Source organism: Drosophila kikkawai, chromosome 2L (assembly GCF_030179895.1).
Source record: "Drosophila kikkawai strain 14028-0561.14 chromosome 2L, DkikHiC1v2, whole genome shotgun sequence".
NCBI classification, from domain to species: Eukaryota; Metazoa; Arthropoda; class Insecta; order Diptera; family Drosophilidae; genus Drosophila; species Drosophila kikkawai.
The window spans coordinates 24,815,266-25,087,123 of record NC_091728.1 but is presented as its reverse complement, the minus strand read 5'-3'; the positions used below and the strand labels follow the sequence as shown (position 1 = coordinate 25,087,123).

The window sequence follows — 271,858 nt, the reverse complement described above, 5'->3', positions numbered from 1 at the left end:
TAAAAACAATTTAATATTAGACTTGGAAAATTAACAAGCCTAACTTATTTTCAATTTTTTCAATATAATTTATTAGAGAAATCTACAGATTAAGGCATACTCAATTTTTTTGTTTTTCGACTATAATTTGTTTTCTTTCTTTTTATTTACAATGCAATGCGATATTTGATGTAATATATTTAAATTCCATATTTGATGGCTTTTAAAAACAGTTCAAAGTATCATATTGACTTTATAATTCCCAACGGGTTCTAGACTTAAAAAAAGTTCCTTAGGTTTATCTCTAATCTCTAAATCTAATCATTTAACAAACTGACAGCATAGAATTTTTAGTTTTTAAATATTTAATAAAAAGTAATCTTAATCAGGTCTCTGCCAAAAATTTGTTCAAGGGAAATACAAATCTTTGACTATAGGTTGCTAGGAAAAAAAGGTAAAGGCTATCTACTTTCTTCTTAAAAACCCTTGTTGTTTTTGGCAACATTTTCTCTTAGTGCATCTAAACACACACACACACACACGCTTAATGAAACGTAACTTTTTCATTAAAATTTCGTTTTCAGTTATTAGACATTTGTCTGGGATGCCTTCAGCTGGCCCGCACCCCCTTTGTGCGCCCCCTTCTTCTTGGGTCACCCCTCGTTCATCTTGACTTTATCTTTGTGGCCAGGGCTCGTTAACAGTTGTTAGTTAGTTAGAGCAGCTGGGATTGCCAAATACACACACACACACATACACACTGAGCACACACACCGCTCGCTGCTGCCACTGATTGGATTGGAAAGTTCTTTCTGCTTTTCCGGCAGCGGCGGCGGGAACCATGCCAGGCCAGGCCCATGGCCCATGTAAGGCTTCCGTCGACCCCCAGCATTGAACTGAGAGGGCCTGGCCTAAGCGACCAATATACCATTTGCTGCTGCTGCCGCTGCCTGTGCTGCTGCTGCGTTTCTTTTGCCGCTGCCGCTGCTGCTGCTGGCTCTGCCACCGCTTCAGCCTCGGCCGGCGTCACAGTTGCCTGTCGACTGTCTGCGGTTTTCTGTGCGCCTGCTACTATGCGCCGAGTTAATTGGTTTGCAAACAAATTAACCATCGTGGGTGTGTACGTTTCCTAATTAGCAGCTTTTGTAATTAAATATGCCCGCAGCCATTCAGAGTCAAGCGATGGAAGGGGCTGAGCTGTGATGGCTGGGGGGGGGGTCTTCAAACTATGCGTGCGTTTGTGTTCCTGTGTGTGTACAATGGCATAACGGTTCACGAGACGCTCAGTGGCGCCTTCTGCCGGGGGGAGCATACCCAGTAAATGCCTGCGCCCAAATGATCCCCTTTTGGCGTACGCCTCTGCCAGACTGGATCCAGTGGAAGGAAGGAGGGAGCAAAAAAGGAGGAGGAGAGGACAGGAGCTGACGGCACTCTGAAGTCCCAAATGAAAATGCATTTTAATTAGGGGTTTTTGTTGGGTTTTTGTTTCACGTTGTTGTTGTTGCCGCCGCTCGACTGCTTGCGGTTTCATTCATTAGTTGAAACGAACGAACGGAGCCGGGAAGCAGAGCCCCAACAGGGTTGCCGAGTGCGACGAAAGGGATTAAGGAAGTTCATATTTTGACTTGTATATTTATTTAGAGAGTATATCTTAATTAATATTGTGTGTGAGGAAATAAATTCCTAGTGGTTGAAAGGTTCCAGAGACCGACAGAAAATTGTTCTGACCCGCGGAAATTGGAAAATTCAGACTACTAATTTTCGAATTTTGAAATCTTTGAAACTCTATAATATTTTTCAAAATTAAAAATTTTCTAAAATATTCGACCTAATCCTGTATAAAGTTTGAGTTATGGAAATATCATGCTAAATTATTTTCATATATCAATACCTCTCGTAAAATCAGAATATTAAATTAGCTAACATGGGGACCACCATGACAACCCTGAACGATAAGCCATCCAAATGGGACATTGAAAAAAACCCAAACCTGGTCAGTGAGCGAGGAGTAGTTGAGGGACCCAAAGGGGGCCTGGGGACTAAGGGGCCTGGCTTTTCGGGGGCCCCCAAATGGATGCAGAGCACCCGCAAGTTGTTTTTTGCCATTCATTATGAACGTCGCCGCTGTAGTTGTTGGCGCTTTATTCCGTTGTTGTTCAATTGAATCGGAGCTGGTAACTGGGGAGCCGGTAACTGGTAACTGCGAGCAGCAGCAGCAGCAGCAGCGGCGGCGGCAGAAGGAGAAAAAAGGGTCCAATTAAAAAGCCACAACAATTAACGAGCCAAGTGAGTTAACTTGGCATAAGTGGAATTTTAATTGGCAACACGAGAGAGAGATGGCTGGCCAGCCCAGGCAGAGAGAGAGGCCGGCAGGGAGGAGCGGAGGAGGAGCTGCGGAGCCGAGTGACTTGCCGAGTGCCGATAAGTGCAGTGGGCGTGAGCGGGGGGAGGGCGAGAGAGTGCTGCGACGACGCCAGCAGGAGGCTGGGTGAGCGTGAGAGGGAGAGGGAGCCAGCCAGCTCGTTAGTCCCGGAGTAGTTAAGTAAATGAGCATTTTGTTTCACTAATGAACACTAATGAATATGCCAGAGACAGCACTTGGATTAAGCGTGCCTGGCCTGTGTGCGTGTGTGTGTGAGTGTATGTGTGTGTTTGTGAGGCCTTTTGTTGGTTCGGGGTTTTGTGTTGTTAATTAATAAACACGAAGGCCCGGAGACCCCGGGTCCCATTGTGCGCCGGTATATGTGTGTGCGCCCAGTTTTCAAGGGGTTAAAATAAGCAATTAGTTGGATTTTCGACTAGGCGCTCAGCAAATGCGCAGACGTCGAGGCCGGCTAACGAAAACGAGCCAGCCCGGCCATGCCGGGCCATGCCAGGCCACGCCAGACCAGGCCGTTCTGCTCTTCCATTCGAGCCGAAATGAGAAAGTTTCAAACTGCTGCTGCCGCTGTTTCTGCTTCTGCTGCCGGCATAGCTGTCTCTTCTTCTAACGAGGCAGCGGCGCAGGAGTTAACCGCAAGAGGCAGCCGGGGGGAGCGGGGGAGGATGGGTCGGGTCCTCAGCGAGGGAGTCCAAGTCCAATCCGGCAGGTAAGCCAGCCACGCATCCACATCCAGCAGGAATGCGAAGCAGGAGGCGGACGGGCAGAGGAGCAGCACTGCAAAAAAAAACATTAGGAAAATAATAATTTCATATTAAATACACTTATTACACATAAAAAATTAATGGATAGATGAAAGTATATAGAAACCAAGAAGAGCTATTCAAAATTCCAACTATTTTAACCGTTCCTGAAAGTATGCAATGAAATATACGTTTTTTAATTTTTTTTTTATTTAAAAAATAGTTAAGTGTTTATTAGACTAGTGTACTGTTTCCTTAATTTTTGGCAACTTAACCTAATTCAAAGTTAATTCAATGTTTATAATGCTGTGTTATGGAGGAGTATTAAGTATAGTTATGTTTACATCATTTGAAATGTTTTTCATGTGATAAGTTATCTTAAATTTATTATTAATTTGATATTTTATATAACATTACATTTTAAAACATGAATAAATTAACAGTTTGAATTATTTTGCAATCCTGCACGTTCTCAGTGGCAACCTTGATTAAATGTATTTATTAATAACGTAACACAATTTAAAGATACAATAAAAGATATAAAGTATATATTGCTAATCATAGTAACAGTAGGAAATTTTTAATTTTGTTGTTAAGTGTACCTAATATTCTTGCAGTGTATGCTGTCTATGCAGAGCTTAATTGGCGAACGCTGATGACTCATCAGTGATGAGACTAGCAATTAGCATGGACACGAACCAACGTCGGAAATGAGTAATGGCCCAAAGGCAGTCATAACTTGGCTTGGAGTTGTTGGGATGGGTCAGGAATGCGCTCGATAAGATTGTGGGTGACTAGGTCTTGCCTTAAATTGAATTACTTTACTTTTTTACAGACGACTACAGCACCGTAGTTAAACTTGTAAACCGATAAAGTTAATAGATTATGCATTATAAAGTTACTTATAAAGAAAATTAGTAAAAAGTATAATTTAGATAATGCTAATACAGTTAGTACAACTTCCCCCAAACCAAACCAATTCGATTTTATAATAAACCACCCTATAAGGCTCTGAATAATAAAATGCTAATAAATGCAATACCTTCTAAGGCCAACAATAGTTTTTACCTGCAAAACGGGAAGCAATATCTCAATTATTCTTGATTATATATTTATTATTTATCTACAGAAATAGATTGCCAAGCTACCAAAAATAAATAACATTCTAATTGCGAAACACCTCCAGAACAAGTATTATTTTTTCTGCCATTTCCACAAATGAATCACGTAAATCTGCTGGAATCAAGATATATCTCCGTATATTTACATAAGACACCTATGACAGCTAGGCCACCGCCATAACTCTCCGGCAGAGCTTGAGGCTGGGATCTGCGCCATTGAGCTGCCAGACACGATGACTTTATATGGCCAAGCCGAGCGCCAAGCGACGCGCCATTGTCTGCCACCGAACAAAGTGCGAACCTGCGGAGGAGGCGACCGGGACCTACACTGAGGAAATATGTGACTTAATTTTGAAATTGTCTAAAAAAAGATTAATAGCTTCAGCTAGTTGAGAATTTTATTAATTAAATAAAATTGTATTATTAAATAAAAGCAAATCCAAAGATTCTTTATATAACTTCTTGGGAATTTTAAGTTACTAGCGCATAAGTAAGATAATTATATATTTTTTAGTTGATGAGAAATAACTCTGATAGAACTAGTTGGGAATTTCAGGGACACATAGATGGAAAAGAAACAAATAATACCTAGGGATCGGTGATTAAAATACTAAATAGATGGTTAGTAAACATTATGCAATACCCAATTAGTAATTTTTCATATTAGCGAAAGATAATGTCAGTAAAGTTATCATTTTTCTTTAATCAGAGATAATTTCTGCCTTGAAAGTGAAAGTCATTAACGTGTTATTCTGATTACCTTCATTTCTGTTAGCATATTTCTCCCAGTGCCTGAACCCGTTTGAAGTTGTCGGAAGAAACCGCTCTGAGACTAGCGCCCTGACGTCAGCGATTCAAATATCCGCAAGCAAATCGCGGGGGTCGGCGGCTCTCTGTGGCAAACAACCGATCATTTACATGACAAGTTTTTGTTTTTGTTTTTGTTTTTTAATTTTTTGCGCTCAAACAAGGTGAAATCATATTTTAGAATACGACCCGCTCGAAAGTAACTCAATCGTGTTTGCGAGCGCGCCGCGGAAAGATCAGCTTGACTTTAATACACTCGTAAATAAACAAGAAATCAAACCCAAGATGCCGCTGCGCAGGAAAGAGGACTATATCCCCATCAAGTGCGAGGGCTGGAATGGCAAGTTCGTCTATCCGGATGGCGCTGTCAACAATGTGTCCAAGATCCGTCGGCAGAACCAGAACGTAACCAACACCAACAACTTCTACGGTTTCAACACGGAGCCCATTGTCCTGCCCACCGAATGGGATGGCACCTTTGTCAAGAGCGGCGAGACACGCATTAAGCAGGAGCGAAATCGCTCTGACGATCAGGACTATTTCGATTACAACTCGGAGCCCACTGTCCTGCCGCCGGTCTGGAGCGGTGAGTTCGTCACCGATCCCAACGATGTGCGCTTCAAGCCGGAGCGCAACTTTTCGGATCCCAGGGATTACGCCGAGGCAGCTCGATTCAAGTTGGTGAAGAACTAAGCCCATATCCGATTCGATTCCGATCCTGTACAATTAACCCTGCAAGTTGTGTTTGTTTTGGTTTCGCATTGTACCCTAACCTAAGCGTTTGTTGTATTTAATTTTTATGATATTTATTTGTATGCTTAATAAACCATAGAAAACCAAGAAAAAATCAGACTCAGAGATGCTAGAAAGTTCCGTTGGTGACTTGGTTCGCGATTGGCGTGGGCGGCTCCACACACATTAAGTGACCTTTTATAGACAATAATTCGATCGGGTTTGCAAATTCTCAGTCATAATTATAATATTTAGAGAGAGCAACAGCGATTCAATGATTTTGTATGGCCTTTTTTGAACTGACAGTGAAGATAGCTATGATTGACAATCTCATAGATTGCAAAATGTAAATATCATGAGGAATTTCCATTGATCACAATGTGTACTTACCCTTAAAACATAACTCAACTTGAACTTGCAACTCAAACAAGATAGCATAAACTGTAAAAACACACTCATAATAATTAAAACCTCATGGTTAAAAGCTAATGTGGCTTATATTTTTTGTTTCTTCTTAGAAAATGGCCTCATTCGTTCATTAAATGAGCCTATTAGGCGCTTTCTGTTTGCAAATAGAATTAGTTTTCAAGCTTGCGCAAATATAAAAGCCATGATAAGGGGATATTCGAAGAAGTTCTTGTGAATCTTGGGACCGTAAACACTTTAGGAGCCTCGAAAGAAAGATAATTCAACGTTGTAAATTAAAGAGTGTGATTTTATTATTCGCAAAAGCCAATGCAATATGGGGAGTCACAGCTTTTGTCAGGGGAAGCACGTGCCTGATAAGAAAACGCTCTCGGAAACTGTCTATATAAGGGGTGTACCCTCGACTGATTCGGTTCACAGTCAAGATGCAGATCCAGAGGCTTCTACGAGCTGCAATCATCGTTTCACTTTTGGGTTGCGTCGTCGCCCAGGCCACAGACATCACCGACTCCCTGGATGGTTACATACACGAGAACCAGCGGCAGAACGATGACAGGTTGAAGTTCTATGAGTATCAGTTGGAAAACTTTCGAATCCTGTTTGCCAAGCAGCTGGAGCCCATCGATGTTCAGGCGGACTCAATGCAGCTCAAGCTGGAGGAGGCCTCCGATCGCCTGGGACCCATCGCTCAAATCGACTCCTGGACCAAGCAGTGCGTCCAGAACTATAGCTCCAGCCTTCCAACTATCAGCGCAGCCCGAAAATCCATTACCAGTTGCAAGAGTCCGATCAGCACCATTTTAAACTCGGCCGAAAGCACCCTTAACTTGCTGAAGACCCAGTACTCGAAGACTCTGGTGAACTCCCTGGCCAGCTGTGTCAAGCTGTATTCGACTCAAAAGCTGAACTACACGATGTGTGTGACCAAGGCGGTGAGTGTTCTCTTATCCAAGTTCTTTTTAGAATCAATGCTAATTTAATTAAAATCCCCCCCCGCAGATCGGTGACAACAATAGGTATACCTTGACCAACCAGGACACCTTTAATGCCAACATGAAAAGCGCCGAGTGCTCGGCCAATGAGAAGGTCAGAACCTCCTGGCTATGTACCTTCAAGCAGGTGTACTCCATGAGTTCTGCCGTGGAAATCGCAGTGAGACTCGTGGACACCTGCATTGAACATCAGACGGTGTGCGGCTCGGTTGCCTGCCTCTCCAGCTGTCCCCATGTCACGGGCATAGCTTTGGCGGATGTCCGGGATAAGTCCACCATCACGAATCCCTTCAAGACAGTTTCTGCGGACATGGGTTGTCTGGAGTTTAGATTCAATTGATGGAGGCTCAAGAACGAAGTAAACAGATGTAGTTTTGATGAAAATGTAAAGTAAATTATTAACTTAAATGGTAAAGTGGTGAATTTATGTTTGCTGTTAGAAAAATTTCTTTAGCAACCCCTATTTACTCTATATTTAATATATTTAACTAAAAAGAACGAAACTTTTACAAACAAACGCCTGGCCGAGGCGATAAAGTGAAGTTCCAAAATTCCACAAGCTTTTCTACGAAATAAAGAACAGTTTACTTTCAACCCAACAAACCAAAATTAAATATAAATACTTCTATTAAACAAATATTACCTGTGATATTTAATTATCACAAAAGCGTGCAGCTCAAGACAAATGCTAAAAGTCAGCTGAAAAAATACAGCAATTATTATATAAATTTTTGGCAGAAGGCACCTGCCAGCTATATAAAGCAGTTTGATTGTCATCTAAAACTCACTTAACATCGAAATGTATTACCTGAAAGTGGCTATCTGCTGTGCCATCTTGGCCACAGCGTACTCCCACAGGGAGTACAAGGAACCTCCTCTGGATGTCACTAAGGCCATGTCGGAGTTTCTGCAGCTTCACCAAAGCCATTACGATGAGAGGCTAAGGATGTGCGAGGACACAATAGACAACTTCCGGAGAGCATTCAGTAAGGACATCCAGGCCGTGAAGGTGCAGAGCGAGCTGTTGCAGGCCAAGGTGGAGGAGGCCTGGGCCTGGATAAGGCCATACGAGAAGATTGATTCCTGGCACCGTCAGTGCGTGGCCAACTACAGTGCGGTGCTGCCTTCGGTCAGCCAACTTCGGGCTTCTATGAACACCTGCGGGGTTGAGGTGTATCTGGATGGGATCATAAGTAGTGCCCGGAATAGTTGCAATAATATCAAAAGATATTCCACCTACATTTTGACCAATCACAAGAATACCTGCGAGAGAAACCACAGAAAGTCGCAATTGGGTTTCAACACTTGCCTTAAGAAAGCGGTAAGTGGGAATGCTTATTTTATTAATTTAATTTTATACTTTTATAATACGAAATCAGGTTATCCCGCTTGATGTCGAAGTCGCCAAGAGCTGGAATGACTTTCAAAGGCTTATCGGAGAGGCAGAGTCTAATGCCAGAAATCGCATAAGAACCTCTCGGCAGTGCGCCTTCAACACGATATTTACCACCAGCTACAACATCGGGATAACAAGGCGACTTGTCGTCGATTGCATAGCCAATGAACACATCTGCGGCAGGAGCTCTTGCTCAGCGAGGTGCCCCCATCAAATGTATGTGGGCGTCAAGGACGGTGATTTCAAGGATTTGACCATAAGGAATCCCAACAGGGATCTGGGTTGCTTGGAGTTGAGATTCAAGTAAAGAAATAGGTTAACATACATTTCATCTTGAAGGTTTTGTTTGGGATTATTCAAATATTTATATATGTAGGTATATAGTAGGGTGGATTTTCAATTCCGTTGGCGAATTTTCGTTCCTCCTAAAAGTATGCCACTATTTTAAATGAAAAATATACTTTGATTTTACGATTAACCTTTATTGATTCGAAGATGACTCTGTAGCATAAGTTGCTAATCAAAGTGACAGCAGGCTTAATTAAGATCCTAATTGTAGCTTATCATACATTAGGAAGCAATGGAATCAATTTGGGAAAGATAAAAAATAAGTTTGGTTTTAAGCAAATCAATTCCAAGGTAATAACCTTAAAATATTTTCTAAGTTCTACTTAAGAGTTCTTTCTCCTTTCCGCCAAATGGAACTGATATATCAGGAACCCAGAAACGAACAAAAGACCAGTAGCCCTGGAAACCCTGGCAGAATAAGATGACAAAAAAGGTCTAGACTCGATTTTTCAGGTACCCGCACGACCCATCTCTGGAATTTAAGGCAACTCAAAGGGCACCGCCTTGGGATTTAGTTCTCGGAATCTCGAATCACATAAAACTAGGGATAACTTTGTGTGGGTTTTCGACTAAAAGAATGTCTATTATCGCATTCCCACATCTGGCTGGCAGATGCGTGAGAACCTTAGATCGACATATGGTTTTTGAAACCTGAATACATATAATGAATAGGAACCCTTGGAAGATGATTCTTCGAGGTATTGTCACGGGCCGGGACCGTGTGAAATATTTCAGATGCTTGGGAAACCTTTGAAAATTTGTATTAGGCCAACAGCAAAAATGGTAAGTGAGCCCGGGAAATGTGTGGAGAACGTGTGGAAAATGGGCACGAGCAGGTAGTCAACATGTGTCGATATTTGGGAAAATGTTTGAGAACTAAGTAATCCTTTGTTTGCTCGAAATTTGGGATGTTCATGGGAACATGTTTTTTAGGATGGAGTTTTAAGCCGTGTGAAAATCTTCAAAGACTTGTCTAATTTTTTACCATTTTCAATAGGAGATCAGAAATTCAAGCAGAGAGTGCAGAGACAGATGTTATCCTGTGTTCTTCGAAGAAACTCAAGTAGGACCTGTTGCTTAAAGCCAAAAGGACATTCGCTTGGTCCTTAGTCTTCTGAGGAGAACTTAACGAGTTTCCAACAAGCCGAGAAGAATCATTTATCAGGCCAACAGCCATTGCAGTAGCTGCCACCGAAGAATGTCTTCGAATTCTACCTGCTGACGACCTGGCAAGGTGCAGCTGTTGCCCATGGTAAAAAGAATCGCATTTGTCCTTTTCAAGAAAAAAGAGGCGACGTTAAAAAACAGTTTCCGCCAAAGAAATTGATTTGGCAGCTGCGGCAGCTGCGGGAAAATGATCCTAACCTTAAGTCGTGCTAAAGCATGTGTCCTGATCGTGAGAGTTTTCCGAAATTATCAAGCAGTTGGAAAACTCCCTGACCAGGCCAACAGGAAAAACTGCAGCAGAACCGAAGTTTTCACGAAAATCCAACTACCTGTTGCCGAGGGATCTGGGAAAATGCAGCTAAGATCAATCATGGGACACCCATTTTCCGGGAAACCTGTTGATTTTAAAAAAGGGACCCTCCCTCATTGCTTAAAAAACGGTTCCTCTCAAACAAAAAAATCCTATCTTTTGGGTTGCAGCCGGAGCAGCTGTGGGAACGTTTTCATCTGCCTGGGTCGATTTTCCAACCGTGTGAATTTTCAAAACCAGATGTGATATTTTCGAACTTAAGCACCAGGCCAGCAGAGTGGAAAGCAGCACGGGTCACGGAGTTTTCCACACGAAGCGAGACAGTTGGTACCTGCCAAAGGGTCCTGGGAAACTGCAGCTGCAACGGAGCACACGATGAAACCATTTCCTGCAACCTGTTGCCTGGGAACCCAAGTGAAATGCATTTTTAATTTCGATGCGTCCGTGGGAAAATCTTCTGTCTAGGATCGTGTGAAAATGACATCATGACCAAGAAAAATAGATGCTCATGTACTAGGCGAACATATAAAATAGCAGGACACTCTACATGATTTTCCACAAGGGAACTCTGTTACCTTTACAATTACATATGTACATTACATTTTCCAGCCCAGTTGCTTTCCTTAAGTGGTACTGTGGGAACAATTTTCCGACGATCTTTAAGTCGTGTACGTACAAAATTAGATAGGGATGTAAAATCTTTGTGAGAAAATTCATTGAAGTCTTCAAGACTTCAGAAATTCTTACCAGGAAAACAGAATTTTCACAACTCGAAGGGAGTGATATTGCAAACAAAATACTCTCGGAAAATTAATTCTACCTGAAAAAGAAACAAGCCCTAGCGGTGGGAAACTTGTTGATGTCCTGGGAAAATTTGTAAACATTTTCTCAGATCAAAGATAATGGCGTGTGAAAAATCAATGAACACTTTAGGATCCCAACAGAGAAGCAAAAAGTGGTTGCTTCAATAGAGGAAACTAGGAAAATCCTTGAGAAGCACGTCTTAAAAACGACTCAGTTTTCATGGGAAAATAATTGTGGGTTTGTTGCGTGGGAATCCGTTTCAAGTGGTGGTTAAAACTGACAATTACTAAACAGGCTAGCAGAAGGAGCAACAAGTGGGTTCAGAGCCATCCCTATAATCCATAATTAAACCCAAAAACACAGCCACCGGAAGCAGCGCACGATCGTTAGGAAAGATCTTCCACCAGCAGGATCAACCGGAAGCGAAACCAATTCTTGCGGAAATTGTTATTAATGACAGGAAATGGTTTTTGTTAGCACTCGAAATAACATTTCCCCAAACAGGAAATTGATTTCTAATCTTACCGTTTGCCATTTCCTGTTCCAGCTTCCGTTTCTTTTCAGAATTGATCTTCTTTTTATTTATTTGGGATCGTTTTTTATGCTTACATATTCCTGGAACGCCGTATGCCACATGCTGCGATTTTTTGTCGGTCGAGGCGTGAGAACGTATATCGTCTTAATTAGGCATTTTCTACTAGGCAAGCAGCATCCTTCAGCCAATGATCCTGAGATCATGTTTAAGGAATAACCTGATACGCGAAACCTTAGGAAATCTTAAATCTTTTTATGGATTTCTTTTAGTTTTCTTGTTGCTTTTTGAGATTCCACATTCCCGCATATCACTTTCAATGGGCGTGAGAATGCTGGCTATATATGGAGTACTTTTTAGTGTTCAGGATCAGGGTTACAGCGAGATGGCTAGGACACTTTCAGAGGCTCCTTTCGAAGCGTTTCAATATGCAAATTCGATAAAACTAGCCTCGCTTCGATTAAAATTGCTAACAGGGCAACAGTTTTACCAGCAAGCAGGACACACCTTTGCAGTGTTTACCTGTGAGCAAGGAAAGTGCCAAAAACTACCACCAGAAACTATTCAAGAAGGTGTGTCTTGGGTCTCGCTCTCTCTTTCTGCTTAAGACATTTGCAACCCTCATGATTTGGAGTATCTAAACAAAATGTCTTGGACGTTACCAGGACAACAGCAATCTCGGGAGGAGGGAAGATTACTGCCGACATTCTCACTACACACAAATGAGGGTTGTTCTTGGGACTGGAAACCCAAGACAAACAAAGAAATAAAGAAGTCGTGCCATATCTTGGGCTCTAATAGGGAAACAGAATAAATCGTAGTAGTTGCCTGGGTAAGAACATCTTCAAATCGTCTTGATACCCAGGAGGGTTGAAAGTGTCACCTTTTTTAAGCGGCTTTCAGCAAACCCAAAACCACATTTCGAGGAAATCTCAGAGAGATCAAGAGATCTTTACTTCTCCTTTGAGCTGAAGAGCGAGAGATCTTTGCTTTGTGTTTGAGGCAAAGATCCCACAGCTAATGTGGGCGTAATCCTTTCACGGCAGGTAAAATACCTTGCCTTGGAGCGTGAGAATTTCAATCGAATTTTGTTGATCTTCCAACAGGCGATCAGCAAGCAGCGACAGCATCCATCGCTTGCTCATCTCTCGAAGTTCTTTTTTTTACGCACCGAGCGTGTGAACGAAGAGCCACAAAAAACGACAAGAAAATACTTTGGGTTGTGTGACACGACTTTGAGATACCTAGTACTAACTGTTTTGTAAGGATATAATTTACAGCATTTTTATATGGTATTTTATTCTATGATTTAAAATTGTAGTACAAAGGATGGTGTTTAAATACTTTTGAAAGACATGTGTCAGTAATATTTAATATTTGATCCTTTATTTTAATTTCTAAAGTTACAATTTAGTTGTAGAAAATGTATTTCAATAAAATTATTAACTGTTTTATTAAATTGATATGATTAATATTATTTATTCACCTTGATTTAAATAAATTTCAAAGTCCCAAGTAATTTCTGCGCACCCTTCGGTATGTATCAGCACAGGGTCTCTCCTTACCTTCCATATGTACATTTCCAAGAGCCTAATATACTCTTGTACCCTTGCAGCACTGAGTATACGTTGTGAGAAAACGAAGTTCCAAAAAACCAACAAAAACGAGAGTTGAGGATCGCGTGGGAATAAATGCCGAACCGGTGGCAGGAATGTAACGTATTTTTTCACACGGCTCCTGCAGATAAGGCACCCCTCGCCCCTCTCCGCATCGTCTCTCACAACTCTGAAATTATATGCACAGGCTTAAATTAGTTGTTAATTGTTTTCCCTGCGACTCTCTTGATCCCCGGTTCCTTTTGGCATGTGCTCGCGTGAGAACTGGGAATTGAGACACTGGAAAAGGGACCAGGAGAGCAGCAGACAGCGCTGGTAGCTTCCACTTTCCAGCCTTCGCCCGCTCGCTCTCTGTCTCCTTTCCCTTGCCGCCTGCCTTGTTGTTGGTGTTGCTTCGTCCAACGAGATCCTCGATCGTTACGTGAAACGGATGTGGATGAGGATGTGGATGTGCATGTGTGTGTGGCAGAGTGGAATTTTGTATTGCCTTTCGGTGTGAACGGGAGTGTGTGCTGTTTGTGGAGGGTTTTAACGGCCGTCTGTTTGTCGCGGTTCGCTTGTGTCAACATCGTGTGGGAAATTCCCGACCATTAGCCGTTACAAGAATGAGTGCTGTGTGAAAAAAGGAATTGGTCGTGAGAACTTTTGGTTCTAAGGCCAAAACTTCGATCAGGAAAGCAGAACGAAAGTGAAGGTGAAGGCAGCGGTGTAAAGTTTAAAGCCGGTGAATATTTGTATTTCTTGTGGACTCAAAACATGTCCAACTCAAGGGCCCATCTGATTAGAATGTGAGAGTTACAACTCAAGGGACAATCTTATTAGAATGTGAGAGTTCCTGTTGAATATGTAGAATACATTATCATGGAAATTAGAAAGGTGGCTGGAAGGTTAGGTGAAAAATGTATTTTGTAAAAGGTTATTAATTCAGAAGAAGTTAGAGTTCGAATTTTTTGAATTTGTTAAGTAAAAAATAATGGCCTTAAATACAAAAATACAAAAAAAACATATCAAACATTCATATTCTCGATAAGTATCAATATCAAAGCCAATCTAACCATTTCAGAAATTAGGATAAAGATTAATTACAATTTTAAATTCAATGTGTTAATATGTTCACCAAATTAATATTACTACAGGAAGCCTTCCGAAATGAAATTAATGCTCCTTGGCTTAACTGTGATATTTAAAAAGTTAAAAATGGGACATTTTCCCAATTAATTATATAAAATCCTTATAATCAACAAATGTATTTACTTTAGGTATTTTTAGAAAAAAAGCGAATTCATATGCCATCTCTTTAGTCATTAATATTATTATAATAAAAAAGACAAAATTAACTGAAATTGTCATAATTTCTTGCCAATTACTGATTAAAATTAAAATTTGTTCCGAAACAGATTTAACAAAAAATCAATATACATTTTATGTTTAATAATAAAAAAAAGTATCACACATAATAAAAAGTATTCAATATTTTGGCAATTATTTAGCGTTTTACAGTATTCATTTATGTGTAAAAAGTATTTTGAAATATAAAATGTATGTAAATAAAACAATAAATCCTCAAGGTTTACAAAGATATACAAGAGCATAGAGAAAGAGTTAAAGGTCACAAAAGTGTAGCATTCGAACAGGATAACATCATTGGAAAAGCAGCAACTGACGAATCCAATTCTCACAGGTAAAATGGATTTTCGCCCAACATTGAGATGAAAATCATTAAAGCGCATCCATGTATATCGAATGAACAGGAGAACAATCCCGACAGACTATTGCCAGGGAAAATGTACCTTCCTTAAAATCGTATTTACGAGAAATCTACATGAAATTAAAGAAATTCCAAAGTCAGTGAAGCGTGACCAAGATCACAAAATAAACCAGGTTAACATAAATCCCAGCAAAGGATAGAAACAAGGAAAATGCATCCCGAAAAATTACTTGCAGCATCACCTGCATCGCGGGAAACTACCTGCAGCGTCACCTGCATAGATTCTCGCTTCTAAGCCACCTACTGTCTCTATTGCAAGCCTATTCGAATGCTTTAGTTTTCATCAAATCAACCCTTTTTATTGCTATCAGGTGTGCCTAGAAAAATGTTGGGAGGAAATTATCTGCAGCATCTACAGGTAGAGCTGTTCTCACCTATGGAGTTTGAACTCTGAACCGTCTTTTAATCTCGGGATTATGTCGGATTTGCTGTTCTCCTGTTCGTATGTTACAGTTCCTAACTCTTTTCCTAAGGCTGTCTATAAACCGAAAAAGTTGTATACGTTTTTAATACCAATTTCAAAACTGTCTCTAACCATCATAAAAAATATACTTTTTTTTTATTAATATGGGAGAAGTGAAAATCAATGAAGCATAAACAATAAACGACAAAAAATCATAAGCTGCAATTGGAAATCTTTGCAAGCAGAGCAGAAAAATGTATCAGCATTATCAGGGCTTTTCCTTTACTTTTCCAGCATCCTCCTTTTCATAAAGAACCCGATTTTCCCAAAGGAAAAGCCACAAACACAATTAAAAAGCAGTCAAATGTTGGCATTAAAATAACTTTTTACAGTGTTCTTTAATGAAAAAAGTATTATTTTTAATTTTGAACGAAAAAAATACTCAATTTATATGAGGAATATTATTTTATAATTATAGAATTTATATTTAATATTTAAAATATAGGAAACTTAACATAAATAAACAAGATATAAATTTGATAGAAAGTTGTGTCAAAATTATAATTTCTTTAAATAAACAACTCAAATAATAACTAAATAATATATTAAATAAGTAACTATAATCGCATAGAAATATGGGGATTTTCACAGAAAGGTCTACTGTGGCCAAAAACCTAAAAGTTCTCAAAAACCTTGTTTTGAATATATGTAGTTACTTAAGAAAGTGTTCCAATTGATCAAACTTCTAGCATATTTTAAAACAAATATTGAAATATTTGAATGCCTTGTAGAGCAAACTCGAGTTTTCGTTATTTTTATTATGAACTTTATAAAAGAGGACTTGCCTTGGTTTGGTAATAACTGCTAACTAACATTACTCAGAGATAATAAAGTAAAGTAATTGAATTAAAAATAAAATGCAAGTCATTTTTTAAGAAATACCCATGAAAGAACTAATAATAAGCTATATGTTAAACCTTTTATCAAAAATAAAAAATTTTCTTCCAACAGTTTTCTTAATTTGAATACCTACGAATGCCTCGTGCTCGATTTTGAAAATGCCCATATACATAGTGCACGATATCAATCCTTCAATCGAAAGGGAACCCCCAAAAAACCAGAAACATCGCCACGAACGCACCATTAAGTAATTCAGTTACGCACAAGACCTGCAATCATCTTGCCGTTTTCCCATTCCCCTGCCTTGCCCCTTCCCAGCACAAAATCAAATTCCACCACCATTATACTGTTAAGGAACGAGAACCCGAAACAAAATCCAAAGAAACATCGCAGCCAAAAGTAAACATCTTCTCGGCGCCCTCAAAACTCTGTGTGCCTGTTCCCGTCCAAGACATTTACAAGCATCAAATTACAAAAGAAAAGGAAGTCCAGATTATGGGGCACGTGCCAAGAAAGTAGAGCAACCCCGAAGAAAGGCAAGGAGAAGCAGCCGCCGCCAGTCTTCTTGGTTGCTTGCTCCGGCAGCCTGGGTTCCTGTCACTTTGACAGCCAATTAGCGATCATCAGCCAAGATTATCAGCGGGAAATTATAGGGTCCCAAATTGCCCGCAGCGAGGGACACGCCTCAAGAGTGCCTCCGATCGAGAGCAGCGAAGTGAGGCAAAGCGATCCCTGTGAGTATGCATAGCTAGGTACATATGGTAAGTATGTTTTTAAACGACTTAATGAACCCCGATGTTTGTCACGATAATTCCATGTTTTTCAATAGGCTCACAGCGACTGCAGCAGGCAGGGGAGGGCCCGAAGAACGAACACCAAAGACCCTCATAATGACCGGCAGCACGCATCGAATTACAACTGCGATGATTGGGTCCAAGGAACCACTCAAGTGGCAAAAGCAGCGCAAAAGTCTGGAAAACTGGCTACTGAACGCTGCCAGCCTGTTACGATTTCACGCCGTATTAAAATCAACAGGAAGCGATCGCATCCAATTATAGAAGATACACTAGGAGAGGGGTTCAAATGTGTTCCTGTGACCTCCCTGCTCTCACCTTCTGCTGACCTGTTCAAAATCAATTAGCAAAACAAACAAGAAATCCAAACCAATCCATCCATCAAAGTCAGTCTTTGTTGTGTCGATTTCCAGGAACAGAACACAGAAGAAATATCCCTCGGGGCACCGCCTGCGGTTTAAAGTGCAATCAAGCCGAACGTGGCCATCAGGGCCACAGCATCCCAAGCGCACGAGATTCAGAGGGTCTTCTACCTTTGCTCGCCTGATCTCTACCTGCTTGAATACGAGGCCAAAGACAGCTAGAGGATCTCGGCTTTCGCTGTTCTGTTCTCCCGTTCGAATGATACAGATTTAAGCCTTTGGGCCTTTTGTCTGCCAGGGATTTGCGGTGATCTTGGCCCCTCAGGGCAACCACAAACACACATCTCACAGGTCAGAGACTCAAAATGAAAGCGAATGGGTGTGTGGGAACCTCCTCGCTCTGAGCCATTGTGTGAGTATGCTGCTGCCTAATCCCCGAGGGCATCATCATCATAAATCATAATTAGAAAACCGTCGGAGCATGCATAAAGTGTAGCAAACGAACAGGTGAACAGAATTGCCAGCCAGCTAAGATTTCAGGTCCCTGCTCTGGCTTCAATTTAACAACAACAATACCATCATCGGCAGCAGCGGCAGCATCCGTGCTATTATGTTTCCATGATGATTGCCACTGATGCGCATCGATGCATAATTTTCGAACAGGTTCACAGCAAACCCAGCGGAGGCCCGGCCCTCCCAAGGAGGAGTCAAGGAGGGAGAGCATCTCTGGCCATGGGAAAACCCACTGAAGCGCACTCGCGTGTATCCAGGGAACAGGTTAACACGACGACCAGCAGCAGGAGATCTCTAGCACCCACCAAACCAAGAAGATCCACAAACGTTGACCCAATTTTGAACTCTATTCCCATGACAGATGATGAGAACATCTGGCGGAAAATCAAAGAAGCGTAACCAAGATGTTAAAGGCGAATAGGTTGGCATAAATACGAAGCCGTTCTCGAGGGCTAATTTATTTATGCAATAGCAAATGTTTTCCCTATTATAAGTAGTACATAGATAAGTGCATGTTTGCATTTCTTCAAATGCTTGTGTTTACATAAACATTGATTATTTACTCACCACAAGCAATCCGAGTTCAAAATCATTGGAACGGAAAGACTTGGAATAAAGTATCAGGTTCACAAAATTGCCAGAGTAAAGATCGCTACAAGATCTCCTGCACATGCATTTCCACACAGGGCAGCATTGTTGCTAGATTTCCCTCTGAAAACATAAGCAGGTAGCAAGATAGAAACAAAAATCCAGAGAAGGAGAAAATTGTAAGAAAATGCTGCAGCATCATTAGACAAAGCTATATACCTGCAAAAGGTCAAAACAAAAAAATCTCCTTTTATTTCCTATGAGCTAGCTAAAATTCTTGTTCGCCTATTCAAATGCTACATTTTAGACCAGTATAGACAATGGTTTTGTAAGCTATAATGTAAATAAAACCGGCACATAAATACATAATACATAAAGGACAAGTGAACAACATCTTCTGAATAATATGAGTTTTCCTACATTTCCTACCGATACTTATATACACAAGATATTAGGATGTAAACAAGCGTTAACAAGCATTTAAGGATAACTAGGTTTTCATAAACAGAAAAAGGATCATTAAGTAACCCTGCAATGTAACTCAAAGACCCCTGTAAACTCTCAAATTGTGTACCTTTCGAATGCATCTTAGCCCAACAAATAATAAAGGTTAACAACGATCAGCCAACAAATAATCTTTAAAGGCATGGAGAAAGAGTTAAAGGTCACAAAAGTGTAGCACTCGAACAGGATAACAGGGTTGGAAAGACAGCAACCTCAGAACCCAATTTTCACAGATAAATTGTATGTATAAAGAAAATATATGAAAGGTAAGCAGCATCCCACAACAATGGGATGAAAATCATTAAAGCGCATCCATGTGTATCGACGGAACAGAAAAACAGCTCCGGCAGACAGGAAAAATGTATCTTTCTTTAAAAGCATTAAGTATTTTCCAAAAATCAGTGAGGTGTGTCGGGGAGTATGAAAATTAATAGGTTAACATGGTTTAAAGAAGGATATTTCATAATTTGATTTCATTCCATGTTGTTTCCCAATATTAGGATATTTGTTAGATTTCATTCCCTAATATCCAGAATCCAGTGAATCGTGACTAAAATCACAAAATAAACCAGGTTAACATAAATTCCAACAAAGGACATATGCAAGGGAAATGCATCCCGGAAAATTACCTGCAGCATCACCTGTACCGCCCAGCATTACCTGCGTATATTCTGGCTTCTAGGCCACCTACTCACTCTATTGCTAGCCTATTCGAATGCTTCAGTTTTCATCATATCAACTCTATTCATTAAAAAAATGATTTTTCCAATTAAATGTTCTTTAGAAATAATAAAAATCAAATTTCGGAAAACCAATCAAGTGAAACCGAAATGTGAAAATCTAACAGGTTGGCATAAATTGCAATCAGTTGTGTATGGAATTTTGGAAGGAAAATGACCTGCAGAATCTACAGGTAGAACTGCTTTCACCTGTGGAGTTTGAACTCTGAACCGAGTCTTTGATTCTGCGTCACTTTGTTGCATTTGTTGTTCTTCTGTTCGAATGCTTCAGTTTACAGCATCTTAACTCTTTCCCTAAATTGTTGATTATGAAAAAACCTGTTTTAGAAGAAGTTTTAAAGAACCAGTTTTAGAATATATCAAAACATGAAAAAAATTTATATTTTTATAGGAGAAACGAAAATCAATGAAGCATAAACAATGAACCACAGGTGAACATAAACTGCACACAGGAATCTTTTCAGGAAAATCTATTCAGCATTATCAGGACATTTCCTTTTACTTTGCCAACATTTTTCTTTGCTTTTCCCCTGCTGTTTCCCTATTCGAATGCTACAGTTTACCAGAAGCTAACCCTTTACATTAATTTCATTTTTTTAAGGAAAGATAGAAAGGTAGCAGATAATGGTTCTTAAGGAAAATATCTAGATATATATATATATATGTATGTAAAATTGTTTAAAAATATGATTTAATTTAAAATTTAAAATAATTTTTATTTAAATAGATTTATTAAAATCTTTGTACAATAAATATAATTTGAAAGGTTCTATTTCCAATAAAAAACAGCATCACAGTTCATCGTAAAGAAAATTTCCCAAATTAAAGGAAAATAAAATAAATACAATTGAACTCACAATTTATAATCTACGCAAAGAGTTAAAGAGTCACAAAAACTATAGCATTCGAACAGGCTGGCAGACTCATTCACAAGGACACCCATGTGAAAAACATTCTAAACCAAAATGTGGGTGCCGTTTCAGGTAGACAACAACTCCCTTAGAATCGAGAAAATCTCCAAGAATTTTCATGGAAAATCATTGAGCCGTGACCGAGCGGATTAGGCGATCCGGCCAGCATCAAAATGCACTACAATATTGTGGCGAAAAACTATTAGGAGAAATATTGGAGAAATGTCAAAGAGCATCTTAATCCTGAATCAGTTCCGAGAACGAAATCAATGGAGCGTGACCAACTGGATCAATGGATCAGGTTTCCAGCAAAGAAACCAAACGAAAAACTGAATCTCATCGTATATTGAATGATCTACAGGAGGGAGATAATCCTCTCCTGATCCCATTCAGCAGATCACTGAAGCGTGACCAAGCCGCCCAGGTTGTCAAAATGGGATAGTAGGTGGAAATCGTGCATTGGAAAACCGAATCCAGCATCCGAAACGAAAGTGCGATCACTGAAACGAACCCCAAAAAACCTCGCATGCATTTTGTTAAATATACAAACATTTGTATATGTATACATAAGTATGTACATATAACCCAAAGCCCTCATCGAGGTAGTGTGAGATGCACTCGGATGCAGTTGGATGCACTGGGATTTACTCGGAGGCAGGCGGCATTTGCTGCTCGCCTAGTCAAAGGTCACACTCGGATGCACAACGAAAACAGACGATGATCTGGGCTGGCGTGTGTGGGGATTAGCGTGGGAATTAGAGATCAAACGGGAGTTTGCTGTATGCATTAAAGAGTTAAATGATGCAAATGTGTAGCACTTCAGCAGGCGAGCATAACACCGGGGAAGCCCCTCACTCCGCCACAGCATCCCACTTGAACTTCCCACGCATTCCCCGAAAACACATGCTGATGTGTCGCCCTTCCGCAGGTCACCAGCAGCCCGGGAAGAGTGCACGTTTGGAGAGATTTGTGACTGCCTGGAAATGCTGTTGACCTATTCACATATTTAGAACCAAAACAAAACAAAAATAAGAAACAAACATACAAAAACACACAGTTGTTCGTCATGCTCCATGGGGGTCGGGGTCGGGGTCACCACTCTCGCTCTCTCTCCGTAAATATGTCATTGTGAATTTGGGGGAAAAACTGTAGCATTTAAATAGGAAATCATAAAATGAAGAGCTATGCTGTCAGTTCAAGAAAAACCCCCGAAAATTCCCTAAGCAGGTAGCAGCGGCCAGAAAATCCGGCCAAGCGTTCACTTTCCACACGCACTCTGTGCGTTCTTCGCGCCTAGTGAATTTCAATTAGTTAAACAAACAAGCCAGTTGTATTGTTAAACATTTGCCTTCCATTTTATTTAAACAAATTCGTGGAAAGCGGAAAGGGCCTGGGCGATCGTGTGGCTTGTGAAATCCAAACACACACAACAATGGACCGAAATCGTGGCGGAACATTTTCCCAGACAATGCAGCCAGCCGTAGAAAATCTCAGTCTTCCAGCGTAGGAGGAGACCTGCTCGGGATCTGCTCGCCTGGTGGCCAGTGTTACACTTCGCTACACTTGTGGTTACGAGGCACGGCATGGGATGCTGCAATGGCGTGACACAATCACCCCCAGGTCAACCCAACTCAACTCGACTCGATTTCTGGTCTCGCTTCGTCGCGTCTCTTGGCAACCGAAATAGAAAAGGTGACTAAGAAACGCGATCGTCGATTGCTCCTCGCCTGCTACAAGCGAAGACCTTGGCTCCAAAAAGTGGTGCAACATGTTGAAGTTGAGGCCCCAAGATTTGGAGACGCGTCTTCGGTTGCTTTCTTATTTTCGCTGTGCACCTATTCGTTTCCAAGACCTTTGACTTTCAGTTTTTTGACAAACTGCTCCCCAAAGAGACCTTGGCGACGCCATTCCCCAACCCCATTTCCATTAACTCCATAATTTTGTCGCATCTCAGGAGAAATTAATCATAATTTCGGGAAAAATTACAAAAATGTTCGATGCCTAATCACAGGGTCACAGAAATGCCGAAAAGATTGGTATTATCGCTGCATTTCTACACCAAAGTCTTCAGAGCCATCCATGTTTGTCTTTCTTGCTCGCCCGCTGTGTTCGTGGAAAGAGAAGAGGGCAAAGACTTGCCTATTCGCTCTGGCTCGCCGCCTACTCTTATTGGAAAGTGAAAAGGGCATGCCTATTGTTTCCTCTCTCCACTTCTTCTTCTCTCCCACGCACTTGGAAATAGGCCGCTGCTTTGCTTGCTACATACTTAGATACATATGTACATAGTCAAAAGTATTAATAACAAACCAATTGTTGCACATTCCAACTTCCTTTAGTTATTATTCTTTTTTTTTCATAAATTTCCCTAAAATAGTTTTCATCGCGTAGCTTGATTTATGCAGAAACTGCCCAAAATGGATTGCGAAAGATAACGGTACTTGGGACAAGGATATAAGCAAAAGAGCAGAAGCATGTAAATTGTCAAAAGTATTTACACACGTTTATTTTTGCCTCATAAGTATTTACACAAGGCAATTATTCTAGGGAAATTTTTGGATGATCGCTGTCGTTTTCTCGTTTTGATGTCTTTAGTCTAAAATACTAGTTAACTGCTTTAAGACTCGAGAAATATGTCTTCCTCTTGTCCAGAGATCGGCGGGATGTCTTCATTTGAGCCTTCTTCTGATCGTCGTGTTGGTCAAGGAAGTCGCTAGACGATTGGTGTGAGCTGTGAGACGTTCGTTATACCGACTCGAGTGCCGGTTGATCTGCTCCCGCTCCATGATAGAGTGAATGTGGAGGTAACTTGCCAATAGGGTTGTCGAAATATTTAAAAATATCGTATCGATGATTTTTTTTTTTTTTTAAATATCAAAATGATATTTGATATATCAAAAAAAAATATCGATTTATCAAATATTTTTGATATTTTTGTTTTATTATTATTTTTTTTAAATTTCAATAACCACTAAACATTAACTCACATACGATCTTAAATTATATTTTTAGATTTTTATTTTATATTTATTACTAAATGAAAGAAAACTATATTTATTTTTACTTTCTTTTGCTTTTATTTATATTAAAATGAAAGAAAACTATATTTATTTTTACTTTCTTTTGCTTTTATTTATATTAAAATCAAATCAGAACAAAAATTTATCTTATATGAAAGATAATAAAAACATGCTTAAATAATAATAAAGCAAACGTTTTCATTATACCCTTGCAGGGTATTATAATTTCAGTCAGAAGTTTTCCAACGCAAGAAAGGAGACCTTTCCGACCCTATAAAGTATATATATTCTTGATCAGCATCAACAGCCGAGTCGATCGAGCAATGTCCGTCTGTCCGTCCGTCTGTCCGTTTCTACGCAAACTAGTCCCTCAGTTTAAAAGCTATCTGAATGAAACTCCGCATAAAGTCTTCTATATACTCGAAACGGGCCGGATCGGACGACTATATCATATAGCTCCCATACAAATGTTCGATAAATTTTTAGAAAAAAAATTCTAACCTGACTGTTTTTCAACATTTTTGCATCATTTTTTAAATATGTCCATTTTATAATATTTCAGAATTTTGGTATGTTTTATGAAAACAACTTAGTTGTTTTTCAACGTTTTTTCATCTACTCTGAGATATAGGCTTATTTTATTATTTCAGAATTTTGGTATACATTTTATGAAAATCGGACAACTGCCATATATCTGCCATAGAAACGATCAGTAGACGTAGAGAAAATGTAAAGCTGGGAATGCAAAACTGTAACTGTCAAACAGTAAACATAATAAGTGTAGGTAAAATGTAATGAACTATACAAACTTCGGCGTGCCGAAGTTAGCTTCCTTTCTTGTTTTAGGTTCAGTTTCATTTTTTCCGCCGAACTAAGGCTTTAACAGTATCTTATATGAAAGATAACAAAAACATGTTTTCTTTCCTTGTCCCGATAAAAAGTGTAACCGCCTTAAACATCAAAAAATATCTCAAAAAAATATCGATAAAATATGATAATTTTTCAAAAAAAATATCACGATAAAAATATTTATTTTTTCGCAAAAAATATCGATATATTGATATTTTGATATATTTTCGACATCCCTACTTGCCAAGGCATTGTTTCTAATGTACCTCAGTAAAATTGATATATGTGCATCGTGTTTTTCTTAATTTTTTTGTAACTCCTTTATGTGACACTTTTAAATTTATTTTATTTATATAGATAGTAGATGTACAAAATGAATCAGCTTAGAAAATATTTAATAATTCATTGTTTCTTATTAAGATAATAATTTAAAAGTATTCTTCATAGAAAATTGATATATGTGCAAAAATGAGTTATTGACAAAAATAGAATTATATAAATTTGTAATATTGATTAAATGTGTTTTTAATATGAAATAGTGTCTCCTTTTATCTGCTCCAATAATTTCAACTGCTTCGGCATTGAATTAACCAAGTTTTGGAGGACGGTTATATCAATATTTGCCCATTCCTTTACTATTGCCTCCTTTAAGTCTTTTAGGCTCTCAAATTGCCTTCCGCCTCCGAAAACTTTATGTGAGAGGGTGCCCCAAAGATCCTCAATCGGACTTAAGTCCGGACTTATAGCTGGCCACTGCGTCAAGGAAATTTTTGTTTGGATTCCAGAAACCGTGAACGTGTATGGGAGCGGTATCCTGTTGAAAAACAATATTCTCGGGATGGAACTCTTGCGAAAGGGGTACCAGCTCACTTTCATTAGAACAGGCACAAAGCATATGGGAGATTTACCAAAGAAGTTAAAAACTGCCCAAACCATTAGAGATCCACCACCGTGGTTGCGTCTGTGGCAAGTTAGCTGGGGATGCCTAGGGTCTCGCCAATATTTTTGATTTACATCAGGCCCGTCTAAATTCAATTTTTTTTCATCACTAAATATGAGATTACGAAATTAGCTGTCCCAAAATTAATATTTTTCATATAGTCAAGTCGAGCCATTTTATGGCGTCGCAATAGCTTAGGTTTTAGCACCTTTGCTTCAAGTCTGAGGTTCGAGTCCCTTTTGCAGACTTGTTGCACCCTTTGTCTAGTTATTGGCAACTTCAATTCTTTTTTAATTTGGGCGTAACTCATACTTTTTACAGTTGCCAAGCTCTAATGTGTCGCTAAGTCCTGCCATCAACCTTAGGAACTGCAACTTTGCCGTCGTTCTGAGCTTAATTTTGCGATGACTTTAGGAAACTTGTTATTGTATTCCGTTGCCTATTAATTGTTGTAGCAATAACACTCACTTTGACGCCACATTCGGCCATAGTTTTTTCTCTAATCTGCTCTTCATCCGTTAATTCGGTTCTCCGTGGGATTTTAATCATGGAGTATCGTTTTTTTAACCCAGCTCTTTTAAAAATAGCCCAATATAAAATATAATTAATTTTTAGTGAATAAAATCACAAATTTAATCACTTTGTTCCATTAGAATATGACCGGGTCGCCCTCCAAACGTAAATGAAGCATATTGCACATTTATCAACTTTCTATTAAAAGTAGTTCTTCGTGTTCTTTTTTACGCTAATGGTACTACAAATTGGGAGCTAATAAAAACCCAATGTATGCAGCAATATTAGCATATATAAGGGAAAAATGGTGTGTACTTAAAAAAAAACTATCGCTATTAAAACGACAGTTATATAGAAAACAAAATTTGCACATATATCAATTTTACTGAGGTACCAAGGGGCATTACCAATTCATGAAGTTCGAGTCAGAAACCATGCTCTCAATTGGAGGCCTTACTAAAGTCATCGAAGGTACAACAATTGACTTAAACAGCAACATTTTGTTGCCAAGGCTGAGCTTGCTCGTTGGTCTAAGCAACCAGTTGTGATTTTTAAACTTAGCACAATAGGAAGCTGCTATAAATTTACCAGAACTATTTTTTCACGTATAATTATTACGTTCCCTAGTTATTTTTCTTATTCTTGACGTAAGTAAAACGTGGATAAATACTTTTGACAAATTACATACAGCTGTGTTCGCGGAAATAGCAGTGCCCACGACTTGCACGTTTAAGATTGGAAAATATTGTTACAAACACTATTTTCATTAAAAAATCTTTTCATAAAGGCTTAGTGTATTTAACTATTAACAATACCACAATCATTTCATTTAGGTAACATAAACCTTTTAAAAGATATATATACATATTGGTGTATGATATGTATGGGACCTACCTACCATGATTTTTATGCCACCGTGTTTTACTGTCTATAGCGTATGATTTGGGTGGTTCTATGTATTTGGAGGTCGACGGACATATTTTCTTGTCCTATTCCACCAAATAAAACCAGTTTCAAGTCATTTGTCCAACGGATATTACGCCATTTAAATATGGGCAGTTCAAGTGGCTCTTGTCAAACTCCAATCTGGCCTTGATATGCCAAGCAAAGACACCTTCCATGGACTTTGCGAATTGAAATTTTTTCAATAAGTCCCCGGCGGATGGTCACATGACTGGATCCCATGCCAATTCCCGCTTTTATAAACCTAGAGGATGCAAAAAGACTAGTTTTGCTGAAGCGAAGTACGCGTCGAGCCTCTACAATTGGGGTTTTGCGAGTCCCACCTTGGTTTCATTGGGTTCGGTTCATATTTTATGGGATTATAAACTCTTTTAAAAGAACAATTCGAAAGACTGGGAGTTTCTTTACATGTTTGCCCTTCTTTCTAGGCTAAAGAATCACATCAGCGTTGTAAAGGTGTATTATCGTATAAACTATAATAACGACCTTAATTAAACTAATTTTTCGCAAAAATTAAAAAAAAAAATCCGGCACTTTTAGTGGTAGAAAATTAAAAACTGCTATTTCATTGAACAGCCAAAACGAGCTGCATGTGTGAAAAAATATCTATGAAACATAAAAATAGAGCAAATCTAACGGAATTTTTTCTCGATTCTTATCTTTATGTTCCATTTTACAAAAACAATGTGCAATATATCAACTAACAAAATGGAATATGCCAAAAAAAAAAAGGTTTTAAAGTTGTTCCTCTGTCGCACTTTTATTTCAGTGAACACAGCTGTACATACATATGCCATCAGTGAACTTAATTTTCGAGAACTCTTGGAGCTTATCGATTCCAAGAATTTTGAATGATCTTTAGCTGACCATGATTCCTGGAAATCGGGCTTAATAATTATAATATAATAATAAATTTCTTTGGAATTAAGAAAATAGATTATGCTGCAAATTTATTATTTAAAGGCCCACCGATACGACACTTTCACAATCACTCGACGTCTTCTCAGTCGAAATGAAGTGCCTTCTGCTTTCACTTGCTCTGCTCGAACTGCTGCTCTGGCACAAAGGATCGGCACTGTTACTGGACAAGAACTGCGCCTGGACCGACGACGAAGTCGTACCAACCAATACTCATTGGATAGCAGTAGTAAGAAGCAGTTTTTTTACTTGCGCCGGCACGCTGATTTCCAAAAGTGAGTAAGAGATTTTAGATTAAAGAAATTATGAAATTATGAAATAACTTGTGCCCCCTTTCAGACTATGTGCTCACTGCCGCGCAATGTATATATGGTCAGAGGGGGCCTATGTAAGTATCACACATTTTAGGGTTGAGATGAAAGTTTTAACATTTTCCATTAAGGTTTGTTCAACTGGGGGAAAGGCACTTCAATGTGAGCCGCGGTATAATGCATCGTGGTTATGGAATGCAGCCCGGTCCGAATGATATTGGATTGCTAAAACTCGACGGTGAAGTAAACTACAGCACCGGTAAGCATAATATTAGATAAATAAATATATAAATTATATTTATGTTTTTTATTTTTAAATGTATAAATATCGCCTTAATTTTAGATCACATTCGACCCATCTGCATCTTAATGGATGCCGCCTCTGTGTTGCAAAACATTAATCGATTTTCTGCCTTTGGCTGGCGCAAACCGAAGGCCGGAGACGATAGCCCAGTACTGACCACCCACCAGTTAAGGCGTCTCCCTTCGGAGAAGTGCCAAAGCGACATGCTTCCGTTGACTAACAAGCAATTCTGCGCCGACAGCGAGGTGGGCGACGGAAGCTGCAATGGCGATGCTGGAGGACCCCTAGCCGTCATCATAAATAATCGCCCAGTCCAGGTGGGCATCACAAGCTATGGCCCTAAAAGTTGCAATGGTCCTGCGGTGTACACAGACGTGACGAGCTACACCCGCTGGATAGCTTCAATTGTACGATATTAAATAATAATCACAAGCATCAAGAAGATTAAATTCCAATAATTTTTGATATTTTTCGCACAATAAAGGAATTTATCAATCAGAGCTTAGTCACTTGATCCAGCATCTGAATATACGTTGCATATATGTACATACATATGCCATCAGTAAACTAGATTTTACAGAACTCTTGGAGCTTATGGATTCCGAGAATTATAAATGACCTTTAGCTGACCATAATTCCTAGAAATCAGTCTTGTTATTTCTTAAAATAAAAATTTGCCAGTCGAATTCTGTATTTAAAGGCTAACGGATACGCCGCTATTACAATCACTCGACGTCTTCTCTGCGGAAATGAAGTGCCTTCTGCTTTCACTTGCTCTGCTCGAGCTGCTGCTCTGGCACAAAGGATCGGCACTGTTACTGGACAAGAACTGCGCCTGGACCGACGGCGAAAACATACTAACCAATACTCCCTGGATGGCCGCAGTAAATAACGAAAATGGCCTTAAATGCGGTGGCGCGCTGATTACCAAAAGTGAGTAAGTTTTATTTTTACATAGACAACATTTTGAAACAACTTGTGCCCCTTCAGACTATGTGCTCACTGCCGCGCATTGCTTATATAATCAGAAGGCGCCCATGTAAGTATCACACATTTTGGGATTGAGATCAAAGCTTTAACATTTTCCATTAAGGTTTGTCCAACTGGGGGAAAGGCACTTCAATGTGGACAGCGTCATAATCCATCGTGGTTATCCAGGGTGGGTAGGTCCGAATGATATAGGACTACTGAAACTCGACGGTGAAGTAAACTACACCGGTAAGCATCATATTTAGATAAATAAATGTATAAATTATATTTAGATATATAAATATTTTATAAAAATCGCCTTGCTTTCAGATAACATTCGACCCATCTGCATATTAACTGATGCCGCGTCTGTGCTGCAGAAAATCAACAAAGTTTTAGCCTTTGGCTGGGGTAAAACAATGGCCAGAGACCTCAGCCCAGTACTGACCACCTACCAGTTGAGGCGTCTCCCTTCGGAGAAGTGCCAGGACCACATGCCCCAGTTAACTAACGCGCAATTCTGCGCCGACAGCGAGGTGGGCGGTGGACCCGGCAAAGGCGATGGTGGAGGACCCCTAGCCGTCATAATCAAGAATCGCCCGGTCCAGGTGGGCATCACAAGCTATGGTCCTTTGGATCGCAGTCTTCCTGCTGTTTACACAGACGTGACGAGCTACACCCGCTGGATAGCTTCCATTGTACGATATTAAATAATAATCACAAGCATCAAGAAGATTATAATCTAATAATTTTTGATATTTTTCGCATAATAAAGGAATTTATCAATCAGAGCTTAGTCACTTGATCCAGCATCTGAATATACGTTGCACAATTATTTTGACAAAATCTTGGTATGACTATTGAGCATAGCCCTGCTCAAAGTCTTCATATAACGGGGATAAAATTATGCGCAAAATAAAGAAGATATATTTAGCTCTATGCATGCCAAATTTTATGCATGTTACTGTTAGCGTTCACTTTTTGCTACTTAAAATGCATGCAGACATCGAATTTTAACGCGGCTTAAGTATTTTGACAAATACTTAGAAACTAAAAAGCAAAGAAGTTTAAGAAAAAAAAATTTAATAATGAGGTAATTGGTAAAGTTTGTATTCTTCATTCCATTCGACAACTTTTTAAGTCATCTCGGCCTCAGATTTACCAAATTTTGAGGGATCTTTAAGGATATATCTTTCCGAAAGAAAATGACCTCAGATGTGATCTCCCTTTGGGTTTTTTTCAACGAATTCTTTATTTTGAGTTTTAAAAGAGGCCAGATGATCCTAATAATATTAAAGTTTAGACTTTGGAACAGCCAGTTCAAGATGGTAACGCCAACATCCTTTAAGCAACTGGTGGCCATGCGGGATTTGTGGCATGGAGCATTATCCTGTTGCAGAATAAATAATAATGATGAATTAATAATGATAATTGTTTAGCCTTTCTTTCCAGAGATAGCAAAGGATAGGCTTAAGCATTCAGAGCCTCAAAATATTATCCTTGGTTCATCAAAACGGTAGTGGGAACCAAAAATCAGTGGTCTAGATGCCCACTATAGGCAACGCATAGCTATGGTACAGCGTGACAAAGCCGTCTTCATTGCTCACCTTTGGTCACTTTTGGCACTTTTTTGGCCTCCGTACTTTTAAATATAAAGACTTTGTTATAAATCATCTCTCCAGAACTTTTTCAGCTTTTTCCACCCTTTAAGGGGGTCTTCTCATTGGGCAACATTTTTTTTTTTTCGATTTTTTTTTTTGCATTTTTTTATAGCTTGGGATGTTGTGTATATGTCCCAAAAAGGATTTTTAGAAATTCAAAATACTGAACCGATTTTCATGAAACAAAGTGGAATCGACGCAGAATTGTCACCATTCTTGGGTGACGGAACAGATTTTTTTAAAATTTTTTTTCAATTTTTTTTTACACTTAACTACAAAAAAAAGCCCAAAATCGAATTTTTTTAATGACCGCCATTTTGTTAAAAAAAATTTTAAATTATTTCCCTCCGTCACCCGAGAATGAGATCTATTCTGATTATAACCCCGTTTTTTTTCATTTCGGACGCTCTGGAGACCCTGAATCGTGGCCGCCAGGACGACACCTTTTTTTTTCGACCACTAAGTTTGAAGTCTCATTACTCTTTAAACAACCCCTCGTATTGAGGCAAAAACAATTTTTTTATTTACTTTGAACATTTTTTAATACAATAAATAAAAAAAGTTTTCAATTATTCTTTGCGTTTTCAAATAAGAATTTTTTAAAAAGGGTCCAAAAAACGGGTTTTGAATGAGAAGACCCCCTTAAGCTTTTTTGCCTTTGGAATATGTGGCATATCCTTAGCTCTTAATATCTGAAAGTCCTGTTCCCTTATGCGTCGACGGACTCTGGTTCCTCTTACTGTTTTTCACTCACTTTTAAGATCATATGCGGTGTAATTCCACTGATTTGCATCGGAATTAGGCTTCAGAAAAATATTTTTCTTTAATTCCCATAGAGAAATTCTGTCTTCATTGAGAGTTGTTTTGCGCTTAGGGCTTGTTGTTTTCAAGTTCTTTGCGTCATTATGTTTTTTGAACTTGTAAATCTGATAATCAACAGTTTGACGATACACATTGAACTCATTTGCAATTTCTTCTACTTAAATTTCTTGGTTAAACTTTACTACTATTAAAGACTTAATAAACAAATTAATTTCGCCCTTTCTACACATAATTTAGATAAAGTTTAACAAATCTTAGTTTTTTTTTTATTTTTAAATAATTAAATTATTAAATAATAAAGCGTTCTTTGAGAAATGTCCTCAATAGGTTTGTCAAAATACTTAAGCCGCGTTAAAATTCGATGTCTGCATGCATTTTAAGTAGCAGAAAGTGAACGCTAACAGTAACATGCATAAAATTTGGCATGCATAGAGCTAAATCTATCTTCTTTATTTTGCGCATAATTTTATCCCCGTTATATGAAGACTTTGAGCAGGGCTATGCTCAATAGTCATACCAAGATTTTGTCAAAATAATTGTGCCGACTAGTGTATGTGTATATGCCATCAGTGAACTAGATTTCCCAGAACTTTTGGAGCTTATCGATTCCGAGAATTATGAAAGATCATTAGCTGACAGTGATTTATAGAAATCAGGCTTAATAATAACAATATAATATGAAATTGTATGTAATCAAGAAAATAGATTATGCTGATAAATGTATTATTTAAAAGTCCACCGATACGACGCTTTCACAATCACTCGACGTCTTCTCTGTCGAAATGAAGTGCCTTCTGCTTTCACTTGCTCTGCTCGAACTGCTGATCTTGCACAAAGGATCGGCACTGTTTCTGAATGAGGACTGCGAGAAGATTGACGAGGAAGATGGACCAACCACTGCTCCTTGGATGGCCGCAGTAAGCAACGAACAAGGGTTTCTATGCGGCGGCGCGCTGATTACAAAAAGTGAGTAAAGGTTTTTATTCACTCACAAAAAGCACTTGGAAATAACTTGCGCCACTTACAGACTTTGTGCTGACAGCCGCGCATTGCATAAAAGATCAGGAGAAATTGTAAGTAGCACACAGACTAAGATTAAGATAAAAATGTAAACAATTTCGATTAAGGTTCGTAAAACTGGGAGTGTTGGACAGAAGCGATGCCTATGGGATGGACTTCAATGTAAGCAGCACCAAAATGCATGGTGATTATCAAACCCATCCAGGTGTAAATGATATAGGATTGCTTAAACTCGCCTCTGAAGTGGACTACACCGGTAAAATATATATTTCTATATTTATATATCAAATGGGAAAGTTGAAAATCTCCTCTTTTAGATCGCATTCGACCCATCTGCATCTTAATGGATGCCGCCCCTGTGTTGCAAAATATCAAACGATTTTCTGCCTTTGGCTGGGGTAAAACGGAAACTGGAAACCTCAGCCAATATCTGATGACCATCCAGCTGAGGCGTCTGCCTTCGGAGGAGTGCCAGCATGACAACATGCCCCTGTTGACTAAGACACAATTCTGCGCCGACAGCGAGACGGGCGGTGGACCCTGCAACGGCGATGGTGGTGGACCGCTGACGTCAATCGTCAAGAATCGCACGGTCCAGGTGGGCATCATAAGCTATGGCCCCAGGGATTGCAATTTATCTGCTGTTTACACGGACGTGGCTAGTTACACCGACTGGATAGCATCCAATGTACATAAAGCTTAAATAATAATAACATCATAATAAATAATAATCAAGCCTTGATAATCATAACGTTTTTTCTGACATGTTTTTGTATTAAATGAATTTATCAATCCGAATGTAAACACCCAATCTAGCACTTGAACATAAGTTGCATATGCTTATATGGATTTTATATATGGACAAAAGATTTCAAGTAATTTTTAGAAATCTTTATCTCTCAGTAGACGTAATAAAAATATTCGTGAAATAATGATTTCAAAGCACTGATAAGCTAAACGTGGCTTAAGTTCGCGAACAGCCCTCTGGACTGTTTTCAGTTGACTTGCTAAAGACGGCATTGATACTTATCATCTTGATCGCTCTTTTCCAACAGCATCGTTCGCCTGCGGGGAGTACGATCGATCAACAGAGAACAATGCCACCAAAGAAGACATATATGTATGTGGTCGAGGCCCAGAATTGGATAACATGATGCAATTAACGGCCGTTGGTTGGGGAAACACAAGGACCAGAAAAAAAGTGATGTGCTCCAGACCGTCACCCTTGACAGGCTTACAAGTGGACAATGTAAAGAAAACTTCTGGAAAAATGACACGACCACACAGTTCTGTGCTGGCGACTTAAACGATAGAAAAGTAGTCAGCTGCGTGTACACGGATGCTATGAGCTACGTCAAATGGATAGAAAAAATCGTATTCGAATCCGACAGCGTGCTCGTAGTACCAAAGATAAACTTCCCGGATGACAATTGCATCAGCAGCACCATCACGCTGAGCGGCAGAAAATCACGGACTTTCGCCTTTCCATGGTTGGCTTATGTTTACATCGACTCCTTTCCCTTGGCTTTGGGAACCCTCAGTTCCGACAGTTGGTATTTGTATCTATATTTTTATCTTCCAGGTTTTGTCATCTCAACCGCCCAGTTTTATCCCGCAGGCGTTCCACTGTAAGTACTTTTAAAGCAATTACTAATTTAATTCATTAATTTGATTTCATTAAATCCACACAAAGGTGGGCTTGGGCAGGAACAGTGGACACACTGAGATGATCTACAATGTGGAGTCCGTGATCAGGCACCCGGATTTCGCGAGTCTGTCCGAAAACGACATTGCCCTGCTCAAGTTGGCAGTTAAAGTGCAGTTTTCCGGTGAGATTTAACTAACTTAATCATGTTTTTAAAAAATCCTTAGCATCACTGTCTTACAGATAACATTAGACCGATCTGCATGCCTGGTGATTCAAATGAGACGACCACGTTTCAGGAAAATCAAATCTGCTTCCGGCATCCCCAATTAATCAGTCCCTTTGTTAGGAAGTTTGCTCACGGGGACGCCTTGATATACACTCTCTTTGGGATGGCCAGCTTCGGGCATAACGATCTCCGAGGTCCGGATGTTTATACCGATGTCTTAAGCTATTCGAAGTGGATCGAGGGTTTGATATGGTAATGGATTTTTGACATTTCTCAGAATATATTGATTGGTATTTCCAAGAATCGAAATTGATGGCATTGCATCCACTTTTTCTTTAAGAAACCACTCATTGGCCACTTTGCTGGTATGCCTAGGGTTAACGGACATATTGTCTTGTCCTATTCCACCAAATAAAGCCGGCTTGGAGTAATTTGTCCAAAGGATATTACGTCATTTATGATAGTGGCAGTTCAAGTGGCTCTTGTCGAACTCCAAGCCAAGCCATGGACTTTGCGAATTTAAATTTTTTCAATAAGTCCCCGGCGAATAGTTACATGACTAATACCGAAGCCAATCTTCGCTTTTATATCTCTAGAGGATAGCTTTACTGAAGCGTACTATGCGTCGATCCTCTGCCTATGTGGTTTTGCGAGTCCTTCGGTTTTTTGGGGTTCTGTTCATATTTTATGGGATTGTAAACCATTTTGAAGGAACAATTCGAAAGACTTGGAGTTTCTTTACATGTTTTGCCCCCATTTCTAGGTTAAATAATCTCATCCCTTTCTCTTATGGAGCAGTGAGGTCCTGCACCCACTAAAATATATATATTTTTTTTTTTGCGTAGTAAAGGTTTATTATCTTATAAACTATAATAACGATCTTAATAAAACTCATTTTTCACAAAATTAAAAAAAAAAATCGTACTTTTTGTGGAAGAAAATTAAAAATATATCCACACATTTTGTAGAAAAGGGATAAGTTTCTAAGCATTAACTTTAAGTACCGATCGAAAAGGGTTTGGATTTCTCCCATTGAAACTATTGGGAGAACTTGGCTTTAAGTATGTATGTATGTACATCGGATCCAAAATATGTTTTAATATCTCTAGTTCAAAACTTTAGGGAGTACTGTGCTTTAAACTTTCACCTGAGGCGTGCAGCTTCTCTTTTTGGACACTCGTCAGCGGGAGCTCAAACGCATGGCTGATGCCACATGAGTGGACACAGAAGAACATAGGACGGTGTCTTGCTTGCAGGTCGTGCGTTAGCCGTTATATTCACAATGTCCGAGTCCTTGGTAAAATATATCCGCCTGGGTCAGGCTGTATCGAAATCCATGATGACCATGCCCAGATGGGCCAGCTTGACCATTTGGCGAACAAGAACTTACCCAGGCCCAGAAATAAATTAACTAAATGGGTTTAGGCAAGACAGTAAATTAACATTCATGTAATTGTTTCCCATGAAAACTATTAAAACAAATCAAAACATACAGCATACTTTTAAGCGAAAATATTAATTTATAATTTGGTTATTTCCAGTTACTTTACAACACTAGTTTGGTATTCTAATATCTCAATGATTTTTGGTGTCTTTTTTGTCTTGGCCTAAGGTCACACTGCACTTGGCACATTTTATTTTTTATTCGATTTTTAAAGCATACGGTTTATTTCCAGATACCTACTCTCCCTGAACTTAAAGAACCACGTGTTGTCCTATGCACGCTCGTCTGCCCATTCCCCAGGGCAAATGAGTGCTATTTTAATGGACATATAGAAAACCAACGACAACCTTACCAAGTGCCTTGCTGACCCCCTAGCTTGGCATTTTCATTAAATTGTCGAACAGTTTATGTAATTTCGGATGAAATTTGGGCGTTTCAAACATTAAACTGCGACAAGATGACTCAAGGTTTCAGTTATGCACGAAACGCCAGAGAAATATTTTGGTAGTATTTAATAATGTGTTGGTGACAATCTCCAGATGAGACCTACGCATTTTGAGGTACTAGCACAGTTTTAATGTCTTCAGGTTGACCACGTGCTTTTTTTTTATATTCTAGAAAATATAGAGTTTAAAATCTATAGATTCCATTCCATTATTGGGGGTTTTATATTAGAAATACCTCTTCGATCTCCGAGAGAAATCCATTTTTAATATTGACATCAGGTTTTATTTTCAATGAAATATTCTTAAAGCTTTAATAGTTATACATTTAGTCTATTTAAGTGTCTGGGCCGCCTCCAATATCTTGCTCATCTCCTCGCTCTGGGACAGCGCCTTGTGCACGGCCATCAGCACCTGGGACTCCATCTCCTGGGTCTGCTCCTGGCTCAGTGCCAGCGTGCTAACCTTCTTGGCCAACGCCGCTAGCTTGGGCTGGCGCTGCAGGAAGCGGTCCACAATTACCGGCGAGATGTTGGCCAACTTGGCGAACTGCATGATGTGCGGCGACAGGTTGTTCGGTATATCGATCGTGATATCCTCCAGCTCCTTGGCGGACAACTCCTGCTCCTTGGGGGTGTTCAGATGGGGCTTAGGAGCTGCTGTGGTACTGGGCACCTCTGTGGGCTTTTCGACGCGCGGTGGCGACGTTGTCACGGGTCGGAAAGGCACGGGATAGTGGTAAGGCACTGGTTGCCTCACCAGGACAGGCCGTCTGTTTGGCACGGGCATAGTAGGAGGACGAACCACAAAAACTGGCTGAAAGGAGACAGTGCGCGGAGGAGGAGAAGGGGGAGGAGTAACTACCGTCGGCGATGGAGTGGGGGCCCGACTGGTCCACTGCCTCAAGAAGCTGCTAAAACGCTGCATCATACTTCCCTGCGGCTCGGGAGCTTTGGTCGGGATAATATTCTCCCTGGGCTGGTCCTCATCAAAGCTGTTGCCCATGGTATTATCATCATCATCGTCGTTGTCGTCATCTGGCTTCTCTTCTTCCGCAGCCGCCTCCTCTTCAGCTTCAGCCTCTGCCTCCTCTTCAGCCTCATGCTCTTCTTCAAAATGAAGCGTGTCCATGTACTGTTTCATGAGGGCGATGTCAGCATCGCTGCCGGTCCGTTTTCGCAGGTATTCGATGGTTTCTATGGCATCTCCTGTGCCAATCAATTCGCCAAGATCCTCGATCCTCGGCAGCTTCTTCAGGCCCAGTTTTCTGTAAGCTATGTCCAGAATATCACTAGGATAACCTGAGCTGGGAGCAGGCGTCGTGGTTGTCGTTGTCGTAGTCGTGGGAGGAGGTACACCCGGCTTGATGAGTTTGTAGACCGGCAAACCGAAGTAGTAGGCATTATCCCGGCCATAGATGATGGGCCTCGGAGCCACGGCTGATGCCTGGATGCACTGCAGCAGGGCCAGCGGCCATAGAAGACGTGTCAAAAACCGAATCATTCCGCTCACTTCGAATGCCAAAGGACAACTAACGCTTGAGGAGTGAAGAACCTTTTCAAATAGATTTTAAACCCCAGTTGCATGCCCATCCCGAAATTCAGTTTCCCTGAATTCACGGTTTGCTACCTGCTGATCCATAGAAAATCTAGCATTTCCATTGAATTTTCCACCTAGTGCGACGAGCAGGAATGATTTTGCCCTTGTCTACCTGTATTTGTGGACAAAAGAAATGGGATTTTAAGAGGGTTTCAGGTTTCGGGTATCTGCTGGCCAAGTCAGCGTGGAAAATCGAGGGAAACCGAGGTAAGTCTGAAACAGCGGAAAAGCAAACAAAATCTCACCGTATTTCAACAAACTAACACATGTTTTATTATAGTAATTTAAACCTTAAAATGGAACACTTGATGGCCACGAGTATGGTAGAAATTGTGGCCATCAAATCCAGTCACAGATCTCTTAGAAACTAGGAGGAATTCTAAATTCGCCAGCGCTGCCCAAGGCCTGCGTTTTGTTAAGTGGGATTTTTGTATTTACACGGGTTAACGTACATGAATTTTGCCGGGGAAAACAAATTGCAAACATTTGAGAGCGACGCCATGTAAAGAAAAGAGGGGAACGGGGGAGGTTCTTTTTTTAATGGTTACGGGGAATTTTGCTAGCCGCTGGGCAGCAGCAGTCGCTGGGTCTATCAACATTTGGAGACGCCCACCAAGGCGGGACGTATGCAGCGTTCGTGCAGCTTGTAGCCCAGCTTGGTGACTTCCACCACGGTATTGGCATCGACGGTCTTGTCCTCCTTCTGGAACAGAGCCTCGTGCATATTAGGGTCGAATTTCTGGTTGATGGGGTCCACAGGCTCCAGGCCGTGGCGCTTGAACACTTGAAGCAGGGAAGCACGCGTCATGCTGAGGCCCTCGTACAAATTCTTCAGGTCAGCGTTGCCGCTTAGCTGTAAAGAATTGCAAATAAATTAGGTTGTTTATATGTAAATAAATTGAAGATGCAATGGTCTCAGATAACTAAGCTGTTGATTTTGCTCTTTATTCCCACCTTATCCTTGGGCACCGCTTGCGTGGCATGGCCCAGGGTGTCCGCCACCTCGAGCAGGTCCTTGCAGAAGCTCTGGATGCCAAAGATCTTGGCGTCGCTGATCTGCTTGTTCAGCCGATTGCGCATGTTTTCGCTGTCAGCCAGCGCCCGCTTGTACTTGTCCAGGAGCTCGGCATTCTGCTCCTTGGCGGCAGCCAGGTCCTTGCCGAGCTTCTCCAGCTCCGGAGACGCTGCCGCTGTCTTTTGTTCTGCCGCTCCGACCGTTGCCTCCTCTGGCTGCTTTTCCGTGCTGAACAGGCGCTGGTGGGGCAGGCGAAGGGGGGCACTGTGGAGCACAAAAAATCGTAATCAACTCTTAAATCACAATTACGTGCGGCTGCCGGACAAACGTGCGTTCATTACGTCATAGAAAAGAGGAAGCGCAGCGGGAAGCGGACTTACCTCAGGCTAAGCGCCGTGACCGGTGTCTTCCGTTGGGCGAGGCGTCGGCCAACCAGCTGCAGCAATGCTCCCTTCGCTGACATTGTAAGGAGTCGCTTTTATTTCGTAAAATAAACTTATGTAGCTTTTGCTTTCCAAATTCGTCGGCCTGCTTATCAGTGTGACCGTGCCGAAACCGATAAAAAATACCAGCAATCAATAAATACCACTAAATACCGTTTCAAGAAACAGCAATTTATCGAGAGCAGTGATGACATTTTTTCGGAGAAAAAAAAGCTAAATTATTATTTAGAAAACGCTAAAGAATGGAAACACAGTGGTGAAAAGCAAAGAAAAAACTGATATTTGGAAAATACTAGTTTTTTCGTTTTTTTTTTTAATTTTAACCAAAGCTTTCGTTTTTTTTTTTTTAATTGCATTGACAATTTCAAATTTGTGCGGGTACATACCAAGAATGAAGGCGGTATACTCATAAATTTTTTTTCTAGATTTTAGGAAAATGACCTTAAAAAAAATCACTCAAAAAATTAGAAAAATGTTCTAAAATTTTTAAATCTACGGGCGAAAAGCTGTTTTTTTACGGCGAGGTTAAACAAAAATGGTATGAGTGTAGGTTTATATACATGTACATATGTACATATTTGATTCTTTATTTGATGTATCAAAATGCATTGAGTTCAAGTAAATTACGTAATTAGTTTTCTCCTTTTTTTATGAAAACTTGTACTTCCGGTTTTAAGAAGTGAATACGCCTTTAATGTTTTGGTCTTTTCCTATCTTTCCTGTTAATGGCAAGAACCTTTTTGTCAGTATTAATGTCTGTGCTAGAAGATGAGCCGCCAGGGGGTCCAGGAGGACCGGGGGGGCCAGGAGGACCCGGAGGACCAGGAGGGCCCGCGGGACAGTTACAGGCTTCATCAGGATTCGTTGGGCCTTCCGCTTCTGGTTCAATCTCCGGGTTAGTATCAACGGGGGCATTTCGGGGTTTATGTTGCACACGGCCATGATTCAAGGCTTTCTAGAAATTCGAATAAAAATCAACACATGACAGGATCCCCTCTAGACGACACTTACGCGTTGATTTTGGGTGTGGCCCCTGGTCTGGGCATGGCCGAGACCCAGAAGGATGCAGCAGCCAATGAGAAAGGCTAGAGCGATTTTCGATGACATCTTTAGTTCGGTAAGTGAGACTTAGAGCTCTGTCACTTTGGCTGACACCCGATGGCTTTTATACAAAAATCAGCAGGCCTTATCAGTTAAACTTACAATTTATAACATTTATCAAAAATATTTAAGGCAGCTATTTCTGTGAAATTGAGCTTATAAAATATTTCTCAAGAAGAACCGAAATTTATGAATTCTAGGAAAGTTAGAAAGTTTTTAGGACAGTGTCAAGGTTCAACATGAAAAGGTTATAGTGACAGATAAAGAATTTTTACATCTTGCAGCTTAATAAGATTTTTTAATAAGTGTTTTTATAAGTATGAAAGCCTTTTATATTAAGGAAAATCAAATAAACATTCAAATAAAAATAAACCAAAAATACATACTTCAATTCAATGTATTTATGTGAATTCTGATCCCTAATGAACCCTTTTTCTTAGCTTCTGTATGAGACTATATCAGCCAATGTATTTATTATTTACTTGTCATTTATCTTAGGATTTTTGGTTACTCTGAAGAAAATTGTCCTCGCCCTCGTTCACCTATAAAACAGTGATAATTGGTCCTTAAATATTAAAAAAAAAAAAAAAAAGTTTATTCGCTTCAAAACATTCAAGGATATAAAATATTCAAAGGAGAGATTGCTCAATTCAAAATTAGTTAAAAGAACTCTGCGAAAAATTAAAAAGGATTAAATTACATACAATGTTAGAAACTAGGAATGATGGGATAAGCAGAGGAACAAGTATAAATTAATTTCCGGCTATAGAAAATGTATCTCTGTCTGCAAACTAGTCCCTTTGTTTAAAGCTATCTGAATGAAACCTTGTCTTTTTTTTAGTCTTTTTTATATTATTATTTGTATATAAATCGGGACGGCCCAGATCAAACGACTGTATCATAAAAATGCCTTAGGAATGATCAGAACATTTTTAGAAAAAGTATAACTTTACCTGTTTTCAATATATTTTCAACTACTCAGATATATAATCAATTTTAATTATTTAAGAATTTCGGTTTTAGTTCTATGCAAATCGAAAATGTCGGACTAACCGTAAATATAATAAGTATAGAATAATTAAATAAAAGTTAAAATTAGTTCCACGTTAATCTACATATACATATCTAATAATTTGTTTTATTATTAGATATTTAAACACTGATATGTAGTTATTATATACAATTTAAAAATCTGGTTTCGATGCTAGCTACCTTTTATGTTACATTTAATTTAATGTTATTAAGAAGGACGTTTGTTTTAAAATAAAAATGCATAATTTATGCATTTAATCAGTGCGCAAAAAGTAGCAACTTAAGTTACCTTTTTACTTTGATTGGTTAATAATTTCGTTATGCATGTTGTTGTTTAAGGATATGCTCTGGGTTTGCAGCAAGTTTTTAACAAGTTTTCAATGTTTTTGTTTCTTCAAGCGCCGTAGTAACAAATTAAAAATTTCTGACAAAAGTTCTAAAATAACTAAATATTAAATAAATTAAAAATCGTTCAAAATATAAACTGTTGCAGTTACATTTAGAACAAAGAATGATTAGTTTTCTTTAAAGTATTATAATTTCGCGAAAAGCGTAGGTCAAAGTGTCAAAAAAAAAGTGTCCAAGTTACCCTTGCCATATTATTAAATAAATCATTTCGTTAAACCAAACATAAATTTTGTATAGGTTTATTTTATTTTAATTCGCGGAACTGATCTGATAAAGCTCCTGACCTCCAGTCAATTCAAAATTTCCAAAGAAATGAATTTCATATACTTTCCTTTTAATTTTGAAGAACTTATAATGATAGCAGGGTTATTATTATCTGGACAAATCAAAAAATTGTCAAAACTTTCTAACGGCTATAAAAACTAATACCACAAAATAAAACTAAAACGATAAAGTTAAAATTAAATTAAAATCAAAGCTTTTTACATTAATCTTTTTAGAATCTTTAAACGCTAACTACAATAATTATATGGGCCAATTTTATTACCGAATTTATTGTAATTATGAGGAATTAACTAAAATATACAGTTTATAAAATTGTATTATATTCTTGTTGACCATTTAATTGTAAATTTACCTTTGAAAATTTTTTATTGTTATAATTCTATTATCATCATTGTATTCATTTAATAAATTTATTTTGACAACAACACAAGGTCAATATACAAAGATATTTTATAGATTGTTAGTTCATGTTTCAGTATTTTAGAAAATTTAAAACACTTACTTTTTATTTATTTTTTATTTCTGACTGAACCCTCTGCAAACCATGCACATCCGATTTTGAAATAGAAGACGCCTTACTGATTTGGTATTTTACGATCCCTTGTTTTCCCGGCAAGAACCGCTATGCTTGTCGTGCCTGAAGGCGAATCTCCTGGAGGTCGTGGTGGGCCAGGAGGACCTGGGGGCAATCAGGATTCTTTGGGGCTTTCTCTTCCAGTTTAATCTTCTGGGGACCTTCTAATCCCTCGCCATTTCAGCGATTTCTGCCGTTAAGACCTGTATGTTGCACACGACCTGATTCAATTCTCTCTATATACAGGAGAGAAACTCGAATAAAAATCAACACATGACAGCATCCAGGAGCTTAGGCATGGGCGAGTTTCAGGACAACGCAAAACCCAATGAGAAAGGCGAGGACAATTTTTGATGACATTAGTTCGGTTAGTAAGACGTAAGAACTCCGTGATTTTAACTGACACTCCATAGACAAACAAAGCATTCGCCATAATTCTCAGTTAAAGTAAAGGTTCCCTCAGTGGTAATTTAGTAGAAAGAGGAGCAATTTAAAAATTGTGTTTTATTGGCGTTGTTACGTTCTTTTACATACATAAGTATATGGTTGTATTTAGATACGTATTTATATTGAGAAAAAATCTTTTCTTTTTAAAATGTTTTTTGTTTTTACTTTTTTACAACTAAAAATGTTTTGTTTTACAATTTAACGTATATGTTTTTTGTGTTCCCTTTACTATCAGTAATGTTATTATATGGTCTAAATATAAATATTATAATTCTGCATCAATGTTTTAAGCGAAATATCGCAAAAGTTACAATTTGTATTTTATTTTCAATCATCCTTAATTTTTTGAATATTCATTTCTATAATACTGGATTTCATTGTATACTTTTTGGCGGCTTGTGCAAATATATTTTTATTTTATCTTCTTTAGACCCGTTCACAAAGTGACGACGAGCACCGAAAGTCTCCCTAAGGAGACTACTCTAATATACATATATAAGCAGAATAGATAATCAGCCTTTTAAGCTTTTTACTGATCATTTTCCAGATTTGTTTACAATATATTTCCTAGATCGTCCTATCAGACGTATAGGAGGCGTGCTCATAGCGGTTGATTCCACTCTCCGAACTTATAACTTTAGAGGAATGCAAAGATGTGGAATGATAGCTTCATTTTCATCACTGGTTCCTACATTCCTCCATTGTCGGAACATCCTACTTATTGGAATCGTCTGTCCGATATCCAGTTGGTTTCCAATAGGATAGGGACCAAATCTCTATATACTTCTCTAGTTCGTCCTATCTTAGATCTTCCGTTTGGAATTTTGGAGAAAAACACCCGAAAACGGAAAATATTCAACAAAAAGGACCTGAAAAAGGAATCGGCGGAGGAGTGGACAAAAATAGGCCAGAAACCTCTTAAAAGTTGGTGGATTCAATGCCAAAAGGACTTAATGGTTGTGTACAATAAAGGTGGTAATAACAAATACTAAAAAAATTATTTGTAGTCATTAAGCATTAAGTATAGTTTGAAGTATGTACCTTGTTGAAATAACCTGTGGAATTTTTCTTTGTTTATACATACATTTATTTATAAACATAATTTATAAATGGGAGGTGTATTTTTTAAATTATTAGCAATTATATTATTATTTATTTTAAATTTAATATGTTTATTTTATTTTAAACTTAAATAGTTAAATGAAATGTCCTTTCCACTTCCGTTTCTCTCTGTGTACCCTCATGCTGTCCCTCACACACACACAAAGACGCAAAGATGGAGAGGAGAGCAGCGGCGTGTCTCTTCGTGGGTGGCGTGGCCCTTAATTCGTCGTCATCTGCTTGGGTGGTCTATTAGCCGGCCTGCTCTCTCCCTGCCGCGAGCCGGCGTGTGCGCGAGCGAGAGGGCTGGAGACGCCCTGCCCTGCTCTGCCCCCATTGATCATTCTCTCGTTTGATAGTGCGTGACGACGCTTGAGAGGGCTGCCAGAGGAGCCGTCCATCCCGCTCCCACTAATTTATGCCGCCCGAATGGTGGGGCGCCCATTTTTTTGATCCTTTGCCTGCCCTTCGTCTCGCTAGCTCTCATTTATTCGAGCATAAAATTAGCAATTATTTGTTTTCCCCGTTCGCCCTTTGTGTGTATATTCGCTGTGTGTGTGGTCCTTGGGATCGTGGAGCATTATGTTTTTTGCTTTAAACTTTCAGGGTTTTCTAGGAATCCGGCGAATCTCGAAAAAGTTAGCTAAGCCTTTATTATTATTATGCATGCTTCTGAGGAAAGGATAATTAAGTTTTTATTGCGGAAGATCTTACGATCCGAATAAAAGGGAACTTTTTTATAAAATATTAAACGATATCAACTCACTAAAGTTATATAATTCTTCATTCAATTTTTTTTTACTTCTTAAAAAGATATAATGCCAAAAAATTAATAATTAACGCAAAACAATTCCAAGTATGAATTTAGAATTCTCAAGTACGAATTCGGTGACGTTTTAGCTAAATACAAAATTGTCATCAATAGTTCTGTTTTTTAAAGACAATTTATTCGGTTTATGAGGATCAAATAAGAAATAAAATATAAATAAATGCTAAATAAATAAATATTATTATAATGGGAAATAATAAAAATATTTTTTTGGAATGTTCGAATCGAACATTCGAATGTTTGTCGGCAACAATTATTGTGTTGTTGACGGCCAGATAGATAGCAATAATTTGCATCTGAACAAGCTACGGCAATTGTTAGCTGAAGATAACAAAAACCTGACAACAAAAGGGGAGCAACTGCACATGCAACAGCGGCTACATGTTGCTTTTGACAATATAACGCAACGGCGTGGCGACAAGCAACTGGTAGCATCTCCGATCGGGGATACATATATAGTATCCCCCAGACATCCGCGGCATTCGGACTTCACGGTGGTCCCGGCATCGGCATCCCCATCCCGGGCTTAGTTGCCGCTGTCAATCTTTGGCAAAAGGCAAATGCTGCTACTGTTCGCCGCAGAAGCAGCCCCCGAACTCATACTCCGTCTCCGTCTTCGACTCCAGGTCCAAGTCCGACACAGACGCAGTCTTATAATTGCATATAGCGCCAGTTGAAGTTCCGGTCGGTTGGGTTTCTTGTTGTTGCTTTTGCCTGTTGCACGCGCTTTCTTTTTTGTGCGGCGCCTCCAACAGACTGAGCTCCACTGCAAAAAAATATATACTAAACAAATTTCAACCTAAGAAAAAGACAATATTATATTGCATAATTTATAATGAATTTGTAAACTTTAGGGATATTGAAGACTTTAATGACATAAAGCGAGAATAATGCTGAATAATTTTATTAGCAAAATAAAGGTTAAAGTATTTGAAACCCAAGAATTCATAGAAAAAAGTATTATTCAGATATTTAATATATTTATTTTTAAAATTTGTTTAGAATTATCTTAGTTATATAAAAATATAATTCTAAAATTCTTACTTGTGGTAATCATAATATTTATTTATTTATTTATCTAAAGCTAACAAATAGTTCTAAACTAAGAGCTAACTATGGGTAAAGAGCCATAGGGTAATCATAATATAATATATTATTAAGTAACTTAACTTTTAATTTAATTAAATTTCAAAAATCGCATATGGAGACACTGCAATATTGAGTCTTGATTTTATGAATTATATTTGAATTTTTCTCTCTGTGCCCTTGTGTATGTGTGATTGGTGAATGGCATGTTGCCACCCAAGTTGCCAGTTGGCTGGCCAAGACTTAATAGCCGCTTTCATTGGCCAAAAGCCTGATAAAAGACCCCACACGAAGGGGAGCTTCGGCTACAAGTAAATGTATGTACATATGTATGTATAGATATGAGAGTAAATGTTGCTGCAACATGTTTTGCCAAAGCATCAAACGGTAGCTCTTCTTAATTACAACAACGACAGCAACCACAGCAGAGCCTCAGCCTCAGCCGGTCATTAAGATAAATCGGAAACGGAAATCGCTAATGAAAAATTTCCATATTTATGGTGGCGATAAAGCGATACAACACAGCAACAGAGAAAAAAAAAAACGCGGCAGCTAAACAACTAAATTTTCGTTGCCGACTGATTGGGATGTGGATGTGGATTTGGATGTGGTTGTGGTTGTGGCCACCAACGACGCAGCGACTTGGGCGGTCCACGTTTGCGTGATTTGTTCTCCTTTTTTTTTTTTGTTTTTGTTTTTGGTTTCGTTGTGGCCCGATTCGTGCCTGTATTCGTACGGACTGCAATTAATTCCAACGAAATTTAATTAGAATTAAAATGCTTTGGCATCGACTCGGTGGCGATAAGGCAAGCGCGAAATGTCAATCAATTAAATGGGAACATTAAGAAATCCGAAATGCTGGCATGTTGATCTGATATGTCAAGTAAACTGTTGATAATTTGGAAGAATAAGGTTGTTAATATTTAGTATTAAATATTAATAAATATTCTAGAGATGAAAAATAAATAACACTTGAACATATAATTAAAGTATATAACAATATTTAATTAATTAAAAAGTAATTTTTATATTCGAGAAACTCTTTGTTTTATTTAATAAGTAAGGACTCAAAGCTTTTCAAACTGGAATTTTTTTTTCAAATATAATTTAAAGAATGAAATAATGACATAAATATTGTTTCCTAAATAAAAAGCAACAAATGAAAATGACACATTAAATTATAAATTTTATAAGTTTTCTTCAAAGCCATAAATAATTGCTATATTGCCCCATTATACTTTCCCAACTCGTTAAATACGCTCGTATAAGTGGATCTGACAGCCGTGCGATACAATTGCTGTTCGTGCTCAAAATTAACTGTCCGCCCCCCGCACGAAAATAGAAACTAAAAACGAATTTATATGGCCCCATAGAAAATTAGCTATATTTTCCAAGTATTTTCATTATTTTTTTGTGTGTGTGCCCATGGGTTGTTTGTCTTTTTTGTTTTTGGGCGGGGGCCACCAACGTTGGGGCCGCCATCAGCGATGCCATAATAAATGATTGATCGAATGTGAGCGTGTGGCTATGGGTATGGATATTTTTACAGCGGCCGGCAAAAATATAGGACTACAGATACGAATTCTTGTGGGCAAAAAAAAAAAAAAACATTTCTAAAAATAAAAAAATAATTAAAAAAAAAATAAAAAACAAACTAAAAATAAAAATATATTTTAACCAAAAATTTAATAGGGTTAAGTTCTTTTTTGTTATCACAATCAAGATAAAAATGTATAAGGGTGCCTATTTTCTGACCTTTAGAACCCTACTTAATATACAAAGTATACATTTTCTTAATCTTTTTTAGTTCTTTATTAAAAAAATATATACATATATATATTTTCGTTTTGTTATAAATCAAGTTCGAAATACACATATCTCTGATATTTTTAACACTCTACAACCTAGATAATTAATAATTAATAAAAAAAATATATAAATTTCGTTATTTTTTATTTAACAAATAGTTTTCAGCTGTATAAATACAATGACTTTTTATTATGGTATTATAATTAAGATAAAAGGGTATATTTCTGATGAATTTTGTGACTTATACATTTTTGTAATACGTTTTACCTTTAAATATTTATATTTATTGGGTATTATTTTTGTAATCCCTTTTTTATATAATAAATATTAATATATTTTTAATTAAAATTATCTCCTAGCTTTAATTGAATTTACCCCTCAAAGTCGTTACTATAATTGTGAGCTCGAGTGTTCCATGTGGAGATCAGTTGGCGGTACTTTTGATTGATGCGCTTTCCGTGGCTGCGAGTGCCCCAGACGCTTCAAATACGCACTTGGCGGCTTTATGTTGCTGCGACCGTTGCCGTTGCTGTTGCTGTTGCTTTTGGCATCTTTATGCTTCAACACAACTGTCAAAAGATTTGCCCAACAACAGCATTAACGGCCGCCAGAAGAGGGACGTCAATGGGCTGTTTGCAACATGCTGTGATTTTTATCGCCGTCACACACGATGCGTGTGGTCCCGTCGCAAAACCGAGTGCCAGCGTCCAGGTCCCAGGTTCCATATCCCAGAGAGATCCCGGATCCCATGTCCAGTTTCTGTTTATGTAGTGGCCTGGCCCGGACTTTGCTCGTGTTTCATGGCTGTCACACATATTGTCCGTGCCCAATGGCTATAATTAATTGCTCTCTTAACTTGAGGCGATCGTAGCCAAGTGTACGATCAAATTCTAAGCCTTTAAATAGTATAAGATCATTTTTCAAGTATTTTCCTTTGATCTAAAATATATATATGTTTGATTCTAAAGAAATACAATGTTAAATCTCAACTAAACAGAATTAATATCTAAGAATATTACAAGAAATTTCACATTTTTCATTAAAAACATGGTCCAGAAGAAAAAAATTTACATAATATTTATTTTAGGGTTTCTATATAATTCCCTCCCCTTGTTAACCCTCTAGTGCCCAAATTTTTTTTTTCAAAAAAAAAATTATTTTTGGATTCAGTATGTATCAAAAGTGAATGTTTGTTTTGGAAAAATTTTTACTTTTGCTCGGATCGAGTTTTATATGACTAAAACCTTAGACCGCATAAAGGCAGTTCTGGGAAGATAGGCCAACAAAAAATTAGGTAAAATTTTTTTTTGTTTAAATGTTTATTATAAATGTCATTGAGACTGTCAGCAACACATTACAATTTTTTTTTCTAATTTTTTTCCAATTTCTAAAAAAAGTATTTACATGTTGTATTTCCTACAAAATAATTATTTTCTCCGATTTGCACAAATTTTCAACTTCAAATGAATACAGCAGCTTGCGCTAGCTCTATTATGTATTCCAAACGCAACGAACTTAATTTTTGGACTTTCCTGAATTAGAAAAAACGGAAAACCGTGTGAAAAGGAATGAAAATAATAAAATAACGGTGTTTTTAACATTGCCCGTCTAGAGGCGGTCTTGGGCACTAGAGGGTTAATTGTAAATGTCAACAGCTATAAAAAAAATCTATAGAAAAAAGAAAACAACAAATCCGTTTAAAAGGGGACAAAAACAAGGTCACAGCAGTTAGGCCAGATCCTCCTGGGCTATGCCTTTTCCCTGGAAATCATTGCACTTGGAAAGCATGCTAAGGTCAAACACAGAGCCAACACGTGCTATTTATAGGGAAATCGGTTGGTCAACGCACAGCCCACACGGCAGTAGTGATATATGAGCCGCTGCTGCTCACTTTGCTGCTCTCAGTTTACATGGCTCGTTGCCATTTGCATGTCAACGATTTTCCGAATTGTTGGCCGTGACAGACTTGTGGGTAAACAGACACCATGTGGGGCATATATATATGCATATAGCATCGGAGGATGTGGAGGAGGAGTACAGGATTCCAGGAAGACCTATTTTGAAAGCTACATCAATTTAGGGGAAGTAAAGAAAATAACACACTACACTTTTATATAGTTAAAAAATATTTAAAATTAAAAGAAAATTTTTATGAATGATGCTAAAGATTCCCCTTAGGTCTGGTAAAAATTCCCCTTGAGGCTTCTTAAAAATTCCCCCCCTTTCCCTTATAAGCTTGAGACCTTGGCTCAAACCGATTTTCCTAACTGCTGTATCGATTCCTTATGCTCACCTCATATCGTTGGCTTCATGTACAATTAATGATTGCTCAATTAAATTGCCAAATCTGTTTATTGCAAAATAAAAAATATATATGTACATATGTAGTATAAGGAGAGCAGAATCAAACAAAATCGACAAAAGATGAGGAAACCAACTTGGCGCTTCGTTTCGCCTGCCTTCATAACTTCGAAAGATTTTTTACGCCGCACGGTGGCAGTTTTCGGTCCAAAGATTATGGCCCAGTGGCGGTAAAGGGGGGAGAAAAGGCGGAGCTGGGAGGGGCCGGGAGGGGCTGCAGGGCCGCAGGCATCACACACGGCAAGCGGCTGAAGATCAAAGCAAGCGCCAAAATGAAAATTATTACAAAGTGATGTAGCATGACTAAATACAATTTTATGTAGTCGGGGCGGGGGCTTCTCCGCTCCCTTTTGAGGTCCATTCCAAGCAGGAATGCGAGTAGATGCACTGAAAATAAAATTGGTACTGAATTTATAAAAAGAAAACTTTAAATATTTCATTTCATCTATTTTATTTGGAATTCTAAAGTGAAAAGTCACACATTTTAAGAAATAAAAAAACTTTTAGATAAAAACCTATATTTTATCTTCTACTATAAGGAATAAGCTATGTGTATAACCTATTTTTTCTTTAATAAAAGAACTTTAGTTATTAGAAAATATATATTTTTATTTATTTTTACTTTAACCTAAAGTTCAGTTCCATTTTTTACTCCGAGTGATCTTATCCGGGAGTGGGAGGTGGATGTGGTCGCAGCTGCCGCTTCTGATGGTGATGATGATGATGGTGCACAGGAGCCATAAAACGGAATTATGCGCATTTACACAACCGCAGAACAGTTGAGCAAACAATGATCCACAACAGAATGTCTCTATGTGGTCCCGGGATCCCCGATAATGTCTAAATTTGGTAAGAGCCATTCGGGCCATTCGGGCGGCTGGCTAAGTGCCTTCTCCATTATGCCTTGAGTGTCATACGTGAGTCATCTTGGCCGCCTCAGCGTTGATAATTGCCAAGGCAGACTAATGGCTTGTAGCCAGGGTTGATTCGGACCCGGGTCTTATTCTCTGGCCCTTAGGACATGTTGACATTATCTTTTGCGGGTGGCGACCATAACGAAGGTGATAACTGATAGCACTTCCTGCTCGCAGTTGATGGGATTAGGTGTGCAGGATTATAGAGGCAGGAATTTCGTGGGAATCTCAGAGGGTCTTATATAATATTATTTATATAAATGTTTTAAAGATTCTTTATTTAAAAGTAAATAGACACAGACACTAAGCTTCCAATTCTAACGAAAGCGAAACTTACAATTCAAAAAGGGAGTTTTATGTCTTCCCAGAACGTTTTGTCAGCCCGATCGCATCAAGCCAGCCAACCAAATCCAACGATTTCTGTAAAATGTAAAGCGAAAACTCCCTTAAGCCGCTTAAGAGTCTGCTCGCAAAGTGGTCTCGGCCAGAATTGAACCGTAGCCAAAGTTCATGTAACGTCAACGACTCAATACGGAGCTACTGATTTTCCCCAGACAAACATATATGTATGTATGCATGTGCATACATATACGCCTCGACTCAGCTCCACAGAGCCAGGCTCCTCCGAGCTCCACAGAGCCAGAGCCTTGGCAACATGATTGCACGTATAGTGGAACAAATTCATGGCATACGCGGCAATCGCAGGCAGCACCTTGGCAATCAGCAAGGCAAACAACAAGACCATGGGATATCGGCTAGGAAGACAGGGATAATGAGCTATATAGCTACTGGAAAAATATTTCTGAAGATTTACTATGAAAGTTTTGAATGATATCTCATTTAATTATTATAAAATATTTCTACTATTTTGTACAGCTAATTGTTTAAGATAGATATATTTTAAACAGATACATTTAAAGTTCAGATACGGAAAATCCTTAAGGTTTTCTGCAACAAAATAATATAGTATATTATATTTAAATAAAAAAGATATTTATATAGACTTTCAGCACTTTACTTACCACGTTTACTGACGTTGCCTTTCAAAATAGATACATTTCTTCTATTCTTCTACATAAATATATCTTGTATGTTGAAAAGAGTTATCCCCTTTGGAGCTCCCTTGGCAGTCGCCTATGCCAACTCTGTGTGGGGTATCTTCATCTTCGGGGCTGACAGAGAGCGACTCAAAAAAGGAATTAAGTTGAAATGTTGATGGGTGTGGGGTAAATCCCTCTGGGCTGTTCGGCTGCCACTGTTCTACGCTTAATGCGATGCGCAGCAGAGCCAGAAGACCCGTTTGCTTGGACTCGCCTCCTGCTCCTCGATTCTCCAGACTCTCTCAGCGATTCTCCAGCTCTTTCCTGATTCTTCCCGGGCCTCTGCCAAAGTTGCTACGATGAAATCAATAAATGTAAGCAATCGGCCGACCACAGAGCTCTTCTTTTATTTTTTTTCCTGTATTTCCATTCGGGTTATTCAATGCACACACATGTTGTGAGTATGTCCGTGGATATCAGGCCGATCTACACCAATCCGGATGCCTGTCAATTTCGAACCCCCGATCTCGGACGCTCTTCTAGCCATTCGAAGCATAATTTGTAGGTAGGTTAATTCGTGGTGGTCGATCGGTCCCTCGAAAAGATTCCCTCATCCTAGCCTTTCCCTTCCTCTCTCTCTATCTCTTGGAGTTGGGTGAAGCGAAGATTCGCCCTGTCCTCGTTAAATTAGGCGCATAATCATATTTACCCTAGACCCCCATGGAAGAGCTCTCTGGCTGGGATCGCTTTCTGTGTGTATCTTACCGAGCAAATATTTGCCCAAGTAATTTGCTACCCAAATTGTTTGTTTTTTCAACAGAAATTCGGAAGCAAACTCAAACACTGAAAGCTGGAAAGGCAAGCGACGTGTGGCATTCTCTCTGGGTTTCTTTGATGAGTTTATCTATAAGATTTGTTGTATTTTTCTGGAGAAAACTTTGCTTTTTTCACTCTAGATCAAGAATTGCGTTTAAAAACAATCCTAAGTAAGAAACTTTAATTAAATATAAGATAGAACATATTATTTCAATTCAAAAATAACTTTATAGGTGATTAGACTTGTAAAAACCTTTAACAAATTAGCAAAGAATTCCACAATTATCTTTAATGGGGTTTTTCTTAAAATGTAATTGTATCTAAATTCCTAAAAATAAATCTAATCTCACCTCCATTAAATAGACAAATCAATTAGCTTACAAGACCCCTATGATGTAATGAAAATTTCGACTGAAATCTTCCTCAAACATTGTTCGAGATTACCTACAATCAGCGAGCCCACCTTGATTAACCGAAATCACCGGTCAAATCTCCGACAAATTAATTCGTAGAAAAAGGTGTGAGAAAATTAACTTGTCTTCCGCTGGACACAGAAAAACAGAATTAAAAATAATCAATTAGCTTCGCAGAAACGCTCCAAAGAATACAAATCGCTTTTACGGAATTACGGAAACTGTTGTAAGAAGAGGGTCGGGTCGGGTCCCGGCCCGGGGGCGACAGAAGAAGACCAACGGACCGCAGATCCGACAGCAGATCAGCAGATCAGCCGGCAGATGCTCAAATGAGATGATGGCGATGAGACAACAGGTAACAGAAGCCGTATACGCCAGATTAACGCCCCGAGGCGAGATGCCTTCGACATCGACTCCGACTTTGATCTCCAGCGACTTTTGCACTTGCGCAAAAACAAAGAAAAGGCAGAGAAGATATAAAGAAAACAAATCCAGCCCGAAGAATTCCCAGCAAATCAGATTAAGGGGAAATAAAGAAGCTACGGTACGGGGGACCCGAAATTGTTTTAATTATGACATTGCCCCGGGCGTAGGAAGTGTGAGCCGAGAGCAACAGCAACAATAATAATAATAATAACAGTATTATACCGACAACAACGGACCTTTGATGTCTCATTTTCCTTTAAACCAATGCCGACATCGACAACGACAACGACATGTAACACCTGAAAAGGAGAAAATCTCCCTGGACATTCGCATCGATAATCTACGAGCTCTTGGGCTCTGATCTCTTTCTCTGACGGGCCCGCCTCGCAGCGGGAATTCAATTTGGTTTACAACAATAAAACGTCTTATTTAGCTCCGGTTATTAATGATGAGTTATGCGTTCGGACCTCCTTGGGCGACGGTCATCATCATCATTGCCGCCGGCAAACTGGAACAGTCAGTGTTCTGGGAAGGTAGAACGAATCTGTGTAGTCCTATTCTATGCACTGATCTCGTAAATCTCAATCTTTTTCCCAGCTCGAAGAAGCCTATTCGTAACTCGAACGAATCGAACTGAATTTTCACAATACCTTCGACTGGAATAAAGCTTTTCAGAAGAGAACTGACTTTTCTTTTCAGGATAATAAAGGACAGTGACTGCTGGTGGGCATAAAGAAAATTTGTACAGAGTTGCAATTATCTTTTATAAGAAATTATAAAGAGGAAATTGTATCTTGTACTTCAAAATAATTCAGTAAAATTAAATCACTGTTTTTTAAAGGATGAAAAGATATATGAAATGTTATCCCATAAGCTGGAAAAACTAGAAATTTAAAAAACTAATTTTCTAGGCTAGTCCGTGAAGAATACAGGAACTCAAAGGATAAGCATACCTCTAAGAAACTCTCAACTGTTTGTCATTCTTAATGAATTCCATAAAAAGTGAAAGATTCTCCGAGTAAACGTCAAGTGCAGTTTGTCACTTCTGCCGAAGCAATAGAACATCTGTTCGCAGGAAATCTGCCTTCTGCCCCCTGTTTAATTTTTTCGGGAATCCACTCCCACGCAACGTGTTTAGTTAACCTTTCCGAATGACAAACGCAGATCATTACCCCGAGTGCGACAACAAACAAATAGATTCTCAAGACGAATTCCCCGGTGGGTTCCCAAACAAAAGGCAACTCGAGTCTTGGACTCCGTTGTCTCTGCCCGTTTTCTGGTGTTTCTTTATTTTTTGAATAGAGGAAGCCCGGCCACAATACATTAGGAAAACTGTCAAAGCTGAATGGGAACTTAAGAGGTTTAACGCGCACTCTTAACGTATCTTCTTTTCTTTGGCCGGTTATAGTTTCTCCAGCCATTTCTCGTTTCACGAGCACCTACCGCAGCCTAGATATTCTACGAGTCAACCTACATGGAATACCCCCCAAAGCCCGCATTTCGGAGTTGATCAAGTTATTAACTGAAAGATCTTCGTTTCTTCTTTAGCTCACCCGAGAGAGACCCTATGACTTTTTGTGATAAATGGGCGCACGCGTAGAGCAGGCTAATCACACACTTCCGGCATGCCGAAGCTCATGAATAAAGTCCTCAGAACACCCAGAAAAATCATTATTAGTTTATATTTAACTTACAAGTTAACCAATGAATATTTTCATTAATTTCTGTAATTTTAGTATCCGGATCGGAAGACCTTATCATATACAAACCATACAAAAGAAAACCCTTATTTAAAATTCACCAAAAGGAATCGATTCTTAATGATCCACTGGCAAACTGCAAGGATATACAAACTTCGGCGAGCAGAAGTTAGCTTCCTTTCTTGTCAATCATAATACCAGACCGATTGAGTTGAAATTTGGTATGTGTGTACCGCAAAAATATAATTTTATAATCTATATGTTCCCATTTGAATATAATTTTCTTAGTGTATGGCAGATAAAATAAAATAACAGTGAAAGAAAGAATGAAGAGCGGCCCACGCATGACCCCGACTGGGAAGGGAAACAGAGAGAAAAATAGACATTGCCGGGGCTTATCAAGACCCGATACCAGGCGACTTTCAACGTGTGCGGGCCCCTTTTCGAACCATGGATCAATTAAAACACTGGCCGAGGGCAGCGGGCGGCGGGCTAACAACTCAATACAATGTAAACAAATGATATACGGTCGCAGGGCCAGCGTCACGTCAGGCCTCTCTCGAGTTTTTCAGGGCCCATTTCCATTTTCCGGGACGATTGAAACGTTTCTGCCTTTTCCACAAAAGCGACAGCCGCACAGCTGGACTCATCGTCGAGCTCTGGCACTGGCACTGGCAATTCGAAAGAGATTTTCATTTGATCCGAGGCTGGGGTTTGAGTCCGACTCGAAGTCGGAGTCGGAGTCCGGGGTAATAAAAGCGGGCCTGTGGTTAGGCTTACATTCGACCGTTGCCTGCCTGGTGGTCCAAACCGAACGGACCCGATCGTATCTGGCCAGATATGTCGGCCCAAACAAGTTGAGTTGTCAACGCAGCTCCGCAGGCCAGTGAAGTGTCGTTGAGTTATGACGGTCGCTCCATCGCTCGATCGCTGTCCTAGTCTTGGTTCGCATCTGAATCTGAATCTCGGGTTCAGTGTTCGGGATTTTTACGACTCCTCTAAGGCATTTGCCTAATTGATCGTATTAAGCAGTGGGAAAAGTAGTTTGGGTAGTTAGCATCTGCGTGATCCCCCACAGGCCAGGTGTCTTTTCTTAAGATACTTAATAAGTTTCTCATGAAAAGAAATTTCATTTACTTTACTTTCATTTTTCATTACATAAAGCAAGGTAGTTTAGTTTTATATTCAAATATTTAGGGAACGATGAAAACTAAATTGCAATGTTTCAGTGTGACCAGGTAGCTGCAATTCAGTTACGAAAATTTTAGAAGATCAGTATTGCCTTTAGATATTATTTAAGAGCTCAATATATCTCAATGTCAAAACCCTTTAGATAACCTAATATTAACAAAGTAAACGCAAAATTTGGACAGATTTACCTTTGAAAAATAAAATAAAAAATTATTTGAAATAAAAAGTAGGAACAGATACGTAAATACTGTGTAGAGAACGTGGGCTCCAGCCATTCGATCGTGCCACCCACTCACGGATGGTATCACCATTCAAACTCCAATTCCACAAGCTCAACATTCAATTAGTTGGGTTCAAACACACACACAGTACTCTTATTACTTCACTTCACTTCACGGCAATGTAAATAAAGTAGGGTTATGGGGTCCAAAAGGGGTACAAGGAAAGAGGTTAAAGGGTAAAGGGGCTGGGGAGTAACGAGGCATACCTTCGGGCCGTAAATAAGCAACTCAATGAGCAGCGAACGCCAGCGCACGTGCCTCATAAACCACCACGCGAGTCACCAATCCCCAAGCAGAACCTATACACTGACAACAAAAACATGAGTGTTCAATATTACTTTAAAAATATTTTAAAAAGAGCTTGAAGTTGTAAATACCGCAGGACTTTTTATAATATTTTTAGGTAAACTTGAAAACCAATCTGAAGTGACATATGTTTTCCCAAAGAATATACTTCAAGATAAATGTATTTTCTTATTATGTTTTTATTTTTGAAAATATCTTAAAATATGCCTAACAGTATGTTTAAAGATATCTTATAAGAAGTTAACCATCACCCAACGTTTTGTGAATATAAATTGGTATAATTGAATTCCAAATATACATTTAGCCAAACTGAAATAGATTTTAAATTAATAAAAGTGCCGCTATAGCTAAATCTTGTTATTTTAAAAATTAAATATAGGATTTAATTAAAGTTAAATTACTTATTTACTGCTTAAAGTCCTATCGTATTCTGATAGTTCCCTCTTTATGCTTGAGTGTTTTTTTAAATCATTTTAATATTTTTAACTGTGTAGCCAACTTCCACTCCAACTTAAGTCAAGTCGAATCGAATCGAGTTGGAGACCACCCAGGTAACGATTTGTGCAGTCATTCCACGAATTCCCAACTGAGGGGGCGTAGCATCGGTTCTCTGTGGCTTTTGTGGCGAATTCTGGAGACGGTGGGGACTGAAGGCGAAGCATTTCACATTTCATCAGCCTTAAGTATGCTGAGGATGGGCCACGGTACCCTCGGACTATTGTCAAAGTCCAAAATTATGCATGGGTCTTCAGCGACATAGCTGAGGTCAAAATTATAGATACGTTATGATTTATATTAAGGAATATTCAAAACAACATTTATTTTTTAAAGTAATATAGACGTTAAAGAATCACAAAACTCGATTTTGAAAACCTTAGTTTACATGTACGTGAGATGTGCTCTCTGCCTTAGAATATATTTCGTTAGCTATTACTTTGTCCGCCACTGTCTTTATGTAAATTCCCGCCCAGTGGTGGCCGGGCAATAAGGCTCAGTCACAGGCGCATAACGCCCACGCAATCGCAGTCACAGTCGCAGTCACGGTCCCGTAATCGCAGTCGGAGCAGAAGTGTACGAAATTAATTTGACAGCCAACGCAAAACGCATGCGTCGTCAACATTCCTGGCCTTCCCAGAGTCCCCATTCCCCGTCCCGTTCCCTGTTCTCGGTTCCCGATATATTGTATCTGAAATCTCCATGGAATCGACAACGACGTCGACGACGACGACAGGCAGACCCAGTGACGTTCCGGGCTTATCGCCTCACTTTTATATATCTATCTTAAGCTTGTTGTTGGGCCTCCTCCTTCCCTTCATTGTCGTTATCGTCGTTGCAGTCACATTAACACATCCGACTTCAAAAAGGCTTATGCGATGAGCTTAACTGATGTCGACGGAGCGCGGATTACGAGGGAATTAATGGGTTTGGGATTTGCAGAAGGAATCGTAAGGGGATCCGAATGATATAGAAGAAAAGAAAGCATAAAAACGGCAATGGTTTCTACGGCCTCAAAGTATAAAGACATAAAGTAAACCCTAAATTAAAGTTGCTTTTGAAGAAGAAACTATCTTAATTTCTAGCATATATTTTTCCTTGAATTAATGGAAGCCATTTAGCTTGGCCTTTCACATTTAATTCGCCCACCCACTGCATTTACCCTTTCAAAGTAGCAATGGCCACCCGCAGGCACTTTCCTTTCAAGCTGCAATAAACTTCTGGAGGAAATGTCGCCACGCGTGGGTTCTCCAAATGATAACCGAAAAGCCATCGATCCGTAGGTACCGCAAAAAAGGCAAGAAAAAAACCCAAAGCAAACTAATTCCAAAACAGTCACAGATCGACGCTGAGGGACATCGGTGTAAGGAGCTTATACACTCAAAATAAAATATGGCATTGAAAAGTTAAACAAATTAATGTGTTAAAGAGAACTTCAAATTTATGTTTTGGCGCAATCTCTTTTTTTTTGGAAACGTGGAAGTCTCCGTGGATGAATACTTTACTGGGCCAAGATTAAAAACATTGGTTCTTCGAGCCGGATCTTTATCTAATATATACAGGATTTAGAGTTAATATTTTTAAAGGCTTGCATCGATTATTTAAAAGCTCCTCAACTTACAAAATGTATAGATTAACGAACTAGAATATTCCCTTAAATATATAGAAAAGGACTTTTCTCTATATTTTTATTAAAATTATTCTTACTTTTCAACTCTTGCATTTATATAAAATTTCTCAAATTTCGGCGTGCTTTCGGGCCATATTTTTGCAGAGTGCATTGGGAGAAGCAAAGCTGAAAGCCTGACAGGACCACACAAGAAGCTGGAAAAGCCACACACACCGTCGGGAGTTGGGGACTCCCCCCAGACTCCTTCAGTTGCTCAGTTCCTCCAGTCGCTCAGTTGCTTAGTGGCTCAGCTGGCGATGTCGGTTGCCGGTTGCCGTTGGACGACGGGGCGGTTGATTACATGAACAAACGAACCGATCCGATCCGAAACCCAGCCGAGTCGCGGCGCGGCGCAGGGTAGAGGTGCTCCTCTTCAGACCCCGGTTCAGCTGCGGTACCCCCAGATCGCAGACGCAACCGCAAAAGCCGACGCCAAGATAACGAGTTAGCTGCCCAAACCCCAAGCGAAACCGCAGGCGGGGCAGGCAGGCAGCCGGGCAGGCGAGCAAGGAATCGGGGAAGCCAGAGGAGGAGGAGGAAGGGATCTACTGCCGGGGCTGGAGCTTGAGCCAAACCACACACGCCATGTCGCTGGGGAATCGGAATCGCGGGCCTACGTATTACCGGTGGCAAATAGTAATTATTACATTAAATGCACCGCAATAATGCAGCAGGGACGTCAACATTTAGCCATAAAAATTGCTTGCACTCCGCGACTGCGAATGCAGTTAAACTTTAAGTGGCAGAGTAAGTCGCGGTACTGCACTGCAAGAATTGGATTCAACAAGTTATTACCATTTTTATTACTTAATTAAAGAAGAATTTGTGTAATAAGTCGAAGTATTAAATACGTACTTAGTGCGTAGGGTTTTTCTAAAACTTTACTTTACATATCACAAGGAAGTCAATCTTCAATTCACAAATATATACATATATGCTAATAGGGCCTATAAATAAATCCATTTTGGTCAAATGAAATATATAAATACAATAATTGGGCCTAGATCAAGTTTTAACAACATTATTTTAAAATCGTATAAAATATATATGTCTCAGGGTTTACTTACTAAAAATTTTGACTGAATGACTGAAAAGCTAGTGTGAGTAAAGAGGTCTAAGATCTAAGCTATATTTTTGTTCTACATATTTGCCGATTGTTTCTATGGCAGCTGATATATATGATATGATATAGTCGGCCGATCCGGCATGTATGGTAGTGAGACTAGTCAGAAGACTACCTGCACAGTTTCATTCAGCTTCAAAACTGAGGGACTAGTTTGCCTAAGAGCGAACATACTGACATGGCTAGATCGACTCGGCTATTCATGCTGATATGGTATGATATATACTTGATTTGGTATGAGGGTTTTTAAAATAGTTGACTTTGTTTCGAAATGTATTCAATTAGTAATAATGGGAAAGTTATTATAAATCGTAATATTTTGAAATCTTCTTGATACCAATAGTTTAGAAATACACTTATGGTAAACACATAATTTAGATGTTTATATATTTATATCCTAATTCTCTTCTTTACTAAAAATGGTACAAAGTGTTTTGAATTGAAGTTAGACTACTTAATTACTATCTAAATTAAATAAATTTTAGTTTTAAATGTTTTATTATAATGTTATAAATTTTTGTAATACATTATTTTAAAATAATTCATAATATTCTTTTTCAGAATTCATATAATAGAAGAGATCCCACGGCGACCACAAATTTTTCCCCGAGTAGCCGTTGTGAATGGACGTTGGAAAAAAAGAAAAGGAGGAGATTTGGAAGGGGAACCCCGGGAATACAGCAAGCGGAGTAATGTTAAAGGCGCTATAGGCCAATGACAAATGCAATTGCATTGCCATGGAGCTCTCGGTGCTCTGGCGAGGGGCGTGCGCGGTGAGGATCGTGTATCAAGTTGAGGTCTAGGCAACGCTGCACTATAAATTAAGACATTATACGATTAAAAACAAACAGCCTGTCGTTAAAGTTACCGAAGGAGCGACAGAGACGGACAGCGAGGAGATCAGGGTTAGATCCAAGCTCAGGAAACTGGTGAATGAGCAAGATATTCTAAAATAATCATTTACACCTATTATTATTGTGGAGAGATAACGAAAGGTGGTTTCACGTTATAAGAATTTTAAAATTAAACAACAGGATAATTTCACTAAATATGTACATAATAGTCATTTTAATATTTTTAATATTCTAGTGTTAAAAAAAAAAAATGATATTTAATCTTGCAATACTAAAAAGTTTTAATTTTTGGATAATAGAAAAATTCCATTCAAAGTGTTGTAAAGTAATTTAGCAATTTAGTTCTATATTTAGTTGTCAGGATTAATGGTAAATCCTTGAGTTTTGAACAATCTTGACTTTCATTAGATTTTAATATTGCGCTAATATAAATATTAAACTTATTTTGTAACTTTATTATTTTCTATAATAGTTTATGGTGTTTTAATTGAACATGGTCAACCATGAAATTTAATTATATTGTGAATGACAACCAAAGGCGTATCAAGTCTCGGAAAAGAAGAAGAGATCAAAACTTCAACTCCGGCCATAAAAACAACAGCAAGCAGCAGTCGCAGTCTCTCTGTCCCCGTATCTTTCTTCCTCTCTATCTCTCTCTCTCTCCTCCTATTCTACCCCGTATTCCTGCTCCAAGCTACAACAACTCCAAACGAAACGGCAAATGAAGCTCTCAAAGCAAACTCCGCTTCGTTGGTGGTCCAGTGGCAGCTGCCCGCCACACAGGCGCACTTGTATCTGTGTGTGTGAGTGAATGAGTATCTCTGTCTTATGGGGGAGCAGCTCTGCTGGATTGGAGCTGCAGGCGAATTGAGCGAAAGCAAAACAAAATGCAAGTCATTGAGAGCAAAAACACGAGAGCCAGGCCAAAGATGGCGCAATCATCGGAGAGCGGAAGAGATGGATAAAGCTAAAATATGCAAGTTGGAGAAAAAATGCCGCCCATGTCGCCAAAAAGCGCCACACACAGAGTGAGAGAGAGCGAGTCGCAGAGAGCCATTGATGCAACATTAGTTCAGGTGAGCAAGTTAGAGAGAAAGAGAGATCCAACAGATGGGGGGGAGCTGCGGGAAGGCTGTTGTTGTTTTTTGATTATAATAGCCCGCTCGGTGGTGGGTCCACATTCACATTCACATTTACAGCTCCATCCTCTCCATCTCCATCTCCGTCTCTTTCTCTGCCTGCGCCTGCCTCGCCCAGGCATTAAGCGAGAGAGAGAGAGAGATAGAAAGAGAGGGGGCACCATGACGCCGTAGTTGCATTCGAATTGGAATTTGTTGGAGATTCGAGCGCCAATTTTTGCGGTCGTTCTGAAAAGTTTTTATTTGTTTGTTTTGTGGTCGTATCTTGGAAAAGGGAAAATCGAGGAAGGCGGAATGGGGGAAATATGTCTCAAATGCATTTTCATTCATAAATTTTAAAGGGCGATGTTGGAGTATTTTTATATACATACATACATATACACATACATGAAAATTAATTGATATTTTTGGAATTTAAGATTTTTATATTATATAAGAGAGAGCTTACTCTAAAAATATGTCCTTAACCCTCTAGTGCCACTTTCCTCAAGAATAAAAGAAATTAAATGAAATATTTTTTTCTAGAGCGATTCGTGCCTTCTAAACTCAACTAATTGCTAATACAAAATAAGAAAAAATTATTATTTGTGTAATTGTGAATAAAGTTAAAAAGGCCTCAAGTTACTTTTGGGGCCGAGATGGTTAATATTTATTTTCTTGAAGTTTTAGACTTACTTTAATAAACAATTTTTTAATTTAATTGTCCTACAAATAATGTGTTGTTTTAAAAAAAAAAAAAAAATCTAATAATAAAATAACATGATTAATGTAAATTAAAAAAGTATAGATGAAGCAAGAACTTTTCTTTTCCTTTCAGCAGCATTGAAAACCATAATTAATTATAATTTTTTTTCCGACAAAAACACAAAAACATGACAACTTGTGTGGTCCACACACACTCTCTCATATAAGAAATAATGCTGCAAAAATAAGAGAGGTAGAAAACAAAAACATCCTGCTGCTGATGCTCATAATTTAGCATCGAGAACATGCAAAAACAGACATCAAAGGCAGCAAAAACAGCAACAACAAAAGCAATGTAAAGCTAACAAATTTACCAACAGTTCGCGGCACGAACACAAGCAAATTCAACCCCAACAACACACATACAGAGAGAGAAAAGCCTGCCACGCACGCGCTCCCACAAGCAAACAAACAAACCGACACACACACCGAGATAAAAGCTTCAGTGAGCAGCGCTGCCGACGCTGAAGGCCGACGCCACAAGAAGGGTGGTGGTCTCGGGAGGGGGGTAGTGGACCACCCACAACGCTTGGCGGTTTCAGTTTAATGGAAGCAGCAGCAACAAATTTATTTTTGGGTGGTCCACACTGCAGTGAAAAAATAAAGCACCGCAGCAACAACAATAGCAAAAGCGGCAGCAAAATACTTCGCCAAAAACCAAAATCAAATACAATAAAAACACGCGAATAACAACAATAAAAATTAGCGGGCTCTGGCCTTTTTGTCCTTCTCAGTTATCAGTGACAGTGAATGTCAAAACTGGGCTAGATAAACTGTACCATTTTAAAATGATATCTCAGAAAATCGTTTATCTATGAATTTAAAAAAAGATTAATCCACAGTACTCAGATACTACAGATGCAAAAAGATAATGTCTTAAGCTATTTTTGTATGTGTTTATCTTTAACTTTCTTGGTAAATATTTTGAAGAATTATTTTCTCGAGCATTATTTTCTAATACTCTTATAATAAATTAAAACTTTAGCTAAGACCCTAAACGGTTATATGTATGTATACTTATAAATTCAATGGTACAAATTATAATAAAAAATATGTTGTTTTTGTTAACATATATTGTAAAATATCTATTTAATAACATTTTTATTTACCGTTAAGTGTTTTCTTTTTTTATATTAAAAAATACAAACCACCTTGATTTTACGAAACTTTTAAAACACCCCTCGGTATTTTCCCTATTCCATTGCTCTTGAAAACCGTTCGACCGGCCCTCGGAGAGAGCGTTCTCAAACCAAAATGGCCGCAGACTCAAGAGCGCGAGAGCTGCGAGAGTGAGAGAGCCGGGAGCGTACTTTAGCTGCCAGTGAATGAGTCGCCCACGCATACATACGCAGTGCAGCCGAGAGCGAGAGAGGCAAGTCGCGCTCGCCTAATGAAGTTGTTGGCCTGGCGTGCCGCATCCGCGAGATACAGATACATCTCTCAGACTGCGTGCGATCCTCGAACGAAACGGTTGTAAGTGCGGAGCGAGCGCGGCCATAACGTCTACACTGTATCTGTCAGTGCACCACTGTGTGTGGTACAACAACAAAGATAAATAGCGCAGAACTCGTGCTGGAGCCAAGAAGAAGATATTGTAACTCAGCCGAAGTTTTTGTGGATTAAAGCCGAAAAATCCGGCCACCGTGAGTTCTATTAGTGTGTGTGCGTGCGCGAAGTGTCAAGAAGAAGCAGTCGCAGAGAGCGCGAAAAGCAAGAGAGAAAGAGCGAAAGCAAAACGACAACGAAAAGAAAACGTGAGCGTCCGTCGTCCGTCGCTTTTCCATGTGTGTGAATGATGTGTGAAAATTCTGTCCAATTCCCCAAAAAATTGTGCCCACAGCCGCCGAGGTAAACCCCGAAAAAAACCCGAAGAAAAGCGCGTACAAATCAACGAAATAAATCTTTCGAATCAAAAAAGCGAAGCCTGCAATCACAACAAAAACCCAAACAACAACAACAGCAAAGAGCGCTCAGAAGATACACAGCGTGCGAGAGCGAACGAACGAGCGAGAAGAAGCAGCAGCAGGCAGAAGAGAGCGAGAAAATGCAGAGTGCAGTGCACAAAATGCATTTAAACAAAACACAAATTCAAGGCAGTAATTAATACTCATTGCATCGCGTTCGAACTATAAGCCCAAACTGCCTCCCCGAGGCAAGCACTCTCTCAAACGTATCTGCTCAGATTCCATCCGGAATCCGCATCCATATCCGTGCATCCGCATCCCAAGCCAGCAAAGATAACGCTAAATAATGGACCGCGACAGCCTCCCACGCGTTCCGGACACACACGGCGATGTGGTCGATGAGAAACTATTCTCGGATCTCTATATACGCACCAGCTGGGTGGACGCCCAAGTGGCGCTCGACCAGATCGATAAGGTGAGTTCAGCGCACGTAGTACTCTGCAGACAGTAGAGCCTCCTTTGATTCAACTTTTAAATTTATGAAGTCTTTAACTGCTGTACAAAGACATTCATCTATCTATTTTAGGGAAATTGCACAATCTTTTCAAGTTCCATAAGTCCAGAAAAGGTTTAACTATTTACTATCATTAGACAGCAGTCAGTTTTTAATATATAAAACATTTTCTAACTCATCTAATATCTACCCTATCTATCTTAGCAATCAAAATCCTTATGAACATATTTCACTTATACTTTTCTCAAACTAAAGACTTAAAAAATAAATCTTTAAAAAACTATCTTTCAATATTCTAGCTAGGTGAACTTTCCTTAAAAAAACCCCCTAAAAAACACTTCTTCAGAAGTTACAAGAAACCTTTTACAACTAATTAGGCTAAATTACCCAAACTTTGATTGCCTTATTTTATTGCAAATTCGGTAAAAAAAAACCCTTTAGTAAGAGGCGAACATAACAGAAGTTGGACTGTAAAGCCCAAGCGCAGCGGCCTTTGTTTAATGCGCCCATTAAGCCGGCTGGACAGATTTCAATAAATTTTATTGCCAATATCTCTCGCAATATTTTTTCGCGTTTTTGTCGTCGCCATGTCTTTTGCTTCTCCAGTCTTTTCGATTTCATTTCATTTCGTTTCGTTTTCTTTTTGCCGCTTAGTGTGTTCTCTGGTTAATAGAGTTGTCGGAATCTTGGTCTCCCTGCCAGTCGTCTATTAATTACAGTGATTAGCCAAAATCACCTGACATTATGTAGCCAATCGGCTTATATGCAAATTTTGGTTATTTTACTGTTTAGATCTCAAGAGCGTGGAGGATTTATATCTATATATAGGCATTTGTTTACGACAAGACCAGTCATAAAAATCGTGAACAGCTTAACATGGCATGAGTTTTACTTATTTTAAGTCGGTTTTTTTTATGTTAATCCTGGTTTTGTAGAAAATTGATAAATTGGCTCAGCAGAAAATATTTTAAATATATTTTGAAAATAATCTGAGCTTAGCACACACTCTTCACATTTGTTTACATTTTTAAACAAAAACTAGATAATAGTTATATCAATTTTCAAAGATTAAAGTCTAAAAAGAGACGCATTTATTGATCCAAAGAATTCTTCATAATTTATCACCAATTTTGTGGTCAATTTCTCTGTGTGCATTGCCATCAATCTACGACTATTTGCGCTGTGAGCAGCCACACAGCAGGACTTTACGTTCCCCAATGCACCGCGAACGGAGCGCAGACGGAGACGGAGACGAAGACGGACATATCCACAGACAACTTCATTACTTTGGCGCTACTGTGCAGAGTTGGCCCGACCGCAAAAGCGAAACAATAACAACTGCAACTGCGCCAAAAACAGCAATGCAGCCCAGCCTGAGACTTGGCAAAAAGGCGAATAAAAAAAATTAAATAAAAAGCGGCAGCAGCAGCAGGAGATCCAGTGAGAAGGCAGCCAAAAAGGCAAAAGGCAAAAAGCTTCAAGAAATAATAAACAACAACCAGCCGCGGACTGTTGTGTGTCAGTGTATCTGTACTCGGTGTATCTGTGTATCTGTGCGTCTGTACAATCCAACATGGGTGGGCCGCAGTTGAGAGTCATTTCGTACGTGCTGTTGCCCCAGTCCTCGTTCCGTCCTCCTCGAAAACCCCACTATCGTCAGAGCCCTCCTCGAAAAACCCCCTTACATTTTTCAGATGCTCTTTGATATCAGCCGAGCATTTTTCACAGATTGTTTAGAAACTAATGCGTGACGTAATGCACAATCTAAATAATTTCTGAAATACTTACGCAAAGTAAAGTTAGTCAGCTAAAGTCGGTTATATTGGCAAGTAATTGAGCAAAGTGAGGTTTAAAAATATCAAGATATATTTTATAGCTTGAAAATATGGTCAAACTATATAAGTTTCTAATACAAAATAGTTTATTCAATGTTTATTTATGGATTCTTGCACTTAAAAGCTGGTATATTCCAGGAAGATTATATAGATATTTTCTATTACATTTCTACTTTGTGACAGCGTATCCCTCTGTCGTCTTTAAAATTAGTTTTCTAACTCGAAAAGAACAGTAAACAATCATTATTTCCATTGTCGTTGCCAAAGCGTTTCTCCTGATTGTTGTTGTTATGGCCGACGATGCAAATGAAGCGGGCCAGAGATCGGTTTTCGGGTTTGGTTCGGGCCATCGAATGCGGGTGGCCCAAAAAAGAAAAACCAGAAGAAAAAAACAGAGGCAAAAGGAAAAAATTTCACTGACGCACGCTTTTTGTATTTGCTGTTAAAATACTGTCCATCAAATGTACACCAAAATTTAGATCAATTCAGGGAAATTACAAAAAATATTTTTTTTAGAATTATTTTCTTGTTGCTGTGGCATACATGATATAATTAGGATTTAAAGTCATATTTAATTTGAAAATTATACATCTTATAGTTTCTTAGTTAAAATATTAAGTTTTCTTGGTTGAAAGTGGATAGCGGCTATATAAAGTGAAGAAGAATTTTCCGTTTACCAAAATCTTGCATTGAAATATTATATGAGACAACTTAGCATTAACCCTTCTACCTGTTCCCATACGTTGTTTCTCTGAGTGCTTGGACTCTTCTCAAGTTTTCTCGCTGGTTCTCGCTGGTGCTTTTTACAGCTTGATGTCTTCATCATTGTTGCAGTTGCAGATGCAGTTTCTCGGCAACCGACCGACCGCGTGGCGTGTCTTGCTTCGATGTTGTGTGTGCCCCCCAGTACCCGTCCCCTCCCCAAAAGTCCCCTCTAAATGGTTTGTTTTCCTCTTGCCATGTTTTTGCCCTCGCCTCGTGTATGTGTGTGCATCTCAATTATTTCTCGTAAAGTCTCTGGGGCTCTCGGCTGTAACGTGCTTTCGACTTCGGAGTCTGAACCATCCTGAACTCCGCTGGAAAGTTGTGGCAAACGATCGATCGTGATGGCGCCGACATCGTCAGCGTCTTTTGTGGTCGTCGTCATCCTATCCCACTTCATTCCATCCCGATTCCGATTCCGATCCCCATCCTCATACTCGTCGTCGATGGCGATTTATTTTAATGACTCAATTTAAAGAAATATATTAAGACATTAAAATCGTCTAACGAAGCTGTGCGTTGGGTCTGCTTTTGCTTTTTTTTGGTCACTATGCAAATTAGCCAACGCGATTATTGTTATTATTTCTGTTTATTTCTTTCTTTGGAAAATTTCGTTTCTTTTTTTCTTTATTTTTGGCTTCTGGGAGGTCTCCGTTGTCTTCAAGGGGATGACGCTTTCATTCATGATCTGAATGCGAAATAAGGTTGAGTATTACTAACTCAACCGATATGATCTTTTTCTTGGGGGTTCAACGAATAAGTCTTTGGGTTGAGTTATGAATATTTGTAATAATATAATGTGAGCGTTTTTTGCTTATTTTAAGAGGTAATTATTCATTACCTTTTAAATCAGTTTCTAAAGAATTATTAGAAATTATAAGCATTTTAATTTACTTTGACTCTTAAAAAAAGACTTTTAACTTATTTTTTTTATAAAATATGTTATTACACTCTTTTACTCAATCTTAATTCCTTCTAAAACCTTTCTTTGTAAAATGTAGCAAGGCAATACCCTTTAGATACACTGCCCCACCGAGTATTTATGGCTTTTTGTTTACGGAACGCATCGATAAATCAAATGAATTTACAAAGAAAACACTTTCTTCTATTTTTACTTCGACGTGTGTTTGCATGTGCCAGCCACTAATCATTCGTTGTGAGTTTTTGAAGCCTAGAATAGAGTATCGCTGATATCGGTTTTCATTTGTATATCCCTTCATACACACTCTATCGCCCCATCGATATTTATTTATTTATTTATTTATTATTTGCCCCGACTCATTTATGGCAATGCCGCACTATCGATGCAGGCCATGTACTCGCAGCGACGCCCGTTGTATCTTTAAGATATGCGTACATATGAATTCATGAATGAAATCGCTTGTCGTTGGCTCTTCCCCGCCACCTTAACCCCTTCTCTTCTATTTCGCTGGCTGTGCCAATTGTAAGGCAAACACACAGATACTTTGCACAGGAAGTTGAGCAACATTGGCGGCATTTTGAAGAAGTTGCTGCCGCTGCTGCCAGTGGGCAATAAATTTGTTTAGTCATGCTGGGAGAGATGTGTCTGGCCATCCGATGTCCGATGTCCGTGTAGCCGCTTTTTTCACAACTGCCCTCGAAAAACAAACACAAACATATAAATATTTGCGGCATCCACACGGGGCAGCATTTCCCAAATAGTCAGAAAAACGTAGGAAAAACAGTAGCACTATCTTTGAAATCAGCATTAAGCGGGTGTATCTTAATGGAAAAGGTAAACTAGGAAATTGCAAACGAATAGAAATCTATCTTGGAGGTTGAAGGATTACTAAAAGAAAGTTTAAAGGGTTTTAAATAAACAATATTCACCTGTCCTAGCAGGTGGGAGCTCTCAACCTCACCGTTTATAAGGTTATTATTATATATCCTATATTATCTTTTCCTAATATTTTTAAATACCAAATTCAACTTGGTTATATAAGATCGTATTGTGTTCTCCTATTCGCTGTAGGTAACTTAAATATTTAATCTAGACCCCCGACAACCTCAGTCACATAGCGCACTGTCTCTATTGACTTTCAGGCCGTAAGTCCCATATTATAATTTCCAGATCGTTATCTGCCTGATAAGATCTCGAGAGCGCGGAAGGTGTAAGGCAAATAAATCATTGTCACGCTCGCGATCAATATTTGTTATTTGATATTTGCCCAGATAGACGCTGGCAGGCCCCGCACAAATACTGGAATATACATATATCTATAGAAGTAAATACTCCAGGGATATTCACATGCACGAAATATCGAAGCGAAGAAAACAAAGATCAAAGGCATCCGACCGAGGGTGAGTCTGGATCTCAAGTGGCGACCGAGTGGAGGAGCATAATCCTTGGGTAAACTCCCTCCCGCAGAAGAAGGAGTGTTAGGGGATAGAGAGAAAGATACCTGCATAAAATGTTACGAGAAGGGTGGATGCCGTCCTTCGATGGCCTTCGGTTCCCAGAAGAAGAAGGGAATGTCGATGAAGATATCTCACGCCTACAGGCGTTTCCGGCTTACGGAGGAAGTGCTTAACAAGTTAACTGTAATTCGACATGCTGGGCGTGTTGAGAGCCAAACAAGATAAGGTGTGTGCCCGGTACACTTCTGGGAAGTGGCAGATCTTTCATCGGGAATAGGTTTGAGTTAAGACTCAATTGAATACCAAGGAGAGTTAACCCAGAGAAACATTTTTCGAGATAACTACATCCCACTTGTTTTCAAAGATATAAAGTTCGTTAAATCGAAACGCAATTGTTTTCAATTTAATGTATGCATTATGTACTGTTTAGTTATCAAATTTGAATAATGTACAATGCCAGAGAACAATGCAAAATTAATTTAATATTCTTGTTTTACTGTTAACCTTCATTAAATATCCAAATTATGCCGGGCTATAGAATTGCATTAACTTTTTGCTTTAAACAATGATAACAAATGTCTGAATCAAGCAAACTAATTAACATCTGATTGTTGGAAAGTAAAAACCAGATCTATTTAATATTTCATCTTTAGTAGACACATTTAGCATACAAATTACAGACAGAATAAGTCCTCAATTTAAATTCCGCCCAAACGGGTTCTTAAATTACTTTCGTTTGTAGAAAAAACTTTATAATCTTTATTGTTTATCACAATTCTTGCATCTAGATATTCCCCCGAATAATTTCCTCTTGCTTTTAATCGGATTCCTCCCCATTCACAAGTTACCCAATCTCTTTACATAATCCTTTGACCCATTATCCCCCAGTCCGAACTCGTTTCACCCGAAACGAGCCCCGAATGGCCCACATATATAACTCCCACATGGCAAGGGGGAACCGAAGCTGGAGACTCAACAATTGACAGCTTGATCTTCGGAGGTGTGCCCCTGTGTGTGCGTGGCCAACTTGACTCGATCTCCGATCTCCCAGAGACCCAAGAGACCCGAGACCCGAGAGACCATCTGCAGCTGGAACCCAGAAAACCAAACCAAAAAAAAAAGTGAAAAAAATGAAAATAAAAATAAAACTAAAAACAAGAGAGGAAAAAAGACATGAAACGCTCCGTGTGTGTGTGTGTGTACAGACTTGGTCTTCATTAGGGACGGGACGCCGAGAAGAGCCGCACATAAAACTGTTATTGTCTTCATCAGTCTGCGACTGAGGCTGCGAAGCAAGAGAGACAAGAGGAGAAAAATCAGGAGAATTATGAAGACATTAACTCGACCACACAGCACGCGGCCCGAAACCCCAGAGAGGGGCTTACCTTACTTGCTTACGATCAAGAGCCACGAAACTGAGACCCAGGGCTCGGCTCGGCCAAGGTACACGGAGACACAGTGACAGAGAGCGAATACCGGAAAGAAACATTCAAGCAATAATCACGGAATTCACTGAAAAAGCAGTTAACGGACAGACGGACAGCGGACGGACAAGCGGACAACTCCACTGAACCCAGAGACAGAGACTCAAACTCAGACTCAAACTCGAGCTCGAGCTCTCGTACTCGAATGCGCTGCGATACGATCCGAAACGAAACGAGGCGATCCGAGAGTGCGTGTGTACCTGTGAATGCCGGCGGTCCGCCGTCAGGTAGTAGTTTTCAGCTGCGTTTTCGATTTTCAGACGAAAATAATAAAGAAATTAAAATTGTTACGGCCGCCGGGCAAGGGCAGGTGAACCTTCTCCTCTTTTTCTGCTCCTGAAATCGAAGTTAAAGCTAAAACTTTGGGAACAAAATCAGGGCTCTGCATATGTATCTATCCTGGTGGCCCTTGCTTTTGCACCTGGCTCCTTCTGGAGTTAACTGTAAATTGTCTCAACCATCTCTCACCTGAGCCTTCGCTCGCTGGTGACCTTCAAACCTTTTACTCTTTTTTTTTAACGATTTCATTTTTACGGGCATGCAAATACTTAAGGAGAGAAAAAAAAGAAGAGCATGAAGCATAAAATGGTAATAAATGCGACCGACAACGGCTTGCTAGTCACGTTTTGGGGGCGCCATAAATTGGCGGCGGCCACCGAGAGGGAATTTGCATTCAACGGTTTCACATTCGGGCCTCACTTTTAATTGCCCCAAAAAAAAAAAAGAAAAATCAATTTACTTTCCAGCTATCCATTTGGAATCTCTCTGTGTGTACAATGTGTGTGGTCCCTAATGGAGGAGGGTCCGGGTCCTAGTCTCGCCTAAAAATAAACCCGACAGTACCGTCAGTATATCCATTTCTTGGGCTATTTTGTTTGACAGCCGAGAGGCAGCTGTGTGTGAATGGCATGTGAAAAAATATATAAAAAACACAGTTCCATTTAAATGCCAAGATATATGTGTATGTACACATACGGAAAGATCGGATGTGGTGTGGCAATGCCCGGGATTTCGTATTCAAAAACGTTATCAAGTGGCATATAACTTTTATGGTAGCTACAAGTTTTATGGCACACGTTTACGTGAGAAACATGGGAAAGCCGTGACACAAGTCCGGGCACCGGAGCTTGGATCTCGGAGATCCCAGCCCATATATAGAGCACGATCTGCTAATCCCTTTGTGGGATTTGGATCTTCAGCGAGAAAGCTTCGGCCAGATTCCCCGCTAATGATTCACAGCCATAAATATCGTTGTCCATATACATAATTCTATAAGATGCCCTATTCATATTCAATGGCTCTGGGTGGTCCGTCTGCCCATATTGAATTTCATTTTATGCTAAATATCTTTTTTCTTTCATTTTTTTTATTGTGTGTGGTTTTGCATTCGATTTTTATTGCGGCATAACTGGGTGCGCTCATATTTTATGGTTATGGCCCAACGCACCATATTCGAGGGGGACTCGAGTGCCTGTCAGATTTCCGAATGGCATGGAAAAGTTTGCTTCTTCCCGAATCGGAGCGGACCGTGTAATTAAGTAGTCAGATCTCTGTGGGGGGTAGAAAATTTATATTATTTCTCTTGGTTTTGGTTCTAAGACCCCGCCGCCAGTTGATGTGTCGGATCTTTGATTGATTGATGCGTGATGGAGGGATTGAGAAATTGTGTTTATCGTAAACAACAGAGAACGCCAAACACTGGAATTCTGACAGAGCATTAACTGGGAAAATTCTATAATTAAGATACTAATTATCTTTGGGTTTAATCAAGAGTATGTGTTGCTTTCTTCAAGATGTACTACAGAATGTTTCATAATAAATTTAAATCTTCAAGGACTTTTTATAACTTCCACTATGGGTAATAAAGTATCGTTTTAGGCAGTTGACAAAACTACAAAAAATACGTTTTTTAAATATATGGAAAATAATTGTAAAAAATAATTTTTTTTTAACATGAATAAATCCCTTTAAATATCACATATTCTGCCTTATAAACATATCGAAGGATAGACTTCTTTACCATATCTGTGTGTATATACCTGCACCTGCTGGGCTCTAGCTCATATCTCCTTCTTACTCGTACCCATTCGTCATGGGATCTAAGCTGGTCTTTGGTTTTCCTCCATTTTCCTCCGTTTTCTATGCCTGCGGATTAAGGAGGCTGAGTCCGCCGCTCGGTGTGTGCGCATTTCTAATGAAGCTGTCGCAACAGCGGCAACAAAGGCAAGTACACGGAATTAAAGTAACATTTTCATTTGAAAATGCAAGCGGAGGAAACCCCGGGCAGGATCATAAATCAATGGCCGTGACATTTCCTCACAGAGAACTGCGGGGGTGGGCACTAACACAAACAAAAAGTAAAACTAAGACTAAAAAAAGGAAGGAAAGGAAAAAAGAGGCACGCAAGGCAAAAACAGCACAAGATTGATGATATGTCGCACAGATCGAGCAGCATGTTTTTCGAGATACAAAGGCAGCCGAGAAAGAGAGCCAGCAGCCGGGCTGACAAGCGTTAACATAAAGCCGTCCCGCTTGATGGCTCAATCTTGAGCGAACAGTTGGCAAGGCAAAAAAAAAAGTTATATATGTCGAAGCTTTTATTAGAGGCCTCACAAAATGGGTTTATTATTTAAGAGGTTTTTAGAGTTTAATCTAGACTTGTTCCACATTTTATTTATCCACAAAAAATTGAAAAATACTTAAATTTGAATGTGTTTTTGATTTGGCTTGAGTTTAAATTGTTTTAAAAATATTTATGACAGAAAAAACAGAATATTTTAAGCAAAAGATACTTCAACGTAAAAATAACTTCAAATGTATCTTACAAATACCAAAGGTTTCAGTAAATATCTTATTTGAGAACTATACATTTTGTATAGTCAGAATCCTTCGACTCAGATTACTCAATTTAAGGCTTAAAGCTGTGGAATGCCGACCCCCCAAAATCTAGATTAAGTTTATTTTTAAACCACAACAGCCGCTAGGGGCCAAAATGCAACAATGTTTTTTCGTTTTGCTCCACAAGCCACAAGGAGCGGTGAAAAATTCCTAGAATTTTGTGCATCTTTTGTTTGCGTTTGCGCACCTCACCTTGGCCGTGCGCTGGGGGAGAAAATTATGGAAAAATTCCACGAACACGAGACCAGATCGCCGCCGCAGGCAGTCAGTCTCTCAAAGTGGCTGTGCCGCCAACGACTTAATTAATGGCGACAAAGTCGAGAGCCCAAGTCTAGCCGCGTTTGATGTTTGCCTCCTTCCGGAAATGCTGCTTACTGGGCTGCATAAACAAGCAGCAGGAAGTAGTGTCCCTATGTAGCCGGATTCCTAGTGGGATCTAGCGTATATATTCCCACTACGTCCACTGCTAACAGAGACATCAAGCGGTGATTGTTTACGACTGACTCCCGCTCTATCTTAACGGTAGTCGTAAAACGCTCAAAAGACCAAACAATAAAGCCATTCCTGGGCACTGCAGCTTTTCCCCTTCATTTCGTTTTTTTTTTTCTTTCGTTGGGCCACAACCTGACTTGGCCCGGGAAAAATCTGTGAAAAGCGATAAAAGGCGGGCGCAGCGCGGAAACGCCACAAGCCGTGGAGAAGTTTCGAGTCGGTTTCGGGTCTGGGCTCGGGTTCGGGACCGCATGGAATGTGTTATTTGGCTGCCTCGATCCCCCGACATTGCTGGGTGCGCCGTTTCTTGTGGGGGCACAGTGGGTTAGGTGGGTTCTTTCTTAGGTTTTGTTTAAACTTTAATAATTTTATTAATGATTTCTTATGACTATTTTTGGCCTCTTTCTATAACTAATTAAGGTTTACATTGACATGACATTTAAAGTTTAACATGAAAAAGGCTAATTTAGGACTAACAATTTAACATGTAGAAACCATTTCTTTATAACATTATTAACCTTGAGGTATGACTAATATTTTTATAAAAATATTACCTTAAAGTTTGAAAATTACCATTTGGGTGTATAAACTTGTACCACAATGCTGCTGTATAGTAACCACCGACTAATGGTTATAATTTAAAGAAGTCTTAACCTAAAGTTAAATAACTAATGGAAATATTTTCAATTTACTTGAGTTTAAATACTTTGTGTTTGGTTACACTTTAATTTTTCGCGGTAAAGTTTTATTTTAACAGGATAATTATTGCAAGAATCAAGATTATAGCAAGCCTCCTGTTAGTACCAATTTTAATCGGAAGATTAAGTTGTACTTCATTTTAATCGCATGTCTAAGCCTGTTTGCTCCACTGTTTGTCTGATTGTTGAACTAAACCTTCGATTGAGACGTTAGCATTAGCGCGAGCCTCATTATTATCTTTTTTTTTTTTTGTTCATGGTTCTCGTTTTTTACCTTTTTTATTTTGGGAAAGGGGCTCAATTTCCGTACTGCACTGCAGCAGCAGCAGCTGGGGGAGCCGGACAGATGAAGCAGCGGCGGCACGAAATGAGCTGCAGATGCGAAAGGGGTAGAGCCGGCCAGGCCCAGAGTCCCGGCCAGCGATCGATCCAATTGCCCAAGCAGGCGATTATACAGCTGTGTTCACGGAAATAGCAGTGCGACAGAGGAACAACTTCAAAACGTTTTTTTGTACATATTCCTTTTTGCAAGCTGATCTATTGCACATTGTTTTTGTAAAATGGAACATAAAGATAAGAATCGAGAAAAAATTCCGTTAGATTTGCTCTACTTTTATGTTTTATTGATATTTTTTCACATATGCAGCTCGTTTTGGCCGATCACTGAAATAGCAGTTTTTAATTTTCTTTCGCAAAAAGTGCCGAAATTTCTTTTAATTTTGTAAAAAATTACTTTAATTAAGGTCGTTATTATAGTTTATACTATAATACACCTTTACAACGCAAAAAAAATTATTTTAGTGGGCGCAGGACCTCACTGCTCCATGAGAGAAAGATATCAGATAATTTAGCCTAGAAAGAAGGGGAAAACATGTAAAGAGTCTCCAAATCTTTCAAATTGTTCTTTTAAAATAGTTTATAAGTCATAAAATATGAACCGAACCCAAAAAAAACGGGGTACGATTCGCAAAACCCCAATTGTACAGGCTCGACGCGTACTTCGCTTCAGCAAAGCTCGTCCTTTTGCATCCTCTAGGGATATATGAGCGGGAATTGGCATGGGAATCAGTCATGGGACCATTCGCCGGGGACTTATTGAATAAATTTTAGATTCGCGAAGTCCATGGAAAATGTCACTGCTTGGTTATAGGCATATCAAGGCCAGATTGGAGTTCGCCAATAGCCCCTTGAACTGCCACTTTTCAAATGGCGTAATATCCTTTGGACAAATGACTCCAAACTGGTTTTATTTGGTGGAATAGGACAAGACAATATGTCCGTCGACCCCCAAATAGATAGTACCCCCCAAACCATACGCTGAAGACAGTAAAACACGGTGCCCTAAAAATCATGGTATGGGTATACTTTTCATACAACGTTTTAGGTCCCGTAAATATGATCGGTGGGATCAAAGACCATTATGTTTACGTCTAAATATTAAAAACTGTCTTGCAGCCGTATCCTGAGGAAAATATGCCATTAATTTGGACATTTCAGCAGTACAGTGACCCTAATCATACCATCAAGGTGGCCAAGGAGTGGGTTCTTAATGAAAAAGTGGATGCACTGCCATGGCCTGCACAGTCCCCGGATATTATTCCGATCGAAAACTTATGGGAGACATCAAGGGCTACGTATTAAAGAAGTTTCCGACTTCTAAGCCGCAGCTTTAGCGATTTGTGCAGGAGGAATGAGGCCATATTCCCCTTAAGCGTTGCTAAGACTTGGTGGACTCCATGCCACCCAGGTATGAGGCTATGATAGCTTCTAAAGGCTATTTAACAAAATATTAGATCATAGTCAATTGGAATTTAAGAAGAAATAGGTTTCTTATACGAAATTTTTAAATTTATGAAGAATTTTAGTTTTTCACTGCTATTTCAATGATCGGCATAATATAGACCTTTTTTGTTGTTATTAGCTATATCTTCTAAAAGGTTTATGTTACCTAAATTAAATGATTGTGGTATTGTTAATAATTAAATATACTAAGCTTTTATGAAAAAAAAATTTATGAAAATAGTGTTTGTAACAGGATTTTCCGATCTTAAACGTGCAGGTCGTTGGGCACTGCTATTTCCGTGAACACAGCTGTAGGTTTGCCTGTGTCTTTTTTGGTTCTTTTTTCCCCTCGTTTTTGGGCCGCCAATGACGACAGCGGCGTGTTGTGTTGTTTTTGTGGTTGCAAGGCTCGGGATCGGGACTTGGAGACTTGGGTGGGGTCAACGGAGGCATGGACGTGGCAGCCAAGGGTGCCAAGTATTGAAAAATTTGAAGAATTCTGTGAAAACTACGCCCATGTGCGGATGACGGCTTCACTGGGGAGTCGCAGAGATAAATTATATGGCCACACGCTGTTTCGTTATAATTTTAATGTCTTATTTATGGCTGCAGAGAAAGAGGGAGAGAGAGAGAAAAAGCTTAGAAAATACCAGAAACTAAACATAAAATTCCGCATTCCTTTCGCTATTGCAGGGCAAGGCGCGTGGCAGCCGGACAGCGATCTATCTGCGATCAGTATTCCAGTCCCACCTCGAAACACTCGGCAGCTCCGTACAGAAGCATGCGGGCAAGGTGCTCTTCGTGGCGATCCTGGTGCTGAGCACCTTCTGCGTCGGCCTGAAGAGCGCCCAGATCCACTCCAAGGTTCACCAGCTGTGGATCCAAGAGGGCGGTCGCCTGGAGGCGGAGCTGGCCTACACACAGAAGACGATCGGAGAGGACGAGTCCACGACGCATCAGCTGCTCATACAGACGACACATGACCCCAATGCCTCGGTCCTGCATCCGCAGGCGTTACTGGCGCACCTCGATGTCCTGGTCAAGGCCACCGCCGTCAAGGTGCATCTGTACGACACGGAATGGGGGTTGCGAGACATGTGCAACAAACCCAGTGCGCCCTCATTCGAGGGCACATACTACGTCGAGCAGATCCTGCGCCACCTCATCCCATGCTCGATTATCACGCCGCTGGACTGCTTCTGGGAGGGTAGCCAGCTTCTGGGACCGGAATCTGCGGTGGTCATACCGTAAGTAGATTTAATATAAGCCACAGTATCTTCAAGATACCATTAATACCCAACTAACCCGACCTTTCCCCACTTTCTCTCTGCTCTTTCAGTGGCATTGAACAGCGACTCCTGTGGACCACACTCAACCCCAGCTCGGTGATGCAGTACATGAAACAAAAGCTCACCGAGGAGAAGATCAGCTTCGACTTCGAGACCGTCGAACAGTACATGAAGCGGGCGGCCATCGGCAGCGGATATATGGAGAAGCCCTGCCTCAATCCGCAGAATCCCAGTTGTCCCAATACGGCGCCCAACAAGAACAGCAGCCAGCCGCCCGATGTGGGAGCCATCCTCTCCGGCGGGTGCTACGGCTATGCGGCCAAGTACATGCACTGGCCGGAGGAGCTCATTGTGGGCGGAGCAAAGAGGAACCGCAGCGGACACTTGAGGAAGGCGCAGGCCCTGCAGACGGTGGTGCAGCTGATGACCGAGAAGGAGATGTACGATCAATGGTATGACAATTACAAGGTGCATCATCTGGGCTGGACCCAGGAGAAGGCCGCCGAGGTGCTCAACGCCTGGCAGCGCAACTTCTCGCGGGAAGTGGAGCAGCTGCTGCGCAAGCAGTCGCGGATTTCGGCCAACTACGACATCTACGTGTTCAGCTCGGCGGCTTTGGATGACATCCTGGCCAAGTTCTCGCATCCCAGCGCTCTGTCTATCGTGATTGGAGTGGCAGTCACCGTGCTGTATGCCTTCTGCACGCTCCTCCGCTGGAGGGATCCCGTCCGGGGACAGAGCAGCGTCGGCGTGGCCGGTGTCCTGCTCATGTGCTTCAGTACAGCGGCGGGACTGGGTCTGTGCGCCCTCCTGGGCATCGTCTTCAATGCGGCCAGCACCCAGGTTGTGCCGTTTTTGGCACTGGGACTGGGCGTCGACCACATCTTCATGCTGACGGCTGCTTATGCGGAGAGCAATCGGCGGGAGCAGACAAAGCTCATCCTGAAGAAGGTGGGTCCGAGCATCCTCTTTGGGGCCTGCAGCACGGCGGGATCCTTCTTTGCGGCTGCCTTCATCCCGGTGCCGGCCCTCAAGGTCTTCTGCCTGCAGGCTGCGATCGTCATGTGCTCCAATCTGGCGGCGGCTTTGCTGGTCTTCCCTGCGATGATCTCGCTGGATCTGCGACGACGCACCGCCGGCCGAGCGGACATCTTCTGCTGCTGCTTTCCGGTGTGGAAGGAGCAGCCGAAGGTGGCGCCTCCTCCCCAGGTGCTGGCCCTGAATAACAACAATGGTGGACGCGGGTCTAGGCACCACCCGAAGGCGTGTAACAACAACAGGGTGCCGCTGCCGGCGCAGAATCCCCTGCTGGAGCAGAGGTCTCAGGCTCCAGGCCAGGCAGGAAGCAGCCACTCGCTGGCCTCCTTCTCGCTGGCCAACTTTGCCTTCGAGCACTACACACCCTTCCTAATGCGCAGCTGGGTGAAGTTCTTGGCCGTGATGGGTTTCCTGGCCGCGTTAATATCCAGCCTGTACGCCTCCACCCGGCTGCAGGATGGCCTGGATATCATCGACCTGGTGCCGAAGAGCAGCAACGAGCACAAGTTCCTGGATGCCCAGACGCGACTCTTTGGATTCTACAGCATGTACGCGGTGACCCAGGGCAACTTTGAGTATCCCACGCAGCAGCAGTTGCTGCGGGACTACCACGACTCCTTCGTCCGGGTGCCACATGTGATCAAGAACGATAATGGAGGTCTTCCAGACTTCTGGCTGCTGCTCTTCCGGGAGTGGCTGAGCAATCTGCAGAAGACTTTTGACGAGGAGATTCGGGATGGAAGGCTGACCAAGGAGTGCTGGTTCCCCAACGCCAGCAGCGATGCCATTCTGGCCTACAAGCTCATCGTGCAGACGGGCCACGTGGACAATCCTGTGGACAAGGATCTGGTGGTGACGAGTCGGCTGGTCAACTCTGATGGTATCATCAATCCGAAGGCCTTCTACAACTATCTGTCGGCGTGGGCCACCAATGATGTTTTTGCTTATGGAGCTTCTCAGGTTAGTAGCTTAATTTATTTTAAATTTAAATCTATTATAACCAAACCTTTTAAGTTGAAAGTCCTTTAAATACCTTAAATAATATTGTACAAGCTTAAACTAATTATTAAACAATCTTTTACAGGGCAAACTCTATCCCGAACCGCGACAGTATTTCCACCAGCCCACCGAGTACGACCTGAAGATCCCCAAGAGCCTACCCTTGGTCTACGCCCAGATGCCCTTTTACCTGCACGGACTGACGGATACTTCGCAGATCAAGACCTTAATCGGTCACATTCGGGATCTGAGCGTAAAGTTCGAAGGGTTCGGTCTGCCCAATTATCCCTCGGGTAAGTTTGCTAGTTAAGACTCTTATGAGGATCTCTCTCTAAGCTAAAGTTCCTTTTTTAGGCATTCCGTTCATCTTTTGGGAGCAGTACATGACCCTGCGATCGTCCCTGGCCATGATCCTGGCCTGCGTGTTCTTGGCTGCCTTGGTTTTGGTCTCCTTGCTGCTGCTGTCCGTTTGGGCCGCCTTCCTGGTGATCCTCAGTGTTCTGGCCTCGCTGGCCCAGATCTTTGGGGCCATGACCTTGCTGGGCATCAAGCTCTCGGCCATTCCAGCCGTCATACTCATCCTCAGCGTTGGCATGATGTTGTGCTTTAATGTGCTGATATCACTGGTGAGTGCTCAGAGTTTTCCGCCACGATTTTTCTGTTATAAACATCTTTTTTCTTCTAATTTCCAGGGCTTCATGACATCCGTCGGCAATCGTCAGCGTCGCGTCCAGCTGAGCATGCAGATGTCCCTGGGCCCGCTGGTCCACGGGATGCTGACCTCCGGCGTGGCGGTCTTCATGCTCTCGACTTCGCCGTTTGAGTTCGTGATTCGGCACTTCTGTTGGCTGTTGCTCGTAGTGCTCTGCGTGGGCGCCTGCAACAGCCTGGTAGTATTCCCCATTCTGCTGAGCATGCTCGGTCCGGAGGCCGAGCTGGTGCCCCTGGAGCATCCCGATCGGATATCCACTCCCTCGCCGCTGCCCGTGAGGAGCAGCAAGCGCTCTGGCAAGTCCTATGTGGTGCAGGGATCCCGATCCTCTCGAGGCAGCTGCAAGTCCCATCACCACCACAACTACAAGGATGTGAACGACCCGTCGTTGACCACGATCACCGAGGAGCCCCAGTCCTGGAAGTCCAGCAACTCGTCCATCCAAATGCCCAACGACTGGAGTGCCCCGCTCCCGAATTACGGTGGCTATCATGGAGGAGGCGGAGGGGGAGTGAGGGAATCTCGTCCCGCCTCCTATGCGGCCCCGCCTCCCGCCTATCACAAGGCAGCCGCCCAGCATCCGCATCCACACCCGCACCCCCAGCAGCAGCATCAGCAGCCACCGCCTCCATTTCCGGCGGCAGTATATCCGCCGGAACTGCAGAGCATCGTGGTGCAGCCGGAGGTGACGGTGGAGACGACTCACTCGGACAGCAACACCACCAAGGTGACGGCTACGGCCAACATCAAGGTGGAGCTGGTGACGCCCGGCCGGGCGGTGCGCAGCTATAACTTTGCGAGTTAGCACTAGTTCCTGTAGCCATTAGCCCGTAGCTGTAAGCCTTAGTCCTAAGTCTTCACTTTAAATGTATCTGTATCTATATCTATGTAATCGGTTTGTCTATCGGGTCTGTTCGGGATATAACTTTCACGGAGTCGTGGTTTGACTTGGAATAGGTTACCCCTTTTGTCAAATTTGTGGGAATGAATTAGAGGTTTGAAGTTTAAAAATGATATCCTAAAGTATTTTAATTCCCATAATTCTTTAATTTAAATTTAAAGTTGTAAAAGTTTGCTTTTTAAATATTTGAGTTTGATTTCAATTCGAGGACAAAACATTTCACTAAATTAAACCCAAAATCCAAGATAAAAAAGTTCGATTTCAATTTGTAAAATACCCAGTAGCTTATAGATTTCTTTGATTAATGTTCAAAGACCTTTAAAAGGGGCTATAAATCATGAAGAAAAAACATCTAAAAGAGAAAAAATCAAATCAAATTAAAGGTACTCCGTGAAAAAGAAAATCCTGGAGGGCCCCAGGGCGTATGTATATGTGTGTATGCATGTTAGTTAATTTCCAAAAAGAAAAAAAATCAATTCCGATATTTTGTAGCAGCTGCATTCCCTCCCCCCGCCTTACATCCCTCTGAAAACCCCGCCCTGCTTCCCAATTCACGCCCCTGCCTAGCAGCTTGTATGTATGTACCCTTAGCATCTAAGACATACTTAAACTTAGAGATATTTATTGTAACACGAAAAACACACGAAACGCACACTCTGTACTTACATACAACTCAAAGCGAGATTCAACGCCCACAAAGCACAAAAAACACAAAACACACTAGTAATTTGTAGCTCGTAATTTAGTTTAAATATGTACATAAAACCACAAGGACTTGAACCAAAATAGTATCGCTTAAACAGAAACGGAAACGAAAACGAAAGGAACGAGAGGAGATAATTACTATTACTTAATCCACCTGCTCCCCCTAAAATGGTACTTACAACCAAAATAAAACGAGAGTATAAATAATAATAATGCAAAATAAATATAAAAAACACATTGGAATGAATGGAGGATTGTGTAAACGCGGCATTTATCCATGTACATTTGTTGCACAAAGACTGACTGTCTTTTTTTTAAATAAAAATATATATTATACAGTTTTTTAAAAGCGAAATATAACTGCATTTTTCTGTTTGATATAAACCGAGGGATATTTTCACAAAGGACAGAAAATTGTCTCAACACAATTGTAAGAATAAAAATGTTTATATTTCCAGGTAATCTCATAAAACATTTATAAATGGATAAAATTAAAAAATTCAAATAAAAAAACGTTACAAGTTTATGGCTTCCCAACACTGGTTACATTCGATAACTTTTCGCTGTAAGCAATCCTGGCAAGGGGTGGCAGCTCTGACCAATAACATTGGTGAAGTCTGGCAGGACGATAATTCAAATGAATCAAAGTATATTCTGAATATTTATACAATTTTGCCTGTTTTTATGTTTAAAAACCAAGTCGGTTTGCATTATTTATATATATTTTTTCCTTTAAACGGCGGATTTTCGTCGTCAGAGTACTAAGCTTTATAGGGTCTTCCCACACACCGTCAAAGCGCATCTACCGTCCGTTGAACAAACGGTCCATAAGGTTTTGCCGTTCCGAATTTTCTCAATTGGCCCTGCATCAAAGCGCATCTAAATGTAACGACCGTTTGTTTGGCGATAGTTAGGCGATAGTTTTTCGGTGCAACTCTGAAAATTTGACCATCACTACGAAAGTGTATACACACTTGGCGAGAAACAAATGAGATATGGAATTTAAAACGTGGCGCCAAAGCTACAAGCATGCCCAAAATAGATGTTGGCGTTTTTTCTGTATATTCTTGCCCCAATATGTCCCCAATTGTTACTATTTAATATAAACCGCCTACCTCTACCTTATTTTAAAGATTTTGGATGCCTATACCACCTATAGACACTCTTCGGGGAATTTGCTCTTTGTTAGAGAAAAATCGTTAGAAAAACTAAAATTCCTTGTCATTTAATTCATTTAAATTTATTGCGGATAAATTCTGACGAAATCTGTGCCTTTTGCTGTTGTACATCAGCCAAAATAGTTGGTAAATGCTCCATTTCAAATTTGCAACTGCCAATTCGACCGCCTTTGTTTACGTTTTCATGAGCCACAGCTGATCGATCAGCTGTTCGGATGCAGATGCACTTTGATGCAGCTCTGTGGGAACACGAGTTTCGCATCTGCGAAAAATCCCAAACGTTCCTCACAGATGGGCTGTGTGGGAAGACCGTATTAGCTTCTCCTCTTCTTTTTGTTGCATTCGGGCTGTGATCGATAGCCGCAGGCGATATTTTCATGCCATGACACCATGACTAAACTAAAATCATATCTCATGACAAAATTTAGAATGACTGACTTACTTGAAATTCGTTATTTTATAGGAATAAAAATAGAAAGAAAATCAAACAAGTTCGAGCTCAGCCAGACGCCTTATATTAAAAATATTTTAAAGAAATTTAACATGGAAGAATGTAATCCAGTAAGCACTCCACTACCAAGTAAAATAAATTTTGCGGCCTTAAGCTCAAAAGAAAGTTATGATGCACCGTGTCGAAATTTAATAGGCTGCTTGATGTATGTAATGTTGTGTACAAGACCGGATTTGTGTGCATCAATTAGTATATTAAGTAGATATACTAATAATAATAATATTGAATTATGGACATGTTTAAAAAGAGTTCTTAGGTATTTGAAAGGAACAGCTGATCTTAAATTAACTTTTGTTAAGAACTCTAATTTCAAAAATATTATTACAGGATATGTTGATTCTGACTGGGCGGGTAGTGAGTGCGATAGAAAAAGTACAACCGGTTACATATTTAAATTATTTGAATCATATGTTATTTCATGGAATACTAAGAAGCAGAACTCGGTGGCTGCCTCATCAACTGAAGCCGAGTACATGGCTCTATTCGAAGCAGTTAGAGAATCTTTGTGGATTAAGTCTTTAATGAAAAGTATTAAATTTGAAATTAATGAAGCGATAAAACTTTACGAAGATAATCAGGGATGCATTAGCATTGCAAACAACCCCTCATGTCACAAACGATCAAAGCATATTGATATTAAATACCATTTTTCTCGGGAACAGATTGAAAATAAGCTAATTGTTCTTGAGTATATTTCCACAGACAACCAACTAGCTGATATTCTTACAAAAACTTTACCTGCAGCCAGATTCCTCAAGCTAAGAAGCAGAATGGGTCTTACTGATGACGATGAACAACAAACCTAAACCAAAAAGGATGAACACTCCTATCTACTATGAAATATCTTCTTATTTTGCGTTTTTTTTTTATTAAATTTTTGAACTTAAATTTATTTTAATTTATCTACATATATATTTGCTTGGTTTGATTGGGTTTTTCTGGGTTTTCCCCAATCCATGCAACAAATGTTGAACCAAGATATTGTATGCACCCCAGAAGGCACAGCATGTCTTATAAGTTTTTTTTTGTACTGAATTGTTTTTTTTAGTTTATTTAATGTTGTTTTTGAGGAGGTGTATTAAATGCAACCAACATAAGTCTGCAACATTGTTTGGCTGCAAGACAAAAGCAACATCAAATACTTAGAATTAAATGTTGCGGAGATCCTCAAATACCTAGAATTAAATGTTGCGGAGTTCCTCAAATACCTAGAATTAAGTGTTGCGAAGATCAACTATAAAAGGGACACATTGAAATGTATTTAGTTTAGTTCGCGTAAAACAACCTTTGTGAATAGTAGATGTGCTGTGCCAAATGAAAGAAAAGACTCATTAAATATAATTATAAACTATAAGTGCATATGTGTTGTTAATAAGGAGGGTGGTTTTTGCCAACAATTTTTATTCAAGTTTCTCTCCTGTATACAGTGACGAACTTAATTTTTGGCACAGTTGGCATGTCTGACTTTGGCACCGATTTTCTTCATTAAATATAGCCATATTTACATGAAACAAATTTTATTTAAATATATTGATCAATTTCCAACAAAATTAACTTAGTTTTATCCTTTTATATCATTCCATTAATTTATAAAAATTAAAAAACTAAAAAAACTCCTACATTTCCCTGAACAAAATTATTGGCACACTTGGCACATAGAGTATTATTTTGTAAAAATTTGATCGATCTGTTAACTTTTTTCATCTGGGAAGCCTCGTTATCTTTATTTAGAATATGCTTGTTGATAAAATTTTAACCTAAAATCGTCGAAGCGCCTATTTTCTAAGCCAAAGTAGCGAATTTTATCAAAATGTTGGGCAAACAAAAGTAAACTATCGAATTTCAACGGAAAATAGTTTTGTACTTACATAATAAGGGCAAATCGTATGCTGAGGATTGGGGAAATGATAAATAAATCCCGTTTTACCATTTAGAGCATTGTACAGTGGTTAAAGAGAGCCTTATAGAGCGAGAATGCTAAGCACTCTTAACGACCTAAGGCTTTGACCGACCGGGACTGGGTCACTATCATCAGGAAGGATAAGGTAAACCCGAAAATCTCTTCAACACAGGTTGTAGAAGAGTTTAAAAATTAATTCGGTTAAGATATTCATCCTATTTCGGTTTGGAGGACACTGTATGTAGCTAACTACAGTTTCTCGTTGCTAGCCGAAAACAACTCATTTTAAAAGTCAATCAACAGAAGCGTTTAGCCTATTCAAAAAATATTTAAGCAAGCTAGTTGACTTTTAAAACAATTTTATCCCATCTGATGAAAAAAATTAAACATTTCCCAATCGGATGGCTGCAAAACAGTAAGAAGCAAGCCCAGTACGGAACTCCAAAAAGAGAAACTTGTAACGTCTTTGAAACATAGTGGTAATATCGTTATTGTGAGGGGCTTCATGTGCGCTGCTGGTGCCGGAGAAATGGAATTCATATACGGCATAACGGACAAAACAAATTTTTAAGATATCCTAAAGATATATCTTAAAAAAAGAGCCGATAAGTTGAACTTACCAGTCACATTCACTTTTCAGCAAGATAATACGGTTCATTATCTGCGTATGTGGCTGGTAAATTTTAAGAAATACCCTTTATTACATCCACCACGATCTCTAGATCCAATCCCCATCGAAGATTTGTGGGAAGAATTGGACAGACTGCTAAAAAGCGCAATATATCAACAAAGGTCGAGCTTAAGGTGACATTTACCGGGGGGTGGCTTAAAATACGAATGGGAACCACCCAAACTTTGGTTTTTTCGACCCCAAACGGTCATAAAACATAAGAGCTTAGACACAAAATATTAATTTATACTATAAACCGTTTCATTTTGAACTTTTTTAATGTTTTTGGTTAGGTGTGCCAATAATTTTGTTCAGGGAAATGTAGGAGTTTTTTTTAGTTTTTTAATTTTTATAAATTAATGGAATGATATAAAAGGATAAAACTAAGTTCATTAAGCTGGAAATTGATCAATATATTTAAATAAAATTTGTTTCATGTAAATATCGCTATATTTAATGAAGAAAATCGGTGCCAAAGTCAGACATGCCAACTGTGCCAGAAATTAAGTTCGTCACTGTATAGAGAGAATTGAATCAGGTCGTGTGCAACATACAGGTCTTAACGGCAGAAATCGCTGAAATGGCGAGGGATTAGAAGGTCCCCAGAAGATTAAACTGGAAGAGAAAGCCCCAAAGAATCCTGATTGCCCCCAGGTCCTCCTGGCCCACCACGACCTCCAGGAGATTCGCCTTCAGGCACGACAAGCATAGCGGTTCTTGCCGGGAAAACAAGGGATCGTAAAATACCAAATCAGTAAGGCGTCTTCTATTTCAAAATCGGATGTGCATGGTTTGCAGAGGGTTCAGTCAGAAATAAAAAATAAATAAAAAGTAAGTGTTTTAAATTTTCTAAAATATTGAAACATGAACTAACAATCTATAAAATATCTTTGTATATTGACCTTGTGTTGTTGTCAAAATAAATTTATTAAATGAATACAATGATGATAATAAAATTATAACAATAAAAAATTTTCAAAGGTAAATTTACAATTAAATGGTCAACAAGAATATAATACAATTTTATAAACTGTATATTTTAGTTAATTCCTCATAATTACAATAAATTCGGTAATAAAATTGGCCCATATAATTATTGTAGTTAGCGTTTAAAGATTCTAAAAAGATTAATGTAAAAAGCTTTGATTTTAATTTAATTTTAACTTTATCGTTTTAGTTTTATTTTGTGGTATTAGTTTTTATAGCCGTTAGAAAGTTTTGAAAATTTTTTGGTTTGTCCAGATAATAATAACCCTGCTATCATTATAAGTTCTTCAAAATTAAAAGGAAAGTATATGAAATTCATTTCTTTGGAAATTTTGAAATGACTGGAGGTCAGGAGCTTTATCAGATCAGTTCCGCGAATTAAAATAATATTAACCTATACAAAATTTATGTTTGGTTTAATAAAATGATTTATTTAATAATATGGCAAGGGTAACTTGGACACTTTTTTTTAACACTTTGACCTTACGCTTTTCGCGAAATTATAATACTTTAAAGAAAACTAATCATTCTTTGATCTAAATGTAACTGCAACAGTTTATATTTTGAACGATTTTTAATTTATTTAATATTTAGTTATCTTAGAACTTTTGTCAGAAATATTTAATTTGTTACTACAGCGCTTGAAGAAACAAAAAGAAACATTGAAAACTTGTTAAGAACTTGCTCCAAATCCAGAGCATATCCTTAAACAACAACATGCATAACGAAATTACTAATAAATCAAAGTAAAAAAGTAACTTAAGTTGCTACTTTTTGCGCACTGATTAAATGCATAAATTATGCATTTTTATTTTAAAACAAACGTCCTTCTTAATAACATTAAATTAAATGTAACATAAAAGGTAGCTAGCATCGAAACCAGATTTTTAAATTGTGTATAATAACTACATATCAGTGTTTAAATATCTAATAATAAAACAAATTATTAGATATGTATATGTAGATTAACGTGGAACTAATTTTAACTTTTATTTAATTATTCTATACTTATTATATTTACGGTTAGTCCGACATTTTCGATTTGCATAGAACTAAAACCGAAATTCTTAAATAATTAAAATTGATTATATATCTGAGTAGTTGAAAATATATTGAAAACAGGTAAAGTTATACTTTTTCTAAAAATGTTCTGATCATTCCTAAGGCATTTTTATGATACAGTCGTTTGATCTGGGGCGTCCCGATTTATTTACAAATAATAATATAAAAAAGACTAAAAAAAGACAAGGTTTCATTCAGATAGCTTTAAAGTTTAAACAAAGGGACTAGTTTGCAGACAGAGAGACATTTAATAATTTTTAATTTTGCGAAGGGTGCTTTTAGCCATTTTGAAATTGAGCAAAATCTCCTTTGAATATTTTATATCCATATGTGCCTTGTTTATAAAATTAAAAAATATTACATATGTCCTCGGACTTAAATCACTCAAGTATTTTACATGAAAACCGTTGGCCCTGATCAACCACCAATTTATTATACCCTTGCAGGGTATTATAATTTCAGTCAGAAGTTTGCAACGCAGTGAAGGAGACGTTTCCGACCCTATAAAGTATATATATTCTTGATCAGCATCAACAGCCGAGTCGATCTAGCCATGTCCGTCTGTCCGTCTGTCCGTTTCTACGCAAACTAGTCCCTCAGTTTTAAAGCTATCTGAATGAAACTTTGCATATAGTCTTCTATATACTCTCACTGCTATATATGTCGGAACGGGCCGGATCGGACGACTATATCATATAGCTGCCATACAAATGTTCGATAAATTTTTAGGAAAAAAATTATAACTTGGCTGTTTTTCAATACTATTGCATCATTTTTGAGATATAACCATTTTATATTAGTCCAGAATTTTGGTAAAAATTTTATGAAAATCGGACCCCTATATCTTATAGCTGTCATAGGAACGATCGGAAAATTAATCGAAAAAAATTATAACTTCGTTGTTTTTCAACGTATTTTCATCTATTCTGAGATATGAGCTTTACTTATTATTATAGAATTTTGGTATAAATTTTATGAAAATCGGACAACTATATCATATGGCTGCCATAGGATCCGTAGATGAGAGAAAATGTAAAGCTGGGAATGTAAAACTGTAACTGTCAAACTGTAAACATAATAAGTATAGTTAAAATGTTATGAAACTCTGTTTAGTGTCTACTTTCGGCATTATAATTTATAATATAAATATGAAAACCAATCTGCAAGGGTATACAAACTTCGGCGTGCCGAAGTTAGCTTCCTTTCTTGTTTTTAAATACATCCAAAAATTTTTTGTATTACCTCTGCTTTAATTAATTGATTAATTTGATCTCAAAATCTGTACAGGTACGCCGAATTATTACCTCTGTTGCATCGTCAATTTTCCCTTTTAACTTAGACAAATTGGATTCAAATTAGTATCTCAAATACAAATATCTTTTTATATGTTGTTCAAATTCTTCCTCGAGAACGTTAACTACCAATTTTGAAATTGCGTGTTCAGTACCGAAACAGAGAGTGCAAGAAAACCGTAAATAGATTTGTTTTTCGGTGAATTTTTTACGAGCCTTTTTAATTACATGGCGTATAGCATCGTCGAAAACTGTCTTGGCAAAACTTTCCTTGATCTTAAACTGAGCCTGATGGGATAGAGCTGGGAAAAAATCGATGTCAACATCGATTAAATCGATTCTTTCTTTTCGGTCGATGCATCGATTCGGTTTAGAAAGAATCGATTAATCGACAAGGTCCATGCTTTGCTCTATCTGTGCGTTTCAGCTAGCTCAACAGAAGCAGAGCGAGTATTTAGTAAGGCTGGATGTATTATAACCGATAAACGTGCGGCTTTAAAACCCAAAACTTTAAATAAGCTCGTTTTTGCCAACAAAAACCACTGGCTAGTCGAATTTTGATATTTTTATAATTTGAAAATATTTTTGGTTTTTTGTAATCTCATTTAATTTAATTTAATTTTTCTGGAAATATCCAGTAAATAATTGATTTTGATTTTTTGTTTTTATATTTATTTTGCTTCTTATTTTATGAACCTTTATTTTAAATATTTTTGTTTAAAATAAGTTACTATATTTAAAATAAAGGCTTTGAATAATTTTATTTAAAATAAAGAAACAAAATATTTTTATTAGAACAAAAAATCAATTAATCACTGGTTATGGCCAGAAAAATTAATTTGATTTATTATGAATACATTTTGGGTTTATTGTTTAAGAATGATTATGTAAATAAATTTAAGTTCTGGTTTTTTCTGAATTTATTTGAAGTAAAAAATAAAAAAGTTTTGTTTTCGATTTAATCGATTTAATCGATTTAATCGATTTTATTTTCTAAAAAATCGAAAAAAATCGATTCGCTGAGAATCGATTTTTTCCCAGCTCTATGATGGGACGTAATCCTGGGATTCAGTTAAACCGATTTAATAATCATCTTCTGCTAGCGGTTCGTCAGATACTGCCTGTCGAGTTATGAGCTGTTGGCTTTACCAACTAGATCACCAATTTCACGATAGGATTTTCATCATTTTCATCTACCCGCAGCCACAAGATCCGATTCAGACATAGTGTATTGCTTTGCACTGCTTTACCGACTACGGGGCACGGAGCCCTTTTGCGAAGGCATCACAAAGGCGACTATGGCCGAGTGGCGAAGGCGCTCGACCCGCAACCGGGCGGCACCCGGAACCATTGCAACTGTTAGTCTTGTGTTTTCGTTTCACTTTGTTTTCGCAATTGGAACAACTAGTGGAACGTAGGGGCACTGACACAACGACCTTAGAAGTCGGATTTAGAAAAACGATAGCTTTTGCCACGGAGGTGGACTTGTCCATAGACTCTTCACAATGCAGTTCGCAGCGATGCAAAAACGTGTCTGCACTACAATGATTTTTTAATGATACAGCTGTGACGCGTATAGAAAAGTAAGAACTCTAATAGAATAGGAACAATTAGCGATATAGGAAAATTGATCGGCGACATTATGAAAAACATTTGAATTGAATGCGCGCGCCAGCCAAAGATGGCCGACTGCGATTGGATCGAGTTAAGCCTCAGTAGTTAGCGGGCGGAGTCACTTTTTGGGAACCCATGTTCCTATAAATAAATGGTAGTTAGAATCTCTCTACTGACCAGTGTTCCCGGTTATAATATTATGATACTAGCGCATTAATTAGAGAATTCAATGCATTAGCTACTTGAGTTGTTTGTAAAATTTTACTTGCTTTCGGACGCAATCGTTTACATTTATTTGCATGTGCGAGCATGGATGCATTTACCTTCGTTTTGAAAGAACAAAAGCACATATATGTTGCATCTTCTGCCGGGCATATATGTGTTGCTCGAGAAAGCGACACAAAAACGTTGCAATTGCTTTGGGTGTAATTCTTCATTCTGGAAATCAAAAGCTTCATTCAAAGTTAATATTTGAGTAAATAAATTTAAGTGTTCCTTCCTAAAACTACTTTCTGGAAGTTGTTTTCATATTTCCTCCAATTTAGCAGCAAGAGTCTCTTGTTGCTTATCAAGCTTTTTTACATTCTCTTGATCTAATTTTGCTACATTCTCCTGATCTAATTTTGCTACATTCTCTTGATCTAATTTTGCTAATGCGAGTATAGCAGCCTTTTGGCGCTTTGCTCGTCTTGTTTGTTTTGATCCGGTAAGATTTGGAATTATTATGTAACGTGTAACGTATGTTTTTGGGGCGAGCTCATGTTGGGAGTGAGCTCGGTAGTAGGGAGTGGGTATGGAAGAGAAGTACTAATCTCACAAGCTCTCTAGGCGTACAATAACTATTTACATTCGCATACTTGGTTGAGGAACGGAGGGGAAACGAAAGAAGAGGAAAGGGACAGCAAAGAGAAGGCACTGGATAACTAGACAGGGAAGCTGTGATGGAGTTTCAGCTCCCTTTGACCCCACCTTACCATGATTGCTTGCTACAGCCGAGGCTGGCGATCCCTTGGTCACTTATCCTGTTTCAGGACATCCTTTGGTTTGAGTATGGTTTCCAAAAAATAGGCACATTTCGTTTCTCCAATTCTTCTTGTGCCTCTTGCCCAATTTTTCGCATCCTAGTCCTTTGTAGTGACCTTTTAAATTTTTTGTTCTGTTTTTTCGCCGAGTTCTTAGGGCCACAAGCACCGGACAATTTAAACAGTATTGGCGAAACATTGCCGCTCCAAAGCCGCTTTTTTGATCCTCCTGCGGCAGCTCCACCCGAAGCGGGCGCACCGGACACAGAATTTGTGCTTTCAGTGTCGCTGCTTTTGGGCTCGGTGAGCTTATTGAGCTCATCCAGCTTGGCGATTTGGCGATCCACCAGCCTCTTATTGATCGCTTGTTTTAGCTTGCGAGCCTTCTCCTCATGATTCTTCTGGCTATTGTACAAATAAATAAAACGAGTTATTAGACAAGAGAAGTGTGTAATATTCTGATGAGTTGAGTGACGACGAGTCACTTGACGACGCACAGACGCATCTGGAAAACTATAGAAAAGTGCAGAAAACACGAGTGAAAAGTGCGGAAGTTGCCGGGAAAGTGCCTGTTGCCAAGCTCCAGCGGATTAAAATTGAAAAGCGATAAAAACAAGCAGCGAATATGGGTTGGGCCGTGTACAGCACGCGATAAAGAGGCCATCGAACGCTCCAAGAACATCGATCAGGTGCTGCGGGCGGAGGGCGAGCGGGCCGTCTCGGAAGTCAAACTGCTGCCTAAATAAAAAGACAATTTATAATTACCGTTGTTTTTTTAGTATCTTCTTATGGGCCTTTTTGGCCGCCATGTCATTTGACTCTGACGGCCGGCTGGGTCCGCCGATACTTTCATCCTGTTCCTGTAAGCGTAAATAAAGTTTGTGGGAATTAGTTTGGGTCGGATTTGGGGCGTCGGAAGGATTTAATAACCCTCAGATAGTTCACTTACCTCAGCGCCTTGTGGAGGTCCGGCAGGCACAGGACCCTCAGGCTGTTTTTCCGCCTGTCCCGGGCTGACAAACCAGCGCTTCTGCTGGGGCTTGCCACCTGGCAAAGGATGGCCGTTGCTGTCCATGGAGGAAGGCAATGTTGCACACTTAAAAAAAGAAAATAAATTAAAATTAAAATTAAAAAGATTTAATTAAAATTTATAAATAAAATGTAACAATCATACATTTTTGATATAATCTTTTATAATAATAAATAATAAATAATATAATCTCCCCAGCCTTGCTGAATGCACAGATATTTTAACGCACAATGCGCTAGTGAACTAAAGTGGGCTTCATTGCTCTGCTAAAAATTCAAAAATGGTTATAGCTTAAAAGATTTATATTTTAAATGTTACCTTCCAATATTCTAGCGGATCATTCTGTAGCGCTGCCTTTAGATTCGTTTTATCGCGAATCTCCGGTGGATTCCATACGTGCTCTATGGAGTTTAGGTCGGGACTTTGCGGAGGTATATTAACCAGGTGCGGAACTTATACAGCCGATTGGGGGCCTGTCCGCGTCCTCCTTCCTGGCCACCACGACCAGCTTGGCCGCCACGACCGCGTTGGCCGCCACGACCGCGTTGGCCGCCACCACCTCCTTGGCCGTCACCGCCTTGTCGCCCACCTTGGCCATCAAAATAATTGTTGACAATTTTCATCTGAAAGAAATCAAATTATTTCTAAACTATGTTTTTTTAACAATAACTTACGTTCGCTTTCTTCCAAAGTGCTTATTTCTTGGAAATAAAACAACTTTTTTAATTTCGCTGAAATATGGAAAATAAAAGAATAATAGGTGAATAAATATGTATAAAACAAATAAATATAATAAAACAAATGTCGCCTGGTTTACGGTGGTGTACTTACTTGTGTTATTGCGTTTATTTAATGTGTTATTTGTAAAAAACTTTGTTCGTAGCGTTGTCCTCTTGAAGATTTCAGTGCGAATAAGGACAGGTCGGTGTTGCCAGACCGTCGACGATTTCACTTGTCGATCAGCCAGGGCTGCAGAAGCATATTAATACAATTGGATCTTAAAAACTAATTTTCTTACCAACTACTGGCCTAAACGTTTGGATATTTTTACCAAAATTTATTCAGAATTTTCGCTGTGACTTAGTGTACAATGTGTATTGGTACAAGCCCAAAAAAACGCTACTTGTACCAAAATAATAATCGAAGAAACAATAAAAATGGATTTTCTGCTAAACGACTGAACGGATTTTGATGAAATATGGATTAAAATGTTTGAAAAAACGATGTCGTTTATGAAACAATCTTCCTTTTTCATAAGTCGTATCCTAAAGATAATATCAAATATAATTATATATAGGCAACCAGGGCTGCCCTATTCGCTATTATTCGCTTGGTACATATATGTAAATAAATAGAAAAAAGGTGTTTTCTCCTGAACGACTGAACGAAATTTGATAAAACACCTACCCAATTGCTTACAATGACAATGTCGTTTATTGGGCATTCATAATTAACACAATTGTTCAAATTGTCAATAGAAATATTTTCTGGCGGGGATTCATCGATAGGGCGTAGCGCTCCCATCGATATAAAATCAGTGTTATTTATGAAAATAAGAGAAACACGTGAATTTCTCAAAATCTGTCGTTAGGATCTTGATCAAATTAATATAGAAAATCAGAATTAATTTTCCCATTCGTTTGATGTACCGTGCATGTTGGTACATCCTCTGTGAGAGTTGTAATAATGATTTAAATGTTAGCGTCGAAATGTCGTTTGAAGCGTGGCGTCATGCGGTTTTGTGTTCGAATCGGCATGTTAAGTATCGATAACGAGTTTTAGCAATCAGTTCCCAACGCAATGCCCTGCCTTGTCTTGCGTTTGTATATTTAGAAACCAGTTACAATGCTAATACTTAAACTTTAGTTAGTTTATTCATTCATTCCTCAGTTTTATTCCCGCCAACTTTTTGAATGCATAACATTGGTTCAATAGCGGACTGAACCACTGGCTCACGACCGGTTCCAGTTCCGGAGCTCGCGCCTTTCTAACAGCCATTTTGAACGCAAAACTTTAAAGCTATTTTCTTAAAATCTGTCGTTTTGTTTTTAATAAAATGTTCACCAAATTTTCTATTTTCGCTCCCCAATATGCCCATAAACCAGTTATAGTGGTACATCCTCTGAGAGCTAAGCTTGGCGACCTTAAAATTTTGCTGCCGGTTTTTGTATGGTGGGGAACCATAGGTTTGGCCACTGTTGAGCGATTTGCTCAAAAACTGTCGTTAGGATTTTAATTAAACTTTCTGGGATTATACTTAAATAAGTGCCCCAAAACCTGGCTTACCGTGCTTAGCGGTACATCCTCTGTGGGGGTGCGAAATCTTAAAATAGGTAGGGACTCGATTTTTCCAATGGAAAATTTAAGTACCATCGTTGCTCAAAACTGCCCAAACCCAAAATAAATCAATAGTACATTTAATTCTTAACATGTAGGTACTTTATTTTGTTCGAATTAGTGCCTTATAGGGTCTTCCCACACAGCGTTAAAGCGCATTTAGCATCCGTTGAACAAATGCTCCATAAGGTTTTGCCGTTCCGAATTTTCCCAAATGGCCCGGCGTTAGTTCAGCATTAGATTTTAATGCTGAACTAACCACGGTTTGTTTGGCGATAGTTAGGCGATAGTTCTTCGGTGCAACTCTGAAAATTTGACCATTCACCACGAAAATGTAAACAAACTTGGCGAGAAACAAATGAGATATGGAATTTAAAACGTGGCGCCAAAGCTACAAGCATGCCCAAAATAGATGTTGGCGTTTTTTCTGTAAATTCTTGCCCCAATATGTCCCCAATTGTTACTATTTAATATAAACCGCCTACCTCTACCTTATTTTAAAGATTTTGGATGCCTATACCACCTATAGACACTCTTCGGGGAATTTGCTCTTTGTTAGAGAAAAATCATTAGAAAAACTAAAATTCCTTGTCATTTAATTCATTTAAATTTATTGCGGATAAATTCTGACGCAATCTGTGCCTTTTGCTGTTCTACAACAGCCAAAATAGTTGGTAAATGCTCCATTTCAAATTTGCAACTGCCAATTCGACAGCCTTTGTTTACGTTTTCATGAGCCACAGCTGATCGATCAGCTGCTCGGATGCTAAATGCGCTTTAATGCTGTGTGGGAACACGAGTTTCACATTTGTGAAAAATCCCAAACGTTCCTCACAAATGCGCTGTGTGGGAAGACAGTATTAATAACGAAATAATTAAAAAATAAAAAACCTCCTCCGTGTTCAATTTCCCACCGTTCCATTTCGACGCTTACACCGACACTAATTTGACGCACGGTCACTCTTTTTGTATTTTTTTCTGTACCAAACACGGTCTGTTTCAGTTTTGGCAGTGATGAGCCATTGAATAAGCTAGATTCTGTGAAAAAATAAGCTAAAAATAATATATAATCAGGCCTGTTCTAGTTTCCACTTCCGCAAAATTTATTCGGATTCGGATTTCCCTGACCTGTTCTAGTGTTCACTTCCGAACAATTTTTACGGATTCGTATTTCCCTCTGTTAAGTCTAACTTTCCGTGTGCCATTTGGCCGGCGGATTCAAATCCGCAAAATAAGAAATTAATTATTTTAAAATACAATGCGATTATGTATATTACAAATGTTAATTGTAATATATTCCTTGAAGTTTTGGGAACATTATTGCATAATTGAATTAGCTAATACTAACTTACTTAATTTATAAATAATTATTTTGTGGGTGCACCTTAAAATCGGTTCGATTCTAACCTTCAACATTATTGCAAATCCGCTGCCGCTGTGTCGTATTTGAGAGGGACCATTTAAGGGTTGTCAGCGTTTCAAAAAAAAAACGGCATATATTTAAGATTAATTTCGAACAATTACTTTTTATGTTGTTTTACAATTAAAATATCTGCTATTAGGTAAAGTATATGAAAAAGTGTTTTTCTTTAAAATACCAGCCAATTCAATCCACAAACTGAACTAAATTTTATGCGAAGGGAATTTTTTCTAAACCCTCGGCAACTCTACTTTCGAGCATTTTGCCACCAGAACAGCTGATTGCAATTACAAATATTTCAAAATGTTTATTTCCTGTCTTAATGCTTATTCCTTAGATTTTATTATTTAAATTAGTGCTTCATTACTATCTATGAGTTGGAGACTACAGCGGGCCAAAATTTGACCAGCCCCTTTTAGCAAATCTTAGACAAGGGAATCTCTTTTGTTGAAAGCGACCAGCTGATTTTGTTTGGGAATTTAAGGGAAATTAAAAAAAATTTCCTTAAATCACCAAGGGAAATTCGCTTATGTTAAAGGGAAATCCGCAAATGTTATCAAATTCACTTCCGAGTGGAAACTAGAACAGGCCTGAATAACATATTTTTTCAGCATCGCTCAAAAAGTTCATATAACAAGATAAAATGTATCTATATGGTAAATAATAAAATATTTGAATAAAATCAAATCATTTTATTAAACTCGCAACATTTAAAGAAAATATGTGTTAATTGTTTTATGCGAAACACGCAATCGGCGAAAAAAGAACAATCGTCGACATCCTTAGCTTTTATTCTTATAAAATAAATCATTGCTAAATTAATATGAAATTAAGCGTTTTTAAGGCTATAATATACTAGATCTAGCCAGAAATCGGCTGAACTGGCAACACTGCTGCGGCGAATTAACATGAAAATATTCTTCGATGACTGAATAAATCCTGGGATACCGACAACTGGCGGAAAATCAGCGAAAATAAACGCGTCAATACATCATGCGAGTAAGTGGACTGATGGCCGGTGCATTGCATAAATCAATCGGTTCAATCAAAATACCAGCAACAGCAGCAAAACAGAAAGAGTCAACATCGGCATTTACCACGCGGTGGTGTGAGTGTGAGCGGCGAATTCAAGAGAGCGAGAGAAAGGAGAAGGCAAATAATCTCGTGGCAAAAGCGAAACGCGAAAACAGCAGCAAGCGTCCATGAAATTGGGTGGAGAGCAGCGCGCGCTCTCTTTCGCTTCAACTCTGGGAGCGAAGGCCGAAGAAAAAGAGAGCGAAGCCTATAAGTATAGGAAGCAACAAACGTAACGGCGACAGTCCAAACCAAAATCGGTCTTTCTCTAGATACTTTTTGCGGTAGCGCGTGAATCAGAACGTTGTGCACGCGTCATTGTCGCAATTTCCGTTATTTTTGCATTCGGGCGCAAACTATACTAAAACAGAAGAAACAACAACCTAAAACGCAGTTTAAAAACACCTCCTTGAGCGTGTTGTGTGTGCGAGAGTGTGTTGTGTGTAAGTAGAAAAGTGCTTTTTGAGTGGCGTGATAAAAACACTCATACCAACACACCTTTATATGCACACACACGTGCCCCGTTTGTTTGTGTGGCAATTGTGCAGTTTTGTGAAAGTTTTGCGAAAGTTTTATCAATTAAAGCGCAACGAACACTCTAAATATAAAAAAAAGTCGTGAAATAAGAGAACTTCGAGAACGGAGCGAAGGAGATTGGGGCAAAACGTGTTGACGCCAACGCAACATTTTATGCTGGCGCTGACATTACGTGTATGCGCTTGTGTTTTTGTGTAGTGCGTGTGCGTATGCGTGCGTTCCTATTGGCAAAAGATCATTTTATATAATCGGCGGTATATTATAGGCTTCGTTTGTCTGATTTTCTCGTATTTTATTCTGGAATTCTTACATGTGCGTTCCATCCCGCTTGTGCCGCCCAGAACTGAGAAGCGAGCAGGCTCTTCTCCGGCAAAGGTAAGTTCATGTCCCACGTAATGCTCTTTCTCAGCTGCTGTTCTCTTTTTGCTCTCTCTTACAACAACCTCCCGCCATGCTGCCGGCTTGCCCCTTTATTTTTATTGTACTTAGATTTTTTTTTTTTATTGTTTTTCGTAGTGTCACGCCACCTTATCAATGACGCTTGCAATTTACCTAATGAGTTTAGCTCGCTTCTTACAATTTATTTCTGTCTGCGGTGGAATCAACAGCCTTCCGCTGACCCAATTTCGGATGTAGCTGAAAAGTGCAATTGCACTTTGCCTTATGCAACGGCTGTCCATTTGTTTGTTTTGGCTATCGATTGTTTGGTTCGCCAGAAAAAAAAAACAACCAAGGCTTTTGCCACTCGATATCGGGGCATTTGATTATTGATTATTTCTCTTAGAGCATTAAATTACCACATTAAGGCTGTATTTGATTGAGCTTTGGATTCTACGCTACAAAGTCCATTTCAGTGGTTGACAAATCTCAATTATGGATTGAATAAAATCCTAAATAAACGAGTTACAATTGCACTTTAACTAAAGGCTAAAACTTTTAAAGTCATGATATGTATCGTATTTTTTCCACTCTTACTAATACAATAATAATTATAACAAACTAGTAATTATTGCAATAAAATATATGTAGTTATCAGTTATTATTTGTGATACCTGAAGCTTTTCAAAAACTCCTTTAAGAGGCTATAAATTACAAAAATGATTAAATACTTGAACTTGGTGGAAAAATTACGACGCAAATCACTAAACGAGTATTTATAAAATATGTATTTTTATTGTACGAATAATAATAGGTCAAAAACTTACTTTGGTTATTCATTGTCGATTTAAAATCAATTTAAATACTGCCAGAAAATATGCTACAAACTATATCGAAGTAAACCAATTTATAGTGGACTTAGTACCCAAAATATTACGTTGAAAATTATGTTCTTATTAATTTTGAATTTTATTTTAAAATACTTTTTTAAAACGTAGTATTACAATTTTCAGAATTTTGAACGCGCATCTTTTAAATACAAGCTTTTACAAGTGCTTCCAGATCATATGATCTCTGCAGGAGCTTGACTGTATTTTGAAATGCTTGGCGTACCATTATTTTTATAACCTGTTAATTGCATTCTTTACCGAGGCAGTTTAAATTCTAATTAGACGTGGGTAGAGAATCCATTCAAAATCTACGCACATAAACAAAGCAACTCTCACGCGCTCTCCCTCTGCCTTTGTCTCTCGAAAGGGTCTCTCTCTCTAGATGGTTTTATTTTCACTTGCTCTCGAGTTGCACGTGTAAATTTCTTGTAACTGTCTTCTGCGCAAACTCTCTCCGCCGCATGTTATCTCTATTCTGCCTTCCCGCTTTGGCAGCCGCTGGATATACATATGAAGCCCTCCCTTTCTCTGGGTCTCTGTTATACCAACTGAAAATCATGCGAGTTTCTGTCGCGAGTTTGTGGGCGACACCAGTGGGAGGGGCGGGCAGGGACTTCCAGTTCGGGGTCATATGGGTGTGCGTGTGCGTCATCTGTTTTTGATTCCCAGCGACCAGCTGAGCGATGAGGTAGTGTGTGTGTGTGTTGTGGGAGATGGGCGGACTGCACTTTTCATGCCACGCTTTTGTTTCTAGGGCGCGGCTTGTGCTTTGGCCGGAAATACGCCTCAGACGGTGGCACTTAATAACGGCCATATCGCTCGGAACTCACAAACTGCCGGTAGCTACTTATCTACATACAATATCAAAAAGTTCATCAGCGATTTAAAACCTCGACCGGAATAGATAATCCCCAGAAAAGTGGCAGAGTAACGTGTGGGTACTATAAGTCGATTGATACAGGATGATGGTGGACTAGGGCCTTTAAAAATTGTGTATTCACGATGAAATGCTAAAAACTATTTATTTAAAAGAATCGGTAAAGCGTTCGAGTCATTATATGTGTTTAAATAATTCTGAAAAAACTTCTTATCAAAACGGATTTAAGCAAGTTAAAAGTATAAAGATAAAACAAAAACAAGTTACAATATCTCTAAGTGAATAAATACCCAAGTTCTTCTCGGTAAACTATAGTTTTTACACTGAAATATAAGCTTTACTTGTTATCACAACATTAGATTCCCTAACAGGTCCTCCATAAAATAGACTACAAATTGGAAATATACTATAACAATACTAACTGTGGTAAACCAGAATTCCATATTAGAATCAAGTGACAGAAATCTGTAAACAGATAAAAAGTAATGTTAAAGGTTTCTAAAATAATGCAATTTCAAGTGATTTCAAATGTACCGCAGGTTCTGTGACTTTAAAATCAAATTCTGTTTAACATATAAATATATTTTCTAGTAATGATAATGAATGAAAACAAAATGAAAGTTTAAAAGAGATCACAAATCGCGAAATTTTTAAAGCCTAAGGCGTGGCCAATAACATGAAGAGCTTAAACGTTAGTACTTTCATTCATTTTGAAGGTTTTATGCACATATGTATGTATATAAAAGAGTCTCCATTAAATCCGGCTTATTAGAATCAAGTTGCACGTAAAAATAGAACGCCATGTGGGAGGTACAACGCCCATTGTTCTGTTACCTGCAACACCAGCCAGTCTTACCCCCACAGACCCTCCCACATTTCTTCCGTGTTTGCCGGTCTCAGTCTTCATTCATGGCCAGACCGCCCACTTCGCCGCCCGCCTCTCAGTTGCCTTCATGTAAATAATTTGCTCTTTGACCTTTTCACATCAAACTATGCCCCTACACTCTTGTACTCTCTCGCGAGCCCTCCCTGTTTTTCTCTTTCTCTGGCCCGATACTCTTCGCCCTGAACCCCACAGTACAGTACAGTACAGACTCGTACACTCACACGCCTGCAACCGGCTCTCTCAGTTGCGCTCTTGTCTCTCTTCTCTTCGCCGCATTATTCTTGTACTTTGTTTCAAGCTTCACGGCGGCAACATTTCCCCTGAAACTCGTACGATTTTCAGCTGGTATAACCAAGGAAAACGTGCCACATTGCTTGCCGCTTGCCACCCAGCCAACCCACTGAGTTGCCCCTGCACCCCCACCCCTTTCGCCCGGCGCCTCGTGACTTTTTCACAGAGCTACACTCAGCAAAATAAAAAGCGATATTGTGGAAGAATTGCTACGAAATATAAGTTGTTTTTTTTTTTTTAGATATGTATATAACTTAAACTCAATTCAGGGTTTCAAATTACGGTTGCAATGCTTTTTACTGTTAAAAACATGAGCATAAGCATTAGAAATAAACATTATACATTTTTGTCCGTGTAGATGCAGTTGCTTCTTTTCTTTTTCCATTCCCTAGTTGTCTTTCTCTTCATGTCCCTCTTGCTCTCTCTTTCCCTAAAGCACTCGTTGGACGCTATGTCAAAAATAGTCACGCGATGTCTGGGCGACTGAAGTCTGAACCTTCCTCCCGCCCACTGGCACCCCCTTTTGGCTGCCACTGTTTTTCGAGTTGTAAATGAAATTCTGTAATCGGCCTGTTGCCCCACCCCCGATTTGGCAGTTTGCCCGTGCTTAATTTAACCGTTACATTTAAGCTTCAGTTAGAATAGTGCAACAGCTGCTTTCTATTTTCGGGTCCCATCACCCTTTTGTAATTACAGATTTGACGAGTTTGTTTTGATTTGATTAACCGGCGAAAATAAACGACAATATATTTTAAACTAAAAAGTGAAAATAAAAAGTTGAAACACTTCTAAATTATAATCTTTATTGATTTATTATTAAAATAAATTAAAAAGTACATCCTGGGATTTTTAATAGTTTGAATAGGTTTTTAACTGTTTAAACTTTGCCTTAAATTCGGTTTTTATTTCTGGTTGTCAGGCCAACGAATTTTTATATTGATATGTTCTATGTTTGGCAGGTTTAAAAACAAGAATGTATGTACATACATACAGCTGTGTTCACGGAAATAGCAGTGCCACACGACCTGCACGTTTAAGATTGGAAAATACTATTACAAACACTATTTTCATCAAATTTTTTTTCATAAAGGCTTAGTGTATTTAATTATTAACAATACCACAATCATTTAATTTAGGTAACATAAACCCTTTAGAAGATATAGCTAATAACAACAAAAAAGGTCTATATTATGCCGATCATTGAAATAGCAGTGAAAAACTAAAATTCTTCATAAATTTAAAAATATCGTATAAGAAACCTATTTCTTCTTAAATTCTAATTGACTATGATCTAATATTTTGTTAAATAGCCTTTAGAAGCTATTATAGCCTCATACATGGGTGGCAAGGAGTCCACCAAGTCTTAGCAACGCTTGAGGGGAATATGGCCTCATTCCTCCTGCACAAATTGCCAAAGCTACATCTTAGAAGTCGGAAACTTCTTTAATACGTAGCCCTTGATGTCCCCCATAAGTTTTCGATCGGATTTATATCCGGGGACTGTGCAGGACATGGCATTGCATCCACTTTTTCATTAAGAACCCACTCTTTGGCTACCTTGCTGGTATGATTAGGGTCACTGTACTGCTGAAATGTCCAAATTAATGGCATATTTTCCTCAGGATACGGCTGCTAGACAGTTTTTAATATTTAGACATAAACATAATGGTCTTTGATCCCGCAGATCATATATACAGGACCTACAACGTTGTATGAAAAGTATACCGATACCATGACTTTTAGGCCACCGTATTTTACTGTCTTCAGCGTATGGTTTTGGGGGTACTATGTATTTGGAGGTCGACGGACATATTATCTTGTCCTATTCCACCAAATAAAACCAATTTGGAGTCATTTGTCCAACGGATATAACGCCATTTGAATAGTGGCAGTTCAAGTGGCTATTGGCGAACTCCAATCTGGCCTTGATATGCCTTTAACCAAGCAGTGACATTTTCCATGGTCTTCGCGAATCTAGAATTTATTCAATAAGTCCCCGGCGAATGGTCCCATGACTGATTCCCATGCCAATTCCCGCTCATATATCCCTAGAGGATGCAAAAGGACGAGCTTTGCTGAAGCGAAGTACGCGTCGAGCCTGTACAACTGTGGTTTTTGCGAATCATACCTCGGTTTTTTTGGGTTCGGTTCATATTTTATGATTTATAAACTATTTTAAAAGAACAATTTGAAAGATTTAGAGACTCTTTACATGTTTTGCCTTCTTTCTAGGCTAAGTTATCTGATACCTTTCTCTCATGGAGCAGTGAGGTCCTGCGCCCACAAAAATAATTTTTTTTGCGTTGTAAAGGTGTATTATAGTATAAACTATAATAATGACCGTAATTAAACTCATTTTTTACAAAATTAAAAGAAATTTCGGCACTTTTTGCGAAAGAAAATTAAAAACTGCTATTTCAGTGATCGGCCAAAACGAGCTGCATATGTGAAAAAATATCAATAAAACATAAAAATAGAGCAAATCTAACGGAATTTTTTCTCGATTCTTATCTTTATGTTCCATTTTACAAAAACAATGTGCAATATATCAGCTGGCAAAAAGGAATATGTACAAAAAAACGTTTTGAAGTTGTTTTTCTGTCGCACTGCTATTTCAGTGAACACAGCTGTATGTATGTACTTATGTGAAGTTGCAGAGGCTTCCAAAAAAGGGGATATTTACTACGGAAAGGTATAAGATAGAGCTATCGCTAGATCAACCCCCTTAACGTAAGCCCCTGCATCGTATGAGCATTATTTGTGTTTGTTTTAGTCATGACTTTGGTAGATTTTCTAACCGGTTTCGATTAAACCGGGCTTTTGGCTTTACTGCTACAGCTACCGAGCTGCGCCGCTCATGATCATTGCCAAAGCGGCGCATGGTGTTCCGTTTCTTTTCTGCTTTACTGTTTTTCCTCTGGAAAATTTCACTCGAGCACGTGCTCTCCGGTTGATGGTCACTCTAAAGATAAGTACGCTTGTCTAGGTCATTTATTTTAGCGCTACGCTACGCGACTGCTGCCTTACTTTCACACAGACCCATTTACATATCTTGAAAATATATATGTATTCGGACGGCGCACTCAAAAATGAGCGAGTGCAAAAGAGAGCTTTCGATCTTCCTTTCTCTCCGAGAGTGTGTGGGTGTATCTCTCCATCTCACTCCTTCTTTCTCTGTGCCATAATCAAATTTATTTTCAGTTCGCCTCCAACTCACGCCCACACACACAGCAAACACACGATCTTTCGTTTGTTTGTTTGTTTTGCATGTTTGTTACTCTTTCTCGTTTTCATTCAATGAAATATTCAACGCCCCGTGCAAAAAGTTGTTCTCACTTGATGATGCTGTTGCGGTCACACTGAAAGAATATTTAAATATCTTTAAAAACTGCAAAATGATACAAAATTACTTTAAAAAAAGTGCCCATGGATAACTGGATTTATTTCTTGTTATGATTAAAATATAACACATTTTTCTTATAAAATAATTATAAATTAAAGTATATAATACTTTCTCAGCAAATTGTTATTTCCTTAAAAATATTTGTAGATCTCTATAAGTGCCGAATTGATGTTAATTTTTCGTTGTGTGCATTCTGTTGTTGTCTTTATTTCAATCTCGTTTGAGTACGTTTTTCTCGTTTTTATGTATGTACTGCGACTGCAAAAAAAGTATTTTTATTTTGGACTTTGACACAGTCATACGATGATTTTGTTACCCCATTATTCGCCCCGAGAACAAACGCTTGACCGATCGAGGGAGAGGGCGATGTAGCAGACACTCACGTAATGCTCGCATGGAAATAAATAAATCAAATGTTGCAATTCGATTTGGATTTTGCATTATGTCCATAGAGTAATATCGCGGTCTCACTTTTGCCGCTTCGTTCAATGTCAAGGCAATCAGTTGATGAATAATTTCCCGTTACAATTTCCCCAACAACAACAACTGGACACCTTGACCAAAGTTCAAGTAACCGGTCGACAGACAATTGGAAATATTTATGCAAGTGCGCTGCTTGTCGCGTTTTTCATTGTAAACAAAATAAACAGCTGATGGCGTGAGAATTGAACTTGTTCAGGTGCTTAAAAATAAAGCCAAAAAACACGTAAACCAAAAACACTAAAGTCACAACTTGAGTCACCTACTGCGCAACTTCACAGAGTGATAAATTTACCTTTATAGTATATAAGTAAAGCACAAATGAAGACCACGTAAGTGGACACGTTTCCCTCTGCTTGGGGGGGCATTACTGATGACGTGTTCTAGCTAGATAGATATATAGATTTGTACGTATTTAACTGCGTATTCTCTGGTTGCCATTCTCGACATACAATTAATGTGGAAAGAGTGCTTCCACACTCGATTTTTGGCATTGCTCGGCGATTTCATAATGCCTCACGCAAACTTGAAGCTTGCCTTGTGGGCTTTGACAGCTGATTTTGATTGCGAATCCCTTTTTGCAAACTAGTCTTTTTTAAAATAATACCAAGCTGCATAGTTCGTTTTCAAGTTCGAAATTTAGCCTACTCTATTTCTGCTTTCCATCTGTTTTTTAATTTAATCATGCATAACGTGGGTTTGTTTGTTCAATGGTGGTGGCAGTAAGTTGTGCAATGCACACAAAAAAGTAGCGGGAAATGCATTATAATAGCATTCAATACCGAAATTGGAAAGAGCTTGTTGTGTGCTTTTAGCAGCAAACAGTTAGAGGTGACTACTGCCTTTTGCCAGCTGTAATTAATGCCAGCTATTGTTTTTAAGCAATTAGGCAAGTTTCACCCTAAAATTACAATTAATTGGTTGTAACGTGCAATTAGCTGAAGGAGAGCTAAAATGCATTTGAGCTTAAAGTAAACTAAACCTAAAATTTAGTACACTCATGATCGCATTCCAAGGTAGTTTTTGCTTGTTAAGCTCTTATCACCTAATTTTTAATACTAAGTCCTTAAAAAAGGAATGCTCACTTAGCCCAACAATTTTTATTTTTTATTTTTAGAATATAATAAAGTAAAACATTATATTTTTATGATACTGTATAGTATACTTAATAACCGTGTATACCCATATCGTTTGCTCGCATTTTCAAATTGCATTTAAACAATGCAATTAAGTGAAGCTTATCAAACCCCTATAAAAAACCCATGAACATTAGGCTAATCGCGAAATAATGTTTGCAGTTTATCAATATAACTGTACAGGATCTGCATTCCATTAATACAAGCTTAAATGCCATAAAATCTCTGTTCAAAAATGGCGTTCTAACGATGTCTATATGTATATACATATTTTGTATGTTCATTTTGTTTTTAATTGCCATCTTTTTACAGTAAACACAACGTTTTTGTTTGCTGATGTATGGTCCGATCGCTGTTGACCTTTGCACGGGTTGAAGTGTTCGTTGTAAGACATTACGCATACAACGGGTGTGCGTTATCTAACCGCCCCGCCAAGGCTTATGAATCGGATCTGATTCAATCAGTTCCCAGAGGAGAGGGGCTGCCCGAGTACGGATTACAGTAATCACAGGGCTTAATGTGTACAATTTCCTCATTGTTTCCCCGCGGACCGTGAACACTTCTCGTTGTTTGAGAGAACATCACGGGAATAACCTTTGTTCTCCAGACACGCCACTGTGAGTGATCTCGTTTGGAGCGACACTGTGTGGTTTCAGTGCCACTTTGACCAGGGTTCAAGATCTGAACAGAAATGCGATAAAAGTTTAAAGTAAATCGGTGGATATAAAACGCTAAACTAAACACAGCTTGGTATTTTCATAAAACGTTCATTCATTAACCCGCAATGGCCGCGAAACAACTTTCGCTCATGTTTGCGCCATTCGATCGTTTTGAACTTTGCACAGTGCCTATTGTACTATGGAAATTAGTGTTTTGGAATTTATATAAAATAAATCGATATAAAATCTTACGGTTTCAGTGAGTTATATTTCTTTTACGTTAATACTTTAAAAAGTATTCTATCTGAATTCCTGATACTAATAGTTTTAAAGATTAGCTTTGGACCCACTGCGCGTATTGTTTTGCTAACTTGACTGTGTTTTTTAAATATTTAAATGCCGAATTCTGTTGTTGTTTTCGCCTTTGTTATCGTTATGTTTTCATATTTCCTTTCTTCGCAAACAAAACACGTATTCACCACGTTTACGATTTGGGGTCTTCAGCGTTGAGTTTTCGCCAAATTTCAGAGAAATACATATATCCCAGCAGAAGATCTGTATTTTTGAGGCCAGTTCAATGCACTCCACCGCCGTCGATGTCGACTGAAACGGAGTTTAACATTTGTGCCCACTTTATATATCACCCGCATATCACATGGCCTGCGACTTGGCAGTGATTGCATAAGGGTCGAACTTTGGGCAGCGGGGAATTCGGTTTGTTGTTTATCAGTGACGGCAGATTCTAAGGAAACCATTCCATATCGGGTTTTTGGCGGATAAACCTCGGTATGTCGGACTTTGGTCCCAGCCACCACCAACGAATTTCGACAAACAAGTTGTGTAAGTTAATGGCAAAGAATTTTCTGTACCCGACCTATGACAATGTTGCTCTTTAATACAATATGCGAAGAACCATTGCTAGTGAGAGAGAGAGAGAGTGAGTGAGAAAGATTCGCTCTTTCTTGAGAGTAGAGAATCAGATTATGCAATATCTAGCTCTTGCTTTTCTTTTAGAATTTGTCTAATTTTAAACTCACTCTATATATCCGCCTTTCTCTGTTGACATTATCTCTTTTGGCCATTCTTTGTTTTCTATAATATCAGCGTATATCTGGCATATATCCAGGAAAAACCCAAGACGTAACAGAAACTTGTTTGGCTTTCAGTTTATGATTTGATTAGAATATCTATGAAGGCCAGATTGTCTAATTGAAATAATATTTGGGGCTCGATTCGATTAGATCGATATATTTTAAGAACTTAATTGGAAATTCCCCTTACTACGAGAATTTTATCGGTTTATAAAATAAATTTAATTAATTTTGTGCTGTTTTGATAAGGGTATCTTTTGTTATGCCATTAAACGGTGTTGGTTGCTAAAGACTGTTCTTATTTATGCCAAAGTTTACGCTTTCTTCGCTGTTTCTTTGATCTCACATTGTTGTGTTATCCCTCATTGTCACTACATAAAAATGCATATATTCGTTATATTTCCGGTTGCAGGTAAAAACGTCGCACAGACCAACACATGCGAGGACATCACTTGACATCATCGCTTACTTGTTGCATCCATTGTCCTTGTTCGTCCTTGCCATCAATCAGAGCTAGGCTAAGCTTCTCATTCAGCTCTTAATATCGGAGGATTATTCATCTCCAGAGATCTCAAACGGAATCCATAGCAATCGGACAAAAATAAAACCAGCCTCAAGATGTTTATCGAAGATGATGCGCAGTAAGTACAAGGTTTTAAATATCTATTGATTACTTTATGTTTATGTTTGCTTTATTCGTATTCCATGGGAATTTCACTTAGTGTTAGCTTAGTGTTGGTTGTGGATATATTTTGGTGTTGGGTAAAGAGCAAGAATATATTATATACCCGTTGTGCTATTATCGGTTTAATAAGTTATATTTAAAATCATTTATACCGTCTCCAAACAATTAATTCAAGTTTAAGACAAGATAGAGTACTGTTTCAAAAAGTTCTTTTATACTAAATAAAATAATACTTTTATACTAATTTAAAAAGTTTCATAATACGTTTACATATAAAGCAATGTTTAAGCTTGATTAATACTATTATTAAAATATTCAATCATAATATTTTCCTTATAAAAATGGAGTTATTCAAATTTAAACTAAACCAGTTGCAATACATTCCAGCATGTTTGCAATTATTGTTATATGGCTTTGTACGACTTACCGACATTACTTAATGTGCCTTAACGCCATTTAAAACTTTACATAATTTCCTAGGAAAAGCAATCATTAACTTCCTTAGGCACTTTGAAGCTTACTCGTAGCATTTGCACTTTATCGGCTAAAAAATTCCTAGTGACATGCAGCAACCTTTTAAAGCCCTCCCCCCGTGCGCTAACTTGACGTCATGCCCACTTGCGCAATCCAAGTTCAAGGCTATCGTTCGATTTGCTTATCAGCTAGTTAGTAGTACAGCGCTCCCTGGATGGCTATATCAAGTGTGCAGCAGTCTTCTCGCGTATTATAGAAATCGGCAACCCGTGTGATCGCCACTGCAATTAAAACCCGTCTATATAGTATGTGCCCTGTCGCGCATGACCGGTTATAATGATAAGTAGCTTCTAGTCTGCGAATTGCGATAAACCAAAGGCACAAGCAGGAGCGATTATGATTAAAAAAAATTGATTAATACATAGTAACTGACCGAATAAAATGCAGTATTTTAATTAATTAAATTTTGCTATGATACGTTTATCTAGTGTCCTGGGCTTAAGCGATCAAAATTTTAATAAGGAAACAAATCTCTTCAAAATATTTGGCATTAGATTTTCCCTAAATTTAATTATAAATTAAAGATAAAGAAAAAAAAACGTGATAAGTTGGCCAGCTTGGTGCGAGTCTTTATAAAAATGGAACTGCTAAAAACGACGTGAGACTTGTGATATTTTTGGGTACTTCTTTTGTCAAGTGAAAGATTACTACGACCTATGATTTATTTAACAAATGACTAACCGACAAATGGGACTTTGTTCATTGTAAACTTTGTAAAATAGAACGCACCATAAATTTAGGTTGGATTTTTGTCAGTATTTCACATCGTAAAGATTACTCGATCGATGATGAATGAAATATGGCTGATATCCTTGATTTTCAACACACTTAATGGGCCACTCAGCAACTGAAACCACTTAGAAGTAGATTCAGATTAAGTTCAGACGATAAACAAACCCGCTCTTCTATTACAAATAGCCTGGTTTCTTCTAGAAGAGGGAATCATCGCCTACGAAGCAATCTCGGGCTGATAAAAAAAGGCCGAACCGAACCTATACCTCTTTCAGTATGTGTGCCGCTCTCCAAGCTCTTATCGGGGGCTGTTCGAAAAGCGTTTTCTGAGCGAGAACCGAGAACCGATTTGAGAGGAACGAACGGAGAGTGGCAACCCCTTTCCGCTTTCGAAAGACTTGCAAGACCTGCTAACTGCTAACCAGTGGCAGCAGCGGCAGGTGGTGATATCAGTTGGTTTTCGGCTTGCGACAGCGCCACAACGAGTGGGTGGGTGTATTGGGAGCCACGGATCGGGCGTATACGCGATGTGTGGGAAAAAGCGATAGTTCTTGCTTGCTGCTGAACTGAATTCTGCTCAAACATTTACATATCCAATTGGCCGGGAACTAATTTGTATTTTTGATTGCCTTTTTTACAGAATGGACAGCTTTTGGGTGCAGAGCGCAATTGGCGCGATCAAGGCGATCGCCTTCATGTACGACATCATCACGCTGCCTGTCTATTTGGTGTTCCAAAAGCCCTGGAAACGCCGGCAGGACTCGCGCCGGGTGAAGGTGAGTTCGGAGAATCCCTTTCCGTGATAGTTTTTTCTGGCGGAGACGAAAATTTAAGGCCTAAGCTACGACGACTGTGTAACTATCTCTAGAATCGTGTGTTGTTGAAAAATACTTTCGACTTTGCACTGGCCGTTCCAAAGTACATTTAGACCTGGCCACAATCGCATGCTATAGTTATATATTTATATATATATTCATTTATTAGTTGAAAACTGCACACACCAGCTATCAGCTAGATTTAACTTTTAATTTTCCTCGGCCCGCCTTGTTCTTCACCTTGAAACTTTTGCCAGCCCCTGGCACCTATCTCTCTTCCGAGCTTCTCAATTGTTTCCCAGTAATCAGTAGTTGGTATGTGTGTGCCCGACGACTTTTGATTTATTGACCGGGTCCACCTTTTTTCCTCCTATCTATCCGCTCGCTTTCCGTGTGGTCTTTATCAGGGATTCGCGCTTTTATGCGACAATTAGCCGCAACGATTTCCTTGCTTTCGCGAATATATTGACAGCCGAAATCATGGCTATATATGTGATAATTGCACAGGTTTTGTCACACCATATATACCCAACGCCGTCCAGGTGGTCTCTGATAAGAGAACTGTGGGGTTGGAAAATAATGAAAGTGATTTGGTTTTACCGGCACCCTGGAGTCATGTAAATCGGAGAGATTTTTAGTGTGCAAGTTTATTAATGTGGCTAGAAATACATTTGATATCTGTCTTTACCTGTGAGAAAAAATACTTGTTGAACATGCTCGGGCGCCATTCAGACACTGCTATATTTGGACACCGCAGCTAGTTTAACATGGGTAACACTCTCTCTGAAAAGTTTTTAAAGACCTAGGATAGATAGATATTTAGTTGAGCTACAAAACACACGCTTTGGAAAAGTCTCAGTCATGAAACTATGTATGATTGATATCTGACGCGCTTCTATCGCCACTATCTAAATAGAGCGATTTTGGTTGGCTTCGTGATAAGGTTTATGGGGTAAGAAGGTGTAGATATATGCCAACGTTATAAACTACGGCGGCGATGTGCATCACTAAATTGTGAACCGTAAAGTCTATAAACAATAATTTTTGCTTAAGAACTTGCAAGGGCAAATGTGTGAGCAGGGAAAAGAAATTGGTTAGGGGAAACCATGCTTAAACTCGCTTCTCATCTCAACTACTCCTCCTTCCTCAACAGGCCAAGCTAATTAACCAGAAAATGTTGGTCGATGAGTCCAAGTACGCGCCGGATGACATTGAGGTTTAAACTTTGCAAATGTGTTTTTAATACCCTTAGTAATAATGTTTGTTATGGAACGTACACGTACACTACACTACACTATAAAACACAACACATACACACTGGGGCACCCCCATACCACACACACATAAACAACACACACATGCACTTTAAATGTTCCAAAGGACTGGTGATCGTACGTACTCCGATGTCGGTTTCCCCGTTTCGGAGACTCAATCTTTGGTGTTGGTCCACGAAACATGATCTCCCGAGTTGTGGCCCTCACATCGACAAACCCTCCAAAAACTCACATGTCTGTTATCTCTCCCTCTCTCTCTCTCTCTGTCGACTCTACTCCCCCCTAATCTGGCGTTGATTTTGGTTTTGCGAATCGCGCTGCCGGCCCTCCTGACACGAAATTAAACTAATCGCCACACTTATGCTTTCAGGCAAAGATCATAACGAACGATGACAATGAGCTGACCTACCGGACTACGGATCCGCCGCGTGATGTCCACGTGAAGATGCTGCAGGAGAACATCGATACGCTGGAGAAGGTCTTCAACTATGTGGCCAAGACGTACACGTCGAAGCGCTGTCTGGGCACCCGTCAGATCCTGAGCGAGGAGGACGAGGTGCAGCCGAACGGGCGCGTCTTCAAGAAGTACAATCTGGGCGACTACAAGTGGAAAACGTTCACCGAGGCGGAGCGCACGGCGGCCAACTTTGGACGAGGTCTTCGAGAACTGGGCCAGAAGCCGCGAGAGAACATTGTTATCTTTGCCGAGACGCGAGCCGAATGGATGATCGCCGCCCATGGTTGCTTCAAGCAGGCAATGCCCATTGTGACCGTCTACGCCACCCTAGGCGATGATGGCGTGGCCCACTGTGAGTATATCGCAGTGTGGAATTTGGAATAATCCCGAAATTATCAATCAAAATCTTGTTACCACAGGCATCACCGAAACGGAGGTCACCACGGTTATCACGTCGCACGATCTGCTGCCCAAGTTCAAGACCCTTCTGGACAAGTGCCCGCTGGTGAAGAACATTATCTACATCGAGGATCAGCTGCACAAGACGGAGACCACTGGCTTCAAGGCGGGCGTCAAGATCTTGCCCTTCAACCAGGTGATCAAAAACGGCCAGGACAGTAAATACGGTGAGTGATAAAAAAAAAGAAATTTGCGTCTTTAATTTAAAGCCAAACGATAGGTTTCTTAACTATCGACTCAGACCGAAAAGGTGGTTGCATTGGGAGATTCTCCCTCGATTTTGTCCTCCTGCTCACTTTTCCCCACTGTGGATGTGCCAACTGACACGGTGGGGACCTCAGGCTCTCCATTGCTTTTACAAACAGACTTTTCCTCGTCGTCACCACTCTCGTATCCGAGTTTGAGTTCGGATGCTGTCGGAGGGCCATAGCGCCAGCTTTGAAATGGGGGTACAACATTAGATATTAGGTTCTCCAGTGAATAATTTCCGTTCTTACCTCATGTCGGTGTTGGATGCGTCAGCGGGCTGCAAGAGGATGGGCGAAGGATTAGGCGCAAGCTGCCCATTCACAGGACTGGCAGCCGCCACTTCGTTGACCGCCGGAATAGTTACATTCGCTGCCTGTGCATCTGTAACTGCGCTCCGTTTGCAGTAGGTTCTATATGCCCGATATGCGAGTACTCCGCAGTACACCCCGAACAAGGTGTAGAACACCTTAAAGCCTCTCGGCCTTGGCGACGCTGCAGTCAGTACAGCGTTGACCTGTTGCACACAAGTCAGTGGTGTTAGGGTAATGAACTCATCAAGGGTCGCTGACATTCTCGGTCTTTTTAATTTTAGGCCAAAATAACAATAACCTCAATTCTTGTCAATTTTGTTGTAAATGATTAATTAACTTGAAAACCTGCAAAGGATGAAAGTGTAGGGTTAGCATGCTTAGTTCCAAGTAAATATTTCCTTTGAATTAATTTCCTCTTTCACTTATCTTAACCCACAGAGAACGTGCCACCTAAGGGCGATGACATTGCAATTATTATGTACACCTCCGGCTCCACGGGCACACCGAAGGGTGTCCTGCTGTCGCACAAGAACTGCATTGCCACGATGAAGGGCTTCTGCGACATGGTGCCCATTTATCCGGACGATGTGCTCATCGGATTCCTGCCCCTGGCTCACGTTTTCGAACTGGTTGCGGAGAGTGTGTGCCTGATGACCGGCGTCCCCATTGGCTACTCGACCCCGTTGACCCTGATCGATACCAGCAGTAAGATCAAGCGCGGCTGCAGCGGAGACGCCACCGTGCTGAAGCCCACCTGCATGACCTCGGTGCCGCTGATACTCGACCGCATCTCCAAGGGCATCAACGACAAGGTCAACTCTGGCTCAGCGTTCAGGAAGTCGCTCTTCAAATTCCTCTACCAATACAAAGTCAAGTGGGTGCAGCGTGGCTACAAGACGCCTTTGATTGACAAGTAAGAAGAGAGTGACCTTCCAGTGGTCGTGAGTTGGGGACTGATTTCATTGGATTTCCTTGCAGATTGGTTTTCAAGAAGGTGGCCAAACTGATGGGCGGCAAGGTGCGCATTATTATGTCCGGTGGAGCGCCGTTGTCCGCGGACACACATGAGCAGATCAAGACCTGCCTGTGTCTGGACCTTATTCAGGGTTATGGTCTTACGGAGACCACGTCGGGAGCCACCGTGATGGACTGTGAGTGTTCGGAAGACAGCTGCTTTTGCGAGCTTTTGACTTAATTAATTACTAACAGATCGCGATATGACCTATGGACGCACTGGCGGACCCCTAACCGTCTGCGATATTCGCTTGGTCAACTGGGAGGAGGGCAACTATCGTGTCACCAACAAGCCGTATCCCCAGGGCGAGGTGCTTATTGGTGGCGAGTGCGTCTCGCAGGGCTACTACAAGCTCCCCGGCAAGACCAACGAGGACTTCTTCGAGGAGGGCGGACGGCGGTGGTTCAAAACCGGTGATATTGGTGAAGTGCAAGCCGATGGCGTACTTAAGATTATTGGTGAGTTTCCAAGCCGAAATTTGGAGTATAAAATATAAACTGAAACTCTATTTCCACACAGATCGTAAGAAGGATCTGGTTAAGCTGCAGGCGGGCGAATACGTCTCTCTGGGCAAGGTTGAGTCGGAGCTGAAGACATGCGGCATTATCGAGAACATATGCGTGTATGGCGACCCCACCAAGCAGTACACTGTGGCGCTGGTGGTGCCCAACCAAAAGCATCTCGAAGAGCTGGCCGAAAAACATGGACTGGCGGATAAGACATACGAGGAGCTGTGCTCATCGCCCGTAATCGAGAAGGCCATCCTCAAGGAGATTGCCGAGCATGCGAGGAAATGTAAGCTATTGGAAGGGGAGACATTCTATTGTGGATATATGTATAATATACATATTTCTGATTACGCAGGCAAATTGCAAAAGTACGAGGTGCCGGCCGCCATTACACTGTGCAAAGAGGTCTGGTCGCCGGACATGGGACTGGTAACGGCCGCCTTCAAGCTGAAGCGAAAGGATATTCAGGACAAATATCAGCATGATATTAACCGCATGTACGCCTCATGAAAGTCAATGTACTAAGCCACAGAGACGTAGCAGATGCAGTAACGACAACAACTACAACAACAACCACAACAACAACAACAACAACAACACGGATACAGATACAGTAGCGGCATTGAAGCTGTGTGCGTACCAATGGCGTCACTAGCACGACTCCTAAACTCGATCTGAAAGCCAAGCCAAAACACCACGTGCATGTCACGGAGAGTTCTCACATTTACCGAATTGGTTTCCTCTGTGTCCTCTTTTAAAAATTCCTCGTTTTTCGTCATCCCAATAAATGAAAGTTCGTTGACGTCTTGTTGGTAAGACCACAGTTTGAGGCTGGGTTTTGGTTTTTGGATATCATCACGGAACGACGATGAATGATGCTGTTGAACAGATTGACAAGGATAATGATAAGGATTATAATAATAATAACTGAATGCCGATCACATGAGAATGAATACTTGTATAATGTACAGTTTTTTTTCGGTTTTTAGAACATTTTCTTTTGTGGCAAATGAATATTGCATAAACAATACTTATTTTTATAGTATGCTTAAGTGGTTGCCTATTAATTATGTACATACGATATATACACACAAACACATCTATATGCATGCATATACATATGTGTATATTAAATCTAATATCTAGTGTACTTCTCTATGCTAAGTTTAATGTATGAAAAGATCCCTGAAGTAATTGAATGAAGAAAGCAACTTGATAATGAATTAAAAGCAAACAAAAAATGAAAAGAAAATGGAATTTCCCTGGAAAATGCTATTGTTTTTGGCGCAAAAGTAAGAGTTACATCTAAATACAAATGAAACCATCCAAAAATTATTTTTAATAACACACACACAAAGGCAGAGTAAAGGTTACAAAAAAATGGCAATTGTAAAATATATATTTTAGCTCAATTTAGTTAAATCTCACGTCAAATGAATTTTTAACAACACCTAACGAGAAAAGTCAAAATTATAAAGCAACAAATGAAAGACTTAGTACTAAAAAAACAAAGGCCAACAAATGTGGCTAAATATATACAAGCAAACAAAAATATTTGTTTTATAGATGTGCAAGAATAAATTTTGGAATAAATTGTAGTCATATTTTTAGTTAAACTATTGTATATTTAGGAAACATTTAGCAATTTTTTGTGTGCGGGAAACGTTGCGTTTCTTTCAAAATAAATTTCAAATTATAACACAAACACAGATTTTCAATTTCTGTACAAAATCAAGACGGGACACGAGTGTGTGACGGTGGTACCTTGATTCTCCTTCAAAAAGTCGGAAATTGACAATATCACTCTGTTGAAAATAAAACGAATAAATCTAATAATAAATGAGTTACAACAAAAAGCTAATAAACATGTAAAACAATTATTACAAATAAGTATCACTGCATTACTATATTTTTGATCGTATGAAATACTGGATAAATCAATAAATGAAAACTATTTTCTAGTTTTATTTGATGGCTGATTTCTATTCTGGGATCTATGATTTGTTTTATACGGGATTTGAGGGAAAAAAAGTGGGTAAATTTATAAGATTATTTCAATGTTTTCAGGATTAATTAATCCTAACTAATTTAATCCTTTTTAAACCCTTTTTGGGTATTATAATTTTAGTCAGAAGTTTGCTATGCAGTGAAGGAAACATTTCCGTCTCAATAAAGTATGTACATATATGTATGTACATTTGTTCTTGATCAGCATCAACTGCTGTGTCCGTCTGTCCGTTTCTACGCAAACTAGTTCCTCAGTTTAAAGCTATGTAAATAGATAGCTAGTCGTTTAAGTAATCTCACTGCTATGTACTATGTCGGAATCATTCGGATTGGATGATTTTATCATATAGCTGCAATAGAAACGATCTGCAAATTTTTAGATTAAAATTATAACTTTGCTGTTTTTGAACTTATTTTCATATTTTTTGGGTTATGGGAATAAGTACAAAAACTAAAAATAAAGGATATTTTTTTATTTAAGTTTGTTAAACAAATTGTATAGGACTTGAAACAAATCTTATGCGCATGTACCTATTATTTCGGCCAGTAGTGTATGAATATGTATATATATTTTGTGCATATCTCCTGTTAGTTTTTCCCTTAAAAAAAGGGAATCATTTCTTTATGATGCAATAGCAAACTGCTTGGGTATACAAGGGTATAGCTTAATTTCTTGGTTATATGTATATGGGCATTTCCACAGAAAGGTCAACCGCGGCCAAAACACTAAAACTTCTCTAAAAATTTTTTTTTCCAACATAGTAACATAAGGAAAAGGCCAATTGATTAAATTTGAAGGGCTATATCATATTCTAAAACAAATTTCGAAATATTCGAATGCATATTCGCGCAAACACGATTTTTCATTATTTTGATGAAAAACATCATAAAAATGGACCTGTTTTCTTTTGTTAATTACATCCAAACCGAGGCATTATGCTTTGACTGTTGTTTACTAACATCCCTAGAAGAATGCAAAAAGTCGAAATAAAATAGATATATGCTCTTCCAATTTACTTATAATAGTAAAAATTACATGCAAAGTATGATGAAAAAATATATCGCGTGCGACATGTCGCGTGCGAATATGATTAAAATTAAGTAAAAAATAAACTACGCTATATTTTTGCTTGTAAATTAAAGCATATGAAAGTGACATTATTGCATCATATTTTAAAATTTGTTTCATTAAAATAGTCCCTGCCGTTTCGTTGAAATCAGTGTTTAAACAGCTCGCCGCGAAAGTGACTTCTGTTTTTGTCGCGTGCGAATCCTTCAGTTTTTTTTAATTTTCTTAAAATTGAGCAAACTCTCAAAATCAACATTTGCACCAATTATAGTCCTAAGCAAGAGCTATAAGTTAACATTTATAAAAATAAAAAAAATTAAATGTACCATACTTTTTTTTTTATTTGAATGCGTACGAATGTCGCGTGCGACATTATGGAAATGCCCATATATTCTTGAGTAGCATAGACAGCCGAGTTATTAATTATTAAAAACTTAAACAAAATTTATTATGATTGATTTAAATTAGTTAATAACAAGAGTATACAAACTTTGGCATCCCGGCGTTAGCTTCCTTCATTGTTGTGTTTGAATATCGTAAATATTATACTATTTTATTTTTAAGTTTCAGCTAAGAAATTGAAGAGGTCCTTTAAAAATTTGACGTTGGCATTTTGAATTTTTGTGGAAAGTATGTACAACATTTAAAAATTCTGAGTTTACAAAACACCACAACAAACTCCTCTTTACTGATATAATCAAAGAACCCCACTAAAATGAAAATGATTAATGAAAATATAATTAATCATTAAATTAATAAAGAGCATACTTTAATACTAAGATATAAAACATAAAAAAATATATATATTAATATTATGATATAAAACTTTTCATAGGTTTATATTTACTTAAGGGGGTTTCCTGAATTAGGAGGCCAAAATTGCTTAAATCGATAGATAAACTATCTAAGAATATACCACAAAAATTTCAGAAGCCAATTCGAAGTATTTTCGAAGATACAGAGATGAAAGCAAAGGAGCGCCGAGCAGGTTTGCAGGCGCTTGGCGAACTTTGAAGCGCGTTTTCTCCACTTTTCATTTTTACGATTCTTTCAAATTGGCGGGAAAGATAACAAAAAAACTAATTGACCGATTGAAACGAATAAAGGCTTATTCTCCTCAGAATTAAATTCTCTAGTTGAACTAAAACGGTTGTTGAAAACAGCTTTTTTATATTTTTTACAGCATGTTAAAGTCAATATTTTATCCCGAAAAATGAATTTTTTTTAAACCTGAATAAAAGTTCCGATTTCACGATTTTCTTTCTTAGTTCAACTAGAAAATGCACATTTCCCGCCAATTAGGAACTGCTGTGACGAGGCGCTTCAGTGAACTACTTATGTATAAGTCCGCTATTTTGAAATTTTTTTTTTTTAATTTATTTAAGCTCTTTAAATATGTATAAAAATATACCAAAAATTGCCAGAAGCTTGGTCGTTTCTTTACCTTCGAAAAAAAAATCGCGAAAAACAACTAATTTTTGGCCTCCTAATTCAGGAAACCCCCTTAAAGAAAGAGTGGTCAATTGATCAAAGCTATTTTCTTAGAACTTTTCCCATGCTAAGCTAAAGCTTTTGGCTAGATCAATGTTAGCATTGAAGCTTTCGATTTCTAAAGCAGCTTTCTGTTCGGGTGCCGTTTGGAATGGATGACGTTCAGCTGTCAGGATGGCCGAGTGGTCTAAGGCGCTGCGTTCAGGTCGCAGTCTACTCTGTAGGCGTGGGTTCGAATCCCACTTCTGACAAGAATTTTTTTCTTACTTTATTTAAGGGGGGGGTAAGGTTAATTCGGTGCAAAAATGCCCACTTTTCAAAAAAATGTTGTGGCGAAACGGCTAAAGCTAGCTTAACGAATTAAATACCATATAATAACACAACATTTGAACAGTTTGTGATAAATTTTGTATTGAAAAATATTTAGAGGTAGAGGAGTTATAGGGAATCTCCCGAGTCGCCTCCAAAAAAAGTTGGTTTGCGGTGTACATCCTAACTGTCCACAAAATCATCCGATCTAAAAAAATTATACCTCATTCGTTAAAGGATAAGTGTCCCGAGGTATTCTCGAAGCGTTTTTATTTTTAAAATTTTTTCCCTATTTTTTATCAAAATTTGAAGTCAAAACCCCGATTTTTGACTAAAAAATTAAGTTAATTTGTTAAATAAAAAATATAAGAAAATTAAAAATTAAAAAAAGCTCGACGAGAATACCTGTAGAATTATCTAAAGAAGTTATGTTCCAAATTTCAAACCGATTGGTTCAGTATATTTTTAGTTATCGTGTACACCGATTTTCAAAATGGCATTTTTCAGGAGAGCGCTTTAAACTTTGTGATTCTCATGCATTGAACACCAACCGACCTTCGTTCAGCTCCGCATAACTTCGTCAATTTTACTATGATTGATGTAAAACTTGGACACAATATTCTTAAGATATTGAACTTTTAAAATAAAAAATAAAAAAAAATTTACGAAAAAAAAAATTAAATACCTTACCCCCCCCTTAAGCATTTGCATATTTTACCTCGGCCGTCATTAATTACGCTGTGCAAAGAGCTCGAACAGGTGCGCTCAGGCGCATTAATTTGTTTGAGCCTTTGACTTGTTCGCTCGCCCTTGTTTGCCAATGTAAATGACACAATTAGCACGCCTCGCTGCGTTCCACTTGATGCAGTGTTTACTGTAGAAGCGTTGCCCCACTGTGCCCGTGTCTATATGCTGCAATGTCTATGTTTGTTTACTCCCCGACGACGACGATGACTACTTTGTGCATTATACAGCTTAAAAATATAGAGACTACTTAATGTCCTGCTGGACAAATGTTGTTTCGTTGAGCAACAGTCTTTCCAGCTGTTTTATAGCTATTTTAACAAAAGGAAAATTTATACGAATCAAAAATAATATTTCTTAAAAATGTATAGAAAAAATGTACTTCAGCATTTTCATTTTTAAACCAAACATATTTAACCCAGTGTTTTATTTTGATATATGTAATTCAAAAATGCAATATAACTTTTTGCATCCGAAGTTTTATATCCTTACAGCTTAAAATCTTATCATGGGATTAAATTGAAAAGATAAAAAATTGTTTATTTTAATGTAATTATTTTTATTATGAATCCTCACTGTAAAAACGAGCTAGGCCCTCAGTTTTAGGCCATTTATAAAACAAGCGCGCATTGCATACCTTTAGGCGCTCGAGGGAGGTCCAGACACTCTGAAGTGGCCAGCCGCCAGCTCCTGCTGCCAACGACATTCACTAATGCAACAAATAAATCATACAATACGAGTGGGCTCCACTTTTCCAAACTTGCCATTCTCCTGGGCGAAAAGCCCAGATTATACGCCGTTATTTTGGGGTTAAAGCAAAAGGTACTTCCTTGTAAAGAAAAACCCTTAAAGTAAATGTCTTGCTTGGGAAATTTTTTGCCACCGAACAAAGTCAAGAATTTATTGCATTTTTTGTACCACAAAACTGAAGGCTTGCAGAGACCAAATGACAATTTCGCTTCCAAAGAAAAAATATTGTTCGGAGCAAAAAGGAGTACGAATTCTAAGCATCAACTGTATGCGATGGCACTAATAAAATTAATAGACCATGTCAGACCGAGAAGGGCTGGGGAGGGATCTGGAACGGGGCTGGAGCAAAGCATTCCCAAGAATTCCATACTCATACGTCACGCTCAATGGATTTCGAATGACAGACAGTCGTCTCGCCTCGCTTGTGGGAGGAGTGAGTATTTTGCAGATAAAAATGTCAGCATTAAGGAGCGAATCGCATTGACTGGCTTTGGATGGGTCAACAAACGCATTACGGGACCAATGCAAGCAACAGATTTGTATGGATACACCAGCAAGAATTCAGGCACTCGGGGCCATTGATTAAAATTTTAAATAATAACAATGATTAATTATAAGAATTGAAGAATGTAGAATTGCTAACAACAGTCCTACATAAATGGAATGAAGTTAGGAAGGCACCTTTAAGTCGTCACTTTTGTTTTTGTACAATAGGTTTTTCACTGGTTTTAAGTAAGATCAGGTAAAAATTGTGCATTTAAACTGGTTTGCAAATGTCATTTACAATAAAAACTTAAATTATATTTAAATTATAAAATCGACGGATGCAAAACGCGATTGATTCTAAAAGATCTTGGTCTGTACTTTCTAATTTTAAAATGAAAAGTCCCCTTCACGTACCAATTTTGGGAAAATAGCGGTCAAAGTATGAGAAACTGCTTGTTTTGGAACTTTTCAAAGTCTTAAAAACGATAACTGTGCGTATACCATAGAAAATATTGTGCTGTTCTTGAGTTATAAAAAGCATAACTTACTCGAGATTAAAAATGCTTCGAGATTCGGTTATACCTAAAGTTGAGATGCAGCAATTGAGAACTTCTGATGCAGGTACCAAGTAAAGAATTTTGCACAAACAGTTTCAATTCTAATGAATTTGAGATACAAGCTTATGGGAAATGCATTTGAAAGTGATGCCAAGCAAAACCCGAACCGAAACGCAACTCAATGCAGATGTATCTGTGTCGTAAAAGTATCTGCATCTGTGCCGGCTCAAGTGGAGCTGCAGCCGTGTCATTTGCGTGTGCTGCAAGACTGTTGTTTCCTCCGTTTGATGCATTTGGCAAATCGAAACTTAGTGAAATGGGAATTTGCATCTGGCAGAGGCTTTCTGACCTCTCAGTCCCATATTCTGTCCTCTGGCTTTGACAAACATTTGCATTTTTTGCTGCAAATTCCGAATCGATTTGAACGTGAGTCCTTCCTCAACCGACTTGGGTTACATGAGGCAGAGCCTGTCAAGATGAGTGGCCTTTAGCGTTTTATTGGTCCAAGTTGCGTCCAGCTACTGGCTATTGTATTTGTTTGCATATTTACCTAGTCGATATTGTAATCGGCCATACTTTGCATCGCCGTTTTTGCGCTCCATCGTTTCATTTCCGCCCGGGCCTTGTCGAACATGTCCGCCTGATATGGCGTCTGATTTCCGCTTTACGCTTCAGCGAACAGTGAACGAGAAACTCTGGACTGAGATTGACAACCCATCCCTGTCATGGGGGTAACTGGCGTGTCCTTCAAAGAGAAAGTGTTCGCTCTACTTTAGATTTAAAAGCGATTTCCAGTCACTTTCGATGGCATTGAAAGCTCAGTTGAAGTGGATGACATTGGCTTATTTTTTTAAGTATGTGGAATAGGGGTAGGTGTCTGTAGAGTATTCGCTTTCGCAGTTTATGATATTGGTAAATAAAATCAAACCAACTTTGAGTTTAATAGTCTAGTCATTGTGTAATGCTGCGCTTTTGCGTTACAAGACAAACTCTGTGTTTATTATTTAGATGAACTTAGCCTAGAGAAAAAGTTGCATCAAAGTTTCGTCCTAATTGCGTACATTTCGATAACAACAGATTTATTTGTTCGATTTATACTTGATTTTCGGACCATGATATAATTGTATCAGTTGATAATTCAAATAACAAATAGCCAATGTTTGTAGATTGTGGAATTTCATCACATTCCAAGACATGTTAATATTTGGATAGGTATTCTATACTACAACCTTACACAACTACCAAGCATTGGTTCTATAAAAAGGAGGACACTTTCAACCGAGTGGAAACAAAAAATTTAAATCGTATTTAAAGCGGACACGCTTTTCACAAATACACGTTGTTGAAATGCACTTTAAAAATGGTGCTGGCTTTTGTGTGGCCACAGATACAAAGTGGCCCTCATTATTTTGATCATTAATGCCTAGCCAATAGTTGCGATGTTTTTTAAGTTTTGGTGTAATGGCGTTGATTTCTTCTGCATTTCGAAAGGAGGCTAAGTAACCTCCCACTCACGACACCTCCTCTCAGCGGTATCCCAATCCCCATATTCATTTACAATTCGAAAGTACCTAGAACCGATTGGCTCGTAACCAGATGGTACCAACTTTTTTTTTTTTTTTTTTTTTTATAGGCTTTGCTTTTATTTATTGAATCTTCTCATTTATGAGACTAACAATAAGTGTATCAAATCTTACAATACTACCTAACTAGCAGTCATGAGACTGGTACAGAGTAAATGGCCCTGACTAATTATGGCTGGGTTGGATGGTCGTTACGTAGTAGGCGGCTTCTTCTGGAAACTCGTATCAAGTCCTTTGCTAAAGGATTTGGATGGGTGGAGAGTTTTTCCTTGTAGGACGCTTTTTGTTTTTCTATTTCGTTCTTAACTGCAGGAATGCTGAGATCCCTGTGGATGTGTTCGTTGCGAATATACCATGGTGCCCCAGTGATAGTTCTCAGGATTTTTGATTGGGCGCGCTGTATGATGTCTAGATTGGTACTGCACGCGTTCCCCCAGAGCTGGGAGCCATACGTCCATATTGGCTTTAGTGTGGAGTTGTAGAGCAGGACCTTGTAGTCCAGACACAGGGGCGATCGGGAGTTTATGAGCCAGTGGAGGCTGCTGGCTTTTAGTTTTAGATGAAGTTTCTTGCATTCAATATGTCTTCGCCATGTTAGGCGTCTGTCCAGGTGGACGCCCAGGTACGTTACCACGTTGACTTCGGCGATCAGTGTGCTGTTCAGGTAGAGCGGGGGGCATGTTTGTCTGTTGAGGGTGAACGTTATGTGCTTACACTTTTGTTCATTTATTTTGATACGCCAATCAGATAGCCACTTCTCGACTACCTTGAGGTGGTTGGCGAGCTGGGCTGTTGCACGGACTGGGCATCTGGAACGGCTGAGGATCGCAGTGTCATCAGCGAAAGTGGATAATGTTAGCTGGTCGCTTGTGGGGATATCCGCTGTGTATAGAACAAATAGGGTAGGCCCGAGTGCGCTTCCTTGTGGGACTCCAGCTTCGATTGAATAGGTGCCGGATGTTGTTGCGTTGCACCTCACTGCGAAGACTCTGTTGTAGAGATACGACTCAAGTAATTTTTGTGTTGTGAGGAAGCCTCACAACCATGTTTGTAGTATGTAAGATCATTTCCATTTTTATAATATTAAGCTCATTTTCTTAGTATTTAAGTCCATTTTTCCTAGTACGTAAGAACATTTATATTTAGTATTAAGCATTAGGACATAAGTGTTAAATACTAAGACCCACGAAGGGCACACTAAGTTAGGGATTTAGGAGTAGGGACTAGATTTAAGAGAACAAACGACGAAGAGACGACGAGCGGCCGAACACACACACGAGCGGCCACGAACAGCCGAAGGAAACGAGCGGCCGAGAGCGGCCGAACATACGAGCAGCCGAAGCCGGCAGCCGACCGAGCCGAAGGGCGGCCAGCCGAACCGTCTTCGGCAAACACCCGACGACAAGGCCCGATCAGCCGAAGCATGCCGTCGGCACATACGACAAAGCCCGATCAGCCGAAGCATGGCGTCGGCAGACACGACAGGGCCCGAGTAGCAGATCGGCGGCCATGACGCCAGCCGAAGTTCACCCGAAGCTCACCCGAAGTTCCCCGAAGTAAAACGACGCTACCGATCGCCGGCGGCCTATAAAAGGGCCTCGGCAAGCCGAGCCCGGCCTCTTCTCTCAGAACACCAGCAACGGACCAGACGTGCCACGGAGCTACAGGATTACATCGGAATAAAACCACGCCGCCGGCCACGTGCCTGAAAAATGGAGTTGGAGTAATCGTTGGTGAGCTGGCCAAAGGGCCAACCCCTGCGGGGGAGAACTTCGAGTGCGTTTAGGTTAGGAATTGATAGGGAATAGTTAGGAAGATTTGAAGACTGTAAATAAACCCTGGACATATAATGGAACTCAATCGCGGAATATTATTTACCCTCTCGGCGCCCCATTACTTCGGGAGAGCAAGGGCCACCGGCACATGGCCAGCGTGGCCGGCAGCCCTTCGCTTCTCCTTCTCTTAGAGGAGGGGCCGGTACCCCGGCATGCGGGATCGGTTTTCTTCCTGATTAGGCATCCACTTTCTCTCTGCCAAGGCGGCGAAGCGGTACTCGGCCTGCGGGATCGCCTCTCCGTTCTGGAGCTCTTTTCCCGACACCCAGGGCGACTGGCACATGGTTTTGCATGGCTGGTGGCCCTCACCCGGATCCCGTTCGTTCGGGCATATCGGGGAACTGGATCTCGGCTTGCGGGACCAGTCTCCTCCGATTCCCGGACGATTCCCCACCCCACTAGGACCCCGTTTGTTCGGACATATCGGGGAAACCGGATCTCGGCTTGCGGGACCGGTCTCCTCCGATTCCGGGCGGCCCCATCTCACCCAGAGGCGGCGGGACGGTACTCGGCCTGCGGGATCGACTCGCCGTTTCGGTATCCCTTCTCGGGGACCCAGGGCGGCCGGCACCCCGGTTTTGCGGGATCGGTCCGACTTCGGGAGATGCGCCCCTCGTCCCGGATCTGGCAATCGGACTACGGCTTGCGGAGCCGGTTGCCCGGATTTCGGGAGTTTTCCTGACCATCGCCTGCCCCTTTTCGCACCCTAATAAACATACCGGCCTTCGGGCCCGTCCTTTCTCCTGCCTGTCTCCGTAAAATTATAAATATTTCTGTAGAGGACTCCTGGGCCGACTGAGTTATTATCCTGGCCATAGCATCCTTACAGATGGCGCCCGAGCAGGGACCAGGCAGGATAATTCAAGGATAATTCCATCTAACGTGGCTTAAAGCACCACCAGAAAAAAATTCAGGTCGAAAGGTTGAGGTTAGGTTCGAAAACTTAGAAAAATGCATTTCTGTTGCTAGGCCGCATAGACCGAAGCGGGAAAAGTAGGAGAGAAGCATAGAAAAAATGAGCGAGAATTTAGGAAAAAAAAAATGCCGCATAGTAACCGCAGACAAAGCCGCCGCCATAAAGTACAGTCGGACGCAAAGCCACGTGGAAGAAAATTTTAACGAAGCCAGACGAACAAGCCCCGAAGAAATTTTACGACGCCTGACGAACATGAATACGAACGACGCAAAGCACACGACGCAAAGCACACGACGCCAAGCACACGACGCCAAGCACACGACGCAAAGCCGAGACCACGATTCCACGACGTCAGACGAGTACACACGAGAGAAAGTCAAACACATGTCCAGAGAGAGAGCCGCCGAGGCAGAGTACAACACGTCGTCGACGCCGCAGCCGGCGTCCACGAGAGCAGAAAACTAGCCTTCCTATCCCGACGCACGAAGGGTTTCTCTTACCCGCAGGAAGCCCGAAGCCAGCCGACCTTCAACTATATAAGTCTCCGCTGCCACGCCATCGAGATCAGTCGATCACCAACGCTACGAGAGCTAACATCAAGGAGAAAATTAAATCAACGCTACAAAGGACATCGCCAACATCCTGCAAAGACATAGCAAAGGACAACGCCAGCATCCTGCAAGGACATAGCCAAGGACAACGCCAGCATCCTGCAAGGACATAGCCAAGGACAACGCCAGCATCCTGCCAGGACATACCAAAAGGATACTCCAGGGATCCTTCAAGGACATACGCCAGGACCCCCACTCAACTCCAAGGATACCTCAAGGGTCCTTGAGGAGCAGCAGCAGCAGGGTACTACTACAAGGATACGCTCCAGGATCAGGGTTCAGGACCCTCAACCATCGCTACGAAGCTAGACCAAGCCACTAAAGGACCTCGGCCGTGCATCTCCGCGCTTCAGTGGTACGTTTCCCTTCCCGCGCCTTCGATCTCGATACGCGAACGGGCTTCCCGATCTTCCTTCGCGATCGCTGCCGGGACACGCGTCGAACAACAGTCCTAGCACCAGCCGTGCCGCGAACAATTGGCGAGCCGCCTCAGCCACGTGTCCAGAATCGGAACCCCGTTCGATTATCATCGTTTACGCTACGACAGATTTCGCGACCGGTAGCATACGCCGCGGAGATTCAACCGCCGGTAAAATGGGTGTCACCTGGATATCCTACCGAAAGAAGCATGAACTCGACGCCATCCTACTCGAGTTTGGCTTAGAACGCGCCGGTACGGTTGAAGAGCAGCGGGCGCGACTCATTGCTTTCGCGAGACAACCCGAGCTCCCCGACGCAGTTCAAGTTCGACTCGACGAGATGGAGCTACGCTACGGAAACTCCCCGACGGGAGACGTAAAGCCGAAGTCACCATTGCCGCCAGCCCCGGATGCATTTGCCGGAACCTTCGCGCCACCCGTTCAGGCCACGCATCATACTTTAGCCGTACCTCGCAGTACGTCGCCAGCACCAGTATCACGCGGGAAATCCGAGGGATCTCCACGCAGTGGTACCTCTCACTTCGACATGAACCCCAGCTCCATGCTGGTGGACAAGATGACCAAGTGGGGGCTGTCCTTCGATGGCACCTCGGACCCGCTCAGCTTCGTGGAACTTATCGAGGAACGGGCAGACACGTACCGGATCGATAGGAAGTATTTATCCAACGCCATCGTCGTACTTCTATCCGGCAGAGCGGAGAGCTGGTTTCGTACCAGTGGCCTGCAGGGAGGAACCTGGGCACAAGTGCGCCGAGAGTTCCTGGATTTCTTTCTACCGCCTAGGTACTATCAACGCCTTGACGACGAAATCCGAGCCCACTATCAGAAGCCGAACGAGCCGTTTAAACAATACCTCGTCGATCTTCGCCTAAAGATGCGCCGCGCAGGGTTCTCACCCGAGCAAGAGCTTGAACGGATATACGAGAACATGCTGCCCGAATACCAGATGTTTACACGCCGCCAGGACTTTAGGACCTTGACCGAGCTCACCCACCTGGTGGTGAACTTCGAAGTCGCCAGGAGCCGAGGAGAGCGAACCACTCGGGGATACCCACCGAACCGATGGGACGCAGAGGGCCTATTCGGTACCCAGGCTCAGCAAACCCGAGGGAATCCGCCCGACGCACGTACCACGCCACCGATGCCACGTCCTCAGAATGCCTCCAACGACGCTGCCACACGAACCCGAACGGGAAGCCAGGGCCAGGAAGGCCGAGCGACAGGGGAACCAATCGATGTGAGAACCGCCTGTCGAAACTGCGGCCAGGCCGGTCACTACGCCACGGAATGCAGGAGTCCTAGGATTATCTTCTGCTGGGACTGCGGCCGACCAGGTATCAGCACCATCGACTGCTGTCGGAACCAAGCGCCGGGAAACGGGCAAGGGCCTCGAGTATCCGGGAGTCACTCGAGGAACCCACCGACCTCCCCGAGCCAGTAAACAACGCCATCATACAAGACCACAGCCGTATTCGCGCCCAAGTCACCATGGAGGGACGCCCTTTCACCGCGACGTTGGATACGGGAGCCTCCCACAGCTTCATAAGCAGGCGCCTGGCACAAGAGCTGGACGACGGGAGGAACCATCGCGCAGTACGGACACAAGTAAAATTAGCCGACGGAACCAACAGGGAGCTCACGCATGCTCTACGAACCACGATCCAGCTGGGAGAGACCCGCGTCCGCATCTCTGTCCTTATCATGGCAGATGTGCTGGATGGCCTCCTACTCGGCATGGACTTTCTATGCTACAGCGGGGCTACACTACAGTGCGGCGGCCAAACCCTCAAGCTCCAGCCACCCATTCAACCCAGAGCCACGGAGACCAGCGCAGCAGACTCGGCACCCAGCGAGTGCGCAACCACATTACCACGGAGTAACAACATGGATGCACACCCCACAGACACCGTCGCCAGCGCACACGCAACCCCGAGCCCGCAACCCACAGACGCAGAGGAAACCGCAGGAGCCACCGCCAGGGTGCACCCGGAGCCGCAGCCCACATCGCCACCCGGGCTACCGCCAGACACACAGCAGGAAGACCCTCCACAAGAACGCCACGCCCAGAGACATCGCATGGCTGCACCCACACACGCTCGCCCAGAGGGTACCCAACGCCACGCCCACGCAGACGCAGGCACAGCTCCAAGCTGGGCAGGAATCCTGCCCCACCCCGACACATCTGCTGTCCGCCGGAACCCCTTTCGCCAAACGGGCAAGAGAGTTCGGTTCCGGACACCAGAATCATCCACGAGCGAGAGCACACCATCTTGCGGAATGGCCAACGCCAGATGCGGCACTGAGGAGGAACAACGCCCCAGCGGCCAGGACGGGAACTACCCAGAGCCCTGGGTGGAAAAGTTCCTAGAACGAGAACTAGCACGATTCGATACCCTTGCCGGCGTCTCTCACATCGCCGAGCATAGTATCGTGATGCGCAACGACCGCCCCATTAAACAACGATACCATCCCAGGAACCCTGCGATGAGAGCCGTCATCGACCGCCAGATTGACGAGCTGCTACGCGACGGACGCATCGAGCCCTCCAGGAGCCCTCACAGTGCTCCGATAGTCATCGCCGCGAAGAAGAATGGAGACGTCAGGATGTGTGTAGACTACAGGCAACTGAACGAGAACTCCATACCGGACGCCTACCCTTTGCCGAGGATCCATCATATATTGGAGCGGCTTCGGAACGCCCGATATATCTCCACGTTGGACCTGAAGAACGGGTACTGGCAGATCCCAGTAGCCCCAGCCAGCCGTGAGTGTACCGCATTCACTGTTCCAGGTCGCGGCTTGTTTCACTGGAAAGTGATGCCTTTTGGTCTGCACTCGGCCCCGGCAACTTTTCAACGAGCCCTGGATACCGTCATTGGCCCGGATATGGAGCCACACGCCTTCGCATATCTTGATGATATCATCGTGATCGGAGCTACACTCAAGGAGCACGTCAGGAATCTACGCGAGGTGTTCCGCCGACTCAGAGCGGCAAATCTACGGCTGAACCGGGACAAGTGCCAGTTTTTCCAGCGCAGCCTAACATATTTGGGCCACGTCATCAGCGAGGCCGGAATACAAACCGATCCAGAGAAGGTCGCCGCCATACGGGAGCTGCCGCCGCCAACGAATCTCAAGGAACTTCGCCGATGCCTTGGGATAGCTTCATGGTACCGTCGCTTCGTGCCCAACTTCGCGGACGTAGTCGAACCGATGACATCTCTACTTAAGAAAGATCGGAAGTGGCAGTGGGCTGAGAAGCAAGAACAGGCCTTCACCCTGCTGAAGAAGCTCCTAACCGAGGCTCCAATCTTAGCCTGCCCGGACTTCGAGGCGAAGTTCGTACTACAAACCGACGCGAGCGAGTATGGTATTGGAGCGGTGCTGACCCAGACCATAGACGAACAGGAACGAGTCGTCGCATACGCCAGCCGGCGTCTAAACAACGCAGAACGCAACTACTCCGTGACGGAGAAAGAATGTCTCGCGATCGTGTGGGGCATCCGAAAAATGCGTTGCTACATCGAGGGATACCGCTTCGAGGTACTAACTGACCACCATTCACTCAAGTGGTTAAATTCCATCGACAACCCCACGGGCAGGATCGCTCGGTGGGCGCTGGAGCTACAACAGTTCCAGTATGATATCAGCTACCGACGCGGGAACCAGAATCTGGTCGCCGACGCATTGTCACGCCAGCCACTAGCTACAGTCCAACAGGCGCAGGTGCAGAGCAACGAATGTAAATGGATCCATAAGCTGCTACGACGAATTCAACAGGAGCCAGCGAAATTTCCAGATTTTCGGGAGGAGAACGGTCAGCTGTTCCGACGCATAGGCCTACGCCCCGAGGAAGAAGATTACACGCCGTGGAAACTCTGCGTGGGCGCCCCATACCGACGAAGGGTACTGGAGGAGTGCCACGACCATCCAACGGCTGGACATCTGGGCATCCGCAAAACCAGTACGCGGGTGGCCCAGAAATATTACTGGCCAGGCCTGTTCCGAGAGGTGGCCCAGTATGTACGACGATGCTCGAGCTGCCAGAAGTTTAAAGTGAGTCAGGAAAAGCCGGCCGGAAAGATGTTTACACGGCAAGTCAACGAGCCTTTTCACGTGCTGTGCGCCGACTTCGTGGGACCTCTACCACGATCCAAGCAAGGGAACACAGTGCTCCTCGTTTTCTTTGATATTTTCAGTAAATGGGTGGAACTCGTCCCCTTACGCCGCGCAACGGTGCCGTACCTCGAGCGAGCATTTCGGGAGCGGATACTCAGCCGGTTTGGGTTCCCAAGGACTCTTGTTTGCGATAATGGAACGCAATTCACCAGCCGGGCCTTTCAAGCTTTTTGCAATTCCCTGGGAATGGAATTACAACATACCGCGCCTTACACGCCGCGGCAAAACCCCACGGAGAGGGCAAATCGGACCGTGAAGACTATGATCGCACAATACCTTGGAGATTCGCCGCAGAGTGCCTGGGACCACCTTCTGCCTGAGATCTCTCTGGCAATTAACAGCAGCGTATCGGACACTACGGGATTCAGCCCCGCCTTCCTTGTACAGGGCCGGGAACCACGCCTGCCGAACACCCTTTACGACGAAGTCACTCCAGGAAGAGGAACGGCTCAACTTTCGCCAACGGAGAGGAGTACGCAGCTCCACAGCATCTTCCAGGTCGCCCGGGAAAACGCAGAACGAGCCACAGCAGAGCAAGGAAGGCACTATAACCTGCGCCGACGCGAGTGGAGACCACCACTCGGATCCCTAGTCCTCGTGCGCCGCCACGTTTTGTCAAACGCCGCCGAAGGCTTTGCCGCCAAGTTGGCATCCAAATACGAGGGCCCATACCGGGTCATCAAGTTCCCCTCTCCAAATATAGCACGGCTACAGATGCCGGGGAGCCGCCGCCGACGCACCGCCTGCATTCAGAACCTGAAGCCATATCACCAAGACAGCGACAACGACGACGACGAAAACGGCCAGAGCAACGACCCAGCACAGACAGATGGACGCACCAGGCAAGATGATGACCACGACGACGACGCCAGGGCCAAAGAGGACCAGGGTATCGTGGGGGCCACTTGCTGATGAGTGCGCTCGTCCAACGTCCCCACCCCCGCAAGGGGAAAACATATCCTGGCCGCTCTCCTTCAAATCATCCACGCTCAAGACACCATGACCACAGGAGAATAGCCAGGAATCCACGGGGAATCGCCAGTTCCAGGGGAGGAAACTAATCCTTATTTTTCTACTCTCCACAGCCATCCAGAGTCCATCTACAGAGTTGCCAGATCGTCGGAAAGAGTTAGCCGCCGGACGATAACCACGCCACACGACCTATCGATTATTCGATACCGCCCTCGCCGTCCGTTGGCTATAAATGGTAGCGCGTGAGCTTTCAAGCGCACAAACGATTTCAGGATGCCACGCAAGGAGCAACGCAACCGCCAGCAGCCGAAGCCGCGATCGCGTCCAGCCCAGCCTGCGCCAACGGCCCCGTCGAACCGCGACCACCCCGAGTCGCCACCACCACTGACGCCCATCCAACGGCGACCTCACACAGCGATGGACGCCCAGGGCGCACCACCGCCGCCGGCAGCCACGGGTCAGCGATCCCGCCCGGCTGCAAAACCGACCAGCGCTGGGTCACCACCGCCGCTGGCCCCGATCCGGCAGCAAATCAACGTCGACGGGACACCCCTGCTAGCCGCACTGCCAGCTACGACGGCCAGCACGGAACCACCCGCTGACGTCCCGCTGGAGCCCACGCCGCGGGTGGAGGCCGCCACCCGATCCTCATCCTCGCCGAGGATCAGCCCGACCTGGTGCGAGGGGCTGTCCTTCGAGGACATGATGGCCGCGATCCTGGCCGAGGACGGGGTCCCGACACCGTTCTGCCTGGGCGATTTCCAGGCAGAAGCGACGCTACCTGGACGGGGCAGAAACCCAAGTCCGCCTGCCACCGGGGCCCCCGACGAGTCGATGGCCGCACTGAGGATCTCCGACATGACCCCCGCTTTGGCTACCGACGAGCCCGTGACCGCCGCTTGGGCTATCGACGAGCCCGTGACCGCCGCTGTGGCTCCCAACGAGCCCATGACCTCCGTTTTGGCTCAGGACGAGCCCATGACCACCGCCGTGGCCCCCAATGAGCCCCTGACCGCCGCTCCACTCGAGGAGCTGATGGCCGCCTTGGCCAGCCACGAGCCGCCGGCCGCCTCGCCGACTGTCGAGCCGATGGTCGCCCGGCATCCGCCCGTAGCCGTTCCCGGAACCCTGGGAGCGGTCTACGAGGACATCTCCGAGGAGGAGATCACGGAAATAAGTTCCGGCGAAGACGAGGAGCCAGACCCGGCGCAGGACGCCATCCTCATCTCCGACGAGGAAGACAACGCCGGGAAGACCACGGCCGACCCACGGGATCACCCCAACGGGACCACTGCCCGCCTCATGGGCGCATCACGGGCCGCGGCAGCAGCCACCGGGACCACCAACGCGACGCCCTTCGGGGACGCGAGAGTCTCCGGAATCGCTGCCGGCGGACCGCCTGCCGTCACCCTGGACACCACCCTTGCCAGGGCTGGGGGCAGCAGCCAGGGACACCACAGCACCAGTGTCGCGACTGGCCAGGGCAACCACACGGCCCCCGCCACTCTGCCTCACGCCGACACCAACGCCGGTACCGCCGCTAGCACGCCCAACATCGCCACCGGCCAGAGGACACCCCCTCGCTCGGGGCCACCTGACGCCCGCGCCACCCTTGGGCCACTCTTGGCCGAGCTGTTGGCCTCACCAGAGGGGCCCACAACATCCGCTGACGCCAGTCGCCGAGCCACAGCCCGAGCCGCCGCCGAGAGGCTGCTACAAGCGGCACCTACGCGCGTCCCTCCACCAAGGAGCGCCGACAAGGTCACCGCTGGCTGCACCATGGTCACCCCCCGGCCGATACAGCGGGTACGGCCACTGCCCGCCACAGATGAATACCGCTGGCGTTTCCGCCGCGCCCCGACAGACCGCGACCCGGACGCGCCCACCGACGACCGCCCCGGCATCCTGCGCAACGCAGGCCGTCGACGCCGCGCTCCTTGGCCTGAGGAAGAGCCAAACTCGGACGAGGAGGCATCGACGGACTCCGAACCCGAACCCGAACCAGAGGACTGGGTGCGCGCTCCTGCAGGCTGGACCACGCAGGGCGGATGGCTCCCCGCCGAGCTCATCGCGCAGGTGCAGGCGCGCCTCCAGCAGCCGGTTACCAAGTACCTGCGGTACTTAATAGAGATGGGCGACACGACGTACCGCGTCCAGATCTCGCGCGGCGGAGACCGCGTCACCGTCCTTCCTCACCCCCGAGGTAGGGATGGAGTGTGAGGAAGCCTCACAACCATGTTTGTAGTATGTAAGATCATTTCCATTTTTATAATATTAAGCTCATTTTCTTAGTATTTAAGTCCATTTTTCCTAGTACGTAAGAACATTTATATTTAGTATTAAGCATTAGGACATAAGTGTTAAATACTAAGACCCACGAAGGGCACACTAAGTTAGGGATTTAGGAGTAGGGACTAGATTTAAGAGAACAAACGACGAAGAGACGACGAGCGGCCGAACACACACACGAGCGGCCACGAACAGCCGAAGGAAACGAGCGGCCGAGAGCGGCCGAACATACGAGCAGCCGAAGCCGGCAGCCGACCGAGCCGAAGGGCGGCCAGCCGAACCGTCTTCGGCAAACACCCGACGACAAGGCCCGATCAGCCGAAGCATGCCGTCGGCACATACGACAAAGCCCGATCAGCCGAAGCATGGCGTCGGCAGACACGACAGGGCCCGAGTAGCAGATCGGCGGCCATGACGCCAGCCGAAGTTCACCCGAAGCTCACCCGAAGTTCCCCGAAGTAAAACGACGCTACCGATCGCCGGCGGCCTATAAAAGGGCCTCGGCAAGCCGAGCCCGGCCTCTTCTCTCAGAACACCAGCAACGGACCAGACGTGCCACGGAGCTACAGGAATATATCGGAATAAAACCACGCCGCCGGCCACGTGCCTGAAAAATGGAGTTGGAGTAATCATTGGTGAGCTGGCCAAAGGGCCAACCCCTGCGGGGGAGAACTTCGAGTGCGTTTAGGTTAGGAATTGATAGGGAATAGTTAGGAAGATTTGAAGACTGTAAATAAACTCTGGACATATAATGGAACTCAATAGCGGAATATTATTTACCCTCTCGGCGCCCCATTACTTCGGGAGAGCAAGGGCCACCGGCACATGGCCAGCGTGGCCGGCAACCCTTCGCTTCTCCTTCTCTTAGAGGAGGGGCCGGTACCCCGGCATGCGGGATCGGTTTTCTTCCTGATTAGGCATCCACATTCTCTCTGCCAAGGCGGCGAAGCGGTACTCGGCCTGCGGGACCGCCTCTCCGTTCTGGAGCTCTTTTCCCGACACCCAGGGCGACTGGCACATGGTTTTGCATGGCTGGTGGCCCTCACCCGGATCCCGTTCGTTCGGGCATATCGGGGAACTGGATCTCGGCTTGCGGGACCAGTCTCCTCCGATTCCCGGACGATTCCCCACCCCACTAGGACCCCGTTTGTTCGGACATATCGGGGAAAACTGGATCTCGGCTTGCGGGACCGGTCTCCTCCGATTCCGGGCGGCCCCATCTCACCCAGAGGCGGCGGGACGGTACTCGGCCTGCGGGATCGACTCGCCGTTTCGGTATCCCTTCTCGGGGACCCAGGGCGGCCGGCACATGGCATGCGTGGCCGGCAGCTCTCATTTCGGGCCGCTCATTCGAAGATCAGGGAACGCCGGTACCCCGGTTTTGCGGGATCGGTCCGACTTCGGGAGATGCGCCCCTCGTCCCGGATCTGGCAATCGGACTACGGCTTGCGGAGCCGGTTGCCCGGATTTCGGGAGTTTTCCTGACCATCGCCTGCCCCTTTTCGCACCCTAATAAACATACCGGCCTTCGGGCCCGTCCTTTCTCCTGCCTGTCTCCGTAAAATTATAAATATTTCTGTAGAGGACTCCTGGGCCGACTGAGTTATTATCCTGGCCATAGCATCCTTACAGTGTGTATACCGGCAAAAGTGTTTTTATTTTGTGCATGAGGCCGTTGAGCCAGACGCGGTCGAATGCTTGAGAAACGTCGAGAAATATCGCTCTGCAATATTCTCGATGCTCGAAGGCTGTGCGAATTTCTGATGTTATTCTGTTAACTTGCTCGATAGTTCCATGTTTTTCTCTGAAGCCAAATTGATGAGCTGGGATGATGTTGTGAGCTCCCAGATAAGGAATTATGCGCTTTAGTAGGCATTTTTCAAATAACTTGGACAAGCATGATAGTAGACTTATTGGTCGGTAAGATGACGGAATCGTGTGGTCTTTTCCGGGCTTCGGTATCATTATAATTATAGATTTTTTCCATTTTGTTGGGTAATGGCCGAGACTTATGATCCCATTGAAGATTTTAAAGATGACCTCAATAGCACAATTCGGAAGTTCAATTATCATTTTTTGAGTTATTAGGTCATCGCCGGGAGCCTTTTTCGGCTTCAGTTCCCTGATGACATTCGTCATTTCGTTCGGACGAAATGATGCTGGAGTAGATTCCGTTTCCGTGTGGATTTGCGGTAGTTCAAATGGATTTTGTTATGTATAATCAAATGTATTCTTAATTTTATACCCTTCACAAAATATGTTCACATTGTACAACACACATTCTATCCTATCTGGCAACCTTACACTTCTTCAGTATACTATTATAAAGAATATGAATAAACAGTTGGTAATAAGCACTCGACGTGATCGCTTCTGTCTGCTCGCTCCCAAACATAACAATTGGCGACGAGGCAAAAGAGAAGAAAAAACAGCATATAACTGTAAATCAGCCGCAAGAATACAACATTCTTGTGTATACCAGCAAACGCAGCCGTAAGAATATTACATTCTTATGTATAATTGTGTCGCGTAGTCGTTGATTTTCATCAGGATGGCGGCAAAAGAAAACGAAAACGAAATACAGACAATACTTGCGCAACACCGAGAATTTACATCAGCTATATTAGAGCAACAACGAAAATGGATCGAAGCAATAATGGAAAAAAATGCTCCAGCAGCAGCTAGTTCACCGTCTCTTCAAAGTGAATTATCAATGTGTCCACCGTTTCATAAATTTGACAAAGACAATCAGAATTGGGAATCATACCTTGAACAATTATCGCAGCATTTTAACGCATACTCGGTTTGTTGTTTTGTTGATTAAATAAAAACACAAAGGTTAAGTTTGATTTTGTTAATTTAATTATTTTTATATTCACTCGCAACACCAAGCACGCTGTTCGAAAGGCAAGAAGGAAGAGAAACCAAAAAATGTGACCAAAGCTAGTTATTCCATAATACCAAAAAGTATTATGGTCTTATGGTATTTCTGAATGAGGAATGGGGTATTCCAACACGCCCCCTCAGAAATAGCATCTATAACAAAAAAATATAAACTTTAGATAATACATTCGTTTGTAATTATTATGAACTTAGTGTGGGTGGTGTGCGTTCTGGGGATTGTTCTGTGATCCAGCATTTGCTGCAAGGATACGGGGAAACCCAGAAAAACCCGATCAGATCACTCTTACATAATACAAACAATTAAATATTAAATCGTAGAAAACTTAATGCTTATACAAATAAAAGGAACAAAATATTTCACGAGATCAATTCAAATTAGATCAGAAAAAACTTCAGCTTCAGCAAAAATATGGATTAGTCATCCTGCAGTAATCCCAATTCACGTCGTATTTCCAGGAACTTCGCAGCAGGCAATGGCTTTGTGAATATGTCAGCAAGTTGGTTCTCTGTGGAAATATACTCAAGACAAATAGTGTTACTTTCAATTTGCTCTCTGGCAAAATGATATTTGATATCAATGTGTTTGGCTCGTTTATGACATGAGGGGTTATTTGCTATACTAATACAGCCTTGATTATCTTCGTAAATTTTAATTGGATTCTCGAGATTTATATTTACACTACTAAGAAGAGATTTTAGCCACAACGCTTCTCTCACGGCTTCAAATAAAGCCATGTACTCAGCTTCAGTTGATGATGCTGCTACTGAGTTCTGCCTCTTTGTGTTCCAACATATTAAATTTAAATTGAACATTTTGAATAAATACCCTGTGGTACTTTTTCTATCAATCTCGTTACCTCCCCAATCAGAATCCACGTAACCAACTAATGTATTTTTAAACTCTGCATTTCTTTTAAAAATAAGTTTCATTTCAATAGTTCCCTTTAAATACCTAAGGACCCTTTTTAAGCATTGCCATAACTCGGAATTATTTTTGCTACTATATCTACTTAAAATATTTACTGCAGTAGTTAAGTCGGGACGTGTACATAGCATTATGTACATTAAACATCCTATGAGATTACGACATGGGGCATTACAGTTTTCATCTGAATTAAGTAATTCATAATTTAATTTGCTTGCTAAAGGGGTACTAACAGCATTGCAATTATCCATGTTAAATTTATTTAAAATCCTTTTAACATATGCAGCTTGACTTAAGTAAATTTTATCATCATCCATTTCTATTCTAATACCAATAAAATGTTTTATTTCCTTTAGATCGGTCATCCTAAACTTTTCCATTAAATATTTTTTAAATTTATTCATTGTTGTCATATTTCCCGTAGCTATGACCACGTCATCAACATATAACAGCACATAAACATTTTCCCTTACATCACCTTTATCCAGGATATATATACATCGATCTACAGAAGAGTTTACAAACTCACAATCTTTCAATGCTTGCTCAAACACTTCAAACCAGCATCTAGCTGCTTGTTTGAGTCCGTAAATTGCCTTATTTAATTTACATACGTTGTCACCTTTGCAATGTATACCTTGAGGAAGTCTCATATATATTTCCTCTTTTAACGTGCCATTTAAGAAAGCAGTTTTAACATCCATTTGATGGACTTTCAAATTATATTGTACTGCCAACGATAATATAAATCGAAAACTGGAAATTCTAGCTACAGGAGCAAAAGTCTCCTCATAATCGACTTGGTATTTCTGAGTAAATCCTCGTGCAACCAATCTAGCTTTATATCTAGTAGGATTTCCCAATTCGTTATATTTAATTGAAAATACCCATTTGCTATCGACTATGTTTCTATGTTTAGGATTCTCTATTATTGTCCAGGTATTATTTAGTTCATGGGCACTTAACTCTGTTTTAATGGCTTCCTCCCAAAATAATTTATCGTTTCTATACTGAATTTCGTCATATGTATTTGGGACATCGTTAAAGATAGTGTGAGCATTTAGTACAAATTTATTTAAATTATTATCATCTTCATTATATGATATCTGACCCTTTGTTTTTAACCTCTCACTTCTTCTACTCGTAATTTCAATACCATCAGTTCCATCTAAATATTCTGCTGTTTCACTTTCCCTACTGTCATTCGGGTTGTTTAATCCCTTACTTTCATTCAGAAGATCATCTCGCTTTCTTTTCTTACTCTCATTCAGAAAATGTTCATTAGTTTCCTTACTATCATTCAGGATTTGTGTGTTGTCGCATTCCTTACTTTCATTCGGGAATTTTGTTTCATTTATTTCCTTACTATCATTCAGGACATTTTTATATTTACTTTCCTTACTATCTTTCAGGAATTCTGTTTCAAATTTAACAGCTCTAGAATTAACCATATTGGTTTCATCGACAACCACATCTCTTGCAACGAGAAATTTTTCATTTACAGCATCCCACAGTTTAAAACCATTCGCTTCGTAGCCCACTAAAATAGCTTTGTATGATTTATCATCAAACTTTCCCTTTTTTATTTTATTGTGCACATATACAGTTGCACCAAACACTCTCAAATGTTTTAAATCAGGCTTTTTATTGTGCCACATCTCATAAGGGGTCTTCATGGTATTAACAATTGCCCTGCTTGGAATTCGGTTAATTAAATAGGTTGCAGTTAACACTGCTTCTCCCCAGAAACTTTTGTCAAGTTGTGCACCACTTACCATTGCACGAGCTTTCTCTGTGATGGTCCTAATCATTCTTTCAGAAACACCATTTAACTGTGGTGTATGTGGCACTGTTAAGTGATAAGTAATACCCTTTTTAACACAAAATTGACGCATCTCATTTGAGAGATATTCTCTCCCATTGTCAATGTACAAATTAACAATTTTCAAATTAAAATGAGCTTCACATTTTGCTACAAAGTCTATAAACATATTAAATACGTCAGATTTGTGTTTTATTAAATAAGTTACGCAATAGTGTGTAAATTGATCGACAAAGATCACGAAATAATTTTTGTCATTTAAAGAAACTGGAGTAATTGGTCCACAAACATCTGAATGCACAACAAATAGGGGTCTTTTAATATGGGTCTTATCTTTAAATTGTTTAAATGGTAACCTTGCTTGTTTTCCATTTAAACATGATTCGCAAATTTCATTCGACAACTCTAAATTATTTAATATACTGTTATCACTAAACATATTATTTCGTTTTATTTCTAATAACTTGCCATTGCTAATATGACCAAGCCTCTCATGCCATAATCGAAAATTATTTTTATGTTTCGCATATATATTATATGCTTGAAATTGAACAATAGGAATGTTGCCGAACATACCTGAATTCTTGACCACCGTCATTCCATTCTTGGAAATGGTCACGCCGTCCTTGTCAAATTTGACTGACATTCCCGCCTCTTGGAGGCGCTTCACCGACATCAAGTTTCCAGCAGCCTGCTCGCAATACAGCACGTCCTCCAGCGTTATTTCGTGGTCATTGCGCAAACGCACAATGCCACGCTTAGATGCGTAAATATATTCGCCTTGCTTGGCTACAGCGATCTTCAGCGGCGGCACCAAATTCACAGAATCGATGAACAGCGACTCATCATTTATGAGATGATCACTTGCACCGGAATCAAGGATAAATCCACACTTATCTACCGGGAGGTTTCTCTGTACTTCATTCACCATGAATGCAATGCCTTGTGATGTTGCGGTTTTAGCTTGTTTATCGTTATTTCTGTTATTACTATTTCTTTCATTTAGTATTCTTTTATAGTGATAGCAGTCTTTTTTAATGTGGCCCTCTTTGTCACAGTGGTGACATCTAACCCTATTCTTGGAATTTCCCTTAAATGTTTTCTTGTGTTTAATTACGCGATTTTTAAATGAATTGTTTTTATAGCTATTGTTTTTGTTTTGCACAATCGTATTTAAAACTTTCCTGCTAGTGTCATTATGATCATTTTTAATTTTAATTTCCTGATCCAGCAATCTATTTTTAACAAACGCTAGTGTTAAGTTATCCTCTGACAATGTCTCTATTGCTGTGATGACGCCATCGTAGGACGAAGGCAATGTAATTAACAAATGAGACACTTTATCCATCTCTTCTATTTTTGCACCCGCGGCCAACAACTCACTAATCAAATCATCAAAAATAGTAAAGTGGGACAATAGGGACATCTCACTCGAGAGTTTGAGAGAAAGCAAGCGTTTGCGAACTGCCAACTGCGACGCCAGACTTTTACGTTCATATACCGCGTCCAAATTTCTAAGAATTTGACGCGCCGTTATATCGCTTGTAGCGAAATTTAAAAATGAATCGCTTAGGTACTCTATTAGAGTACTTTTGGCACAACGCTCGGCTTTCATCCACTGGTCATCCATTTCATCAGGCTGGTCTTGATCAATTACTTTAAGTACATTCAGTTCGGTCAATAAGGCCCTAATTCTAAATTTCCAAATCGCGTACTTCTCGCCATCGAATGGCTTTATATTTCGTTTAATCTTGTCCATTTTAGCGTGCAAACAAATGCAGTTGTATTAGTGTTGGTGTACACACGCGGAACTCAACCCGATGCAATTTCACAAGAGTTTGCTATTTCGCAAGAATTTTAAATTTCCAAGAAATTGATATTTGGCTTTTTCTATAAGACACTGTTTCACAAATCAATTGTATATTAGGCATGGACTGGGCCCATAACCTGTTGTTTTGTTGATTAAATAAAAACACAAAGGTTAAGTTTGATTTTGTTAATTTAATTATTTTTATATTCACTCGCAACACCAAGCACGCTGTTCGAAAGGCAAGAAGGAAGAGAAACCAAAAAATGTGACCAAAGCTAGTTATTCCATAATACCAAAAAGTATTATGGTCTTATGGTATTTCTGAATGAGGAATGGGGTATTCCAACACGGTTAGTGCAGAACAGAAACAGAAAGCCTATTTCCTTTCATGGTGTGGTGTAAATATATTTGAGCTATTAAAAAATCTGTTCGATAGCAATAACTTAAACGAATACACATACAAAGTGCTCACAGACAAACTAACGGAACATTTCACTACAAAACGGCATGTTGTCGCGGCTCGCTACGAATTTTTCAAAAGAGAAATGAAACATACACAAACACACAGAGAGTGGGTAGCCGATTTGCGCGGGATCGCTCGTGAGTGCCAGTTTGTGTGTAACGCTAACGGTTGTTTGTCAAACTATGTAGATGAAATGATACGAGATCAAATCATAGTACATACGCCTTACGACGCCGTTCGTGCGTCAGCTCTTCAAAAGTCTCAGCCAACTCTTGAAGATGTGCTCACAGTTGCAGAAACCTATGAGACAACAACAAAAACCATTGCAGCGCTTAAAGAGAATTTACCGAGACAGGATCCAATCAATGCGATCCACACATACGCAAAAAAGTCTGCAAGCAGTGCAAGTGACGTCAGACCATACAAAAATGACTTAAAGTCTTGCTCTGGCTGCGCAGTACAAAAAAGGAAGAAAGCAAACAAGCAAAGTAAATGAAATAGAAAATATCGAAGCAGTGCACAGTGTCACAAGTCTTGTGAAAAGTATAAAGAACAAAAAAGTAATTGATCTTGAAATACTTAATCAAGTGATTTCATTTCAAATGGATTCCGGAGCTACAGCTTCAGTAATAAACTCTAATACATACGCGCTATTGAATAAGCCAAAATTGCACAAGTGTTCCCGAGTATTACATGCGTTTGGTCATACACCAATACCACTACTAGGGGAGTTGCACACTGTTGCAAAGTGTGGAGAAAAGCAAAAACAAATAACAATAATCGTAGCAAACATCGAAACATCAACCAATCTCTTCGGTTTGGATTTATTTAACATATTTGGGTTCGATATTATGCAAGTGTCAAACATTTATGAGGTGCACCATGAAAAAGTAATTGATGTATGCAACAAGTACAATAAAGTTTTTGAACCAGCCATGGGTGTCATAAAAGACTTCAAAGCCAGCGTATTTTTAAAAGCTTCAGCAACTCCAAAGTTTTATAAAAGCCGCCAAATTCCGTTCGCACTGATGGACAAGTTCAAAGCAGAAGCAGAAAGACTCACCTTAGCAGGAATTTGGAAACCGGTAAAATTTAGCAATTGGGCATCCCCAATCGTGCTCGCACCTAAGCCACATTCGTATTTGTGGCGATTTTAAGCAGGCAGTAAACGCACAAATCGACGTCGAACAGTATCCATTGCCAACAAAAGAAGCGCTGTTCCACATCATACGTCATGGTAAGCAGTTCAGCAAAATAGATCTTAAGGATGCCTACCTTCAGATGGAATTGGATGAAGCTGCAAAGCAAATCATGGTCGTTAACACACCACTGGGCCTATTTCAATATCAGCGCCTACCATACGGAATTGCAAGCGCACCAGCAATCTTCCAGAGATATCTTGAGCAACTTCTAAAAGGGATAGAAGGTTGTGGCAACTACTTAGATGACATCATCATCTCAGCACCTACAAGCGAAGAACACCTTCAACGCATCGAACAAGTTCTCAGCATTCTTCAAGAGAACGGCATCAAATGTAAACGTGAAAAATGTTTCTTTTTCAAAGACGAAATTGAATATTTGGGGCGAAGAATCAGCGCAAACGGGATTCTTCCAGACAGCTCAGGCTTAGAGGCAGTTAAACGTTTGAGTCCACCTTCTAATTTACAACAGTTGGAAGCATTCATGGGTAAAGTAAATTATTACTGTAACTTTATTCCAAACTATTCGCAGTTGGCGGCTCCTTTGAATCAACTTCGAAGAAAAGTCGTAAACTACTATTTTGGCCCACAACAGCAACAAGCGTTTACAGCTCTGAAGTCTCACATCATCAACGCAACGCAACTAGCTCATTTTGATGAAAAATTACCGCTAGTCCTCGCCACAGATGCCTCATCCTTTGGCATCGGGGTAGTCCTTTCGCATCTTCAACCAGAGGGCGGAGAGAGACCCATTGTGTTCGCATCGAAAACACTAGACAAGCACCAGGCTAAGTACAGCCAAATCGAAAAGGAAGCACTCTCCATAGTATTTGGAGTTAAACGATTCCACCAGTATCTTTATGGAAGAAAGTTCATTCTACTTACAGACCATAAGCCGCTTGTAACTATTTTTAATCCAAGCAAGCACCTGCCGTTAATGACGTCAAACAGACTACAACGTTGGGCCATTATTCTCATGGCCTACAATTTTGATATCCAGTACCGATCCACATCTGCTCATGGTAATGCAGATGCGCTTTCGCGCCTTCCAGTGGGTACAGATCCAGACTTTGATAAAGAAGAGGAAGCTTGCTACACAGTATTGGAATCAACTCCACCAATCAATTCAGAGACCATTCGCAACCATGTGGATAAAGACAAAGTTCTGAAGCAAGTCCTTCAATATGTATCTGAAGGATGGCCAGAAAAACTTCAGCAAGGCAACGAAGCCTTATTGCCTTACTTTAACCGGAAGTTTGCTCTCACCATCAACAAGCAGTTGCTTTGCCTACACAAAGACGCAAACCGTGTTGTAATTCCTTCTAGCGACATCTGCAAATGCAACAATCCAGCACCACCAAGAGAGTTCCAAAGTTGGCCAGCAGCAACAGCAGCATGGGAGCGAATTCATGTCGATTTCGCAGGCCCAATCTTCGACACTATGTGGCTTATATGTGTAGACGCCTACTCGCAGTTTCCATTTGTTGTTCAAATGTCGTCTACAACCACAGATAACACGATCGCTGCATTATCATCAATTTTCGCTATAGAAGGATACCCAAAGACTCTAGTTAGCGACAACGGTCCACAGCTTACGGCTGACGCCTTCAAAGAATTCTGCAAACTACACGGCGTAAAGCACATCACAACAGCACCGTTCCACCCAGCATCCAACGGATTAGCAGAACGTTTTGTACAGACGTTTAAATACTCAGTCAAGAAGAACCTTCAAGACGGCATACCAGTACGAGTAGCAGTAACTAAATATCTTGCTTCTTACAGGTTTACTCCTAATGCACAAGGGAAAACTCCTGCCGAGTTAATTCATGGTCGACCAGTCCGTACCGTTTTAAGTCAACTTTTCGAGCAACCTACTAAAGCTAAACAGCCAGCAACAAAGTACGTTCCAAATCAAATGGTCTATGCTCGAAATTATTCAAGGGGAGAAAAGTGGATAGAAGGCATCATCGACCGTTCCATTGGAAAAATGATTTATGTTGTAAAAACAAAAAATGGTTTTTTCAAGCGCCATTTCAATCAGTTGAAACCGAAGTTGCCAGTACTCAACGACATAAAGAGATCTCCAGAGATTTGGTGGGTTCCTGAACTCCCACAGTCAGCTTCCAGTCAAGGACCACAACGACCAGATCAACCGTTAACAACGCCAGCTGTTCAGAATCCTGATCCTGTCCCTGATCCACCGGAGAACATAGCAGCACCCAACCAACAACCGGTGCAGTTACAACAAACGTTCGGGCATCCCAATACGTCAAAGCACCAGAGTTCGCCAAGAAGTCGATCGTTACAAGCCTAAGGACTTCAGACAACAAAAACATCCGCATCGCTCGTAAATTAAAGGAGGAGATGTGTTATGTATAATCAAATGTATTCTTAATTTTATACCCTTCACAAAATATGTTCACATTGTACAACACACATTCTATCCTATCTGGCAACCTTACACTTCTTCAGTATACTATTATAAAGAATATGAATAAACAGTTGGTAATAAGCACTCGACGTGATCGCTTCTGTCTGCTCGCTCCCAAACATAACAGATTTGCAGCAGGGTTCGGCTGGAAAACGCCCTGGAGATGTGAGGCAAAAGTTTCGGCTCTGTCTTTGTCGCTGCGGGCCCAGCAACCAGATGACTTTCTTATCGGGGTTAAGGGGTCAGCCGGTGAGCTTAAATTTGGGTGAGCTCTCCATAAGGGATGCTTTGTGCTGGTTGGCGAGAGTTTTTCAATATATCTTATTTGTGCTTTTTCGGCATCTTGCTTCAGGGCCCGGCTTAGTTTGCGTGTGGCTTCATTTAGACGTTCCTTTGAGCATGGCGATCTATTGGTTTGCCACGCCCGTCGCAGACGCCTCTTTTCTTGGATAAGCTGTTCAATTTGCTGGTTCGTTTTAAATTTGATTTTTTGCACATCCGTCTGTTGTGGTGTTGAGATTCTGGCTGCAGTCACAAGTACCTCTTCCAGTGCGGAGGTGGAGGAGTCGATGTCGGTTTCAGTATTGAGCTGGGGGGCTAGCTCAATGTGGGAACTCACATACTTTTTGTATTTCGTCCAATTGGTTCTGTGCGACGTCAGCCTATAGGGGCGATCCGTAGTTTCTGGGCTTTGAAGGAGGGTTATCAGCAGCGGCGAGTGATCTGAAGAAAGGTCTGGAAGGGCCTTGGCGTTTATTAAATTTCGTGGGATGTTTTTTGTCACCGCGAAGTCAATTAGATCGGGTATCTTTCTGGGGTCTGCTGGCCAATATGTGGGGCTACCAGGAGAAACGTAGTCCAGCTTATTTCTCACATTGATGAGAGCGTTGTACAGTTGTCTTCCCTTGGGGGTCACGAGGCGGGATCCCCAATGCGTATGCTTGGCGTTGTAATCTCCTGCAGCTATAAATCGATCTCCAAGTGAGTTGTAAAAATCCATAAATTGACCTTCGGAGATTGTAAAGCGAGGTGGGCAGTAGACAGCAGCAATGCAAAGGTTGCCGTTACCTGACTGCACTTTTATGGACGTTGCAAGAAATTTGTTGCAAACCTTTGGTGAAAATGGTGTTTGATGCGTTCTCTGATGAGGATGCCGGTCCCGCCGTGGGCTTTACCATCTGGATGATCTGTGCGGTGGAAGGTATAACCTCTTATATGAAAGTTGTATCTGCTTGTGAGGTGCGTTTCAACCAGTAGCATGGCGTCGATGTGATTTTTATTTAGGAATTGTATTAGTTCAAGTTTATGCCGTGAGACGCCGTTGGCATTCCACGTGGATATACGTAGATTAGACATTGATTATTTCGACTGTTGTGCTACAAGCAACTGTATCACCATATTCTGATACTGGACAAGCGTTTGCATGGTCGTTTTCATAAATGACTTGAGTTCCATCATACTTTGTTGCATGGTCACCATCATGGATTCCAGGTTGTTTTGTGGCTGCCCTGGGGCCTGCTGAGCGTTTACCGAGTTTGAGGGGGGAGGCTTTTGCATACCTGTTCGAAGAGCTTCAGCGTAGGAGATGCCCGTGGGGGCACTTAGCGGACCAAAAGAGGATCTGGCTGCTTTGGCAAAAAATACTTCTGGAGTAGTTTTTGAATTATAATACACATTTTGTGTATTTTGTTGGCGTGTAGCTGTTGCTCGTCGCATGCGACTCTTCAGCTCCTTGTAGACCACGCAGCCTCTGTAGTTAGCTGTGTGATTTCCTCCACAGTTTCCGCATTTTTTCTTGTTTGGGTCTTCTTTGTTCGCAGGGCAGTGTGCGGAATTGTGGAAGTCTCCACAGACTACGCAGACTGACCGAAGGGTGCAGTATGTCCTTGTATGTCCATACTCCTGGCAATTTGTGCATTGCACAGGACCGTTGCGTTTGTGCGGTTCTTCCACGGAGATTCTTTGATGCAATAGGAACTGCAACTTGTAGATCGGGTGAACTTCGTTCTTCTTCATGGTTTTACTTTCTGGCTCCAGTTCGACTTTGAAAAGTGGTTGCGGCTTTTTGTTTTTATTTATAATGTTGCTGACATTCTTGGCAAGGAAACCCTTGCCTTTCAGGGCTTCCACTATCTCAGAGGGGGCGACGTCTGGTTCAATTCCTTTTAACACGACTTGCAGTCCCTTGCTGCTTTTTAGTTGGTAGGTGTAAAAATTCTTTTTGGATTCTTCCAGATATTTAGACACAGCCCGGAAGTGTTCTTCTGTTTTGGTTTGAATTTTTGTTTCGCAAATGTTCCCTTTAATAAGCGGAACAACATGAAAGTTTCCGTCCCCGACCAGCGCAACAATTTTGTTGACCAGGGCGTTTGAGCTTTTCTCCCTAATATAAATGGGTGGGGGCTTTGGCTGTTTTTGGGTCTCCTGCTCCGGCTCTGCTTGGTTATTCTCATCAGCTGCTAGCGGAGAAAATTTGTTGGAGTTGTTTGGGTCGTAGCTTTTGGTGACACGGTTGATCTTAGGCTTGTTACCAACCGTGTTATGTGGGCTAAGCTTACGCTTAATTTGGATGTAGCGATCCATGCCAGTCTGTATGGCCGGAACCGCTTGTTGCTTTTCGGAGTTCACGGTTTTTGTTACCATTGAATTTGGCGATGCGGCCGTTGGCACCGATTTCGCAATATTGGTCGTTAGTTTAGTTGTTGCTGTTGCTTTTGCTACGTTTGCAGAAATTGCAGCTCTGCTTGTTGTTGGTGCGTCTTCCATCGAAGCCGGTGGTGGTGGGGTTTGGCATTGGGAGCTCCAAGATGTAGGAGCTGGACTGAGTGGGGCGGGTGAGCAAGAGCGCGCTCTCGTGCCGTCGGCGGTCAGTAGAGCCGGGTTGGGCTTTGTAGACGTTTTTTCTGCTTCGATATCGCGAGTTGAGAAAAAAGTGAAACAGCCGTTTCTTTGGTTTACAGAGGTTCTACGCTCATTCTTTTGATCGCCGCTCATTATTATGAGCTTGTTACGCGTGGCACCATATAAATGAACTTTGCAGCTCAAAAACACGTCTCATGCACTAGTGTCCGTATGTCATACGCACTGTAGGGCTTGGCCTAGCTGACAGTACGTAGTTTAGAGTTCCGAAATTACTTTTTCACCATGAAAAAACACTTCGAGAATAAACCCCGCGTAGCGGTCGTCCGTAAGCACGTCTGCACTCGATGAAGGTCGAATGCGAATTTCCCTTTCCACCAACTTGTCTGCTTGTTGGGGTGCTTCCATCTTATCCGATATTGGCTGTAATTGACTTTCCACCTTGGCAGCATCTATCTTTTCAGCCTGAAGTTTGGCTTCAAGCTTTTCCTGTACCGCAAGCAGACTTTCTTCCAGTTTAGCTTGGGAGTCCTCCACCTTAGTTTGTAGTTGCCTGTCTAATCTGTCCAACTTCGCTTCAGCATCACGGGTCCTTTGGTCCTGGGCCTTGACGAGCTGGTTAAGCATGGGTTTGAGTTCAGTCAGACAGGAGCTGACTAACGGATCGTTGAAGCACATATAGACGGACCGAGGATCCACAGGATACAGGCAGCCAGCGCCCAAAGGAAGAAGGTACCGAAGTTGTGCCTCCTTCAAATAGGAGAGATTGTAAGACCGCTGATGTCGGAAGTCTCTGGTGAACTGATTTCCGAATTATTCAAAGACTTTCGAAGAGGCATCGAGCTTAGGCTGGGATTGCATACATTTATATATTCATATTCCGACTTATATATATATATCTTTGTTTACAAAGAGATGTCTCCTTTGGGATATTGCTTTTACGAAAATTTGGGAGCGAGATTGCCCGTTTGGGATGTTGGTTGTACCCAATAATTTGATAGTATAAGTGCCGTGGAGCTCGTGGAACAACCCTAGAAGCCGTCCCACATTTTGCCATCATAGAAAACAACGCTGTGCGTATGGTTTCTGTCGCCGGGTTGTGACTTATAACACTTTAAAACTTGTGCGTAGCCACAGATAAGAAGTGGCCCTGCAGGCCATTTGCCGGTTCTTGAATCGCCACTCGCCAGAAAGGGTCTATTGGGAGTCGCGTTGGCGATTGCTGCAGTACTTCTTTCGGTAATCCCCGAGGAGAGACCTCTGGGAATCGCTATGGCGATTTCTGGAGGAGTTATTTACGAAAATCCCCAAGAAGGGTCATCTGGGAGTAGGTTGAAAAGCAGCGTTAAAAACTAGGAAATGAAGAAATGAGGGATGAGGGAAGCAAAGGAATTTTACAAAAACAAATGGCATTACTTTTGAGTGCGAATCTTTCTATGATAATTTAGTCTAAAGTCGCATCTATGCAATAAAAAATTACTCTTCCGCGACGCTTCTAGAACTATTATCCTAGAAAAGATTTCCCAAGTGTAATTTGTATCGAAATCCCCAAATACCTAAATATAATAAAGCTTATTTTATTTTGGATTTGGATTCGAAACTCCAATCTCCAAGTCATGTTCCTTTTAATAAATAATTTAAACTTAAATAGTAACCCCAAGTCGATATTTCAGCCAGAAAATTCTGGATGAACCTTATTTTAAGTGAATAATTATTGGCAAGGAATTATTATTTTAAAATATTACTTTATTTATAACAATAAATGCGAGTTATACTAAGTTTCTTTGTCCGCCTGGCAAATAAAATAAACGGCATCTGTTTTACAATCTATGTCACTCATTTTGCCTTTATACAAATAGATGCAGTTCTGCTCATGGTTTGTGTCGTCTGGTTCTCCCCGAGCCCACTTTAAAAATGGTGCTGGCTTTTGTGAGGCCACAGATACGAAGTGGCCCTCTTTATCGCGATCATTAATGCCTAGCCAATAGGCTTTCCTATCTGTAAGTATTTGTGTAATGGCCCTGATTTCATCTTCATTTCGAAAGGAGGCTAAGTACCCTCCCATCTCACGACACCTTCTCTCAGCAGTCTCCCAATTCTCTGTTATGTCTTCTATTAGAAAATACCTAGAACCGATTAGGCTGAATCCAGATGGAATAGTAGTCGTGGATGAAGCCGGGACTGCCACCTTTGAATCATCTATTTTGTTCGACACTGCCTGCAGTTGATTTACAACCGCCTGAAGTTGGGTTTCAATCATTTTTGGTACCGCAAGGAGACTTTCATCCATTTTAGCCTCCAGTTTGGTTAGCACCTCCTGAAGCTGTCCTTCCAGACCTTGTAGTCGTCTTTCCAGCTTATTTTCCACTCCTTGTAGTTGTCCTTCCAGCTTGGCATGCACCTCCTGAGGAAACTTGGCCCGCACTTCCCCAATTTTTACCTCCAATGTCTCCAGCTTCGATTTGATTTCGTTGTCAGATTCACGGGTGTTCGTATTCCCTTGGTTCTGGGTCTGCACGACGTCGTTTAACACAGATCGTAGTTCAGGGACACAAATGCTATCGGACTGATTGGTACTCATATCGTCTAATTGGAACATATAGCCACCCCGAAGGCTCGTCGCCAAGGATCCTTTCCATAGAGTGCAGGCAGCCAGCGCCCAAAGGAAGATGGTACCGAAGCTTTGCATCCTTTTACTGGTAGATTGCAAGACTGTGGAAGTTGAAAGTCTCTGGTGAACTGATTCCAGAATTGTTCGAAGACTTTCGAAGAGCCTTCTGGCTTCGGATGGGATTGATAAAGGCTTTATATGGTATATAGATAAATATATCAAGCGGACGGCACTCCCTGTGCTCGTGATGGTATATGTAAAATATTTATCGACTTCTGTAGAAGGAGTTTATAGTATATATAAAATATTATACACTACAAGAAATAATCATTGATTAAGACATTATTTAAGCCGCGTGGCGTAAATCAAGGGTTCATGGGTAAAGTTGAAAATCTCTATACACTGCAAAAAATGCCCAGCTGTGCTAATATTTGGCCCAAAAGGTTATGTGAAATGAAAAACTGCTATCCTAGATAATATTTTCCAAGTGTAATTTGTACCCAAAAACCTAAATACCCATTTAAAATAATACCTATTTTCTCTTTATTTAGACAAGATTATAATATTTAATCTCAAAGTTCATTATTCAAGAAGTCAGTTGAATTCAAAATACCGAATTCCAAGCCATATTTCCTTTTTAAATAATAAAATAATATAAAAAAGTGTCCAATGACATTTAATTAAATTAATGAAGATAATAATAATTTAAAATAAGACAATTTATTGCTTTTCAGTAGTTATGAACGTTGATTTAAGGTGCTAATTTGCAAATTATTAAATAATTAGTTTTAAGTCGACACTTGACAGAAAAAAATTGAATCAGGCTGAATGTGAATTGAATCATGGTTGAATGTGAAGTCTCGTATCAACGGATTCTCTGAATCCCGCGATGGCTTCCGAAGAAGCATCCGGTCCAAGTTGGCTTTGATAAGAGCTATTTATAACGATGACCGTACTCTCTGCGTGCTCGATCATATATATTTCCCAAGGAGGAGTACCTACAGGGTGCGCCATCTTTTATGTCGGTATGTAAACATTGAATATCTTTGAAAATAAACAACCGATTTTCAAGTATGAGACATTTTTATTTAATTTGGTTTTTTGGAATTTCTGCAGAGTAATTTTTGAAAACAATATCCATCAAGTGACCGATTTTATTGGACACACAAAATGTGCCCTTTTTGCTGCATTTCCATTACATTTTTAGCATCTGAGGTGGTATAGCGATGATTTCTGCACGAATATAAGCAATGATCTCGTCAATGGTTTGAGGCTTGCTGATGTAAACAAATATCCCCATAAAAAGAAGTCCGGAGGTGTGAAATCTGGAAATCTGGGTCCGATCAGTTTAGCCTTTTTTGAGTTTTTTGAGTCAACACCACTGAAGGACTATTTTTAATGTAATGCGTCACTATTTCAGCGAGTTCTTTTTGAGTAAATCGATCCATGATTAAAATACTGCTGAAGTGAGCTATTCGTGAGTGAGTTATTCGATATTTAAGGGGGGACATCTGAGTAACTTTTTTTAAAATCGAAAAAATTTTTTTTTGCTTAAAAAATTCTTTAGGGTCATAAAAATAACATACCAAAAGATAGAGTCCGGCAAATGTGTCTAAGTGTCGAAATTTTCCATTCTGCGGCGATGCCTCTCATGTAAATATATACGATTTTAAAACTTTAAACGCGTTTTTCTCAAAACCACTTTTTTTGAGTTGGCCGAAAACCTAGCTCGAACAAATCTTAACCGATCGATCTGAAATTTTGACAGTATATTCAAAATACCTATGGCTATCGACACACGTAGGATACTTACTTACTTACTTACTTACTTACTTTTTTTTTTTATCAAGAATTTTGTGACGTTTTATTTTCATGAAAATTGAACATTTTATTTAATCACTCACCATTTTGCTAAAAATCAAAATATCGAAAAAATCCTACGTGTGTCGATAGCGGTTGAGATACAGAAACTAACAAAATTTAATTTTTTGTTCTAGATTAAAAATTACGGACGTTAGGTTTCCGGCCATGGACTCCTTTCAAAAAAATAGGGCCTACGAAGAAATGCTGCACAGCCGCCATTTTGTTTTCGATTAATTAAAAAAAATTTTTGTTTTGTAGTTCAGATCTAACATTATAAAACCTACTTTAAAATTTTTCGATTTGCTTTTTCATTTGGCCAAAAAAAAATTCTTGAAAATCGGCTTTTTTTTGGCCAGTTACTCAGATGTCCCCCCTTAAATACCGACATAAAAGATGGCGCACCTCGTATATCTCAAAGTAGATGCACATATCTATATATCTTTATACCCTTGCAGGGTATTATAATTTCAGTCAGAAGTTTGCAACGCAGTGAAGGAGACGTTTCCGACCCTATAAAGTATATATATTCTTGATCAGCATCAACAGCCGAGTCGATCTAGCCATGTCCGTCTGTCCGTCCGTCTGTCTGTTTCTACGCAAACTAGTCCCTCAGTTTTAAAGCTATCTGAATGAAACTTTGCATATAGTCTTCTATATGCTCTCACTGCTATATATGTCGGAACGGGCCAGATCGGACGACTATATCATATAGCTGCCATACAAATGTTCGATATATTTGTAGCAAAAAAATTATAACTTTGCTGTTTTTCAACATTTTTGCACCATTTTTTAGATATGTCCATTTTATATTATTTCAGAATTTTGGTAAAAATTCTATGAAAATCGGACGACTATATGATATAGTTGCCATTGGAACGGTCGAGAAATAAATACTTGTATATCACATGTTATCTTGAAAAGCTCAAAATACACACAAATTCGAAGAAACTCCCATCATATTTTGAAGATACTTTCTCTATACGCCGATTTAACCCGTTGCAAGCGGGGAGAAATATTTCTTCCACCCCTTCGGATGTAACTTAATACACAAAAAAAAAAGAATAGTTAATAATTTGTATTTAAATACATTTTTGCACAATGCCAGATATGTTCTCAACCTAAGCCAGTCTTCCGTTTTTGAGACTGGCCCTCGAAAGATGTGTCGAGACCACATGGAAGAATGACACAAGTGGAAATAAAAACCTTGCGGTAATAGAGAAGATGGCAGAGGACTCAGCTTCATTCCAAAATGGCTAATTATTTTTATGGGAAGACAAATATAAGAAAAAAAATAAACAAACAATAAAAAAAAAAATACATTTTAAAATATTTTTTTATAGCCTTTTAGGAAGACGAAACATTCATATAAATCAAAATCAATATTTACAAATCAATGAAAATAAAACCAAAGTAACTGAAATAACTCTTTCACCAAAACGAAATTTAACCTGGTTAAAATGGGATATACATATTTCTAAAAAAAGGGATCCTTATTTAACGTTAAGTTCTAAACCAAGTCAACAATTCTTATAGTCTATTTAAAGGATGCGTTATTGCGTTAACACGGCAAATGTAGTTTATATTACATAGGCGGTAACAACTGATTTTGGATCAAAATGATAACGTGCCCTCCATTTTCGGACTATCCAAATTTCAATTTGGTTTCCGCCTGCAGCACAGTACTTCTGTGCAACAGCTTGGAGTGGTTAACTTAGCTTTAGAAGCCTTGGAGAAGAAAGAATATGCTGTAGCTGCCTTCCTGGACATTCAACAGGCATTTGACAGAGTCTGGCACCCTGGGCTGCTGTACAAATCAAAGCGACTCTTCCCGCCTCAACTGTACCTATTCGTAAAAAGTTTTCTGCAATAACCCACATTCCGCGTATCGGCTGATAGGTATATTTAATCAAGTATCAAGACAATTGAGGCTGGAGTTCCGCAAGGAAGTGTTCTAGGACCTAGTCTCTATTTGGACTTTGCTTCGGACATGTCTAGTCACTCACCAGTCACTGAAATTGCGGAAGGAGATGTGCTAATGTTACATATGTATGCTGATGACACTGCCGTGCTTGCGAAAAGTAAAAGTATCTTGTCTGCTTCCTTTGGCTTGCAGAAATATCTGGATGCCTTTCAGGAATGGGCTGTGAATTGGAATGTGCGCATCAATGTTGACAAATGCGCGAATAAAAAAAAATAAAATGAACAATTTGATATAAATACAGGCAAATTAAATAATGAAATATTCAGATGGGGTAATCGGGAGGGACTGCAAGTGGCGCTCTAAAGAGGCGTCGAACCACTCGATAAACTTGTGGATGTGAAAAAAAACAACTGACTGTGATGGAGAGTACTAGCTATTTTGGAAGATAGAAACGACAATAAAAATAAATTAAAAAAAAAAAATAAATAATGATAAAATTAGAGTGTTTTCAGATTAAAAAAATGTTGACCCAACGCTTGCCTAATGCTTTTAAACAGGTTGTTCCATTTGCCTTTTCATACCCTTGCAGGGTATTATAATTTCAGTCAGAAGTTTGCAACGCAGTGAAGGAGACGTTTCCGACCCTATAAAGTATATATATTCTTGATCAGCATTAACAGCCAAGTCGATCTAGCCATGTCCGTCTGTCCGTCTGTCCGTCCGTCCGTCTGTCCGTTTCTACGCAAACTAGTCCCTCAGTTTTAAAGCTATCTGAATGAAACTTTGCATATAGTCTTCTATATACTCTCACTGCTATATATGTCGGAACGGGCCGGATCGGACGACTATATCATATAGCTGCCATACAAATGTTCGATAAATTTTTAGAAAAAAAATTTTAACTTGGCTGTTTTTCAATATTATTCCATCATTTTTGAGATATAGCCATTTTATATTATTCCAGAATTTTGGTAAAAATTTTATGAAAATCGGACCACTATATCTTATAGCTGCCATAGGAACGATCGGGAAATTAATCAAAAAAATTATAACTTCGTTGTTTTTCAACGTATTTTAATCTACTTTGACATATGAGCTTCTGGTATTATTTCAAAATTTTGGTAAAAATTTTATGAAAATCGGACGACTATATCTTATAGCTGCCATAGGAACGATAGGGAAAGTAATAGAAAAAATTATAACTTCGTTGTTTTTCAACGTATTTTCATCTACTCTGAGATATGAGCTTTACTTATTATTATAGAATTTTGGTATACATTTTATGAAAGTCGGACAACTATATCATATAGCAGCCATAGAAGCGATCCGCAGATGTAGAGAAAATGTAAAGCTGGGAATGTATAACTGTAACTGTCAAACTGTAAACATAATAAGTATAGGTAAAATGGTATGTAACTCAGTTTAGTGTCTGTTTTCGGCATTATAATTTATGACATAAATATGAAAACCAATCTGCAAGGGTATACAAACTTCGGCGTGCCGAAGTTAGCTTCCTTTCTTGTTAAAAACTAAAATAGCTGCTGTTTTGACTTTTACATGGAAATAAAATTACGTTTTGTGTGGAAAAAAAAGTAAAACCCGGAGCAGCTAAAAAAAATCACAAAACAACAATTTTGTGATACAAAACAAAAACGAAAACAAAAAAGTGAAAACAGGAGAATACCTGATAATATTTTTAATAAAATAAAGAAAAAACCTCTGCACTGGTCAACGTCTTGAAAGTGAATGAGTTCTTTGCTTTGTTGAAATAGTACTGCAAACCAATATGGAAAGTCAAGACCTACTCAATAGCTTTTTACCAACTTGCTCATCTAATTGGAATTATTTTTTTTTTCCAAATTGTTTAACCCTTTTTATACCCTTGCAGGGTATTATAATTTCAGTCAGAAGTTTGCAACGCAGTGAAGGAGACCTTTCCGACCCTATAAAGTATATATATTCTTGATCAGTATCAACAGCCGAGTCGATCTAGCCATGTCCGTCTGTCCGTCTGTCCATCCGTCCGTCTGTCCGTTTCTACGCAAACTAGTCCCTCAGTTTTAAAGCTATCTGAATGAAACTTTGCATATAGTCTTCTATATGCTTTCACTGCTATATATGTCGGAACGGGCCGGATCGGACGACTATATCATATAGCTGCCATACAAATGTTCGATATATTTGTAGAAAAAAATTTATAACTTTGCTGTTTTTCAACATTTTTGCACCATTTTTTAGATATGGCCATTCTATATTATTTCAGAATTTTGGTAAAAATTTTTATCAAAATCTGACGACTATATGATATAGCTGCCATAGGATCGGTCGAGAAATAAATAGGAAAAAAAATTATAGTTTCGTTGTTTTTCAACGTATGTTTATCTACTCTGAGATATAATCTTTTTTTATTATTCTAGAATTATGGTATAAATTTCATAAAAATCGGACAACTATATCATATAGCTGCCATATAAACCGATCGGTAGATGTAGAGAAAATGTAAAACTGGGAATGTAAAACTGTAACTGTCAAACTGTAAACATAATAAGTATGGGTAAAATGTAATGAAACTCTGTTTTGTGAGTGTTTTCAGCATTTAAATCTATAACAGCGATGGGCACGAGATCTAACGGTTTGAGCAGCAGCTCGCTAAAAAAAAAAAAAACAACAACCCCCAGCGTTGCGAACCGTCGCACCCACGCGACACACAGAATGTGCGAGCCGAGAAAATACACTGACAAAAACTTTTTGAGTAGATCAATATCTTCAGCCATTTTTACGTGCATTTATGTCCGCCTAAGAAAAACGACTGCAAAAGAAATCCAAACTTTTTTCTTTAGTGCAGAAGACAACGCTATCCGCACAGTTCCCTTTAAAATTGTTCTTGTTTTTGGGACGATGTGCGAGTTCGGTCGCTTGTGTTTTGTTGTTGCAAACTCGGGATCGCGGGGATGTCCTCGCTACCTGCGCCAAAGGTCAGTGTGGTTGTTTTTGTAAATCTTCACGGTTCGCTGATCGCGAGCACTGCACTTGTGCGTCTGCAATTGTGCGACATGCTGGCGCCTCCGAAAAAAGATAACGGTTTGAGCAGCGTGAGCAAATTGAGCCACGGCGTGCCCATCGCTGATCTATAATATAAACATCGAAACCAATCTGCAAGGGTATACAAACTTCGGCGTGCCGAAGTTAGCTTCCTTTCTTGTTTGTATTTCGTTTCTAAGAAGGTAAGAAAGTGTTGGTTCATTGAAAGATTACTTTATTTACATATACCAGGTGTAATTGTACTCTTTATTTGTTTATAAATTTAAATACAATAAGTGTTTAATTTTCTGCTTCTATAATGACTCTAATAAGAATTACGAGTTTTTAAGGCAGAGCATTATACATTATATTTATGTTAATTCATGAAATTGGCATAATTATGCTTCGATGGATGAATCCAATTCACACGCCAGCTTCAAGAATATAATAAAAAATACAACAAATAATATTTAATGGAGATTAAAATAAATAATGCTTAACAAGCTGAACTCTTTTTCCAACCTTATCTGGTAATTTTCAAGCCATCAAGTCCTGTTCAGATAAAGCTGTAATGGCTCCATTGGAGCCTCCTGTAAATATATGCAGTCAAGTGATTATATACACATTTACATATGCATCTGGGCAAAGTTTTTCAGGCTGCTCTGATGCCGCCTCGGCAAAGCTAACTGCTGCGCTTAACAAGAACTCTTTACGCCATGTTGCACATTTTGCGAATTGCGAGTGTTGCCAAGTTCAAATGGCTGTGAAAATGCACACGCTTTCCACCAGCAAGGACACCCTATCCTCGCCTTCCCGGAACAGCAGCAGCATCAGCAGCACCAGCAGCCATTTGATAGACATCACTAGCACTATATAGCCACCTAATGTCGCACGTGTTGCTAGTACCCAAACTTGACAAATAAAATGCACCAACTTTAGCCGCAAGCGAGACTATTTATATGTCGTTATGTGCACAACAGAGAATATATGGATTTCATATTTGGATATCTAGGAGAGCTCCACAAAACGCACCTCGGCCAGGCAGTGTAGGGCAAACAGGCGGCTTTGGGCCGCCATTATTAAGCCAGGATACATTTGATCCTCAACAATGATCATAGCCCGGACGGTCGTTTCTGCTTTGCGCCGCAGTCCTCGTCGTTTTCCCTTTCCGATCATCTTAGTCATAGGTGTTGTTGTCCTTGAAAAAATGTAATTATTTAAACTTATTCAATGAAAGCTTTTATCTTCTTTGCAGGCAGACCTTTAAAAAATTTACAAAAATTTGTTCTAGAAATATAAACTTCTTGGTATATTTCTCAATGAAACCCGAGGCCTTGATAGGGAAGACAAGGACTACTAGCTTAGGGAAGTCAGAACTATTTAGTTTCTTAAAAGGGTTGTTATTATTTAGACATTTTCTGGTAACGCTTTATAATTTTTTGTTTAAGCTTATAAATTAAATGCTATAGAATTTCTTTAATGTCATGCTTGGCTTGCATCCTGTATGATTAATATGTATAATCCTGACTTTATTCCATATTAATCATACGCAGTGTGGTTATAGCATAACTCAGAGAAGCTCTCTAAGTTGTATTAAATTTATCACTTAATTGTTTTTGATCTAAATTAAAAGTATATACATAAAAGGTAATCCTTAAATTTAGTTTAATATTTTCAAACCTTGGGGAAAACATAGCAATTTCCCCGCCATTGGTTTATTCTCCTGGACTTCTCCTGCTCAGATGACAATCGGTTAATTTGGGACCCTTTATACAGCGCAATCGCAAAGAGAGAGCGTAGAGAGAGTGAGAGAGTCAGGACCATTTTGGGCTGAGAGAAAAGCTCGTCTGTGGAAAATGCAACTAATTTTAATCAAAACATGTTTGCCCGCTCTTAGCCCCTTCCTGACCCCTTCAGCCATTTGATGGTCCCAGTCCTACCTTCGGCTGATGTTTGTTTCCATTCGAAGATTTCCATAGGAGAGAACATTTGATTGAATTGTTATTGTTACGAGAGCTGCCTGCCTGTGACTATGCTGTTGTTTGTGCAGATTTGTACCTAGCCTGTTTCCACGTCCTATTCTTCACCTGCTCCTCTGTTTTTCCGTTTTTCCGATGTTCCGTCATTGCCTTCGTTTGGGCTTTTCCATTGCCATTTGGAAAAGTGCACATTTGAGGCTGCGGCTTGTGTTTGCGTTTGTTTTGTGTGGAAATAACCATAGTTTTTGTACGTGAGTTGATTTTTGTGCATCTGGGGTTGGTGGTCAGGCGAATTGGTCTAGTTTTTGGTTGAGTAGCCATCGCCGTGTGCAACCCGAACTGCGACCATGACCTATTTTTGCCTCTTCTTCTCATTCACTCACTATGACTTCAATTGTGACACATTGAAGCGAATTTAAACTGGCTGTTATTCAAAGTCTATTTGCATATTATGGCCTTCGCTCGCACATACACACACCCTGGCAGACGTCATTTCCATATGTCAGTCATACCCTGACACCATCGGGTTCTGCAACTGCACTGAGGAAATTTCTTGGGTATTTTTGGTAGAATATTAATTACAAGGCTGGAGCCTAATTATGGGTCTATGTTTATAAATACGAATTAAAAGTGTTTAAATTATGTACTGATAAGTGGGTACGTTAAGTAAGACAGTATGTATGACAGGACCATTAAAATGCATTATTTACTTTTGTGTATTTATATCAGGGACCGTATAAAAGATTATTTTTGCATGGGTATTATAATTTCAGTCAGAAGTTTGCAAAGCAGGAGATCTTTCCGACCCTATAAAGTATATATATTCCTGATTAGCACCAACAGCCCAGTTGATCTAGCCATGTCCGTCTGTCCGTTTGCTCGTCTGTCCGTTTTAACACAAACTAGTGCCTCAGTTTTAAAGGTATCTGAATGAATCTTTGCATACAGTATTATGAATACTCTCATGACTATACATATCATATATCTGCCATAGAAGGGATCGAAGTATAACTTCGTTGTTTTTCAACGAATTTTCATCTTCTTTGAGATATGGTAATATTTTATTATTTCGAAATTTCGGTTTAGGAACCGATCGCAAGATGTGGGGAAAAATGTAAATTTAAAACTGTAACTCTGTAACTGTAAATTTGTGTTTAATATATATTTAATTGAAAACTGCAATCGTATATAAAGTTCGGCAAGTCAAACTTAGATTATTAATATTCATTGTAGTTTTTAATAAGCAAATTGTATTATCAAACATGCTTATGATATTTTTCAATGTAGAGTTATACATATTTTATATATTTTATATTTCTACATGCAGCGAACTAAGCTCAAAGGAGCGTCACACGTGTAATTGACGTAATTAGCTGGCTTTACTTGCATATGTGCGACATATGTGTATGTCAGTTACAGAATGGACTGTGTATCTTGATTACTCAAGCATAAATCAATTTAAAAACAGCAACGTGGAATACCTTAAAGAGTTTAAGTTATTATAAAGGTAGGTATTTAGCTTTATCTATTTTTAGAAAAAGAGTACTTCCTCATGATCTATTGTTTTCTGTGGCATTTTAAGGAGCTAGCCAGCGGGAACACTTCTTGCGATGCAATCTTGAGCCTTTAAATTTCAAGTTATCCTCGCTGAGCGCACCTGCAGCGAAATTGGTGGAATGAAACATTTTGCAGGCATGTTGTCGACATTTTTATGGCTGCCTCGTTCCAGCTTCCTTACGGCCCTCGCTCTCGGTCTCTGTCTCTCGCAGGTTACCCCTGCGGACTCTGCCTGGCAGCCACTTGGCTGCCCAATTAAAAGTTTTAGCACATTTTCACTTGAAATTAATTGTCGGTAAACGTAATTCATGTCCGAGAGGGAGCTCGGCAAAGCACGAGACGCACAACACGGGACTGGCAAATGTGGCCGAATGCAAGCGGCATCCATAAGACAGACACGGGTATTCGGGGCTTGTGCTACTTTGTAGTTGCCTGACTTGGCTAGCTGTTGCATACTTATGGACGCTAATGCCGGGACATTTCACCAAACTTCCCAATTTCGAAGGTAACCAGCAGGAAAACAACATCTCAAGTCGCTGGAGCTTGTCATTGCAGGAATTAAGATAGGAAAATTAAAGCTGTTAAATATTTTTTTGTAATTTTAGTTACAAGAAAATTGTCGGCAAAGTTTATTGACTTGCTTTCAATAGGCTCTTTTGAATAACGGATAGTTAAGTCTGTAATCTCAAAGAAAATTAGGTTAGTTTTTTTACAATGTAAAATTTAGAGGCCCAATTCTTGATACATTTTTAAGAGGTTATGATTAGTTTTTAAATAATATTTATTCAAGTTTTTCCTCGTACTCATTTAATATAAATTTTTAATTAATCATTATCATTATTTCTCTGTTATCTAGAGTTCTCGTATGCTTTGGAAATAGAAAATTTTCTATAAACACCAGAAAACATCATTAAACTGAAACTATATAAATCATCCTGGGCTGGCGGAGAGCAGTCGTGGAGGTTCCCTGGCTATTTGGCCCGCTTCCAGTCGTGGCCATAAATAACGCTGCACCGCCATTTAGGTGGGAACAAAATGAGAATTTTCAATTAAGTCAAAGGCCCCTGTCGATGGCATAGCCATGTCATTAGCAGGTAAAAGGCAATGCAGCGGCAGAAGCTGGAAAGGCGAGCAGTGCTGGACGTACTGGACATAAATTAAAATCGAAGCCGGGGGCCAATTTTATGTCCGTTTAATGGCCGTCCTCGGCAGGTATGTGCGCTGTGGTGTGGTCATAAAATGTCATGAAATGACTCGGGTCTATGTTTAAATAATGCCAACACAATTTTATTGAGAATCTACCGCTGGCAGGTGAAAATCGGTTGGGGCTCCTGGCCGCACCTAATTGACAATTCAAAATGTTTCGGGCGGCCAAGTGGAGCTGGTCATAAAGTTAATAAGCAATTTGCATAACAAATTGTCTAAAACGCTGGCAACATGTCGCATTGTGGCATTGCCGAGTGTGGGAATCCGAATGGCTGCCAATGTCCCAGCTAATTTTCCATGCACTGCGTTGCGTATACGCAGTGTGGGCCTGCCCGACCATCCCTAGGGCAGTCCCGGGAATGCATTTAATTGTTTCGAACTAGGGGATACCGACATCCCTTCCACCCACTTTTCTGAACCCCTTTGGGCATCCCCTTTCGGCCATGACACTTATTCGCTTCGGATTTTTGCAAATGTGCCTGGTGCTCGTAATTTATTCTCGGCCTGTTAATTAGCGCGACAACTTGCGAGCGTGGTGATTTGGATGCATAATTAATCGACAGCGGCAATACCCTCTAGGACAGGATTAGAAAGGAGCTTAAGCCAAGTGGGTCTTTTAAGGTCAAGGGTTTGTTTTCTCAATTTGATATAATTTAAACCTCAATTTTCATCCGCCTCCCCAGAAGCACCAGAGATGATATATAAATAGCCCCGATAGAGTACAGTTTCCTATTGTAATTTCCTAGATTTTCCTTCCGTTGGCCAAGCCTCTTGGGCTTCCTGGCGGCGCAGTTGCCCCTTCCTGTCCAGGGTATCTGAATAACATGGTTATGGGTGCATTTAGTGGACTTTCCACTGCAATTAGCCAGTGTCAATTGTTCATGCCACCGTGGGGGTGTGTGTGAGCTTGTGTCCTTGTGTGGGTGGGACATTAGTGGATTGTTTTTTTCACCTACGCATGCAAAATAAGCCCATATGCATATACATACACACGATGGCGTATAAGTTTGTATGTATATGTGGCGGAGAACTGAGCTAACTGCCATTTGCAGCTGTTTCTATTTCCGTTCACTGGCCACAAAGCTGCATCTCCTCCGCCTCCTGTCCATCCGTCAGTCGCTTCGTCCGTTCCATTTTCCCCCCCGGGGCACTACATCATTTGTAATTTGATGGCAGGCTCAGGGAGGCAGCTGGCAAGGAACTGGGCCTCAAAGTATGCAACACAATTGCGGCCAGGGCCATTATAATTGCAAACGCACACACACACACTCATCAAGCAGGACGTGCATGCTCAAATCCCATACCAGCAGCGGCGGCCATCGGAGATAGAATTGCTGTTAGCAGTTGCATTTTGCCTTGTGCTTTGTTATAATTAAATGATTATCAATTTGGCAAATATTTGATGGGTTCCAGCTTTGGCTGTGTGGAAGCAATCAGGCGTAAATTGATCCCAACCAGCACACAGATGAGTGACCAAATCGAGAAGTCCCAAGTCTAATAGCCTAAGGATCATAATGCGGAATAAGCACACATTTTATGCATGACTTGAACTGTTCGTTCGCTAATTAGGTGTATGGCTTTAATAGCTAATTAGGAAGTATCCTGTATCTCTAGTGCGTTATCTCTGGAGTACCTTTATCTTGGAGTACCTTATTCCAATTGCAAAGACTGTTCGAGTATAATATAGAGACACAACGAGAGAGATAGGTCACACAATGGAATTTTGAGAGGCAAAATGTCAAACTTTCTTTAAGATATTAAATCTAAAATAAAATAGGTCATTGTTTTCCCTACTCCGCTAGTAAATCAATCAATGAAGACACCGATCGGCTTATTTATTCCAGCGTTTTAGCATGTGTAATCATGATAGCTTATCTAATACTTTTCGGCACTTCTCGAGAGTTCATACTTTAGATTTACGAGTGCGAATTAACATTTAAGTGACTTCCGTTGGTCAACCGATAAGGCAACTCTATAAAGAGGCAGAGCCAGACATCGAACGACAGTAGTTCTCTACTAGACCAACATGAAGTTCCTCGTATTCCTCGCCTGCTTGGCTGTGGCCACAGCCAGCGTTGTGCCCTCCATGCCCGCCGGCAAGGCGGTGCCCGTGAAGGATATGCCACGCGCTGGCAAGATCGATGGCCGCATCACCAACGGCTACCCGGCGTACGAGGGCAAGGTGCCCTACATCGTGGGCCTGAGCTTCAACGACGGCACCCACTGGTGCAGTGGCTCTATCATTGGCCACACATGGGTCCTGACTGCCGCCCACTGCACGAACACCGCCAACCACGTGCTGATCTACTTCGGTGCCAGCTTCCGCCACGAGGCCCAGTACACCCACTGGGTGAGCCGCAGCGACATGATCCAGCATCCCGACTGGAACGACTTCCTGAACAACGACATCGCCCTCATCCGCATCCCGCACGTGGACTTCTGGAGCCTGGTCAACAAGGTGGAGCTGCCCAGCTACAACGATCGCTACAACAGCTTCTCCGGCTGGTGGGCTGTCGCCTCCGGCTGGGGTCTGACCGACAACAACAGCGGCATGTCCAACTACCTAAACTGCGTGGATGTCCAGATCATGGACAACAACGACTGCCGAAACTACTACGGCGGCAACTACGTCACGGACAACACCATCTGCATCAATACTGATGGCGGGCGCTCCTCCTGCAGCGGTGACTCTGGCGGCCCCCTGGTCCTCCATGAGGGCAATCGCATCGTGGGCATCGTTTCCTTCGGCAGCGGAGAGGGATGCACTGCTGGCAGGCCCGCCGGTTTCACCCGTGTCACCGGTTACCTCGACTGGATCCGAGACCACACCGGCATTTCTTACTAAATTGGTATGAAGAAAATAAATAAAATGAAGCATTTTTAAACAAAGAATTAAGAGAAATGATAGCTAAGTGTTAAAATATAGATTGAAGTTGGATGAAGACTTTAGAATGCATTCAATAAGAATATCAGTGGGGTTCATTCTTTCATTCATTCTTTTGAGGAATTCAAAGTCTTTTAATTGATTAATTAGCTTGTTAGTTGTTGTAGTTTCAAGTTGAGCATTTAAGATTAGGAATCGGAAATCTTAAATCAATACTCGATTAAGGCTAACCGATAAGCAAACCAAACCCCTTAACTTCGTAGCGATAAGATGTCAACCCCTTTGCATTTGATTACCATAACTAGATTTATGAGGAGCTATCAAAGCCAAATAAAACAAGTCAAGTGAGACCAACTGTGAGGTACCCGATACCCAAAATCAAAAGGAGCAATGAAATAACTATAATATTGCTATACTTTTTGAAAATTTCCAATTAAACAGATCGAAAGGCAAAAGAAAATGTTGACAATTGCTAGGAAGATGTTGCGCTACACCAAAATAAATTCAAATGTTGCTAGGAAAATGTTGAGCAATGGACAAACAGACTACCTACTGGTATATCGACTCGTCTGGTGATGCTTTATGGAATAAACAAGGATCCTTCTGCTTGTTACAAATGTTTTCAATTGGCACTATGGTATAATATTTTTTTACCCTATAGCTGTATAAACATAGATGCATTCAAGACTTTAATTTATTTGTTTCTCTTTATTTCATTTGTTTATAATTAGAGCCACATTAATTTCAGTTGCCATTGTAATCCCTAAGAAATTGGAGTAACAAAATCAATACGTAACGCCGAAAGCCGTAAAAAGAGCCAATAAATTACAGTGCCGTAAAACAAAACAGAAACTGCTCGAGCAGTTTACTTGAAAAATGAGTTTTTAGTGCAAGGACTCGCGAGGAGTAGGAGCAAAATCAATTCGCTGAGCCATTTGGCCGGCTCAGCGTGTAATTTCTCGATTTTCGGGCATGCCCAGTCTCTCGCTATATTGCTCCTGTTGTTCTGGTTAATTTGGTTCTATATACAGACACACAGGAAAAAATCCAGGTCTGTATAGAAGTATTCTAGGTAAAATTTTCGAAGAAATTTATTAAAGAAACCTTAATTTGAAATATATTACATAGAATATCAAAGTATTAAAAAGACTAAATTTGAATTTAAATACTAACTGTACATTGTTTTCTGGGTGAAACTTCGAGGGGCAAACTCATCGGGCAGGGAGTGTCAAATGGAGGTTGTCTAGGACTTGACTATTTATAAGCTGCCGGCACGAAGACTCTTCGCCCGCGTCGTCCTGCTCGTGTTTCCTGCCTCGGTGTTCCTTTGTTCCCGAGGATTGCAATAAATCGAGTGACTGCTGGAGGTATGCGTTCGAGTTAAGTGCCTGGATGGAGAATTATCCCGGCGCTTAACTGGAAAGTGGCACGGATAAATGGCTCCTACCCAGTGGATATACGATAGCAGATAATGCTGTTTAATGATAAGACTTTCCAACAAACAAGGAGAAAGGACGAGTTCTCAAGGGGAGGTATTATTTATAGAAATAAAGGTACTGATAAATTACGCTTAGAAAAACGTTTTTTTGTTTATTAAAGCTCCTCAGAAATTACAACGTTATGCCGAGTCCCTTGATCTTTTCATCGAGCCAGCCACGCAGGTAGGGCACATTGGCGTACACGGCCGGAATGTCATCTTCGGCACACTCCACGCCCCAGGAGACGATGCCCACCAACTGGTAGCGGTCCCTCTCGCCTGGCATCGTGCAGAAGAGCGGGGAGCCGCCGTCTCCCTTGCATGTGTCCTTGCCAGGATCGCCGCCGGCACAGATAAAGCTAGGGCGGAGCCGGAATCGGCTCTCCAGCCTCGTGAGGCGCAGCTTCGCCTGGCACTCGCTATGCTCCACAAGCGGCAGATTAATCCGCTTGAGTACCTGCTCCAGCTTGTCACTCTTGGCATCCTTGGAGCCCCATCCCGTGGCGAAGCAGTTGGAGGATAGCAGCTGGCTAATCAGCTGCGGCGTCTGAGGAGGCGGGAGGCAGAGTGGCTGAATATGTGGAGCCAGCTGAACGGGTTCCTCCAGCAGCAGCAGGGCGATGTCGTTGAAGAACACATCGGGGTCGAACTCGGGATGCATGATGATCTCCTTGATGCGCCGACTCTGGTGGATGTACGGCTCGTTTACACTGTTCAAATCCCACTCGCCTAGCCGGGCCACCAGGGTGTCCACCGTCTCATTGACCACATTGTGCGAGCTGGTGACCACCAGCTGAGGATGGATGAGCGTTCCGCCGCATAGGAACTTTTGCCGCCCGGTGAAGATTCCCACCATCCAGGGGAATTGGCCGAAAATGGACACGTCCTCCTCATAGTTGAACTTGTCTTCGTCGGGAATCAGGCCCTTCGGGTTGCTCCAGCCGCAGCTCGTGTACTTGAAGTCCTTCTGCTTCTGCACATAAGGACTTTCGCTGTCGTCCACCTAAAAAAAAGATTATTAGTCTGGGCATCTCTACCGAAGTTACTCCATTTTTATGAACTCACCTTCTGGCTAACCTCACAGCAGCGGTAAAGGGATTTGGAACACTGGGTGTTGCCGAGCCTGGGATTGATAAGGGTGATCCCCGAGTCGTTGATGACGTTGTCCCGGCACAGCTTGCGCGGCACGCATTCCATGTTCAAGCCGCAGCTCTCATTGGGCTCAGGTTCTGGGACCCGGCTCACTTTGTCCCGAATCGAGTTAGTGGCGTCCCAGCTCTCGAGCTGCTCCTTCTCGCAACACATCAAGCTAACACCGCAGGAGCGGGCTATCCGCGGACTAATGCGCTTCCGGCCGGCGTTATCCGATTCCTGGCAGCGCTTCACTGTTGTACAGAGCTCGCTCTGTTGGCACATCGACGAAGAAAAGTCCTGGGCTCGGGAAAAGTCGCTCTCCAGGAGGATCAGTAGGAGGAACACTGCTGAAGTAAATGGTGTTGTTCTACTTGCCATGGTTGGTCGAGCACTGGCGGAGCAAAGAGCAGATGGAATAGAGAACACACAGTTAGAGATAAGAGGCATCCTAATCTCGGGCAATGCACCAGCAAAGGTTATCATCAAATATTGCATTTTATTTTTTATTTTGTACACATATAGTTCAGATCACTCACAAAACCATAAAGCTAGGGTGGGTTTTCAGTTTAATTTTAAGTATTTATAAAATGTAAAATTTATCAAATGGACTTTACTTGTTCACCTACAACAAGTATTTGTATTATTTAAAATTTATTTTATATCGCATTTTTACGTAATATCCAACAAAAATAATTCATTAAATTTGATGACACTTCGAATCGTATATAGCCTTGTTCACGCTTGAGGTTTAAGTTTATATATTTGGCTTTTACGAAAACGTATTATTCTTTCGTATTATTCTTTCCATCCATTGTTCTCCTTCATATTTGTAGCTATTGTTTAGTTTTGATTTTTTAAGAGCCCGATTGGGCTTTGACTCAGGCATATTTGTATTTTGTTTTGTATAAAACTACACACACCATAAAAAATACTAATTAAAATTACTAGTAGTCATTAAGATGTTTTTTATTACTAAAATAATTATCATTTCACTTATTTTTACTAATATACGTAAAAGAAACCGAAGTTTTCATTGGAACTGCGTTATCACCAGCTGACTTTTGCAATCACTTTTATATGGTATATACGAGTATTATAGTTAAATTCACTTATGTATCCGCATTCGAAGGGGTATATACGAGAAGCACCTACGTATATAGATTTCGGAGATGGAAGCCGCCGATCCCAGAACGATGTTAAAGCTTGGATTTCGCCAAGTCGACTGAGTGGATCGAGTGGAACTCAAAACCATTTATAGAACCGGCTTGGGAGATTCCGAAAACAGCTGAAAGCGAGGGGATGGGAGAGAGATAACACTGCGATTGGGAGAGCAGGAGAGCGCATTTAAGGTGACAAGTTCTAAGAGAATAGAGAGAAAAGAAAAGCTCTAGCATCTTACTCGGAATATACTCTCGCAATCGGCCCACGGGGCGTATGGAATCCGAGTGAATGAATCTGGTCTTTCCCCATTCCAGCCTATGTTGATGGCCAGTCTCTCGGTGATCTCTATCGCGATAATCTAAATATAAGCATACGATAAGCTACGAGGTGAGCGGCGACTGCAACCAGGTGTGCTGGGAAAACCCCTGCTTCAAAGTGGAAAGCCCTTTAGTTGAATGTTACAATTAAGATCCAAGAAAAGTAATTTCATCTTCACTATAATCTTCGTTTCTTTAGTATTAGTATTGAAAAAATCATTTTTATGTAAAAGCGTGCCTTATTTTCTGTTTAAACTACAAAGTAATGCCGAGTTCTTTGATCTCCTCATCGAGCCAGTTGCGCAGGTATGGCACATTGGCATAGACGCCTGGGATGTCCTCCTCGCCACACTCCACGCCCCAGGACACGATGCCCACCAACTGGTAGCGGTCCCTTTCGCCTGGCATCGTGCAGAAGAGCGGGGAGCCGCCGTCTCCGTGGCAAGTGTCCTTGCCAGGATCGCCGCCGGCACAGATAAAGCTAGGGCGGAGCCGGAATCGGCTCTCCAGCCGCGTGATGCGCAGCTTCGCCTGGCACTCGCTATGCTCCACCAGCGGCAGATTGATCCGCTTGAGTACCTGCTCCAGATTGTCAACTTTGGCATCCTTGGAGCCCCATCCCGTGGCGAAGCAGGTGGAGGATAGCAGCTGGCTGATCAGCTGCGGCGTTTGAGGAGGCGGGAGGCAGAGTGGCTGTATGTGCGGAGCCAGTTGGACGGGCTCCTTCAACTCCAAAAGGGCAATGTCGTTGAACAATTTTTGTGGATGGAAATCCGGGTGCGTGATGATCTTCTTAATGCGCCGACTCTGGTGGATGTACGGCTCGTTTACACTGTTCAAATCCCACTCGCCTAGCCGGGCCACCAGGGTGTCCACCGTCTCGTTGACCACATTGTGCGAGCTGGTGACCACCAGCTGAGGATGGATGAGCGTTCCACCGCACAGGAACTTCTGCCGCCCGGTGAAGATACCCACCATCCAAGGAAACTCGCCGAAGACGGAGACGTCCTCCGTGTAGTTGAACTTGTCTTCGTCGGGAATCAGGCCCTTCGGGTTGCTCCAGCCACAGTTCTTGTACTTAAAGTCCTTTTGCTTCTGCACATAAGGACTTTCGCTGTCGTCGACCTAAGAAAGGGAAAGGGTGTCCCAATATTATCTTTATTATTCTTTTCAGGTGTTTTATTGCGACTCACCTCCTGGCCAACCTCGCAGCAGCGGTACAGGGACTTGGAACACTGCGTTTTGCCGATCCTTGGATTTATGAGGCTGACTCCAGCGTCATCGATAATGTTGTCACGGCACAGCTTCCGCGGCACGCATTCCATGTTTAGGCCGCAGCTCTCGTTGGGCTTTGGTTCTGGGAACCGGCTCACCTTGTTTTGGATCGACTTTTCTTCCTCCTGAAAAGTATCCCAGCTCTTGAGCTGCTCCTTATCGCAACACATCAAGCCCTCACCGCAAAAGCGAATGGCTACTCTCGGTTTGATAACCTTCTGGCCGGAGTCATCCGACTCTTCGCAACGCTTCACTGTCGTGCAAAGCTCGTTCTGATGGCACTTCGGTGATGGAAAATCCTGAGCATTGACTCCAATCGCAAGGAGGATCAGCAGGAGGAGCATAGCCGGCGCCATCTGTGATGGAAGTTACATAGTTTTTCATTGGAAGTGATTAATAAAAAGCGCGACTTGAATGATCAATAATATATAAACGAGTAAGATCTGCTGCACTCAAAATTTCCATAATGCACTAGTATATTCGCATTCGAGCACCTACTTGTATTGACTGTGGAGATAAATGTCGCTGATCCGATGATGTTTCAGCTTCAGTTTCGCCAAGACAACTGAGTCGCTTGGTAGGAAATCTAAGCAATTTATAAAACCGGCTAGAGAGAGTCTGTACAGCATTTTATTTCCAATATAGTAATGATTAAATCGTAATAACTCGCCATGGATGAGTTATTGTTGGGCCAACGGGGCGTATGGAATCTGAATGAATGTTTTAGGTATTTTCATCCAGGTGAGTGCCTCATTTCAACTACATCAGATAACATTGCTTGTTGCATTCTAAGAAAATTGCATTTCTATTTGGTTATTATTAAAATGCATTTTATTTTGATAAAATTTAAATTTATGGGATTGAACTTTCAGAACTTTTGTATAAATCGTAATTCAAGTGGCGCCGTGCGATTCCTCAGATTATGTTTGGACGTTGTCCTCCTAAAAAAGTATTTTCATCAAAGAAAAAATAAGTAAGAACTAAGATTCAAAAACTAATTTTATATTTTATCCGCTTACCTTCGGTGGCACCTTACAGCAGCGATCAAGAACTCTGGAGCAAACATGGCCGGTCTGGCCGATAATGGGAGTAATGAGGCTGACCCCATCGTCCTTTATAATCTTGTCCCGGCACAACTTCCGTGGCACGCACACCATGTTGATTCCGCAGCTCTCATCGAAGACCGAATAATCCTGGACTGACGGGGAACTCGGCTTTGCCAGGGCCAAGGTCAGCATGAGCAGGAGGACAGCTGGGATCAGCCAGCTGCACCGGTTAGTTAATCCAAACGCCATTGCAGGACGAGAATGATCCGAAACTAGAGTAATTTTAGGTATTTATTTAATGCCCAGCTAGTAGAATTCAGCAGTAGTGATGTTAAAGCACTTATTTAATTTAAATAATTATTAAAATGTCACTTAATATTTAAAGTTATAGTTAGTTAGTTAGAAACTGAGTGCAATTTGCTATTGCATTTAATTGAATGCAAATGCGAAGTTTTTTATTGAAACTGATTTGCAAACAGCGAATGACAGAGCGACTAGTCCACATTATATATTAAAGACTGCTCTATGATGCACTTATGTAGAGTATTTATAGAAGTACATCTATGTATTTATATGCCTATGTACCTTTAAGATCTGGAGATACGCGCACCGAAGATAATCGCTAAGCTTGGGTTTCACCAAGTCAACTGATTGTCTCGAGCGGAACTCATAAGCATTTATAGAACCAGCTTGTGGGATTCCAACGGCACAGAGACGAGAGACTCCGATCGGGAGAGTAAGATAATAATTAATAATCTGAGTAATCTCCAGCAAGCAGAGTGAAATGAGCTCCTAAATAGCGTGTTATTCCTCAGACAGACTCAGTCTAAAACGTGTCGCACCTCTGGCACGTCTCTCCAAATATATTGCGCACCGATTCGATTGGGATTATATATTCTGATATCTCACAATGGGTGAGTGTTGTTTGTTGTTTGGCCCAGCGTGTGAACGAGCCTGCTCTTTCCCATGTCAGCTATCGTCGCCATCACTATGAAGCTTCTCTTGGTGGCCTGTCTGGCGCTGATCTCTCTCACGCCGCCGGCCTCCTCGATCCATACTTGTCCTAGCCACCAGAGCTGCGTGGACAAGAAGATCTGCGAGGTGAGCGACGACTCCGGCCGGGGGAAACTGGGCGTGCGGGTCCTTGACCTCAGCTGTGGCCCCAGCCAAGTGTGCTGCGATAAAGCGCAGCTGGAGAGCTACTATATCGAGATTGAGTACCGCAAACAGCGCCAGGGAAATCCCTGGCTCTTCACAACTACGACGACCACGACGACTATTACTGCCAAGGCGGACGAGGGCTACAAAAGCTGTGGCCTGCTAAAGGAATGTGTGCCACGGCACCTCTGCAAGACCGGAGTAGTCAACGAGGACGGACGGTACATCATCAAGGCGCGCATAAATGAGGACAGCAACTTTGGCTGTCGCTCCGTGGAGCAGTGCTGTCCACTGGACGACCAGGTGAGGGGAAACCTCTAAGAAAATGGAAATCAAAGCAAATAACAAACCTTCTTCAGATCGAGGAAGAAAAGAATCCCAACCTGCGCAGCGTCCAGGACTTTCAGTTCAAGGGCTGCGGTTATAGCAATCCGCGGGGCCTGTACTACACGCTGGATGGCTACAACGACAACGAGTCCATCTTCGGCGAGTTCCCCTGGATGATCGCACTGATGGACATGGAGGGGAACTTCATCTGTGGCGGCACCCTGATTCACCCTCAGCTGGTGCTGACCAGTGCCCACAACGTGGCCAACTACACCGAGGACTCGCTGCTGGCGCGGGCCGGCGACTGGGACCTCAACACACAGACTGAGCGGCTTCCCTACCAGATGCGCCGGATTAGTCGCATGCATCGCCATGAGAACTTCAATAAGCTGACCTTCTACAACGACATCGCCCTTCTGGTCCTGGAGCGACCCTTCCAGCTGGCCCCGCACATCCAGCCGGTTTGCCTGCCGCCGCCGGAGTCGCCGCAGCTGTCAGAGCAACTGGAGCGGGCGCAGTGCCTGGCCACAGGATGGGGGCACAGCAACAGCTCGTCCCGCACCATGGAGCACTTGCTAAAGCGCATTGTCCTGCCCGTGGTTGACCACGAGTCCTGCCAGCGTCTGCTGCGTCTCACTGTCCTGGGTCGTCGCTACCGCCTTCACGACAGCTTCATCTGTGCCGGCGGTGTGAAGGGCAGGGACACATGCAAGGGCGACGGCGGCTCTCCACTGTTCTGCATGATGCCGGGGCAGCCGGATCGCTATCAGCTAGCCGGGATTGTGTCCTGGGGCATTGAGTGCGCCGAGAAGGATGTGCCGGCGGCCTATGCGAATGTGGCCTACCTGCGGAGCTGGATCGATGAGAAAATGGTGGAGTGTGGCTTCCCGCCGAGTGAAAATGTTTGAGATCAGAGGAAATTTATAGCAAAAGCGATCAAGTATACATTATAATTATTTTCAGAGTTGTTGTCAATAATATATTTTATTTGATTTTTGTCTACCACACAAGACCCTTAAGAAACTAAACTTTACAGAGATCAAAAATAGCTTTTAGTGCCAGTTTTTGGATGTCTAAAAGTATACTACAGACAATATGTATAACATAGATTAATAATTAATCAAAACTTCAAAAGCTTCTCCTGTTCAGCAATCCAATTTTATTCCCAAGACAAGTTCGGAGTCACGCTGTTAGGTTTGTCTGCCCGTAAGAACGTTTAAGCCAAATTGAGTGGCGGCATTGGGAATGGAAAATGGAAATTTATGGCGGAGCAGGTGAAAGTGCCGCCCCCAAGCCACCCATCTAACCGTTCAATGCAAGATTTATGTGTGCAGCTTAGGCCGCCGATTCCGATGGCAAATAGAGGTCTGCCGAGCTGAGGGCTTGGCTTGGCTTGAAATGAAATGAATTCACTTACTAGCTTTTGCTCTCGTCTGGCCAATTTGCATTGTTAATTGGCCCGGGGATAAGTTCAAAAAACCACAACGAGCAATCAACTAATCCCACTGACTCAGTCAATTACGATGGACTACATATAGTTTACAGCTCGCTGTCTTTGGTTTGTTTATTTTGACAGAAGCTAAAAAGCCGCAGAGATTCATTTGCAATGCAAAAACCCAATTAGAGAGTCGCTTTTTCTCCAATGCCACGTTTTCCGGCTAATAAGCAAATTATCTAAGAAGGTTCTTGGAAGAGAAAAACGGTAACTAGGCTCAGGGGACAGCAGTGGCAACGAGGGGACTCTGAATTAAATGAAATTAGGGAAACAGTACAGGGAACTACTTTTAAATCGAAACCGATTTAAAGCCTTGTGGAGAACCTACGCTAAATTTTGCACTAGGCCAAGCATAAAAAATTGAGATATCGGCAGCTAACTGACTCACTGACTGGTTGACTGATTGCTCATACGCACCGTTGCCGCCGAAACTGCACAGCCTGTCCCTGCTGCTGCTGCGCCAAGCTATCTGCTGGATTTCAATAACCCTGCCTGGCAGTAGCTGATGCTACTGTTTCATGGGATTTTGTCAGCGCTTTTATGGAGCTACAAATCAAAATTTGTTGGACCCCGCACACACACATAAATCACACACTGCGACGGCATGAATCTCTCTTGGATCCCTAAACATACATACATATATAGAAAAATGGAAACAAACAAAATTGTCACAGGGATACAGTATTATTTTCTAAGCATTTTGCTTGGGCCAAAAACTCTGCGTACCTGTGTGTGCCATAATTAAGAATTCAATTTAAACTTTGGCAACTTTTCCGAGAGGGTGAGAGAGCCAGGCATCAGGTGGCTCTCACTGCGGCCGTGTTAAGTAAAAAAGCCGCAACATCATTACGCTCCTACATTTGCATGCAGCTGGCTTTCACGAAAACTTCTCCCCGCACACGAGGCAAAAACAGGAGCAGAGCAAAAAACTCACACGGCCCACGTGGCGTATGAGCAATGAAATGCATCTGCGCTGAGGCGAGTCCCATATGCCGCTGCTTCTGCTTTCGCTGTGTCTTAAAATGTGCTGGCTTGATTAAAGGTTAAATATTCCGTAATTAGTGAGGGTTTTTTCATTTATAATTTTTTAACATTAACTAAGAAATTCGCTTAACTTCCTTAACAAAGTCCCAATTTGGCTTCTGGTATGGACTATACACTAACGGATACGATGGGTAAGAGAGTCTAGGAAGTGACACGCCGGCCAAGAACGGATCGGACATCCTTGGTGAAGCGCAAAGCATCGAGGAATGGCAGTAGCTTCAGCAGCTCCTTGTCGTCAGGATCGTAGATGAAGGACTTTATAGGCAGGGCGTTGTTGGGGAAATAGAGGTAGGCGTTCGGTGAGTTGTCGATGATAAACACGCCCCTCAGGTCCTCGCTGACCAGAGTCAGGTCCTTTGTGAACAGAGCCGTGGTGGAGTGACAGTGCTGGCGGTAAAGACGGCGCGTCAGCATCTCCCGGCCTCCATCCAGAAGATCCACCACCTTGGAGGCATAGACCTCCAGGCTGGCCGTGTAGATGACCAGGTCATACCACTTGGACACTAAACTTAAAAACTTGTCCACATGAGGCCGCTTGAAGACCCGAAAGGGAATGGTGGAGTTGGCATCGATGGTGACGTCGATTTGGTAGTCGGGCACTGCCCTCTCAGGTATCTGACCGCAGCCTACTTGATCCTGCGTCTCTGGATCTGTGTAACAGGAGTGAACCAGAGTCTCATCCAAGTCCAGCACCAGAGTCTTCCGGCCCACCGTCTGCAGTCGCCGAAGGGAGGCATGCGAAGGGGGCACCTCCTTGTATGCATCACCTGCCCGGCCGGAGAAAAAGCTCCTGTATATCTTGTCCAAGAGGTGGGCAAATAGATGCTTGAAGTGGTTGCCCAGGTTGGCGAATAGGACGAGAATGCGGTGGGTATTGGTCGGTCCAGTACCGTATGGGGTGCCCTGGGGGTCGTGGACCAGAGAATAGGCCATCTGATCGGGAGAAGCTAGCTTTTCTATATGCGCCGAGTGTGTGGACAGCGGGCTGACCATCGTTTCCAATTCGCCGGAAAGCGAATTGATAAACTAAGCGGCTGATCAACTCCTTCCTCTCTTACATATACATGGAACTAAACTATATAAACTATGATTTTTTTCAACCGAATAAGTAGCGTCAATGGTTTCAGAAAAACTAATCGGTTTACCTTAACACTTCATGACTCTAGATCCATCGGTTGACTAGATGCTAAATACGCTTATGAAATCCATAGATCCTTGAGTACATTTTGCTTAACTTTTGTTTACATTGAGTTCTAGCCTTGAGTTTTATAATGAGAAAAGGTCAATGGGAATGGCAATGGGAACAGCTAAGGGCAAAAAGTATGTTGCTATTTTCTGCCGCATTTGGTATCCTACATTAGACTCAAGTTGAGTCACTCAACTTTCTCGTATTTCCCCATATATTCCTCGTACTTTGATTTTCAGTTTTGAGGATGCCTTGAAGACGGGTTTTAAGTTTATGTATTCCAGCATAGGCGTTACGTTTACAATCCATTGCCATGAAGCTACTGCTCTTCACACCTCTGCACTGATGAAGCGGTTAAGTCAAATGTGAGACAGCGCTAATTGCCAGCATACCGCAGACACGAAGCCAAGACTCTTGGCAGCCGATTCATTAGCCTACAACAAGGACACGTAGCCGGGTCCAAAAGGATATGCAGGCCCGGACGGAAGGTGACCTACAACTACTACAATGGGCAGCAAACAAGAGCAGTTCCCCTGTGCACCCCGGCATTAATTAGGGCTTGCATAATTCACCAGTACAGCTGTAAATGTAAACTGTTGGCTCTCGCACTGTCCGGCTTCCGCTTGGGCCAACGCGGCGTATACGCAACCCATCCACTGGCTAATTGAGTTATAATGCTAAGCGGCAATTTACGGCCAGTAGCATTAGCCTCCAGACGCTCTCCAGACATAAATCAGCAGGCAATGCCCCGCCGACTTGCCACTGCAGTTACTTAATATGTAGTAGCTCGTAGTCGCTCTCTGTAAATACATGGTCCTGGTCCAGTGCCTGAAATATTTTCCATTTAGCCAACTGACAACGGCAGCACAAAGTTTTACGGCGGAAATAACTAGCTGCAGTGCTGCAAAGTGCAACTGCAACTGCAACTGCAGCGGCAACGGCAACTAGCAACTTGCAACTTGCAAGTGAGCTGCAATGTGAAATATGTTTGGCGTTTTCGTGGTATATTTTTATGTTTATTAAGAAAAATGATGAGGTTTCTCCTTCCTTTGCCCCTTCAACCGCAGCGCTTATAAAACTTGTTATAAATAGTTTGTGAAAACTTTTGATGTCTGGGTAATAAAGAAAATAAAATATATATATACCCAGGAAGACATTTACAATGGAGCCAGTCATGATTTTTCAAATTTAAAATCATAGATTACTCGCACGTTCCGCCGATACAACACGATTTATGGAAGCCAATGGAAAAAGTTCCAGTTGATAAGGCGAAGAACAGCGGTGTTAATAAATAAATTCATTCAGTAAACAGGGGCTTGTCTTATGGCTGAAATCTATAGGAATGAAAACAAACAAGAAAAGAAGCTAACTTCGGCACACCGAAGTTTGTATACCCTTGCAGATTGGTTTTGATGTTTATATTATAAATTTAAATGCTGAAAACACTCACAAAACAGAGTTTCATTACATTTTACCTATACTTATACTGGCATGACACTGCCGCATTAATTAGAGACTTCATTAAAGATTTGACAGCGCAATAGCGTTTTACACAAGTGCGAGCAAGACGACTATATGGCGCTCTAATGCATTAGAATAATGCATTAGCTACTTCATTGCCGCGATAATCGATAGATCTACATAAAATATACCAGATACTCGATAACAAAATACGGGTTTAATGAAGAAAATTGTAATTGAAAAATGTATTAGCCAGTTCATTGACAGTATGGTCTCACAATGAGAATTTTATTTTTATATCATTTCGCTGGTTTTTTGAACTGAAAAAATATTAGAAAATTAGGAAAAATAATATGTTTTGCGAGGGCAAGGTTCTTACGCTGTAAAATTAATTTAAAATTTTTTTTGGTAATAATTTAAAAAAATTTAAGCCTTATAGGTTAAAAACATAAATTTAAAGGATTCTGCATTTATTTATGCAAGAATACTTCGACGAGGAATTCAGAAATTCATAGTAATACGCCTCGAATGGCGGCCGTTTGTTTTGTTTACCTTTTACGGTCGGTGTGACCGTAGTCGTATTACCAAAATAATCCAAGCAAAATTCAAGCCAAATTACACAAAATTACACATATAGTGGTCTCTTTCAAGGTTCTAATGAAGTAGCTAATTAATGAAAACTGCATTAGTGTATCATATGGGCATTATTATGTTTACAGTTTGACAGTTACAGTTTTACATTCCCAGCTTTACATTTTCTCTACATTTACCGATCGTTTATATGGCAGCTATATGATATAGTTGTCCGATTTTCATAAAATTTTTAACAAAATTCTGAAATAATAAAAGAAGCTTATATCTAAAAGTAGATAAGAATATGTTGAAAAACAACGAAGTTATAATTTTTTTCCTATTCATTTTCCGATCGTTCCTATGGCAGCTATAAGATATAGTCGTCCGATTTTCATAAAAATTTTACCAAAATTCTGGAAAAATATAAAATGACTATATCTCAAAAATGATGCAAAAATATTGAAAAACAGCCAAGTTAAATTTTTTTTTTTTTAATTTATCGAACATTTGTATGGGAGCTATATGATATAGTCGTCCGATCCGGCCCGTTCCGACATATATAGCAGTGAGAGTATATAGAAGACTCTATGCAAAGTTTCATTCAGATAGCTTTAAAACTGAGGGACTAGTTTGCGTAGAAACGGACAGACGGACGGACGGACAGACGGACGGACAGACGGACGGACAGACGGACAGACGGACAGACGGACAGACGGACATGGCTAGATCGACTCGGCTGTTGATGCTGATCAAGAATATATATACTTTATAGGGTCGGAAACGTCTCCTTCACTGCGTTGCAAACTTCTGACTGAAATTATAATACCCTGCAGGGGTATAATAAAATTGCTTTTTCTATAATGAAATGCCAATCCGCTGACCGATATATCATGCCAGCTTAAAATCAATTTCACATCATTCTCTGCCAATACTGAATGCCATTCTGCACTTGAGCTTTAAATATTTGATGACTTTCACACCGAATCAGGGAATCAGGGGAACAGGACCTGGCCAATGAATTCCTTTGCTCGTTTTTGCCTCAATTCGGCACTGGAAGTCTATGTAAAAACGTGAGGGAAAATGCAAAACAATTTGGTAACAAGCAAAATGCATCAAATCGCATGACTCTCCTGCTGCCGAAGGGAAATCTCGAGTGGCGAAAGGAGAGAAACCAAAGCTGCTGCAAAAACATGTCACATTAAGTGCACAGATGGAGGCGGATAGCGGATGGAAGATGGACACATGGACGGAAGTCTAAGGGAGCTAGCTGAGTGCTTTTATTGCTGCCGGAATGCTGCGTGGCATTTGCCTTTGAAGTTGGAGCTGCCACTTGGCTTCCGCTTCGCCCTCTTTTTTTCTCTTGCGCACAGTCCTTGTTTATGCAATTGTACTTAAATCTAATGGTTATGTTATAGCTGCAGTTGGGAAAAAATGCCGGAATCAAGTGAAATTTGCATTTGGCAGGACTGAGTTGCACAGAAAAAGCAATCATAAAATATAAGAGTTATTTAATTTAAGATTTTTTAGCACTTTCTAGTTGGTGACTAGCTGCTATTGCTAGTGGTTCTTAATATCTTATCCTTTGGCATTACTGAGCCGCAAATCGGCGCTCTTTCAGGACACCAATCTCCAGCGACTTTAGCCCTAATTAACGAGATGCCTTCCCCGTCGTTGCACATCGGTCGAGGTTTCCCTTCATTATGCAACAAGCTCTTTTTTATGCTCGAGTGTCGGGTCAGGACAGTTTGCCAGGAGTGTCTACTCCGCTGCATTTCAATGGACGACTGTCAGTTCGTTTTCTCGTTTGCCGACGCCTTTGGAGGGCATTTCCCTTGGCAATGTTTTAATTATGATACTTCATTAACTTAATTAGTCTGTGCGTTGGCAGCAGCGGCAATCTCTACCTCCGATTATGGTGGAAAATGCAGACCGAACTTTGGGAATTCAACTTGAAAATGCATTAAACTCTGCACAGTTAGAGTTCCCAATTAAATATACTTAATGTCTCAGTAAAATTTTAACATTTTGGGGCTGTAAAATTTCCTATCAATCAAACTGGTTTCAATATACTGTCCACGGACAGATCGTGAATGACCTCCCACTCCGCACAAATGACGAAGAGCATGAAGAGTAGGAAAATGCACCACAGAAAAACTCCGGCGGACCGACGGGCATGAAAGTCGTAGGTGATGGACCACCATAGCGTGGTCGCAATAGTTATAACCAGGAAATAATAACAGATTTCACCGTGCTCGCCGAACACCCACGAGGCGGCGTCCACCTGGCGAACTCTCTTGTTGAATATGAAGGCCACACTCATGCTGACCACAATAGCTGAAATAAAGGAATTATTCTGGATATGATTGAAACAACATTGAAACCACGTTAATACCAAAAACAGGACCACCTATGATGGCGGCAAAGGCCATCCGTCCGTAGCCCTGCAGAGTCAGGTGCGAGTTGGCTATCATATCCGGCGTGGCATTCGATATCGCTCCAATGGTGACGGCCATAAAGTTCTCCGACAGATCAAAGACAATGCCCACAATCTCGGAGAGCACCTCCAACTCGGTGGCCGCTATCCATATGGTTGTGATAGAACTGAAAAAGGTGAGCAAGGCGAAGAGCTAAAAAGAATACCATGAGACCTGTATCAAAGACCGAGCACCGAGGGCCTACCAGGTGATAGCAAGGCGGCACATCCGTTCGCGAATGGAGGAAAATCGCAATAGCCAGCGGAAGCGTCAGACATGGTGACCACATGGATATACTGAGATTGAGGGTTATGTACCACGTATGGTACTTGCTGGACACCGCGGCTGGAGGTGACCCGGGTAGGACATTAGATGCTTTGCCTCTGGACTCACACATACCTACAATGCACCAGAGTGATGACCACAAACGGATTCAGCACAATCTGCAAGCAGTTGAGCAGCTTGCTCCAGCCATGCTTGTCCTTCTCAAAGTCCACCACGGGAATGAAGACCAGCAGTAAGAGCACCAGAGGACTCCGGATGATTAGGAAGAAGCGCTGACAGCAACCACCCAGCTCCCACGCCTCTCCGTCAATGGGATTCAGGGACTCGAGAAACTCGCGGAAGAGCATAAGGTTCTTCGGATTCTCCGAATTGTACAGATACGTTCGATTCTTCTCGACGTCAACGGTCTCGGGAGGATCCCTCTGTTTTGGGGTAACGAAGTAGCCAGCATGGGTCGCTTCGATAAAGTGACTTCCCGACGCCGTAGAGCGACGGTACTTAGTGGTGTCATGGATGGGGAGTTCGTCGTCCACCTCCCACGAAGTCAGTTTTCCCATCCTGGCCGCGTACTCGTTTTGTGGTATAGTTGGTAGACTCTTCATTTCCTCGAGTTCCCTTCGAAGCTCTGGGGGGTGGACATTGATTAGGGTTCTTCTTAATATTCATTTAGCTTACTCTTCATGGAGTAACGCATTATGACGAGATCGATGACATTTACGGTTACATAGACAACATACACGAAGATCAGACCTTTGGGGTAGGTAATTTAGAATTTTGTAGCTGTGATGTAAATGGAACTTACCTATGCTCTCCCACATGGTCACAGTTCCAGGCCCACCCCTGACCATCACATAACGCAGAACCTCCACACCGAGTAGCAGGAACAAAAGGTCCCGCACCGTACAGTGTCCGTTTATTTTAAAAGGCCTTAGGAAGCACACTGCGCCGCCGCTGAGGAGTATTATGGCCAGGGCATTGCCCACCGCTATGGTGAAGATAGGGGCATCGGCTCGCACGGGCATCAGATTGGCAATTATGTCTGGACACGAGTTGCCGAAGGCCAGGAAGGTGACACCCGCTAGATACTCGTTCATATGCAGCTTCCAGCTGACTATCTTCAACACGGGCGCAAAGCTGCAAGCTCGCAGGTGAATGAATACCTGTCAGTCGAAGATAGCCAGCAACTTACAAGGTACTGATATTGTAGGACATCACCCACAGGAACACCACGCAGATGAGCAGGAATAGGCACATCAACAGGATCTCTGTCGTTTTGTTGTCAATGTCAATGTAGCAGTACATCATGCGGAAGTAGTTGAAAAAGTTAATAATACGCTTGCAGTCATGGGCTCTCTTGGCCATCATGCAGCGCATGGAGTAGGGCAGCCGCATCACAGCCACACAGCTTATCTGTCGAAAGGAAGGACAAAGGACTAAATGTAACAGAACTTTCTAATTAAATACCAGTCGCTCACGTTCATAAAGAAGTTCTCAAATTCATAGTCAAGCTGAGTGAAATTCCACTTGGATCCTCTGGTGCGCAGCCTCATGATAAACCCCTATAATATATTTTAAAGAATCACTTAAAATATTGACGAAAATTGGAAGGCCAACTTAATGAATATAATGAATATAATGAATGTAGTAAATGTAGTAAATGCTAGTCTTTTACCGGGTCAGACCATATTCTCTTTTCCTGTGCCATTAAAGCCCCAAGAAATGATAGAAAGGTAGACACACATTTGCCAGCCAATGTGTCGGCCGAAGCTTCCATTGATAATTAGCCACCTTAATCAGTTTTGGAATAAATCAACATCAGCAGATTGCGACGGCGTCAGCCGGGAGGGTCTTCCCCTAATAAGAATCTAAGCAGGTGCCGCTTATGAGGGTTGTAAATCAGCCCCAAATGTCCGATAAGCCGTAGTATTATTTTGGATCTCGGTTCCCTATATAAGCACCGCGCGACACCTCAATCTCCATCAAGTGATCGTCAACTATTACAGCTGGTAATCATGGTTTCCAAAGTGGCTCTACTTCTCACCGTCCTGGTCTGCAGCCAGTACATGGCCCAGGGAGTCTACGTCGTCTCCAAGGCGGAGTGGGGCGGTCGCGGCGCCAAGTGGACCGTCGGCCTGGGCAACTACCTGAGCTACGCCATCATCCACCACACCGCCGGCTCCTACTGCGAGACCCGCGCCCAGTGCAACGCCGTCCTGCAGAGCGTCCAGAGCTACCACATGGACTCCCTGGGCTGGCCCGATATCGGCTACAACTTTCTGATCGGCGGAGATGGCAACGTGTACGAGGGTCGTGGCTGGAACAACATGGGCGCCCATGCCGCTGAGTGGAATCCCTACAGCATCGGCATCAGCTTCCTGGGCAACTACAACTGGGACACTTTGGAGCCGAACATGATCTCCGCCGCCAAGCAGCTGCTGCAGGACGCCGTCAACCGCGGCCAGCTCAGCTCCGGCTACATCCTGTACGGCCATCGTCAGGTCAGCGCCACCGAGTGCCCCGGCACCCACATCTGGAACGAGATCCGCGGCTGGTCCCACTGGTCCGGTTAAAGCCTTGTTTCTTCCTCAATAAAAACACACGATCAGAATTAAAAAATATAATAGCATGCAAGGTTTTATTGATCCAAAAAACGGCTTGTGGGTCGTGGATTAGCTTTTCATTCGGATAACCATGTCTTCGGTAAAGTCGTGGATCAAGTTCAGCTCTATAAAAGTTACGTAGATGAGGAAGATCCCGAACAAGCACCACAAAAAGACCCCGCCGGAGCGGCGGGCGTGAAAGTCAAAGATCCAGCACCACGATATCGTGGTCCAGATTGCCAGCAACAGGAATACGTAGAGGGTCTCGCCGAAGTCTCCGAACATATCCGAATGATCCAGCTTTTTTTGTGCAAACTGTGTTCCAATGTTGCTTACGAGGTCTGCGGGAGAGCCACAAAATGTTGTATTCAAATATCATATATTGGGGCGACAGATATGGAAATTCAGGGCCTTACCGAACACTATGCCGCCAATGATGCCGCCAAAGGCCATCTTCCCGAACCCTTTCTTAGAGAGACGGGTGTAGGTGATCATATCCGGCAGCGCATTAGACAACGCGTTGAAGGTGACGATCATGTAGTTGGGCGATAAGTGAAATACGATGCCAATTATGGAGACGATCACCTCCATTTCCCAGGCGCAAACCCAGACAACAGTGATCACGCTGATAATGTTGGCAGCAGCAAAAACCTTGAAAGCAGAAGTGGAAATGGAATTAAAGTAGGAATCGAAGTGGGAAGCCTCGCTGGGCCCAGTATATTGTTCGTCTTACGATATGGTAGGGGGGCGGGATATCCGTTCGCGAGTGGCAAAATACAATTAACGACAGCGGCACTGTTACCGCCAAGGACCAATAAGCATATTCATAATTAAAAGTAATTAACCAACTTGTACCATGAGTTGAACCAAACATTGCTGAAAAGAGATAGTGATTTAGGTTAATCGTAAGTGACAATATATCCTGTTTCAGAATAACGCACTTTCCAACAGCATGAGGACCCAAAAGGGATTTATAACTATCTGCAAGCAGTTGAGTAACTTGCTCCAGCCATGCTTGATCTGAGCATAGTTCACTTTTGGGATCGCCAGACGCAAGATGAACGAGACAGGCGCCGTAAGGATGATTTTTAACCGTCCGAATTTGCCACTCAACGACCACTGGTCTTTATCAATGGGATTGAGTTCTTGGAAGAACTCGGTGAACAGAAAACGATTCCGCGGATTGTTAATGCTGTGCAGGACCTTTCTGTTGCTCACCGCGTTCACCTCCTTCGGCTCAACCAAAGGCTTCGGTGTGACATAGACGCCGGCGCGAAAAATTCCATAGCGGGTTTTCATTCGTAGTAGCTGGACGTCGTCGTCCACTTCAAGATCGGTTAATGTAATAACCTTATCGTACATTTTTTTTTCCATCTGCGGCGAGTTCGGCTCATTTCTCAGGAAGTGGATTTCGCGTCGGAGTTCAGCAGGGAATTAAAAACATTAAACATTGTCTAGTATGTATATTTCAACCACTTACTTCTTATATTGTGACGCGTAAGGATAAAATCGAATATATTTACAGCCAGGTATATTGGGTATATAGAAAGTATCACTAACCACGATAAATAGATACTAATTCTTTTTAGTTTGTTCATTAGGTTTACTCACCAGCGGCCTTTATCCAGTTGGTTAGTGCAGTTATGTCCAGAAAGAGGCGGATTAGCTCAAGAAGAAATATCACAAAGAGGAAATCGCGAAAAACATTGGAACCGCTCATCTTGAACGGCATTATAAAGCAGATCGCTCCACCGCTCAGACATATGGAAGTCAGGGCAGTGGACATGGCTATGTTCAGGGTGGGAGACCCCGCCCGCACTGGCGATAAACTAAGCAGGACATCGTTAGTGGAATTGGCCACGCCCACCAGTATTACACCGGCCAAGTACTCGTTCAACCGACACCTTATCGCCGCGATTTTCAGAGCGGGTAAATAGCTGTGGAAATTCATATGGATCAGATATGCACAAAAGGTTTATATGGTTCACGGACGCCAACTCACTATTCGTTGATGGACAAAAAAACTACACATAAAAGTAGCATATAGATCAGGCTATATAAACCCATCATGTATATCTCATTCTTATTGTTGCGTACTCTGAAATCGCAATACATCAACTGAAAGTAGTTGATGATATTTGTGTATCTATTGCAGTGCGGAAGTTTTCGGGCCATTTCGCAGCGACCTGTATAAGATATTTTCATCAAAGACAAGCAGCTCATCTGGAAGTCAGGAAAATAGTCACAAATTATAATACACAGTGATCAATTGCACTCACGTTTTCCATAAATTTATTAAACTCCGCCTGCAGTTCTGTAAAGTCCGCAAGTTTCAGACTAAAAATCTGTGAAAATGCACTAGAGGTTACTTACCTTCCTTCATGATGAAAATATATTTGTATTTTGGTTTACTGTTCAAGTAACAAGGTGACAGGCACAGGAAACCGTACTAAGATGTTAACACATTTATAAAATGGGCTTTATGAAAATGGGAAGATTATATCATATATGTAGATGTGGGGAAAATGTAATGATGTGAATGTTAAACTGTATCTGTAAAACTGTAAAGGGAAATGTAATACAAGTTTGTATTTTAAATTTTTGAAACCCCAAATATACCAATTTTATACCATTTCAAAATGAACTTTTATCAAAACCAAATTAATGTAGAATCGTGGTCATAAGTATTTTGACATAAATAAAATAACTGTATTTTATTTGTCTAAAAAGCATTAGAACAATTTATTTATAATAGAGTAATAAAAAAAAACTAGAACAAATATTACATTTCATTTTAAATCCTATACAAAAAATACAAATTCATTAAAGTGGGATGCCGAAGTTCGATTTTTTTAAAGTAGAAAGTAGAAATTAATATAAAACAAGAAAGGAAGCTAACTTCGGCACGCCGAAGTTTGTATACCCTTGCAGATTGGTTTTGATGTTTATATTATAGATATAAATGTTGAAAACACTCACAAAACAGAGTTTCATTACAGTTTACCTATACTTATTATGTTTACAGTTAGACAGTTACAGTTTTACATTCCCAGCTTTACATATTTTATACAATTACCGATCGCTTCTATGGCAGCTATATGATATATTTGTCCGATTTTTATGAAATTTATACCAAAATTCTAGAACAATAAAAAAAGCCTATATCTCAGAGTAGATAAAAATACGTTGAAAAACAACGAAGCAATAATTTTTTTCCTATTAATTTCCCGATCGTTCCTATGGCAGCTATATCATATAGTCGTCCGATTTTCATAAAATTTTTACAAAAATTCTAAAATAATATAAAATGGCCATATCTAAAAAATGATGGAAAAATATTGAAAAACAGCAAAGTTATAATTTTTTTCCTAAAAATTTATCGAACATTTGTATGGGAGCTATATGATATAGTCGTCCGATCCGGCCCGTTCCGACATATATAGCAGTGAGAGCATATAGAAGACTATATGCAAAGTTTCATTCAGATAGCTTTAAAACTGAGGGACTAGTTTGCGTAGAAACGGACAGACGGACAGACGGACAGACGGACAGACGGACATGGCTAGATCGACTCGGCTGTTGATGCTGATCAAGAATATATATACTTTATAGGGTCGGAAACGTCTCCTTCACTGCGTTGCAAACTTCTGACTGAAATTATAATACCCTGCAAGGGTATAAAAAACCTTCCTACGGTATCTATAACCTTTTGGAAACTAGCAGGAACAGATTTTACTGAATTTAAACGCGTTTCAATCGAAATTTCCATCCATAGTCCTTCGACTTTAGCAATTGTTTCCTTTCGAGCTCTTGTTAAGTTTGCACTCCTCTTGCGTTTTATGAAATCCCACACATTTTCTATGATGTATTAATACAATAACAATGAAATGATACAAAATGACTGTAACTCAAAAAGACGAAAATATATCCAAAAACACCGAAGTTATAATGTGTCAGTGAGGGTAGTCTCACAGTGAGAGCAATAAGAAGACTATCTACAAAGTTTCATTCAGATATATTCAAAACTTAGGGACTATTTTGCATAGAAATGTACAGACGGAAACGTATCGACTCGGCTGTCAATGCTGATCAAGAATATATTTACTTTATAGGGTCGGAAATGTCTCATTCACTGCGTTGCCAACTTATGACTAAAATAAGAATACCCTGGAAGGGTAAAAAAGGTATATCCATTTTGGTTCGCCTCAGTTTAAAGCTAAGGTTCGTGTCTTAACTAAACATTTGAGCGAGCGAGATGGATAGAGAAGATTAGAACTTTAATGTATGTTTCCCTGCCTACCTATTTATGCACAAGTTGGTATACTTACCTTTTATAGTTTCCGAGTTCTTTAGTTTTTATAAAAACTTACTGGTGCACCTAAGTCATCTCGACTGCTGATGCTGATCAGAAATATATATATTTTATAGGATAGGAACTATGTAAATTATGTGTTGTTAAGACCTTTGCTTAACTTAATTCCCTAAGAAGAACAACAAAAGTTGTAACCGGAAAACTATGTCCAAATCACCGATAAGGACCTCTGGAATGGCCAATCGAATAAATCAAATGATTATGATTATGACGAAGCTCTCTCTGAGGTGCTTCCCCCGAGGCGAATCAGAGTAAGTGCCGCCAAGTAGCGCTGTAAATCAGTAGCAAACGCAAAGATAAGGTGCTACTTTGGATCCCAGTCCCCTATATAAGCACCGCGCGACACCTCAATCTCCATCAAGTGATCGTCAACTATTACAGCTGGTAATCATGGTTTCCAAAGTGGCTCTTCTCCTCGCCGTCCTGGTCTGCAGCCAGTACATGGCCCAAGGGGTCTACGTCGTCTCCAAGGCGGAGTGGGGCGGTCGCGGCGCCAAGTGGACCGTCGGCCTGGGCAACTACCTGAGCTACGCCATCATCCACCACACCGCCGGCTCCTACTGCGAGACCCGCGCCCAGTGCAACGCCGTCCTGCAGAGTGTCCAGAGCTACCACATGGACTCTCTGGGCTGGCCCGATATCGGCTACAACTTCCTGATCGGCGGAGATGGCAACGTGTACGAGGGTCGTGGCTGGAACAACATGGGCGCCCATGCCGCTGAGTGGAATCCCTACAGCATCGGCATCAGCTTCCTGGGCAACTACAACTGGGACACTTTGGAGCCGAACATGATCTCCGCCGCCAAGCAGCTGCTGCAGGACGCCGTCAACCGCGGCCAGCTCAGCTCCGGCTACATCCTGTACGGCCATCGTCAGGTCAGCGCCACCGAGTGCCCCGGCACCCACATCTGGAACGAGATCCGCGGCTGGTCCCACTGGTCCGGTTAGACACCAATATTATTAAATCATTAAATTTGTGTTGAGGAAATCAATTCGAACTTTGTTACTTCTTGGGTGATCTGGCATTGGGTGGGTAATTGCGATTCGGCTGTGTAAACGAAAAATGACTTCCGGCCCCATTATCCATCTTCGTTTTGTAACCGAACACTCACGTTCGAGCTGTCAAAGTATTCATTCGTTCAATTTTCTCAAAAACTTTTCAAATCCAACGCAGCAGGAGCAGGATGTGTGCCTGCAAACTTGCAGAATATCATTATGTCGTCCGGACATTCGTGCCAAGCCTGACACATTTTTTTTTATTTCTTTTGAGGGACGAGATGATACCAAAACGAAAAAAAAAACGCAGTAAGAACAATTTACAACTTGCACCGAAAAGGACCAAAAGCCGAAGGAAACTTTACAGTTAGTGACCGCTTACCAGGGAGAACTATTTGCTACTTGAACCGCAGTCTCATTAACGACATCCTCGTTAACAAAGCCAGCTCTGAATGGGTCGCAGTTGTTTTTGTTTCCGCGCTTAATAACTTGCTCAAGCTTTCAGTTTGAGATTCATCTGCTCCCCCCTTTAGCCCGGCCAGAAGGAGAAGCCACTCGGAAGGCACTCGGATGGCTTGGCAAACTGGCTTGATAAAGTGCTTTGACCCACCCACTTTTCTCCAGCATCCTGGCCAGTTGCGAGTCCAGCCAACTTTTGGATTATGACAAGCTGAGAAATTTTCATGTTTTGACCACCAAGTGTAGGTATGATGAGCTGGGATTAGTTTAAACGGAAATTTACAGAAGCCACCTGCAGTCGGGAGCAACTAAGAGGTACAGGCCATCCCATAATTATTAGTATATTTTTTGTTGGTCTGAAGTTTGTCTTTCCGAAATGTACATTTTCGTATAGCATACTTTTAGAGAACGCCTTTTTACGAATTTTGTGAAAAAATAAACAAGTATTAATCGGTTCAGAATAAGGAATATGCCTCATAGTAAAGGGTATTTTTATGAACCATGCAGTCTATTTACAAGTTACAAGACATGTACATATATGCTCGGTTTAGTAACACCATATCATTCAGTTTCCCCGATCTACCACTACGTCATCGCACAGAAAAGAAGTTCCCATTATGAGAAAGTTATCTTGTGGATCCTATTTGAAAATATATAGCAGTGATCACTAATCTAATCAACATTTTAACTCAACATTCTACGCCTCTGATTGCCAATATTTTGATAGTATTTTGGTGTGTGCCTCAATGATTCCTATCAGCCACTTATTACACTTAATATTTTGAAAATGCCCATAAATTATTTAGCGAAAAGCCTTCATTATCAATGGTGATAACAACAAAAATTTTAAAATGGCTGAAAAAGATTTATATGCGAAACAACAAACGAGTCGTATGATGATGCTCCATGTCATAAGAGCCACAGTGTGGCAATGTTTACTATTTTAATTGTATACAAGAAATAAGTAGTATTAATTAGTTCAATAATTAATAAAATAAGAAAATTTAAAGTATAATTAGACATTTACAAATATAGTAGTCACGAAAAAGAAGTTCCTGAATAGCAGAACAGGACTTTGGGGACTTCTACAAGTTTCAAAAAAGCTTGAAAGCACAGGACGTTTTATAGCAAAGGATATTTTTTATATACCATTTGGGATTTATGACAAGTTTATCCGTTTTATAAATTAACTTGAAAGCTCCTGAGTTTTACAAGGCCGTGGTCTCCAAAAAGTCCAGTTTAACCCTGCTATTTTGCATTAAGGAGTTTTGTTATTTAAAACTTTATTGAAAATCATTTCCTGAATAAATACGACGAATACTTTAATAAAATATTATATGCATAATGGAAGATAATAAAATGGAATTACCGTATAATTTGGATTTATATAAATCAGCAGTTTGCCAAAAACCTCAAACTAAAGGCATGTCAGCTTGCCATAATTTTTTGCACTATAATAAAAGCTCAGATTTTATTTTCCCCTACATAGATACTAACATAAACATTGTATTTTATGAAAGGTATGGCAACTTTTAAGCCAGAAGTACAAAGAATTAATCTTGTTTTATCTGCCATAAAAGCCCGAGAAGGAAATATTAAAAATGGCTTCTGGATGATAATGAAGGTAAAGCTACTTTAAAAACTGGAAATTCTGGCCCCTCACCAGATCCATTCACAATATTTTGATAGGTCTTTGTTGAGACCAATATACACTCTTTTAGCCGTCCTGAGGGGCGGGTATTTTAGACAAATTAATTAATGCCACTTGGCCTGATTAGAAGTGTGATTGGGACCGTCGTCATCGCCGTATCGGGATCTGGCCACCAGATAGTCCCCGCCGTATCAGATGGAAGCACACGCCTGGATCGTCCGCGAACTTCACATCGGCTGTCAGGCGATAAGCCGAGTTTCCGACTATATAAGGGTCCGATTCCGCTACAGGGCACACAATCGATCCGCAACCATGGCAAACAAAGCTCTCGTCCTTCTGGCCGTTCTCTTCTGCGCCCAGGCCGTTCTCGGCGTCACCATCATCTCGAAGTCGGAGTGGGGAGGCCGTTCAGCCAAGAGCAAGTCCACCCTGGCCTCCAAGCTGAGCTATGCCGTCATCCACCACACCGCCGGCAACTACTGCTCCACCAAGGCCGCTTGCATCACCCAGCTGAAGAACATCCAGGCCTACCACATGGACTCCCTGGGCTGGGCCGATATCGGCTACAACTTCCTCATCGGCGGCGATGGCAACGTGTACGAGGGACGTGGTTGGAACGTGATGGGAGCCCATGCCACCAACTGGAACTCCAAGTCCATTGGCATCTCCTTCCTGGGTAACTACAACACCGACAAGATCACCTCCGCCCAGATCACCGCTGCCAAGGGTCTGCTCTCCGACGCCGTGTCCCGCGGCCAGATCGTGTCCGGCTACATCCTGTACGGCCATCGTCAGGTCGGCTCCACCGAGTGCCCCGGCACCAACATCTGGAACGAGATCAAAACCTGGTCCAACTGGAAGGCCTAAGTTCGCCAAAAGAATGCATTAAAAAACAAAAAAAAAAAAAAGTTTTAATAAAATAAATTTCATATAAAAACGTAAAAATACAAATATCACACACATGCAAACTCAGCGGGTGCTTTTCTTACGGGGAGTTCCCTGGGATTAAGTGCTTCAATGCATTCGGGGTCACTTTGGATTCGTGAATACTGATTACTCATTAATTTAAATGCGTAAACATTTCGCTTAAGGAGAAAAATAACATAGAATTCGAACTTTAAAAATCAATTATGTACGCAAGGTATAAGGCGCAATAAAAACTTTAAATTTACTTTTAATTTTTTCGTTTTTACCTATGTTTCGGTCACCATTCATAAAAAACGTTGTATCATGACGAAGTGAATCAAATCTATTATCATCGGCATGAAATTATCGTATATTTGAACCTAAATGTGGGTAACTTCTATTATTTTATAAGGAGAGGGAAACAAAACTAAATTTTCTGATAATTTAAGTTTTTTTTTAAAGCTGAATTTATTTGTTTTTTTGCTATTAATCCTTAATAAAATATAGGTACATAATAAGTACAAAAAAGGTCGAAAAATGCTTAACTTTCGACCCACTACTTTGTATATCGCAAACAACAGTATAAATGAGCGTTTATATTGACTAAAGTCTCGCTAAGTGTCGAAAAGACAAACTCAGAAATGGGCGTTTACTAAGTCAAAACCATTTCAGCCTTTATCTCGCTATACTAATATTAACATCTCTTCGTTAAAGATGTCGCTAAAGAGTCGCAAACGATTTGTTTTCGAACTACCGAAAATTCATTATTTTTGGGGCCTTGGTTAGTTTTTTATTGTTTTCGCATCCTAAAAGCCAGTTGTTTACTTTTACGCAACTCTTGTAATATCGCTCCCAGAGCTTTAGTTCACTGGGTAAGAATAAACCGTGATTTCTAGCATAATAAAGCTAGCATCCCTCTCAGGGCAATATCCCCAACGCTTCGTATAGATTCCTTCCAATTCATATCATCAAAATCAGGTTTTTCTATCCCAACATGTAACAGTTCCATTCTCTAAGAGATTTCATTTATTAATATTAATACTACAAAACAAAAAGCAATGAATAATTGTAATATAAACTAATATTTATTCGAATATCTCTGCATATTTAGTATACAGTTATACATTTAGATATTGTACATACATAAAACTGTTCGCTTGCTGTGGTATCGATACACAATAGTAAAATACAAGTGATATATGTATATATCGTATTAAATGGATTATGTATGCATGCCTGTGCTGTGGATTCAGTACTCGGTAATCAATATGCATAGAGTCTTACGAGATATAGCTTAGAACATAGAACATCCGTTTGGAAAGCGACACTCTCTCTCTCTATCTGGTAACAACTACTTGGATCTAGACTAACTCTGAGGTGCTCAGGCTAACTCGGGCTAAATGAGAAACGGTTCTAACAGACTGCTGCAGCTTAGATGCGGCCGAAAAGGAATTGAAGCTTTCCTTGCCAGCATCGCAAAATGTTTTTCTGTTTTTGGTGTTGTATGTTTACTTAATGAGCAGCAACTAGAGCATCTTAATTGTACGTTAAACAACAATAATGAGCGACGGCTAAAAGCGAAAACTCGTTTCGGTTTCGTTTCTCTGAAAACACCAACACTGATCAATTGCATCGAAGCGACTATAAAGACCGTGTGCCTGTGTGCCGGGAATGAAAGCAGGTCGTCGGGGCAAGAACGGGATGTGGGAGAGGGGGTGCGTGTGTGTTTGCGTGTGTCACAACCCACTCGCCATGAGAAACAAACTGATCCAAATCAATAACTTAAGCCTGGCTCTCATCGCGCCCACCAAACACTTGTCCCGGAATGTGGGGTTCACGGTGCAGTGGCGACTGCGATGGCACCTGCACTTGGGCGTCGGCCACATCGTTGTACGGCGGTGGCGGTGGAATGCCTCCGATCACCTCCACGCCAGCGTCGATCACCTCCAAGTCGTCATCGTCATCGTCCTCCCCATCGATGTTGGCATTCACGGCGGCATCGCTTCGGCGCATCGGTGGCGTGTTGGCGTTCACATGCACGGTATTGTTGTTGTTCGGTATATCATTGTTGTTGTCCAGGTTGTCATCCGTGTTGGAGGCGGCATTGGCCGTGGTGGCTGCTCCAAGGGCAACAAACAACGGTGCCACCGATGGATTAACCTCGCCCCCCTCGGCTGTGCCCTCATCCTCAGGATAGTTCGACATGGCCACCTGATAGGACGGCGGCGGAGCCTGCTTCAAGTATTGGGCAATCGCCTCATCGTAATTGGGCAACAAGGTGGAGTACGAACGCTCCTCGGCGCCAAAAGCTCCGCCCACGCTGTGCACACCAGTTGGCGGCTCCAGGAAGGGGAACAGGGTGCGAACATGCTGCTGGCGAAGGGTCAAGTACTTGTAGCAGCGCCAAACGATGCCAATGCAATAGGCCTTGAGGAAAACAATGCAGATAAAGACGACCAGGACCACGACGACCAGCTCCTCGGGCGGCAGTTCCAGCAGCTTCTCGCGCCACGGCAAGCGATGCGATTCGGCAATGATGCTGTGGATGGCCTGCAGGTAGCACAGATATCCAGCGGCAGTCAGCCTGTAGTAGCAAATTAAATCACGGTATTAATATACTAATCGCTACTGACAGGGTCGCAGAAACCCCTAAGGGAGACCAGATTACAGACAAGATCCCTAGAGATTTCTGCAGTCACCCCCTAACTATAGTCCTCACGTGGTTATGGCGAAATCAAACAACTGCAGGCAGAAGAAGGGCAAAAGATGCGAGGGTTTCCCCTTGATAGTGCCGTAGATCATCATCAGCGTAATGGCTATCATGCAGGTGCAGACCAAGCCGCCCATGTCAAAGTTCTCTGCAAAAAGGGGGGTGGAAAACGTGAATTTAAATTCGTTGCACCGTTGGTTCTCTCCACTGCTTACGGTAACGCTTACGATAGTTGAAGGAATGATCGCGGTAGGCATACGGCGGATCGACTTTGCTCAGCGGCGTAGGCAGTGCCGGGGCGCTCAGGTCGACGGTGTAGTCATGAGTGCCTCCGCCCTCCAGCTCGTCCATCATCTCGGGATTGCGCCAGATAACGGCAAGAACGCTTAAAGCCAAAATATTTAAAAACTGCAAGTAAAATAGGATACTTGTGTAAGTAACTAATTATGATAGTTAAAAGATTTTAAGGCATTTTAAATAGATAAAGATATATTTCAACAATATAAGAAAGCAGCTGAATCCTCTAAATATGTGGTTAAAACTAGATTGTATTGGCTTACAAGTGCCGCTATGTTACATCCAAAAATTTGGGCGCTTGGTACACTTTCAGGAGTTCCGCAAGCGGCTCCTATCTTTCATCCATCCATGAATATAGTTGTATATGAACGCGGTGTGACCTGCTACTGATCCATATCTGTTTGTTGCCAAAGTTTCGAAACAGGCTGGAGTAACTCTCCTGTTTGGCAGAGGAGTTGCCATCTGAGGTTTCCTCTACTTCCCGGTTTCTAGAGCTTTGCAAGGCTACTAGGACTACTTAGGTATACTTAATCGGGATATCTAGATAATAATCTGGTCAAAACAAAACTAGGTGACTTCACCTGCTTTAATTAAAAATCAATATTTTCTTAAGGATCCAAGATGAAAGAATGCAATTGGCAAATCGACTGCATTTGAACTAGAACGAATAGCTTTATTTAGGAACTTGTAGCTTTGGATATCTTGGCTGGTATGGAGCCCAGTTATTGAAAATGATTTGCCGCTGGCTAACCCTAATACTGCTAGTACCTGTCGTGCTGGCCAATGAGCACTGTGATGCCACCCAAACCATTCACGTGAAGTCGCGACATTACCCCAGAAAACATCCTCCTTGTCGGTACAAGTTCAGACCTCGAACCTGCACTTGCGGCTGGTCAACGGCCATAGATCGTCGGATCGTCAATGGAGAAAACGCGCATGTTGGTGAATTTCCTAGCATGGTAGCTCTCAAGGATGTGACCAACCGTCTAGAGAGAACCTTTTGGTGGGAATAATTCTAAATGTATAAATATTGTTATATTTTTGTTGTATTTTTTTAGTGGCTCGTAGATATATTCTGACGGCTGCCCATTGCCTCAAACACGTGCGCCTTGCATCGCATATTGCAGCTATTCCTGGCACAACCGATCTTAAGAATCGTAAGTATCACGGCTTTATTTTAAATGAAAACTATATAAGGTTAGATGACGAGCTCATCATATATACTGTATATAACGTTTACATTCCACTTGATTCTTCTAGCGACCGCGTCCAAGTACTACAAAAGGTTTATGATACAACGATCGATACCCCACAGCCAGCACGATATTGCGATCTTGGTAACGGTTGAAAATATGTTCTGGAGTCGTGGTGTAGGTCCTGCTTGCCTAATGCCCGTGGGATCGTGAGTTTACAATAATGTTCATAATGAAAACTCTAGTTAATATTAATACATATGTTCTGCTAAGGAATCAAACGTTCGAATACGAGTCCGTCGTAGTGGTCGGATTCGGAACATCTAAATTCGGTGGACCTATAACAAATGGTTTACGCAAGATCAACCTGATCGTGACCACCAATGAAGTGTGCCAGGCCGAGTACCAGGGACTTGACACCATATTGCCAAGTCAGATATGCGCCTACGATCACTCGGGCAGACACCGCGACTCCTGTCAGTTCGATTCTGGGGGTCCAGTCTACCTGATTAAGGGCAGGCAACACTTGATTGGTATTATTAGTAGGGGCAAAAGTTGTGCGGAAAGTGCCTATGCAATGGGCATTAATACCCGGGTCACATCCTTCCTCAACTGGATGCACCCGCAGATGCACAACTTATATTGTCCGGTTGAAATTAAATCAAAATAAAAAAGCGGGACTTTTCCACAATTCTATAATTATTAAACTGATTGATTTCTGGCAGCAATATTTTGGAAAATGTTTTGAAAACGTTTAGAAGTTAGCAGCGTTCCTAGCTTGGTTCTGATTAATGTAGAACAATATAAAGCGTCAAGAATTCAGAGGGGAATTCAGAGATATCTCAAAATCTAAAAGTTTCCCAAGTGCGTTTTGCAGGTGGTGTGGTGTGGGGTGTGTGCTTTGCGGAGTGCGGAGTGCGGAGTGTGCGGGTCCGAGCTCATCATGATAAGCAAAAATAGATAAGGCTCGTCCGCCAGCTTTGATTTGCAGCCTGTGTGCTGATAGATGACAGCTGAATTAACAATTCCCGGATTTATGACTCGGCCGCCACATCAAGAACATTCCTCCAGAAGAAAGATATATGTACGCCAGCAAAGGCAAGAGTAAAGCCGCTCAGAAGAGTAAATATTTTCGCATCATCCGTCGTCGGGTACGTGTAGTTCTTAAAAATAACTGAAACAGCTCATAGAAACACGAGTCTGTATCTCATTACTGTTTGCTCAAATGGCCATAGCTGGATATACGATACAGTATAGCAGTATCTGAAGCATCTGTTGCTCAAGTTGAAGGCCGCCTTTTTAGCTTTTGACGACACCTCGCAACCTTTGATGCAGTATTTTTCTTTGTTTTTGCTTAGTCTATTAAAAACTTTAGAAACATAATGCCGCAGCTTATCTGCAATCTGCAATCGCAGTGAGTCAACAATAGGCTTCGATTTCTGGATTTGCTGGAAAACAACAAACCGCTAAAACTATCTCTAATATACAGAAAGTAAACAAAGAGACCCTCGAGATTGCCGGTAGGTGCTGCTGATAGCTCCTCCAGTGCTTGTCCAACTGCAATCACGGCCGCATGTGACGAGAGTTTTACAGCAAAACGTGACCTGAGCGGTAATAAACAAGCGATATCAAAGCAGGAGGAACGGCATTAGGAGAAAATGTGCGGATCAGTGGATGCACACGAACGGAGTACAGAGAAAATAAATATAATAATTTAATTCCGTAGGGTTTTCAAGAGCCATAGATTTGTATAATTTCAATATTGTTTATGTTTGCTCTGAATCATACAGATATGTATGTGAAATAATGATATTAATACCAGTTTTTAGCTTTAATTTCGATTAACTCTTCTAGTCATTTTTTTTTTTTTTTTGGTTCATATTATAAACAATCTTTTCTGAATATTGTAAAATTCCTTATAATAAAGAAATTTCCTTTCTAAATCATAACAGGAATTAATTATAGTGTTTGTTTCTTAAAGTTACAATAAATAATATTCATTTTAATAGTAAAACCACTCTTCATTATTATTAATAAACAACTTTATACCCAGTATCCGGTTCTGGTAAGCTTGCATTAATTTTTTCTGATTGCTAAACCAACTGCCTACATAATTCTCTCAGTGTTGAGTCATGGCATGCGGAGTCACGAAATTGTGAAAGGTTAGTTTCATATAACATTGTAATTAATAAAATAAATAATAAATAAAAAAAAAATACATCAGCTGACGCACTAAAAAATTCGATTCCATTGACGTCACAGGCGGGGAAAGCTGCGACTTTTTTTTTTGCCAGAGTTACTGGCTTCGTACAGTTTGACAGTGACTCGGCGGCGGCTTGCCAATTGATTTTTCCCCTCCGTGACACTGAACAGGGTCAAATTTCGCACAGCCCACTGACAAATTGCATGCGTGGGTGACGGCGTTGGCGCAAGCAAGTACAGGTGTGTATACGCCCTTAGCTGCACTTTGGTGCCTCAAAAGGTCAACTTACCAGGTGCCACAGGCCGATCATCAGGGTGGCTGTGTGGACATGGAGTCCAAAGCAGCAGGTAAACTCCTTCAGGTGACGATTTCCTCCTCCGCTGCTGCTTGCTCCGGCGGCGCCATTGTTGTTGCTGGCGGCAGCGGCGGTGCTGTGGAGCTGGTTGCGTTGCGGACCCATTTTCAGATGGATCCTGAACATTGCACGCCCCACAAACTGCGAAAGATACGGGCGAATGGAAAATCACGCATTAATTGTGTGTTGTTACTGCACCAACACCAACAGAGAAGCACCAGGGCACACACACTGCAGTGTCTTGTTATTGTGTGCCACTTTTCACGGCTGCTAGGCGAAAATGTACCACTTGGCCATTTTACGCAATTGATTTGGCAATTGATTTCGTTTCACTTGTTTGGCCCACCTTCGCTGTATTTAGTAATGCAACGCGCACGGGTTTTCAAGTCCAATTCGTTTCTGGCTTTGGTGTATTCAATTTTATTTGCTGCGCACCGAGAAAAATTGAGCACACTTTTCCTCGCTAGTGCGAAAATCCTGCGCGGCAAGTCACACTAACTGCGGGCGTTGTGCAACACTGTCCGAGTTCATGCGCGCAATTACTTGAACAAGCTATATATAATAATTTATATATTTATAAATTAATATAAATTAAATAAATATTTATAAATTTTTTGGCAATTGTGTTTGTTATTTTTAATCTTTTAAAATCATTAATCTGCAAACTTCTTTATTTAAAAATGCTTAAAAATTTGGCGATTAATAATTTTATTACAACACCACTGAAAACCATAAAAAAAATATGATTTAGGGACTTTTTGTTAACTTTACCCTTCCCAAGGAATATCAGCCGGCCGGTATAGAAAAGCGCGAATATTATGCCTGAGTTTTGTTAAAAGGGGGCTAATAAGATTTTGGCCCGCCCTAGCGACCAACCCAAGTACGTTAATGGGGGACTAATTCATTAAATAAAATGAAAGGTACAAGCATTCTAGGTATGTCGAAAATATAATTTTTATTTTTTTTATTGCATTTTCTTCAAGTATATACTGTTGAGAATACTCTCACAAAAATTCATAACGATCGGAGCATTAGAACCGAACTTGTAGCTATTTATAGCGCACTACCTGCACGCCGGCCGGAAGAAACTTGTAACTATAAGCGCGATTATCTTAGAATCACGATTACTAAAAAACTATTAATCCGATCAACACCAAATTTTGACCACTTATTTATTATAATAATAGCTAGTCCGTGAACGAAGGATTTTCAATTTTTTGAAAACTTCCTTTCTTAGAGCATAAAAATCGGAAATCTTACCCCTTAAAAAGGACATTTTTTGTTAAAACCGTTGCCATTTTTTTTAATATTAATTTTTACAAATCCTTCGTACTAACTAAATTGTTTGAATCTTTGATTTCTAATGAACCGTTCTCGGGATATGATGTCCACCGCAAGTCACTATCGGAAAAAGGCGGTCTTGGAATTCGGCCATAACATTTTTATTATTTAACAATTTTTTATGAAAAAATGTTAATAAGCACCCATAAAGATGTACTAAACAACGCCGGCAAAACATTTTTAATAAATATTTTTAATGTGGTCGAAAAAAAATTGATCAAATTTCTTTTTTTTTTTTTATGCGCGGTACAACTGTGTATAACCCCTTAAGCGGTCACACTTTTCATCGGGACAAGAATAAATACATATTTGAAAGATGAGCGCCGCTAAAAATTTTTTCGGCAAGTGAAAATGGATCTGCCAAGTGCAACATTTGTGACAGCAACATAAAAATTAGTGCCAATAGCTTCAACCTGCTATCGCATTTAAAAATCAAACACCAAGACGCGTATATTAGGAGCAAAGAACTCAGAATACACGAAACGCTGTAAAAAAAATGCGCGGGAAATAGCGGCATATGTACATAGTATGTGAATTCTGCGTTTTCTTGGAAATGGAAATAAATCAAAAGATATAACAGAAGCTTTAATTTTTTTACTTTGTAAGGACAACATTCCTGTGCGTAGTGTCGAAAAGGAGGGGTTAAAAGACCTTATTAAATTAAGTTTTCCTAAATATTGATTCCTAGCCGATCATTTTTATTTTAAATTAAAATTGTTATAGATGATCCACTTCGATCTCTTTGATCGACTACGAAACATTATTGAGTGAGGTATTGCAAAATCACGCAGTGTGGGATAAAAAAAAAATATATACTATTCGAATAGAATTGTAACAGAAAAAATTGTAAGGATGCTATGGCCAGGATAATGACTCAGTTGGCCCAGGAGTCCTCTACAGAAAATATTTATAATTTTGCGGAGACAGGCAGGAGAAAGGACGGGCCCGAAGGCCGGTATGTTTATTTGGGTGCGAAAAGGGGCAGGCGATGGTCAGGAACACTCCCGAAATCCGGGCAACCGGCTCCGCAAGCCGTTATCCGATTGCCAGATCCGGGACGAAGGCGCATCTTCCGAAGTCGGACCGATCCCGCAAAGCCGGGGTACCGGTGAGATGGGTGAGATGGGGCCGCCCGGAATCGGAGGAGACCGGTCCCGCAAGCCGAGATCCAGTTTCCCCGATATGCCCGAACAAACGGGATCCGGGTGAGGGCCACCAGCCCCGCAAAACCATGTGCCGGTCGCCCTGGGTGTCGGGGAAAAGGGCTCCAAAACGGAGAGACGGTCCCGCAGGCCGAGTACCGCTTCGCCGCCTCGGGAGAGAAAATGTGGACACCTAACCAGGAAGAAGGCCGATCCCGCATGCCGGGGTACCGGCCCCTCCTCTAAGAAAGGAGAAGCGAAGGGTTGCCGACCACGCTGGCCATGTGCCGGTGGCCCTTGCTCTCCAGAAATAATGGGGCGCCAAGAGCCTCTTGGCAAGAGGGTAAATAATATTCCGCCGTTGGGTTCGTTTATATGTCCAGAGCTTATTTTACAATGTTGGCAAACCTAACTGTTCCCTATCGCACTCCGAGTCCTCCCCCGCAGGGGTTGGCCCTTGGCCAGCTCACCAGTAGCTTACTCCAACTCCATTATTCCAATGGTATTCCTGTAGCTCCGTGGCACGTCTGGTCTGTTGCTGGTATTCCGAGAGAAGAGAGCGGGCTCGGCTTGCCGAGGCCCTTTTATAGGCCGTCGGCGATCGGTGGCGTCGTTTTACTCCCGGTGAGCTTCGGCTGGTGTCATGGCCGCCGATCTGCTGTTCGGGCCCTGTCGTGTGTGCCGACGCCATGCTTTGGCTGATCGGGCCTTGCCTTCGGGTGTTTGCCGAAGACGGTTCGGCTGGCCGTCCTTCGGCTCGGTCGGCTGCCGGCTTCGGCTGCTCGTGTGTATGTTCGGCCGCTCGATGTTTTCTTCGGCTCCCAGCAGACAAAAACTCCGTAAAAAATATTAAAAACTGAAGTTTTGCGGACCGCAGGCGGACAAAACGTCCGATTTTAGGCTCAAGATCGGTAGCAAAGTAAATTACCTGTCCTGGGTTTTGTGGCACCAAAACCTCTCATTTTCGGATCACGAACTAATAGCGTTTGCGGACGCTGTGGCGAGACCGGAAACAGTACCGATAGCAACCCCTTTACGATACCCGAAAAAGGATCGTTTGCTGACCTGTGGCAATACCGCAGGAAGTACTGTTTGCGGACCTTTTGACGATGCGTTTCAGATACGTTTTTAATATCTATTTCCAACTAAATTTTTTTTAGAATTTCGGGTTTTTTAAATGTAAATAAAACATACATTTATTTATGTTTATCATTATTTATTAGTTATCATTATTTAACTTAAAAAATAAACATTTTACTGAAGATTTGTAAAACTTACAACTAATAATACTAATACAAACCGTCCTGTGCATTCTGCTTTTGTGTCTGCTTGCATCCTCCAACGCAAATTTGTTTATAAAAGCGGCTGTAAAAATATAAATTATTATAAGTATATACGTATTAAAAAATATACGAAAAATATACATACCTTTGACGGATGACGTAATAAGCATCTCTCGAATGGACATTTTGGACTCTGTCCCAAACCAGGACCATTGGCGCGCCACTTCGTCGGAAATTAAGTCTCGCCACCATAAATAAATATAAATCTAGTCAATATTAGTTCATTAGTAAGAGATTGTACATATTAATCAATTTAAATTTAACACTTACCGATGAAAACACGTGCGTCTTTTAAAAAACTGTTCACTCACGTCCGCACAACTCGCCGGTCAAAAGGAAAAGAGTCGCAACGGGAAAAATTCCACAAACCAAAAGAGTTAAAAGATGATGCAATAATATTTGCCTCTCGCTCATTTGCAGCGAAATAACAAAAAACAGGCAAGCGACAAAAAAAGGAAGGAGAAGAACCGTTCATCGAGTTCTAGAAATTTCGTTGACGACAAGATTTTTAACGCGTGCAGTGCGTTTTAGTGTCCGTTAGCGGGACATTTGCACGGGTCCCAGTGTTAGCCCGTTTCAGTATCTGTTTTCGGACCAGGTTTCGACAATTAGGCAAACCTATTGCGGTAAGTCCGCTTTTTGGCCGCCCACTGTACGTTTCAGTGTCCGTTAGCAATACGTTTTCGGTACATTCACGGGGAACGCCACAGTTTTGCTTTTCGTCCGTTTGCGCGTCCGTTTTTGAGCATTCCCCGAACCTAATGCGGAAACTCCGATTCTTTGTTCGCATTTAATATTTTTAGCGGACATTTCTCGGATCCATCCGCACTGAGACCGCTCTTTGCCTGCTGGGGCTGTTCGTGGTTCTTCGGCCGCTCGTGTGTGTGTTCGGTCGCTCGTCGTCTCTTCGTTGTTTTTCTCTTAACTCTCGGGCGCGTTTCTCTTAAACCTAGGCCCTACTACTAAATCCCTAACTAGTGTGCCCTTCGTGGGTCTTAGTATTTTGTCGCTTATGTCCTAATGCCTAATACCAACTATATGTTACCTTACGTGCTAGGGATGAATGAGCTTACAGACTACAGAATTGAAAATGAACTTCGATACTATGAAATGGAAATGATCTTAAACACTACAGAACTGCCCCTGGTTGTGAGGCCTCCTCACACTCCATCCCTACCTCGGGGATGGGGAAGGATGGTGATGCGGTCTCCGCCGCGTGAAATCTGGACGCGGTATGTTATGTCGCCCACCTCTACCAAGAACGGGTGGCGCGGGCGTCAGTTGGCCCCGAGCGAGGGGGTGTCCTCTGGCTGGTGGCGATGTCGGGCGCGTTAGCGGCGGTACCGGCGTTGGTGTCGGCGTCAGGGGGAGTGGTGGGGGCCGTGTAGTTGTTCTGGCCGGTCGTGACCCTGATGATGTGGTGTCCATGGCTGCTGCCCCCAGCCCTGGCAAGAGTGGTGTCCAGGGTGACGGCAGGCGGTCCGCCGGCAGCGATTCCGGTGACCCTCGCGTCCCCAAGGGGCGTCGCGTTGGTGGTCTCGGTGGCTGCTGCCGCGGCCGGTGATGCGCCCATGAGGCGGGAAATGTTCCCGTTGGGGTTGTCCCGTGGGTTGGCCGTGGTCTCCCCGGCGTTGTCCTCCTCGTCAGAGATGATGATGGCGTCCCGCGCTGGGTCCGGCTCCTCGTCTTCCCCGGAGCTTAGTTCCATGATCTCCTCCTCGGAGATGTCTTCGTAGACCGCTCCCAGGGTTCCGGGAACGGCTACGGGCGTATGTCGGGCGACCATCGGCTCGACAGTCGGCGAGGCGGCCGGAGGCTCGTGGCTGGCCAAGGCGGCCGGGGGCTCGTGGTTTGCCAAGGGAATTAATTTCAAACATAATGCAAGCACCAAGTATACATTTATGTTTATTATATTTTATTGCTTCAATTACATGTATTACATTTTCAAACTGAACATTGAAAAACCCTTACATCAATGTAACGTTTATATTCATGTACAGTGGCACACAGCTTATTTGACCCACACCTAATTTCCAACTTAAAACAGCTATAACTTTTGAACCATAAGAGCAACCGACAAAAATGAAACGCAGAATGGTAAGCTGATATTTTAACTTAAAAAATAAAGTTTAGTTTATTCATTTTTAACAACAACTTTTTTATTAATGAACAAAAAGAAAAAATACTGCTTATTTTCACGCCACAGCTTATTTGACCCATAATATTCCAAGAACGATTGCGTTGTCCGGTTAGTAAGAATTACGGTTTTTGTCGTTGCTTATGTTGACTGCATTCGCAACCTATGCATATTCCTCACTTTGGGTAAGATTTGATCGCGAAAGCACGAGTTACGACCATGGGAAAACGCACAACTATAGAACAACGTGAGTTGGTCCTAAATCATTACAAAACAGGACATTCTCGCCGGAAAATTGCTGAAATGGTCAATTTACCTGATGGCACAGTTAAAGCCATTATACATCGTTTTGTTTTTGAAAATCGCATCGAAAATAAAGAAAGAAAAGCTCCGAACAAAATTTTTAGTGCCTCCGATGAACGATTCATTGTTAAAAAAATCATTAAAAATCCCAAAATATCGGCACCAAAAGTAGCTAGTGAGATGCAGGAAATGACCGGGAAGTCTTGTTGTCCAGAAACCATCCGTCGAATTCTCAGAAATAACGATTTACACGGTAGAGTTGCACGTAAGAAGCCGTTTATAAATAAGAACAAGAAAGGAAGCTAACTTCGGCACGCCGAAGTTTGTATACCCTTGCAGATTGGTTTTGATGTTTATATTATAGATATAAATGTTGAAAACACTCACAAAATAGAGTTTCATTACAGTTTACCTATACTTATTATGTTTACAGTTAGACAGTTACAGTTTTACATTCCCAGCTTTACATATTTTATACAATTACCGATCGCTTCTATGGCAGCTATATGATATATTTGTCCGATTTTTATGAAATTTATACCAAAATTCTGAAATAATATAAAATGGCCATATCTAAAAAATGATGGAAAAATATTGAAAAACAGCAAAGTTATAATTTTTTTCCTAAAAATTTATCGAACATTTGTATGGCAGCTATATGATATAGTCGTCCGATCCGGCCCGTTCCGACATATATAGCAGTGAGAGCATATAGAAGACTATATGCAAAGTTTCATTCAGATAGCTTTAAAACTGAGGGACTAGTTTGCGTAGAAACGGACAGGTGGACAGACGGACAGACGGACATGGCTAGATCGACTCGGCTGTTGATGCTGATCAAGAATATATATACTTTATAGGGTCGGAAACGTCTCCTTCACTGCGTTGCAAACTTCTGACTGAAATTATAATACCCTGCAAGGGTATAAAAATCGAGAGTGGCGTTTGAAGTTTGCAAAGGAGCACATCAGCAAGGACTCTGAGTTCTGGAACAATGTAATTTTCGCGGATGAGTCCAAATTTAATATTTTTGGATCCGATGGTCGCACTTACGTATGGCGGAAAGCAAATACAGAGCTGCAAGACAAACACCTAAAACCAACCGTTAAGCATGGTGGCGGCCATGTTATGGTATGGGCCTGTATGTCCGCAGCAGGAGTCGGGACCCTTCAATTTATTGAGAGCACGATGGATAAAAATGTTTATCTTAATATCCTGAAGGACAATTTACTCCAAAGTGCCGAGAAATTGGGAATAAAAGAACATTTTCGATTCTACCAGGACAACGACTCAAAACATAAGTCTGGAATTGTGCAGTATTGGCTTATATACAATTGTCCTCACGTCATGAAACCGCCAGCACAGTCTCCTGATCTCAATGTTATTGAGAATTTGTGGTCGATACTGGACTCAAAAATTCGTGAACGGAATATTTCAAGCAAAAATGACCTGAAAACTGCTTTGAGTGAGGAATGGGCTAAAATCCCACCAGAAACCACAAGGAAATTGGTGGAATCGATTCCAAATCGCCTTAAATCCGTTGTGGAACAAAAGGGCGGACATACAAAATATTAAAATTAAAAAAAAAAAATCGTATATAATTTTCTATTAATTAATCTAAGACCTGGGTCAAATAAGCTGTGGCGTGAAAAAAGGCAGTATTTTTTGTTTTTGTTTATTAATAAAAAAGTTGTTAAAAATGAATAAACTAAACGTTATTTTTTAAGTTAAAATGTCAGCTTACCATTCTGCGTTTCATTTTTGTCGGTTGCTCTTATGGTTTAAAAGTTATAGCTGTTTTTAGTTGGAAATTTGGTGTGGGTCAAATAAGCTGTGAGGCACTGTATGTAATTACATATTAACGTTAAGTACATACACAGTGTGTATTACACACATACCCTAAAAACATTAAAGTAAAGCGATTGTTTTCATAACTTATTGGAATAACTAGTCTTTATGTGGGAGAAATTTGCTCTCTGAAATTCGATGAAGCTTTTTTTTATTTCTGCACTCACACCAGTCGACTCACCAAAAGTCGTTAGACTCTTTTTGGTTTTTTATTTTGCGCTTTTTTATGATCGCTTTACAAGGGCTTTTCTTCAAACGCGCTCGGTCACATTAAAAACTGAAACGGATTCGAGAAGACGCGCCTAAGTTTGTGGCTTGGTAAATTAACAAAAAATTAAGTTTTGTTTCGTTTAGATTATGGGTAAAACGATCTCGGTTAATATACCACCACTATTTGGTTACATGAATGAATTATTACATATTAACGTTAAGTACACACACACATACCCTAAAAACATTAAAATAAAGCGATTGTTTTCATACCTTATTGAAATAACTAGTCTTTCTGTGGGCGAAATTGGCTCTCTGAAATTCGATGAAGCTTTTTCTATTTCTGCACTCACACCATCGAGAATGTAATCAAACGTTTTAGTTTCCATTCTCATGTATTCGTAAAATTTTATCGGAAATTCACGCAATTGATGATACAAATGATGGAATTCACCCAACAATTCATCCATGTAAATTGGATGAACCCATATTTTACGATATGTTCTCTTTTTGTTAATAATGCACTTTGATTTATCTGATAAAAATATTTGACGCAGACGCTTTAGCGGCATATTTCTTGTTGAACAATGATCAGGACGTCAGCTTCAGCTCTCTGTGTGCGCGGCTGCAAAAATGTAAACTAGCTGATCAGCTTTTCGCGGATAAGCTCGCTCATCAGATCAACCGTCAGCTCCGCTTTCCGCCGCTAGTGTGCGCCCGGCCTTAAGGGGGGATATACATGTAAACCAAAATTTTTTTGGCAAAATTTTTTTTTTGTTTAAAAAATAGTTTATTATTTAAAGAGTATAGTGTGTAAGTTTCATTATCGAATTCCAACTCTAAGTGCCTCAAATCAAGTATGCACGCAAGGTTCACAAGTGTTAACGCGGGCGCATCAAAAACTTTAAACGTCTTTTTCTCAGCTTTAAATTTGTGCATTTTTACCTATGCTATGGACACGATTCACAAAAAACTACGTAACATATCAGAGTGAATCAAATTTTATTATGATCAGCATGAAATAATCTTCTATTTGAACCTACATGGTTGTTATAAAACTGAGTATTACTATTTTTTAAGAGGGTGGGAAGTGAAAACTGATCACCTGAAAATGGCATTTTTTCCTTCAAATCAAAATTGAATTTTTTTGTCTTGATTTCTTTTTGGTTTTTTAGGTTCAAATAGAAGATACAGGTGTAATGAATATAAACAAATTTAGTTTACGGATTTTGGACAGGAATTACGAGCTCTATCGTGTCCATAGCACGGCAACTCAAAGCTCGAGGCGCTACGGCATATGTTCCATAAATCCGCCATTTTGTAAAATATTGTTTATAACTATATTTTTTTATCATCTCTGATTCTACTTTTACCTATATCCAAAGTTTCACGACGATTGCTTAACTATTTCTTATAAAAAAAAATTCACGAAAAAGGTCCAAATTTGGACCGCTTACATGTATATCCCCCCTTAATGGAAACGACATCCATTGTAAAAAAATTTGAGCGACTTAAGTTAAGTGTGTCATGTTTTTACGGTTGATGCGCTCCATTTTGGCCAGGAACAATGCCTGACCATCATGGCTGCAACCGTTGACGGGTCCATGAACAGGGTCGTTTATCTCCAATTACAGCATTCTGTAATATTTATTAAATATTGTAATTTTTCTTCCTATAAAGTTCCATAGGACAGGTCCATTTTGCACGGCCAATGATACTTTCATGGCCGTGGCAACATGCATCTCCGAGGCGAATGCAATGGGGAGGAGGCGCCAACTTATCGGTATAATGTGTGACGATAATAAAGTCAACGATAAGTTGGTTGAGCTTCCCAAGCCAGTCCTGTGGGACTTTGCACACCTTGAAGGTACGGCGAGTGTACCGCGGCATGACTTTTAACAAGGACAGCTACGTTTCAAATTTAAAAAAATTTCATGAACATTTGACCAACCAGATGGAAAATGGCAATTTCACAATCTCTGCATATCACATATGCAAAAAAGAGCTCAATTCCCTGCAGGAAGTATGTCAGCTTTGCTTCGACATCGACCCGATCAGACGTTTGAATTTGCCAATAACGATATGCTTGAGACCATGGGTCTCAAGTTGAACTCGTTGACTAACGCTACCCATTTTGTGGGAAAGTACGGGACAGACGCGATGCGTAATACGCAGAGTCGGACATTTTTGCTTCACTAATTATTTTCGAAAGCTAACAAAAAACACTTTTGTTTATATAGAAATGGCGCGAGTGGTCTAGACTAGACATCTGCATGAGTGGCAAAAAAATCGCATTCAAATGCACAAAGCTCAAAATGAGTTGAGTGAATTTGAAGCAAATGCCAAACGTCTTTGAATAAAACAACGTAAGAACATTGTTAACTGACCATTGTCAATGGTTTTCCTTTATTATATATGCGTTTCTTACATGTTTTTTATTTAAATTGCAGATGGTAAAAAACGTTTACGTTATTGATGGGTCTGGCGGAGGACGTCGCGTCGTCGGTGGACGTGGCGACGTCAGTGGACGCGGTGTCGGCGGCCTGTACCAGCAAAGGTTCTCTTTGGCGTTCCAGGCGGCCAAAAACGTGCCAGTGTCCGCTGGTGAGCGCCGAAATCTGCAGAGGGCCTTTTTGGCGATATTGCAGCCGCAGGAGCAGCAGCATCAGCCGCATGAACAGCAGCCGCAAGAGCAGCAGCAGACAAAAAAAGAAAGGAGATTGATGCGGCAGTGTCGGCCTTGCTATCCGGCAATCAGCAGCCAAAACAGAAGGAGCAGCTGCACAAAAATGTATAAATAAAAACAAATAAAAACTTGTGGGAATATTACAAACCTTAATGACTACCTTCGTGGACTGCATCCGGATATCAAATTATCAGATATACCGAAATCCATTGGCAGCGTTTTGTCTTATATGGAAAGAACATACGACAAAAATAGTGGTGGCAAGGTTGCCATTGATAAAGCGATTTCTGAGTTTGTTGCCTGTAGTATTTAACCTTTCAGTCTCCACCCACAGGTGGATATGCGAAAGTGGAATTACGTGTGGCCATGGGTCTCAAGTTGAACTCGTTGACTAACGCCACCCATTTTGTGGGAAAGTACGGGACAGACGCGGTGCGTATGGGCTCTAGTGGAGATGGTGGAGATGTATCTCGAGAAGTAACCTCCTACAAATAAAACTTTAATCATTAATTTTCGCTTTCTTTATATCTAAAAAAAAAAATAAAATTTAAAAAAATCCCAACTTCCACAGAAATTGGCGGCGACTGTTTCGCAGAAAACCACCCAGACTGGTCGACCCGTCAAACAGCAGGTGAAGATTTATGGTCTGCCCTCTTTATAAGCGAGGCTTAGTGTGCCCGCCACTTTTGTACGAGATTACACCTTCTTGGTGTGACCGTTGATAGTATTACCAACTATCGGTGGTCATTTATAGCTTGGCAGGCCAAATAATAGGTACAATTTAAGAAAAATTGTTAAATAATTATCCCTTCCTTCCCAATTGGTTTACATATATCTGCGACATTAACGGTTTGTTTTATAAGAAAAATATGCTTTATGGCATGAAAATATCGCCTGCGGCTATCGATCACAGCCAGAATGCAACAAAAAGAAGAGGAGATAGCTGCCAAACTCCATATAAAATCAGAAAGGAAGCTAACTTCAGCACGTCGATGTTGCAATTCGATCGAGCCATTTTGGTTAAATAATTAAAAAAAAATATAAGAAAATATATAAAAGTTGTATATTTATACATAAATAAAATGCTGAAAACATACACAAAAAAAAGTTTCATAACATTTTACCTATACTTATTATGTTTACAGTTTGACAATTACAGTTACACATTTCTATCTTTACATATTCTCTACATCTACCGATTGTTTCTATGGCAGCTATAAGATAAAGTTGTCCGATTTTCACAAAATGTATACCAAAATTCTGAAATATTAAAAGCTTATATCTCAGAGTAGATGAAAATACGTTGAAAAACAACGAATTTATAATTTATTTTCTATTAATTTCCCAATCGTTTCTATGACAGCTATAATATATTGTCGTCTGATTTTTATAAAATGAAAAACGAAATTCAAAAATGGTGCAAAAATGTTGAAAAGCAGCCAAGTTATAATATGATATAGTCGTCCGTTCCGACATATATAGCAGTGAGAGTATACAGAAGATTATATGCAAAGTTTCATTCAGGTAGATTTAAAACTGAGGGACTAGTTTGCGTAGAAACGAACAGGTGAACAGATGGACAGACGGACATGGCTAGATCAAGAATATATATGTATACTTTATAGGGTCGGAAAGGTCTCCTTCACTGCGTTGCAAACTTCTGACTGAAATTATAATAATATACCACATGGTGGCGGCAGTGTCATGTTTTGGGGATGTGGTCCCCATCAATGGGCCAATGAATCAAGGACACTCTTTGCGTATCCTGGTATCATTACATTGTAGATGCCAAAGGAGGGTTTATTTTTTATTAATTTCTATTTCATTATTAACATTTTTGGTAATTCACATGAATTTTCTAACAAATTATGTTATGTCAAAAAAAAAGTTGGCCTCCCACTTTAATGAATTTTTATTTTTAGTTTATAAGTTGTAATATTGTATGTAATATTTTTGTCGTTTTTTATTGTCTAATTACACTATTGTTGTACATAAATTTCATTAATATTTTTTGGATAAATGAATTAGAGTTTATAACACAAAATGTGATTTTTTATTTATGTCAAAATACTTATGTCCACGATTGTAGTATTCAGCTTTTAGCCTGCAATACGCTAAACCGGCAACACTAATTCCACCCAAATCCCAGCTGGCCACACTGTGAATGTGTTTGTTTTCGCTGTTTGGTTCTCTCGAATTTTTACTCGGAAACGGTTGTGGAGCGGGAGTGCGTCGGACCAACTGCATACAAAAGAGATATATTTACCCTGCGAACTGAAATGATTTAAATCACACACACGCGGAGGTTTTGTTGGTGTCTTATTTATTTTACCCATACACCTTTTGGTGAACGTGGAGTGCAACTGCAGTTATATAAAGTCGCGGAACTATAACTTATAACTGCATATTTACAGTAAGTTCGTTTATCAGTTCCCCTTTGCTTATGTGTACCTCTCGCCTCCTTCAGTTTTGCGTCGTTGTTTCGTCCGCGCCGTTGTTCTCTCGTGCTCTTCTTCTGGCTCTCTTTCGCTTCCCTCCCCTTTGAACTCTCCACCACCCCCGTCTGTCTGCATTTCCCCAACTACGTCACACACCGAATTCACTTTTGTTTGCTATTTATAGCCGCAGATTAACTGCACTCCGCAGCCACGAAAATGGGGGAATCGAAATAGGGAAAAGTTAGTGGTTCGGTCCCCATATCTCCAAACGCTGCTGTTATCAGCTCCAAACAACAGGCCGTCGTAAATACATACATAGTGAAAATCAACATGCTTTTTGCGGACCCAAACAGCTGATTTCCTAGCAAAAGTAGGAGAAAGGTCTAATCGGAGGGTTCACCGAACTATCTTTGCTTTCCGACACCTACAGTTTTCTAGCTGCGCTGGCTCAGTTGTCTAAGGTGCCTGGAATTCCCGAAGAAAACGTATACGACACGCACGAGTAGTGAGTTCGAGTCCCACTTCCATCCGCCCTTGCTTGTTGGCTTTTTTCGACGATTATCCACGTTATTTAGCCTTAACTCTTCTTGGGCAACATTAACTTTTTGTTTAATTTTTATTATTTTTTTTTTTTCTTTAATATTTTCATAATGTTCTTCTGCCTCTTAATTTTCCAAACAAGTTCCAGAAGTAAGTTTCTTAAAATCATTCTGAAACTTGATATAAAAAGTTTTACCTTGGATTCAATAGATATATACGGTTCAGTGCAATAACCTATTCAAAATAAAGCAAGATCTTTAAATGGAATTTAAACTAGTTTCAACAAATATGTTTAGGTTTATTCAATGCTAAGAGACGCTTGAACTCATGCCATTGACAGTTTTTGAACTCTTAACCTTTGATAAATGTGGTTTTCTTGAAATACTTCAAGCAATTGAGGTTGCAGTTATCGCTTAAATTTTAAAGATATTCATGCGTCTTTAAAGGTTTATAAAGTAAGGAAAAGGCAATGCAGCAGTACAATAACCTCTTGCCAATAGTAAACTGGTTTCTCTTGAGTTTTTCCCAATGGCATCGAAACTAGTTAAACATTTCTAAAACTATTTTAAAAGTGTAATTTATTTTAAAAGTGTAAGTGTTTTGTATTGTAAAATTGTACCTTCTCAGTGGATTTTGTCGCTTTGCCATATCTTTATTTATGTCTTGTGGGTTATAATATGGTATTTGGTTTTACTCCTTGCGGTTAAGGCGCAATTTTTTTGTTCAAGTTGCAGATTTACGACTTGGGGGAAATTTGAGATATATTTAGAAGTGCTCCACTCTTTTCAGTTTTCCCTCTCTTCATTACTGTTCTGCGCTCTTTTGGCTTCAAACGGTGACGTAATTTGAAGCGCTGCAATCGCCGTCTTGTTTTGGTCTTATAAGAAATACATGCTGCGACGAAAACCGGTTTTGAGATAGTTTACTTTTGTTTTCGGAACTGCGCCGCACCAAAACAAACTCAAACTCAACATCTGGTATGGAAAGCCCCACCCCCCGGCCTTTCCCCACCTTGTCTCGCTCCTCCGAATCATTATTTTAAGATGGCTCTGAATGTATTTGAGATAATCATCGGGTGACTATTGGGCCGGGCTGTCTAAATGTCTGGTCGTCCATATCAATGCGATCCATACGCCGCGAGGTGACGAAAGCCCAGCAACTTTGCTAACGCGCGTTCGTTCGTTTCGTTTGTTTATTTATGGGCAGCAGCAACGGCGGTGGCTTCCATAGCGGCCTTGACATGGTTACAACACACGTCCGTCCAGCTCCAGCAATTGGTCGCCGCCGACAAGGCATAAACATGCTCATGGAATCGCCGCTCGTTTGATCTCGTTCTAATTATAGAGTCCCTCCCCCCAGCCACATTACCCGAAAATGTTTGTCGCTATAATGGAGTTCAGGTCATTATAGATCTCTCTATTGATGTCTAGTCGGCATTGGCCGAAAGCTGCATTCCTTTAGTATTCTAAACAGTATTCTCATTAGGAACAGCTCCGCTTGGTTTGGCTAGGTGTGATAGTTGGCACATTAGCTCAACCTAACAAGTAGAAGGGCGTTTTCAAGATTTCCCTCTTGAATGCCGACTGCGTTTCTACGGATTTTGAACTTATTTTCTGAAATATTCATTTCTAATATTATTATAAAAGTCAGCTATTAATTTTATACAAACATTGTATAAATGCTAAAAGAAGTATTCACTAAAACGTATCTAGTTAGTTATGGTCTAATCGCTATCTTAATGCTTTGATTTAATGATATTTATTATTATAGTTTAATCTTCAGCTGATGGCTTGACATTCAATGATATGCATACATGTGTATATAACTATCTTATCAATTCAGTTATAGTAAAAACACTATTCATATATGTACATTTACACATATGTATTGTTCCCATAATAATGTTTAATTAACAACCCGCCACTTGTGGCTGTTGAAAATAATTTTGGGTTGGGTTTCTCATGAGTTCTATTGCTATAATGCGGCGGTGAAAACAAACAAAATTTGGTAAACTCTTTTACTGGGTTTAATATATATCTAATAAGTTGCCAAATCGATATTTGCAGCTTTAATAATTTCAATTCCCTCTTTAAATATTTTCCTTACTAAGATGCGTCACTTTAAATACTTAGATTCCTCAAACAGTTTATCTAGCAACGTGAAAACCTTATCTAAATTGAAGATTCACTAGTTATATCTAAATAAGACACTAATCGCAAGAGGGTAGGGCATATAATTGTTTAGATAAACCATAAAATATTTATCAGCTGTCATCTAGACACCCTTTGCAAGATTCCCGACACTTGTCTTTGCCCACTTCGCGTGGGATTTGATTACTAGTATCGTTAAGTTACGGATTGGGCGGTGCTGCTATGACATCATCATCATTGGTGAATGGATGCGCTTTCCATCGGGTTTTTAGGGTCTAAAGTGTCACCCACACGGCTGTTCGCCCACCCGGCAAAGGTTTCCCCACCATTACAACGTTACAGCGTTACAGTTTTGCGGAACGAAAGTGGGTCAACCGGTTCCAATTGAGGGGCGCTATCAACACGCAACCTAGCAGATCGATAAAAAGGCCTTTGCCTTTATTGACAAACCAAATCTCTTACATTAAGTCATATGTATGTATACAGTAATACAACAGATTCTCGCTTCATTTAGGCTGTTAACTCCTGCACCGAGCCATGGGACAGATCGTGGGCTCCATGCAGATGAATGTGGCCGAGGTGTTTGGCAACCGGCGGAAGCGGAAGCGCAGCACGGACTCCTCGCTGGGCAAGGACGAGCAGGCCCAGCTGGACGCGACGCAGCCCAAGAAGTGAGTAATTAGCGTGCGGTGCCATCGTATTTACTCATATCTTCCATTCTCCTTAGAAAAAAGCTTCTGACCACCACCCAGTACATATACAAGGCTCTGTTTAAGGAGCAGAAGAACTCGGATGTGTCCGTGATGGCCCTGGACAAGGTGTGGCACCTGCACAAGGTATACCTGAGCCAGAGCCCTTATTTCTACACCATGTTCAATGGAACGTGGCGGGAGGCGCAGCAAAAATTTGTGCAGATCACGATCCTCGACGATCGGATCACCGTAGCCAGCCTGGATGCTGTATTCGGATCGATGTATTCTGACGAGATCGAGATCGAGCCGACGGATGTGATCCCAGTTCTGGCCACGGCCACCCTGTTCCACTTGGATGGGATCATCGACAAGTGCGCCGAGGTGATGGTGGACACCATCAGTCCGGAGACAGCCATCCAGTACTACGAGGCGGCCTGCCAGTACGGTGTGGTAGGCGTGAAGAAGTCCACGTTCCAGTGGTTCCAGATCAACCTGCTGAGCATTTACAGCAAGCATCCAAATCTTCTAAGACACATCTCCATCGGACTGATGAGCGCCCTGACCGCCAGCCACGACCTGTACGTGATGCAGACAGAGTTCTCACTCTATACTCTGCTGCGCACGTGGATGTTCTTGCGCCTGCATCCCGACTACGACCCCGAGGATCCTGTACAGCGGGCGGAGGCTCTGAAGACGCAAGAGCGCCTGATCAACGCCGGCGTGGATACGCACACGCCCAGTGGTGACATCGTCCAGTGGACGTACTTCACCAACCGCATGGAGGAGCGCTCGTTTCTTGCCACGCCCGAGGGACAGCCCTACGTGAGAGTCTTCCAGAAGCTGCGCACCCAGTACCTGACCAACCACTATATGGATCTGAAGATCATCTACAACGACAACATCATACCCAAGGAGTGGCTCTATCGGCACATCCACAACCACTGGGATGCCCTGCTGCGCATAGACCATGGTCAGGAGGACTGGTAAGGGACTTAAATTATCCGCCTTTGTGAATCTAATCGTTCCCCTCTCCGTCCACAGCAGTCCTCAGCAGCTGGACGACGAGCAGTTCTTTGAGAACTGCATGCGCTGCGGCCGACTGCTGCTTGAGCCAGGTTACCAGAAGTGGCGCTGGACAGGCTTCAATTTCGGCATGGATCTCATCCTCATTATGGACTCGCGCAGACTGAATATTCGTCGGCACCACCGGCACGAGCACGAGCGGGTGCTTAGCTTGCAGACAAAGCGAAAGTTCATGATCCGCACGACGGTGACATCGATCAATGCCCAACGGCAGCCGGTGTTCACCCAGACCTCGGAGATATGCTCGCTCAGTTTAGAGAAGAACGAGGAAGTGCCGTTGATGGTACTTGACCCAAAACTTGTTCATCCGCTGCTAATCTCCATCAACATGTTGGTCGTAATGCCCCCGAACCAGAGTTTCAAGGAGATTGTGCCGCACTGCGAGGAGGCGATGCCGACGTCTCTATCCATACCCATTTCGGAAATCGGAGCGGACTGCGAGCGACCGATGACCCCGTCCAGTGCCGACGATTCGGCGGTTTTCATAGGCGACTCTGAGGCTACCACGCCGTCGTCGCCGGCTCCGCGACCCAGGATATCCTGGGGTGCAGCCAGCAGCGAGACGGACGCCATAGGCGATCTGGCGTGCTGAGCGCGTTCAACCACTACCAGTGCCCACCACTACCACCGTTTTCTGTTCATTTGCCCGCTGCCTGTTCGGGCTTCGTAGTTGTAATTGTAAATTCGTTGCTAACCGATCTGACTTACGCAATATCGGCGATCGTTTTGGCAAACGCATCAGATCTATATCTATTAAATATTTTTGTATAGCGTTTACATCACAAAAGTATCTTGTATCCAACTGCTTACACTTACACTGTCTTCATTACCTACTCGTGCCCTCGCACAATCGTAGATGTTGCATATATATAACTATATATAGTATGTAAACTGGCCGTCTTTTAAGATTGTTATGTTTAAGTAACAAGAGATCGCGGCAAAGTAACTAAGGTACATTTAAGCGTGTTCGAATTACGTACGTACGGTTAACACATTTAACTACTGTCCCAACACATTTTTACTCGCTTCATATACGCACAGTGTAACCATTACCCTTCGAGTGATCGATCATTTATTAAAGTTTAAACTACCTATTCAACCAGCTTCCGTCTCGTTTTTCTCGGACGTCCGGTCATTGAGCACGCAATGCTGCTGCCAGGACTTCAGGCTCCTCATCAGCTTCCACAGGGCCGCCGCTTGGCACTCTCCCCCGGACAGGTACTCTTGCAGGTTTCCCAGCACCCAGTTCACTTTTTTGCTCCGCGGCCGATACGTGTAACTGAAGCTGTTCGCAGCAGAGATGAAGGGTTCCCGCTGATCCGGGCTCATACGCGTCCACCGGCGACCGGCCAGTAGGGCTACTTTACACGATGGAAGATGGCCCAGCCTTTTCCTGTTGCGTTTCCGATAGAAGGCGAGGTATTGGAAGAAGGGATTGCGCCCTGCGCTGCTATAGCCTTTAGCTTTAGCTTCAACAAACGTCCTGCTCCTGTGGCCGCAAGAACTTGACTTTCTGCTATAGCCTTTAGCTTGAAATGATGCCCTGCTCCTGTGACCGCAAGATGTTGACTTTCTCGAACTCTTTTTGCCACAAGATCCCATTTTTCACCTGAATTTCGACGTACTACACTTCAAAATATTGTTAGTATCATATATTTGTATAACAATTAATTCAAAGTACATATGCAGGCTGGTTTTTAACAATTGAATTGTTTGCATTTAACAACGGAAAATTTAATTGGATTTAACTAGGGATCCCAACAACAAACTTGTCTTCGGGGCTATCGATATACATGGATTGAGTAGAAAATATTCCGGTTCCGGATTGCATTTCAGTAGTAGAAGAGTTCGGGGAAGTTCGTCTCGTAGATGGGCTTCTCGTTGCTGGCCTGCAGCTGGGCTGCCTTGGTGTCGCTCTGAGTGATCTGACGCTCCACGGCCAGCGAGTTGAAGAGCTCGTTCAGGCGGTTCTGGATGAGATCGTGCTGAAGATGAAAGATTAATATTTTATTGAAATTGTGTGTTTAAAACGAAATCGAAAGAACCGCTTAGGTCGGGTTATTCCCTTACGCACAAACATTTTCTTTGCAAGGGTGGGCCTCTCTCTCTGTTCTCTCTATACGCCTTGCTTGCAATGTACCCGTAATAACCAACGGGTGAGTTTATTGTTTGCTGCGCTCTAAGAGAACTTTACAATGTAATGTATCTTCCCATACGATAAGACGAAATTGAAAGGGAAAAACACTCTACCAAGACCAAGACACAAGCTTTTATTTTTTATTTTATTCTTTAATTTGCCAATTTATATAAAGCGTTAAAATCAGGGCACGTAATCATTATAAGTGAAAAAATAAAAATCAATGTTTAATGATAATCTATTGATTTGAATATATTTGGCTTGCCATTAATAATTATAATTTTATATTTCCTTAAACGCTCAAGAAAGAGCATCCAAATTGTAGTGGATTGATATCAGAGCTTGCAAATAACTGTCGACCGTTTTTTTCCCGTGCTCTCGTTGCGAGCACAACCGAAAAAGTTCATACTCTCTCGCCTTCGCTCTGAGCAAGAGAGTTTTGCTGTCTTCATTTCTGTTTTCTGTTGAGCGCTTTTCGTTGAGCTCTTTTTATTTCGGTCGTTCAATGAGCATATAAGTAGATTTTTTTTTTTGCTTTCCCAAGGGAATGATTTTTTGGTTTAAAGATACATTTATAATCATTTTGTACGGTCCCTGGTTAAAGTATTTGTTTATATATACAGGGTGTTCAATCTTTTATGTCGGTATTTAAATATCGAATAACTTTGTCATTAGTAAACCAATTAACTTGAGTAAAGTGTAGAAAAGCTACCTTCAGCAGAATTTTAATCATGGATCGCTTTACTCCAAAAGAACGCACTGAAATAGTGACGCTTTACATTGAAAATAGTCGTTCAGTTGCGTTGACTCAAAAAACTCAAAAAAGGCTAAACTGATTGGACCCAGATTTCCAGATTCACACCTCCGGACTTTTTTTAAAGGGATATTTGTTTACGTCAGCAAGCCTCAAACCATTGACGAGATCATGGCTAATATTCGTGCAGAAATCATCGCTATACAACCTGAGATGCTAGAAATGTAGTGGAAATGCAGCAAAAAGGGCACATTTTGTGTGTCCAATCAAATCGGCCACTTGATTGATATTGTTTTCAAAAATTAGTCTGTAGAAATTGCAAAGAACCAAATTAAATAAAAATATTTCATACTTGAAAATCGGTTGTTTATTTTCAAAGATATTCAATGTTTACATACCGACATAAAAGATGGCGCACCCTGTATATGTATTTACATACATTTATTTTGGGAGTTTAAGGAAAATACTGTTATTGTGGGCCACTTGGTTTTTTTTGCAACCAAGCAGTTGCTTTCGGACTGATAAGCACGGATAATGTAAAGTAAAGATTTGCTATATGCAAGAGATTAATCAAAAGTCCAAGCCAGTCAGTCCTCTCGAATCAGAATCAGTTTTAATTCGAATCTACAGTGTGACAGTCATGTTCCAACTGAGTAGTGCAATAGCACTTTGCATTTTGCTGCAGGGAACCCTTTCCCATCCCAGTGATAATCAAGACAAAGAGCTTCCTCGAATTGCTGAAGAACCACTGACCATTGGAAACCAATGCAACGGGTATTGTTTTTCAGTTTTAAAGCCGATCCTTGACCATTTCGTTAGCCTGAAGGAGGGAGCTGATGCGAGTAGCGAATTTAGAGACAAGATACACTCTTTGGAGGAGACCGTTAAGCACTTGCAGGGTCAGTTGGAAAATACTAAAACCCAACTGAAAGACAATGAAAACCTTATCAAGGAAAAAGACGAACGTATTAATGACCTGCAAGGTCAACTGAATTCTACCACAGCAAGATTCACCGAGATAAGTGATCAGCTCAGGGCGTGCAAACAAACGGAGGAAAACCTACCCAACACATGTCCGAGTGGCAGTCCCAATGGCATTTACCAGATTAAACTTCGGGGATCCCCAGCATTTAAAGTACCTTGCGTTTCGGCTGCGTCCGGATGGACCGTAGTTCTTAGTCGCTTTGACGGAAGCGAAAACTTTAACCGCACCTGGAGGGATTACAGGAACGGATTCGGCGATTTCAGTGGAGAGTTTTTTATCGGTTTGGAAAAGTTGCACTTAATGACTCGATCGCAACACCACGAACTTTACATACAGCTGCGAGATGTTAATGGAAGCACTGCAATCGCAAATTACGATGATTTTATCGTCGGCAGTGAGCAGGAAGAATACAAACTGAAATCGCTGGGAAAATATTCGGGAACCGCTGGAGATTCCCTGAGGTATCATCTTGATAAAAAGTTTACTACGACTGATCGGGACAATGATTTGGGAGACGGACATTGCGTTAGTAATCATGGTGGAGGTGGTTGGTGGTATGGAGCGTGTGCCCAAGGGTAAATATATAACATTAAAAGTATGCCAATACCTTATAATTTTATAATTATAGTTTTTTGACTGGAAAATATTACAAAGATGGGCGACGACTATCCAAAGACTATGGAATTATTTGGGTCGATTGGCGTAATTTCAACGTTTCCCTTACATTCGCTCAAATGATGATAAGACCTCAAACTATCAGAGTTTAACTAACTAATCTTAATCACACTTTTCCCGAAATAAATCCCAGACCCTGTGCTTGAACATCCCTGAACTTACCTTCGGTTCTGTGCGTCTCATTAGATCGTCGAACTCGCCCTCGCGGAATGTGCGAACGATTTGCATTTGGCGCTCGCGCAACTCCCGCTTGGCGGCCTCCGTCGGCTCGGCGAGAGCCCGCTTCATGGCATCGAAGTTGAATTCGGGCGCCAGGAGTTTTTTGCACACACCGGGCGAGCTGCTCACGCTGTCCACATCGCCGTTGTAGACGGTCAGATCCGCTGAGCTGTTGCGCTGCGTCAACTGGTTGCTTACCGACTCCACCCACGAGTGCCGGTGGCCGGGATGATCCGTCTGGTTGAGCGCGTACGGAGCGCCCGTGTTGAGGCGCTGGGCGTCCATGCCTGCATTCTGGAGGCACTCGCCCAGAGCCAGCTTGTCGATGGCGAGATGCGGCAGCGACAGATTCAAGCTCTTGTTGGCCATCTTCTTGGGTTCCAGCAGCGGCGGTAGGTAGTGGCTGGCTTCCTCGCGCCGCGCGTCTACGATCTTCTGAGCGTAGTCCAGCAGATTGTTGATGCCGCTCACCCGCGAGATGAGCACCAGCAGGCCAATGGCGATAATGTGCAGGTTGCACTTGTGCACGGTGCCCAGGGTCTCCGTGGTGCTGGCCACCTGCTGGATGCTATGGACAGAGTGAAAATCGAGGATCAGCAAGGAGTTACGAACTGCAGGCCTAGCCTCACTCACCCCAAGATGAACAGGAGGAACTCCTGCACGGTTTCATTGCACGACATCTCGACGATGAGCAGGGCGGCGGTGTTGTAGCTGGAGGAGAGGGCGTCCACGCGATCCGATAGCGCCATGCTGTCGATGAGCGCCTGCATGATGTTGGCGCCGTACTTGTGCGTGAAGATGATGTCAGAGCGCGAGGGCGGCTCCTGGGACAGAGCGGGATACGGCTTCACGCTGACGCTGCTGAGCACCTTCTCGTTCTGGTGGCGGTCGAGCAGGGCCTGAAAGATCTGCATCACCACCATGCGCGTGGGGTCGTGGGGAGCGCGCGCCATCTTGAGCAGCGGCTGCAGGAAGGAGGCGGGGAAGGCCTTCTCAAAGGAGACGGTGCTGTATTGGGTGCCCACCTTAAGCAGCGACTTGAGCAGGATGTTCTGCAGCATCTGGTCGCCCTTGCTCTTCTTGGACAGATCTGGGACCGTGTTCATGATGAACAGCATGATCTCGATCTTCTGGTAGTCGGGGTGGTGGTTGGCAAACTCGCCTAGTGCATTGATCAGCGCCTCCTGGTACTGCGACTCCTCGGGCGTGATCTCGCTGGTGGTGCTCACGCTCGTCCGCAGGTGCGTCAGCAGATTGTTAATGATGTCCAAGGCCGAGGGGCCCACACTTTCGCCCGCCGCAATAGCAATAATCTTGGACAGCACGACGGCCAGCGAGGTGCGCGTCTTGGGCGAGGACTTGAAGTTGTTGTCCAGGTGCTGCATCAGCGTCTCCACCACGGTGTACGAGTACTGCGGCTGTATGGAGATCATCACGATGCGGAACGTGTGAATCGCAAAGGTGTTGGGCACCCACAGCTCATGCCGGTCGAGGTGGCTGTAAGTCCGCAAGATTAACGACTGCTGGTGATGCTTCCGGGTGCATTACTTACGTCAGCAGCGGCTTGAGAACGCTGCGAATGTGTCCGAAGGAGGCGCGGCCCACCAGCTCGCGTAGCACCTCCTCGGCCAGGGCCGGCGGCGTTACGTTGGTGGCATCCTCCACGGGAGTCAGATCGCCGGACTGCAGCGACAGAGAAATAGATTAGTAACTGGGCTGCGGACAAGGGCTAAGACAGCGAGCTTAAGCATATGTAATTCGATTCGAGATCATCATTACCGCCAGTAAATTTTTCTTCACGAACATAACGTTTACACAAAACTGTTTTGGTTATTTGTTGTTGTTGTGTGTTGGTTGTGTTGTTGTAATTGGTTTTGGTTGGGTTTGGTTTGCATTAACAAAATACACGGAAAACGAAATGCAAAATACATTGAAATTAGTTGAATGAATTGGCCAATGGGTCTCATCGGGTCAGGTCATCTCCGAGCGGGCACAAGGTACAGACTGGTAGCAACAGAAGACCTACCTGCATGTTGAACAGCAGCGAGGGCACAATCTTCTCCATATGCTGCGCCTCCCAAATATTCTCCACCAAGTCATCGGACACCGTCTTCCGGATGACGCCCTGCAATCCCTTGATGCCCGCCAGACGCAAGCTGTCCCGCAGGCTGGCCGCATCGCTGTGGCACATCGAGGAGAACTTGGAGATGAAGAAGTCATAGCGACGATGGTAGGATGGCGTGTCCTCGTTGATATTGGCAAACTTTACAAACTTTCGAAGGAAAGAGGGCTGTTACAGAAGCAGGCTCAGGAGAAGTCTTAGGCAGTAACCTTACCGAGTTCGTGGCCATTATCTTGAGGTTGGGGTTCGAGTCCTCCAGCAGTTTCTGCACCATGCGTAGGAAGGACTCCACAAACAGATTGAGCGTCGTTTGGGCATGACACGCCTGCAGCAGCAGGTCCATGGCCTCCATTGCAATCTCGGCCAGCCTGGGAAGCATGGAAATTCGATAGAGGGGCCGACTATATGTGTACATTCGTAACACTTACTTGTAGCGCTTTCTGTTGATGTCCTTGGTGGCCTTCTGGTACAGATACTCGCCAATCCGGTCCAGCTTGTCCGGAGAGCTGAGCGAATAAAAGGTCAGCTTTTCCATGTTGGACTTGACCAGCCCGTCCTCGGGATTCACCGGAAAGATGTTGTCCACCAGGCGCTTGTAGCGCGGCCTCAGGGCCGAGCAGCAACCGCAGCAGCCTAGAAGGGCACAGGGAAAGGCACAGCGATTAGAGGGATTCGGCAGGCAGACGTGGATGCAGCGGTAGGTGAACATGGCGCCACCAGCTCACTCCGCTGGCGCGAGCGTGTGTGTGGTGTGTGAAAACCGACTCGACTGGGTGCGACCACCATTTTCCGCTTAATCTTATCGCGATAATTGCTCTAGTGGACTATAGTTTCGCTGTTCCGTTCGCGTTCGCCCCTCGTCCATCCGTCCGGCTTGATTTGAGTGATTGGCTCTGCCGCTCATCGCACCATCGCACAGCCCTTTTCTGTGCAGTCCCGACCCCTCACCCCCACCAACTCCACTCCAGTCACCGTCGCCATCGATTAGTAGGTGTCGTCATTCCTTGCCGATTGGCTGGATATGCCAATGGCTAGGTGTTTGTGTTTTTCGCGGCGAGGTCACTCCGCTCAATGGCCCGTGGCACGCCAAGCGCTCTCCTAATTACTTACCAGGCATGCTGGCGTCGTAACCCGCTTCTTGGGGGCCTTTATCGCGGTATTAGATAATAAAACGCTGCGATAAAACTGCCCAGCTTCGTGGCTTTTTGCTTTGTTGTGGACTTTTTGTCAAAGAGTATCTTAAAGTTAGCTGGGCGAGGGGGGCGGGAGGCACTGTGACGCAGTGTGACCGCGCCTTGAACGGGTTAAAATCCGCACATTATGCCGTATGGTAGCGTTTAACCGTTTCAAGAGCCTTATCGATGACCGATGACTTTTACCGATACGCAGCGCTTAATGTGACCGTTTCTAACCGCCGGCTGAGCATTTTAAGCGGCAACTGGTGAATTATTGGCCCACTGTGCATGTGCTTACAATAGTTTGTTTTACTTAATAAGAGTTGTAAAATATTAGTTCAAGCATTTCACTAAAAGAACTAATTTCGAGAAATATAGCTATATATTTTTAATAGTTCTTTATATAATATACCATTTATACATAAAAGTTTTATTTTAAAATTATTCAAAAATTATATATTTTACTTGTTTTTTTTTGTTTTTTAATTTACCGAACATGATTAACACTTAAACCAGAACCTGCACTGAATGAATTAAAATTTAAAACGGATATAAAACCAAATAATTAAATAGTTTTCGCTACAATAATTTTATAATGTCAAACTTATAACCCAGAAGTACATACATAGGTCATAAAATTAAAGGCCAGCTGAGAGTAATTAGTTTCGTATATGCACATATATGTATGTTTTTCCATTTAATTTATTTACTTTGCATTAATTTAAACTTGAATTTAACTCATTTTAAATTTATTTAATGATATTCTCGACTGTTTAAGGTTCTACAATAGAGATATGATGCCTACAAAGTCTCTTCCGAAGTCTTTTGTATTCATAGAAAGGGAAAAGACAAATAAAACCCCTATAGTCATCACGTGCGTTGTGGTTGTGTCCTTTTAGCAATATCCCTTCCCAAATCTGAAGGTTTCCCTTGAAACTTGAATGTTTCGCCCTCCCATTAATACTTACAACTTGGATCCGTGCACTTTTGCACGAAACTGTCGAAGAACTCCGGCAATTCCGGCGGCTCGAAGCAGCAGCGAATCAGGGCCATTTTGGCATGCGAAAATCTGTGACGACTGGGTTTCTGTGATTGCCTATCCTTGTCTGCTCTTCCAGGACGTTGACCATGAACTTTGGGTATTTTAAGCGCGAAACTTGGCTGTTTTGTTGTTGGTTGTTGCCTTCCGAGAGCTCTATTTGTTGTTGCTCCAGGTCAGCTGATGGGCCCGACGACGACTAACGGGAGGAAAGCTCGGACTCACTTGTCGCGGAGCTTTCTTTACGGCCTTATATCACACTGCGGGGCTTCCCGTTTTTGGCCTGGCCAAATAATGATGCCATTTTCCCACTCTTATTTCAGCTGGACATTCACGTTTGAATACCAATTAGGCGCTTTATACGGATTACGGATTAGCAAATACTTGGCGCAAAGCATCCGTTCTGGCAAACTGACAAATAATTTAAGGGAACAAATTCGTGATAACAAAGAAACAGAAACCGCACGCAGCGAGAACAACAAACTGAATGGGAAAATGTGTTTTTCGCACTAAAGCTCAGCGCATTTGGCAGGTTTCCGCGCAAAGCTCTCCCAGGGGCTTAAAAGCAAAGCTCAGGGGAGATGCCGAGCTTTTCGTATCCCGCTTTTCATTAATAAAACGCGTTTAAATGGGCCATAAAAAAGTGTTTCCAAGGGTTGTCCGAAAAGTTCCCTGGCCTTCGTGTTTACCGTTATGCGACGCACAATTAAACACTTGAAGTGCAAAGTGTACACTTGACCAAAATGGAAAAAGTACACTGAAATAAAAGCAATGAACTTGAAATTATTCACTTTTCTGTATAAATGTAAAATTAAATAATATTCAAATGCCTAGGTAATAAATGGAAAATTAATTTAAATATTTTAGGCGAAAAAGTAGTTGATTCTTGTAGCTTACTTTTATTGATTTCGGTCCCACAGCTATTTTGGTGACATCTCTGTGTAGTATATTGAAATAACAATATAAAATAACGATATAAAATGAAATAACAATATAAAAAAAAGCAAAGAAATTCGAATTTTTTTCAAGTCTTACCTTTCTACTTTTAATATTCTCATTCTTTTCACAATTTATGTTGGTTTTATCATCAACGTTAAGAAACTACATTTAAGTATATTTTATTAAATATTTAAAATATTTATCAACATTTCTAAACATAAGAAACATTTCTAAACTTAAAAAAAACATTAGCTCTTGTCTTTAATGACTTTAGATAACAAATGAAATAATTTTTTGATTGTGTAAAGTCAAAGACGAGCGCTTCACACGCCAGTTCCGTGGGTTGACAACTTTATTAAAACCCCAATGGGGGCCCTCCTTCCATATGTCGGAGTGGTAAGGGGGCGAAGTGGACGTGCTTTATAGTTTCTTGACCGACGATGACGATCGATGATTTATTTGTATGTGCTGCTTATTTCTCCGACTTTTTGATTAATTACTGTGATATTCAAATATTCAAGTGTGTGGATTTAAACGCGCAAATATATGAACATGTGAATACAGAGAAACGTCCACGAAAAGAACCCAACAAATTTGAAGTTTCTTAAACAAAAAGAAATTATGTTTTCCTATAGGTTTATTTGTGGTATCTATCTTAGTTATTTACACTTGTATATATAAGTAAAATTTTGTAAAAATAAATATACTAGAAATCCAAAAATCTCTAGGGCTTTTATATCTCTTCAAAAGGTTTCTAGAAGTATGCATTGCCTTTTTTCAGGTATTCAGTGTAAATTTGTTTTTTGTTTTAGCAATGCCCACAAATTTTGTTTTTAAATTTTAATGATTTTTAAAGCACTCACATTTTCCTAAAGATATACCTATGACATATTCAAATGATTTTCGTAAATACTAAAAGAGTTCCACTCGGAACTGTAGACTTTTCTTGGACATTCCATCAAAAAAAATCCCAGTGACCGACGTTGGACTGTTTTCATTTGCTTAAAACTTATCCCATCGTTGAGTTCTGGGCATATTTTACGCTTTGTTTACTTTTGCGGCCAGGGATTAGCACCCTCTGCTGGCTGGTATCTAGAAGATGAATTAATTAGTGCTCGGCTTTAATGACTAGTGATTGATGAGTGGGAGTGGTCCTGGGGAGCGCGGAGGAGGAGGAGGAGGTGAAGGGGGGAGCTGGCAGAGGGTCACCGAACAGTAGCCAGTGGAAACTGGTTGACAGCAGAGGAACATCATCGGGCCAACAGGGAGCGATATTTTCATATTTGCCAGCGCGCGCGTAGGAAAACATCCCAAGAATGTTTGGGCGATCTGGTTTCACTTGTTTTCGAGTGAGTACTCGAACCTTGATTTGATTCATATTCGCGAAACGAAAGACTGCAGAACACGAACTTGATCGCGAGAGCAATCCAGTCGCCAGTCCAGACTCTTCCGCGCTCTCCAAACACCGGCTACACTTGTCCGCCTCAGGTGCGAAGCTCGCTCAGCTCCCCGAGCTTTGGCAGCGATCTCGGCCAGATCCGGACTTCAGTCGACTCTCAGCAGTGCTCGCGATCACTTGGGTCGGAGAAGCTCGATCAGCTCTCCAGAAACGAAACTGCGTCGCGCTCGCCTTATCCACCAGTGAATAAATATACCCAGAAATACTATATAAAACAAACGAACTGGCCAGCGCCCATCCGCCAATAAGGATACTCTTTTCCCTTAAAAAATAATAACACAAAATAAAAAGCTAAGCGGCAACGACCATCGCTACGACCATTCAACCGTTCGTTCGTTCAGTAAAGCCCACGCAAAGCGACATAAAAATCGCAAACACAAATCGTGATAAATTTTCGCTAAATTGTGCAAACGTTTTTCGATGATTTTGTCGTGTTGACTAATTAAAATTTGACGTGCATACCGAAACAAAACTCCAACTTCGACAGCCCTCGAAAGCGAAAAAAGCCAGTAACTTTTCGCGACGACACTTGGCAAGTGAAATAAATAACATACATATAGGTAATTTGTGTGTGCCGAACGAGATATACAATATTAAAATAACAAATAACTAAATGCAAACACAATAAATAAGTGTAATTAGAACTGCGCAAAATACTGAGAACTGCAAAAAAAGAGCGAGCTCACTGAGAATATACAGAGAGAGAGAGAGAGAGTACACCCCACCAACGCACGAGGAATGCTGTTATGAGGTGAGTCGCTGTCGATCATTACACTACGTTATAGTACAGTAGAACACCCCTAAACAGCCTTCTAACGCCGTAGATGCTTCCGCTCTGATAACCAATACCACAACTCTCTGGACTACTATATCCATACTAAAACCCAACCAAAATATTCTTTCAGCCGGCCTGAATTATTCAGATTGTGGGATAGCGATCTCCAAGTGGGCTTTACGACACCCGAATAGTGTGTGTCCCAGTTACACACTTGCGGGGGCGACGTGTGTGACTGTTCCAGATCCGTATATAGAACGGCGATCAGCCAACACAACACTATTCGATACTATTATGACTCAGCGAGGTATAGCTTGATCTGTACAACCTTTCGGCCGATCGGGCTAATTGGAAGTCATTTGCGAGAAGATCTTCCACTTTCTTCTCGACATTATAATGCCGCTCTTAACAATCTGCGGCGAGGGCCCCTTTGAATGGGAATGCAAATTAATAACCAATGGCCAATTCTAATGTTAATAAAAACTCGCAGCAGTCTTTATTGTTTTGGGGCGGAAATAGAATTTGAAGGCCTCAAACTCGCACTCAACAGAAAGCAAACATTTCTCGATGATGAGTGCCGTCGCAAGTTGAGTGAAAGTTGCAGAGAATCTTTGAATATTGTCTGCCAGCAATCAATATACATATATACGACTTAAGTTCTTTGCGAATTAGCATTGCAAATGCTGAATTTACATTAGCTCTGGCTTTAATTCGATTAGGAATTTCAAATTTATGGCCGATGAGTGGTTTTTTGGCCAAATATACATAAGTAATTGGCCGGAATATCGGCACATTTGAATTCAGGTTCAGGCTGTTTGTTATTAACAGCTTCGGATCGAAAAGCGACCCGAGAGTTACTGCTCATTCCAAAGCTGTCTCCAGCCAGATACTATATATTCCACGCTCTGCAGATTATATATCTAAAATATAAAGATGAATCTTCAAGAGAAGCTGGCCTGGTTCTTTGGCCTGAAGTCGGTGCGTTATGCGCAGATCTTCATCGTGGTGACGGGCGATCTGCTGGCTTTATCCAATCTATATCCCAAGCACTCCATGTACATTAGGCGTCCCTTTCTCCTCTGGGAGGATCTGGACGATAAGGAGGACCTGGATGGGCACAAGAAGCAGCATGAGGAGGACGACAACGTCACAGTCTCCGACTAATACTGATCCAGCGTTTCTAATTTATATTTATATATATTTTTTATGTGCGTGGGAGACGTTTTATGGCCATGCAAGAGAGATTCGATTCCACCGAGCCAACCTTGAGTGAGTTTCAATGCCAATGCCAGTGCCAGAGGCCCATGACGTCACTTGTATCTGGATACTCACCATACAGATACATGTATTTATGTATACGTACAGCCTTGTGTCTCTGTAGGTGCCTTGCTGAACACCTCGTTTCGTTCTCGTTTTGCCCGTTGCAGCCGGAGGATGCCCTCGTGAGCCTGTTCAAATGCCGGGACCAAATTAACTCGGCTCCTCATTAAGGCACACACAAAAATTCGAAAGTTTCGACCGCCGTCGTCTGGAAATAAACGTCAATTTAAAGCGCAAACAGGCACGAGGGGGCTGAGAGGGGTTTGTTGCAAAAAAATAAACTTAAAAAATGTCGAAAAAAAATATTGAAAATTCTCTCAAAAAGCCGCTTTTGTTGATGTGGCCAAAAAAGGTCTACAGCCTTGCCTTGTATGCAGTCCTACGTTGTGTTTCAGTTTCGTTTTTTGGGAGCTGCGTTTGCCTCCGTATTATCTCGTTTTCAGTTTCAGCTCTCCTTCGATATATTTTTTTTTGTAGATTTTTTAAGTCGGTTTTCGGGCTGCCGTTTTTGGTGTGCATGCGTCAAGGATGATTTGTATTTGTGCATAAGGCGATGTCAGCGTTTTCGATTTTTCTGTATTTTCTCAATTTTTCTGTATTTAATTTGTTTTCGATTTAGCTTCCTGCTTCGAGTCAGTGTCCGTCCGGCTTTTGACACGTACACCTACGAGGCGTTCCGGGGTTCAGTAATTAGTCACCGAGATCAAAGCCCAAGACCGCCCTGAGAGAGCTTGTTCTGGGAACTAATGCAACTGTTTGCTCGCCACAAACAAGCCTAACTCGGTTCTTAGATAACTCTTGTGGGGGGGCTTACCCTCTTGCCACATTCGATTTTGTCATGGCAATACTTGGTTTTATGGCATTGTTTAAACAAGAAGATTGTTGAGACTACTTTGGCTGTAAGTAAGAACTGTTCAGGAGGATATTTTTGATATCTATACAATTTTAAAGTGATTTCAAAACACGCAATTTTTTTTTAAATAATTTACATTAAGAGATAAGGGAGTATTTCTTTTAGGAAAGCTTATTTATATCTGTCTAATATCGTCATACATTTAATACAGTTTTTGATCAATTTGATTATTGAACTGTTTTTTAGAAATAGTATATGCTGAAAATCTCTATACATCGGTTAAAATCAGTTTATCAGTTTTAAAACTTACAATATTCCACGTGAAATTACAGATGAGCCTTTTCAATGTTACAAACATTTCATTGTGTTTATATTGAGTTTGCCAATTACCTATATTTAAATTTCTTATTATTAAATAAACCCACCAATAAACCCATTACAACCCAATTTTTAAAATTAAATATTTAGGAATCTTTAATTTTATAAAAAAAATATGTAGTATATAAAAACCATATGATTTTACACCATATTTTTTACACTCATGTGTAAATTGTATAAAAATCACACTAATTTTTGGCTTCCCGGTCCCGTTGATTGCTATAACCCACTCCCTAGTGACCTTACGCGATCGAATGGTGGCGACGCTCTTCGCGGCTCGCGTCGCACATTCACTTTGGCATCGTGCAGCTTTAATTGCCCATGGGGGTTCAACAGCCAAAGCGAGACAAAAGCCGGGCAAAACTCACTCAAATGGCTAAAAAAGCTAAACAAAACTAAACTGAAAAAAAAATAATGGAGAAAAATCAATGCCTGTCAATGTCTGTGGCGCAATCGGCCTGAAAGCGGCAGCGGCAGCGGCATCGATCGCTGATTGTTTAACTGTTGACTTAAGCGGCAGTGTTAACAAATTATTTGATTTTGGTCGCATTTGATTTAAGAGCAAAAACATCTGCGCCTGAGCCCGGCCTGGCATTGAGCCATTATTTCAGCGGAAATCGAATCAGATTGAACGGTAACTGGCATACGACACTTCGACACAGAGGCCTCTGCGGAAGTACTTGGCTCTCAATTGGGGCTTATGTTTTTGGCCAATTGACACGCTCGTTTGGCTTAATTTTGGTCTTTGTCGATCTGGCTCTCGGAGTTCACAGGCTGACCTTTTCGAGGTATATCGAGTGTCAGGCGAGCAGGTGCAACTCGATGCCCTGGGAAGCAGGTAAACGGGCTGGGAAGCTGGATGGGTTCCAGATCGAGCGGGTTCTGTTTTTTTGTGTTTTGTTTCGAAAGCGCTTTCAATGAAGACATTAAATTGATGTATTGGCCGATAGTTTCGCTCTGTTTAAGGGGCGCTTTCATCTCCGACGAGCCAATTTACGAATTTCCAAGAATCTGATCCGGGGCTTGGGCCGGGGCTCGTTCGTAGTCCGTCATGATATCACTGGGACTAGAAGCGACACTGCTACAGGCCCATAAATTAGATGTAAAACAGGGCCGACGAAAACTGAATCAATGATTATAGCCGAAAATGTTAATGAGACGCAATTTTGGTCTATGGTCGGTCATCATCACGTACCGCGGTCCCATCTGGAGTGGACTCGAGTGTACTTACCCAAATGGAGTAGTGTCTTATTCAAAGCGAAGATTTGTAACGCTTTCATAACGCAATAAGTCGCGAGCCACCCTCCGAATTCAACCGAATTACCCAATGGACGACATTATGCTCAGATGTATGAGAAAAGGCCATGTCGAAAGCGCATTTTGTATGCCAGTCGACAAGTTTTGGGCGGCTTTGATTCGCGGTCAACAACGTCAGCGGCAAAGGGAATGGAACCGAATCGAACTGCATATCAATGAACTCTGATTGAGGAAAATCATTGTCGATTTTTGAGTTTTATTATTAAATTCACAATAAAACTATAGTTTTATAGCTTTTATAGTTGAAATGCTGCATTACACACTCAGACAGGATAACAGTTTGTCCTTACTTTGGATGAAGATATAAGGAAGAGAACAAAGACACTATATAAAATCAAAATTATCATAAAGTTTGTTATATCAAAAATTATATCGATATTATTACGCCCAAACCAAACAAAGTTTTGGCAACCTCTTTATAATTATTTCCAATAATTTTTTTTAATATTTCCAACATTCCTAAAATAATGAATTCTCTATAAAATATGCCCCCGATAGTGATTTAAAAGCTCTACTACTTCGTGCAAAATCGCTTTAATTGGTTTTCCCTGCAGCTGGGGAATAACCACTTAATATGCAGTTAAATTTAATTGAGCTGAGACTTGAGTTTAGCCTTCTGCCAATCATATTGAAATCCCATCGAAATCGAATCTAACGCTGATCAATTAAACGATCGGCGAACTGAAATTAGCATAAATTACGAAGCCCCAGCTATTGCTACCGCTTGCCTGGCGGACGGATGGACAATGGCATTAATTACCGGGCCAGCAACGAAGGAAGGAAAAGTGAAACCATCCGGGGGTCTTATGCAAGGCGGAAGATCGAGGATGGCGGCGCAGGCACCGTTGTTGGTTATGACATGCACTACAGACCCAAAGAAGGCAGTCATCGAGAAAAGCTGGGAGCTGCGACTTTGGAGATGGAAGCTTTGAGCCAGCATCGCGTGCAAGCTCGCCCTTTTCCCACTCAGCGAGACACTCGATTTCCTTGGCTGCAGGCTGGCTCCGAGACTGAGTCTTTGGGATGAAGCTGGAGCTGGAGCTGGAGCTGGGAGATGAGCTGCCAATTCGGGTGACCTTTGCCACCGCGCTTGATTCGCGTTGCCGGAAACTTGGCTTGACGCTGCCTCCTTTATTGATTTCCCAGGGAAAGCCTCGGGTTTTCGTGGATTCTTTGCCCAATAATTGCGCACAATTTTTCGTTTTATTTTTCGGTTTTTACCAAATTCAGCGATAACAAGCGAGGAATGCAGCGGAAAGATGCTAACGTGATGATGAGCGAGGAGTGGCGCCAGGAGTAGCCCAATGGAAAAGGAACAGTCGTGAGAATAGGCAAAAAACTTTAAATAAAAAACAAAATCAAAGGGTAGTCGCATAGGAAAAATATGTTTTTCTCTATTTTAAAAAATTATTCATTAATTACACAGGAACACAAAATTAAACTTTGTGAAATTTCCACGAAGCATTTCAAGTTTTCCATGATATTTGGGTGCTCCTGAGTAAAAGTCCCATACAAAATTATTTTCCATCACCTACAGGTTTCGCGGTATACCTAAGAATACAAAAAACCTATGTTTGCCGACATTTTGAATAACGTGGCCTATATAATTGGACTTACCTTTATTATTTTTGGTAGGACCTACTCTCAATACATCACGGCACTACTAAAAAATGGTCCCAATCGTGGACCATTGTCCATGTCTTTGGAATTCGACGCCAAAGTTGAAACTCCCAAAATTTTCAACATTTCTGTTATGAAAAAACAATTCTGAGAATTAAATCTTCCATGGGACTAATTTTAAATTTTCATTGAATCTATTGCTCATTGTATTCTTTAATTTCGGTTTAAAGCGTTTTCATGAGGACATTTTATTGGATTTATTAAACGAATAAAACCGATTTTTTGGTTTTATTATCTACTACTATTTGCTGTCAAATTTCAAATAAGTCAAGGCAACCTATAAAATAGTAGTAGATTTGTTTCTTTTTATATATAAAATACATTTAGTTGTATATTAAATAAAAAGGTCTTCCGAACATAACATTTTTAAGACAGCTTAGTACCCAGCGATAATCCTTACATATTTAAGTTTAGTCAAAAAGAAAAAATGTATATTATATATAAAAAGAAACTAATCTACTACTATTTTATAGGTTGCCTTGACTTATTTGAAATTTGACAGCAAATAGTAGTAGATAATAAAACCAAAAAATCGGTTTTATTCGTTTAATAAATCCAATAAAATGTCCTCATGAAAACGCTTTAAACCGAAATTAAAGAATACAATGAGCAATAGATTCAATGAAAATTTAAAATTAGTCCCATGGAAGATTTAATTCTCAGAATTGTTTTTTCATAACAGAAATGTTGAAAATTTTGGGAGTTTCAACTTTGGCGTCGAATTCCAAAGACATGGACAATGGTCCACGATTGGGACTATTTTTTAGTAGTGCCGTGATGTATTGAGAGTAGGTCCTACCAAATAGGCCACGTTATTAAAAATGTCGGCAAACATAGGTTTTTTGTATTCTTAGGTATACCGCGAAACCTGTAGGTGATGGAAAACAATTTTGTATGGGACTTTTACTCAGGAGCACCCAAATATCATGGAAAACTTGAAATGGTTCGTGGAAATTTTTGGCTGTGTACCTGTGTTATTATTACTATTTATAGAACCTGTTATTGTAATATATATAATATATTTTATTGTAAGTAATTTTTATTGAAAGATAATTAAAGCTGATGTAGTCCTCATATTAGATTGTAAACATGTTTTACCATTTTCAGCAATTATATAAAATATAAACATATATAACAGAGTCATAAACTAATTTAATAAATAAATAAATCATACAAGTTATAAGACTTAAACATCGAAATCGAGCCAAAGTGACTGTACTTTTTATGGAACTTAATTTAAACTCAAAGAACTAATTTTATAAATAGGTTTGAATGTGCAACTATAAAATGCAAATTATAAATCCACAAATCCATAAAAATATAAATTTTTAACATAATTTTACCCCACACTTGTTAAGTATCTATCCATCTACTCTCATTTTAAGCGATTGTCGACCCTTGATGATCGATCGATCGATCTAAACTCTCTACTGTCAGATGGCCGCGATGCTGCCTAATTGATTTCCGTGCAGGTCGGGAGTCGGGGAGTCGCATAGCCATCAGCTACGAGTATGACAAGGCCAGAATCCAGCGCCGCAACTCTATATATCTATCTCGACAGCCATCTTCGATATACTTACACTCCCAGGGCTAATTATGAGTTCGAAAAGTGAAATCTTTTGTTTTCTTTCGCGCCCAGCGGCGATCCCAGGCCGCGGCGAGCGTTATTAATCATGCAAAAAAGCCAGAGAGAAACAAAGTAGTATACAGACATGTAAGCAAAGAAATTGATTTACATTTTTCGCCGTCTGGGAACAGCTCGCAGTTATGCTATCGACACTTGCCTTGCCGCCAAGTTGCACGCCAAAGTTGCCACGTAACGCTGCGCAGATTAACCTTCTAACACAGATAGTTAGTAGTGTGAGATACTCGGACAAAAGGGAGGCTTCCTCCTCCCAGATTCAGATACAGTTTAGCTGGCTAACAAAGCGTGAAAACGACAGCCAGAGCCGGGCAGGCGGGTCGGCCAGCAGCCACGAAAAACGATGACAAACAATGTGACCAAGTTTGGCATTGGTAGGCGGGAACAGAGACGTGCTCGCAAAAGGGGTCACAGAACGTTCGTCATGGGTAATTATATATATATTTTAGAGAGTTTAGAAACTTATGGAACTTCTACCAAACAGATAAAGTTGCTAAAATCGATTTAAAATTCTATAAAGTCCCCGGAAAGTGAAAGCGGAAATGAAAAGTTCTAGAATATGTACATATCTCAAAGTTCTAAGACAATTTGGATATCACTCCCCTCCCAGACACCCCTGCTTATGCCAGCTATTGAGAGTGGGCGCTGGACAATCGTCAGACAATCTCCGAGAGCGGGGAAGTTGTCATCGTCATCGTTGGGGCGAATGCCACACGTACATGCTCGTAGATGGCCGCTTAGATGTCTCTAAATGGGAGTAGCAATTACTAATTTCCTTAGTAAAGCGCTCGGCTCAGGGGGAATTTAGTTGTAAGACCTGACAATACCCACAACGAAAAGATAGCCCCCCCGTCTAAGCCTGGTCCCAGCCTGGCCCAAATGCGATTCTTCATTCTCGACTTGCGGACTCCTGGCCAAAGACAGCGCCGGCGCGTTCTTTGCCTGTCTGTGCGTCCTGGCCGTCTGGAGGGGCATTGGGTACTGGGTACTGGATATTGGCCATTGGGTATTGGCCCGTTGAGGCCTCAGCGGCAGCGGCAGCGGCATTCACTCACAGATGCCTGGGCATAGATATCGAAATGCAATTAAGTATTTGCCAAAGTCGAAGACGCGGACGAGCGCCACCAACAAAGCGGCCGCTGAGCAGCGGGGCAAGGCACGCATGGAAAAATGTGGCCAACGCTAGACAACAACGTCCAGTTGGACTCCAGAGGGAGTAGGTTCGAGAGAACCAGAGGAGCTCTCGGTGCCCAGAATTCCCCAGAGGGAGCAGGGGAACAGGCGGCTGCCGCAGAGGCGGACGGGACTGTGCTCTGATCTTTGCATAACATGGACTTTGAATGGCCACAGGGCTTGGCCATACTTACAAATTGGACTACACCTTCATTTTCACTTCTATACGAAAAGGCCGCGCTCGGTGTTACACAAGGAAAAATAAGTTTTACATTTTCAATGGAATTTATTAAATAAACAAGTGGAAAAGACTTACTTTCTATCTTGTATATTTAGTTGATGTCTTCTATATCTTATTTGGCTTTTCGACAAATATTCATAGGTATTAAAATTCATTTAAATTATTTATGTTCATATTTATAAACTAACTTTATGACAATTATATTAAATATAGAACTTGGCTATATAAAGTTCTTGTTTACGATTTTGGGAGAGATTTGGAGAGTCCTTGTGAACTGTATTGTTTCAGCTAGGTATTTGGTATTTGGTTTCAAGAATTGCTGTAAACATTACAGAGACCTACCTAAATAAAAAACTGTCATAACTGTATATATTTTTAAAATTACAAATAATTATAAAATGATGACACCAAATTGTTTTGAAAGGAATATATTTTATAATAGCAGAAGTTTCACCAAGTATGAACATCGCCTCACAAAATATAATAGCATAAAGTGTATTTCTGAATGATTGAGTCTTTTATAAATACTTGACATACCATGTTTTCTCCCAGTGAACCCCGCTTAACCCCAGAGGTCAGATCCAATCCGCGGCGCTGAGAACACACGCAAAGTGGGCAACTGGCGAGACTTTTGTTTGCTTTGCTCCGCACTTTTGGTTTCACTTCATTGGGATTGGAATAGGGATTGGAATGGGGACTCGAATGGGGATTGGAATGGTGATGGGGCTGAAGACTTGGGTGGGGTTTGGGCTTGGGGTTTCCTATCATTACCGCGCCGTGTTAAAGTTCAAGTTCAGAACGATTATTGTTCTAGGCGCTGAGCGGAGTGGCGGACCTTAAATTGTTTGCTCTACGCGCGATACTCTAATCCCATTTCCATTCTCATTCCCACATGCACGGGCGTAATTTGTATAATTTCGCATAATTTGTCTGAAATTTAGCCATCGCTACTCCGCAGACGCATGCAAATGCTGCGAGAGCTGTGAATGGTCGCTAGTCCAGGAGGGGGCTTCCTACTTTTTAGTTTAATTGAAAGACCCTGGGCCGGGGACAATTGCGGCTCTGCTGCCAGGTAGTACAGACCCGGCTCCAAGGTCCGCCAGGCGATACAAATTTTATGTTTATTACACCTTAATAATGCGTGTTTACAAACAAATCACGTTCATGGCGCAATCAACGCTCGGCAATCGGCATCGGGCATCAGGCATCGGGAATCGGACATCGGACATCGGCATCTGGCTAAGCGCCTGCCTCCCAGTCGCAGTTACAGTCTCGTCTCAGTCCCAGTCCCAGCCCCAGTCTCGTCTTGGTACCATTCCCGTCCAGCTGCTCCAGCCAGCTCTTCCCATCAACGTTTGCGGCGCACGCATGCGCACTCAAATTATATGGTAAAGGATTTTTATTGGCAGCTCGCAGCGTTTTTCCCTGCGCAGGATGGCCGCCGTATCTGCGTCCCAGGCCCATGATCGGACAGACGACCATTGGCCATTGATGTCTAGCCGGGCGATTGTGCTTGTTAGAGCGGAAAGCTGCAGTGCCCAGTGCCCATAGTTCAGCACCAGACTCTTGTCTGGCTCCGATTCTGATCCCTGGCTGGGGTCTGTAGAAGCGCGACCTGGAAGTAAGCCAGTAGTGAATGAGCAGCGGCGACGGCAGGTCCTTGTCCAGGTGCCATAATAGACAGGCATTTTGCACACGCCACAGAGCTCCCTATTATACTCTTTTCGAGAAAAATATCTGAAAATGTTTTTTGGAGTAATAAATATAAAAGATTTTAAAAGAAATCTTTAAAACATTACTGGATTATTTAAAATATATATTATTTAGGTTTATTTCGAGAATTGATCGAGGATTTTGTGTTATTTATTATTATTTAATGAAAGGTATATAATAATATTGTTAAGAATAGAAGCATATTTCATTTTTTATCAAATAACTCAAATTTGTTGACTTTTTAATTAAAAATAAGAGTATTTATTGTGAAATTTTGCTGCTTTTACTACTCTTGGCATAAAATATACCAAAAACCCCTTAAAATCTCTATAATATCAAAAATATATTACAAAGGTATCAACAATTCGTGCAATGCTAAATAGCCTCTCGTTTCGCAGTCTTTGCATGTGTGCGCTTGGGTGGGTGCGTGACCATGGAGCTGTTGTCTAAACTGGACGTTCTTCTGGGGGATCTCTGGGCCTGCTTGGATACCAGGCTGGGGCTGGCGGAGGAAGAGGCGGCGGCGGTGGGGACCGAGTGTCCTCGGGCATAAGGCATTGTTTAAGGAGAGTTTGCACTCTCGTATTCAAATATGAATATTATCGCGTTGGCTTAATCACAATCAATATTTCTACGGTTTTCTCCGCTCAGGCACTCCCCGCACATACTATGTTATATATATATTTATTTGAATTTCGTATGCATCCCAGGCACCCTCATCGTGTTTCTATTTTTGTAATTGTCAGAGAAAAGAAAACAAAAAATAAGAATAAAAGAAATACAATTTTAATAAAAGAAAAAACTCAATTCGATTGTGCCCACACCCGCCGAAACTTAGGGATCTGTCAGAGTGAGCGTTGGATTCGGAATCAGAATAAGAATTAATTGGCAATTATTCTTTTTACTGCTGTCATGTTAATACTCTTTCTACGGGTACAAAGAATGTAGCTAAAATGTGTCAAAATTGAAAATAAATTAATCTTCAAGTTGCAATAAGAAATATATAGTTGAGGAAAATGGTTTTAAGCTCAATTAATTAATTGAATAAGAACGTGAAATGCGTACCCAAGATGTAATATTTACAATAATTGGTATATTAAACTTAATATTAATACTTTATCTTATATATTAAGGCTCTCAAGCGAATTTCTATTGCAATACTTTTTATTAACTTACCAATTTTCTACTTCTTTAAAAAAGTCTAAAGATTTCCTTCGATTATTTCCTGCCAAATTGAATAACTAATTTATTTTTAATGCCACTTTCTTTCCACACTCGTCCACACTCGCATGTGAACAGTACAAAAAACATTAATATCAACCTAAAACAAATTAAACACGGACTATAAAAAGGCAAAAACCAGTCAAAGAGCTGCAAACTAATCACCGGGAAAATAATCAAATAACATGAATAACCCACGAAAGCAGACCACGAGAAAGAGGTATTGTTTACTCAGAGAATTATATTTCTTCTTGCAGCTAAAGTCCATTTACAATTGCCTAAAGTTAAATGGAAAATGCGCAGAGCTCAAACAGTTCGATGAGACTGTCGCTCACTTAGGGTTGCGATTCTTCAGAAGATTCTTCGCGAAGAAGCCCCAACGACAGGAGAGAGAATAGCAAAGACAGAGCGAGACCACATACAGGAAGTTCAGCAGGGATCAACAAGGATATACATACCCCCGCCAAGATGCAATTGCCCCAGCAAAGTGGAGCGACGAACGGAGGACCGAGGGTCAGCTTCAATCGGGATGTGCACGTGAAGCGGATAGGTCAGTGTTAAGTGCCTGCTCTCCCGACGCAAAAAAAAACATAACCCCAATAGCCAAACCAGAAATTAAAAACAAATAACCAACACGCGCAGCAGCATCAGCATCCGAATGAGAGCGGCGGCCACAAGGCTCCCTAATGACAAACTAAGCAAAAAGCCAGCAACCTCATCAATAACCAGCTAACAAAAAATTACTAACCCGCATCCACGTATACTACATCCATGTGTGTGTGTGTGAGTAGGCCAATTTTGGTCAATCAATGACGGACGCTAACAACCCACGCGAATGCAACTCATTAGCCCGGCGAGTTAGCCAGCGAGTTCTAGCGCGAAGACGTGGCTTTCCATCTTCGGTTGCATAAGAGCCTCTTCAGCTTTTCAGTTTTCTTTGTTGCAATTTGCATTTTTTGGCGAGGAACAGAAAAATAATAAACACAAGTAGCAAGCTATATATGTGGAGAAGGCGAGGAAAGAAAAACAAAAAGCAACCTCGCGCTGGTGGGCGACTAAAGCCAGAACGAATGCCAAAAGCAATAAAAATAAATATAATAATAACAAAGCCGCCCCAACAATAAAATGTAGTTTACCTTGAGAATAATCGCACACAGCACAGCATAGCAGCCACACATAGACGCCGAGTGGAGGAGAGCTTCCCTATGACTGTTTTAAATAAGTTGATATTTTATAAGGCATTACAAGTCGCCCAGCTTGGCCGAGTATCACTTTGCACATCCCATCTCCAGGGGAGAGGGCCTGCAAGGCAGAGCATCTGCATCTGCATCTGCATCTGCATCTGGAGCTAGAGCTAAAGCTAGAGCTGAAGCACAAGCTGGACGCTTTGTCTCCGACTATATTATTATTGTTATGATTATGTCTGGCAGCCGCGACAGCAACGACATGGGATTTATTTCATAGCCGGATTGAATTTATGGCAACTGTCGCCGCGATCCGTGGCTGCGGCGGAATGAAGAAATTAAAAATTGATTGTGACAAAACCTAGGCAGGCTAATTCCTTTCCATTTAGAACTGCCAAAGCCGGTTGTTCTCGCATTTCCTTATGGCTCTCTGGCTTGGCTAATTAACCGAAAGTCCTTTTCGGTGCGTAGATCTTAAATGGTTATGAACCAGATTTCCCCCAGTCGCGTAATTGCCTCAAATGGCTGCCATTTCGCTTAACTTGGCTTAATTGACGCAAGCGAATTTAATTGCAATTTGTGAATTGGTTTAGGCAAATGCTTCGAGGTTGTCCAAATGTAACGTGATTGGGTAATCTGCCGGCCAGGCGCGATTCATTAGTCCATAGCCTAGTCTGTCGAAGTTGCATTAGAGATGAGGTTTGTGATGTTAGCTAAACATCTTATAGCTTATAGTTTTACTAAATAAACTAAAGAAATATGTATAGCTTTTCAAATAAGAACAGTATTTAATTGTTGTATTTCTCTTAAAGCTAAACTCTACAATTTTGAAAGTTGATCAGTCTTGAAAACAAGTTCGTGGCCCAAGTCTTTTGATTCACCTCGAGACTTCCTTCATGGAAGCGAATAACTTGCTTAAAATAACCAAAAATCATTTGATGTTTAAATACTTTACAGCTAAAGTTCAGCTTTAATATTATAAAACAAAATCTCAGTGTAAGGATTTCGTGACGGATAAGGGTTTGCAATTAGCAGAGTAATCCCGCCAGTCACAAACGTTTAAAGTAATTTAGGCTCAAGTTAAAAAATTAATTTCAGCCTCTCTGTGTCTCTATCTTAGCCTCTATCTTTGCATGCAAATTAAAGCAATTATGTGTAAAACACAGATTTAATGATGATTTAATTTTGACGCAACAAAACAGCGAGATAAAGCGAAGAGGCAGCTGGAAAGGAAAATTATTCGCCCGCTGGGCACAAGGCAACATTTTTCATCGGCAAGTTAACATGTGAATTTTCTGCTAAATTACAGTGCAGTCAAAAGTCAAAGTTGTTGACTGTAAAAAAGAAAAACGAAAAAATCAACTAAAAGACGACTAATTTCAGCCAATTTGAGACAGCGTCGCTGCTACAGGTGAGCCTCGGTCGCACGGACGGCATCACGTTCAGCCTTGCGCAGCGACAAATTTGGCCAAGACGAGTCGGGTCGACAGCTGTGCTGCCTGATGATGCACTCACTCAGTCCGAGCTGCTCGAAGGCGGACAGGTGATGCGAGAGGGGTGCACACAAGGGAACAAGGCCAAGACTAGGCTGGCTCCTGGCCAAGTCGTCGTCCTTCCATCCGTCAACTGGCACATATAGTACCCGAGATTGTGTGTGTGTGCGGTGATGACATAATTTCAGATGGGCGATTAAAAAGGCGTTACGAGAACAAGTCCACCTCTAGCCAGTCAAAGTCTGATCGAGGTAGAAGCGTAGGCCTCTCCCGTACAGCGTTGCGTAAGACGCAAGGCATTTCCCTCCCCATTTCCCCATTACGATGCTCTCTAATGAGCTCTCGTACACATTTAATTAATTAATTTAATTAGGCAGAGAGCAAGTCATTATTATGGGATTTGCTACGACGTTTCCTACTGCTCTCGTGCTTTTGGCTTTGGCGTTCAGCTCCACATTTGATTTGGCTTTCCGAGTGCCGAGTGTCGAGTGCGAACTTTGTCAAAGTCGCAACTGGTTTTTTGGGTCTGCTCTCGTGCCATCTTTGGATCTTTGGGCTGGGGTTGGGGATGGGAAGGCTGCTATTAAAATGCCATTTATGCTTTTTTATTAATTCATCATTTGCATATATTTTGTTTTATTTTCGTATTATGTCTCTACGCGCGCTGCGCAAGAAACTTAATTAATAAGTCTCAATTTTTGGCTTGCCTGCCCACAAATTTCGCACTATTTTCTCGCTGTTGTTCAGTTGTTTCTGTTGCTGTTTCAGCTTTTTATTACCATTTTTTGTTGTATTTTTTTCTCGAGTGACATTGGCGTAGGCAGCCGCAGTTGTTGGCCGCCCCGCTCGGCTGAGATTGCTTTCAGTCGCTTTTGATATTGGACTCAGTCAGGTTCTTAGCCGCCGCCTGTCATTCTTCTCGTTCCGAAACTGAAGTGCTTGTGTCCAGTGACAACATAGAGGGAGACGCCTGGGGGAATATATATACCAGAATACATATTGGAGGTAAATTCGTCTAAATGGAGTTGTCGATCATCGAAATCCCCAACCTTAACTCCAGTTGTCGCAAATACAGAAAATCACTTCGAATTGCAGACGATTGCGTCATTTGTTTATCGAAATGTGTATTGAAATGAGTCGCAGATTATTTTTAGAGCTCTTTAACTCTTTTCCGTCGAATGTTTCGGTTTTCTTTGTGCTTTTCGGTGATTTGTTATTTGTTTATCCGCTCTCGCCCAGCGAGCGCTTTGTAGCTGTTGCTGTTGACAGCTGCTTAGGGGGAGAAACAAGTTTGTCGCCCGAGCCTTTTGTATGGGCGCCATTCTTTAGCGAAAGTTCCCCTTCGCATTTGCCGTTTGCCTTTTGCCTTTTGCCCTGCGGAATGGCCAGCGAGCAATTTTAATTGGACAGTTGCAGGTCCAGCCTCCTTATCCCCTGCAACACGCTGATTTGCATACCTCGCTCCAAGGACGCGGCGCGCCGCTTTTGAAGTGATTAGGTCCTGCGACTCCTGCCTTCGCGGAGGAGCATTAAATTATTTTCATACCGAAAATAAATACGACCTGTCCAGATAAAAGCCGAAGTCCGATCTAGGCCCTTAAATGAAATCGAAAGTGCGCTCCGGTTAATTGAAATACCCCATGGCAGCCTACGCAGCTCTTTAGCAAGCCGAACCTGCACTGCAAAAAAATTAAGTGAAACTTGGAATCATTAACAACTTCTTGACATCTTACCTGACTCTTGCCTTTAGAGCTATTTTCTATAGTAATTATTGAACCTTGGACCCCATTAATAAGGCATTAATGTGCCCCTTGCCAGAGATTCCTCCGAGTGCATGCCTAGACCAGTAGCTCGGGCTCAGAGGCGGGCGAGGAATGCGGGTGAGCTCCCATTTAGCGAACTGCCTCGACCTTATCTTGTCACTGACATGGCCAGCAGCAGGGGATAAAGCATTTTAGCCAACTAAAACGTTTTGCCAGCTACGTGGAGTGGATTGCAGAAAGAGCTAGAGCTGGAGCAGGCTCTTCCTCTTCTGTGGTTGTGGTTGCTCTTAATGAGGCGGACTGGAGGTCGCAACAGCGGCATCATCACAATTACTGAGCGGTATCATTAAACTAAGGCAAAGTCAACGGCGACGACTTGCTCCTGGCAGCGGCGTTTTGCGGCAAGTGAAAGTCGCCGCAGATTTCATTATTTATATGAGCCGAAATTCGGCTGATTTTTTCTTATTACTTGTTTTTTTCTGCTGGTTGTGCGTGGCTTTGAAGTTGGTCAGTGTGTTTTTGCCGAAAACCGGAACCGAAACCGAAACCGAACCCAAAACTGAGCCCCAAACACACAAACTTGCAACTGGAAAGGCGCTGGCCAGGGGCAGAGACCAGTTGGAAAAGTGGATCAGATGCTTTATCGCCGCGGTGGCTTTTCCAAAGTGGAACTTATTATGGGCTCCGGCTCCTTATGGGCTCGAATCGAGCTGGTTAGGATGGCGTGGCCGCATAAAGTGGATCAATGATTAGATTAATGAGTGCCTCTCAGCACTCGGTAATCAATCAAATGCTGTACTCACTGCCTGGCTTGAAAAGCACCAAAAAACCGCCCCGAGATGATTGTCTTCGGGGTCTATGGGAACTCTGTTTACGGTTGAAGCTCTTGAGAGCTCTTTGATGCTGTCGCTTAGTGCGAATTTATGTTTTCCTGTTGCCTCCAAAATAATACAAAACACTGCGCCGATATAACGAGAAAGATATACAAAACGCCGCCGGCATGCGAACGAATGAACGAACGAACGACCGAAACCTTGTAAGTTGGCCAAGATCGAGCCATCATGGGAGCTCCGAGAGCTGCACTGCATTTCACCTTGACACATATCGCCTGACAGCTGATTGCAGTCGCAGATGGATGTGTGTGCAGTTCCTGGGAATAGTTTCAGTACCTGGAGCACCGCTGCTGCCAGCTCCCATCTAAATCCCATTCGCAATCCCATGCCGTTAACGCTAAACCAATTTGGCACACGACACGCCCAGCTCTGTCATTATTCATTGTTGTTTGAATTTCGATTAGCCATCGGTGTCACTTTGCCATTTTGCAGCACGGCTTAGATTCGGATTCGAATCGGAGCGAATGTGGGAGCGGTTCTTGGGGCTCCACTTCTCTGTTCACGAATGTGACAGGTTGTGCAGGTGAATGGACACTGCTCTGTCGAAAGCTGGAGCGGCACAGGTTGTGGGGGAACGGCTAGGGGAAACAGAAGTCCAGTTGATCTCGGGGCAAGGTCAGCACAGAAATGAGATGGCTCCGCTGATCTGAGATCTCGGCTCAGAACTCTAGGTTCTGAGATGTGTGTGCTACACGGCAAAAAATTAGATTAAGTTTTATGTTCATTATAATATATTTTACACAAAGTCAATCCGGTTCTTGTAATTAAGAATTTAACTAACACGTCAGACTGCAAACAGAAAAGTACATTTGCACATTTAAAAACTTAATAAATATACTTACTAAACATATCATCATAATTAGGTAACTGAATAATACATATATACTTTTCCTTTCGATATACATTCCTAATCGCAATCAGATCACTTCCAACTATTTCTCTGTGTGCAACTAGATGAGTTGGCCGGAAAAAAGGGGCTGACTGGCTGACTGGAGAGATCACGCATCTCGGCCGGCACATCTCGTTCTGGCCAGCCGCGATGATGATGCTCGTTTCGGCACGTTTTCCTTGGCGTTTCTGTTTCGTTCTGCTGGCCCCTCTGCTGTTCCACTGCTCCGCTGCTCTGTTGTTTTCGGCGTATTAAATAATAATGATTATGAAAGAACAAAAAAAGTGAGGAAGTGGAGAGGAATCTTTATGAGAGATAGATCAACTGGGACCGCAGCAGCCTCTTCAATGGCCATTAGCGCTTACAGCGCCCGATTACAGAGCAGGCGTTCCACAAGATCTCTTGGCATTTCAGCGTTTCCCCGGCATCAAGCATTGAGGGCTCCATCTCGGACAGACGTGGGCTAGATCCATTGTCAGACGGCCGGCAGTCTCTCGATCTGAGAGCTCCACCGAATCAGTATGGTCCGGACGGGACGGGCTGCCTTATTTAGCGACTAGTAGTTGGCAGCTGGCAAGTGTGAATTGGCCACAGCTGGCCGGACTGCCTGCCAGCCTGCCAGCCTGCCAGCCTCTGCCAGATATTACATCATCGCCGGGCTAATGTGCTAATTTGTCTTTACATGAATGCCAACTAGTTCGCGGAACTGCCTCTGCAATTGTGTATTTGAACCCTGTAAACCTCCTCACTTTTCATACACACAGAACTAAAACAATAGCAGTTCTATAGCTCACATTTTAATGATATTTATAGACTTTTAAATATTAAATAATGTGCAGAGAGTGTTGATATGTTGAGCTTTCAAAAATACAATGTATGCCAGTAGGTGCTGATGAAGATGTCTTTCTGTGTACATCCGAAACCTTCTTTAAACAAATATCATACGATACATATTTTACTTCCTTTTGATAAATATTTAACATTGTTTTTACAAGATATTTAATCAATTTTCACCCTTTTTTATACGAGCAGGCAAGCGTCCCAGTGAATACGAGCCACCGGCTAACCTGCAGAGTTACCACCAGCTCCCGCCGGACATCGATCCCGCGGACATTCGCAAAGAGGCTGCCTTGGTGATCGCCCAGGCGGGCCGGCACCACAGCAAGGCCGAGAACGGCGACCAAATACCCAACTTCCGGAGCAAGCAGCGGCGCCAGAGCCAGCCCAGTGACTTCCATTCTCTGCCGACGCGCCGAAAGAAGGGCAAGCCGGTCGCCCGCAGTGCCAGTGACGCCTCCACCAAGAAGCCGGCGGTCAAGCGTCCCTCGATCTTTGGTCTCTTTAGCCGCAAGAGTGATCCCCAATTGGACAGGGATCCCAGGTTTGAGGACGGCGGCGCCAGACGACTAGTGCGCAGCAAGAGTGATGTGGGCAGCAGCAAGATAGCAAGGAAATTGGAGGAAAAGGCACACGGCAACCAGTCCCAGTCCAAGCAGCAGCTGAGTCCTATTATAGAGCAGGCACAGCGCGAGGACTTCTTCGAGAAGGACTATTTCCGAGAGCGGGAGCGCCGCAAGTCAGACGCCGTCACGCCGCGCGAGAAGAATGAGAGCGGTCGCGGCCTGAACGAGCTGCTGGCCAGAAGTCGCTCCCAGGCGGAGCTAGACGGACCCCTGATCTCGAGCGGACCAGGACAGGGTACAGGAACAGGAACAGGACCCTCTATTTCGGCGGGAATCCGCGACCGAATCGAGACACTGCAGGCAAAGTCCGGTGAGAATATGCACAGTTCCCAGCAGCCGGCGGAGCGCCTGCCACTGACCAAGGGCCGCACCGTGGACGGCCTGGTCAAGCGCTTGTCCATGGAGCGCTTCTCCCCGCAGCCGGTGATTAGCCAACCGGCCTTCTCGTACATACGGCCCAATGAGGGCATCACCTACGCCCAGCTGGATCTGGGCGAGGAGCAGGTCCGGCGCTCGCCCCTGGACCGCGACGTGCGCACTCCGCAGCGGGAGTTCGCCCCGGCCAGGCCTCCGCGGGCCAGCGATGTCAGACCCAGTTATTCGCCGACATCAAATGGCGTTCCACTGGCCAGCAGCCGGCCCAGTCACTCGCCGTCGCCGTGGCAGCAGCTAAGTCCCCGGAATCTGAGCGACGAGGACGAGGGTCTGGGCTATGAACCCCGGAAGGTGTACTACGATGACGAGTTTTCGCGGCGGGCAGAACCGCCCATTGTTCCGGTCATACGGAGCGTGAGTCCCTCCCCATACCTAGATGAGCTGGGCTACCGCAGAGCCCAGCTGGAGACCCGCATCCTCACCAGACGCTTCGGCGAGGGAGCCACTTTGGAGAGGAACCGAGAGGTGGGCAGACCCACTCCCGAGCGTGAGCCAGAGCGCTTCCATCGCCCAGTTCGCCAGGAGCTGTCCAGCGAGTATCCGCCTGAGCGCTCCCAGGTGGACAGCGGCTCCACGCTGCCCCGCATGGAGAAGACCTCACGTTACCGTCACACCAAGTACTACGACGACGGACTAGGAGGTGTAAAGGAGACCTACGTGCGGGAGACTCAACGGGATGGCCAGGTGCGGGAGTCGCGACATCGCGAACGCATCGGGGAAAGGGAACGGGACTACAACTCGGCGGATCGACTGGAGCACGAGCCCAAGAGCCTGGACTCGCAGCTGACGGACCAGTACCGATCCTCGCCGGAGCTACGCGCCCAGCAGACGCTGCAGCGGGAGGCGCGGGAGCCGCAGGACTACTGGCAGAGCAGCCTCAAGCGGGACAAGCTGCAGCAGCGCAGCTTCGACAAGGGTGACTCGGGCATAGAGAACGACTTCCGCAAGGAGTCATTCAACGGAGACTTGACCACAAAGTAAGTAAGCCCTAAAAATCATTATTTTTAATTTTTATTTTATTCTTCTAGAGATTAACATATTTCTCTTATTTTGCATAATAAATATCTCGATTTCGCTCTTTCTCAGATGGCGCAAACGCACTGTTCATGATGACATTCGCGCCTGCGATTCCTTTCTGCGCAAGGAGCGGCGGGACAGTGCCCAGCAACGCCAGATCCAGCGTCAGGCGGTGCCATCTCGACTGCGCCGCGAGCACAGCTACGTCTACAGGGAACGCTCCATCGACGACGGCTCCCACTTTGATCCGCACCTGGACAAGTATCCGGTGGCCACCAGCACACTGCGTCGTCGCGAGCAGCACTCTCAGTCACAGTCCCAGTCCCAGACCCCGAACCGCGAGGAGTCCAGCACTCTGAAGCGGAACAAGAAGCTGGGTGGCTTCGAGAAAGTCAAGCAGTTGTTCACGAGTTCAGCTGGTGGGGCCGGTAGCCATGGCGGCAGTGGTCGAAGCAGTGGCAGCAACGTGTCCAGCGGCAAAAAGGATCGGATGAGCAATGGGAATAGCAGCACGCTGAGTCGTCGCGACAAGGAGAAGGAGAAGGAGCGGGAACGGGAGCGCTACATGGTCAGAGAGGAGGAGATGCGGTCGCGGTATCGCGAGCATCACACCGAGGAGGCCTTACGCGAACCAAAGGTGAGTTTTGAGAAAATGTTGGTTTTTTATTTCAAAATTTCAAGCGAAGATCGATAAATACACATATATGTGAGTTTACAATTAAAGATATTCAGTTTAATTTATCGGACTTTTTGCATTTTGGTGTAAATATAATCTGAAAAAGGGACCAATAATTATGTTATTTCAACAATTCATTATAAAACTTTTACAATTCTTGTGAGCAATATAAAATACTGTTTTAATTTCGAATAATTTTCCCATGCAGAATAAAATTAACAGCAAGTTTTCCGTTATATTTAATTTTCATGTCCGTTTTGAACTTGATTTCTGGTATATAGCTTGGTAGTATCTTCAAGTCAACGCTGTATTCCTTAACGAAATAGCGTTTATTCTAAGAGAAAGGGGTTTTTAAATAATATATATCGTTAGAAATAATATATTACTAACCATTTTAAAGGGACATTCCACTGGAAAGTTTGAAGTTCGACGCACATCATTGGTTAAAGTCCTCACTATATAATTTTTATGCTGGCTTTGTAAAAGCTCACAGTAATCCATATCCATTGAAATATAGTCTGCAGCAATCGAATCTCGCTCTACGGACAATAAAAAGTGCCCCTTAATGTCATTGAGGTCCTTGGTTAAGGCAAACTCCACAGTTAATGCACTCCGAGACTTTTCGTTGATTTGGCAGCTCACATTTTGCAATAAATCCGTTGAAGTCAGGCACTGTATTTGCGTCAAGTAGGCTCGCATCTATATTAATTTGGAGAATTGTTGTTTGTTTTTTACGGAATTTAATGGACTTAAGAACTTCCACCGACCTTAGCCCCAGCACTCTCCGAAACGAGGGCCAAGAAAAAAAGCGTAAACCAAGGTGCTGAACTTTTGATGTACATTTCAGGGAATTACTTTGTGTGGACTAAATGTTAAACCTTTATTCAGAACTTTGTTTAATGGAGAAATTTAAAATGTTATTAAGCTATATATACTTAGATAAATATCAATGCTTTCATTAAAAGCTTCAATGGCTGGAACGATCAACTATTATTTAGCGGAATAAATATATTTACCAAGCTAAGTTAATTTATTATATATTCATGAAAATCCAACAAATGTATATATATGTCAAAATCAAGGAAACTCTGCGGTTTCACAAACCGATATTCTTGGCGTTTCTGAAACCACAAACCCCTTTGGCCTAATGCCCAATTGATGGCGCCAGCCCTAGGTCGTTAACCCCGGCGGAGCTAGCCAAGATCACCGAGTTTTTTCGGGCTCATTTGGTCATGGTCGGCTATTATTAATTTCGAATTAACGAAGACTTGCCCCGATGGGTCTTACAACCTGGGGGAGTAACTACCTATGGGTAGATCTAGGAGTAGCAGCACTTCCTGCTCCCCAGAGCCTGAGTTCGTGGGCGTTGCTGTGCGGCCGAAAATGGTCAAGACGTTACTTCCACTCGAGAGGGGAGACAGATCTCATCCGCGGGGGATTCTTTGGGTGCCAAGACCATAAAGAAACACTCGCGACTGTGCTTAAGTAATAAACGACAACTGGCCAAATAGAGTTGCCAACGGAACGGGGCAAAAACGTCAAACCATTCAGCGACGAGGCGTCGTATAAATTGTGAGCAAGAACAAAAGCCTTATAGGAGATATATGTATGTATGTATGTATATTGGGGAGCCCACGCAGCTGCTGTCACTCTGTCATTCAGGCAGCCAGTCAGTTTGTCACTCTGTCAGTCCGTTTGTCAGTGTGGCAGTGAGAAAGCCGACAGCAGCGACTCCGAGCCAGGGCGGGGGAAATTGAATAAACTGGGCTTAGATTCGGATGCGAATTCGGTTCGCTTCTGGGCCCAGAGATTCCAATGCAAAACGCTTTGCAGCTACTGTTGCCGAGGTGTTGCAACAGCCACTGCAACTGCAACAGTTGCTGCTGCGTGCCTCGAGTTAATTTGCAATGCTTGAGCGGATTTCTTGGCCAAAGTCTTAGAGGGCCAGAGGATGTTGCCACTTTTCGTTCTGCCGGATGTTCCATGTGGGCGGCCCAAAATGCTTGCAATCACAGTCCAGCCCAAGAGCAGATTTTATAGAGAGACAGCCCAGGTCCATGCTGCAGGAGTCCCATTGTTTTTTTTTGGCCAAGGAGCAGAAGTCACGGAGCACGCCAAGGTGTGGCAACCGAAAATTAAGCTTGCGTGATAAAGGCATTTATAAGGCATCTTTCCCCGATATGTTATATGCCGCTGTCCGGGACAATGCGCCGCCATTATTCATTGGGGAACTGAGGCCCCCAATAAAAAAGCATGCCGCCACCCGAAGTGTGTTCCGCAGAAATCTTTAAGTGCTGGCCATTCATTCCAAAGATTCTTCTACATGCCAAAAAAACACAAACACACACGCGAGAGGGAGAGAAACCCGAACGAAATTTGTGTCAATAATTCTGTTAGTTTATTTATGGGGCCCCAAGTTGGCCATAAACTATATTGGGCATATATTGGTTCTGGGCTTAAATACATATATTTGAATACATAATTACTTGGTGGGTGCGTAATCTCGGCTTTATTGTGCGACATTCCGATATATAGCTGTGGCGGGTTTGGCACCTGAATCTAAAGGTTTCTTTTAGCCCAATTGAAATCCAATATAGCCAATCACCTGCCCAGTACCCCAAATGTCGTGTGTCTGTCTGAGGCCTAATACAGTTTCAACCGCAACTGGGCCAAAACGCGCCGCCTCGCAATTGCATTCGCAAATAGCAAAACGAGTTTTCTTACCAGCCCCCAAGCTGCCCCTTTGTGAGGTGATCTCACAGCCCTCCAGTTCACCTCCCTAAGCGCCTAAAGGCCACCTGCTCCACATTTGTTGCTTGGTGGGTTGGCGCGGGAGGCGACCTTTGACCCGAAAGCGAAAGCAAAACGGGCAATAAATTGGACTTAAGCTGGGGAAGATAAATATAAATATAAGAAAATATCAATTTACAATTATTTAATCGTAATTTGAGTAAATATTTTGAATAAAATATGGAAAACTAGATATAAATTGCCAACTTATGCTTAATTTTATACATTTCCTATCCTGCAGACTATCGATATCTCGATGCGACGCCGATTGTCCACGCCCAAAGCTAGTCCCCTGCTGGTGAAGCGGAGTCCCGCTGACAAGCCGCCCAAGAAGCAGCCCAAGGCCAAGGAGGCGGCGCCGGCCAAGGTCGAGAAAACGAGCTGGTTCAGATCGCTGGACCGCCGGGCCAAGAGCAGTCCCAAGGAGGTACGTTTTTTTTTATTATATATTTTAAACCTTAAAATATTTTACAACTACATATTCCTAAGCAGCTCAATGTATCCGTCAATGGACACAGTGAGACCACTTCCAGCCTGAAGAGGACCAAACGCAACACGACCGCAGCGCCGGCCAAGAATCTGCGCTTCTTTGGCGACACAGATTTGGACTCGAATCCGCCAACCATTTCCAAGGCCACCAGCATGCCCAGGTGAGATATTGTATATTTGACTTGGCGCTACAATAACATTAATATAATATATAATTTAATATGGAACACTCTCCAGGAGTCGTCCCTCCCTGGGCCAGTCAAAGCATTCGCAGAGTGCCTATCACCTGGATCGCAGTCCGCCGCCACTGGCCCGCGACTATCGCCACACGCTCGCCGGTCAGGCTGCGACATCGCAGGTCCAGAGCCAGAGTCACAGCAACGGCAACAGCAGTCGGCAGAGGGCCAGCTCCATGCAGCACCTGGACAATGGACATGGCAGCGACGAAGTGGACTTCCGCAAGCGGCGCCACTACTCGCGTTCCCGGGAGCTGCACGACATCTCCGAGAGCGGCTCAGAGCCGGAGCCGGCGGAGCGACACAAGAGGAGCAGCACGGCGGGCCAGCGAGCCATGTCGCTGGAAAGATCGGTGGATGGACCACGTAGATCCGAGGATCGTCCCTTGCTGCTGGGACCTCCGAAGCCGGCCCGCAGTGCCGAGCGACGGGGGCTGCTTAACAGCTTGGGTCAAGAGAACCTGGGCTTTGGCAGGTGAGCTCGGATAGATTGGGATCTTGTTTTTCGGAAAGTATATGAATCTTCTTGCAGGGATCGCTATCCGGCGGAGAGTTCCGGCACTGAGGGCGAGTCGAGCCTCCACAGCCAGCGCAGCGTGGTTTATCTGCATGCCACCACGGTGGGTGACATCCCACAGCCATATAACCTGCGTCGGCGCTCAATGTCGCGCGATGACCTTCGCCGGGTCAAGGGCAATCAGTCACCCCCGCAGCCACCGCCACTGCAGCCGATGACCCGGACAGTGTCCCGGTCCGTCTCCATGCTGGCTCCCTGGAAGCCCAAGCACATCAGCGAGGGCTACGAGATCAACTACTCACAGGAGCAAAACAAGAGGGTAATGTTTCTTAAAAAAATTAAATAATTAAATCGGAAAAGTTGTTAAGTTATAATAGAAGGTACATTTTATTTAAATGGTCTTTTGGTTGTTTCTTGCCTAGAAAATATAAATATCTAATAAAGATATTCATATTTCAAGGAATATTTATATTCTTATTGTGTAAACTAGCATAATTAATCGCTTTCCTAGGCACCTGCTAAACTTATTAAGAATTCCCTAATCAAACGTAATCTGTGAAAGAGAAACCTCTAAGCAGGCTTGTGTATTCTAGAAATGATAATTTAAGTTTTCTAGTTGATAAGCTTCTATAATTTGCAACTGGTTCTGGGGGGCCATTAGCTGAATAAAGTTGATCAAGAAATCATGTCGAACCAATAAGCTAATGGAATTCCTATGAAAATATAGTAACCGGTGAAAGAGATTGAATAAAAGGGGTTTTATAATTAGATTTATCATAATTTTAGCATAAATTATTTAACAGGAAAACTTGGGAAATTATTAAAGAAAATCCTCTGATGTTCCTCTCTATTATTAATATTCCATCCCTAGATGTCAACACTGCCGCGCAAGCCTCCACCACACAATGGAGCCACCAGTGCCAGTACCCTAAGCCGGCTGGGCAGGAAGAACGAGGCGTCAGGGCGACGCTACCACATGGACAGCTTGGATCGGCCACCGCCACCGCGGTCTGTGCTCTCCGCATCGAATTTACGCAGCGCCAAGACAAAGTGAGAGACCCAGGACAGAATCGGAACCTGGACAGGACTCACCGGTGCTCCAAGTGTGGAGGTCTCGACCCCCTGCCCTCCAACCACACATAGTTGCTAGTTGTAATCCTTAATGCGAACTCGATCGAAACGTACTTCTAATCACTTCACACGATGGAGGCAGCAGCACCCGCATCCCGCTGAGATGGGAGGCGAGGCGCGATGCCTTCGCTTAGCTGCGTAGGAATCCTTTAACCTTTGTTGCAATTCTCGTCATATTTTTTAAATGTGAAATGTATTCGTACTCCAGTAATAATTATAAAATAATAAAATATCAGACTTTAACTTAAATTGTTATTTATATGAGTTTATTAGGGATTTCGGGCATTAGGGAATCCTGAAAGCTTTTAAAGTGGCCATTATAAGTTGAGATTTATAGCATTTGGGGGAAAAACAATTGTTTCTGTACAATACATACGCTGTCAAATACTTGCAATAAGTCTAGAAATAAGGCACTGCAATATTGCTTGTGTTCGAAAGCGGTGCGAATATAGATAGTTAGATAGATATAGGCGGTTTATCTGTTCGAAAAGGCTATGAGTTTTCCTAAATCCGAACTCTGTTGTTTTGAAGATAGGTAAGTGGACAAGAATATTGAGTTGAATTAAAATGATCATCCTAAAGCCCAAAAGGGCGAATTGTGGACATATGGTTTCAGTAAAACAATTTGTATTCCGCTTACTATGAGTCCATAGCTTACCAAAGGAGGTTTAATATTCCACTTTTGTATATTTTTTAATCGAAAACCTTGAACAAACCGTCCCCAATTAAGTACCAAATTATTTTAAGCTTTTGTCACAAAATTTAAAAAGAATTGCACGTTTTCTGGACGCACTTTAAATTTAAGTATCTATTTCGGGAAAATCGGCAATGAACAACTATTTAATTTCATTTTAAATAATAACTTTAATTATCCTTAAATTAATAAATTTTGTATATTCATTTAGTTGTTATTTATAATTATTATTCATATTATTAATATTAAATCGCCAAAAAACTGAAAATTGGCTCGAAAAAAAGTACCAGATCGTCAGGGAATGAGTGACCAGCATTGCCAGACTATTCGGTACAAGCGAACAGCGTTGCCAGACTGCCCGTGAAGGAGCGACCAAAAGTACCAGATCGTGTCTAATTTACCAGTTGCTCTATAACCTAACTAGCCGAGTTAGCAACCACGGTCCGAAGGCCGCCAAACTGTGAGCAGTGCATGTCAAACTGTGAGTAGTGCTTGCCAAACTGTGAGCAGTGTTTAATTTCCGAAGGTATTCATCTGCTGACCGATTACCGACCAAAAACTAACCCACTAAACCCAGCCATCCGTCACGCCCACCGACCGAGAGTGCATAAAAAAATATGTGCAAAAAGCAAAAGGGGGAGAACTCAGCATAAATTATTTTTCACGCAGCTAATAAATTATTCGCAGTCACTCAACACCCAGCAAAAACACATTTCCGCCGGCACGCTTTCCTGCAACAACTTTCGGGCTTGCAGTCCTGCTGTCCTGCAGTCCCTCAGCTTGACTCGCCTCGTCTCGATGCTGCATTTTCAAGGATAATTGCGAAAAATACGGGCTCTCCCCCCAGTCAACTTTTCCTGGCGTTGCACACTGGGCTTTAATGGCATTTAAAATGGGAGATGGAGATATCTTGGATTTTAACGGGTTTTTTGAAAAAAATCAATTGGGAAAAATAAATTATGATTTGTTGGGCCTTGAATATTATGTTTATTCATTTTATTGTATTAAAGCTTTGGAATGGAAAGCAAAATTGATTGATTTTGTTAAAGTTAGGCCTTGTTAGAATACAAACATTAACTCTTTAGCTAGTTATTCATTTTTCGGAAGTGAAAGTAATCAATATATATTGATTTTAGATTCAGACTTAACATGTACCTTAACACTGAATACTAATTACATTAATTTGACGTTTATTTCTTGCCAATAAACCAGGCATCTTAGCCAGAGTGCGACGGGAAATGGGCTGTTTTGGGGGCGGCGGCGGTGGTATTTTAAAGTTCAGCAATAAATTTATAGCCTCGCTCGGGGCATTTGTTTTTATATGGAAATCCGCCGGCAACCGGCTCCTAAAACTATGCGCAAAATAAGCAGGAGCGTAGGAGTAGTGGCAGCAGTAATGAAAAAATTGCTTCGAGAATATTTTCTTGGAGTAAACAAGATTTATTTGATAAATTTTCTCCTCATCCGACAATCGAGCTCCAGGGAGAGGGTACTGCACTGGGCGAAAAGGGGGTTATTAATCCCGACCATTAGCCATTTAATCAGCACCTGTACCTGCGTTGACACGAAATGGACAGACTGACCAGGCGGGGGCTGATGTTTATAGTCCCTGGAAGACTACTCCATAGTATAATCATCTGTCATCCAATGGGTGCAGTTTTACCTCAATTAATTTCCCGCCTCCTCGACACACTCGTTGGGGGTGTGGAAAATTGCAGGGTTTTTAATTTTCCTAAGTAATTGGAATGCGTATCCAGGTTGACAGTGCAAAGTGGAACGCCAATGAATGGCGCAAGGAGAGCGATACAGGGTTTTCTCACTTAATCCTTTGTCCAGTTAATTCATGAACTAGATGGAATATATATCAGATCGATTGCCTGTCAAGTTGATTTCAATTAGCCTGTTTTTCCAATTCTCTCCGCTTAATTAGCACCCTTGAGATGAGACATTAATTAAACGATTTTGCCACCTAATGAGGCACGCAAATATCCAATTTTAATTGGCCGCATATATCTAACAAATGAGAAGGAAATTCAGTAGCTAATAACCATTGCTTGCCCAGAAAGGAGTATCCAGTGAAAAGGAAAAATTCACAAATCCAATATAAATAAATGCCAAATTAACTCTTAGCCGGCCATGTCCAATCATCAGTTAAATATGCAAATTATGGATTATTAAACATTAAGTATTTGACTTTACCCGATACATGATTGAATGGATATCTAACAAAAAATGTACGCACTCCAATTATTATTATTATTTTGCAGCTTTTCCAATGCCAGAGTGAAATTACAGGCAAAAAATAAACCGAAGGGGGAGGCGCTGCTCCCGCTGGCCATCAATTTATAACCCTTTATATTTCAATTTATGGCTTTAAATTAATCCGGGCAAATAATGCTGACAATTATGGATTAAATGTGTCAATAATGCAAGTGTTAACAAATTGCTTTCGGCCCAGGAGTGTCCGGTGTGGACTCGGGGCCGGGGCCCGGATACCCGGGAAACTGGATCTCCTCCACCTGCAGGCCCTTAATTAATGCCCAAACATTTTTAGAATTAATGCCCACTTGTCAGCGTGTCATCCGAGATAAATGGTCGCCCTGTGAGGTCAGCGGTCGAAGGAACCGCATCGAAGCCACTGGCTTAGGTTTGGCATCCGACAGATGAGGATTCTGGATTCTGGATGCATGTGTGCATGCCGTGCGGTCGATTTGCCTTTCCCGTTGCAGGTCGCCTGCTTACAACAGTAATTTCAATTCGGCTGCGTTCACATTTCAATGCAAATATTTACGTATGCATGAGCGCAAATTGGTTTTGCACGAATCGCAGACGCAAAATTCTCTGTTGTGTAAATAATTAATTTTTGCAAATTTAATTACTGCACTTGATATTCGAGCTTGAGGGAGTTCAGAATTGAGTCGGTTTCTATGGGACTAGCTAGGCTAAGGCTCAGGGGAACGAAGCAGTTCCTAAGAGATGGGCCGTCGAACAAGACAGCATTGAGGAGTAGGTTTTTGGGAAAAGAAAACCATACAAACATTGAAAACATACTTCCCCTTATGTAATTCAAACTCTATTATTACTTAAACTTAAATTAAAAGAAAGTTATCCCATGACTTGAGCTTTAAGTCACCAAACAACGATACGAATCACATTTATGACGGCTTATCTCACGATCAACACAAACAACAACGAAAAGTGGTGGAAAAAAGCGGAAAACCTTTGAGGAATTTGCATATGTCGAGAGCAGGCAGCGAGCTTCTACCAGAAAAGAACCATTTATCAATTAACCGAGACCGGGAATCACAACGCAGCCCTTTGCGTCGTCTGCATCGCGGCGCCAATTAATTTTCGCTTTTGGGAATCAACAAACAGGACAGAGGGGAGCTGGAAAAAAAACAGCAAAAAGTTGATTAAGGACAGCATAGTGCCTGCCACATTTAAATACGGAAGCGATAAAAGTGGCTGGGAAACGCTTATGTAATGCCCTTCCCCCGGATCCGGAATAGTTCCTCAAGCTCGCCGCCGCCTGGGCTAATTAATCATCGACGTTTATCCGACTTGATGCAGAACTGAACAAATCGTTTCAAATTATTAAAATCATTTATAATGCGAACGATGACGATGAGCCACGCAATCCGGCGGAAGGCCATGGCGAAGGATGAAGGATGTGCCGCGTGCGTCTGGCGCCGGCCACTGAAGATGCCCCACGTCCATGGCATGTACCGACTGCTCCGGCTCCTACTCCAGCTCTTGCTCTTGCTCTCGCACTCGCTTTTGCTTCTCCAAGTCTGTTTCTGTTTCTGCTGTTGCCCAACATAAATCAGTTGCCCATATTAACCTCCTCTCTGGCAGCCAGAGATTGAGGCAGGGAGACCGGAAGGCGGGCAGGACACTCCACTTCATAGGGATGTGCTCGTGTTCATCAGCCATTTTTCATAATTGCTGGAGATAACTAAGGGGTCTTGAAAATGAGTGGGGAAATAAAATGAGAGAAAGCGATTTAGTTAGTATACGCGACTATAGCTCTTGTATTTATATTTTAAAGGAAAGTGTATTAACAATTAGATATATAAAGCTATAAACTCCACACCACTCACTCACCAAAGCTTATCCAAAATTGTATATCCGGCTCGAAGGACCAACTTTTTTGATACTCTATGTGAAGGGATCAAGTTGCATTAGAAAGCAGTTCTAAACTAATTCATCAGTTTTTTAATGGAGATTGGCCTTCATATAGTGGGTCTTGATAGTTACTGATGGATAGTTCATATAATGGATCCACAATTTTCTTGACCGGGGACCATCTCTAGGACTGGACACACACTAACTATTTGGAGGTTTAGCTGCGTTCGCATCCGCGTTCGCGTTTGCTTTCCCATTCGCATTCTCTTATGGACCGGCGTGACCAATTAAAGTCGATGTTGTGCGTTTTATTTATGTCTTCTTGTGGCAAGCACGCCGCGGCAGAGGGACAGGAGCAGGATCCTGCGGGGGCACCGCATTCGCTACGCCTTCCATTTCCTCATTATTCGCACATTCGTTAGGGAGAGCGGGCACATATTTCTCGCAGTCAGCTTATCTCCGAGGCGCTGACAGCCAGCCAGGAGCAGGAGCAGGAGCAGTGGCACACGCAAGGACAACGCCGACATCGCAGCCGAAATAAATTATGTGTCCGTCGCGTCCAGCGCACAAAACGTAAACAAAATAACTGAAGAGGCTGGAGCAAGGACTGCGCCAGCGTTGACCATGGTCAGGAATAACCTTGAGGCGCCAGGCTAACCTCGATTTGATTATACCCGGAATCGGACTCGGACTCGGACTCGGCATCTGAATCGTAATCGGAATCGGAGTTGGTGTTTGTTTGCCTTGGGCAGCTGCAATTGCCGCCATTAAATCCAAAAACCAAACACTCGGGCATACGGCTAAGTCAATACGTGCTGAACATATAGAATTCAATAAATCCATTTATGTGGCTGCAAAGTGTCCAGACACTCGAAACTAATTTGCGGTTGACTGGTCGAGACTGTGCACACATAAATCCACTATATATGTGCATAGATATCGTGTCAATGGGTCACTCGAGGACCGGGCTGCTCCGATCCCTTGTCGCGAAGGTAATCAGAAGGTGGTAAAGGTCATAGCCAGCTCTGTGGATGCTGCAGCTCCTAGTCTCAGTCCAGAGCCAAATCCAAATCCACATCCAAGTCCGAATGCGAACCTGTTACGCCTGCCGATGTGTTTCTGCTCCGCTGAGTTTTTCAATCAAATTGCTGCCCAGCCAGAGATCACAGACTGGGACGCCATGCGGAAGCGGGCAAGTCGCTTTTCGCTTACATCATGCCTAGGGCAATGCACTGCGAGAAATGGTTACTTGACCACTTAATAATACGCATAAAATGTTGTAAGAGAAAGGAGTTCACCTCTCTTGAGTATCATTTATAAAATTTGCATTATCCTGCTCAAAGGACCCATGTTTTTGATGCTGGGAGATACAGGAAATATAAATACTTTAAAAACCTTTTCTTTACTGTATTCCAAGCCATTTTTCAGTCTCTCCACTCCTCGAGCTCTCTGGCCAAGCAGTGCCAATGGCAGCATATTTGAAAAGTTTCTAAATCACGCCTGAAAAGCCAGATTCTGAAAGGCACAAGGCGACTGCAAATATTTCTTCAATGAAAATGTGTGGCAGCCAGAGACAAGCGCAAACATGGCTTAATAACTCATACGAATGTGTGTGTGTGTCCCCAATTCCCCAATAAAGCAGTCAATGGCAGCGGCGAACCCCACAGCCAACTATTTACCATCGTTGACCCTGCTCCACAGCCTGCCTCTCCGTCTCCGTCTCCGTCTTCGTCTCGTCCGGGTCCTAGTCCCAGGATCAGCAGCACCCTCCGATGGAGCCAAGAGATTGCGGTGCAAAGTGTCAGTTTGAAGTTGAGCTGTTGACTTGTACTCATTAAATAAAAGATTGCATGTTTCCAGCCCTTTGTTCGGCAGCAGCAGCAGAAGGACACTAGCTAATCCTGGAACCCTTCTCCATATCCCTTCCTGATTTTAGGCAAATATATCACATGTCACTGGGCCACTGGTCTAAGGAGAGCTTCGTCTGCCACTCTGAGTAGTTTTGTGGAGTTTGACTGGAGTTAAGTGCCGGGCCAATGTCGCTTTCAAATAACTTTTCGTATCGAATATTCAAGCGAAAACTTTTTGACATCGTCAGTGGCGGGGGTGGTCTTTCCCACAATCGAATCGGTCGCTGCTATATCCTTTCAAGGCTCTCTCTCCCTTGCTCGTGTCTGCATTGCTGCGTTAATTACCACAGACATTTCCGGAACTGTAAGTTTCTGCAGAGATATTTAAAAATTAACAGCAAAATCCTGGGAAAACCATACAATGGCCAGCTTCATAAACAAATATGTGTGTAAATTTAGGAGCTTGGAACTCAGTTGTTTCAGCGGTTTCTCAGCCTGTAAGCAGGGATCCTAAATATTCGTATAATTACCTAGCTGGAATCTCGGGCTGCCTTTATTGACTGCGGCTAGGTGTGTATGTATGGAGAATTTGTTGCTCTTCTGCTGGGGGAAAACTTTATAATGTGCCACAAGATGCATGGGAAAACACACTCCCTCACACTCTCTCACACACACCTTAATATTCATTTCATTCCGCTGGCACATTAAGCTCGGCTTTCGTTTTTCTGGCCGCATCCTGTTAATTATGCATGGCAGCTGCTGCAAATGCAAATGCAGCTTCCCTACTTCCCGGGCATCCTTAATTTCAACTGCTTAAATTCGGATTCTGAGTGGTGGCACTGGGAATGGCCCGGGGCGGTACTCAGTGCTCCGCCCGGCCTGTGTGTATATTTTCACTGGTCCAACACCTCGACAGGGTCTCGGAGGTCGCCTTGGGTATCCGTTTTGATTTGTCGGTAATCACGTTGAGAAACAGGACATACATATGTTGAACCGTCCGGCAGACCGCCGCTCTGGCGATTGTTTGACCAGACAGAGGGAGACGCTCTAATTTCCATGTGTTGTGCTCATTAATATTCATGGAAATTGCTCACGCCAGACTGGGCCGGAGAAAAAGCAGCCCCACCACATTTGCATAAATTCGGTTCACTTTGGTTACGCCTCTCTCTTCCTCCCCGTGGATACCAAATTTGGACTCTTGAAAAACAGCTTTTAAGCGGGAAAAAACGTTCGCCTGCCTTGCATCGAAATGAATTTACAGAAATTTATGACTGGAAATTGGCAACCGCCACAGAGACAGACTGTCCGGCGGAAACAATAATCAATTATTGGTTAAAATCAACTCAACAGGATTATTGAGTTATAAATGATTCATAAAATATTCTGCGGCACCTGTGTCTCGCGCCCTCGCATTCCACTCGCCACGTTGGCTTTTGCGGTTTCCACTGACAAATGCCGTGAATAAAACAAGTTTATAGGGCCGCCACTGGAAGAGGGTTCGGTACGGGCAGCATGGAACGGCAGAGATATTGATGCTGGGCTCTAATTAAATTTTGTGACATTGCCGCAAAATTGACCGTAAATAGCCAAAAAGTCGGTCGGTTTGGTTGCTGCAAAACAAATGTCAGAATGCTGCCTGTTCCCAGAATTTTATATTATTTGTCCAAGGGTTACTGCGGCATTGTGTTAAATAAATAAAAGTTCTGGCCTCTGGAGTGCAAAGATCAAATCGGAAGCAGCAATTAAAATGTCATGAGGCTGCTACTTTAAAATTTCAGATATCACTCATTACGCATACGCCCTGTGTGCGTCGGGGCCGGGTCTGTCTGTACGGTTGTCAGGCGAATGGGAGAAAATAATTGTCAGCTGTCGTTTGTCGTCCGCTCGCCGCCGACTCTTTCCCATTTGGTTTCGGGTCACCGAACAGAGAAAATAAATAAAAGACGCAATTAAAAAGAAAGTAGCAAACGGCATCCCTTCCCTTTCCAGTCCCATTCCCATTCCCGCTCCCACTCCCGCCTCCTCGGGCTCAACTCAATTTGTTCATTTAACTGCTTTTATTTTTATTATATTTACATTTGCTTCACGCTCGCTACACGCTCAAGAGATAATTACGACCATAATAAGGACACATTGTCCCTGTTGCCTGTCAGCGCTCCTGCCCGGCCCGACCATTTCTGCACGCTACCAGACAAAAGGACACACGCAGGACCCCCGGACGGAACACACAGAAACACTCACACACACAGCCAGAAGCCAGGAGCCAGGAGCCAGGAGTCAGGAGACAGCCGACAGCAGGACACATGCTGCTGCATCCTGGGCCGCCTTCTCTGTGTGTCCTTAGTCCAGTCCAGTTCTTTTTTTCTGTGTTCAGCTGCTGGCGAGCGTGCGATGCCAAATTCGCAGCAAATTGCACAACAAATTGCTGCTGGTCAATGCTGGTGAAGGCCGCCAATTCGGAGTGGGCGGTGGGTGAGATGGCTCGGCGAGGTCACGCCTTAAAGCTCGTGGCCGGCCAAAAGGGTAAGCGAAGCTGGGAATAAAGTTATTCAAAAGGTTGCCGCTGCCTTGGGCCACAGCGAGCGAGTGAGCGGGAAAAAACGCGCCAAAGTTTTCCAACTATGTGAACAGAGGGAAAAAACACCAAGAAAATTCCAAAGAAAATTCTTCAATTTTATGTCTTGGAAATCGATTTATTTCTTAACATTTAAAAGGGATTTTTATTTAGAAAACATTGAATATTTGAATAGAAGAATTTATGTAGTTATGTTAAGAAATGATTGCCAAAAGACAGAAACAAATTTTATTTATTTTGAGTATTTATTTAGTTACATAAGGAAATGGTATGTGCGTAGAATTACTAAGACTTTGTTTATGTTTTTGACTTTTAGAGAAAGGAAATCATATATTACGACAAATTTTTAATGCAATTCCCTTTCTCGTGGTAATCATATGATCGTTATAACTGTAGAAATTACTTATGGACTTGAAACTATTACCATTCAGCTTTAAAAGTGTAAAGAAGATTCAGTTAGCTTTAACAAATAAAAAAAAAAGACTTCCGTCTTGTATTATTTTTAGGTTGCATTTAAATAAGGAAATATTTCCTTTAAGCAAATTCAAGTTGCTTTTAGCTAACTTTTCCCTCTGTGTTTTTGTGGATAAAAAGTAAGGCTAAAAGGGTGAATGAGATAAAGTGAAGAGGGAGTGAAAGTGAGCAAGGGGGCGGTGGAAATCTCGTGCGCGCACATTACACACTTTGTTCAATTCGCTCGAGACCCGCTGCTCGACCTTGACATTACCCAGCTAAGGGGCTGACTGATATCTGGATTCAGAAAATTCAATTCCCCACCTCGTTGCCACCTTTCACCTTCACACCCACAGCCATTCCTCTTCACAGGCATTCCAGGTTCGAGGGAAAACGTATACGCCCCGTGTGCCGAGATAGTGTGTCTGTGTGAGCAAGAGAAGTTTACAACTTTTTCGCATGCGAAATAAAGCAAATTTGTAGCATATTCCTCTTATTATTATTCCTCGCCTGCAACTGTTGCAGGCGCTCTGCATTCGGTTCCATAAATTTCATTGTCTGCACCGAGGAAAGTTGCTCTCAGCATTGTGCATAAGTAATGGGCTCCAATATGCGATATGCGATGCTATAAGGTAATATACAAATTGAAATTTTCGCAAACACGACGTGAGGCTCCGACGCGGGACGTACATATGAGTAGATATATCACAAGACTTGCCCTGCTCCTTCCTCCCTTGCTTACTGTTGATGGCTTTTCATGGGGAATTGTGCAGGGTGCAAAAGTTGAAGCGATTTATTGATCATCAAATTGGTTGCGCTGGCAGCAAGGGTTATTAACTGCCCTGATTGTTTCATTCGCACCTTGAAAGTTAAGAACTTGGAGCGAGTTCCTTTGGATACCTAATTGTATACATTCGAGCTAGTGATTTTTAAGTATTTCTTGAAGGTGCCCTTCTTCTACGCCTTTGTAGTTCTCGCAGGTCTTTCATCTCAGAACGCCCCACATGACACAATTAATGTGTTTCGGGGGGTGGGCTACCTGGTCCTAGCTCCTCCTGGCATTGTCATTACACCGCTTGCTATTTGTCGTCGCCGAGCGCTTTGTTGTATTGTCAAAACGCGCTGTCAAAACAAATGCTCAACAATTTTTCAGCGCCCGGCGGACACAATTGTTTGCCTTCCGTCTCCTAGTTGTCCTCCGCCGCTCCTCCTCGCTGACAGTTGACAGTTGTCAGGCTTGTGTCTTTAAGGCAGCCGGAGCTGGGTTCCCTTTGCCGCCGCTCCAGGACAACGATGTTCATCACCATCGATGCATTCGGGGCGGCAGAAGGGTTCAATCCGGCTTGATAAATGGATAGCGACAGG

The 271,858-nt window shown here is 41.8% G+C and overlaps 31 protein-coding genes, 3 long non-coding RNA genes and 1 other non-coding gene across 50 annotated transcripts; 21 read left to right on the top strand and 14 right to left on the bottom strand.

Annotated features, from left to right (window-relative positions):
* The first annotated feature begins 5,238 nt into the window (after positions 1 to 5,238).
* Positions 5,239 to 5,877, top strand: LOC108080846 (uncharacterized). The gene has a single exon (XM_017175749.3). It carries the CDS (start codon positions 5,316 to 5,318, stop codon positions 5,721 to 5,723), a length of 408 nt encoding a protein of 135 aa, XP_017031238.1. The 5' UTR covers positions 5,239 to 5,315; the 3' UTR covers positions 5,724 to 5,877.
* Positions 5,878 to 6,595: 718 nt separating this feature from the next.
* On the top strand, positions 6,596 to 7,595 carry LOC108080845 (uncharacterized). Its single transcript, XM_017175747.3, has 2 exons — positions 6,596 to 7,120; positions 7,188 to 7,595. The coding sequence occupies exons 1-2, from the start codon at positions 6,614 to 6,616 to the stop codon at positions 7,518 to 7,520; spliced, it is 840 nt and encodes a 279-aa protein (XP_017031236.1). The 5' UTR covers positions 6,596 to 6,613; the 3' UTR covers positions 7,521 to 7,595.
* A 151-nt stretch (positions 7,596 to 7,746) lies between these two features.
* LOC108080840 (uncharacterized) lies at positions 7,747 to 8,927 on the top strand. The gene is made up of 2 exons (XM_017175743.2): positions 7,747 to 8,501; positions 8,560 to 8,927. The coding sequence occupies exons 1-2, from the start codon at positions 7,980 to 7,982 to the stop codon at positions 8,881 to 8,883; spliced, it is 846 nt and encodes a 281-aa protein (XP_017031232.1). The 5' UTR covers positions 7,747 to 7,979; the 3' UTR covers positions 8,884 to 8,927.
* A 19,203-nt stretch (positions 8,928 to 28,130) lies between these two features.
* LOC108080841 (chymotrypsin-like protease CTRL-1) lies at positions 28,131 to 29,070 on the top strand. Its single transcript, XM_017175744.2, has 4 exons — positions 28,131 to 28,311; positions 28,376 to 28,424; positions 28,479 to 28,606; positions 28,691 to 29,070. The coding sequence occupies exons 1-4, from the start codon at positions 28,131 to 28,133 to the stop codon at positions 29,068 to 29,070; spliced, it is 738 nt and encodes a 245-aa protein (XP_017031233.1).
* Positions 29,071 to 29,400: 330 nt separating this feature from the next.
* LOC108080843 (serine protease 42-like) lies at positions 29,401 to 30,330 on the top strand. Its single transcript, XM_017175745.2, has 4 exons — positions 29,401 to 29,584; positions 29,642 to 29,690; positions 29,745 to 29,869; positions 29,951 to 30,330. The coding sequence occupies exons 1-4, from the start codon at positions 29,401 to 29,403 to the stop codon at positions 30,328 to 30,330; spliced, it is 738 nt and encodes a 245-aa protein (XP_017031234.1).
* A 2,555-nt stretch (positions 30,331 to 32,885) lies between these two features.
* Positions 32,886 to 33,874, top strand: LOC108080848 (CLIP domain-containing serine protease B4-like). Its single transcript, XM_017175751.2, has 4 exons — positions 32,886 to 33,069; positions 33,131 to 33,176; positions 33,231 to 33,379; positions 33,441 to 33,874. Exons 1-4 carry the CDS (start codon positions 32,886 to 32,888, stop codon positions 33,824 to 33,826), a joined length of 765 nt encoding a protein of 254 aa, XP_017031240.1. The 3' UTR covers positions 33,827 to 33,874.
* A 593-nt stretch (positions 33,875 to 34,467) lies between these two features.
* On the top strand, positions 34,468 to 35,253 carry LOC108080844 (uncharacterized). The gene is made up of 4 exons (XM_017175746.1): positions 34,468 to 34,613; positions 34,706 to 34,751; positions 34,817 to 34,952; positions 35,012 to 35,253. The coding sequence occupies exons 1-4, from the start codon at positions 34,468 to 34,470 to the stop codon at positions 35,251 to 35,253; spliced, it is 570 nt and encodes a 189-aa protein (XP_017031235.1).
* Positions 35,254 to 37,140: 1,887 nt separating this feature from the next.
* Positions 37,141 to 38,576, bottom strand: link. The gene has a single exon (XM_017175763.3). It carries the CDS (start codon positions 38,385 to 38,387, stop codon positions 37,218 to 37,220), a length of 1,170 nt encoding a protein of 389 aa, XP_017031252.1. The 5' UTR covers positions 38,388 to 38,576; the 3' UTR covers positions 37,141 to 37,217.
* Positions 38,577 to 38,732: 156 nt separating this feature from the next.
* On the bottom strand, positions 38,733 to 40,055 carry Roe1 (grpE protein homolog, mitochondrial Roe1). Its single transcript, XM_017175764.3, has 3 exons — positions 39,879 to 40,055; positions 39,438 to 39,762; positions 38,733 to 39,336 (listed from the first exon to the last, which is right to left on the bottom strand). The coding sequence occupies exons 1-3, from the start codon at positions 39,959 to 39,961 to the stop codon at positions 39,076 to 39,078; spliced, it is 669 nt and encodes a 222-aa protein (XP_017031253.1). The 5' UTR covers positions 39,962 to 40,055; the 3' UTR covers positions 38,733 to 39,075.
* A 25,492-nt stretch (positions 40,056 to 65,547) lies between these two features.
* Positions 65,548 to 84,823, top strand: ptc (protein patched). Its single transcript, XM_017175757.3, has 6 exons — positions 65,548 to 66,464; positions 79,527 to 80,080; positions 80,173 to 82,120; positions 82,245 to 82,452; positions 82,514 to 82,785; positions 82,852 to 84,823. Exons 1-6 carry the CDS (start codon positions 66,336 to 66,338, stop codon positions 83,674 to 83,676), a joined length of 3,936 nt encoding a protein of 1,311 aa, XP_017031246.1. The 5' UTR covers positions 65,548 to 66,335; the 3' UTR covers positions 83,677 to 84,823.
* Positions 84,824 to 100,385: 15,562 nt separating this feature from the next.
* On the top strand, positions 100,386 to 120,209 carry Acsl (Acyl-CoA synthetase long-chain). Of its 5 annotated transcripts, none has more exons than XM_017163363.2 (11): positions 100,386 to 100,499; positions 101,453 to 101,486; positions 111,615 to 111,843; positions 113,794 to 113,929; positions 115,613 to 116,051; positions 116,119 to 116,325; positions 117,157 to 117,631; positions 117,697 to 117,869; positions 117,928 to 118,191; positions 118,253 to 118,528; positions 118,598 to 120,209. In XM_017163363.2, exons 3-11 carry the CDS (start codon positions 111,821 to 111,823, stop codon positions 118,750 to 118,752), a joined length of 2,148 nt encoding a protein of 715 aa, XP_017018852.1. In that variant the 5' UTR covers positions 100,386 to 100,499; positions 101,453 to 101,486; positions 111,615 to 111,820; the 3' UTR covers positions 118,753 to 120,209. The 5 variants fall into 5 exon arrangements, with proteins under 5 accessions (XP_017018852.1, XP_017018859.1, XP_070139642.1 ...); XM_017163370.3 differs by lacking the exon at positions 100,386 to 100,499 and adding an exon at positions 100,820 to 101,017; XM_070283541.1 differs by lacking the exons at positions 100,386 to 100,499; positions 111,615 to 111,843 and adding an exon at positions 100,820 to 101,017.
* Positions 116,322 to 117,073, bottom strand: LOC108072329 (uncharacterized). Its single transcript, XM_017163415.3, has 2 exons — positions 116,656 to 117,073; positions 116,322 to 116,594 (listed from the first exon to the last, which is right to left on the bottom strand). The coding sequence occupies exons 1-2, from the start codon at positions 116,976 to 116,978 to the stop codon at positions 116,396 to 116,398; spliced, it is 522 nt and encodes a 173-aa protein (XP_017018904.1). The 5' UTR covers positions 116,979 to 117,073; the 3' UTR covers positions 116,322 to 116,395.
* A 2,768-nt stretch (positions 120,210 to 122,977) lies between the features above and the next one.
* On the top strand, positions 122,978 to 123,060 carry TRNAL-CAG (transfer RNA leucine (anticodon CAG)). The gene has a single exon. It is a non-coding gene; the product is annotated as a tRNA-Leu (tRNA).
* Positions 123,061 to 136,608: 13,548 nt separating this feature from the next.
* Positions 136,609 to 138,411, top strand: LOC121502368 (calphotin-like). Its single transcript, XM_041775758.2, has one exon. The coding sequence runs from the start codon at positions 136,609 to 136,611 to the stop codon at positions 138,409 to 138,411; it is 1,803 nt and encodes a 600-aa protein (XP_041631692.2).
* Positions 138,412 to 163,243: 24,832 nt separating this feature from the next.
* Positions 163,244 to 163,722, bottom strand: LOC121502438 (uncharacterized). Its single transcript, XR_005991001.2, has 2 exons — positions 163,571 to 163,722; positions 163,244 to 163,507 (listed from the first exon to the last, which is right to left on the bottom strand). It is a non-coding gene; the product is annotated as an uncharacterized lncRNA (long non-coding RNA).
* Positions 163,723 to 169,077: 5,355 nt separating this feature from the next.
* Jon44E (Jonah 44E) lies at positions 169,078 to 169,943 on the top strand. Its single transcript, XM_017172373.2, has one exon. It carries the CDS (start codon positions 169,078 to 169,080, stop codon positions 169,894 to 169,896), a length of 819 nt encoding a protein of 272 aa, XP_017027862.1. The 3' UTR covers positions 169,897 to 169,943.
* Positions 169,944 to 171,499: 1,556 nt separating this feature from the next.
* Positions 171,500 to 173,774, bottom strand: LOC108078561 (phenoloxidase-activating factor 2-like). The gene is made up of 3 exons (XM_017172480.2): positions 173,699 to 173,774; positions 172,478 to 172,937; positions 171,500 to 172,415 (listed from the first exon to the last, which is right to left on the bottom strand). Exons 2-3 carry the CDS (start codon positions 172,922 to 172,924, stop codon positions 171,546 to 171,548), a joined length of 1,317 nt encoding a protein of 438 aa, XP_017027969.1. The 5' UTR covers positions 172,925 to 172,937; positions 173,699 to 173,774; the 3' UTR covers positions 171,500 to 171,545.
* A 414-nt stretch (positions 173,775 to 174,188) lies between these two features.
* Positions 174,189 to 177,007, bottom strand: LOC108078507 (phenoloxidase-activating factor 2-like). Its single transcript, XM_017172410.2, has 5 exons — positions 176,931 to 177,007; positions 176,319 to 176,617; positions 175,798 to 176,240; positions 175,218 to 175,655; positions 174,189 to 175,149 (listed from the first exon to the last, which is right to left on the bottom strand). The coding sequence occupies exons 4-5, from the start codon at positions 175,653 to 175,655 to the stop codon at positions 174,280 to 174,282; spliced, it is 1,308 nt and encodes a 435-aa protein (XP_017027899.1). The 5' UTR covers positions 175,798 to 176,240; positions 176,319 to 176,617; positions 176,931 to 177,007; the 3' UTR covers positions 174,189 to 174,279.
* Positions 177,008 to 177,144: 137 nt separating this feature from the next.
* On the top strand, positions 177,145 to 178,794 carry LOC108078505 (phenoloxidase-activating factor 2). The gene is made up of 3 exons (XM_017172407.3): positions 177,145 to 177,259; positions 177,319 to 177,806; positions 177,863 to 178,794. The coding sequence occupies exons 1-3, from the start codon at positions 177,256 to 177,258 to the stop codon at positions 178,736 to 178,738; spliced, it is 1,368 nt and encodes a 455-aa protein (XP_017027896.1). The 5' UTR covers positions 177,145 to 177,255; the 3' UTR covers positions 178,739 to 178,794.
* A 1,589-nt stretch (positions 178,795 to 180,383) lies between these two features.
* On the bottom strand, positions 180,384 to 181,515 carry LOC108078508 (CTD nuclear envelope phosphatase 1 homolog). Its single transcript, XM_017172411.3, has one exon. It carries the CDS (start codon positions 181,360 to 181,362, stop codon positions 180,511 to 180,513), a length of 852 nt encoding a protein of 283 aa, XP_017027900.1. The 5' UTR covers positions 181,363 to 181,515; the 3' UTR covers positions 180,384 to 180,510.
* Positions 181,516 to 185,564: 4,049 nt separating this feature from the next.
* LOC108078503 (mitochondrial sodium/calcium exchanger protein) lies at positions 185,565 to 187,981 on the bottom strand. 5 transcript variants are annotated; one of them, XM_017172402.3, is made up of 8 exons: positions 187,824 to 187,980; positions 187,538 to 187,758; positions 187,151 to 187,482; positions 187,024 to 187,098; positions 186,467 to 186,973; positions 186,269 to 186,408; positions 185,982 to 186,216; positions 185,565 to 185,923 (listed from the first exon to the last, which is right to left on the bottom strand). In XM_017172402.3, exons 1-8 carry the CDS (start codon positions 187,896 to 187,898, stop codon positions 185,640 to 185,642), a joined length of 1,869 nt encoding a protein of 622 aa, XP_017027891.1. In that variant the 5' UTR covers positions 187,899 to 187,980; the 3' UTR covers positions 185,565 to 185,639. The 5 variants fall into 5 exon arrangements, with proteins under 5 accessions (XP_017027891.1, XP_017027893.1, XP_017027894.1 ...); XM_017172404.3 differs by lacking the exon at positions 186,269 to 186,408 and having other exon boundaries at positions 185,982 to 186,190; positions 186,463 to 186,973; positions 187,824 to 187,981; XM_017172405.3 differs by lacking the exon at positions 185,565 to 185,923 and having other exon boundaries at positions 185,992 to 186,216; positions 186,463 to 186,973.
* Positions 187,982 to 188,321: 340 nt separating this feature from the next.
* Positions 188,322 to 188,969, top strand: LOC108078510 (peptidoglycan-recognition protein SC1a-like). The gene has a single exon (XM_017172412.3). The coding sequence runs from the start codon at positions 188,361 to 188,363 to the stop codon at positions 188,916 to 188,918; it is 558 nt and encodes a 185-aa protein (XP_017027901.1). The 5' UTR covers positions 188,322 to 188,360; the 3' UTR covers positions 188,919 to 188,969.
* On the bottom strand, positions 188,957 to 191,453 carry LOC108078504 (mitochondrial sodium/calcium exchanger protein). The gene is made up of 9 exons (XM_017172406.3): positions 191,322 to 191,453; positions 191,228 to 191,262; positions 190,951 to 191,171; positions 190,560 to 190,885; positions 190,429 to 190,503; positions 189,890 to 190,372; positions 189,682 to 189,824; positions 189,365 to 189,599; positions 188,957 to 189,289 (listed from the first exon to the last, which is right to left on the bottom strand). The coding sequence occupies exons 1-9, from the start codon at positions 191,329 to 191,331 to the stop codon at positions 189,018 to 189,020; spliced, it is 1,800 nt and encodes a 599-aa protein (XP_017027895.2). The 5' UTR covers positions 191,332 to 191,453; the 3' UTR covers positions 188,957 to 189,017.
* A 2,218-nt stretch (positions 191,454 to 193,671) lies between these two features.
* Positions 193,672 to 194,312, top strand: PGRP-SC1b (Peptidoglycan recognition protein SC1b). Its single transcript, XM_017172413.3, has one exon. It carries the CDS (start codon positions 193,711 to 193,713, stop codon positions 194,266 to 194,268), a length of 558 nt encoding a protein of 185 aa, XP_017027902.1. The 5' UTR covers positions 193,672 to 193,710; the 3' UTR covers positions 194,269 to 194,312.
* Positions 194,313 to 196,712: 2,400 nt separating this feature from the next.
* On the top strand, positions 196,713 to 197,398 carry PGRP-SC2 (Peptidoglycan recognition protein SC2). The gene has a single exon (XM_017172414.3). The coding sequence runs from the start codon at positions 196,739 to 196,741 to the stop codon at positions 197,291 to 197,293; it is 555 nt and encodes a 184-aa protein (XP_017027903.1). The 5' UTR covers positions 196,713 to 196,738; the 3' UTR covers positions 197,294 to 197,398.
* A 1,000-nt stretch (positions 197,399 to 198,398) lies between these two features.
* Positions 198,399 to 204,589, bottom strand: LOC108078506 (tetraspanning orphan receptor). Of its 2 annotated transcripts, none has more exons than XM_017172408.3 (5): positions 204,437 to 204,589; positions 204,025 to 204,231; positions 200,258 to 200,450; positions 200,052 to 200,190; positions 198,399 to 199,916 (listed from the first exon to the last, which is right to left on the bottom strand). In XM_017172408.3, exons 2-5 carry the CDS (start codon positions 204,214 to 204,216, stop codon positions 199,115 to 199,117), a joined length of 1,326 nt encoding a protein of 441 aa, XP_017027897.1. In that variant the 5' UTR covers positions 204,217 to 204,231; positions 204,437 to 204,589; the 3' UTR covers positions 198,399 to 199,114. The 2 variants fall into 2 exon arrangements, with proteins under 2 accessions (XP_017027897.1, XP_017027898.1); XM_017172409.3 differs by having other exon boundaries at positions 200,270 to 200,450.
* LOC138927939 (venom serine protease-like) lies at positions 201,071 to 202,202 on the top strand. Its single transcript, XM_070283449.1, has 4 exons — positions 201,071 to 201,281; positions 201,398 to 201,496; positions 201,600 to 201,741; positions 201,806 to 202,202. The coding sequence occupies exons 1-4, from the start codon at positions 201,071 to 201,073 to the stop codon at positions 202,200 to 202,202; spliced, it is 849 nt and encodes a 282-aa protein (XP_070139550.1).
* Positions 204,590 to 214,873: 10,284 nt separating the features above from the next.
* Positions 214,874 to 215,720, bottom strand: LOC121502436 (uncharacterized). 2 transcript variants are annotated; one of them, XR_011445906.1, is made up of 3 exons: positions 215,664 to 215,720; positions 215,249 to 215,585; positions 214,874 to 215,193 (listed from the first exon to the last, which is right to left on the bottom strand). It is a non-coding gene; the product is annotated as an uncharacterized lncRNA (long non-coding RNA). The 2 variants fall into 2 exon arrangements; XR_005990999.2 differs by having other exon boundaries at positions 215,670 to 215,718.
* Positions 215,721 to 217,293: 1,573 nt separating this feature from the next.
* On the top strand, positions 217,294 to 223,102 carry gcl (germ cell-less). Of its 2 annotated transcripts, XM_017172421.3 has the most exons (4): positions 217,294 to 217,513; positions 220,743 to 220,899; positions 220,956 to 221,903; positions 221,962 to 223,102. In XM_017172421.3, the coding sequence occupies exons 2-4, from the start codon at positions 220,766 to 220,768 to the stop codon at positions 222,593 to 222,595; spliced, it is 1,716 nt and encodes a 571-aa protein (XP_017027910.1). In that variant the 5' UTR covers positions 217,294 to 217,513; positions 220,743 to 220,765; the 3' UTR covers positions 222,596 to 223,102. The 2 variants fall into 2 exon arrangements, with proteins under 2 accessions (XP_017027910.1, XP_070140596.1); XM_070284495.1 differs by lacking the exon at positions 217,294 to 217,513 and having other exon boundaries at positions 220,668 to 220,899.
* LOC108078518 (uncharacterized) lies at positions 223,053 to 223,609 on the bottom strand. The gene has a single exon (XM_017172423.3). It carries the CDS (start codon positions 223,603 to 223,605, stop codon positions 223,099 to 223,101), a length of 507 nt encoding a protein of 168 aa, XP_017027912.1. The 5' UTR covers positions 223,606 to 223,609; the 3' UTR covers positions 223,053 to 223,098.
* A 31-nt stretch (positions 223,610 to 223,640) lies between these two features.
* Positions 223,641 to 231,338, bottom strand: stmA (Protein EFR3 homolog stmA). Of its 3 annotated transcripts, none has more exons than XM_017172419.3 (8): positions 231,039 to 231,338; positions 229,324 to 229,528; positions 229,110 to 229,263; positions 228,800 to 229,045; positions 228,326 to 228,456; positions 227,407 to 228,270; positions 226,717 to 227,341; positions 223,641 to 223,988 (listed from the first exon to the last, which is right to left on the bottom strand). In XM_017172419.3, the coding sequence occupies exons 1-8, from the start codon at positions 231,121 to 231,123 to the stop codon at positions 223,836 to 223,838; spliced, it is 2,463 nt and encodes an 820-aa protein (XP_017027908.1). In that variant the 5' UTR covers positions 231,124 to 231,338; the 3' UTR covers positions 223,641 to 223,835. The 3 variants fall into 3 exon arrangements, with proteins under 3 accessions (XP_017027908.1, XP_070140530.1, XP_070140515.1); XM_070284429.1 differs by lacking the exon at positions 231,039 to 231,338 and adding an exon at positions 230,562 to 230,652; XM_070284414.1 differs by lacking the exon at positions 231,039 to 231,338 and adding an exon at positions 230,006 to 230,187.
* LOC108078516 (microfibril-associated glycoprotein 4-like) lies at positions 225,499 to 226,711 on the top strand. The gene is made up of 2 exons (XM_017172422.3): positions 225,499 to 226,454; positions 226,508 to 226,711. The coding sequence occupies exons 1-2, from the start codon at positions 225,535 to 225,537 to the stop codon at positions 226,644 to 226,646; spliced, it is 1,059 nt and encodes a 352-aa protein (XP_017027911.1). The 5' UTR covers positions 225,499 to 225,534; the 3' UTR covers positions 226,647 to 226,711.
* Positions 231,339 to 233,609: 2,271 nt separating the features above from the next.
* Positions 233,610 to 261,045, top strand: blo (bloated). Of its 2 annotated transcripts, XM_017172456.3 has the most exons (9): positions 233,610 to 234,258; positions 246,078 to 246,370; positions 253,075 to 254,917; positions 255,027 to 255,594; positions 258,665 to 258,850; positions 258,916 to 259,073; positions 259,150 to 259,623; positions 259,681 to 259,984; positions 260,537 to 261,045. In XM_017172456.3, exons 2-9 carry the CDS (start codon positions 246,289 to 246,291, stop codon positions 260,717 to 260,719), a joined length of 3,798 nt encoding a protein of 1,265 aa, XP_017027945.1. In that variant the 5' UTR covers positions 233,610 to 234,258; positions 246,078 to 246,288; the 3' UTR covers positions 260,720 to 261,045. The 2 variants fall into 2 exon arrangements, with proteins under 2 accessions (XP_017027945.1, XP_070143261.1); XM_070287160.1 differs by lacking the exons at positions 233,610 to 234,258; positions 246,078 to 246,370 and adding an exon at positions 249,400 to 249,502.
* LOC108078543 (uncharacterized) lies at positions 235,133 to 235,906 on the top strand. Of its 2 annotated transcripts, none has more exons than XM_041775879.2 (2): positions 235,133 to 235,551; positions 235,664 to 235,906. In XM_041775879.2, the coding sequence occupies exon 1, from the start codon at positions 235,216 to 235,218 to the stop codon at positions 235,444 to 235,446; it is 231 nt and encodes a 76-aa protein (XP_041631813.1). In that variant the 5' UTR covers positions 235,133 to 235,215; the 3' UTR covers positions 235,447 to 235,551; positions 235,664 to 235,906. The 2 variants fall into 2 exon arrangements, with proteins under 2 accessions (XP_041631813.1, XP_017027946.1); XM_017172457.3 differs by having other exon boundaries at positions 235,134 to 235,551; positions 235,648 to 235,900.
* Positions 255,801 to 256,528, bottom strand: LOC138927943 (uncharacterized). Its single transcript, XR_011444390.1, has 3 exons — positions 256,401 to 256,528; positions 256,024 to 256,332; positions 255,801 to 255,967 (listed from the first exon to the last, which is right to left on the bottom strand). It is a non-coding gene; the product is annotated as an uncharacterized lncRNA (long non-coding RNA).
* Positions 261,046 to 271,858: the final 10,813 nt, after the last annotated feature.

Coding starts and splice junctions, on each gene's coding strand:
- LOC108072329 (XM_017163415.3), bottom strand. CDS start 116,978: ATGTCAGCGACCCTTGATGAGTTCATTACCCTAACACCACTGACTTGT. Junction 116,595..116,655: donor GCATCCAACACCGACATGAG/GTAAGAACGGAA, acceptor CCCATTTCAAAG/CTGGCGCTATGGCCCTCCGA.
- LOC108080841 (XM_017175744.2), top strand. CDS start 28,131: ATGAAGTGCCTTCTGCTTTCACTTGCTCTGCTCGAACTGCTGCTCTGG. Junction 28,312..28,375: donor CGGCACGCTGATTTCCAAAA/GTGAGTAAGAGA, acceptor GCCCCCTTTCAG/ACTATGTGCTCACTGCCGCG. Junction 28,607..28,690: donor TGAAGTAAACTACAGCACCG/GTAAGCATAATA, acceptor CCTTAATTTTAG/ATCACATTCGACCCATCTGC.
- LOC108078561 (XM_017172480.2), bottom strand. CDS start 172,924: ATGGCAAGTAGAACAACACCATTTACTTCAGCAGTGTTCCTCCTACTG. Junction 172,416..172,477: donor GCTGTGAGGTTAGCCAGAAG/GTGAGTTCATAA, acceptor TCTTTTTTTTAG/GTGGACGACAGCGAAAGTCC.
- LOC108078506 (XM_017172408.3), bottom strand. CDS start 204,216: ATGTTCAGGATCCATCTGAAAATGGGTCCGCAACGCAACCAGCTCCAC. Junction 200,191..200,257: donor CAACTATCGTAAGCGTTACC/GTAAGCAGTGGA, acceptor CCCTTTTTGCAG/AGAACTTTGACATGGGCGGC. Junction 199,917..200,051: donor TTTGATTTCGCCATAACCAC/GTGAGGACTATA, acceptor TTGCTACTACAG/GCTGACTGCCGCTGGATATC.
- gcl (XM_017172421.3), top strand. CDS start 220,766: ATGGGACAGATCGTGGGCTCCATGCAGATGAATGTGGCCGAGGTGTTT. Junction 220,900..220,955: donor GACGCGACGCAGCCCAAGAA/GTGAGTAATTAG, acceptor CATTCTCCTTAG/AAAAAAGCTTCTGACCACCA. Junction 221,904..221,961: donor GACCATGGTCAGGAGGACTG/GTAAGGGACTTA, acceptor CTCCGTCCACAG/CAGTCCTCAGCAGCTGGACG.
- LOC108078505 (XM_017172407.3), top strand. Junction 177,807..177,862: donor GCTGTCCACTGGACGACCAG/GTGAGGGGAAAC, acceptor AACCTTCTTCAG/ATCGAGGAAGAAAAGAATCC.
- LOC108078510 (XM_017172412.3), top strand. CDS start 188,361: ATGGTTTCCAAAGTGGCTCTACTTCTCACCGTCCTGGTCTGCAGCCAG.
- LOC121502368 (XM_041775758.2), top strand. CDS start 136,609: ATGGACGCCCAGGGCGCACCACCGCCGCCGGCAGCCACGGGTCAGCGA.
- LOC108078504 (XM_017172406.3), bottom strand. Junction 191,172..191,227: donor TTAATAAATTTATGGAAAAC/GTGAGTGCAATT, acceptor CCTGACTTCCAG/ATGAGCTGCTTGTCTTTGAT. Junction 190,886..190,950: donor TTTTTGTCCATCAACGAATA/GTGAGTTGGCGT, acceptor GAATTTCCACAG/CTATTTACCCGCTCTGAAAA.
- Acsl (XM_017163363.2), top strand. CDS start 111,821: ATGTTTATCGAAGATGATGCGCA. Junction 113,930..115,612: donor AGGACTCGCGCCGGGTGAAG/GTGAGTTCGGAG, acceptor TTATGCTTTCAG/GCAAAGATCATAACGAACGA. Junction 118,529..118,597: donor TGCCGAGCATGCGAGGAAAT/GTAAGCTATTGG, acceptor CTGATTACGCAG/GCAAATTGCAAAAGTACGAG.
- Jon44E (XM_017172373.2), top strand. CDS start 169,078: ATGAAGTTCCTCGTATTCCTCGCCTGCTTGGCTGTGGCCACAGCCAGC.
- PGRP-SC2 (XM_017172414.3), top strand. CDS start 196,739: ATGGCAAACAAAGCTCTCGTCCTTCTGGCCGTTCTCTTCTGCGCCCAG.
- LOC108080846 (XM_017175749.3), top strand. CDS start 5,316: ATGCCGCTGCGCAGGAAAGAGGACTATATCCCCATCAAGTGCGAGGGC.
- Roe1 (XM_017175764.3), bottom strand. CDS start 39,961: ATGTCAGCGAAGGGAGCATTGCTGCAGCTGGTTGGCCGACGCCTCGCC. Junction 39,763..39,878: donor GTCACGGCGCTTAGCCTGAG/GTAAGTCCGCTT, acceptor TGTGCTCCACAG/TGCCCCCCTTCGCCTGCCCC. Junction 39,337..39,437: donor AAGCGGTGCCCAAGGATAAG/GTGGGAATAAAG, acceptor AATTCTTTACAG/CTAAGCGGCAACGCTGACCT.
- PGRP-SC1b (XM_017172413.3), top strand. CDS start 193,711: ATGGTTTCCAAAGTGGCTCTTCTCCTCGCCGTCCTGGTCTGCAGCCAG.
- link (XM_017175763.3), bottom strand. CDS start 38,387: ATGATTCGGTTTTTGACACGTCTTCTATGGCCGCTGGCCCTGCTGCAG.
- LOC108078518 (XM_017172423.3), bottom strand. CDS start 223,605: ATGGGATCTTGTGGCAAAAAGAGTTCGAGAAAGTCAACATCTTGCGGT.
- LOC108080843 (XM_017175745.2), top strand. CDS start 29,401: ATGAAGTGCCTTCTGCTTTCACTTGCTCTGCTCGAGCTGCTGCTCTGG. Junction 29,585..29,641: donor TGGCGCGCTGATTACCAAAA/GTGAGTAAGTTT, acceptor GTGCCCCTTCAG/ACTATGTGCTCACTGCCGCG. Junction 29,691..29,744: donor TATAATCAGAAGGCGCCCAT/GTAAGTATCACA, acceptor TTTTCCATTAAG/GTTTGTCCAACTGGGGGAAA.
- LOC108078543 (XM_041775879.2), top strand. CDS start 235,216: ATGAATCTTCAAGAGAAGCTGGCCTGGTTCTTTGGCCTGAAGTCGGTG.
- LOC108078503 (XM_017172402.3), bottom strand. CDS start 187,898: ATGAGGCTGCGCACCAGAGGATCCAAGTGGAATTTCACTCAGCTTGAC. Junction 186,409..186,466: donor GGTCATCACTCTGGTGCATT/GTAGGTATGTGT, acceptor GGTCACCTCCAG/CCGCGGTGTCCAGCAAGTAC. Junction 186,217..186,268: donor TGCCGCCTTGCTATCACCTG/GTAGGCCCTCGG, acceptor TATTCTTTTTAG/CTCTTCGCCTTGCTCACCTT.
- LOC108080844 (XM_017175746.1), top strand. CDS start 34,468: ATGAGCTACGTCAAATGGATAGAAAAAATCGTATTCGAATCCGACAGC. Junction 34,614..34,705: donor CGGACTTTCGCCTTTCCATG/GTTGGCTTATGT, acceptor TTTATCTTCCAG/GTTTTGTCATCTCAACCGCC. Junction 34,752..34,816: donor TATCCCGCAGGCGTTCCACT/GTAAGTACTTTT, acceptor ATCCACACAAAG/GTGGGCTTGGGCAGGAACAG.
- stmA (XM_017172419.3), bottom strand. CDS start 231,123: ATGGCCCTGATTCGCTGCTGCTTCGAGCCGCCGGAATTGCCGGAGTTC. Junction 229,046..229,109: donor AGATAATGGCCACGAACTCG/GTAAGGTTACTG, acceptor TTCCTTCGAAAG/TTTGTAAAGTTTGCCAATAT. Junction 227,342..227,406: donor TTCCTCCTGTTCATCTTGGG/GTGAGTGAGGCT, acceptor CTCTGTCCATAG/CATCCAGCAGGTGGCCAGCA.
- LOC108080840 (XM_017175743.2), top strand. CDS start 7,980: ATGTATTACCTGAAAGTGGCTATCTGCTGTGCCATCTTGGCCACAGCG. Junction 8,502..8,559: donor ACACTTGCCTTAAGAAAGCG/GTAAGTGGGAAT, acceptor ATACGAAATCAG/GTTATCCCGCTTGATGTCGA.
- LOC108080848 (XM_017175751.2), top strand. CDS start 32,886: ATGAAGTGCCTTCTGCTTTCACTTGCTCTGCTCGAACTGCTGATCTTG. Junction 33,070..33,130: donor CGGCGCGCTGATTACAAAAA/GTGAGTAAAGGT, acceptor CGCCACTTACAG/ACTTTGTGCTGACAGCCGCG. Junction 33,177..33,230: donor ATAAAAGATCAGGAGAAATT/GTAAGTAGCACA, acceptor ATTTCGATTAAG/GTTCGTAAAACTGGGAGTGT.
- ptc (XM_017175757.3), top strand. CDS start 66,336: ATGGACCGCGACAGCCTCCCACGCGTTCCGGACACACACGGCGATGTG. Junction 82,121..82,244: donor TTGCTTATGGAGCTTCTCAG/GTTAGTAGCTTA, acceptor AATCTTTTACAG/GGCAAACTCTATCCCGAACC. Junction 82,786..82,851: donor TTAATGTGCTGATATCACTG/GTGAGTGCTCAG, acceptor TCTAATTTCCAG/GGCTTCATGACATCCGTCGG.
- blo (XM_017172456.3), top strand. CDS start 246,289: ATGCAATTGCCCCAGCAAAGTGGAGCGACGAACGGAGGACCGAGGGTC. Junction 258,851..258,915: donor CCAAGAGCAGTCCCAAGGAG/GTACGTTTTTTT, acceptor ATTCCTAAGCAG/CTCAATGTATCCGTCAATGG. Junction 259,074..259,149: donor AAGGCCACCAGCATGCCCAG/GTGAGATATTGT, acceptor AACACTCTCCAG/GAGTCGTCCCTCCCTGGGCC.
- LOC108080845 (XM_017175747.3), top strand. CDS start 6,614: ATGCAGATCCAGAGGCTTCTACGAGCTGCAATCATCGTTTCACTTTTG. Junction 7,121..7,187: donor CGATGTGTGTGACCAAGGCG/GTGAGTGTTCTC, acceptor CCCCCCCCGCAG/ATCGGTGACAACAATAGGTA.
- LOC108078507 (XM_017172410.2), bottom strand. CDS start 175,655: ATGGCGCCGGCTATGCTCCTCCTGCTGATCCTCCTTGCGATTGGAGTC. Junction 175,150..175,217: donor GCTGCGAGGTTGGCCAGGAG/GTGAGTCGCAAT, acceptor TCCCTTTCTTAG/GTCGACGACAGCGAAAGTCC.
- LOC108078516 (XM_017172422.3), top strand. CDS start 225,535: ATGTTCCAACTGAGTAGTGCAATAGCACTTTGCATTTTGCTGCAGGGA. Junction 226,455..226,507: donor TATGGAGCGTGTGCCCAAGG/GTAAATATATAA, acceptor TTATAATTATAG/TTTTTTGACTGGAAAATATT.
- LOC108078508 (XM_017172411.3), bottom strand. CDS start 181,362: ATGGTCAGCCCGCTGTCCACACACTCGGCGCATATAGAAAAGCTAGCT.
- LOC138927939 (XM_070283449.1), top strand. CDS start 201,071: ATGATTTGCCGCTGGCTAACCCTAATACTGCTAGTACCTGTCGTGCTG. Junction 201,282..201,397: donor TGGAGAAAACGCGCATGTTG/GTGAATTTCCTA, acceptor GTATTTTTTTAG/TGGCTCGTAGATATATTCTG. Junction 201,742..201,805: donor TGCCTAATGCCCGTGGGATC/GTGAGTTTACAA, acceptor TGTTCTGCTAAG/GAATCAAACGTTCGAATACG.